The sequence below is a fragment of the Sorex araneus genome, chromosome 1 (assembly GCF_027595985.1).
Source record: "Sorex araneus isolate mSorAra2 chromosome 1, mSorAra2.pri, whole genome shotgun sequence".
NCBI lineage: Eukaryota > Metazoa > Chordata > Mammalia > Eulipotyphla > Soricidae > Sorex > Sorex araneus.
Genome location: NC_073302.1, coordinates 191,774,296 through 192,029,744, shown reverse-complemented (window position 1 = coordinate 192,029,744; position 255,449 = coordinate 191,774,296). Strand labels below are relative to the sequence as shown.

The window sequence follows — 255,449 nt, the reverse complement described above, 5'->3', positions numbered from 1 at the left end:
CCTTGTTATCAACCCTTTATTTAATGGGTACTGCGTAAATATCCTTTCCCATTCTGTAGATTGTCTTTGTATTTTGGTCAGTTTCTTTTGAGGTGAAGAAGCTTCTTAGTTTGAGATAGTCCCATTTATTTATCTCTGTTTTCACTTGCTTGGCCAGTGGCGTGTCAGCTTTGAAGATACCTTTGGCTTCAATGTCGTGGAGGGTTTTGCTGACCGCGTCTTCAATGTACCTTAGGGATTCTGGTCTGATGTTGAGGTCTTTAATCCATTTTGATCTGACATTTGTACATAGTGATAGGTGGAGGTCGAAGCCCATTTTTTGCATGTAGCTGTCCAGTTTTGCCAGCACAATTTGTTAAACATGCTTTCCTTGCTCCACTTCACATTTCTGCTCCCTTATTAAAGATTAGATGATCATATATTTGGGAGTGTGTGTCAGAGTATTCAACCCTGTTCCATTGGTCTGCAGCTCTGTCTTTGTCCCAGTACCATGCTGTTTTAATGACTACCACTTTGTAGTAGAGTTGGAAGTTGGGGAGGTTGATTCCTCCCATTTTCTTTTTCCCAAGAATGGCTTTAGCTATTCTTGGGGGCTTATTGTTCCATATGAATTTCAGGAGTGCTTGCTCCATTTCTTTGAAGAATGTCAAGGGTATCCCTATAGGGATCGCATTGAATGTGTACAATGCTTTGGGGAGTATTGCCATTTTATAATATTAATTCTTCCAATTCATGAGCAGGGGATGTCTTTCCATTTCCTCATGTCATCTTTTATTTCCTGAAGTAGCATTTTGTAGTTTTCATTATACAAGTCCTTTACCTCCTTTGTTAAGCTGATTCTGAAGTACTTGATTTTTTTGAGACGCAATTGTGAACGGGATTGCTTTTCTCATGTCACTTTCTTCTCTCTCATTATTTGCATATAGGAAAGCCATGGACTTTTGGGTATTGACTCTATAGCCTGCAACTTTACTATATGAGTCTATTGTTTCTAGGAGTTTCTTGATTGAGGTTTTAGGGTTCTCTAGGTATAGTATCATATCATCTGCGAATAGTGAGAGCTTGATTTCTTCCTTTTCTACCTGAATGCCCTTAATATCTTTTTCTTGCCTAATCACTATTGCAAGTACTTCCAGTACTATATTGAACAGAAGTGGAGAGAGTGGGCATCCTTGTCTCGTCCCTGTTCTCAGAGGGAAGGCTCTTAGTTTTTCCCCATTGAGGACGATGCTTGCCATAGGCTTGTGATAAACGGCTTTGACTATATTGAGGAAGGTCCCTTCTATACCCATTTTGGCGAGTGTTTTCATCATAAACGGGTGCTGGATCTTGTCAAATGCTTTCTCTGCATCTATTGATATGATTATATGATTTTTATCTTTTCTTTTGTTGATATGATGGATTATGTTGATTGATTTCCGGATGTTAAACCATCCTTGCATCCCTGGGATGAATCCCACTTGGTCGTGGTGTATGATCTTTTTGATGAGTTATTGAATTCTATTGGCTAATATTTTGTTGAGAATCTTTGCATCTGTGTTCATCAGGGATATTGGCTTGTAGTTTTCTTTTTTGAGGTGTCTTTGTTTGCTTTTGGTATTAGGGAGATATGAGCCTCATAGAAACTGTTTGGGAGGGTTTCTGTTTCTTCAATTTCCTGGAAAAGCTGGAGAAGAACTGGCACTAGGTCCTCTTTAAATGTTTGGAAGAACTCGCTAGTGAATCTGTCTGGACCCGGGCTTTAGTTTATGGGAAGACTTTTGATTACCATTTCAATTTCCTTGATGTTAATTGGACTATTCAGGTACTCCAGGTCTTCTTGGTTCAGCCTTGGGAGATTATAGGAGTTGAGGAATTTATCCATTTCTTCTAGGTTCTCTTGTTTCGTGGCATACAGATTTTCGAAGTAGTCTCTGATGATCTTTTGAATTTAATTGGTTTCTGTTGTGATGTCCCCCTTTTCATTTCTGATTCGGCTTATAAGGGTTTTCTCTCTCTTTCTTTGTGAGTCTTGCTAGTGGTTTATCAATCTTGTTTATTTTCTCGAAGAACCAGCTCTTGGTTTCATTGATCTTTCGGATTGTCTTTTGGGTTTCCATGTCATTAATTTCTGCTCTAAGTGTTATTATCTCTTTCCTTCTGCCTGGTTTGGACTCCTTTTGTTGGTCCTTTTCTAAGGTCCTTTTCTAAGCTGTGAAGTCAAGTTATTTATATGGGCCCTTTCTTCTTTCCTGAGATATGCTTGCAGAGCTATAAATTTTCCCCTTAATACAGCTTTAGCTGCGTTCCACAGGTTCTGGTAGCTCGTGCCTTCATTCTCATTTGTTTCCAGGTACCTTTTGATTTCTTCCTTGATTTCCTTCCTGACCCACTCATTGTTCAACATCGAGCTATTTAATTTCCAGGTGTTTGATTTGGTTTTCTGCATCTGTCCATGATTAAATTTTATCTTCAGTGCATCATGGTCTGAAAAGATAGCTGGTACAATGTCTATCTTGTTGATTCTGTTGAGGTATGTTGTGTGGCCCAGCGCATCGTCTATTCTGGGAAATGTTCCATGTGCACTGGAAAAGAATGTGTATTCCTTTTTTGGCGGATATAAAGCCCTGTATAGATCTATTAGTCCTCTCTCTTCTATTTCTTCCTTCAAAGCCAGTATTTCCTTGGTGAATTTTAATCTTCTTGATCTGTCCAGAGGTGATAGTGAGGTGTTCAAGTCTCCAACTTCTATTGTGTTGCTCACAATGTCCTTCTTAAGGTCTCTTAGCAGCTGTTGTAGGTATTTAGCTGGTACCTCATTGGATGCGTAGACGTTTAGGAGTGTAATTTCTTCCTGTTGTATGTATCCCGTGATTAATTAAAAAGTGGCCTTCACTATCCCTTCTAATCTTTTTCAACCTGAAGTCTATGTTGTCCGATACTAGTAAAGCCACCCCAGTTTTCTTGAGGGAGTTGTTTGCTTGTAGAATTGTTTTCAATCCTTTGACTTTGAGTCTGTGTTTGTTCTGGCTATTCAAATGTGTTTCTTGCAGGTAGCAGAATTTGGGTTCAGTCTCTGAATCCATTTTGCCAGTCTGCGTCTCTTAATTGGTGAATTTAGACCATTGACATTAAGGGAGATTATTGTTATGGGATTTTGCGCCATCTTTGTGTAAGGGTTTGTTGTGTTTGTAGGGGTTCTTCTTGTCTTACAATAGCCCTTTTAGTGCTTCTTTTAGGTTTGGTTTTGAGTCTATGAAGTTCCTGAACTGTTGTTTATCCTCAAAGTAGTGTATGATTCCTTCGAGTTTGAATGAGAGTTTAGTCGGATAAAGTATTCTTGGTGAAGCGTTCATTGAGTTTTTTCACTATATCCCACCATTGCCTTCGTGCTTGGAGGGTTTCCTCTGATAGATCTGCTGTGAATCTAAGGGGTGCTCCTTTGTATGCGATTTCCTTTTTCGACCTTGCTGCTTGCAGTATTGTGTCTCTCTGGATGACGTCCATCATTGTAACTATGATATGCCTTGGGGTTTTTCTGTTAGGATCTCTTTTAGCTGGCACCCTTCAGGCGCCTTGAATCTGGATGCCCGCATTGTCCAGCTCTGGGAACTTTTCAGCAATGATTTGTTTGACTGTGGCTTTTTTGTTGGGGTTGGTTCCTTGTCCTTCTGGGACTCCAAGGATTCTAATGTTGTTCCTCTTGAAATCATCCCCTAGGACTCTGATTCGCCCTAGAGCTATTTTGAGGTCTCTTGCCATGGTTTGTTGTTGCCTGTAGGCTTCTTGCAGCTCATCTTCAAGCATACCAATTCTGTCTTCCGCTGCAGTCATTCTATTGTTGAGGGCAGCCAGAGAGTTTTTGATTTCATCTAGCGAATTCTTCATTTATTTTTGTAGGATTTTTATTTCTGCTCTCATTTCTTCCCGTATTTTGTCGGTTGTCGGTTGCGTTGTTTCTGCCAGGCCCTCCTTTAAGTTGTCAATCTTTGCATTGAGTTCATTGAACATCCTGAGGATTTCAACTCTGAATTCTTTATCAGAGAGGTCAAGTTTGTAGGAAACGCCAATGGAGGTTTCTGGACTCCTTTCATCATCCTCTGCTTGCGGTGGGGATTTGCGCTGTTTCTTCATGTTGTTGTGGTGCTATGGAAGACGGACCTTGAAGATCAGTATCCCTGTTCCCTCTTGTTGCGGAAAAGGATTGTGGATGGGCTTCGTCAATGGTGGTTGCCTTATTATTTCCCCCTTCTCGAACCTGGCCTCCCACTGAGATGTTCCTTCAACCCTTATGTGAAGTCTTGTGTTTTATTGTCCTATTGTTTACGAATAGCTAGGATGTTAGTCTTGGACACGATGTTGAGGACACTATGGGCCGGACTGAAAAGAGGCCACGCCCACTTTGCCTAGACCATGCCCCCTGACGATTAGGTCACGCCCCTTTCCCACAACCTGACAGCGGGTCAGGGGGTTGGGGGTGGTGTGCCAGCCACTGGGCCGGCAGTCTGGAGGGGAGGGAAGCCTGGGGTGCTCAGGGCAAAATAATTACTATATTTACCTTGGTGACCAGATTCATTCTGTAAAAGTTAAACTTATTAAGTATTAAAATCATTTATTCCAAAATTCTGAGTTGAAAAATCAAATATGACATTTAAAAAATTTTTATTTATTTTATTTTTTCCATTTATTTTTAAAAATTTAATCACAGTGAATTACACAGTTACAAAGTTTTTATGATTGGGTTTCAGTCATATAATTCCCTAACACCTGTCCCTTCACCAGTGTACACCTTCCACCACCAATGTCCAGTTTCCCTCTCACCCGCATCCCAGTGCCTGCCACTATGGCAAGCATTTTTCTTCACTCTCTCTCTCTTTCTCTCTCTCTCTTTCTTTCTCTCTTTCTCTTTCCTTTTGAGCCTTCTAGTTTGCAATACGGATAATAAAAAGTTATCAAATGTATCCCTTTACCTGTGCCCCTCACCCTACACATACTTTTGTGGCAAGCTTCCAACCATTGACCTGTCCTCCTGGTCCCATATCTGTGCCTCAACTATGACATTTTAAAAGTAAAATGTAGCTACTACTATTCTTTACTCATCAATAACAAAAGACACATGTCAAAAAAGGTAAAATTTTATTCATAATAAGACAAAATAAACCAAGCCAAATATCCAACAAATATAAATTAACAAAAATGTATAGCATTTTAAAGATAAAATAAAAATTAGGTATATAAAATATGTTATACATTTCAATAGAAAAACCAAACAAAATTAATTTCATTTAAAATTGACAGAAGATATGAATAAACATTTTTCTAAAGAAGACATATAGATGGACACTTTCCCCAAAAAAAACCCTAATAGTTGAGTGACAGAGAGATAGTACAGTGGGTAGGGTACTTGCCTGAACACCCTGACTTAGGCTTGATCTCCAATACCACATATGGTTTCCTAAGTCCCACCATAAGTGATCCCTGAGCACAGAGCCAGGACTAAATCCTGAACACTTACAGGAGAAGCCCCCAAACAGAAAGAAACTTAAACTAAACAAAGAATTGAGTCTCCACATGACTCAACTATCCAGCTTCAGAGCATCCACTCCAAGGGTCAAAACACTACACAGAAATGACATCTGCACTCCTATGGTCATTGCAGCACTGCTCACTAGTCAGTATGTGGAAACAACTCAAATGTTCAAGAATAGATGGCTGGATAAAGAAACTATGGTGTATATATACACAAAAAATACGGCAGCATTTAAAAGAAGACAAAAGTATGAAAATTGCCACTATGTGAATGGATCTGGAGAGCATCATGTTGAGTGAAGTGAGCCAGAAAAAGAGACAGAATTATCTCACTCAGTCAGAAAAGACCACGAATACCCAAAACCATAATGAAAAATAAGGAATTGGGAGGTATTCTATTACCGAAGTTGGAACTGATTATAAAACAATAGTGATCAAAATTGCATGGTACTGGACTAAAGACAGGTCCTCTGATCAATGGGTCAGAACTGAATACCCTATGACAAAAGCCCCATATATATGGGCAGTTGATTTTCAACAAAGGATCTAAGAACATGAAACGGAGTGAAGTAGCCTCTTCAACAAATGGTGCTGGGAAAATTGGATAATTCATGTGAGAAACTAAAGCTAGATCCATATCTTACACCTCACACAAAAGGCAATTCAAAGTAGATTAATTCAAAGAGATTCGACCAGAAACTATAAAGTACATTGAGGAAAATATATTCAGAACGCTTCAAGATTTGGACCTTAAAGGTACCTTCCATGATCTAATACCACTGACAAAGGCAACAAAACAAAAAATAAACAAATGAGACTACATAAAGTTAAAGAGCTTCTGCATGGGGGAAAAAAAAAACAAAAAACACCATGAGCTGAAACTAAAAGAAAACTTACTAAGTGGGGAAAATACTAAAATACTAAATTCAACACCTCAGATAAAGGTTTGATATCCAGAATATATAAACTACTCACAAAGATAAAAATAAATTTAAAAATCAAACGAGACAACAAATGAATAGATACTTCTCAGAGGAAGACAGGCAGAGGGATGGCCAGTAGGCACATAAAAAAATTATCAGAAAAATCTAAATCAAGAAAATACTGAGATACCATCTCACACCAGTGAGAATGGCACATGTCAAAAACAGTAGGAACTGGGGCTGGAGCCATAGCCCAGCAGGTAGGGCGTTTGCATTGCACACGGCCAACCCGGGTTCGATTCCCAGCATCCCATAAGGTCCCCAGAGCACCACCAGGAGTGATTCCTGAGTGCAGAGCCAGGAGTAACCCCTGAGCACTGCTGGGTGTGACCTAAAAAGCAAAACAAACAAACAAACAAAAAGTAGGAACAGTCTGTTTTGGCAGGGATGTGGTGAAAAAAAGAGCTTTCATCCACTGCTCCTGTAACCCACAATAATTTATTTTATATTGCTTGTTACCAAGAAATGGCTAACAGAATGACCAAAAAATATTTTCTTAGAGTAAACATAGTGAAAATTACTGTATCTCATCATGAGGATATAAAGTCCTTGTCTTAGGGATTTCTGAGACATTGCTACAAGTTAAGTGGCATTGTCTGGTACAATCCCTGTGGAGATCCCAGTATGGAGAGTTCTCAGTAAACTTAAGATTGAACTGCCATATGACCCAGCAGCTCCACTTTTGGACATCTATCCTTAGGACATAAAAATACTCTATCAGAGGGACAATATGACATCTGTCAAGGGCTAAGATATGGAATCAATCTAGGTGTCCAACGACAGATAAGTGGATTATGAAGATGTGGTATATAAACATTGTGGAATACTATATAGCTGCAAGGAAATGAAATCAAGCAATTTGCTGCAATATGGTTAGAACTGGAAGATAGCATGTTGAGTGAAGTAAGCCAGAAGAAGAAAGACAAACACAGGATGATCTCACTTATTTGTGGAATATAGATTACTAGATGAGGAAATGATAGTACAGCAGTTAAGGAGCTTGCAAAGCCACACACTACAAAATTAACATAAATGTCTTGCATTTATGTATGTAAATAGCAAAGTAGAAAAGAGTAAAATCAAGAAAATAGTGCATTTAAACTAATGTCCCAAACCATCAAATACCTAGGAATCAACAAAGGACTTCTACATTGAAAATTATTATGTCATTCATCTGCACACTGTTCACAATAGCCAGAATCTGGAAACAACCCGAGTGCCCAAAAACAGATGGCTGGTAAAAGAAACTTTGGTACACCTACACAATGGAATATAATACAGCTGTTAGAAAAGATTAAGTCATGAAATTTGCTTATAAGTGGATGGTTATGGAGAGTATCATGTTAAGTGAAATGAATCAGAAAGAGAGAGACAGATACAGAATGACTGCACTCATTTGTGGAATATAAAATAACATAATATGAGACTGACACCCAAGGACAGTAGACACAGGGCCAGGAATATTGCTCCATAGTTGGAAACCTGTCTCATAAGCTGGGGGAGAAGGCAGCTGGGATAGAGAAGGGATCACTAAGACAATGATGGTTGGAGGAATCATTCAGGATGGGAGATGTGTGCTGAAAGTAGATAAAGGACCAAACATAATGACCTGTCAGTATCTGTATTGCAAAACATAATGCCCAAAAGGAGATAGAGAGAATATGGGGGAAATTGTCTGCCATAGAACAGGGGGAGGGCTGGGAAGAGGGATACTGGGGGCATTGGTGGAGAATGTGCACTGGTGGAGGGATGGGTGTTCGATCATTGTATGACTGAAACTCAAATATGAAAGCTTTGTAACTGTAGATCACAGTGATTCAATTAAAAAAAACAAAAAAAAAAGAAAATTATTACATCATTAACTGAAAGAAATAGAAGGCACCAGAAAAAAAAATTTTAAACATCCCATGTTAATGGATTTGAAGTATTCACATCCTCCATAAAGTATTATACAGATTCTAAGCAATCCTTATCAAAACTCTGATATTCTTCAAGGACTTGGAACAAACTCTACTAAAATTTATACAGAATCATAAAACTTCCTGAAAAGCCACAGAAATTCCGAGGAAAAAGATGATGAGAAGTGTTGTATTTCCTGTCTTTCAATTATATTACAGAACCATAGTTATCATAATTGGATGGTACTGGCCTAATAATTGATTCTCAGAAAATGAAACAGATTAAGAGCCCTGATATAAGCCCTTATATTTATAGTCAGTCATCATATGACAAAGGAGGCCCTCTGGTGCCATATAAGTTCCTCTACCAGCCTTATTCCAGAGACTCACAAATAAATCTTGAAAAATGATCAACCAGTCACAAAAATTTCTGACATAGCCCAGTTAAAAATTTAACTCCAGCTGTGCCACCTAGTAAAAATTCTGGATTTCCCGGAGCGACATTTCCAAAGTTTACAGCATTGAAAATCCAGTGATAGGTTACCAGATTGGAAGAAATTTAACAAGGAAGCCAACCAATGCCAATTAATAAAAATGAACACAGAGGACTTAACTTGTAGCAATGTCTCAGAAATCCCTAAGGCAAGAACTTTATGTCCTCGTGATGAGATACAATGATTTTCACTAAGTTTACTCTAAGGAGATATTTTTTGATCACTCTGTTAGCCATTTCTTGGTAACAAGTGATATAAAATAAATTATTGTGGGCTATAGGAACAGGCTTGAGGGGTTTTGGGGGAAAGGAAGACAATGGTGGAGGGAAGATGACAGTGGTGGTGCGATTGGTGTTGGAATATTGAATGTCTGTAACAGATCACTGAGAACAACTTTGTAAACCACAGTGTTTAAATACAGTGTTGGGGGAATATATAAATACCCAGATATATAGACATTTTCCTTTTGTCATACATATGACATATGCATACATATGTATGACAAAGGAACTGGGTTTATTTAATATCTGGGAGAAGGAAAGTCTTTTCAATAAATGCTACTAGGAAAACTGGATAGCCAAAATAAAATTAAAGTGGAACCATATCTCACACCATAAACACAAAGTGAATTAAAGACATGAGATTAGACCAGAATTTAAAAAAATGCATTGAAGAAAACATAGACAATACTCTTCAGGATATTAACCTTAGAGGTATCCTCAGTTATTTATTCCACTAGCAAAGTACACAAAAACAAACTAATGGAACTAGTTTTAAAGTTTTTAACTGAAAAGAAACTCAAACCAAAAAATGTTTAAAAACACCCTAGTGCATGTCACTGTCATCCCGTTGCTCATCGATTTGTTCAAGTGGGCACCAGTAACGTCTCTCATTGTGAGACTTATTTGTTACTGTTTGTGGCATATCCAATATGAGACGGGTAGCTTGCCAGGCTCTGCTGTGCAGGCGCGATACTCTTGGTAGCTTGCCAGGCTCTCCGAGAGGGGCGGAGGAATGGAACACGGGTTGGCCTCGTGAAAGGCAAACGACCTACCGCTGTGCTATTACTCCAGCCCTACTGCATAGGAGAAAATTTTTTTACATATTACATCAGATGAAAATACTAATATTCAAGGAAAATTAAAAAATACTAATATCCAAGATATATGAAGCAGCACAAAGCTCAACAAAAAACAAAAAAAAAATGTTTCCATTTAAAACTTGAGAGAAGAGATGAATATATACGTCTCTGCTCAGATAGTAGGTATATGAAAAAGTGTTCATCATCTCGTTATTAGGGATATATAAATAAAAATAACAATGAGATAACACACCGGTGAGAATTGTATATTTTTTAAAGAACTGCAAACATTCAGTGTTGACAGGGATGTGACAAAAAAGGAACCTCCACTCATCACTGGTGGGAATGCTGTTTGCTTCAGCCATTACAAAATGTAGCATTTTTGAGGTTTCTCCAAAAAGCAGAAAAGAACACTTACTGAGGTCCTGCTATTCCACTTCTTGGCATCTACCCTCCAAACAATGTTAATCTCAAAAATCATATGCACACGTTTATTCTGTACTTAGCACAGAGTATGGAAGAAGCCCAAATGTCCAAGAAAAGACAAATGGAGAAAGAAATTGTGATTTATATACACAGCAGTTTATTTTGCAGCTGAAAAGAGGAAATCATGCAATTTGCTACAACGTGGATGGGACTGGAAGTGATAATCTCAAGCAAAATAAATCAGAGGAAAGAGGACAAATACTGGATGGTCTCACACATTTCTAGAATATAAAGAGGTAGAACAAGGAAATAGTATCAAATAATTAAACAAACCCTTGGCTTGAATTACAAAACTGATAAACAAATTGTGTGAGGGATGGTGGGATGAATTGTAGACCATAGATGACACAGAGACAATGGTGAAAGGACATGGGCACTTCGTGTTCATGGGCGGTGGTAGATGGCCATAGTTCTGTACATCAATATCATAAACTCTAACAATATTGTAACCATTAACTAAAATAAACTATAATTTTAAAAACTATAATGTTTTAGGAGGTATAAATTTTATTGTCATTTTTAGACAATATTTTGTTTCTTTAAAATAAATAGTTACATAATAATTTTTAAATAAAAGATTCACATGGTTCCTATAGAACAACCCTCATTTGTTCATATACAATTTTCTCTTCAGGACCCAAGGAGTGACAATGAAAAAGCAAGTTTTAGGATTTGTGTTGTCTTACAGATTTCCTGGAAGACAATACTTATTGGTTAATTGTTTGAGGTATGTCATAATTCAGCTTCTTTCAACATTCATTCTCTGCGAATTTTTCTTGGCAATATTCCGGTTGGGTCCTTGAGAAGGAATGTTGGTATAGTTGTACTTATTCTACAAACAGGGAAATTCCAGATGCCCCTGTTAACAGGAAGGCGGGGGGAACTGAAACACCTGGCCACAGAGCAAAGGATTTTCAAATAAGGGGGTTTAGTTTGGCAACACACTTCTACCCCTGTACCTGCACCCAGGGGTGGCATGCCTGGACTCACAGCTGCTTGACTTAAAAGATATAAAAAGGCTAAGTGACTTTTCTCTGTTTGGAGTTCTCAGTATCACAGCTTTGAGTCAGTATTCTCTGGTGAGGCATTGGAGGCATCGTCTGACAGACACCTACCACAGGGAGCCTGCTGGGACAACAGAGGTACTTATCTTGCTGCTTGGCCAAGGTGATCACCTTGGACAGAATCGGCCTCAAACTTATCTTATTTTTATTATGTATCACTTTAGAATAAGTTCCTAAATAAATGGCCTGGTTTTTTAAATACACCATTACTACCAGCAGAGCACTTGCTTCGCATGCAGTTGATGTGGGTTCAATCTCCTGCACTATGCATGATCCCCCAAGCTCCATCAAGAAGGTGTTCTTGAAGCTAGGATTAAGCCCTGTGTGTTATTGGATGTGTCCCCAAAGTGAAAAAAAATAGATAAGTGAAAAGTACAGATCACCCTTCCTCTCATTCACTTCAATGTTTCCTCCATTTTGTTTTTATTAATTTAGAATAGAGACAAATTCAACATCTCAGAGGCTAATTTTTCTCAAAACGGATCTTGTAATTTGAGTCAGGTTAAGTATTAAATACCTGTTCTTTATATTTGAAAAAGGAAACAGCAAGTTCTTATTTTTTGTTTCCAAAGCAACTACCCACCTTTCTTCATCAGGGAGACCAAGAATCATGACCTTCACAGGTAAAGAATGTTAGACTGGAGAACATAAGCAAGTGTGAACAGACACTTAAAATTGGAACGTAGAAAGTCCAGAGAGATATTACAGCAGGTAGAGTACTTGCAATACGGTTAGCAAAAAAATAAGATATTAAGGGCATTCAGATAGGAAAGGAAGAAATCAAGCTCTCACTATTTGCAGCTGATATGATACTATACTTAGAGAACCCTAAAACTTCTACCAAGAAACTCCTAGAAACAATAACTTGTATAGTAAAGTTATTGTTTATAAAATCAGGCTATAAAATCAATACCCAAAAGTCCATGGCTTTCCTATACACAAATGACGAGAGAGAAGAAAATGATATGAAAAAACAATCCCATTCACAAATCGTGCCCCCCAAAATCAAGTACATAAGAATCAGCTTAACTAAAGAGGTGAAGGACTTGTACAAAGAAAACTACAAAATGCAACTTCAGGAAACAAAAGAGGACACGAGAAATAGAGAGATATCCCCTGCTCAGACATTGGGAGAATTAACATTGTCAAAACGGCAATACTTCCCAAAGCATTGTACAACTTCAATAAGATCCCTATAAGGATACCCATGACGTTCCTCAAAGAAATGGAGCAAACACTCCTGAAATTCATATATAATAATAAGCCCCAAGAATACCTAAAGCCATTCTTGGGAAAAAGAAAATGGGAGGAATCAACCTCCCCAACATCAAACTCTACTACAAAGTGGTAATAATTAAAACAGCATGGTACTGTAATAAAGGCAGAGCCGCAGACCAATGGAACAGGGTTGAATATTCTGACCCCCCCCCAAATATATGATCATCAAATCTTTGATAAGGGAGCAAGAAATGTGAAGTGAAACAAGGAAAGCCTCTTTTACAAATTGTGCTAGCAAAACTGGACAGCTACATGCAAAAAAAAATGGGCTCAGATCTCTACCTAACACCATGTACAAAAGTCAGATCGAAATGGATTAAAGACCTCAACATCAGACCAGAATTCGTAAAGTACTTTGACGACAAGGTCGGCAAAACCCCCACAATGTTGAAGCTAATGGTATCTTCAAAGATGACACACCACTGGCCAAGCAAATGAAAACAGAGATAAACAAATGGGACTATCTTAAACTAAGAGGCTTCTGCACTTCAAAATAAACAGTGACCAAAATACAAAGACAGACTACAGAATGGGAAAGGATATTCACCCCAAACCCATCGGATAAGGGATTGATATCAAGCATTTACAAGGCACTGGTTGAACTCCACAAGAAGAAAACATTCAAACCCATTAAAAACTGGGGTGATGAAATGAACAGAAACTTTCTCAAAGAAGAAATCCGAATGGCTAAAAGGCACATGAGAAAATGCTCTACATCACTAATCATGAGGGAGATGCAGATCAAAACAACAGGGAAATGATTCATTTTCCAACTTAAATCTCCGTGGACTTAATTACTATAACACAGAAATTGTTTATACCGCGGCCACGCGACTTTTTATCTCTTCATTCTCATCAATGGAAAATTTATTATCAAATATTCTTGGGGGATAAATTCCAACAAAAATAGTGAGTCTGTTTTGAAACTCCAACAACAATAGTGAGTTGTGTGTTGAAATCTGGAATGTAATCAAGGTAAAGAGAAAAGGAAGTGAAATTATCAGTCACACACGGGGGGGGGAGGTTTGGGGAGTGAGGGGTGGGATGTATACTAGTTTTTTTTTGTTTTTGTTTTTATTGGTGGTGGAATATGGGTACTGGTGAAGGGATGGGTGTTTGAGCATTGTATAACTGAGATATAAGCCTGAGAACTTTGTAACTTTCCACTTGGTGATTCAATAAAATAAATTAAAAAAAAAAACAAAAAAAACCCCAATAAGATATCATCTCACACCACAGAGACTGGCACACATCCAAAAGGACAAAAGCGACTGCTGTTGGCGTGGATGTGGGGGGAAAGGGACCCTCCTCACTGCTGGTGGGAATGCCGAATGGTTTAGCCCTTTTGGAAAACAGTATGGTTGATTCTCAAAAAATTAGAAATTGAGCTCCCAATTTGACCCAGCAATACCACTTCTGGGAATATATCCTGGAGATGCAAAAAAGTATAGTCAAAATGACATCTGCACTTGTATATTCATTGCAGCACTGTTTACAATAGCCAGAATCTGGAAAACACCTGAGTGCCCAAGAACAGATGGTTGGCTAAAGAAACTTTGGTACATCTACAAAGTGGAATACTATGCAACTGTTAGGAAAGATGAAGTCATGACCTTCGCATATAAGTGGATCAACATGGAAAGTATCATGCTAAGTGAAATGAGTCAGAAAGAGAGAAACAGACATAGAGAGATTTCACTCATATGTGGAATATAAAATAACAGAATGGGAGACTAAAACCCAAGAATAGCAGAGATAAGTACCAGGAGGTTGGCTCCATGGCTTGGAAGCCAGCCTTACATGCTGGGGGAAAAGGCAGCTCAGATAGAGAAGGGAACACCAAGTAAAGTGGGGTTGGAGGACCCACTTGGGATGGGAGATGCTTGCTGAAAATAGACTACAGATTGAACATGATGGCCACTCAATACCTCTAGTGCAAACCACAACACCCAAAAGGAGAGAGAGAACAAAAGGAAATGCCCTGCCACAGAGGCAGGGTGGGCTGGGGAGATGGGGCAGGGGGTGGGAGGGATACTGGGATCATTGGTGGTGGAGAATGGGCACTGGTGGAGGGATGGGTACTTGATTATTGTATGACTGAAACATAAGCAGGAAAATATGCAAATCTGTAACTGTACCTCACTGTGATTCACTAATAAAATTTTTTTAAAAAAATCTGCAGTGTGCCCGTACGCTCTGCCCGCAGCCCCAGGACCCGATCTCAACCCAGCGACCAGTGGACAGGGACCCCTGCCCCTAGCTGCCGCTGCCGCCGCCAACCCTGCGCTTCATGCTTCCTCATTCAGGTGCGCCCACTCCCCTCACTGAGCTTCCTAGCCTTCCGTGCCCGCGCGCTATGTGCACGGCCCCAGGACCCAATCTCAACCCAACATCCAGTGGCCGAAGGGGCGTGGCCTCTGTGGTAGTGGGCATGGCCTCCTATAGGGGGCCGAAGTTATTTTCCCCTATTTTACTATACTTGCCAGACATCTCAATCCCCACTACCTAACTTTGTGGAGATCTCCCCAGTTACCTCAAACACAAAAGGCTAAATTAACCACTAGCCTACTCCAATTGCACCAAATATTGCACCAAATATTGAAAACTCACAAAAAGAGAGATCAGTTCTAGTGAACTGGAAGGTCCCACCTCCATACAACCGTGACAGCATGAAGAAACAGGGCAAATCCCCACAGCAAGGAGAGGGCGAAGAAAAGAGTCCAGAAGCCTCAGCAGGGGTTTCCCACAAATGTGATCTCTCTGATAAAGAACTCAGAGAAGAAATTCTGAGAATGTTCATCGAACCTAAAGAAACAGTGGAGCAGTCAGCGAAGAAATTACAGGAAGAAATGAGAGCAGAAATAGGAAAGCTACATTCAGAAATGTCACGAATAAAAGACACTGTAGACGAAATGAAAAACACAGTGGGAGCCCTCAACAGTAGAATGGCTACAGCTGAAGATAGAATTAGTGAGCTTGAAGATGAGCAGCAGAAAGCCCACAGGCTAGAACAAACAATTGGAAAAGATCTTAAAATAGCTCTAGGGCGAATCAGAGGTCTAGGGGATGATGCCAAGAGGAATAAATAAGAATCTTTAGAGTTCCAGAAGGACAGGGAGGCAACCCTAATGAGAAAGCCACAGTTAAAGAAATCATTGCTGAAAAGTTCCCAGAGCTGGATAATGCAGATGTTCAGATCCTAGGAGTCCGAATGGTGCCAGCTAGAAGAGACCCTAATAAAAAGACTCCAAGACATATCATAAACAGAATGATGGATGCCACAGATAGGGACACAATACTGCAAGCAGCAAGGTCAAAAAAAGAAATCACATACAAAGGAGCACCCCTTAGATACACAGCAGACTTATCAGAAAAACCCTCCAAGCCAGAAGACAATGGTGGGATATAGTGAAAAAAATCAATGAAATGAATGCCTCACCATGAGTACTTTACCTGGCTAAGCTCTCACTTCAAACTTGAAGGAACCATACACAATTTTATGGATAAACAACAGCTCAGGAACTTCATAGGCTCAAAACCAAACTTAAAAGAACGACTAAAGGGGATCCTGTAAGAAAAGAAAAAAACCTACAAGCAAAACAAACCTCTACATAAAGATGGCACAAAACTCCATGACAATAATCTCTCTCAACATCAATGGTCTAAACGCACCCATCAAGAGACACAAAGTGGCAAAATGGATTCAGAAACTGAACCCAGCATTCTGCTGCCTACAAGAACACATATGAATGGTCAGAGCAAACACAGATTCAAAGTTGAAGGGTGGAAAACAATACTTCAAGCAAGCAACTCCCTCAAAAAAGCTGGGGTGGCCATACTAGTATCGGACAATATAGATTTCAGGTTGAAAAAGATTAGAAGGGACAGTAAAGGCCATTTCTTACTAATTAATGGATACATACAGCAGGAATAACTCACACTCCTAAACGTACATGCATCTAATGAGGAACCAACAAAATACTTAAAACAACTGCTAACAGATTTTAGAGAGGACATTGCTAGCAACACAATAGTAGTTGGAGACTTCAACACCGCCTTATCACCTCTGGATAGATCAACAAGATCAAAACTCAGCAAGGAAACACTGGCCTTGAAGGAAGAAATAGGAGAGAGAGGGCTGATAGATCTATACAGGACTTTGCATCCCCATAAAAAAAATACACATTCTTTTCCAATGCACACAGAACATTCTCCAAAATAGATCATGTGCTGGGCCACAAAGCATACCTCTATAGAATCAGGAAGATAGACATTGTATCAACTATCTTCTCAGACCATGAAGCATTGAAGATAGAAGTTAATCATGCACAGACGCAGAGGACCAAACCATACACCTGGAAATTAAACAACTCAATGTTGAACAATGAGTGGGTCAGGGAGGAAATCAAGGAAGAAATCAAAAGGTACCTGGGACAAATGAGAATGAAGACATGAGCTACCAGAACCTGTGGGACACAGCTAAAGCTGTATTAAAGGGAAAATTTATAGCTCTGCAAGCATATCTCAGGAAGGAAGAAAGGGCCCACATAAATAACCTGACCTCACAGCTCAAGACCTTAGAAAAGGACCAACAAAAGGAGCCCAAACCAGGCAGAAGGAAAGAAATAATAAAACAGAGCAGAAATCAATGATATGGAAACCCAAAAAACAATCTGAAAGATCAATGAATCTAAGAGCTGGTTCTTTGAAAAAATAAATAGAATTGATAAACCACTAGCAAGACTCACAAAGAAAGAGAGAGAACTCTAATAAACTGAGTCAGAAATGAAAGGGGGGAACATCACAACGGAAACCAAAGAAATTCAAAAGATCATCAAAGATTACTTTAAAAGTCTGTACAACATGAAACAAGAGATTCTAGAAGAAATGGATAAATTCCTGGATTCTTACAGCCACCCAAAACTGAACCAAATGATTTGGAATACCAAAATAGACCCATTACTATCAAGGAAATCGAAACTGTAATCAAAAGTCTCCCCAGAAACAAAAATCCAGGTCCAGATGGATTCATTAGTGAATTCTTCCAAACATTTAAAGAGGACCTATTGCCAGTTCTTTTCAAGCTTTTCCAGGAAATCGAGGAAACAGAAACAATCCCAAACAGTTTCTATTAGGCACATATCACCCTACTACCAAAAGCAAACTGAGACACCACAAAAAAAGAAAACTACAGGCCAATATCGCTGATGAACACGGATGTGAAGATCCTCAACAAAATATTAGCGAATAGAATCCAGCAACTCATCAAAAAGATCATACACCACGACCAAATGGGATTCATCCTGGGGATGCAAGGATGGTTTAACATTCAGAAGTCAATCAACATAATCCACCATATCAACAAAAGTAAAGATAAAAACCATATGATCATATAGATAATCAATAGATGCAGAGAAAGCATTTGACAAGATCCAGCACCCGTTCATTGTGAAAACTCTCACCAAAATGGGAACTTCCTCAATATAGTCAAAGCCATCTACCACAAGCCTATAGAAAGCATGATCCTCAATGGGGGAAAACTAAGGGCCTTCCCTCTAAGATAAGGGACAAGACACTCTCACAACTTCTGTTCAATATAGTACTGGAAGTACTTGCAATAGCGATCAGACAAGAAAAAGACATTAAGAGCATCCAGATAGGAAAGGAAGAAATCAAGCTCTCACTATTCGCAGCTGATATGATACTATATTTAGAGAACCCCAAAGCTTCTACCAAGAAACTCCTCGAAACAATAGAGTCATATAGTAAAGTCGCAGGCTATAAAATCAATACGCAAAAGTCCATGGCTTTCCTATATGCAAATAATGAGAGAGAAGAAAGTGATATGAAAAAAAGCAACCCTGTTCACAATCATACCTCAGAAAATCAAGTACCTCAGAATCATCTTAACTAAGGAGGTGAAGGACCTTTACAGAGAAAATTACAAAACGTTACTTCACAAAATAAAAGAGGACACGAGGAAATGGAAGCACATCCCCTGCTCGTGGATTGAGAGGATTAACATTGTCAAAATGGCAATACTTCCCAAAGTATTATACAGATTCAATGCGATCCTTATAAGGATACCCATGACATTCTTCAAGGAAGTGGACCAAACACTTCTAAAATTCATATGGAACAACAAACCCTCACAAATAGCTAAAGCAATTTTGGGGTGAAAGAAGATGGGAGGCATCACCTTCCCTAACCTCAAGCTCTACTACAAAGCGGTAAAAATTAAAACTGCATGGTACTGGAACAAAGGCAGAGTAGCAGACCAATGGAACAGGGTTGAATATCCTTACACACAACCTCAAATATATGATCACTTAATCTTTGACAAGGGAGCAAGAAATGTGAAGCGGATCAAGGAAAGCATGTTTAACAAATTGTGCTGGCAAAACTGGACAGCTACATGCAAAAAAATGGGCTCAGATCTCTACCTAACACCATGCACAAAAATCAGATCAAAATGGATTAAAGACCTCAACATTAGACCAGAATCCATAAGGTACATTGAAAATAAGGTCTGCAAAACCCTCCATGACAATGAAGCTACAGGCATTTTCAAAGAGGACTCACCACTGAACAGGCAAGTGGAAACAGAAATAAACAAATGGGACTATTTTAAACTGAGAAGCTTCTGTACCTCAAAAGATACAGCGACCAGAATACAAAGACAGTCTACAGAATGGGAAAGGATATTCACCCAATGCCCATCAGATAAGGGGTTGATATCAAGCATTTACAAAGCACTGGTTGAAGTCCACAAGTAGAAAACCCAACCCCATCAAAAAATGGGGCGTTGAAATGAACAGAAACTTCCTCAAGTAAGAAATCCGAATGGCTAAAAGACACATGAGAAAATACTCCTCATCACTAATCATCAGGGAGATGCAGATCAAAACAACAATGAGATACCACCTTACACCACAGAGACTGGCCCACATCCAAAACAACAAAAGCGACCAGTGTTGGTTCGGATATGGGGAGAAAGAGACTCTCTTTCACTGCTGGTGGGAATGCCGACTGGTTCGGTGCTTTTGGAAAACAGTATGGCCACCTTTCAAAAGTTTAGAAATTAAGCTCCCATTTGACCCAGCAATACCACTTCTGGGAATATATCCCAGAGATGCAAAATATTGTAAAAGTGACATCTGCACCTGTGTGTTCATTGCAGCACTGTTCACACTAGCCAGAATCTGGAAAAAACCCAAGTGCCTGAGAACAGATGAAAGAAACTTTGGTACATCTACGCAATGGAATACTATGCAGCTGTTAGAAAATATGAAGTCATGAAATTTGCATATAGGTGGATTAACATGGAAAGTATCATGATAAGTGAAATGAGTCAGAAAGGGAGGGACAGACATAGAAAGATTGCACTCATTTGTAGAATATAAAGTAACAGAATGGGAGACTAACACCCAAGAATAGTAGAGATAAGTACCAAAAGGAGTACTCCACAGCTTGGAAGCTGACCTCACATGCTAGGTGAAGAAGCAGCTCTGATAGAGAAGGGATCACCAAGCAAAGGGTAGGTGGGTACACTAGGGATGGAAGATACGGGCTGAAAATAGACTATTGACTGAACATGATGCCTACTTAATACCTCTGTAGCAAACCACAGCACCCAAAAAGAGAGAGCGAGCAAATGGGAATGCCCTGCCACAGAGGCAGGGTGGGGTGAAGGTGACAGGGTGGGGGTGGTGAGAGGGATGCTGGGACCATTGGTGGTGGAAAATGGGCACTGGTTGAGGGATGGGTACTTGATCATTGTATGACTGAAACATAAGCATGAAAGCCTGTAAGTCTGTAACTTTGTCTCATGGTTATTCACTAATAAAAAAATTAAAAAATTAATAATAAAATAATAAAAAATTTTGGAAATCTGCACAGTGTTGTATATCTACACAATGGAATACTGTGCAGCTGTTAGGAAAAGTGAAATCATAAAATTTGCTTATAAATGGATGGAATGCAGTGTACCATCTTGAATGAAGTGAGTCAGAGAGGGAAGATATAAAATGACCACTCATTTGTAGAATATCTTTTAAAAAATAGTATGCAACTGGCCATCTTGCTGCACTCAGCAGTAAAGAAAGCTGGCGGGCACCACAACACCGGAGAATTCTCCAGGCCCCATACCGAGCTGATATCTCTGGGACACCCCAGATGGAGCAGGTGCAGTCTCCCAGCCTTCTCCAGATGGAATTCCGACGACCATGAGTTTCTACAAGCATGGCTCCGGTATGTGGCTACAGCACTATTCCTCCAAAGCACGCAGCTGCATAAGCGGCCACACGACCTTTCCTGATATGCAAAGTAAGCAATGGAAAATAAATGATATAGCATCTGCCCCTGCCTAAAACTAGAGAGAGAGCAGCCACACTCAAGCCTCAAGGGGTGGGGGGTGGAGCCGGCCCCTCTCCCCACCCCAATGAGGCCCCAAGTTGCCACCCATGAATGGCTCCTGACTCCTGAATGGCCATGATCCCAGTTGCACATAAATCAATCTCGGAACCAGCAGCTTTGGGCATAAATCCCTCAAGATTAATTATTAAAATATCAGAAATCAAAACTGTTCTTCATAGCAGCACATTAGCAATAGAAAACAAATGATCTAGTGATGCATTTTCGGCAGGTCTGATTGTTGGGGAAAATTCCAAATAATAATGGTGGATCTTTTGTCAAAATATTTAATGTGGTCAAAGTGGAGAGAGAGTAAAGTGGAAATCATCTGCCACACAAATGAGGGGAGGGTAGGATGGGGGGTATACTGGGGTTCTTGGTGGTGGAGGGTGTGCACTGGTGAGGGGATGCGTGTTTGATCATTGTATGACCAAGACTTAGACTGGAAAGCTTTGTAACTGTACTCACGGTGGTTCAATTAAATAAACAAATAAATAGTATGAAATTAGTATCCAAGGCCAGGCCAAACAGGACCAGGAAGACTGATCAATGGTTGGAAATTTGCCATAAATCTATGAGGGACGAAGTGCAGTCAGGATAGAGAAGGGACCAGTATGACCATAATAGTTGAAAATGACTGAAATGAGAAGGCATCAATCACATCACGCCTTTTCCAACACTGGAGAAGAACTGTTCCTCAGAACATGCGACAACAGAGGCATCAGTGGTGTCAGTGTCCTTGTCAACACGAACTTGGCCATGAGCATTGATTCATTCAAATGCCTAACAAGCCAAATTGAATGATTATGCTTGAATAGATGTGGCTCACTGCCGGCAGTTTCTATCTTCGTTGTCTACACACCAACATCCAACTACAATAAAGAAGAAATTGAGAAGTTCTACATGGAGCTGGAGAAGTTCTATAAAGAAGACCACACCTTCTACAAGATCACTGTTGGTGATTTTAATGCCAAGATAGGACCGAGAAGGTCACCCGAAAAACTCCACATTGGGACCCATGGCCTAGAATGGAATGAACAGGGTGAGAGACTGTCTGAGTTAATCGTGTCAACCAAGACCATCCATGGTAACTCACAGTTCCAGAAGGCGAATTTAAACGTTGGACATGGGAGTCTCCTGGTGGACAGTTTCACAATGAAATTGACCACATCATATTCAATCAAAGCTGGGAAAAGTATTTGCAATGCTCACCTGTCCTTCACCAACTACAAGACCAGGATGACTGCCCTCCTACGTCCTGATGGATCTACTTTCCCATCTAATTTCTATTTTCACATCTAATTTGCTGTATTCCTACTGAGCTGTCAGTATTGTGGGATTTGAAGGGGTCACATGACGGATGTGTAAGAGGATGCATGATCCAGGAACTCAACATCTGTGGAGCTAGAAGGATTCCTAGCCTACCCCATATATGAGGGGGCCTCAGGGTCTTCAGCCCTAAGACCAGTGTACCTGTGAGTTTCATTGGCTGGACTGGACATCCCTTCCAAGACAAGTCACATGGCTGTGAAGCTGGAATGTTTAAATGGCAGTGGGATGTGGGTGCAGACACTGGCACTTTCAGAGCCCCCTCCCCACTAATTTCACTCCACCAATTGACAGACACACTTACAGAGTTCTGTTGTTGTAATTTAGATCAAATGTTTTCAGCATTATTAAGTCTATGCTTTGGATATATATGGCTCTACCATGCTCCCACACCATTTGCATAACTGAGGCCCCCTGATTCCCATTGTCCTACTCCTTACCTTTCTCATGTTCTTCTTCACTCCTGCCTGATATCTTTCTTTCTCCTTACTAAACTCTAGGATCAAAACATCCCCCCTTTGCTACATTGTTTCCTCGTCCTGTTATTCTACATACCATAGATAAGTGAAATCATTGTGTTTGTCCTTCTCTGGATTACCTCTTACTTTGCATTGATATTCCATTTCCAAACACGTTGCAGAAAATTGCATGATTTCATCTTTCCTCGCAGCTGTATTCCATTGTGTGTATATCTTCATAATTCATCCACCTGTCGAGGGATACCTGGATTGATTCTGAATCTTAGCTATTGTACTAAGTGCAGCAGTGAAAATGGTGTGCACATGTTCTTTTGAATGAGTGTTTTATTTCCTGAGAATAGATGCCCTGAAGTGAAATTTCTGGCTCAATTCTAATTAAGTTACTGAGAACACTCCATACTGTTTTCCACAGGGGTTGAGCCAAACAACATTCCCACAGGAAACAACATTCCCACCAGCAGTAGCTGAAAGTTCCTTTTTCACCACATCTGTGCCAGCAAAGATTGTTCCAGTATTTTTGATTTGTGCATTTTCACTGGTACAAGATGATATCTCACTGTTGTCTTGATATGGATTTCCCTATTGGTAAGTGATACTGAGCACCTTTTCACAGACCCACTGGCCATCCACCTGTCTTCTTCTAAGAAGTGACTTTATTTCCTCTCCTCATTTTTTTTTTTTTGGCTTTAGATAGTGATCATTTTTTTTTTTAATTTTTATTAAATCACCATGTGGAAAGTTACAAAGTTCTCAGGTTTATATGTCAGTTATACAATATTCAAACACCCATCCCTTCACCAGTGCCCAAATTCCACCACCAGAAACCCCAGTTTACCCCCCGCCCCCACCCCCTACCCCCTACTGTATAACTAATGAATTTCACTTCATTTTTTCTTTACCTTGATTACATTCCATAATTCAACACAAAACTCACTATAGTTGACATAACTCTCTCTCTCTCTCTTTTTTTCTCTTTTTCCTTTTCCATTTTTTTTTTTTAATTTTTCCCCCTCATCCCCCTTCCTGCGCCTCATAGTATGGTGTACTCCACGCCACGTTGGCCAGCGTGGGGCTTTTGCTTAGCTCATAGTCCAGAGGTGGCTGTTACATTAAGAACCTTCAATATTTCAACAAAAACTTACTGTTATTATTTGGAGTTTCCCCCCCAAGTCTGACCTGTTCAAATGGAACCCTTTCACATTGATGACAATTATAAATGTTAAGTCGCGCGGACGCGGCAGCGTCCGCGCGGTTTTGGATTTCTGTATAAAGTCCTGGGAAAATTCTGCCAGAAATTACATATTTCCTCCGTTAGCCGGCGTGGGGCAAAGGCTTAATTCACAGTCTCCATACATGGGTGGAGGCACTTGCTGGAACCCCAATTCCTAAAGCTGTCTCTGGTTCCCGCTTGTTCCACATCCACCGGCTCTGCAGGGGCATGGGCGTCCGGGCCGAAAACCCGGCCGGCCGGAGCCGAGCACGGGCCCGACTAGGGCTGGCTCTGTATCCTGCGGCTGTTTCAAGTTCAAAGCACACATTTTTTTCTTTTTTTCCGCGCCACCAAGTTCGTACCTTCTCAACGGACCCACAAAATGTCGGACACCACGCCTTCTCCCGGAGGGGAGAGAGACCAAGAAGGAAGGTTCTTTCCTCCATTAGCCGGCGTGGGGCAAAGGCTTAATTCACAGTCTCCATACATGGGTGCAGGCACTTGCTGGAACCCCAATTCCTAAAGCTGTCTCTGGTTCCCGCTTGTTCCACATCCACCGGCTCTGCAGGGGCATGGGCGCCCGGGCCGAAAACCCGGCCGGCCGGAGCCGAGCACGGGCCCGACTAGGGCTCCCTCTCCTCATTTTTTGGTGGAGGTTTTGGATTTTTTTTTTGGTTGATCTTTGTGAGTACCTTATATACCCTGGATATATCTGATGTGTTGAATGCAAATGTTTTCCCTCCTTCAGTAATCTGTCTTTTAGTTTTAGCCCATGTTTCCTTCTCTATACAGAAATTCTTAAATTTGCTATGTCCCATTGATCTTTGATTTTGTTGTCTTTGCAAGTGATATTAAATTATTGAAGAGGCTTCTGAGATCGAAATAATGAAGCATTGTGCCTATATATTCCTCAGTGTGCACTGGAGCGATAGCGCAGAAGGCAGGGCATTCGCCTTACACGCTCGATTCCTCTGTACCTCTCAGAGAGCCCGGCAAGCTACCGAGAGTACCCTGCCTGCAAGGCAGAGCCTGGCAAGCTACTCATGGTGTATTCGCTATGCCAAAAACAGGAACAACAAGCCTCACAATGGAGACATTTACTGGTGCCCACTAGAACAAATCAATGAACAATGGGACGACAGTGATACAGTGCTATTCCTCAGTGTACTTTATAGTTTCAGGATAGTTCTCGAGCTCTTTGGTCAACTTTGAATTGGCTTTTCTTTAGGATGTGAGATATGGATCCAGTTTTAATTTCTTATACATAGTTATTCAGTTTTCCTAGAACCATTTGTTGAAGAAGCTATCTTTATTCCATTTTGTGTATTCAGCTCCCTTATCAAAAATTAACTGTCCATATGTATATGGGGTTTTGTCACTGGGTATTCGATTCCATTCGTCAGAGGGTCTATCTTTATTCCAGTGCCACGCAGTTTTAATCACTATAGTTTTATAACACATTCCAAATTAGGTAATGAGAATAAGAAACCTATTAATTTCTTATATTTCAGTCTGACTTTAGCTATTCATGGTCTCTTCTTATTCCATAAAACTTTATTGACTTCTCTAGGTCCTTGAAGAACATCATCTGAATTTAGATAGGAACTGCATTGAATATATATAATAGCTTAGGTAAGAGAATCACTTTAACAATATTGATTCTTCCAATCCAGGAGTATTGCTATGAGCTACATTGTTCAGAGTCACCATTCCACAGTGACCTGGGGGTCCCCTGGTACGTTCGGGGCCAATCACGGTCCCTCCAACCAGGTGTCAAAGGAATCAGCGGTAATCAGTGGCCATTTATTCAAGTTTCACCACATTGTTATAGAGAAATTATGAGGGTCTGGGTTAGCAATTACATATAGGTGTGTAATATTATCACAAACTATGAATAGACATAAAGCCCTTCCTGTAGAGGAAGTTCTTCTAGATTTACCTAAGGACAGAATCTCATTTGGGGCTACACTACTCCAGTTTCTTGCTAGGAGATCCACCCAAGGGCAGGATTCCATCAAGCTTATACTGCTTTCTCCTTTCCTTTGCTGGTAATCCATTTAAACAATCATAATAAATTTACTTTGTAATAATATGGCTAGTCATTTTGTATGAACACAGTAAGAGATATATTAAGCTTAAAGGGTGGCTTTTCCTGGAGACATCTTGCTATATATCCCAAACTACAGTCCTCAGGCCAGGTTAGTTTTTCCTAACCCCAACAGGGTCCTTACTCAGCTACTTCTTTTTGGGTCATGTTAGAGTTTGTCCCATGACTATGCTCTTATCTTATTGTACTTCTTATGGTGCTTAACCTGTTCCTTCTTGAAGCCAAAGTAGCTTATGGCTTGCCCTGGGTCCATTCAATCCTTTGGCGGGACCCCCTTTTGGGGTGTTAGAAACTAAGAGCAACTGAGGCTAAGTCAAATAAATATGACAAATGCCCAGGAGTAAATATTATCTGGAGTCAATTAACTCCCATGTTACTAAAGCATAGCATTAACTGTTTTACTGTTCCTACACAAAAAAGGACATTGCTCTAGAATAAACTATGCAAAGGACATAAAAAAGAGAAAAGCAATATTTCACTGACATATACAAAATCCAGAGCCCTCAGAAGATTTGACTTCACAAGTTACCATGTCTAATTTAGAGATATTTGTGACTAACAGAGGAAGAAGAGCACACAGGATAGGTAAAAGATAAACACAGAGAATTGGGAGTGCCCCAGTGGACTTGGGTGCACCTCGTCACTATGGTGGGTGTAACTCAGTAAGCCTAAGCTTCCTTTGAGGAAGAAAGGACAAACCAATGTTACTTCTTAAAATGCTTAGAGCTATAATCCAAAAATTGTCATTTTATAAACTGCTGTTACTATCTCGAGGGAAGTTCTTCCATTCTTATTTTGTTGAGGATTTGTTTTGTTTTATTTTGTTTCCCTGGTTAATTTACTTTAATAAAGTAGTTCACAGTAATTTACCACATTCAGTACTCCAACACCAATCCCACCACCATAACATCTTCCCACCGTCTTTAGTTACCCCCCCCACCACCCAAGCCTATTATGTGGAGTAGAGTATAAAAACTTGCCCGGCCACTTCTGCAGCTGCACACTCCAGGGGTTCTGAGACTTTAGATAGGGTAATACAACTTGTGGCTCTCTTGCAAGATTTATTTGTGAGTCTCTGAATCGTGGCCATTAATGGGTTTAAATGGAGCTGAATGTGGTATGTGGGTGTGGCCTCCAGGCTCCAGGAAAACAGGGGTGTGGGTGGAAGTCTCCCATGTCCAGCTCCACAAGAGCCTGGAGGCTCCAATCACAAAAGCCTCATACCAGGCTGACACCCAAGGACAGTAGATACAAGGGCCAGGGGGATTGCCCCATAGCTGGAAGATTGCTTCATGAGTGAAGGGGAGAAGGCAGATGGAATAGAGAAGGGATCACTAAGAAAATGATGGCTGGAGGAATCAGTCGGGATGGGAGATGTGTGCCGAAAGTAGATAATGAACCAAACATGATGACCTCTCAGTGTCTGTGTTGCAAGTCATAAGGCCCAAAAGTAGAGAGAGAGTATGGGGAATATTGTCTGCCATAGAGGCAGGGGGAGGGTGGGGAAGGGGGGGTATGTCTGGGATACTGGTGGTGGGGAATGTGCTCTGGTGGAGGGATGGGTGTTTGATCATTGTGAGATTGTAACCCAAACATGAAAGCTTGTAACTATCTCACGGTGACTCAATAAAATTTTAAAAATTAAAAAAAAGCCTCATACATGAGGTTTTCAGTGGATTCATTCTCATGCATGAGGGGCTTGACCCAGAGTGTGGAGATCAGCTATGAGCATGGCAGCGGTTGAGTTCTGGAGGTTTTCAGCTGATGAGGTTCTGTTGGGGCAGGCAGAGGGACTCGCCGCCCCTCTCCAGTTGTCCGGATGAAGTTCAACCTGTTGTGATATCTGGGGTCATCTCTGCAGCTTGAATCTTGCGAGATTTATTTGTGAGATTTATTGTCTTGTTTTTTAATTTAACCACTATAAGATACATAGTTACAAAGCTGTTCATAGTTGGATTTCAGTCATATTCAGTCAATGTTCCAACACCCATCCCTCCACTAATGCACATTCCCCACCACCAATTTCCCCAGTTTCCCTCCTGTCACTTCCCCACAGCACCACCACCAGCCTGCCTCGACAGCAAGTACTTTTCTTCTCTTTCTCTTTCTCTTTCTCTTTCTCTTTCTCTCTCTCTCTCTCTCTCTCTTTCTCTCTCACTTGCTCTCTCTCCTTTATGGCATTATGCTTTGTAATACAGGTACTAAGAAGTTATGTTTGTCTTTTGTCTACTTTCAGCACTTACCTGTGAAAATTATAGTTGTTGAGAGCTTTTATCATGAATGTTGGGTCTTGTCAATAACTTTTTCTGCATCTATTTATTTGATCATATAATTTTATCATCATTTTATCTATGTGGTGTATTATGTTAATTTATTTGCATATATTGAACCATTCTTGTATCCATGAGTTGAAACCAACTTATTTAACATGGTATGATTTTTTTTGGTGTGCTGTTGGATTTGATTTGCTAAGATTTTGTTGAGGATTTTTATATCAATGTTCATCAAGGAGATTGGTCTAAAATTTCCTTTTAAAATTATCCCTGCTTGATAAGGGGTTGATATCAATGGTATATAAAGCACTGGTTGAACTCTACAAGAAGAAAACATCCAACCCCATCAAAAAATGGGGCGAAGAAATGAACAGAAACTTTACCAAGGAAGAAATACGAATGGCCAAAAGGCACATGAAAAAGTGCTCTGCATCACTAATCATCAGAGAGATGCAGATCAAAACAACTTTGAGATACCACCTCACACCACAGAGACTAGCACACATCCAAAAGAACAAAAGCAACCGCTGTTGGAGAGGATGTGGGGAGAAAGGGACCCTTCTTCACTGCTGGTGGGAATGCCGACTGGTTCAGCCCTTCTGGAAAACAATTTGGACGACTCTCAAAAAATTAGATATTGAATTCCCATTTGACCCAGCAATACCACTGCTGGGAATATATCCCAGAGAGGCAAAAAAGTACAATCGAAACAACATCTGCACATGTATGTTCATCGCAGCACTGTTTACAATAGCCAGAATCTGGAAAAAACCCGAATGCCCCAGAACGGATGACTGGTTGAGGAAACTTTGGTACATCTATACAATGGAATACTATGCAGCTGTTAGAAAAAAGGAGGTCAAGAATTTTGTAGTCAAGTGGATGGGCATGAAAAGTTTCATGCTGAGTGAAATGAGTCAGAAAGAGAGAGACAGACATAGAAAGATTGCACTCATCTATGGTGTATAGAATAACAGAGTGGGAGACTAACACTCAAGAACTGTAGAAATAAGTACCAGGAGGTTGACTCCATGGCTTCGAGGCTGGCCTCACGTTCCGGGGAAAGGTCAACTCAGAGAAGCGATCACCAACTACATTGTAGTCGAAGGCCATGTGGGGGAAGGGAGTTGCGGGCTGAATGAGGGCTAGAGACTGAGCACAGCGGCCACTCAACACCTTTATTGCAAACCACAACAGCTAATTAGAGAGAGAAAACAGAAGGGAATGCCTTGCCACAGTGGCAGGGTGGGGTGGGGGGGAGATGGGATTGGGGAGGGTGGGAGGGACACTGGGTTTACGGGTGGTGGAGAATGGGCACTGGTGAAGGGATGGGTTCCAAACTTTGTATGAGGGAAGTATAAGCACAAAAGTGTATAAATCTGTAACTGTGCCCTCACGGTGATTCTCTAATTAAAAATAAATAAATTTTAAAAAATAAATAAATAAATAAATAAATAAATAAAGATATCTAAATAATGTTAAAATTTTAGAAAGGAAGAACATCATCTAATATACATGTAATATACCTTATTCAAATTATGTCATCTAAGCATATATACCTTCGAGTTTAAAAAAATAAACTAAAAAAATAAAAAAATAAAATAAAAAATTATCCCTGCTTGCTTTGAGTATCAGCACAATGTTACCTTCATATATGTGTTCGGAAAGATTCCTCTTTTTCCAGTATTTTAGAAGAGCTTAATGATCAGTGACAGTAAGTCTTCTCTGAAGGTTTGGTAAAACTGAGTTGTAAAACCATCTGAACAAGGAATTTTATTCTTGGGGAGATTCTTAATTCATGTTTCAATTTTCTTGCTGCCAACTGACCTGCTTGGGCTTTCTACTTCCTCCTCATTCAATTTTGGGAGATAACATGTTTCTAGGAATCTGTCCATTTCTTCTAGGTTCTACAATTCAACAGAGTGGAGTTGTTCATAGTAAGCTCTCATGATGTCTTATATTTCTGAGGGTTATGTTGTAATTTCTCCCTCTTTCATTTCTGATCCAACATACCTGAGCACTTTTTTTTCTCATGAATCAAGCCAAAAGTTTGTCAGTCTTGTTATTCTTTTGAAGAACTAGCTCCTGCATCCATTGATTCTTTGTATTGTTTTCTTGAAATCTATATCATTGATTTCTGCTGTTTTTTATAATTTCATTTTTTCTACTAGTCCTTGAGTTAAGCTGTTGTTGATTCTCCAGATATTAAGTTGTGCATTTAGATTGTTGACTTTACCTTTTTTTTTCTTTTGTAATGTAGGCCTGTATTGCTGAGTTTCTTCCTAAATACTGATTTTACTGTGTCCTATAGCTTTGATCATTTGTTTTATCATTATAATTAGTCTCAAAATACATATTTTTAATGTAGAGTACTGCTATTTATTCAGCCATTGATTAAGCTAATTAAACTAGACATAAACTCCACATTATATTTTTTAATTTGTAATAAATTTTCCTTCCGACTTTGGGGGGGGAGAAACTCCAAACAATAATAGTGAGTTTTTTGTTGAAATATTGAATGTAATCAAAGTAAAGAGAAAGTAAAGTGAAATTTATCAGCAACACAGGCGGGGTGGGGGGCTGGAAGGTGGGGGGATGGGGGAGGTATACTGTGATTCTTGGTGGTGGAATATGTGCACTGGTGAATGGATGGGTGTTTGAGCACTGTATATCTGAGACTTAAGCCTGAAAGCTTTGTAACTTTCCACATGGTGATTCAATATAAATAAATAAATAAATTAAAATTTAAAAAGTTTTTCTTAATTGAAAATCCATGAGGTAGACCATTAAAAAGCTGTTCATAATTTGGTTTCAGTCAAACAATGATCCAACACCATCCCTCCACCAGTGTATATCTCCCACCACCAATGTCCCCTGTTTCCCCAGCACCATCCCCCAACACCCCACTGCCCCACTACTAGCCTCCCTCTATGGGTGCCAGTTTCCTTCTTGCTCTGTCTCTCTCCTTTTCCTTTTGTGCATTATGGTTTGCAATGCAGGTGCTAAGAGGTCATGGTGTTTGTTCAGCGCATTCACTGTTTTCATCGGGAAGGTAAGGCTGGAGTGGCTTTTCAACTGGGTGGCCGCTTTGGGGTGTGGATGTGACTGATGGGGCTTCTGGAAGTACAGGGAGGTGTGGGGCAGTAGCCCATCCTGACCCTGAGAAAGCCTGGAGATTTCAGTCACAAAACCCACATGCTAAACTTTCAGCAGATTATATTTTGGTGAGGTCCGTCCTGAGATGGTGGAGTAAGGCCAGGGGTATGGCAGTGATTTTGGATTGTGGAAGCAAGCGATTTCCAGGGACTCTGCTTGGGCAGGCCCCAGGAAAGCCCACCCCCCTTGATTTACCCTGGTCTGTTCAGCCATGTACGGGTCTGAGATTAACTGTGGCTTTTGATATCTTTAGAGATTTATTTATGGGTCTTTGAAATTAGGCTGATAAATGAGCTTGTTTAGCTGAGCTGGAGGTGGTTTGTGGGCATGGCTCCCACATACATCAGCTTTGGCCATTTAATTTCTTGGTAAACTTGACCTCAAGTTGTCGAGGTCCGTCCAAAGGCAAAGCGGCAATTTTGGGGTATCAGGAAGACTGAAGTCACCATCAGGCTGCTGATGCACTTGCCCTGCAGGTACAGGTTAACCTGCTGGTGGCACCATACCCCCAACAAGGTATATATTTTTATTTCTTCCTTGATTGAGCTTTTATTTAGCAGCATGCTACTGAGTCTCCAGAGTTAGAGTTTCACCACATCTTCTTATGGTTGATTTCAATCTCCGTGTCCTTGGATGCTTACTATGGTTGTTGTGTTTGTGAATTTATATAAATTAAAGTCCTAAAATGTGGCCTATCTTGGAAGATGTGCACTGGAGAAGAATGTGTATTAGGCTTTTTGAGTATGGAGAGCCCCGTTGGTCCCAGGTTTCCTAGTTTCTTTATAGAAGTCTCTTGTTTCTTTACTGATATTCTGTTCAGTTGATCAGTCCAGTGGTGACAGTGATGAACTGAAGTCTCCCACAACTATTGTTTCCATCCATGTGTTCCTTTATGTTTGTGAACAAAAGACTTACAAACTTTTCTGACCCTACATTGGTGTGTACATGTTGGTTAGAGTTAGTACTTCTTGATCCATTGTTTCCTTGACCAACAAGTAGTGTCAGTCCCTGTCTCTAATTACTTTCTTTAGATTGAATGCAATTTGGTCTGATATAAGTATGACTGTTGCAGTGTTTTTGTTTGTTCTTTTTCCATTGACTCCTATAATTGTTTTCAGTACTTTCACTCTGAGCCTATGTCTATCCTGTGTCTTTCTCTGCTTTTTGTCATTTTGATCAAAATGACTTGATGTCTTGGTGTTGTTCTACTTGTCTCCGTTTGGAACTCTGGGCCTCTCGTGTGCAGCTGTCTCCCTCCAAAGAGTAGGGCAGTTCCCAGCAAGGATTTCTCTGACCACCTGTTCTTCCTTTCACTTTCTCCTCACCTTCTAATGTCCCTATAATTTGCTTATTTCTCTTAAGTATTTACATTCTCTTCTATTATTTTGCTTCTCTTTTCTTTTGCTACTTCCTTATCAATGCTGACTTGTAGTTTCTCTTGAAGTTCATCTATATGATTTTCCCCCAATGAAATTCTGCTACTATTTTAATTCCAGTGTTCTTTAGCTCTTTTAATTCCAGTTGTATGGAATCTCTCATCCTCTGAAACAGTTTCTCTTCCAGTTGGTTGTTTCATGTCCAATGATTGCTTATTTCATTTGCCAGTGCTAGCTTGATTTCTGTTGCAAATGCATTGCATTGATTTGAGGTCTTCCTTTACAAGATTTCAGAGTTTTGATGGACTTGAGGACTTGCCTGGGTTTCTGTCCCTGTCTGCCTCTGTAGCCAAGATCCCTTTTTTTAATTGGTGTTAATGGTGGAGTTTAGATTCCCAGTTTCTTCAGAACTGATCTGTTCAGTTATTTATACCAGGTGGCTACTGAGAATACCTTGTTCTTCAGGTTATTTCCTTGCATGTAGAGATACTTGAGTATGGCAAGGGGATTTCCAACTAGTTACTCTATTAAATTGAGATTTCTGGATTATATCACTTGAGAATTAAGACTACTACATCCCAATTTCCCCCACACTTTTCAGTTGAAAGAAAAATTTGGAGTCAGACAGGACAGATCCTGGGCCTCGTGAGTGGAGAGCAGCATGATGGGAGAAAAGTCAGCATTTCCACAATTCCCAGTGTGGTTGTAATTGGCAGCCTGCTCGTTGCAGTCTTTAATGCATTTTTAATTAACTTTTGCATGTGGTGGAATAGGGGTCAAATTTGATTTTCTTTCATGTAACTATCCAATTTTTCTAACACCACTTATTCAAAGGCTTTGCTTTCTCCATTTATGCATTTAAATTGTTATTAAATAATTGACCATACATCTAAGGATTTACTTCTGGGGCCTCAATTCTATACCAGTGATCTGCAGTTTCTATACAGTGCCCATTGTTTTGATTATTATACTTTTACAGTATAGTTTAAAAATAAGGACTGCAATGTCTACCACCATTTTAGTCAGAATGATTTTGGCTATTTGGGGAGTACATGACTCTACACAAATTAGAACTTTGATATAGATTGCATGACTCTAAATAACGTTTAGGATAAATGGGCATTTTTAATATGTTGAGTCCTCCAGGTTAATGAACATGGAATATTTTTCCACTTCCTTCTGTTTTCTATTACTTTTAATAGTGACTTTTACATTTATACCATTAACATCCTGCTGAACCCTATGTACTCAGGTGACAATATAGTGCTGGAAATCCAACCTAAGTTCTCACACATGCAAGGCAAATGAGCAGCATTACCAGTCCCTGCACACTACTTTGAATGGGCTTTTCAAAATTGTCTCTTCCTCTTCTTGTTTGCTCTTTGCACACAGAAACGCAACTGATTTCTGTGTATTGGCTTTATAGCTGGCTACTAGTTTACTGCTTCTTTAAAAAGTTTAGTGGATTCTCTATGGTCTCCTATATATATATTATCATGAAACCCCAAATAGTGATAGTTTGACTTCTAATTTTGGATGTCTTTGATTTCTTTACATGACTTATTGCTACGGTAAGGATTTTCAATACTATGCTAACACTAGAGGAAGCTCGCATTCTTACATTGCAGCAGATCTTAGGAGAGAAGGATATCGGTTTCAACACTAACAGTGGTGTTAGAGGTGGTTTTTTTGTATAAGGTCATTAGTTTCTTGAAGTACCTTCCTTTCTTCTAGCCCTACTTTGTTGAGTGTTTTCATGAATGAATGTTGTGTCTTGTCTAAAGCATTTTCTATATGAATATGACCATATAATTTTTGTTTATTTAACCATATAAATTCTGTTTATGGGGCCATATCCAGCTGCACTCAGGGCTCTGTGCTTAGAGATTACTCCTGGTGGTGTTCAAGTGCCACATTTGGTGCCAGGAACCAAACTAAAGTCAGCCACATGCAAAACTAGCACCTTAACTCCTATACTACCTCTCTGGGCCCTGATAATCACCACAAATTTTTCCTTTTGTTTATATGCAAATTAATTAGTGTAATATATTAAAATATTAAATAATTCTTGCATATTTGGAATGAATTCCATCTAATAATGGTATATGATATTTTTATTTCATTTGCTAAGATTTTGCTGCGAATCTTCACATCTATATTCATGAAAAATATTGGTCTGTAATTTTCTTTTTATGGGAATAGCAGCCATCTTTTGGTATTAAGTTAATGTTGGCTTCAGAGATACTGTTGGAAGAATTTTTTTTAAATACATTTTGGAAGAGTTTAATATATTTTTAATATATTTCTGAAGAGTATTGCAAAGTCTTTGAAAGTTTGGTAGACGCAGCACTGTTTACAATAGCCAGAATCTGGAAAAAACCCGAGTGCCCTAGAACAGATGACTGGTTGAAGAAACTCTGGTACATCTATACAATGGAATACTATGCAGCTGTTAGAAAAAATGAGGTCATGACGTTTGCATATAAGTGGATCAACATGAAAAGTATCATGCTAAGTGAAATGAGTCAGAAAGAGAGAGACAGACATAGAAAGATTGCACTCATCTGTGGAATATAGAATAACAGACTATAAGACTAACGCACAAGAATAGTAGAAATAAGTACCAGGAGATTGTTTCCATGGCTTGGAGGCTGGTCTCTCACTCTGGGTAACTCAGGGAAGGGACCACCAAGTAAAATGTGGTTGGAGGTCATGTGAGGCGGGCAGAATACAGACTAGAGACTGAACACAATGGCCACTCAACACCTCTATTGCAAACCACAACACCTAATCAGAGAGAGAGAACAAAAGGGAATTCCCTGCCATAGTGGCAGGGTGGGGTGGGGGGAGACGGGCCTGGGGAGGGGGGGAGGGATGTTGGGTTTACGGGTGGTGGAGAATGGGCACTGGTGAAGGGATGGGTTATTGAACTTTGTATGGGGGAAGCATGAGCATAAAGATGTATGGATCTGTAACTGTACCCTCACGATGACTCTCTCATTAAAAATAAACTAATTAAAAAAAAAAAAAAGAAAGAAAGTTTGGTAGAACTCACTAGGGAATTTGTCCAGACCTGGACTTTTATTTGGGGGAAGTTTTTTGAATTACATTTCAATTGTAATTGGTCTATCAGCTTTTCTACTCTTCCTGATTTAGTCTTAGGAGGTTTATAATTCTAAAAATGCATCCATTGCGCATAGGTTCTCTGGCTTAGTGGCATAAGGATCTTTATAGACCTATGGTCTTCTGTTTTTGTTGTAATTTTTCACTTTCCTCTCTGATCTATGATTTTGTTTCTTCCTTGTGAGTATAATGGTTTACAAATATTTTTATCCTTTTCAATAGTCTGATCCTGTTTTCATTAGCCCTTTGTTTTATTTTCTTGATTCTATACTTCTTATATACTTATCCTTCTGTCATCCCGTTGCTCATCTATTTGTTCGAGCGGGCACCAGTAATGTCTCTCATTGAGAGACTTAATATTACTGTTTTTGGCATATTCAATACGCACAGGTAGCTTGCCAGACTCTTCCACAAGGGCTCGATACTCTGGGTAGCTTGCCGGGCTCTCCGAGAGGGGTGGAGGAATCAAACTCGGGTCGGCCGCGTGAAAGGCGAAAGCCCAACCGCTGTGCTATCGCTCCAGCCATATCATTGTTTGTTTTTTTTTTTTTATTGTTTTCTTTCTTCCTTCTACTTACTTTACTTCTTCCTCTGCTTTATTTGTTGTTATTTTTGTAGAATCTCAAGCTGTGAGGTTATTTGACATTTTTTAAATTTTCTGATGTAAACCTAAATTTCTAAGAATTGCATTTTTAGTATTCATTTTTAGTATTCATCAAACTACAGTCCCACTGGTTGATAGTTTTTGTCTCCTACTTTTTTTCAAGAAATATTTTAATTTTTTTATTTCCTCAACCCAGTGATTAATAGTTCATTTTCTAAATTCTTGAGCTTTTAGTGCCTTTTTTTAAGGGAATTTCTTTCTACTGTCATGGCATTGTTGTCTGAAAGGATACTAGATATTTTTTCTTTTTTATGACTTTATGGGTATTTGCATTGTGCCCAGCATGTGATGTGTCATGGAGAGTGTTTTGTGTGCAGTGGGAAATATGTAATGTTCCCCTTTTAAGGCTTGTTTCCATATTGATGCTGTCTCTGGTTGATAAAGACTCCCATTTAAAATTTTTATTAACTTTAGGGGCTGGAGAGACAGCACAGCGGGTAGGGCGTTTGCCTTGCACATGGCCGACCCGGGTTCAATTCCCAGCATCCCATATGGTCCCCTGAGCACTGCCAGGAGTAATTCCTGAGTGCAAAGCCAGGAGTAACTTCTGTGCATCACCAGGTGTGACCCAAAAAAGCAAAAATTAACTTTAAAAGTTGCTAATTTTTCTTTTTCTATATTGAGATACTGTGGTTTATAATGTTAATGACAGTTTAGTGCAGACGTCATTCCAAAATCACCCCAAAACAGATCTTATCTCCACCAAAATCCCAAAGTCCATTCCTATTGAAACTTTCCTCTCCCATCCCCATAAACTCAGTTCTGTGAGTCAACTTCTGATGCCTTTGGCCATTTTTTGCTCCCGGCAAGCTACCGAGAGTATCCCGCCCACATGGCAGAGCCTGGCAAGCTACCCGTATCGTATTAGATATACCAAAAACAGTAACAAGTCTCACAATGGAGAATGATGGCCGCTCAAGCAAATCGATGACCAACAATGGGAGAGTGCTACAGTGCTAAAGTGCTACATAGGAAAGAGATCTTTGTATCCTACATAGGAAAGAGATCACTCGACCATTGTATGACTGAAACACAAGCATGAAAGTCTGTAAGTCTGTAACTGTACCTCATGGTGATTCACTAATAAAATATTTTTTTTAAAAAAAGAAAAGAGATCATTTTATACCTCTTTTCTTCTAACCAAATAAACTCAGCATAAAACCTTCTAGTTCTATCCATATATCAAGAGATTGCATGATTTGTGTTTTTTTCACCTTTTTAAAGTTTTTTTTAATGGAATAACCATTAAGTACAGTTACAAAGTTATTCATTAAGTTTTGTGGGTAAATTTTCCAACACCAAGCCCGTTGCTCCAACGGGGCTGGAGCAACGCCCTACCCACTGTGCTATTGCTCCAGCCCCGTTTCTAATATGGCTTTTTATCTAGCATGATAGCCCACCAATGTCTACTTCACTCCAATATCTCCTGTTTCCCTCCTACCTAGTTTGATACATATTGACTGAAGTTATTATCATAATCAAGAAAAGAAATATATCCCCATTTCAACGGTCTCCACATTCCCCTTTGTGATTCCTCTCTCCAACTGATCATGCTTATGCTTTAGGCCTTATGTCATACAATGAAGTCGTGAATAATCCTCTCCATTGCCCTTCTGGAGTGTCAGAGGGCAGTCATCTTGGTCTTGTAGTTGGTGAAAGAAAGGCGAGGATTGAGAATACTTTTCCCAGTTTCTGCCAAATCGGCCAACACTGCTGCTCTTCTCTCTTTGAGGTCTTCCTTTATCGCTTCTTTGCACAGCTTTGCTAGCTCGGACGTTAGCTTGTGATTGCCTGAGGCTCATGCCAAACCACATTGGCGAATGAGCTTGAGAGTTTCCGAAGACAGGCGTCTGTTTGTGGCTTTCCCACTCTCGGCATTCTTCGCACAGTCATGGAGGTGCTGAACCAGTCGATCATATTCCTCGTACAGCATGTACTGTTTCTTTTTTGTTTTTTTTTTCTTTTTGGGTCACACCCGGATATGCACAGGAATTATTCCTGGCTCATGCACTCAGGAATTACTCCTGGCACTGCTCGGGGGACCAAATGGGATGCTGGAAATCGAACCCGGGTCGGCCGCGTGCAAGGCAAGCGCCCTACCCACTGTGCTATTGCTCCAGCCCCGCATGCACTGTTTCTAATATGGCTTTTTATCTAGCATGATAGTTTTGATGGTAATTGCATTGTTATTTACACTGGTGTGTGTAACAGCATTCTTTAGTTATTGATTAGTATTTTATCATCTATTCATATCACTGTTTAACACACCGCCTATTGAACATTAGATTGTCTCTATTTTTTTAATTATTAAAAAAAATGTGCACCTTTATGTACCAGTATTTTAATGAACAAATCCTTTCATTTCTCCTGAGTCCTGTAGGTGGACCTAGCAGTGGTAGAACCAGCTCATTTGTCAAGGTATATGCAACAGTATATTTCCAAAATTATTGTACTATTTTCACACCCTTACCAGGTCCGCTTTTTCACAACCTCAGTGACATTTGGGGTGAAGTCATTTTTAAGCTTTCTTTCTCATTTTATTTAAAAATCTTGGTTTACAAAGTTGTTCATATAAGAGTAATTTTAGGCATTCAGCGTCCCAGCATCAATCTTTCCACCAGTGCAATCTTCCCTCCACCATTGTCCCCAGTTTCCCACTCAGGCCCCTCAAACCATCCCCCTTAGCAAGCACAAAATAATTTATTTTATATTGCTTTTTACAACAAAATAATAAGTGGAACTGCTAAAAAATAGTTCAATAAGAAAGTTTGTAAAATTTGTTTTATCTCACAATGGTGTTATTAAAGATATTATCTGAGGATTTACCAAGCTGTTTGTTACTAGTTGAGCTTTCTGTATTGTTTCCACTTATTAAGATTAATGGGCTTCTATGCTATTTTCCCGATATGCTTTCTAGAATGTCCCATTTCACTGCCAGGTAGTTTTGCCACTCACCCCGGGTCTATCCCAGTCCCACGGCGGGACCTCCCCTTTGGGGTGTTAGGAACTACGGAAACTGAAGACTAAGTCAAGTAGTTATGATCAAGCAATTATGCCCAGGAGCAGATATATTTCAGAGTTAATCAAATCCCAAATATTAGGAGCATAGCATTAATGGTCTTTCTGAGTTTAATCAAAGAACACTGCTCTATGATAACATATAAAAAAGCTATAGGGGAAGCAGAAAAGCAAGTACAAATATGCAGCACTTCAAATACAAAGCAGTATCAATACAAGTTCAGAATTACCAGAAAGTTTTGTTTTACAAGCATAAATGCATGGTTTTCATGCAAACTGTTACAACTTTAGAGACAGGACCCCCTGGGGAAGGACTAGCTGAACTGGCCTGAGGACTTAGTCTGGGATTTATGGTAAAAGCCTTGCTTGCACTCAGAGCCCAGACAACCAAGTGTTTAAAGCCTCCTTTGCTCTCAGCCCAGAGAACTAAGTGTTGGGATTTTTGACTCTTACTGTGTTTATCCAAACAACTGCTAGTATCGATAACTTATACAATTAGAGGAAAACATAAAAGCAATACAGTTGCCCCTGTGTCTCCTTGAGTTGATCTCCCTAAAAGAATTCCCTCTACCAAATGTTTATCTATGTAAATGACTATCATACTGGTCCTTACCTCAACCCCCTTTCAGATGTTCTATAAGTATGTTAGCAACTCTGCATTAAACGGGCCATTTTCACCATCTGACTGTGGTCCCCGGCCTCCCCATCTCCCCATCCCTCTGTGTCTCTGTTGGCGGGCCCTGGGGAGGGGGGGAGCGGCTCAGGGCTAGAGCGGCTCAGGGCTACCGAACACACATAGGTGTCCAGCAGCAGCAGCAGCCACCGAAGGATCATCATCTTTTTGTTGTTGTTGTTTGCTTTTTGGGTCACACCCAGCAATGCTCAGGGGTTATTCTTGGCTTTGCACTCAGGAATTACTCCTGGAAGTGCTTGGGGGACCATATGAGATGCCGGGGATCGAACCTGGGTCAGCCGCGTGCAAGGCAAACGTCCTACCCGCTGTGCTATATCTCCGGCCCCAGGATCATCATCTTTTCTTTTTTGTGTTTACACAGTCATAAAAGTGTGAAGTTGGGACATGAACATGATGTTTTCATGTCAGAGGCTATCGGATGTGGGTGTGCATTCTGAGGCTTCCAGCAGTGCGGGGGGTCAGTGGGGAGAGGCTGTCCACCCCAACTCCAAGGCGCCAGAGATTTCAGCCTAAAGACTGGTGACCATGGATTTCATCAGCTTGGCATCTCTTCCAAGATTAGTTGTGAAGCTGTGAAACTGGCCATTTACGTGGTAGAGGCTGTAGGATATGATTTCTTTCTTTCTTACAATTGAATAGTGTTTGCATATTATTCCATCATATGTATGTGTGTGAGAATATATATATGCAAAACTTCTTGATATATATTTTATATACGATATATAACATTTATAATATATATACAATATAACTTCTTAATCAAATCAATAATAGTTAGGCATTTGGGTTGTTTCCACACCCTGGATGTTGCATATTAGTGTTCTAGTCTAATCTTGGGGCTTTTAGTTCACTCTGAATTAACTTTTGTAAATGGTGTGAGTCATATAAAATGAACATAGGTGCGCTTATATCTTTTAAAATTACGATTTTTATGTTTGGGGAGTAGATGCCAAGAAGTGGTATTGCTGAATTATAGAGGAGTTCCATCCTCACTCTTTGGAGAAGTTTCTATATTGTTTTTCATACAGGTTGAAGGAGGTGCTATTCCCAATAACAATCCTTGCCAACACTGGCCATCTCAAGACTTTGATATATGCCATTCTTACCAGTGTGAAATCTTCTCGGGTCTGTTAGTTGTTGCTTTACGAATCTTGTTGCCCTTCATTTGATACATAGTTCATAAGGGGTAAGTTCTCCTGGCGGTCGAGTTCCTTTGCTATGGCCGAAGAGTCTGGTCCAGGTAGGCCAAACGGAGTATGGTCAGGAGCATGAGGGTGCTGCTCTGCCTACCCAGCTCCTGCCCTGTGGTTCCAGTGCCAAGTACTTCTTCAAAAGTCTTCTACCTGGCTGGATCCTCTTCCTGCTTGTGCTTACCATCACTGTGTGTGCTGTCTGTGCAACATCAAGAACACGAAGATCCTGCACCTGGTGTTGTTTCATGTCGGTCACGTGTATGGGATCTGAGTGGAAGTATGAAGCGTTCATCACTTCCCTTCCCCACAGCTCTGTGTTGTCAACAACCACCAGCACTCCCTCCATCTGCCTGGAATCATGGAGGCTCTGCCAATGGGCCCTGTGTTTCCAGAGCCAAGCATGAGCTACTGTGGGCCAGCTCTGTTGGACTGCCCTGTGGCTGGTAGATTTCATCTTTATTGACCGGAAGTGGATCAGGGATGCCTGAGGTCTGAGGTCACCCAGACTTTGCTTATCCAGGACATACCACTCAGGGATTTCTGAGGTCACGAGAAACCACTATGGCTCCAGGCTGCCCTTCAAACATGGCACCTTCCCCCTTGCAGGGGCTTCCACCTCCGGGGCCCCACTGCCTATTCAGCATATCCTCCTATCGACTTCTCCTGTGAGAAAGAGTGCTGGTTCACTGCAGGTTCACGCCAAGAGCCAGCACTGCCTCCAGTGCCCGCAGAATGGACTTCAGGCTATATCCCAGACGTGGCCATCAGAGCCTAACACTCCAAGCTCACTGTTTTCTGTGTGATCTTGTCGAATGATGATCTGGGGGGGTGCGGTGAGCAAGGGCCAGCTTTGAGCTTTGCTCTCATCTACCCCCTCCTCCTGTCTCCTCCCAGTCCTTTTCCTGCAGCAGGGCTGAGTCCTCCTCCTTATTCCCCATCTCCCTACTTGTTCCCTTTGGAATCTCCAACTTCTGAAGTGAGTGTGGATACAGTACTGCTCCGTGGCCCTTCCCAGCTCTCCCGCAACTCTCTTGCCTCAGTGCAGTATCACTGACCCACACCCACCTCCGTGCCATTTTGTCTATTGAACAATTGCCTCACCCTCTATCTCCAGTTGCTCACCAAGCAGGAGCAGTCCAGCGTGTCCTCAGTGGACCACTTCCTTTGAGATCTTTCCCCCCATCTCATATTGGCAGTGGACTCATCCATTCAATGGAACAGTGTCCCACCACCTCTCCAAGTCCATGGAGTCCATGGACTCATCCATTTGTGAAGTCTCCTCAAACTGACTGGAAGTTGATGCCTATAGAAGGCTCTTCCCAGGATCATCTTGGGACTATTTCTCAGCGCCTTCTTCCTCTGAAACTTCCCATTGACGGAGATCCCATCCCTGCCTGTGCCAAGGATTGCCAGTTTTGGTTCCACATTTCAGCTTCTTCCTGTCCCTGTGGCTTACCCAGCCCTCTGCAGCCTTGCCCTGCCATTCTTAACAGGTATCAGGGGAAGGGGCAGACATCAGATACTGCTCTCACTTTCTCCTGGTGAGTTGGGAAAAGGAATGAACCCTGCCTAAAAAGGACAAGAGGGCTCTTAATTTATTTTTCTTTCTATTGAGGCTTCCAGAGTCAGTTTTCATTTTCTTGTGGGATTAACCACTCCCTGCCTGCCATCCCAGATCAGGGTCCACAGCCAAAAAGGTAAGCTGGGACCAAAAGGAGAGAGTGGGACATGGTTTTAAGTGTTGAAAAAAAAGAAAAAATTAAGTCCTCTTGATCTATTGCTCCCTTAGCCAGCACATAATGTCCATCACTATCTAATTACTTTTTATAGTCTGGTAATATTTGCTCTTATTCAAGTATAGCCATCCTTGCTTTTTTCATTTGTCTGCTGTGTTCTAACTCTGCAAGCTTATTGGTGGGCTCTTCGATTGATTTCTTTCATTCACTGTTTCTAAATAGCATTGCTGCTTTGAAGTCTTTCCTGGGCAGTCTAGAAGTCCTAGTGCCTTCTAAATTCCCTGAGGCCAGGCCTAGGGCAAGACTGTCCTCTCTCAACTCCTGCTCAACATAGTATTAGAAGTCCTGGTCTTCCTAAAGCCTTTCCTGGGCTTTTGTCCCCACCCAGTGAAACAAATGCATTCCTCAGTTTTTGCAAGGGATAAGCAGGCTTGGGCTTCACCTAGTGGTGCTCAAGGGCTATTTCTGGGTGTGTGTTCAGGAGTGACCCAGGTGGTGACTGGGAATTTGAACCACAGTGACTACCTATAGGGCCCTGAATCCCTGTACTATCTCTCTGGCCCATCATCAAGTTTTGTGTTTGCTTTTTGTAATTAACATTTATGTTATGTGAGTAATAATGAATTATTAGGAGTAATGCTGAGTCTGTGTGTGTGCTGGGAAGATCAAGCTTGGCCTGTGGTTCTGAGAGGAATGCATCTGAATGACAGTGGCTAGATCCCAAGGTCTCACTGGCCAGATAGGTGCTCCCAGCTGCAGCCGGGGTAAAAGTTTCAGCTTTGCTTGAGCAAGCTCCATCTCCTTATCACATGGAGGGAGCAGGCACACAGAACTTCTGTCAAACCCGTGCACTTGGCATCCTTCTGTGGTAGATATTCACAGTGAAGCCAATTTGACTGGCACCTGACTTCTGTCCAGTGGAGTCAGTTGCAAAGAATGAAGAGAGAAACAATGGCTTGTCCAGGTAATGAATTAGACTCAACAGCCCAAAACAAAAAACTCCTTGGCTTTTTGCAAACTGTCTCTACCCCTCCACCCTCTAGTCATGTACACTACACATAATGAGTTAGTATAAAAATCAAGGGAATATTAGTGCAGCTGTGGTCATGGGGGCCATGAAGTAGATAAGTAACAGCCTTAACGCTCTGGAAATGCACCGAACTCACTCTGCAGAGCTGTGTGTGCTGAGGCCCTTATAAGTCCATGCAAGCCTGTGAGACTGTTCTCTCCTTAGCAGGATTTTTCAAACTATTGACTCTACTATGCAGCCTGCTTCTAAAGGGTGCAGCATCACACATTAGGATGGATTTTTAAATCCAACATTGGCTTGCTGTCCGTACTCCTCCAGCAACTGCCTCACCCCTGCCCTGCACTGGGAAAGAATTCTTCAGTTTCGTACTCAAGCTGTCTTCCACAGCAGTAAGCTTCTCTGGAATCCCAGTGAATGCTTCCAGCAAAGGCTCTCACAGAATCCGATGTATTGTTTTGTGCATCTTTTGTGTTAATGCTGTAGGTGTGCCCTGGCCTTTCCTTTTCAGTTTTGGCCCTACCTATCTTAATTACTTTGAAAGCCCCTAGCAAGGCTGAAGATCACTTCATTAGAGAAATGACTACTGGAAAATTAGCCAAATTAAAAGTAGCTTAGTGTGTTCATACAAAATGACTAGAAAGATTATTAAGAAGCAGACTATTTATACTCTTGGTGGCTTGCCAAGCTCGCTGAGAGGGACAGAGGAATCGAACTGGCAAGCTACCAAGAGTATCCCACCCGCACGGCAGAGCCTGGAAAGCTACCCGTGGCATATTCAATATGCCAAAAACAGTAACAAGTCCCACAATGGAGACGATACTGGTGCTCACTTGAGCAAATTGATGGAACAATGAGATGACAGTGCTACAGTGCTACAGGTTGTTTATGGACTAAGGAAAGAAGTATGTCCTTAGATAAAATTCTGCCCTTGAGGAGATCTACTAGCAGGAGATCTTTGTCTTAGAAGACCTTCCCAAAGGAAGGGAAGGGCTTTACATGTTGATTGTGCTATCTGACCTAAGGATAGTGGCTATCCTCACCCCTTGGAAGTTGGGCTCTAGACTAAAACTTGTGTGTGGCGGGGGAAGACATGCATGAAGGACAGGAGGAGATGGGAATGAGGGGTAGTGGGGGACTGGAATGGGGCGTGCAGTAAGACTGGAACAGGCACATGGGGAGAATGGAATAAGCCATAGAACAGAGATTGGAATAAAGGGCGAATGATCACCAATCAGCCTGGCCCTGTTCCCTCCTTCATGCTTCCACTGGCTGCAGGCTGGGGTGAGGAAAGAGCTCCTGGCCAAGAACACAATAACCAAGAGAGAGCACCAGCCTCTTACTCACTTTTTGAATACACAGATCCTAAGTAGGTTAGTTAGAATAAGTTAACCAAGTTTAATTTAGTTACTAAAATAAGGTTCATCTGACCTTTAATTTTAGTTAAAAGAACTTAAGTAGGAGGGCACCAAGTCAACAGGAGAGACATGGCTAGAGATGTAGAATAGCAGAACACCTATGAATCTGGGAATGTCTGCATCTAGGAAAGGTATCTTCATTGAGTGTAATTCTTAAAATGGTGCTATTTAGAACTTAAATATATGCTTCCTTACCAACTCTCATTGATTAGGTTTTCACCTCTTATAATTACTGGCTTTTGACTGATCCTTTATCCTTATAATTTAAAACCTATACCTTAGTTTAATTTGCATCAAATTACAGAATGCATCAAATTATAGAATCCTTTTCCCATAGATTTTTTTTTTCTGGAATACAATAAGATATTTAAACCACTGCACACAAATCTTCAGCAAACAGAATCTTTTTTGGATGGGGGGCACACTCAGTGGTGCTCAGAAGCTATGCCTGCCTCTGTGCTCAGGAGTGACCCCTTGTGGTGCTCAGGAAGTGCTCTGTGAACCATAATTAGTGCTGGGGCTTGAACTAGGGACTGAGCCAGGGTCAGCCAAAGTGTCTGGATGCAAGTCTTACCTCCTGTATTATATCTTCAGCCCAATGCCCAAAATCTTTATTCAACATTTGTTTTTACTGTTCCATTCTCTGTCAGCTTATGTTGAAGTGCCAACCATTTGCCTTCGACTCTGTTTTTGCTATTGTTATCTTCACTGTTCTAATGGGATTGAACCCAGAGCCTTACACATGTAAACGCAGGAGATCAACCACTGACTAGGGGTCATGACATGTACAGTTGCCATTCACTCTTTCACAGATTTTATCTCTAGAAATGGTATGTTCGGGAGGAGCATGCGTAGTCTAGGACCGAGAGTTGCTGTTCAGAAGAGGGCCCAAAGCTGGTGGTGGTTTCAAACTAGAGGTAGAAACTGCAAGGTGCTGATAATTGGAACCTTACAAGTAGAACACCGGTGGGCATGGTTTTCCACGTGGCTAACACAGTCACTAGGTAATCTCTCCCACCATATCCCATAAGATCCAGAAATTAGCTTCGTATGTGGAACTCTCGCTAGAGAGGCCTGGACACCCCAACCATAGTAGGCGAATAGTCATTAGTCCCTACTCCATCAACATTCCTTCTCAAAACACGTAAGTGACGGTGAGTGCAAGAACAAAACAGATGATATGTTCTCAGGAAGCTAGCTGCTTCTTTGTTCTCACAACAGTCTATTTTCTGAAGTATCAAGGATGGTCCTCTATTTCTGATGTGCATGCCTGTTTTTGCATTTGTAAGTTCTGGTAAGTTTTAATTGCCATGTTCCCATTGCCTCATTTTTATTTTCATTATGGCTCTTGTTCTGCTTTACGAGTAGCATACTTTCTTATATAAGAGAGAGTTCAGATCCTAAAAATTAAATTATATTTTGATAGCATAAATTTTTTGAGGATAATGGACAATGATACTTTGTTTCTCAAGATTCTGTCTGAAACCCAAATTTCTACCTCATTAAGATCTCTGGCTTTTACTAGTTTATTTATATTGAGGCTATGTAAATATAACATAACTTACAATATGAAGATAGTAGTTACGTACTTTTGATGCCAAAAGAAGAGATTCTAATTAAGAAAACACAATGACAACATGATCTAACCCTGAACCCATATAAGTACCAATTTTATTCCAAATAATTACATAATTTAAAAAATTTGCCTAAAGCTTTTACAGATACTAACTTCAGCAACATTAATCCTAGAAATTCCATTTTGTACATTGGTTAGTATTAATTTGTTAAACTGAAATATTTAAAAAATATCATAGTTCCTACAAATTTCACTTAAAAAATTTAAAAATTCTACTTTTTTCATGATAAATAATGCTACTGATAACTTTACTTGGTAGACTTTTAGTTAATTTGGTGATTTACAACCTTACAAATATGGTATATAACAATATAAGAATGATAATAGTAATAATAAACAGCCAGTCTAATGACATGGATCGGAAGTTAGAGAATTACATTTTGTTAAACCCAAATTAAACAGCGTTGAGTTTAGGTTAATACAGAGAAAGGCATGCTCAGGATGTGTTGTCCTTTGTATTTCTTGAAGTATCAGATGAATAGTAAACAGTTCAAAGAGCTTCTTATTACTCCTATAAGAGAATGAGCATATCCATTAAATAACACACACTTGACAATGAAACTGAGGAAATTTATGTGTAAAGGTGGAAGAATGTTATCTGATTTTGAAAATAGTGAGAGAGCTGGGTAAATAAAGAAAAATAAAAGACAAAAGAGATTTTGTAAGATAGATCTTAAATGGAAATATATCCAAGTAAAAAAGAGACAAAGTTTTCAATTACTGAAATTTACATCTTTCTCATTACTACTGAGCTGCAGACTTTTTCCTTCATGACTATAGTCAAATACTTTATTTTGGCAGGGGGGGGTAGAGGTCAGGGGCCACACCAGTCTGTGCTCAGGGCTTACTCTTGGCTCAGCACAAACAAAAATACCCACCCAGAATTATATCTAATAATGTATTTCTTTTTTTCTTGTCTACACATATTCTAGAAAAATATTAAATAATCTTATACAAGCACTAATTTAAAATAAAAGGATTTACATCTTTATGTTTTAAAATTTTTACACTAAGATTAAGCATCAACTATTTGTACTCAAATAATTTGAACTATTTGTCAGTGCTTCTCAACCAAGGGTCTATGTCCTCTGAAAGTCCCCCAAATATTTCAAGAAGCAACAGGTGGAAATATGTAAATGGGAGGCTACAGAATGAGACTCAGATGGTCACTACCACTGGAAAAAGAAAAGCTACCATTGGGAATAAAAAAAACGTGAATTACTCTAGTTCAAGTTTTGTTCTAGTTGTTGATAAAGAACAAGATAAAGAACTAAGTGTAAAGTAAACATAAGCTAAAGAATATACCACAAATAATTAAAACAGTCTGGCCTAAAATTATACTTGTGTTTGGGACTACTTAAAAAATTCATGAATCAAGAGCTAAAGAATATTATTTCAGCTTTATGGCATCACAGGTAAATGACAATAGGCATTATTTACTAATTACAAAGTAAGGCAATCATAATATAATCTGTCAAAAACAACAAATAAACCAATGAGACACACAACTGTGGAATAGCATGTTAAATGAAATAAGTCTGAGAAAAAAACATATCCGTGTCTTCACTTATTTGTGGCATATAGAATAATACGGGAAGGGAATTGAAGGTACCAAAGGTAGGCAAGCCCTTGGTCCTAGATTACAGAACTTAAAAGGCTAGGGAAGATGAGGCTGGAGAGCTAACAAAGTGGGCAAGGCGCTGGAGGGTTCACTCCTTAGCACCCTGTATGATCCCGAGCATGACAAGAGTGATTCCTCAGTGCAGAGTCAGGAGTAAACCTTGAGCTCAGCCAGGTATGACCTTCAAAAAACAAACAAAATGCCAAGGAAGAAGAAAAATGAAGAGGGACTGTAAGAAGAGGTGGTCAAGAGGTAACACGGGCAACATGGGCACACTGCTGATGTAAAGGTGAGAATGTGTATCTGTTTAAACCACAGATACACAACTCTACTGTAACTATGGGGGCCTGAACTACAGTGACTGGCTGCAAATAAGCCTGACTACAACAATAAAGGTGCAAATGTGCCTGTTAAGGAGGGAGGCTGAGGGACGGGGGAACCTGAGGGCACTGGTGGATGGAAGCTGACACTGGTCGTGGGGTTGGTGTTAGGACACTGTATACCTGAAACTTACTAATAGCTCTGTTAAAAAGAAAGAAAGAAATTATTTGGTTTTTTTTGCTTTTTGGGTCACACCCAGCGATGCACAGGGGTCACTCCTGGCCCTGCACTCAGGAATTACCCCTGGCGGTGCTCAGGGGACCATATGGGATGCTGGGAATCGAACCCGGGTCGGCTGCATGCAAGGCAAACGCCCTACCCGCTGTGCTATCACTCCAACCCTGAAAGAAATTATTGATACTAAGAAGCTGCAAGGAAAGATGAAATTATGTGATTTGTTGCAACCTTGTTGGAACTAAAAGATACTGCGCTGAGTATATATTGCATCTCTAAGTATATTGCATAAATATATCTGAGTATATTGCATCTCTAAGCAAGCCAGAGAAAGGACAAACAGGGTGATCTTATTTATTTGTGGCATATAGAATAACTGGATGAGGAAAAGTAATGAAGTAAAGGAGGAATACCTAGATCAACCTTAGTCTCAGAATATGAGAAGGACAAAGAAAAGAAACCAGGAGAAGGAACTTCAGGGGTCAGGTGCTTCACTTATGCTTGTAATGTGGAAGAGCGATGAAGCTATATATCCAAAGCACAGACTCCACAACAGAAAACATGAGATCTAAACTATAACCATAAGAGTTTGAAGTGTGCCTGTCAAAGAAGCAAGGGACAAGGCGAGGGAGTTGAGCATGGAACACTGGTGTAGGGAAGTTTGACACTGGAGATGGGACTGATGTTGAAATACTGTATGCCTAAAACCCAACTATCGGGGCTGGAGCAATAGTATAGTGGGTAGGGCGTTTGCCTTGCACGCGGCCGACCCGGGTTCGATTCCCAGCATCCCATATGGTTCCCCGAGCACCGCCAGGAGTAATTCCTGAGTTGCAGAGCCAGAAGTAACCCCTGAGCATTTCCAGGTGTGACCCACAAAGCAAACAAAACAAAACAAAACAAAACAACAACAACAAAAAACAACTATCAGGGGCACGGTGCCACCAGCAGGTCAACCTGGACCGGCAGGGCAAGTGCATCACAGCCTGATGGCAGCTTTGGGCTTCCCAATACCCCAAAATTGCCACTGTACCTCTGGCCAGACCCCAACAACTTGGAACCAAGTTTCCCCAAAAATTAAACAGCCGAAAGTTAGGTATGTGGGAGCCATGCCCACAAACCACCTCCGGCTCAGCTACACAAGCCCATTTTTTAAGCCTTGCTTCAGAGACCCATAAAGAAATCTGGAAAGAGATCAAAAGCCACAATTAATCTTGGACCCATGCAAGGCTTAGCAGATTGAGATAAATCGGAGTGGGGTGGGTCAGCCTGGTGCCTGCCTAAGCAGAGCCCCCAGCCACTTGCTCCCACAACCCAAAATCGATGGCACACCCTCAGCAGGACTCCACTGTCTCAGGACGGACCTCACCAAGATTAACCTGTTGAAAATTCAGCTAATGCAGGTTTTATGACTGAAATCTCCAGACTTCCTTGGGACTGGGGATGAGCTACTTCCCCACCCCCCACACACACTTCCCAATACTCCTGGAAGCACTGGCAGCCACCCCCACAAACCAACTACAATGCCATGTAAGCTCTTTAACCAGCCTTGCTTCAGAGACCCATAAATAATTTTCGAAAGAAATCAAAAGCTGCAGTTAATCTTGGACCCATACAAGGCTGAACAGACACGGGTAAGTAAGAGGGGGTGGGGTCAACCTCGTGCCCACCCCATCAGAGTCCCCAGCTACCATTTGATTCCACAATCCAAAATCACCTCCATGCCCCCAGCCTGATTCCACTAACTCAGAACAGACCTAACCAAAGTACAATCTGCTGAAAATTCAGGTATGCAGGTTTTGAAACTGAAACCTCCAGGTTTTCTTGGAGCTGGGATGGGTTACCTCTTCCCACCTCTCTGTACTTCTGGAAGCCTCAGAAGTCACGTCCACATCTAAAGCTGCCACCCAGTTAAAAAGCTACTCCAACCTTACCATCCTGATAAAAATACTCAATAGTGCCCAGATCGAGGGTCCTGACCAGGAACTGCATGCCAGCGTTTCCCTCAGGTGGAGATTCCTATTACATACGAAAAACAGCCTTCTCTCGGTGTGTAGAAGCTGGAAGCATCTACTACTCCCCTCTCCTTCCCTCTGTACTCCTGGACAAAGCCTTTGACTAGAGAAACTCAGAGGCCCTCTGCCTGCCCGCTTCTCTCCAGGCTGCCGAGTGCCTTTTACCACAGAAGTAGCCCCTGAGCACTGTTGCAGTACCAACAATAATTCTGAATTTTTGCCTTGAGTTTGCTTATACCAGGAAACAAGAAAGAGCTCAAATATATGATCTAACCTCACAGGCTGAGAAACTAGAAAAGGAACTATAAATTAATCCCAAAGTATAAAGAAGGAAATAAAATTAGAGAAAATAAAAAAAACTGAAGCAAAAGTCAATGGTATAGTAACCAAGAAAATACAAAGGATCAATAAAACCCAGACCTGGTTTTTTTTAAAGCATAAACAAAAACAATAAGTCCATGGCTTGATTGACTCGCAAGGAAAAACAGACAAGAAACTAAAAAATTGGATCAGAAATGAAAGGAGAGGAGTAATAACATATGCCTCAAAAATACAAAGATCCGAGAGAGAGAGAGAGAGAGAGCGAGAGAGAGAGAGAAATACAAAGATCCTAGATCAATTGTGAGAAAAGAAATTTAAACAGTAATTCAAAATCTCCCCAAGAGACTTATGGCTGAAAACTCAAGGCTCAATGGAATCGGGAATGGGTGACCTCCCTCCATGTCACTCTTCCAGCAACTTGGCAGTCACACCCACAAACTACCCCTGTGGCCATATAAATATCAACAATGGACAAGATCCAGAGACTCAATAATAAATCTCTCGAAAGAGAGCATAGAACGATAAACCACAGAGATGCCTTCAAACCCGTACCAGGATGTTTCATTCAGGGAAACCTTTTTTGGATCATTTTTAGCAGATTATTCATAACAAGCAATACAAAATAAATTATTTCAGTTCTGCTTTGGGGGCAGGTTTGGGATTCAGGATAGAAACATTCAAAATATGGTAGTGGGAAGGTGTAATGGTGGTGGGACTGGTGTTTGAGTATTAAATGCAATCAATTATTGTGACCAACTTTGTAAACATAAAATCAAATTTTTAAAAAACTAAAAAAGCAAAATCTCCCCAAGGTTAGGTTTTTAAGGAACAAATTAAACAGTGGCACAATCTAGATTTTAAAAATCTTTCTAGCACCCAGATGAGAGTCTGTCCTTGAGCTAATCACCTAAAACCTTTTTACGTGTTGATTGCTTATGATAATATTCAACCACACCTATGTGTAATTGATACCCCCAACCCTTCATGATTTCTCTATAACTAATGCTATGAGACTTGAATAAATGGTCACTGATTACCAAAGATAAATAAATAAAAACCTGACTGCCCTGAACAAACAGGATGCACTCTAAATATCTGTATTGCAAACTATAAGCACAAAAGGGGGGGGGGGAGAGAGAGAGAGAGAGAGAGAGAGAGAGAGAGAGAGAGAGAGGAGAGAGAGAAGAAAAGTGCCTGCCACAGAGGCAGCTGGGTGGGCTATATTTGGGAATGATGAGAGGGAAACGGGAGACATTGGTGGTGGGAAATGTATACTGGTGGAGGGATAGGTGTTGGATTCAGTCATTGTATTACTGAAACCAAATCATGAACAGCTTTGTGAGGGTCTATCTCACAGATATTCAATTAATTTTTTTTTATGCTTTTTGGGTCACACCCAGCAATGCACTGGCTCTATACTCAGGAATTACTCCTGGTGGTGCTTGGGGAACTATATGAAATGCTGGGAATTGAACCCGGGTCGGCTGCATGCAAGGCAAACGCCCTATCTGCTGTGCTATCACTCCAGACCCAATTTTTTAAAAATTTAATGAAGTGATGAGGAGTTCATGCCAGCTTCCGTGGCTAAATAAACAGCAGTACTTCTACATTAAAAAGAAAAAAAAATCAACCTCTCCAGCAACTCAGCAGTCATGTCCAAAAACCGCCTCTGGCTGGCACCAGTTATCATCATCAGCCACTATCCAGATGGCATATCCTTCTCTCACTATAGTGAGATACTCACTATAAACAGTGCCAGGCTGCTTAGAGGGGGATGGGTGAGACCCCTCCCCGTCCCAAGGGACCCAACCTCGGAAGCCTAAAACCTCCACAACTCAACCACTGCCCTGCTCCCAGCCTCTCTCCACACGCTCCGATTGAGCCTCATTCACAAGTGAACCTCTTCTGGACCATGGCCATGAATGCTTCATAGGACACTTCATAGGACACACCCTACCCATACTCCAAGAGTACTGCACCACTTTTGATGGGATCCAAAGTAGGAGGCAACCAACCTCAGAGGGAAGTATTATATTATTTTGGTTCTGCTTTGGGGCAGGGGTTGGGTCAGGGATGGAAACACCCGAAATATGTTGGTGGGAAGGTATATGGTGGTTGGATTGGTGTCTGAATATTAAGTATAATCAAATGTTGTGATTACTTTATAAAATAAAAAATATAAAAATCTAACTATTAATAACTTTGTAAATCACTGTTCTTTAATTAAATAAAAAAAATTAAATATGATAAAACTCTACTTCCAATCTATCACTTAAGTAGTTTTACATATCGTTAAAATTTATGAATTCAAATTTTCTACATGTTTTTTGTCAGTTTTTATTTCATAATCAAAACTGAACTGGTACAGAATACAAAAAGCTTGTGATCAAAATAAGCTTCCTATAAAAATGTAAATATACTGACTAGACTAGGTAAACAGATGAAATACAATTGCTGCAACAGAAGACACTACAAGATTGAAAAAAACTTTAATGCTATGAAATAAAAATTAATTTAAAATAATACAAATAGGGATTGGAGCAATAGCACAGCAGGTAGGGCATTTGCCTTGCACATGGCCAACCCAAGTTTGATTCCCAGCATCCCATGTGGTCCCCTGAGCACCGCCAGGGGTAATTCCTGAGTGCAGAGCCAGGAGTAACCCCTGAGCATTGATGGGTGTGACCCAAAAAGCAAATTTTAATTAATTAATTAATTAAATAATATAAATAAATTCTTACTTGATTTTGGAAAGTTTCTGTAGAATGATACTGAGCTTTTCTAGTATTTGAAGATCAAGCTTAGGAGTTCGAAGCAACACGGAACAGGTACGAAAAAATAAAGTGGTGCTACAGGCTTCTAGGAAAGGCTGCAAAGACTCTGCAAAATAAATCAGCAGTGTTTTACTCTTCAGGACAAGGCTAAAAAAGGAAATTTACAACAAAATAAAACTGATGCTATGTGGGAAAACAACAAATACTGATTTGGATTTTCATTCTTTTCATACTTAAAATATTTTGAGACAAAATATTTTCACTTAAAAAATTTACTGGCATGGGGCTGGAGCCATAGCACAGCAGGTGGAGGTGGAGAGAGACAAGTAGGGGTGGAGAGACTAATGAGACAGGGGCAGAATCCAGAAAGCTGGGATCGAGGAATGAGGGGCAGTGTGAGACTAGAATGGGGAGCTCAGAGAGACTGGAACAGGCGCATGGAGAGAATGGAATAAACGGCATCTGATCAATCAACCAGCTTGGCCCTTGTTTCCTCTTGTCTGCCCTATGGCCTGGGCCGCCCAGGCTAGGTGAGTGGCCCAGAGCCGACCCCCACCACCACCGCCTAACCTGGGCATGGCCGATGGGGAGAGCCGCTAGGGCTCCCACCCCGGCAGTCCCTGGCAGATGTTTTTTACATGTATTAACAAGGGTTTGGAGAAAACACTATTCCAAAGTACAGTCTCTTAGAAAAACGGTATGTGGATTCCTTAAAAAGCCTTAAAAATGGAAACATCATAAGAGCCGGTGATTCTATTTCTAGGTATTTATTCTAAGAACATAAAACATCAGTTAAAACAGATACACGTTCCCCTGTGTTCACTACATTGACAATACAAAATTACACTAACAATAACCAAGTCACAGAAATCCAAATACTATCAATAGATGTCTGATAAAGAAGTTGTGGAATATACTACTTAGTTCTTTTAAAATACTGATTTGGGTTTATTTTAAATTTTGCCTTTTGCTATTAAAGGTACAGAACTTGAGGTGACTATGTTAAGCATATTGTCAGTGAAGGAAAAATACAAAATGATTTTACTCATGTGAAATATATACTAAACAAGCTAACAAAAAAAAACAAACCTAAAAACATTATGCCTCCAAAATTCAAGTACCTGAAAATCAACTTAACAAGGGATGTGAAAGACTTAAACAAAGAAAATTATAAATCACTTTAAGAAGAAACTGAACATAACTAGAAAAAAATGAAACATTCCCACTACTCACGAATTGAAAGGATTAATTAACACTGTTACAACGATTATCCTACCAAAGCTCTATATTCAAAGCAGTTCCCATAAAAATTGACATGGCATTATTTAAGGATATGGGCCAAATGCTATTAAAATTTATATGGAGTAATAAAACTCCCATAATAGCCAAAACAATTCTTGGAAAAAAGAATATGGAGTGGTTTTTCTTTCCCCAAGTTTACACTCTGAAGCTCTAGTACTGAAGACTGTATGGTGCTGGAATACAGACTCTCAGACCAATTGAAAAGAACTGAGAACTCAGAGACAAAACTTTAAGTATATGGATAATTATTGTTCAACAAAGGAATTAGGTGTTTGAAATGGAGCAAAGAAAGCCTCCTCAATAAATGGTACTGTGAAAAACTGGTCAGCCACAGACAGACAAACAGGCAGGCAAATAGAGAAACAGACAGACAGACAGACAGACAGACAGACAGACACACACACACACACACACACACACACATTAACTTGGTCTCTTTCTCAACCCACACACAAAAGTGAATTCAAAATGGTTCAATGACCTTGATAGTAGACCTAAATCCATAAATTGCATCAAGGGAAAAATAGGCACACCTTAAATGATATTGACTCTAGAGGCATCCTCAGCGACTCAATGCCATTGACAAAGCATACAGAAAAAAAAAACAAAAAAGGGGGGGCATCAAATTAAGATGTTTCTGCACTGCAAAAAAGAAACACTGACTAGAATAAAAAGACACTGTAAAAACTGGAAGAAAATATTTATTCACCATACACCTGACAAAGGACTGACATCCAAGGTATATGGAACACTTGCAAAACTCAGTAACAAAAAAATCCCAATAATATATGGGGAAAGGAGCTGAGCTTATATTTCTTCAGACAGCCAACAGTTATATGAAAATATGCTTTTCATCACTCATCATCAGAGAAATGCAAATAGAATCAACAATGAGATTTATCAACACACCAGTGAGACTGGAACACATAAAAAGAGTAGAATATAAACAACCAGTGCTGATCCAAAGTAGAGACATTTCTAAAAAAGAATTCAGACCAATCTATCTCCTTGATGAACATAGATGTCAAAATCCTCAACAAAATCTTAGCAAACTGAATCCAACAGCATATCAAAAAAAACCATATACCATGATCAGGTGGGATTTAACCAAAGGATAAAAGGATGGTTAAACATATGAAAATCAATTAATATAATACACCACATTACTGAAAGATAAAAATCATATGATCATGTCAATTGGTGATAAGAAAGTTTCTGACAAAATTCAACATCCATTTACTATTTTTTTTTAAAAATGCCTCAACAAAATAGAAGTGGAAAGAACCTTCTCCGCAAGATAGTAAGGGCCATTTATAACAAGCCCACAGCAAATATTATTCTTAATGGTGAAAAACTGAAATGAGATCAGGATATCTACTATCTTTTCTCTTACTCAACATTGTATGAAAAGTCCTAGCAACAGCTAGTCAAGAAAAGGAAATCAGAGGGGTCAAAATTGGAAAAGAAGAAGTCAAATTATCTCATTTACAGATGAGATGGTATTATACAGACCCAAAATAGTCCATAGAAAAACTTATAGAAACAAGAAACCAATATAGCAAAGTGGCTACAAAGTCAATACACAAAAATGAATTGCATTCTTATATACAAATAATGAGTCATATGAGAAAGAGATCAAATAGTCATTCCCATTCAAAATAGTGTTCAAGAGTATCAAGTACATAGGAATCAACTTAACAAAAGAGGTGGAAGATCTATACCATAAAAACATGGTGCTTTAATAAAATAAAATAAAACAAAAAGGAAACAAACAGTACTGGTCGAATGTGAGAGAAGGAATCCTCCACTGTTAGTGTGAATGTCATTTGGATTTGCCTACATGGAAACATTATGGAGACAGCTCAAAATACTAAGAATTTAGACTCTATATAACTCAGCAAGTCCACTTCCTGACTTCTACCTGAATAGCCCCCAAATTACACATTTTTTTCTTTGTTTTTAGGCCATACCCAGCTGTGCTCAGAGCTTATTCCTAGCTCTACACTTAGGGATCTCTCCTGAGGAGCTCAGGAACCATGTGTGGTGCTGGAGATGGAACTCAGGATAGCCTTACCCACTGTACTATCTCTCCAGTGCCACAAAAACACTATTTTGAAAAACAAATACCTGCACTTCTATGTTCACATAAGTTGTCATACCAAAATAAAAAATCAGAGACTATAAAATAGTACATACAGAATTAAAATGTGTGGCAATATATACAGCTGGAATACCTCCTTGCCCCAATACCTCAATAAAAGTTAAGTTAGCAGCAACAATAGAAATATATTTATGTGCTCTCATTTAAATGGAGATACATCTAAGGAACTCATGCCCTCTGAGATAATAGGGTTAGTATATGAGTAAGTCTGTCAGAATTATGAGAACAAAGAAAACTTAAGGAGACAGACTATATGAGTACAAGTTATATAGCATATCCAGACAACTGAGAAGACATCTAGGAAATATGTCACATTAGTGAAAATTTAGAGAGAGGATAAAGTCACATTATTGTTAGTGCTGCTGTTAGTGTTATTGGTTGCTGATACTTTTTTATGCCATTCTGGTCTTATTGCTTCTTGGTATCCTGTGCCTAACTTTTAGGCTTAGGAAAAGGAAAAATGTCCTTCCTAAATGCGTTTCACCACCTCCCCCCATCCCCACTTTTATTCTTTCCTCATTCCCACCCTGTCCCTTCTAGAGAAGTTCGTGTTTTGGGGCTAACCCCAAGGACCAGACTGTAAGTTATATCACCAGGAGGTACAAGGATATTGCTAGTCAGGTCTGAGTAGGGAGGTGATAATGCCCAAAAGTAGAGAGAGAGTAAGAAAGAAAGTGGGTGGAGACAGGGGCTGGGGTGGGGTGGAGTGATGGATTTTCAATCATCATATGATTGAAGCTCAATCATGAAAGCTTTGTAACTATAACTTATGGTGATTCAATTAAAAAATTAAAATTAAAAATTTTTAAAAACTCAGCAATGGCACCATCTTCAAGAACTCTGTCAGGCTTTCAGTGCTACTAATCTGAATGACTCATAAAAATTCTTTGGCTAAGGAAAATAAAAGTAGTTTTCAGAGCTTAGTCATATGATTCTTTCTGTGTCTAGATCAAGAACCCATCAACTGGGAGATTATTCAACTGACAAATAACTTCAAAAGAGAAAAAACTCCCCAGTAAGATGTATGTATATAAAACTTAGAAACTTACTAGATTCCACTGTCATCTGAAGCAAACTATCAATGACATTGGAAAGGAGTCCTTTACTAGATATTCTTAGATGACTTATTATTACTGGAACAGCTTGATACTCCAAAAATAAGACTTTTCCTTCATCCGTCTTCAAGTCCAAACAAAGAGAATCAAATGCCTGAGCCAAGTAATCCGCTGAAAAACAATTAGTATAATCAACTGCCATATCAGTACTTTGTTGGTAAATAGCAACAGAAGGATTTCATCATTTAAACAAATTCAAAAGGAAACAAAAATTTAGACCAGGGCTAAATTTAGATGTTCTACACTGCAAATTTGTTGAAGCTCAAGTGGGAAAAGAAACGAGTACTCCCATTATGATGGGATGAGTTTCATTCAAAATTTTCACATTTTAACACCAATAAAGATGAATCCCTTTTATTTTCTTTATCAAGAAAGAAAATAAGTATCTTACAGTATCACTGTATCACTGTCATCCTGTTCGTTGATTTACTGTAAATGCAAGTAGTATTTATTTTCCATACTTGATTATAACTACCACATATATCCTAATACTTAAATAGCACTCATACTTCTATATGTACAGTAGTTTACACATTTTATCAATTTTTATCTTTTATTTACATTTTTATTTTTACTGCCTCGTAGGTATTTTCTTACTTCAAAACATAAATTGATATAAACTTACTGATTATGTTTTAAATGAAGCTTTCTGTCTCCTAATAAAGATCAGAAGTTATTGCTGCCATGCTCATGGCTGCTCTCCATGTGCTCAGATGAGCCTCCCCCATGAGTGAATCTGCAGGAAAACCCAGGTATGCAGGACTTGTGACTCTAGGCTCAACAGAGTCAGGAATGGGTGACCTCCTTGCATCTGCCCATGTTTCCAATAGCTTGGCAGTCATGTCCACAAGCTGCCTCTGCTGCCATATAACCTCACTAATGGCCATGATCCAGAGACAGCAATAAATCTCTCAGAAGAGAGAACAAAGCAATGCGCCATAGAGATACCTCCAGGCTGTCCCATATGGGGCAACTTGGAGGCAGCGAGGTGAGTTTCCCTCCCTTCCCCAAAAGAGCCCCGCAGCCAAAACCCTCCAGAACTCAACCGCCACCATGCTCACAGTGCTCTCCACAGGCTCAGAAAAGCCTCACCCACAAGTGAATACATTATATTTACACCACTGATATACCAAGAGTAGCACACCACATTTGATGGGGTTTAAAAGAAGGAGGCAACCAGCAACCAATCTTAGTGTGTGTGTGTGTGTGTGTGTGTGTGTGTGTGTGTGTAAGCACACAAGTTCAACCTTTAACAACATGTTAGTAATCTCTTACAGAAGGGCTTCAATCTTCAAACACTTTTCTCTAAGAAAATTTTTTGAATCATTTTTAGCGGATTAGTCATAATAAGCAATACAAAATAAATTACTCTGGCTTTGCTTTGGGCACAGGGTTTGGGGTTCAGAATGAAAACATCCAAAATATGGTAGTGGGAAGGTGTAATGGTGGTGGAATTGGTATTCGAATATTAAGTGTAATCAATTATTGTGAACAACTTTACAAAAATTAAATAAAATCCTTAAAAAATAAAAAATAAAAAAAAGATCAAATATTAACCATCCGAAGAAAACTTCGACAAGAAACATGCTCTTTTTTTTTTCACTTTTTGCTATACATCTGCCTTATCAATGATGGTGATGGAGTATAAAAAATAAAGAAGGGACCCGCCTGGCACTTTTTGGTCACCGCACCATCCGGCCCTGACCCCTCCCCATTCTCCAGGTAATTGGGATATCCCTCAGAGACCCTGCCCATCGCTAAGAAGCCCTTCCCCCGCCCCCTGCCTGCGGTTTGGGGCTCTTTCTGACGCCCTCACCCCCGCCTGGCACCTTTCGGCCACCACACCGTCTGGCCCTGTCCCCTCCCATTCTTCAGGTTAGGGGCATGTCCTCACCTTAGGGGGCATGGTCTCAAAAGTGGGTGTGGCCTCTTTCCAGAGTGGCCACAGTTGTTTTTACCCATTCCATACATTATTCTTTGGCCACAATTGATAAGACTCTACTCCTCTGAAGAATACCCTGGTCATCTTAGTCACTATATGTTAATAGTCAAATAACCTAGCCTAACCAAATTTCACAAAAGCTGTCAGTGAACACATCAAGCTGCACATAAAAGTCCTTTGTAAAAAGAGCATAGCCCCACATCTTCAGCTGAGGCCCCTCCAAAGCTAAGGAGAGCGCCTGATAGTAAAGCCCATAACAACATGAAGAAACAGAGAAAATCCCCACCACCAGGAGAGAGCCAAGAAAATATCTCACTAACCTCAGCAGCGACCTCCCAGAAATACAACCTCCTCTTGGATAAAGAATTCAGAGAGGAAATTGTGAGGATGGTTCACGAACTCAACACAACTATGGAATGAACTTCAAATAAATTAAGGGAGGATATGGATGCAGCATTGGAACGCTCCACCAAGATAATCCAGGAAGAAATGAGAGCAGAAATTTCAAAGCTACGAACAGAAGTCACACAACTAAAAGAATCAGTAGCTGAAATAAAAAACTCGGTAGGAGCCCTCAATAGTAGAATGACTACAGCCGAAGACAGAATCAGTGAGCTTGAAGATGAGCTGCACAAAGCATATAGGCAACAACAAATAATGGCAAAAGACCTCAAAATGGCTCTGGAGCGAATTAGAGTCCTAGGGGATGACCTCAGGAGAAACAACATAGGAATCATGGGAGTCCCAGAACCACAGGGAACCAATCCCAATGAAAAGAACACAATTAAAGACATCATTGCTAAAAAATTCCCAGAGCTAGAGAATGCGGACATCCAGATCCAAGGAGTCCAAAGCGTGCCAGCCAACAGGGACCCAAATAAAAAATCCCCAAGGCATATCATAGTCAGAATGATGGATGCCTATGCCGTGGATAGAGACACAATACTGCAAGCAGGAAGATCAAAGAAGGAGATCATATACAAAGGAGCACCCCTTAGATTCACAGCAGACCTATCAGAAGAAACCTTCCAAGCCCGAAGACAAAGGTGGAATATAGTGAAAAAACTTAATGAAATGAACACCTCACCAAGAATACTTTACCCGGCTAAACTCTCAGTTAAACTTGAAGGAACCATACACTATTTCACGGAGAAGCAACAGTTCAGGAACTTCATAGACTCAAGGCCAAATTTAAAAGAAGGACTCAAAGGGCTGCTATAAGACAATGAAAGAACCCACAAGAACAACAAACCCTACAGAAAAATGGCACAAAATCCCATGACAATAATTTCTCTTAATGTTAACGGTCTAAATGCACCAATCAAGAGGCACAGAGTGGCAAAATGGATTCGGAAACTAAACCCAACTTTCTGCTGCCTACAAGAAACACATCTGAATAGTCAAAACAAACACAGACTCAAAATCAAAGGATGGAAAACAATCTTGCAAGCAAACAGCCCCCTAAAAAAAAAAAGCGGGGGTGGCCATACTAGTATCTGACAACATAGATTTCAGGCTGAAAAAGATCAGAAGGGACAGCGAAGGTCATTTTCTCTTCATCAAGGGATATTTACAACAGGAAGAAATCACACTATTAAACATATTCGCACCTAATGAACGACCAGCTAAATACTTAAAAGAACTCCTAACAGAATTTAAGGAGGACATAACTAGCACCACGATAGTAGTTGGAGACTTCAACACTGCCTTATCACCTCTGGATAGATCGACAAGAACAACACTCAGCAAGGAAACAATGGCCCTGAAGGAAGAAATGGAGGAGACAGGGCTAATAGACCTATACAGGGCTGTACACCCCAAAAAGAAAGACTACACATTCTTTTCCAGTGCACACAAAACATTTTCCAAATAGACCATGTTCTAGGTCACAAATTATACCTTAATAGAATCGGGAAGATAGAAATTGTATCAACCATCTTTTCAGACCATGATGGCCTATAGATGGAAGTTAATCAAAGACTCAGAGAACCAAATCAAACACTTGGAAATTAAACAACTCACTATTGAACAATGAGTGGGTCACGAAGGAAATCCAGGAAGAAATCAAAATATACCTTGAAACAAATGGGAATGAAGACACAAGCTACCAGAACCTATGGGACGCAGCTAAAGCTGTGTAAAGGGGAAAATTTATACCTCTGCAAGCTTTCCTCAGAAAGAAAGAAAGGGCCTATGCAGATAGCTTGACTTTGCAGCTCAAGATCTTAGAAGAGGACCAGCAAAAGGAACCCAACCCAGATCGAAGGAAAGAAATAATAAAATGTAGAGCAGAAATTAATGATATGGAAACCAAAAAAAAAAATCCAAAAGATCAATGAAACAAAGAGCTGGTTCTTCGAGAAAATAAATAAGATTGATAAACCGCTAGCAAGACTCACAAAGAAAGAGAGAGAGAAAACCCTAATAAACCAAATCAGAAATGAAAAGGGGGGCATTACAACAGAAACCAACATCGTGGAATATCCCCACACACAACCAAATTAATATGGTTCAAAGGATCATCAGAGACTACTTTGAAAGTTTTTATGCCACAAAACAAGAGAACCTAAAAGGAATGGACGAATTCCTTGACTCCTACAATCTCCCAAGACTGAGCCAAGAAGACGTGAAATACCTCAATAGGCCCATAAATATCAAGGAAATCGAAACTGTAATCAAAAGTCTCCCCAAACACAAAAGCCCAGGTCCAGACGGATTCACTGGCGAATTCTTCCAAACATTTAAAGAAGACTTGTTGCCAGTTCTCCTCAAGCTTTTCCAGGAAATTGAAAAGACAGAAACGCTTCCGAACAGTTTCTATGAGGCACATATCTCCCTAATACCAAAAGCAAACAAAGACACCACTAACAAAGAAAACTATAGACCAATATCCTTGATGAACACTGATGCGAAAATCCTCAACAAAATACTAGCAAATAGAATACAACAACTCATCAAAAAGATCATACACCATGACCAAGTGGGATTCATCCCAGGGATGCAAGGATGGTTTAACATTCGGAAATCAATCAACATAATCCATCACATCAACAAAAGTAAAGATAAAAACCATATGATCATATCAATCGATGCAGAGAAAGCATTTGACAAGATCCAACACCCATTCATGATAAAAACTCTCACCAAAATGGGTTTTGGAGGAACTTTTCTCAAGATAGTCAAAGCCATCTACCACGAACCTAAGGCAAGCATTATCATCAATGGAGAAAAACTAAGGGCTTTTCCTCTAAGATTGGGGAGTAGGCAAGGATGCCCGCTCTCACCACTTCTCTTTAATATAGTACTGGAAGTATTAGTAATAGTCATCAGGCAAGAAAAAGATATTAAGGGGATTCAGATCGGAAAGGAAGAAATCAAGCTCTCACTGTTCGCAGACGATATGATACTATACCTAGAGAAACCTAAAAGCTCTAGTAAGAAACTCTTAGAAACAATTGACTTGTACAGTAAAGTCGCGGGCTATAAAATCAATACCCAAAAATCCATGGCCTTCCTATATGCAAACAATGAGATAGAGGAAAGGGACATGAAAAAAAAGCAATCCTGTTCACAATTGTGCCCCGGAAAATCAAATACCTTGGAATCAGCTTAACTAAAGAAGTAAAGGACCTCTACAAAGAAAACTACATAACGCTACTCCATGAAATAAAACAGGACATGAGGAAATGGAAACATATCCCCTGCTCATGGGTAGGGAGAATAAACATTGTCAAAATGGCAATACTCCCAAAATCATTATACAGATTTAACACGATCCCTATAGGGATACCCATGGCATTCTTCAAAGAAACGGAGCAAGCAATCCTGAAATATATATGGAACAATAAACGCCCACGGATAGCTAAAACAATTCTTGGGAAAAAGATGATGGGAGGCATCACCCTCCCCAACCTTAAACTCTACTACAAAGCGGTAACAATTAAAACAGCACGGTACTGGAACAAAGGCAGAGCTGCAGACCAATGGAACAGCGTGGAATATCCCAACACACAACCTCAAATGTATGACCATCTAATCTTTGATAAAGGAGCAAGAGATGTGAAGTGGAGCAAGGAAAGTCTCTTTAGCAAATGGTGCTGGCACAACTGGACAACCACATGCAAAAAAATTTGCTTAGAATTCGACCTGACACCATGCACAAAAGTCAGATCAAAATGGATTAAAGACCTCAACATCAGACCACAAATCATAAGGTACATTGCAGACAAGGTCGGCAAAACCCTCCACGATACTGAAGATAAAGGTATCTTCAAAGATGACACGGAACTAAGCAATCTAGTAAAAACAGAGATCAACAAATGGGACTACATTAAACTAAAAAGCTTCTGCACTGCAAAAGATACAGTGATCAGAATGCAAAGACTATCTACAGAATGGGAAAGGATATTTACACAATACCCATAAGACAAGGGGTTGATATCAATGGTATATAAAGCACTGGTTGAACTCTACAAGAAGAAAACATCCAACCCCATCAAAAAATGGGGCGAAGAAATGAACAGAAACTTTACCAAGGAAGAGATACGAATGGCCGAAAGACTCATGAAAAAGTGCTCTGCATCACTAATTATCAGAGAGATGCAGATCAAAGTAACCACGAGATACCACCTCACACCACAGAGACTAGCACGCATCCAAAAGAACAAAAGCAACCGCTGTTGGAGAGGTATGTGGAGAGAAAGGGACCCTTCTACACTGCTGGTGGGAATGCCGGCTAGTTCAGCCCTTTTGGAAAACAATATGGACGATTCTCAAAAAACTAGAGGTTGAGCTCCCATTTGACCCAGCAATACCACTGCTGGGAATATATCCCAGAAAAGCCAAAAAGTATAGTCAAAATGACATTTGCACTTATATGTTCATCGCAGCACTGTTTACAATAGCCAGAATCTGGAAAAAACCCGAGTGCCCTAGAACAGATGACTGGTTGAAGAAACTCTGGTACATCTATAGAATGGAATACTATGCAGCTGTTAGAAAAAATGAGGTCATGACGTTTGCATGTAAGTGGATTAGCATGGAAAGTATCATGCTAAGTGAAATGAGTCAGAAAGAGAGAGACAGACAGAAAGATTGCACTCATCTGTGGAATATAGAATAATAGACTATAAGACTAACACCCAATAATAGTAGAAATAAGTACCAGGAGGTTGTCTCCATGGCTTGGAGGCTGGTCTCTCATTCTGGGCAACTCAGAGAAGGGAACACCAAGTAAAATGTGGTTGGAGGTCATGTGGGGGAAGGATGATGCGGGCCGAATATAGACTAGAGACTGAACACAATGGCCACTCAACACCTTTATTGCAAACCACAATACCTAATCAGAGAGAGAGAACAAAAGGGAATACCCTGCCATAGTGGCAGTGTGGGGTGGGGGTAGACGGGACTGGGGAGGAGGGGAGGGATGTTGGGTTTATGGGTGGTGGAGAATGGGCACTGGTGAAGGGATGGGTTACCGAACTTTGTATGGGGGAAACATGAGCACAAAAACGTATAAATCTGTAACTGTACCCTCACGTTGACTCACTAATTAAAAATAAACTATTAATAAAAAAAATAATAATAATTAAAAAAAGAAAATTGAATGTAATCAAAGTAAAGAGAGAGTAAAGTGAAAATCATCTGCCACATAGGCAGGGTTGGGGGTGGAGGGGGGTATGCTGGAGTTCTTGGTGGTGGAACATGTGCACTGGTGAAGGGATGGGTGTTTGACCATTGTAGGACTGAGACTTAAACCTGAAAGCTTGTAAATGTTCTCTCAGTGATTCAATAAAATAAATAAATAAATAAATAAATAATTTTTTAAAAAGACACATAGTGGCAAAAATGATTTAAAAATCAAATCCAACATTCTGTTGCCTAGAAGAAACACATTTGAATATTCAGAACAAACACAGACTAAAAGTTAAAGGCTGGGAAAAATTCTTCAAGCAAACAACTGCTTCAAAGAGGCAGGGGTGGCATAGAACTACATTGGACAATGTAGAGTTCAGGCTGAAAAAAGATTATAAGATATAGTAAAGGTCATTTCTTAGCACTCAAGGGATACAAATATCAGGAAGAAAATATATTCCTAAACTATACACACACACACACATAAATCAAACAAGAGGCCAGAAATATATTTAAAACAACTACTTGCTAATAGACTTCAAGAACATCATTCTGATTAGGCTAGTTCTTAGAGTCTTTTTATTAGGGCCTCTTTTAGCTGGTACCCTTTGTCTTCTTACATCTTCCACTATTCCAACTACAGTAGTAGCTGGAGACTTCAATACTGACTTGTCATCCCATTTATTTATCAACAAAACTAAAATTCAAAAGGAAATAGTGATCTTGAAGGATGAAATGGAAGGGGGATGGCTAGTAGATATATGCAGGGCTTTACAGCCCCCCGCCCCGAAAAAAAAAAACAAACCAAATATACATTCTTCTCCAGTGCACACAGGACATTCTCCAAGATTTTGTGGCCTAGCTTGTGGTCCAAGATAGACCACAAGCTAGGCCACAAAACATATCTCCATAAAATTAAGAGGAAAGAAATTTATCAACTATCTTTTCAGACCATGCTGTACTGAAAATAGAAGTGAATCATGCACATAAATGGAGAATCAAATGAAACACCTAGAAATTGAACAGCTTGCTACTGAGCAACCAGTGGGTTGGAGAGAAAATCAAAAGATTCTTGAAAAAAAATGAGTGAGGACAAGAGCTACCAGAATTTGGTGGGATACAGCAAAAGCAGTGTTAAGAGGAAAGTCTTAAGTTTTACAAGCATACATCAGGAAGGAAGAAATGCCCCACATAAAGAACTTGACCTCACAGTTTAGATCTTGGAAGATGACCAATAAAAGGAGCTCAAACAAGGAAGAAGGAAGAAAATAATAAAACTTAGAGCAGTAATTAATGAGGTGGAATTTCCCCAGCCCCCCCCCCCAAAAAATAAGAAAGATCACTGAAACCAAGAGCTGGTTCTTTGAAGAAATAAACAAAATTGATAAACTACTAGCAAGACTCACAAAGAAAGAGGGAACCCTAATAAACTAAATCAGAAATGAAAAGGGGACATCACAGTAGAAACCACAGAAATTCAAAGGATCATCAGAGATTACTTTGAGAATCTCTATGCCATGAAACAAGTGAACCTAGAAGAAATGGACAAATTCCTGGATCCATATAACCTCCAATGGCTGAACCAAGAAGATGTAGAATACCTGAACAGACCTGTCACTATCGAGGATATTGAAATGGTAATCAAAAATCTTCCCCCAAACAAATCCCAGGCCCAGATGTATTCACTAATGAATTCTTTCAAACCTTTAAAGGACCTACTACCAATCCTTTTTAAGCTTTTCCAAGAAATTAAAGAAACAGGAACAGGAACGCTTCCAAACTGCTTCTATGAGGCAAGTATCACTGATACCAAAGCAGACAGAAACAGCACAAAAAAAAATTAGAGGTTTATATCTTTGATGAACACAGATGAAAAGATCCTCAACAAAATTCTAGCAAATAGTATCCAACAACTCATCAAAAAGATCATACACTATGACCAAGTAGGATTCATCCCAAAGATTCAAGGATGGTTTAGCATTTACAAGTCAATCAACATAATACACTATATCAATAAAAGAAAAAATAAAAACCATATAATCATGTCTATAGACACAGTAAAAACATTTGACAAAATCCAACACCCATTCATGATAAAAACTCTCAACAAAATGGGAATTGAAGGAACATTCCTCAATATAGTCAAAGCCATCTACCACAAGCCCACAGCAAACATTTTTCTCAATGGGGAAAAAATAAGGTCCTCTAAGATCAGGCACAAGACAAGGGTGCTCACTCTCACCACTCCTATTCAATATAGATCTGGAAGTACTCGCCACAGCAGTTAGGCAAGAAAATACAACAAGGGCATCCAGATAGGAAAGAAAGAAGTCAAATTTTCACTATTTGCAGATGGCATAATATTATACTTAGAAAATTCTAAAGACTCTACAGGAAAACTCCTAGATTTGTATAGTAAAGTGGCAGTTTACAAAATCAATACCCAAAAGTCGATGGCTTTTCTACACACAAATAATGAAAGTGAAGATAGAGATATCAAAAAAAAAAAATCCCATTCACAACTGTGCCTCAGAAAACCAAGTACCTTGGAACCATCTTAACTGAAGAGGTGAAGTACAGATACAAACAGAAGTACAGAACACTAGTTCAAGAAATAGAGGACATGAGGAAATGGAGACACATGCCCTACTCATGAACTGGATTAACATCATCAAAATAGCAATACTCCCCAAAGCATTATACATATTCAATGTAGTCCCTGTAATAATGCCTATGACATTTTTCAAAAAAATAGAACAAACACTTCTGAAATTCATATGGAACCCCCCAGAAATAGCTAATGCAATCCTTAGAAAGAAGCATCACCTTCCCCAAGTTCAAACTGTACTACAAAGCAGAAGTAATTAAAACAGCACAGTATTGAAATAAAGACAGATACTCAGATCAATAGAATAGAGTTAAATATCCTGACACAGACCCTCAAACATATGATCATTAATCTTTGATAAAGGAGCAAGAACTGAGGCATCTTCAAAGTTGAAACACCACTGACCAAGCAAGTGGAAGCAAAGATAAACAAATGGAACTACAATAAACTAAGAAACCTCTGCACCTCAAAAGAAATGGTGTCCAAGATACAAAGGCAGCTGACAGAATACGAAAAATTATTTACCCACTACCTGTTTGATAAGGGGTTAACATTAAAACTGTATAAGGCACTGGTAGAACTTTCCAAGAAAAAACAAACATCCAATCCCATAAAAAAAAAAAAACCGAGGGGAAGAAATGAATATAAACTTCCTCAAACAAGAAATTCAAATGGCCAAAAGGTACATGGAAAAATTCTCTACACCACTAAACATCAGGGAGATGCAAATCAAAACAACAATGAAATATCTCACATTACCGACACTGGCCCACATTAAAAAGAACGAAAACAACTAGTGCTGATGTGGGTGCAGGGTCAAAAGGACTTTCATTCACTGATGGTGGGAATGCTGACTGGTTCAGTCTTTTTTGCAAAACAGTATGGACATTCCTCAAAAAACTAGAAATTGAGCTCCCATTCGACCCAACAATATCACTTCTGGGACTATACCTTTGGAGCTCAACAACACACATCAGAAACGCAATCAGCACTTCTATGTTCACTGCAGCATTACTGACAATAGCCAAAACCTGGAAACAACCTGAGTGCCGGAAAACAGACAGACGGATAATGGAACTATCTACACAGAATATTGCACTGATGTTAGGAAAAATGAAGTCATGAAATTTGCTTATAAATGGACATGGAGAGCACCATGCTAAGTTAAATGAGTCAGAGAGGACAAACATAGACTGAATGTACTCATTTGTGGGATATAAAAATAAAACAGTACAATAACTAATATCCAAGGCAAAGGGGAATCAAGGTCCGGGAGGTCCAGATCAATGGTTGAAAGCTTGAAAGAAGTGTGTGCGGGACTGTAAAAAACTAAGGCTCCCCGAGGGGCGAGTGCACTCGCGGGCTCTCCGGGCAGCTCTGTCTCACCACCCATGTTCGGTGCCCTGGAACAGCAGTGTGTGATGTGGTCGCAGTGTGTGATGTGGTCTCTCTCTCTCTCTCTGCACCAAAAGATCTTACAGGAAGAACACTGAGGCAACATTCTTCTCTTGTATCTGCAGGCCAGTAATCTAGGCCTCCGGAAAGAAGATACAAAACCAAAACCGAAGCCTTCCTTGGGCTGAAAAGCACTGGATTTACATACCAAAGACTGGGCTGGGCTGCCACATGAAATCTACATTGTCAATTACAAACTAGGCAGCACCTGAAATCCACATCCCAAAGACTAGGCTGGGCCAGAGTCTGGAATCTACAATGTAACAATTCAAGCTTAAAGTAAAATGCTAGGCACAAAAAGTTCAATAACAATAGCAGAACACCTATTCTCTAGGACAGATACTCTTTCAGCAGGACCCATCAATGATGAAATCCCATGGTTGTGTTTCTCCTCTCCTTGACCAACAAACATATATAAGAATAATATTAATCATTTTGTATGGGTATAGCAAGAGATGCATTGAGGTTTGCAAGGCAGCTCTCCTGGCAACATCTTGCCACAGGCTCAGACCACAGCACTCAGGCCAGATTAATCATTCCTCACCCTAGCAGGGTCCAAATCTAGTTATCACTGTTTGGATCATGACAGCATTTGTCCATAATCAAGCTCTTAACTTATAGTTAAGCATTAGGCACTTTGGCCAGGCCCATCTCGATGCCAGGGTAGCACACAACTCACCGCTTGCCCTGGGTCCTTCTCGTCCCACATCGGGACCCTGCTTTGGGGGTGCTAGGAAGTAAGGGCAGCTGAGGCTTAGGTCGAGAGAACAGATGCCCAGGAGGAAAATATCACGTAGAGTCAAATGACTCCCAGGTTACAAAAGCATAGCATTTGCTAAGTCTTCCTGTGTCCATACAAAAAGGACTTGCTCTGAATAAACTATGCAAAGGACTCAAGGAGAAGAGAAAAACATTATTTACTAGTCAACAGAACACTAAGAAAGAAGCTACAAATAAACAAAGAGGAATAGGAGCACTGTAATGGGAGTAACCCAATAAACCTAAACTACCTGAGGCTATGTTATCCTACAGGGGACGAAGGGTAAATAAGATAAAGGACCAGTATATACAAAAATAGTTAGAAATCATCACTCTGAACAAGAACTGAGTGTTGAAAGAAGGTTAAGGGAAATACAGGATAATCTTCAGTATCAGTTTTGCAAACTATAATGCTCAAAAGAAAAGAGAGAGAGAGAGAGAGAGAGAAAAGAAAGGTGTCTACCACAGAAGAAAATGAGACACTGGTAGTGGGAAATGCACACTTATGAAGGTACAGATGTTGGAACATTATGACTGAAACCAAATCATGAACAAATTTGTAATTGTGTATCTCACTGTGATTCTATTTTTTTAAATTTTTTAATTTTTTTGAGGGTACAGTTATAGATTTATACATTTTTGTGCTCATGTTTCCCTCATACGAAGTTCGAGAACCCATCCCTTCACCAGTGCCCATTCTCCACCACAAATAAACCCAGCATCTCTCCCACCCTCCCCAATCCCATCTCCCCCCACCCCACCCTGCCACTATGGCAGGGTATTCCCTTTGTTCTCTCTCTCTAATTAGGTGTTGTGGTTTGCAATAAAGATGTTGAGTGGCCATCGTGTTCAGTCTCTAGTCTACATTCAGCACTCATCACCCTTCCCCCGCGTGGCCTCCAACCACATTTTACTTGGTGTTCCCTTCTCTATCTGAGTTGCCCTCTCCCCAGAATGTGAGGCCAGCCTCCAAGCCATGGGGTCAACCTCCTGGTACTTATGTCTACTATTCTTGGGTGTTAGTCTCCTACTCTGTTATTCTATATTCCACAAATGAGTGCAATCTTTCTATGTCTGTCTCTCTTCCTGACTCATTTCACTTAGCATGATACTTTCCATGCTGATCCACTTATATGCAAAGTTCATGACTTCATCCTTTCTAACTGCTGCATAGTATTCCATTGTATAGATGTACCAAAGTTTCCTCAACCAGTCATCTGTTCTAGGGCACTTGGATTTTTTCCAGATTCTGGCTATTGTAAACAGTGCTGCCATAAACATATAAGTGCAGATGTCATTTCGAATATACTTTTTTGCTTCTCTGGGATATATTCCCAGCAGTGGTATTGCTGGGTCAAATGGGAGCACAATTTCTAATTTTTTGAGAATCGACCATATTGTTTTCCAAAAGGGCTGAACCAGTCGGCATTCCCACCAGCAGTGTAGAAGGGTCCCTTTCTCCCCACATCCTCTCTAACAGCAGCTGCTTTTGTTCTTTTGGATGTGTGCTAGTCTCTGTGGTGTGAGGTGGTATTTCATGGTTGTTTTGATCTGCATCTCCCTGATTAGTGATGTAGAGCACTTTTTCATGTGCCTTTTGGCCATTTGTATCTCTTCCTTGGGAAAGTTTCTGTTTATTTCTTTGCCTCATTTTCTGATGGGATTGGATGTTTTCTTCTTGTAGAGTTCAACCAGTGCCTAATATACCATTGATATCAACCCTTTATCTAATGGGTATTGTGTAAATATCCTTTCCCATTCTGTAGATTGTCTTTGTATTCTAGTCACTGTATCTTTTGTGGTGCAGAAGCTTTTTAGTTTAATGTAGTCCCATTTGTTTATCTCTGTTTCCACTTGGTTGGCCAGTTGCATGTTATCTTTGAAGATACCTTTATCTTCAATATTGTGGAGGGTTTTGCCGACCTTGTCTTCAATGTACCTTACCTTATGGTTTGTGGTCTGATGTTGAGGTCTTTAATCCATTTTGATCTGACTTTTGTGCATGGTGTCAGGTCGAGGTCTAAGCCCATTCTTTTGCATGTGGTTGTCCAGTTGTGCCAGCACCATTTGAGGTCTTTAATCCATTTTGATCTGACTTTTGTGCATGGTGTCAGGTCGAGGTCTAAGCCCATTCTTTTGCATGTGGTTGTCCAGTTGTGCCAGCACCATTTGTTAAAGAGGCTTTCCTTGCTCCACTTCACATCTCTTGCTCCCTTATCAAAGATTAGATGATCATACATTTGGGGTTGTGTGTAGGGATATTCCACCCTGTTCCATTGGTCTGCAGTTCTGCCTTTTTTCCAGTACCATGCTGTTTTAATTGTTGCTGCTTTGTAGTAAAGTTTGAGGTTGGGGAGGCTCACTGTGATTCTATTTTTTAAAATTTTTAGGATACAGAGAGAGAACACAAGGTTTTCCAGTATTGAAAAAGCAGAAAGAGATATGTGTTCAACAGAAAACACAAAGTTGAAATAGCGAGCTTGAATATAAAGGTTTTTTTTAAAAGAAGTCAATCTCAAAAAAATAAAAAAGAAGTCAACCTCTTGGTTTAAAGATTAATTGAACAATAAAATAGTTTCTATTATTTAGTCTATATGGTAGGTTTACAAATGATTAAAAACTATAGAGCAACTCCATCAAAAGGTGAACTAGGGGCTGCAGTGATAGCACAGCGGGTATGGCGTTTGCCTTGCATAAGGCTGACCCGGGTTCAATTCCCAGCATCCCATATGGTCCCTTGAGCACCTCCATGAGTAATTTCTGAGTGCATGAGCCAGGAATAAGCAAAAAACAGAAAAAAAGAGGTGACTCTACTACCCATTCTTTGTGTCTGGGGTAATCTTGCTACTTTAACCCAGAGAATGCAGTAGAAATGATGCTTGTACAAGTCAAAAACCTTAGCCTTGGCCCTAAGGGATTACTGTCTAGCTGTGCTGTGTCCTAACCTCTTGAAAACAGACCCAGACTAGCCTGCTTAGGTCAAAGACAAAAGACCAGTTATGGTATCAAGTCCAAATCAAGAATAGAGGGGCTCACTCCAGCCCCATCCAAAAAAAAATTATTATAAACTGGGTATAATAATTGATATATCTTATTGAGTAAGAAACTACCTTTACAAATGGAGACTTCAGGTTGAATGTGCTTAGAAGTTAGACTTTTAGCAGTTACAGCTCAGTTATAAAATATAAACGAGAAAATCACTGTATCACTGTCGTCCCCTTGTTCGTCAATTTACTCGAGCAGGCACCAGTAACATCTCTATTCCTCCTAGCCCTGAGATTTTAGCAGCCTCTCCTTACTCGTCTTTCCCCTGACCCTGAAATGAGAAAATACTCCTTAAAAATATTTAGGTACTGTGATTTACAAAGTAATTAATAACAGAATTGGGGGCACACAATAATCCAATTCCATACCCACCACCAGTTTCAAGTGCCAATAACACTAACTCCAGGAGCCCTTCTTTCCCTTGTCCAGCCTCCTTAGCAATGTCATGTTTTTAAAAATTTAGTTATTATAGTTTGGGTGACATGCTTCAAATATACCTCTGCCACCAAAATGTTCAAGACCCTTGACTAATGCCCTTATCACATCACCAAGTGTTAATTATGTAACGTTTTTGTACTCTTATCACTTCAATTCCAATATTTACAAGTTAAAAAATAATGTTTATGACTAAAGCTACTAACTCGAGATCGAATGTCCTTCTCTCCCGGAAGGAAGCACAACATGATGCTTGCCATAACCATGCCACCGGACATCGCGCCAGGCTGTTTCACTGGGAGTGCCCCAGAGGGGGTGGGTGAGAACTGTCCCCACCCCAAGGGACCCAGCCCCGGCAGCCAAAAACCTTCAGAACCCAACCACCACCACGCTCATGGCTACTCCCCACACGCTCGGGCTGCGCATCACCCATAAGTGAACCTATTCCTGGACCGAGAAGCCTCAAATAGGATACACCCTACCCATACTCTAAGAGTACTGCACCTTGATTCACTAATAATAGTAATAAATAAAAAAGAATACTGCACCACATTTGATGGGGTTCACAGTAGTGGGCAACCAATCTTAGAGGGAAATATATATATTTAACAGATATATATATACAAAAGCACACAAGGCTCGACCTTTAACAACATGTTAGTGACCTCTTATATAAGGTCTAATGGCCCCTGCAAAATAGAACAATCTTCACACTTTTTCCTCTAAGGATACTTTTTTGTAGCATCTTCAGTGGTTTTTCATAACAAACAATACAAAATACAATATTTCAGTTCTGCTTTGGGACAGGGATTGGGGTTCGGAATGGAAACATCCAAAATATGGTGGTGGGAAGGAGTAATGGTGGTGGGATTGGTGTTTGAACATTAAATGTAATCAAAATATTGTGAATTACCTTATAAAATTTTTAAAATTTTTCTTTAAATAATAAAGCTACTAACTTAATAGATTATTATATGCCAAGCTCAGCTAAAACTTCATGTTGCTCTATACCTATATGTTCATTGCAGCATTGTTTACAATAGCCAGAATCTGGAAAAAACCCAAGTGCCCGAGAACAGATGACTGGTTAAAGAAACTTTGGTACATATACACAATGGAATACTACGAAGCTGTTAGAAAGATAAAGTCATGAAATTTACATATAGGTGGATCAACATGGAAAGTATCATGTTAAGTGAAATAAGTCAGAAAGAGACGGACAGATATAGAAAGACTGCATTCATTTGTGGAATATAAAGTAACAGAATAGGAGACTAACACCCAAGAATAGTAGAGATAAGTACCAGGAGGATTACTCCACAGCTTGGAAGCCGGCTTCACATGCTGGGGGAAAAAGCAGCTCAGATAGAGAAGGGACCACCAAGCAAAGGGTGCTATGTGGGCCCACTAGGTATGGGAGATGCTGGCTGAAAATAGACTATAGACTGAACATGACGCCTACTTAATATCTCTATAGCAAATCACAACACCCAAAAGGAGAGAGAGAGCAAAAGGGAATGCCCTGCCACAGAGGCAGGGTGGGGTGGAGGGGATGGGGTGGAGGTAGTGGGAGGGATGCTGGGACCACTGGTGGAGGAAAATGGGCACTGGTGGAGGGATGGGTACTCGATCATTATATGACTGAAACACAAGTATGAAAGTTTGTAAGTCTGTAACTTTATCTCACAGTAATTCACTAAAAAAAAGTAAAAATAAAAATAAACAAAACCTCATGTTGCTATTTAATCTTTAGAACATTTCTTTCTTGGTCAAAGGTAAAAAAAGGAACCTGTTCCAATGTCACAGATAGTGAAAGGTTGAGATTTAAGCCTTACTGAGGAACCAGTTGGGATGGGAAATGCATGCTGAAAGTAGATAATGGACCAAACATGATGACCTCTCAGTGTCTGTGTTGCAAGCCATTATGCCCAAAAGTAGAGAGAGAGTATGGGGAATATTGTCTGCCATAGAGACAGGGGGAGGGTGGGAAAGGGGGAGTATACCGGGGATATTGGTGGTGGGGAATGTGCATTGGTGGAGGGACGGGTGTTTGATCATTGTGAGAATGTAACCCAAACATGAAAGCTTGTAATTATCTCACGGTGATTCAATAAAATTTTTAAAAATTTTTTTTAAAAAAGAGAGATTCAAGCCTTATTTGAAAACATTAAATTTTGCTTGATTCCAGAGTTGAAATTCTTAACTATTACAGCATACTGACTGTGGTAATCTTACTAAATCAAACCTTCCTGCTATCTGATAACAGTACTAATTCTTCCTACATTTCTCTAAGCGTGTGTAAATACCACAGCCTATAAATATATAACTGTTTAATGTGGGGAAAGTATTTTATACAGCAGAATTGTAGAACTTTAAAAACAAATTTTTTTTACATTTAAAAAAATCTTTAAAACTTGTATTATAAATTATACATTTTTAATTATTTATTGCTTTTTGGGTCATACCTGGCGTTACTCCTGGCTCTACACTCAGAAATTACTCCTGGTGGTGCTTGGGGGACCATATGGGCTGCCAGGAATCAAACCCAGGTTGGCTGTATGCAAGGCAAATGCCCTACCCACTGTACTATCACTCAGGCCTTAATTACACATTTTTACTTCTTTTTAAAGTCTTTTAATTAAAAATACATGTCCTGGGGCTGGAGCGATAGCACAGCAGATAGGGCGTTTGCCTTGCACGCAGCTGACCCGGGTTTGATTCCCAGCATCCCAAATGGTCCTCTGAGCACCACTAGGAGTGATTTCTGAGTGGAAAGCCAGGAGTAACTCCTGTGCATTGCTGGGTGTGACCCAAAAAGTAAAAAACAAACAAACCAAAAAACAAACAAACAAACAAAAAAAGCCGTTCCTCTTCCAGTAAGGGAAAGACAACACTTCGACTTAATAAATTTTCTAAAATTTAGTATACACAAGCAGTTTTTTTTATAATGTGCTACCATCCTAAACTCAAATTTTCATTCTTAAATGTTAAGTATATTTTACTATGCAAAAATTTCTTTCTATATAGCATTCTCTTCTGCTTAGTTACAAATAAAGATATCATAAGTATCTTTAAGGACATTTGAAAGCTTACCTTGAGTGACTGTTTTGAGAACAATTAAGGTTGATAAGAATCTCAACTGTAAATTAGTGCTCTTAAAGAAAACAGCTATCTTTGGTTTACTCTCCACAGAATTCTCTAGTGAATTATCCTGAATTCCCTTAGATACTATTCCTTTAAATATATCTTCACCCAGTCTTCTCAATGTTGATGTCATAGTTGAATGCTGTAAAAAAACACATTAATACCTTACAAGTAATCATACTCATACTGGGCATATTTAAAACAGTCAAACATATAAACTAAAAATAAGTATTTTTAATTTATTTTTTATTGAAATGTCATAGTTTACAACAAAATTAAATGTATTTGATAGTTGAAAAGCATTATAGCAAGCCCTCCACCAGTGTTTCAAGATCTATCTCCCTGGTCCCTTTCTCCCAGCCACCCTCTCTCATTTTTTTCTAATGGATTTAAAAAATACATTAAGATTTGGAAGTGATGGCTTCATAGTCAACTTAAAATTTATGACAATTGTGGCTGGAGAGATCATACAGTGATCAGAGTGCTTGCCTTGCACATAAAAACAAACATACTTATAGCTACTTCAGGGCCAGAGAAACAACTCAATGGGAGTTGTTTCACCACCAGGAACAACCCCAAAACACCTAGTTAATAGATCCTGACACCAATGGGCATGACCCAAATCTAGAGAAAAAAATCTGACTATGTTTCTAAAAGAAATAACCAATCTACTAGAAACAAAAGTTAGAACAATAATTTCGTAAGAATTAGGGGCTGAGCTGACCTGGCACCATGTAATCTCATCAACGGCCAAGACTCAGAGACGATAAACTAAAGCTCCCCAGAGAGAGTGCCAGAGAATGTCCTGACCCCGTGCCAGGCTGTCTTCATCAGGGCACCTTGTAGGGGTTGGGCTGAGTCTCCCTCCCTGTCCCAAACAGAACCCTGGAAGCTGAAAACTTCCAGAACCCAACCGAAGCCATGCACAAGGCCATTCTCCACATGCCTGGACAAGCCTCACCCAAGGGGGGATGAGCCTCACCCAAGACGGGATGAACCTCACCCAAGAGCAGACCAGCAAGAAAACCCAGGTATGCGGGAACCAGTGACTGAGACCTCTAAGCCCCCTTGGATTGGGTCTGGGCCTCCTCCCCCCAGGTCCCTGGTTTTCCAGTAGCTCGGCAGTCACACCCACAAACTGCCCCTGTAGCCATGTAATCATATCAACGGCCAAGACCCAGAGACTATAAACTAAAGATCCCAAAGAGAATGACACAGAATTTCCTGGACATTATATTCTATCCATGAAAAGCAATACAAACTAAATCATCTAGCATTACCTCTTCGGCAATGTGATGGTGAAACTGGTGTCAAAATATCAAATGCAACCAAAGTAGAGAGAGAGTATGGGGGAAACTGTCACGCAGGCAGGGAGAGGGTTGGAATGAGAAGTGGGGAGGAGGAATACTGGGGATTTTGATGGTGGAAAATGTGCATTGGTGAAGGGATGGGTGCTTGAAGATTGTGACCGAAGCTCAAACATGAAAGCTTTGTAACTGCATCTCATGGTGAAGCAAAAAAAGGGGGGGAAATAATAATAAAATAATAAAATTTTAAAGAATTAGGGACTGGACAAAAGGAGAGACAGAGAGAGAGAAAGAGAGAGAGAGAGAGAGGAGAGAGAGAGAGAAAGAGAGAGAGAGAGAGAGAGAGAGTTCCTGCCATAGAGACAGGCTGGGGTGAGGGTGAGGGGGGTGGAGGTGATGGAAAATATACACTGGCAGAGGTATAGGTGTTGGAACATTGTATGACTGAAAACAGATCACAAAAAGCTTTGTAACTATGTATTTCACATAATTCAATTTTAAAAAATAGTGGTTGGGGCTGGAGCGATAGCACAGTGGGTAGGGCATTTGCCCTGCATGCGGCCGACCTGGGTTCAAATCGTAGCATCCCATATGGTCCCCTGAGCACCTCCAGGAGTAATTCCTGAGTGCAGAGCCAGGAGTAACCCCTGTGCATCACCGGGTGTGACCCAAAAAGAAAAAAAATAGGGGTTGGAGAGATAGTATAGGAGGTAGGGCATTTGCCTTGCATATAGCAGACCCAGGTTCAGCAAGAAAAGCTCTACCAGTATGTAGGATAACACTGGGTTTTCCTTTTAGCCTTGCCGCTGGGACCTTCGTTTACCTGAAAGCAATGTCCTTTCTGTATGGACACAGGAAGACAGTTGATATTATGCTTTGTAACTTGGGAGCTGATTGACTCCAATAATATTTACTCCTGGGCATCTGCTTTCTTGACTAAGTTGCCCTTAGTTCCTAGCACCCCAAAAGTAGGATCCCAATGAGGGACAGAATGGGACCCAGGGCAAGCTGTGAGGTACACTGGCATCAAAATGGGCCAGGCCAAAGCACCACAATACTCAACTATAAGTTGAGAGCAGGGTCATAGACAAATGTTGTCATGATCCAAAAGCAACGACGAGACTAGGACCCTGCTGGGGTTAGGAAGACTAACCTGACCTGAGGACTGTGGTCTAGAATATATAGTGAACGTCCTCAGAAAGAACCAAACTTGAAGTTTGATATATCTCTTACTGTGCTCATACAGAATGACATTGCTAGAATTATTAGAAGTAGATTTACTACAACTAATTAAGTGGATTACTAGCTGAGGAAGGAAGAAAGTGACACACCCTTGTTTGGATCCCACTCTTGAGCAGATCTTTTAGTAATCTGGAGTAATCTCCTTAGATGAGATTTTGTTAATCTCCTGGAGAAGCGGTCTTATCCCTCTTTGTTGACTTGTTAATGTTCAACCCACCTTTGTGTTACCGCCCTATATGATTGCTGTATAAACTAAGACTGTAAGAGAAGTAGAGGCAGAGGCAACACAAAAAGACAGAGGCAAGATAGAAGACACTTGGAAAGACACAGAAGCAGAGAGAGAAGACACAGAAGAGAGAAGACACAGAAGCAGAGACAGAGAGAGGTCGGAAAAGACCAGAGGCGAGATTACAGAGACAGAGACAGAGATACAGAGACAGACAGAAGAGAGCACAGAGGCATACACAAAAGCAGAGCACAAGAGGAGCCATCCTGATCCTGTCTATACACAGCGGCTCGAGAGCACTGAACGCGAGTGGCGCGCCAGAGATAACTGCCCCAAGAGCCCACAAATACAACACACATCATCATCGCCCCCTCTCCCACGCGCACACCTTTGTATTTTTTACACCAGTACCAACCAGTTTCTCAGATAATGTAACTTCTCAGATTACATATATTTATGTATGGAGAGATATAATTTCTCAGATAATGACTATAGAGATGCCATGATAAGAATATTTAATGGTTTCAAAGATATGATGGTAAAACTGGACAATGAAGCAAATGAAAGTAAAGCAAGGGGCTGGAGTGATAGCACAGCAGGTAGGGCATTTGCCTTGCAAGCGGCCGCCCTGAGTTCGATTCCCAGCATACCATATGGTCCCCCGAGCACCACCAGGAGTAATTCCTGAGTGCATGAGCCAGGAGTAACCCCTGTGCGTCGCCAAGTATGACCCAAAAAGTAAAAGAAAAAAGAAAAAAGAAAGTGAAGCAAGCATGCAGATATATAGAAGAGGGCTCCCATGGCAATGAATTCCTGGAAAGTAATAAAACCACCAGCATCAAGGCTGCAAAAACTCACCTTGAAACACAGGAACTAAAAGCCTGATTGATATATCAGACCTTTACCTGAGGCCAGCGCAGACCAGGAGAAGGCTGTACACCCGCTCCCCCCTCCAGACCTCCCCTGAAATCTCTGGCAGGAACAAAGGTCAGGAAAGGAATTTCAAAGAAGACCATCAACTTCTTCCAACTTTACCCCCTTGGCAACCACCCTAGCAAAGGATTCTTACTAGTATAAAGTCCCATGTGGGGCAGGTTGGGAGAAAATCTATAAAAGCCAACTTGAACAAGGGAAGTGATGCAAGCAGGTGTAGGATAACATTGGCTTGTGTTTCTCCCCGGCTGCAGGGAGCTTAGGTTTATTGGGTTATATCCACCATAGTGCTCCCAAGGTACTCCATTCTTCTGTGTTTATCTTTAACCTCTTTTCTGCACTCTGCTATCACCTATTTCCCCTAAGCAGTACCTGTGAGTTGTAAAGTCAAATTTCTCAGAAATCTCTGATTTTGTATTTGTAAGTGAAATATTGCTTTTCTCCCGCCCTTATGTTCTTTGTAGTTTACTTCAGAGGAATGTCCTTTTTGTATAGACACAGGAGGACAGTTAATGCTATGCTTTTGTAACTTGGGAGTCAATTGAATCCAAATAGTCACTCCAGGGCATCTGTTCTCTTGACTTAAGTCTCAGTTGCCCTTAGTTCCTACCACTACAAAAGCAGGGTCCCATCAAGGGACTGGATGGACCCAGGGCAAGCTGTGAGCTACCCTGGCATAAAAACGGGCCAGGCCAAGCGCCATATATTAACTATACATTAAGATCATGGTCATGGACAAATTCTGTCATAATCCAAAGAGTAACAGCTGGAGTAGGACCCTGCTAGGGTTAGGAAAGACTAATATGGCCTGAGCACTGCAGTCTGGGATCTATAGCAAGATGTCCCCAGGAGAGCCACCTACAAGCTTAATGTATCTCTTACTGTGTCCATACAAAATGACTAGAAATTATCGAGAGAGAGAGAGAGAGAGAGAGAGAGAGAGAGAGAGAGAGAGAGAGAGAGAGAGAGTAAGAGAGAGAGAGACAGGCAGACAGGCAGACAGACACAGACAGAGACAGAGAAGAAAAGTGCCTGCCATGGGGGAGGGGGGGCATGGGTACAGGAGAGAAACTGGGGATATCGGTGGTGGGAAATGTACTGTACACTGGTGAAGGAACAGATGTTGGAACATTATATAACTGAAACCCAATCATAAACAACTTTGGAACTGTGTATTTCAATGTCATTCAATTAAAACTATATTGGTTCAAAAGAAAGAGGTTATGGTACATATACAATGGAATACTATGTAGCAATTAGAACAGATGAAGTCATGAAACTGCTGATACTTGGATGGATCTGGAGAGAAATAGGTGAGGGAGAGGGGCACAGAATCATCAAACTTATGTGGGATATAAAGAAACACTGTAGGAGAACAATGACCAAAAACAATAGAAACAAAGGGTAGGAGAACTGGTCCTATGTAGGAAGCTTGCCACAGTAGGGGGAGAAGGGCAGGAACCACTGTGACAATGTTAGGGGGAAGGGACCAATTTGGATGAGAACTGGGTGATGAAGGGAAGCACACTTTCAGTAACAGTATTGCAAACAATAGGAAAAAGGAAAAAGGGAAAAGTGTCATAGAGGCAGGCTTGGGGGCAGGAGGGAAATTAGATATCGCTGGAGGAGACACTGATGAAGAGATTATCACTGTACATCTGAAACTCAACCATGAAGAACTTTTTAAGTTATAATTCAATAAATTAAAAATAAAGTGATAAGACATCACAACAACACCTTTAGAAAGGTCAAAATCTAAACCACAAACAACAAGTGTTGATGAGGATGTGAAGCAACAGAAAATCTTACCCATTGCTGCTGGAAAAGGTGAAAAGATAGTGGAAAGCCGTTTGAAGTTTTTGAAATACTAAACATAATTTTACCATATCATCTAATAATTGTGTTGCTTGGAATTTACATTTAAAAAATTGAAAACTTACATCCATGCAAAAAACTGTCCATGGACATTATAGCACCTTTATTCATACTTGGTAAAGAGCTTGGAAGCAATCAAGATGTCCTTCAGTGGGTGGACTGACAAAGTGTGGTTCATCTAGACACTGAAATGTTTTTCAGTGCTGAAAAGAAATGAGCTAGAAAACCATACAAATTCATGAAGGAAACTTAAGAGCATACTACTCTGCAAAAGATTCTTCAAAACACAAAACTATGAAGAAATATTGATTATTAATTTATAGGAATTATATTATTCTACATATTAAATTGGTCAAAACTCATAAAATGTACAGCAGTGTACAACAGTAAATTCTAATGCAAAACATGGACTCTGAGATATGATAATATATCAGAGTAGGTTCAAGAAATTTGCATTCTGATGCTGAATGTTCAGGAGATTCAATGTTTGAGAGTAGGGTAATCTCTGTATTTCTGCTCAATTTTATTAAATAAAGTAAGTGAATTTAAACCTACTGTAAGCAAATAAAAGCTATTTTTTAAAAATCTTTATGGTGATAGTGCTATTCTGTACTCCTGAGGTCTGACTCTGGGTACTGCATGGTCCTGTACCTGGTCCTGGCGGTGCCCCAAGTAGTGCAGCAGCAGCACCACAGACCTGAGTGCCTAAGAGAGCAGCTCTCTGGGGATGCTATTTTTAAAATAATGTTGAAAACCTGAAAGAACTTTGTAATTTCACACTGACTAAATAAATAAAATTAAATTAAAAATTTTCATGTTGGAGGCCAAGCAGACAGTATAGCAAGCAGTGCACTTGCCTTGCATATGGTCGATCCGGGTTCAAACGTCAGCACCTCTCTCCAGGGCCCCACCAAGAGTGACCCCAGAGCCAAGAGTCAGTCCTGAACACAGCCCAGTATGGTCAAAAAAAAAAAGCACCACACACACACACACACAATTTTCATGTTGGCTTTAACAATAAACTAATATACAATTCCAAAACTATAAAAACAATGATATAATACATGTTAAGTCAAATATGTATACAATGAGAAATGATATGTAAAAAAGGGTAAAGAATAGTGCTATAGAGAGACAAAGAAATATTTTAAGACATAAAAGTATAAAATGCAGACATTCTAATATTAATTACCTGTGTTCCAGCATCTAGCTGCCTTAGAGACCAATATATAAATTTTATAAAAGGTTCATGAAGTTTGGCACTCACAAATGGCATCCACTGTAGCTGCTCTGTTATCATGGGCAAAAGCTAAAAATAAAATAAACACAGTTTTTTAATAATTATTACAATATCTAAAACTTAACATTTTCTAAAAGAAAAGAATTTGCTAGCACAAAACCTTTCTTGGAAACTGCAGGGTCAAAGAGATAACCAGGAGCAAAACAACTGCCTTGACTGGCTTAATCTCCAGCATACCAGGTGTGACTAAGAAAATCCAAATAATAATAAAACTATATGCAACACAATGTGGAAATTAAGATTTGGAATTTTAGATTATCTATTTCCATTGACTTGCAAAGAACTATAGAATAACATTGGTTTATCTTTTCTGCCTTGCCCACAGGGAGCTTAGGTTTACTGGGTTACTCCCATCATACTGCTCCCAGTCCTCTGTGTTTATTTGTAACTTCTTTCTTTGTGCTCTATTTACTTGTAAATATTGTTTTTCTCTTCTCCTTAAGTTCTTTACATAATTAATTCAGAGTAATGTCCTTTGTGTATGGGCACAGGAAGACAGTAAATGCTATGCTTTTGTAACATGGGAGTTGACTCTCAATGATTTTATCTCCTGGGCATCTATTGCATCTATTCTCTCGACTTAAGCCTCAGTTGCCCTTACTTCCTAGCACCGCAAAAGCAGGGTCCTGACGAGGGATTGGCTGTACTCAGGGCAAGTGGTGAGCTATCTTCTACCCTGGCATCAAGATGGGCCTGGCCAAAGTGGTATGATGCTTAACTATAAGCTAAGAGCTTGGTCATGGACAAATGCTGTCATGATCCAAAATGTAATAACTAGATTCGGACCCTGCTAGGGTTAGGAAAGATTAATCTGGCCTGAGCACTGTAGTCTGAGTCCATAGCCAGTTGTTCCCAGGAAGAGCTGCCCTACAAACCTGAATGTACCTCTTTCTGTGTCCACACAAAAATAACTAGTATTAAGATGTTAATTACGAAAAAAAAAAGATGTTAATTACGTTATTGGATTAAGGAGAAAAGGAACACCCTTAGGTGGTGTTTCCACCCTTGAGCTTGCTGGGCAGTAAGGAAGGGCTTTTTTATGTTGATTTTGCTACTGGACAAAGTGCTGGGGTGAAAAGACAAGAGAGAGCTGGAGGAGAGGAGAAAGAGAGCAGGGAGCAAGATGGAGCACAGAGAGATGAGTGGAGAGACAGGAGGAGACAGGAATGAGAGGCAGTGTGAGACTAGAATGGGGGACTCAGACTGGAACAAACAGCGCTGATCAAACGGCTTGGCCCTCATTTCCTCCTCTATCTGCCCCCTGTCCGCCCCAGGTGGGCGTACAGCCTGAGACCACTCAACCCTGGTGGTGAGGGGGAGAGCCACCAGGGCTCCCCTGGCCACCCAGAGATTACATAAAGAACTATAATGAAATGGACTTACATAAGGGCGAAGGAGATAGGTAAAGGTTTCAACATGCCAGAGGTCTAGGTTTACTCCCCAATACTGCATGGTCCCCAGAGCAACACCATGTGTGGCGCAAAAACCAAAACATACAATAAAGAGATTTATGCAAATCTGAATCTTAAATAGTTAAGTGTATTTATGGTACTTATATAATCACAAAAAATCATGATGGTATACTCTTTTTATGAGGACAGCATTCTCATGAGTACAGTAAACATATAAAAACCCACTGACCTTTCTGTTGAAGTGTGACACGTCATTTCCACAAAGAGACACAGTACAAGAAAAGCAAGGAGTGTCTATATTCAAGGGGTGGGAGTGTACAATAATAATGAGTAAGCTACTGTGGAGAAATTAAGTCAACATTACAGAAAAGGCTGAAATTACAAAGATCCTGCTGAAGCTTCAAGGTACTGAGCTAAAGTGCAGAACTAACTGAAAACTGAAAAATGGGTATTAAGATGTAAATATTCAGTCCAGGGAGTAGGTTCAAAGGGCTGCTTCGCATGCATGAACCTGTTTGATCCCCAGCACCAGGTAGTGCCTCAAAACAAGACTGGGAATAGCTGCTTGAGAGAGAGAGAGAGAGAGAGAGAGAGAGAGAGAGAGAGAGAGAGAGAGAGAGAGAGAGAGAGAGAGAGAGATGAGAGAGAGAGAGAGAGAGAGAGAAAGAAAGAGAGAGAGAGCGCTTTTATTTTCAACTATTCTGAATTTGGAGGACTTATCCAAAGAAAGATCCAACTGACTTAGTTCTACGTTTTATCTTTTGTCTGCTATAAAGATAATAAAGGCTTGAGGTTATACTAGAAAAATAATAATATCAATGTTTTTTAATATGAAGATGTCTGTAGGGTAATAAAGAGGCAAGCATAAGATCCCACTTAAAGCATCACTGGGTGTGACCCAAAAAGCAAAAAAAAAAAAAAACAAAAACAAAACCAGAATTTATATTTTACAAACAAGTAAGATATTTTTGGTTTTTTGGCTTTTTTGGGTCACACCCGGTGATGCACTGGGGTTACTCCTGGCTCTGCACTCAGGAATTACCCCTGGTGGTGCTCAGGGGGCAATATGTGATGCTGGGAATTGAACCCGAGTTGGCCACTACCCGCTGTGCTATCACTCCAGCCCCAAGATACTTTAAAATATACTATACTAAGTAAAATTTTAACAATTTGGGAGATATGTACTCTCCTCTTTGTTTTTCATAAGTATCTTCATAGTTAATGCCAATTTGAAACAAAATTGTTGTTATAATTTATAACAAAATTTATAACAAAAAAAGTTGTTATAATTTCTTCCACATGCTTTTCTCAATTTGCTAAAAGACTTCAAGACCATAAAATGATATACTAAGCTTATTACTTCTAGTATACTTGAATACTAGCCTATGAAGATCACTTAAAATGTTTCTGAAAAAGCATATATACAAAGACATTTATTGCTACTTTGTATAATTAAAAACCTGGCAGTAATTGTCTAGCAATAGAGAAATAGTTCATTTTAATGTATTTCCATTAAGTGGACTAAAGATAATGACAGGGCTCAGAGCAGGCAGAGTGTTTGCTTTGCACGCAGCTGACCCAGATCAATTCCTGGCATCCACACAGTCCCCGAATACCACCATGAGTAATTCCTGACTGTAGAGCCAGGAGTAACCCTGGGGCATTGCTGGATGTGATCCAGAAAGCCTATTTATATAACTAGGCTTTCTGGATCACATTTGTATATGTATGTATAAAATTTAGAGATAATGAGAAAAAATAGCAATAAATCTGATAAAAATGTATGTACAAAATCATATGAGTAAGACTACAGATGTGATGAATAAAATAAGGTATGAAAATAACTGGGGCCACAGAAACAGTACAGCTTGCAGGGTGCTTCCATTGTACGTGGCAACCCCGGGTTCAATCTCCAGCATCCCGTATGGTACCCAGAGCCCCTCCTGGAGTGATCTCTAAGCACAGAAACTAGAAATAAGTACCACTGGGTGTGGTACAAGAACTAAACAAAACCCAAAAAAAGTATGAAAACAACTACTTAAGTTTGAAATGACACATTTAACTATTCACAGCAACAAACATAAACTAAATAACCACTTCCTCTGTTAAAACACTTTCTTTGTGGTGACACCTCCAAAGTCTTTATGGAACCAGAGGCACATTCTCCTTCTTTCCACTGGGGTCTGTGCAGCCCCACATCTGACCACTGCCTCTCAGTAGATACACCTCCACATCTCTGAAACTGTGGTTTGAGTTCAAATGAGCTCAAAGACACAATGTCACAAAAAGCAAAATACAATAAAGTATGAAAGCTAAAATGAGAAAACTGCAATCAGAATTAACAGAGATGAAAAGTATGGTAGGTCATATAACAGAAATAAAGAATACAGTAGGTGTTATAGCAGAAGTAAAGACTACAGTAGTGATATATAGTAGCACTGTAGCACTGTAGCACTGTTACCCTGTTGTTCATCAATTTGCTCGAGCCGGTACCAGTAATGTCTCCATTGTGAGACTTGTTACTGTTTTTGGCATATCGAATACGCCACAGGTAGTCTGCCAGATTCTGCCATGCAGGCGGGATACTCTCAGTAGCTTGCTGGGCTCTCCGAGAGGGATGGAGGAATCAAACCCGGGTTGGCCATGTGCAAGGCAAATGCCCTACCCACTGTGCAATCACTCCAGTCCTATAAATATATACTGATGTATAGTAGTGAATTAAAAATAAATCAATAGAAAAGTAAAACAGGGGGCTGGAGCGATAGCACAGCGGGTAGGGCGTTTGCCTTGCACGCGGCCGACCCGGGTTCGAATCCCAGCATCCCATATGGTCCCCTGAGCACCGCCAGGGGTGATTCCTGAGTGCAGAGCCAGGAGTGACCCCTGTGCATCGCCGGGTGTGACCCAAAAAGCAAAAAAAAAAAAAAGAAAAGTAAAACATCTGAAAAGAAAAATATCAGAGAACTATAAGATGGGGTCAAGAGAACAATAAAAGAATCATTAGCGCCTCTAAGGAAAAAGAAAGTAAATTCAATGAAGAACCACTAGTTGAAGAAATCAGAGATAAGAATCTACTAGAGTTCATATCTTGGCTTGGAAGAAATGCTAGTAGTTCCACGGAGGCAGTCAGAGACAAAACCTGTCCTGGAAACTTCTCATAGTTACCCAAAGGCAGCAATCCAGCTCCCAGAGCAAATAGAAGTAAGAACACAATAAAAATCAGAACAGTCCTTCCTGCCTGGCTCCCTAGTATCGGCCCTCTCTCCAGGTAATCAGACCACTCCCTGGCTACGCCTCCCCGGGTCCCCCCAGTTCTCACGCAGCCTCCCCAGGCTTCTTCTGTCATCCAGCAGCCGCCCCGACCTGCGACCCTGCCAAGAAGATACTGGGGGCGTGGCCTGTATCTCGGGGTGAGGTCTCAAAGGGGGCGTGGCCTCCAGCATAATAGGTATAGTCTTTCTCTTTGAAAATCACTTTAGCCATCTCAATCACTTAATCAAAATAGCCACTTAGCTTAGTTTAACTTTATAAAAACTATCAGTGAATAAGAAAAGCTTAGCAAAACCTTTGTAAAAAGAACATAGCCTTAAGCCTTCATTAGAGGTCCCTCATCAATCAGGAAGAGCACCTGAGTATAAGGAAGAACTCTAGAATAGGAACAAGGCTGCCATCAGCAATAGCACAACCAGAGCCCCTCCTTCCCACAGCAAGAGGGAATAGGAATAAACAACTACAAAGTTCCAACTCTACACTTCCATAACAATATGAAGAAGCAGCGAAAATCCCCTCCATGAAGAGAGGGAGAAGAAAAGATTCCAGAAACATCAACAGGGGCTACTCACATCTATGACCTCTCAGATAAACAATTCAGAGAGGAAATCTGGAGGAGAGTCGACGTACTCCAAGCAACCATGGAACAGACATCCAATAAATTAAGGGAGGCTATGAATGAAACACTGGAACGGTCTACCAAAAAATGCAGGAAGAAATGAGAGCAGAAATTTCAAAGCTACAAACAGAAGTCACACAAATAAAGGAACTGGTAGATGAATTAAAAACCTCAGTAGATGTCCTCAACAGTAGAATGACTACAGTCGAAGACAGAATCAGTGACCTTGAAGATGAGCTGCAGAAAGCTCACAGACAACAACAAAAAATGGCGAAAGACCTCAAAATGGCTATAGAGCGAATCAGAGTCCTTGGGGATGACTTCAAGAGGAACAACATAAGAATCATTGGAGTACCAGAAGCACAGGGAAGTAACCCCAATGAAAAAAACACAGTCATTGCTAAGAAATTCTCAGAGCTGGAGAAGGCAGGCATCCAGATCCAAGGAGTCCGAAGAGTACCAGCAAAAAGAGACCCAAATAAAAAGACTCCAAGGCATATTATAGTCAGAATGACGGATGCTGTGGATAGAGACACAATTCTGCAAGTAGCAAGGTCAAAGAAGGAAATCACATACAAAGGAGCACCCCTCAGATTTACAGCAGACCTGTCAGAGGAAACTCTCCGAGCCCGAAGACAATGGTGGGACATAGTGAAAAAAACTCAACGAGATGAACGCCTCACCAAGAATAGTTTATCCGGCTAAACTCTCACTCAAACTCAAAGGAACCATACACTATTTCTTGGATAAACAACAGCTCAGGAACTTCATAGACTCAAAACCAAACTTAAAAGAAGGTCTAAATGGGCTACTGTGAGACAAGGAGGAGCCCCATAAGAACAACAAACGCCACAGAAAGATGACACAAAACCCCATCACAATAATCTCACTCAATGTCAACAGCCTAAATGCAATTATCAAGAGACACAGAGTGGCAAAATGGATCCGGAAATTAAACCCAACATTCTGCTGCCTGCAAGAAACACACCTGAACAAACAGAGCAAACACAGACTCAAAGTCAAAGGATGGAAAACAATCTTGCAAGCAAACAACTCCCTTAAAAAAGCTAGAGTGGCCATCCTAGTATCCGACAACATAGATTTCAGGTTGAAAAAGATTAGTATGGACAGTGAAGGTCATTTTCTATTTATCAAGGGATATGTACAACAGGAGGAAATTACACTCTTAAACGTACCCAATGAACGACCGGTTAAATATTTAAAAAACTCCTAACAGACTTTAAAGAGGACATCACTAAAAGCACAATAGTAGTCAGAGACTTCAATACCACCTTATCACCTCTGGATAGATCGACAAGAACAAAACTCAGCAAGGAAACACTGACTCTGAAAGAAGAAATTGAAGAGAAAGACCTAATAGACCTATACAGGGCTTTACACCCCCAAAAGAAAGAATACACATTCTTTCCCAGTGCACATGGAACATTTTCTAAAATAGATCATGTACTGGGCCCCAGAACATACTTCAATAGAATCGGAAAAATAGAAATTGTATCAACCATATTTTCAGACCACGATGCGCTGAAGATAGAAGCTAACCACACACAGACACGGAGAACCAAATCAAACACCTGGAAATTAAACAACTCAATGTTGAACAATGAGTGGGTCAGGAAGGAAATCAAGGAAGAAATCAAAAGATACTTAGAAACAAATGAGAATGAAGACACGAGCTACCAAATCCTATGGGACGCAGCTAAAGCCGTGTTAAGGGGAAAATTTATAGCTCTCCAAGCATTCCCCAGGAAGGAAGAAAGGGCCCACATACATAGCTTGATTTCACGGCTCAAGACCTTAGAAAAGGACTAGAAAAAGGAACCCAAACCAGAGCGAAGGAAAGAAATAATAAAACATAGAGCAGAAATTAATGATATGGAAACAAAAAAAACAATCCGAAAGATCAATGAAACAAAGAGCTGGTTCTTCGAGAAAATAAATAAGATTGATAAACCGCTAGCAAGACTCACAAAGAAAGAGAGAGAGAGAACCCTAATAAATCGAATCAGAAATGAAAAGGGGGACATCATGACAAAAACCAAGGAGATTCAAAAGATCATCAGAGACTACGTTGAAGGTCTATACGCCACAAAACAAGAGAACCTAAAAGAAATGGATGAATTCATTGATGCCTACAATCTCCCTAGACTGAACAAAGAAGACTTGGAATACCTGAATAGACCCATTAATATTAAGGAAATTGAAACTGTAATCAAAAATCTCCCCAAAAACAAAAGCCCACTTCCAGATGGATTCACTGGCTAATTCTTCCAAACATTTAAAGAAGACTTGTTGCCAGTTCTCCTCAAGCTTTTCCAGGAAATTGAAAAAACAGGAACAATCCCAAACAGTTTCTATGAAGCACACATCTCCCTAATACCAAAAGCAAACAAAGACACCACTAAGAAAGAAAATTATAGACCAATATCCCTGATGAACACCGATGTGAAGATCCTCAAAAAATATTAGCAAATAGGATCCAACAACTCATCAAAAAGATCATACACCACGACCAAGTGGGATTCATCCCGAGGATGCAAGGATGGTTTAACATTCAGAAATCAAACAACATAATCCACCATATCAACAAAAGTAAAGATAAAAACCATATGATCATATCAATAGATGCATAGGAAGCATTTGACAAGATCCAACATCTGTTCATGATGAAAACCCTCACCAAAATGGGTTTTGGAGGAACTTTCCTCAAGATAGTCGAAGCCATCTACCACACGCCTACGGCAAGCATTATCTATCCACAACGGGGAAAAACTAAGGGCCTTTCCTCTAACATCAGGCACAAGACAAGGATGTCCACTCTCACTACTTCTCTTCAATATAGTACTGGAAATACTTACGATAGCTGTTAGACAAGAAAAAGAGATTAAGGGCATCCAGATAGGAAAGAAAGAAATCAAACTCTATTTGCAGACAATATGATACTATATCTAGAGAAGCCTAAAGCCTCTACTAAGAAACTCTTAGAAACAATAGACTTATACAGTAAAGTTGCAGGCTATAAAATCAATACCCAAAAATCCATGCCCTTCCTATATACAAACAATGAGGCAGAGGAAAGGGACATGAAAAAAGCAATCCCATTCACAATCGTGCCCCAGAAAATCAAGTACCTCAGAATCAGCTTAATCAAGGAAGAAAAAGACCTCTACAAAGAAAACTATAAAACGCTACTCCATGAAATAAAAGAGGACATGAGGAAATGGAAACATATACCATGCTAATGGATAGGGAGAATCAATATTGTCAAAATGGTAATACTCCCCAAAGCATTATACAGATTCAACGCGATCCCTATAAGGATACCCATGACATTCTTCAAAGAAACGGATCAAGCAATCCTAAAATTCATATGGAACAATAAACGCCCGCAGATAGCTAAAACAATTCTTAGGAAAAAGATGATGGGAGGCATCACCCTCCCCAACCTCAAACTTTACAACAAAGCGGTAACAACTAAAACAGCATGGTACTGGAACAAAGGCAGAGTTGCAGACCAATGGAACAGAGTGGAATATCCCTACACACAACCCCAAATGTATGACCATCTAATCTTCGATAAGGGAGCAAGAAATATGAAGTGGAGCAAGGAAAGCCTCTTTAACAAATGGTGCTAGCACAACTGGACAACCACATGCAAAAGAATGGGCTTAGACCTCGACCTGACACCATGCATAAAAGTCAGATCAAAATGGATTAAAGACCTCAACATCAGACCACAAACCATAAGGTATATTGAAGACAAGGTCGGCAAAACCCTCCACGATATTGAAGATAAAGGTATCTTCAAAGATAACATGCAACTGGCCAACCAAGTGGATACAGAGATAAACAAATGGGACTACATTAAACTAAAAAGCTTCTGCACCGCAAAAGATACAGTAACCAGAATACAAAGACAATCTACAGAATGGGAAAGGAGTTTACACAATACCCATCAGATAAGGGGTTGATATCAAGGGTATATAAAGCACTGGTTGAACTCTACAAGAAAACATCCAACCCCATCAGAAAATGGGGCGAAGAAATGAACAGAAACTTTCCCAAGGAAGAGATACAAATGGCCAAAAGGCACATGAAAAAGTGCTCTCATCACTAATCATCAGGGAGATGCAGATCAAAACAACCATGAAATACCACCTCACACCACAGAGACTAGCGTATATCCAAAAGAACAAAAGCAACCACTGTTGGAGAGGATGTGGGGAGAAAGGGACCCTTCTACACTGCTGGTGGGAATGCCGACTGGTTCAGCCCTTTTGGAAAGCAATATGGACGATTCTCAAAACATTAGAAACTGAGCTCCCATTTGACCCAGCAATACCACTGCTGGGAATATATCCCAGAGAAGCATAAAAGTATAGTTGAAATGACATCTGCACTTATATGTTTATGGCAGCACTGTTTACAATAGCCAGAATCTGGAAAAAATCCAAGTGCCCTAGAACAGATGACTGGTTGAAGAAACTTTGGTACATCTATACAATGGAATACTATGCAGCAGTTAGAAAGGATGAAGTCATGAACTTTGCATATAAGTGGATCAGCATGGAAAGTATCATGCTAAGTGAAATGAGTCAGAAAGAGAGACAGACATAGAAAGATTGCACTCATTTGTGGAATATAGAATAACAGAGTAGGAGACTAACACCCAAGAATAGTAGACATAAGTACCAGGAGGTTGACCCCATGGCTTAGAAGCTGGCCTCACATTCTGGGGAGAGGGCAACTCAGATAGAGAAGGGAACACCAAGTAAAATGTGGTTGGAGACCACGCGGGGGAAGGGTGATGAGTGCTGAATGTAGACTAGAGACTGAACACAATGGCCACTCAACACCTTTATGCAAACCACAACACCTAATTAGAGAGAGAGAACAAAAGGGAATACCCTGCCACAGTGGCAGGATGGGGTGGGGGAAGATGGGATTGGGGGGGCGGTGGGAGAGATGCTGGGTTTTATTTGTGATGGAGAATGGGCACTGGTGAAGGGATGGGTTCTCGAACTTTGTATGAGGAAAACATGAGCACAAAAATGTATAAATCTGTAACTGTACCCTCACGGTGATTCACTAATTAAAAAATAAATAAATTTTAAAAAATCAGAACAGAAATCAATGCTATTTAAAAAGAAAATAGTAAAGAAAAACAAAGAAAAAATAAAGAAAACAAAAGGTCAACAAAACCAGGGGTTGGTTCTTTGAAAGAGTAAATGAGATTGTCAATCACTTAGCTCATTGAGAAAAATAGCTCAGAGAAAAAATAGCTCAAAGAGAAAAATAACTAGGGTCAGAGGGGAGAGGGGAGATTTACAACACATTCCTCATATATATAAAAGATATCATCTGATGTTATTATGAATCACTTTACAGCACCAAGCTCAAGAACATAAAAGAAATTGCTGAATTCTTAAAATCATTTGAACTCCCAAGATTGAACCAAAAGAAAACAAAACCTGAACAGACTAATCTCAAGTAAAGAAATTAAAATATTAATTAAGTCCTGGACCCCATCACAGCAGTGGAGATTCCTCTGGGCCCCATACCAAGCCACTTTCACCAGGGTACCTCAGATGGAGCAGGTGCAGTCTCCCTGCCTACTCCAGATGGAATCCCAGTGACCAAGAGCTTCCACAAGCAAGGCCCAGGTATTTGGGTTCCAGGACTAAATCTCCGTGCTGCATGGCGGCAGAGGCGCCAGGGGGTGAGGGGGTTTCCTCCCTGGCTCTCCACCCCACTCTGTGGCCTGGCTGTCATGCCCACAAGCTTCCCCCGGGCACCATCTTGGCGCACCAACAGCCCTGATCCAGAGACACCTAACTGAATCCCAAAATGGATTAGTGCCCTACAGAAATGTCTCAGGAACCATACCATCTACAATCTAGGATTCCAGAAGCGCGCAGCTGCTTTGCAGCCACAGGAATTCTCATGATATTCAAAATGAGCAACTGAAAATAAATTATGTAGTATCTGCCCCCGGCAGGCAGGTTTCAATGGTGCTGGAAAAATTAGGGCAAAACATAATGCCCCAAAGTAGAGAGAGAGTTTTAGGGAAATTGTCTGCCACAGAGGCAGGGTGAGGACTGGGATGGGGGAGGGGGAATACTGGGGACACTGGTGGTAGAAAATGTGCACTGGTAGAGGAAGGGTGTTCGATCATAGTATGGCTGAATCTCAAACATGAAAGCTCTGTAACTGTATCTCACAGTGATTCAATAAAATAATAACAAAAATCCATCATCATCATCATCATCATCCCGTTGATCATCGAATTTCTCGAGTGGTCTCAGTAATGTCTCCATTCGTCCTAGCCCTGAGATTTTAGAAGCCTCTCTTTATTCATCCTTCCCAATGATGCTGCATTGGAGGCTCCTTCAGGGTCAGGGGAATGAGAACCATCATTGTTACTGGTTTGGGAATATGAATACACCATGGGGAGCTTGCCAGGCTCTCCCATGCAGGCAGGAAACTCTCTGTAGCTAGCAAGGTTCTCCAATAGAGAGAAGTAGGCTATAAGATGTTAGGAGCTTGGTTTTAAGTCTCTGGGTGTGGGCCGTTGGTGGGATTACACAGCACCGGGGGCAGTCCCAGGTGTGACCGCCTTGATACTGGAAAATGGGAAATCTGGGCAGAAGAGGCCCAGTTCTGATCTGAGCAGGCTTGGAGGTCTCAGCCCCAGGTCCCACACACCTGGGTTCCTCTGCAGGTACCTTTGTGCGTGAGGCTCATCCGAATGTGTGGAGAGGGGCCTTGAGCCTAACAAAAATACATATATTAATTAAAATTCTCCCTAAGAACAAAAATCTAATTCCAGAACAAAAGACTAAGAATAAAAGCCTAATTCCACTAGTGAGTTCTACCAAAACTTCGAAGATTTCATGCTCATACCCCTCAAGTTTTTCTAAACTATCCAGGGAAATAGAAATCTTCCCTACTAGCTTTTATGCCCCACTTAAAAAAAAATTATATACCAATATCCCAAATGAGCAATTATGCAAAGATCCTCAACAAAATCCCACCACACTGAATCCAGGAACATATCAAAAGGATTATACATCATGGTCAAGTGGGGTTCATGTCAGGGGTGCAAAGATGGCTCAATATAAGCAAACCGATTCATATAGTATCAAAATAAAAATATAAAAACCATTTTTTAAAAATAATAATAACTGCTACCACAACAAATACAATGGGCCCACATTGAGCTCTTGGTCTCTGTTTTTGTTTTTTGTCATATAAAGTGTGTCTTGGAGTTTTTCTATTTGAGTCTCTCTTTTGCAGGAAACCTTTGGGCCTCATATATGGGTGCCTCTATTTTAAAAATTAAAGGTCAGAGAGATAGTAAAGGGGCTATGACGTCTGCCTTGCAATGCAACTGATCACAACTTATTTGCTGGCATGACATATGGTCCACCAAGCACTACCAAGGTTACTCTTAAGCACAGAGCCAGAAATAGTCCCTGTGCCCTTTCATGTATGGCCCCCAAATCCATTATATATAATACACGTATATATACATAAATATTTACACAAATATGCAAACCCATGCACTCATATTGTATTCACTTTATTGAAATAAGATTCATACATTATATAATTTGCTTTTTATAACACAATTCAATTATTTGAGCATATCTCAGAATTGTGAAACCATTGTCACAAATAATAATGTCTAAGGTCCAGAAGAACATGGAAATATACCCGATGTGTGTGGTCTAGAGTTCAGATCCAGCCAGGATTTTTATTGTATGCCTTGCATGCAACTGACTTGGGTTCAATCCCCAGCATCCCATATGGTCCCCCAAGAATCACCAGGAGCAATTCCTGAGTGCAGAGCCAGGAGTATCCCCTGAACACTGCTGAGCATGGCCCCCAAACAAGACGAAACAAAAAGAGTTCAAATCCTGGCAGCACAGCTTTATGGACCTTGAAATCATGCTCTCTGTGAATGCTGGCACCACAGGGAATTTCTGGCTGCACCAAAGAGTGGGATAGCTGAGTACCACAAAAAGACTGGGAAAGATATGTAAATCCCAGGGCCAGAAAGAGTGACCTCTGGCAAGCATGTCTATGAGCACCACAGTAGTCTTGTCAAGTAGTATAAGCACTAATGCCAGATGCCTCAACCAAAAGTATGCCTCAACCATGACCTGTATGCCTCAACCAAAATATGGATCCCATGAGCATATGTGCAAACACCAAAACAGAAGAAGTACAAACCTCAGTAAGCATGTGGCCAACTATGTGAGCACAATATCTGATGAGTGACCCCTCTCAGTGAGCACAACAGCCAAACATGTGAGCACTAAAGCCACTGTGCATGAAACCTGCAGTCATCACAATAACAACACAAGTGCAGCAGACAGGGGGAGGGGAGAAAATAAAACATTTATTTAAATAGGGTCAAATCGATAGTATAAAGGCTTAGTCACTTGTCTAGCATATAGTTGATTCCCCAGCACTGTATATGGTTCCTAAGAACTACCGGGTTCTTAGACTCAAAACCCAAAAGAATGACCCAAAACCAAAAACTAAACAACTGATATCTAAACGACTTTTGGAGCTCTTTTATCACTTTCCCCCCAAATCCTATCCATTAGCATTCACAAAAAACTTTGCCTCAACTACTCCAACTCTAGGTAACCACTAATCTATCTCCCTCAGTCAACAGATTTACCTGTCTGGATTTTTCACATAGGTAGGATCTCAAGTGATCTTTTGATTTGCTTCTTTTACTGAGAATATTTTCAGAATTTATTGTTCAACTGTTTATATATCATTTTATTTACCATTTGTGAGTTGATGGGCATTTGGGTTGCTTCTGCTTGTTGGCTATTAAGAACTATGCTGCTGAAAACATTCATGTACTAATTACTATGCCTTAATTGTCCCAAGTACACACCTTGGTGTAACTGCTGACCCATACAGTAAGTTCATGTTTAATCTTTGCAGAAAATTTCAGACTATTTTCTAAAGTGGCCCAAAAGAATATGAGAGATCCAATTTGTTCCTAATTTTATCGGTATCTGGTCTTTTGGAAGGATTTTGTTTCCAGGCCACACCCAGCAGTAATCAGGGAACCATCCATATGGAGTGCTGGAAATTGAACCCAGGTCAGTCACATGCAAGGTAAGCACCTTACCCACTGTACTCTCTATCTGGGCCAGATTATCTAGCTTTTATCTAGATATTTTGCCTATTCCCATTAACTTGAAGTGGTATGTCAATGTTGGTTTCATTTGCATTTCCCAAACTTAAAGTAGCATCATTTCATCTGCTTATTGGTTATTTGTGTATAATTTCTAAAGAAACACCAATATAGGGGCCAGAGCGAAATTACAGCAGGTATGCTCTTGCCTTGCACACAGCTGGCCCAGGCTGGATCCTGTGCACCCCACAGACAGCTCCGCCCCTGACCCTGAGCCCTTTCAGGAGTGTTCCTTGGGACAGAGACAGAAGTAATCCCTAAGCACTGCCAGGTGTGACCCAAAAACAAAAGAAAAAAAATTGATGCAAGCATGCAATTCACTGCAACATAGATCGAACTAGAAGATGTTACATGAAATAAAAAAGAAAAATAAAAACAAGTACAAGATGATATCTCTTATATATGGTATACAGAATAACTAAATGAGAAAATGCAGTGTTTTTTTAAGGGGTGAGGGGATCCTTAGATCACTCTTGGTCCCAGAGTATAGGGAGGAGAAGAACAGAGGAGAGAAGAGACAAATAGGAAGCAACAGGGGCCTTTAGGTACATTGGTGGTGTAAAGGAGTAGTATAACTAAATATTCAGACCACAGAGCAACAACACTGACATCATGAGATCCAAACTTTAACCACCAAAGTTAAAAATGTGCCTATCAAGGTGGCAGACTGGAGGGATTGAGGGTTGGGAAGGAAGTTAGGAACCCCGGTGGAGGTAAGTTGACACTGGTGGTGGAATTAGTGCTATCATAGTCTTAACACCATTGCTTATCTATCCTAAGTCTCCTATAACTACAGCTGCACTAACAGTTTAACCCTTATTCTCTGTACTAACTCATTAATATGTAACTAGATGGAAGTGAATGCAGGTTGTACCAAATAAAAAGGTCAAGGAGTCCTTTGTTTGGAATTGTTTAAGCTAATCTGCTACAGCGTCTGATTCATTGCAACCAACCCTGAAGGAAATAGGTCAAAGGCACCAATCAATCCAACTGGATTTGAGGTAAATCATCACTCTTAATAATGATTTAACAATCTTTTTAGATGTGATTGGGTTTAATTTGCTAGTATTTGGCTATAGACTTTTTTGGATGCTTTGACATATTTATCTGATTTTTGTATCAACATAATATAGACCTCACAGAACAAGGTGATAAGCGTAACCTCATTCCCTACTTTCTGGCAGTTTGTAAAGAACTCATATTAACTCTACACATCTGTTAGAATTTCACCAATGACATCTTATAGGCCGCCTTTGCTTTTCTTGATGGGTAATCTAATATTTTTAATCTCTTTACTTATTAGAACGTAACAGAATTTTTTCTTCTCAATTTTTAGTAGTTTCTCTCTCCAAGAATTTATTCCATTTCATATAAATTATCTACTGTTTGTAGATATATAATGATGAAGTACTTTCTTTTAAAACATTTTATTTTTGTAGGCTGGAAGGATAGCACAGTGGATAGGGCATTTGCCTTGCTCCTGGTCGATCCAGGTTCGATTCCCAGCATCCCATATGGACCCCGAGCACCACCAGGAGTTATTCCTGAGTGCAGAGTCAGGAGTAACCCCTGAGCATCGCCGGTGTGACCCAAAAAGCAAAAAATAAAACCAAATATTTTATTTTTGCAAGAATTAATAGTAATATCCACTTCTTCATTTTTGACTATAGTAATTTTAGTTTTAATTGTTTTGATCTAGAAAATAAAGGCTTCTCAATTTTCTTCATCTGCAGGAATAACACACATAGGAATAAACATGGCTAGTAATATACATACCTTCCTTAATCTAGCAGAGGGCAACATAAGCACCATAGAGAATGCCATACTGAATGCCCCATGCTGAGAAGTTTGTCCTGTCCTTGAAAGAAGCACAGGGCTGGAGCAACAGTACAGCTAGTAGGGCATTTGCCTTGAGTAATCTTACCCAGGATACCAAGCAGCTCATATGACCCCACTGCAGGCCCCCGGCAAAAGTGATCCCTGAGCACAGAATTCTGTCCGAGTACCACAGGTGTGGCCCAAAAACAAACAGGAGGATCCTTTAACACCTCTTGTAAAACTAGCTTCAAAGCTATGAATTACCTGAGTGTTGCCTATGAGGAAAGCTTTGTATCACTCCTCCAAATCTGAACGATAATCTAGCTGCATAGAGTATCTTGGTGAGGTGTTCATTTCGTTACGTTTTTGTACTACATCCCTCCATCTCTTCTGTCCTGTTGAGTCTCATCTGATAGATCTGTTGGGCTTTCTTCTACTTTATTGATCTTGCTGCTTTCAATATTCTTTGGAATTTTTCATTTTGAGTACCACATGTCTTGGAGTCTTCCTAGTTGGAGTTATTTTCTCTGGGACCCTTCAACCCTTATGTATCTCAGTGCCTGAATCCTCAAATCTAGGGAATTCCTTTCTTTGTTTTTTCCCCTCAGTTTTGGGGCGACACCCAGCGGTGGTCAGGGAACGTTCTTGGTTGGCTTGGGGGACCATCTGGGGTGCTGAGGATCAAACCCAGATTGGCTGCAAGCAAGGCAAATGTCCTACCTGCTGTACTATCATCCTGGCCCCTATGATTTCCTTAAATATTTTTTCTTCATCAAATGTGACTTCCTGTTCTTCAGGGACTCCAGCGATTCTTAAATTGTTCCTCTTGAGCTCAACCTATAGTTTTCTGATGTGCTGTTTATTTCTTCTCAGAAAATTTTCAACCATCTGCTGTTTCTACCATTTGTCTCCATTTCATCTTGGAGCTCCTTAATCTTCCCCTCAGCTGCTATTAATCTGCTGTTCAGAGGTTCTAGGGAGTCTTTTAGATCATCTGCCATACTCTTCATTTCTGCATTTAGTTTTCTTATTCCCACATTCAATGTTCCTTCTGCATTGCTGGCTTTGCTGACTACCTACGCTATAGTCCCTCTGATCTCACTAAACATCCTCACAATGGTGTCACTGTGTGAAGATTTACTGAGATGGCTGAGCCTCTGTGTTTGTTTTTACTCACTGAGCTTAGTGAGCTTCTATGTGTCTTCCCCATCATGTTCCTGCATTCTTATTGTGCTAGAGTGATGTGGTGGTGTGCAGATTCAGGAGCTTGTGGAGCTGGGCCCTGTAGGATGACATTACTTTGTCCTTCCCGCTCCCCCCCCCTTGCCTCAAGGAGCTTATCCCGGGTTTTTCCCGGAGTTTGGGCTTACCCCAGTCACACCCATCAAGGTGTTCCCAAGTCACTCCCATCCCTTTGTTTAGCTGTAATCACTTCTCTATGAAGTGATTACAGTGAACTGTCTTTCCCCAAAACAGTTAATCAGCTTTCCCTAATCTGACTCTGCTAATTTGTAAGGTCAGACCTTCCTAGGACACTGAATATTATAATATTGCCTTTATCCTCTCCTTATGCCTTTTGAATAATTTACTTTAAAGCAATGTCCTTTTTGTATAGACACAAGAAGACAATATTATGCTTCTGTAACTTGGGACTTAATTGGCTTTGAATATTATTCATTCCTGGGCATCTGCTTTCTCTACTTAAGCCTCAGTTGCCCTCAGTTCCTAGCACCCCAAAAGCAGGGTCCCGATGAGGGTCGGGATGGATCCAGGGCAAGCGGTGAGTTCTGTGCTACCCTGACATCGAGATGGGTCTGGCCAAAGTGCTAATTCTTAACTATAAGTTAAGCGCTTGATCATAGACAAATGCTGTCATGATCCAAAAGTAATGATGAGACTAGGAACCTGCTAGGGATAGGAAAGACTAATCTGGCCAGAGCACTGTAGTCTGATGGCCCCAGGAGAGCAATTCTATAAGCTTTAATGCATCTCTTATTGTGTCCATACAAAATGATTAATATTATGAATGCTTATGTTTGCTGGCTGAGGAGAGGAGAAACACACTCATGGGACTCCGCCCTTGGGTGGATCCTCCTGCTGAAAGAGAATCAGTCCTAGGAGAAGCATCCCCTGAGGTAAAGGAACCTCACCCCTATTGATGGTGACCACACCTATTGGTATGCCCCAACCCCCTCATGCTGGGGGGATTTAACTAGGCTGTAAGAGTGGGTTGGGGGGCCAGATCCAGAGATCCAGAGAGAGATCGAGAGCCGGGAGAGAAGCAGAGAGAGAGAATGAAATAAACTGATCAAGCAACCAGTTTGGCCTTCTTCCTTCCGTCGCCTGCCCTTGACCAACAGCACACACAGCGGTTCCAGAGCACTGAACGTGGGCAGTGAGACAAAGCCGCTTGGAGAGCCCGCGAGTGCACATGCCCTTTGGCATGCCTTAGTTTTTTACAGGGCCCCTTGCTTTTTAGAGGTCTGTTGGGGTCTCAGCAGCCAGCCTGAGACCCTGGCCAAATCCCCTGCCCTTAGAAACAGGAGCAGGCTCTATTCAAAGGGGCCTAAGACCCTGTGCCTACATTCAACCCAGAAAGGCGCTCTGGTTGAGGAGATAATGGGATGAAACCTGAAAATCACCATTTGTCTGAGCTAACATACCTGGCCTTGAGAAGCGGGAAATATAAATCATTAGCTAACATCTGTAAAGGGCCCAGCAAAGTGTACATGACGAGCATTGATAACCAGGTGTTCACAATATCCAAGCCACCCTGAAATTGTGGATAAATATCTTGTGTGGGAGCTAATAAAAGGAGAGTTGCTTGACCTCCAGCTCTCCCCCCTCTGCGTGGTTCTTTCTCGGTGGCAGCGGTAGGGTGTCCGCGGTGCGCAGAGAGGCTGGGCAGAGGCTTCTCCGTCTCCTATTCCCTCTCCCATAGGGAGTAAGTCCGGTGGCTTGGGGGATCCTACTCCAGTTTGTCGGAGTTGACTGGCCACGACCCTGACAGAGGTCTTGCCAGACCTGACAAGAAGGGAAACTTGATCTTACTTTCTAATTCCCCTCAAATTTCTTCATTGTCCATTTATATAATAATTCAGGTATGTTTTATTTAATTTCTACATTATTCTCTCATGTATTTCTGCTATTAGCATCTAATTTCACAGTCTGATGTATATGTAAACTCTGCTACTGTGTGGAATATTACATGGGGACTTGCCTTTTTAGATTTGTTTGGGGCCACAACTAACGATGCTCCAAGGGCTACTTTTCGTTTGGTGCAAACATGAATTATCAAGGAAGAAGTGTGGACTCCATGCAAAACAGAAGCTCAAGCTCATCAAGCTGTTTGTCCAGACTTGCCTTGTTAGACTTAAAATTAGAACACTAAATACTTAAGTAATTTTTAAAATGAGGACCAACTAGGAATCACTTGCATCACTTGTCATCTCATTGTTCATTGATTTGCTTGAGCGGGCACCAGTAATGTCTCCATTTGTCCTGTCACGTGCTAGTGTAACCCAATAGCTTCTGCTCACTCCAGGAACACGAAGAACATCAAACTGTTCATTCAGGGTCTTGATGAAGAAGTCTGACCACCTCATAGTTGGGCGGCCAGGCATTCCTTTGATGTCCCATGGCAACGACTCTAGACCAGTGATCGTCTCCAAATCACATTACGTGTCTGGCCCATTTGATTTTCGACGCCTTGACAAATGAGGCAGCATCCCTGATCTTCGATCGTTGACAGAGGTCGGAACTCCGGATTCCTTCTCTCACTTGAGTGAAACATGATAGTCCAAGAATAGCTCTTTCGATTCCTCTTTGGGAGACCCGAATAGCGTTCTCATCTTGTTTTCGTAGGACCCAGGTCTCTGAGGTGTATGTTAGTGCAGGAAGAATGGTGGAGTCGAAAAGATGTGCCCGGAGTCAGAAGTTCTTCGACCTCTTAACAACTTCTTCCACACTCTTGAAGGTGTTTCACGCCACTCTCTTCCTTCTGCACAGTTCTGGCACCAAATTATTGGTCATGTTGAGTTCTTGACCCAGGTACATATAACTGCTGCATTCCGAAATATTCGTTCTGAACATCTAGGAATATCTAGATAGGGGTATCTATACATAAATCACCAATTGAATATTTTTTAAAACCCCCTTTTGAAAAAAAGTCAATGGCATTATAGTTCCATGAATAAGGCTATATATTTGGGGATTGGAGAGAGGTAGGGTGCTTGCTTTGCATGTGGCAGACACAGGCCTGATCCCCAGCATGCCATATGATCCCCTGAGCACTGCCAGAAGTAATTCCTAAGTGCAGAGCCACACTTACCCTGAGAATTGGTAAGTGTGGGCCCAAAACAAAACAAAATGAAATAGTGGAGGGGTTAAGGTGTTTGCCTTGTGTGTAGCATAAAAGCCAGTTTGATCCCGACATTGTATATGCTCCCCTGTGCATAGACCAGAATGTTCCCGAGCACAGAACCAGGAGTAAGCTCTGAGTCCTGGAAGGTAACCTCCCTTACCGAAAGAGAGAGACAGGGACAGACAGAAACTAACTGGAATGACATTTACAACAATCTTTAAAACATTTAACATTAAAGGGCCAATGAACAGTACAGCTGGCTGTCAGAACCCTTGCCTTGCATGCAGCCAACCCAGGCTCGATCCCAGCATCCTTTATGCCTCCCCTTCCCCCTGGAGCACCACCAAGTAATTTCTGAGTGCAGAGCTTGGAGTAACCCAGAGCATCGCTAGATACGGCCCTAAAGCAAAACAAAACAAAAACACCAAAAAGAAAAAAACAAGTAAATATGTTATTTATTTAATAGAGATTAAGGCATTCAGCTTCTACAAGTCTTTACTTCTTGTATTTTTTTAAATTTCCCATGCAAGATTTTGAAAAAGTTTTCAATTGGATTTTACAATTTTTTTGTATGGAGAATTGAAAGAAGTATTTAATTTTTTTTAATTTTCCTCCCATTCTCGTTGCTGTTACTGAAATCTCCAGGGGCTGCAAACCTGTTGTAGGGCTTGGGCTCCCAAACCTGGCTGCAATGAACACCAGTAGCACCAAACTTGGTCACACACACTTCCTCATAGTGAGCTGGCCAACACAAACAGCAGAGTACATTATTTCACTCATAATGTGTGGCAGGGCTGGATCGATAGTACAGCGGGTAGGGCATTTGCCTTGCATGCGACCTACCCAGGTTTGATTCCTCCGCCCCTCCTGGAAAGCCTGGCAAGCTACCAAGAGTATTCCACCCACACGGCAGAGCCTGGCAAGCTACCCGTGGAGTATTCAATATGCCAAAAACAGTCACAACAAGTCTCACGATGGAGACAATCGATGAACAATGGGATGACAGTGCTATAGTGCTAATGTGTGGCAATGCCAGGAATAAATTCATAGCATCATGCAAGCAAACTTCTACCACGGAACCACATTCTTGAGCCCTTGAAAAGGATTTTTTAAAATTTTAATCAAACTTCAACTATTAGTCATACATTTAAACAGACATCAAATAGCCTAATATTTAATATATTTTATAGTAAGACTGCCACAAATTTTTACAAATTGCCATATTCTTAATATTTGGAGCAGAAATTATTACCTCAAAATTTATGTTTCAGGGATGAAAAGACACCCCACGAAATAAGAAGCTTGCTTTGCATCCCCCAAGTCCAGTATAAATCTTTGGAACAACATATGGTCTCCTAAGGAGCACTACAGGGGTCACTCCTGAGCAGCATCATGAAAAGTTTCAGGATATTGGATTTGGCTATAATTCTTATATGAATTCAGAAACACATGTAAAAATAAATATCTTTTGATCATTAGGTATAAACTTTTACTTATGCTGTTCAACTTGGTTTGCTAAGCTCTGTTGAGGATTCATGCATAAATATATCGTGGATAGATCTGTAACTTTTTTTTTTCAGTTAGGCATTTCATTTAATAGAAATGGTGATAAAAATTTAAAGTAGATATGTTTCAAATTTGAAGCCTAGAGGCTGGGCATAATTTCCTTTTGTGAAAATATTCTTCCTCTTCTCTCCTATGCCAGTGGAGATAGAAGGTAAGCATCTAAGTGGAGATGCACAAACATAATTTTAGCAACAAAAATCTTACCTCATTAGTTTCCTCTGTTTTTAAAGTTTCATTGTTATTTTAAAGTCTCAGTTTTATTTTTTATTTTATACACCAGGATTTACAATACTGTCAATATAAAGGCTTCATGCACACAAGCTTCCAAGATACTCCCAGAGCACAATCTCAAGTTCTGTTGCCTTTAGCCCTCTGTTCTCTAATGTCTTTACATACACATGTAGGACAGACAACACTGTGTCTATCCTTCTCCTAAGAAGTAACTTCACTCAGCATGATACTTTCCAGATCAACCACGTTGATGCTTTGTTTTATTGCATAAAGATCTGACTTTGCCATAAGGGGGGTAATGCAAACTTAAGAGAATGAGTTCAGAGGTGCTACCTCCTTTAACTTTCTGGAACTCTAATATTAAACCCCAAAGTATTTCTATTTATTACTTTCATCCACTTGGAGATAATGATAGCTTTATTCAGAAACTGGTATTTGTGCATATTTCAGTCCGGTATAATTAGTGAACTGATCTTTTATAATTATGTAATGACCTGCTTTGTCTCTTTTAATAATTACTGACTCATTCTGTTAGATAGTTTGTATCAACTATCCCTACATTCTTTCATTTAGCATCTACATGGAGTATCTTCTGTTCTTTTTACTGTCACCCTGTGTGTATCTGCACAATCTATGGCAAAAGACAAACAGCTTAATTTGTTCAGAAGTGGAGAAGATTCTCTCAAGGAATACCAGGTGGCCCCAGAGTCTCTCCTGGAGATTTTAAATTGATCAATTGAATCAAATTCTAGGTTCTGAGAATGCTTTGCACCTCAGGCCCCGTGGTACTGGGGAAAAAAGTACCCAGAAATGGTCAGAGGACCACGATGTACCTGGGATCAAATAGGGGCAGACACATGCAATGAATGTGTCCAACCTGCCACATGTCCTCTACCCTCACCTCCCCATGTCATGTTTGAAAAAAAACCTATTCAGCTAATTTTAGTACTTTTAATTGGCAGGTTTAATTTGCTATTCTTATGTAATGAATTATAAATGGGAAAGACTTCTCACCGTTTCTTCCTTCCTCTACCCCTCCTACTGCCTCCCACATTTACATCTCACTGATGTAAATACTTTCTCAAATAAATTTTCTAAAACTAACTTTAGAAATATGCTGGCTAATAACCATAAAATCATTTCTGAAAATATTAGACAAAACAAATTATATCTACTCTTCAAAGTTTTAATATATTTCCTAGGAAATACAGCTTAAATCTAATTTAAATCATCATTTCTCTTGTTAAGAAGCTCCTTTAAAATAAAACTACTCACCTCTTCCTAACAAAAACAAAGCAAAAATAATTTACTGGGATTAGTTTCCTATAATTATTTTACCAAGATTTTTGCATATTTCTTTTTTTTCTTGCTTTTTGGGTCACACCCACCGTTGCCCAGGGGTTACTCCTGGCTCATGCACTCAGGAATTACTCCTGACAGTGTTCGAGGGACCATATGGGATGCTGAGAATCGAACCCAGCTTTTTTTTTTTTTAGCATATTTCATTTTATTTTCTTAACTCTAATTGTTATTTGACTTCTTTGAAGTAGTTTTTTAATTTCTGGAGCCTGGCAAGCTACCCATGACGTATTCGATATGCCAAAAACAGTAACAACATGTCTCACAATGGAGACATTACTGGTGCCCGCTCAAGTAAATTGATGAACAGCGGAACGACAGTGCTACAGTGCTATTAAAAAAATTAATTTCTAGGGCTGGAGCAATAGCACAGTGGGTAGGGCGTTTGCCTTGTATGTGGCCGACCCAGGTTCCATTCCCAGCATCCCATATGGTCCCCTGAGCACCGCCAGGAGTAATTCCTGAGTGCATGAGCCAGGAGTAACCCCTGTGCATCGCCAAGTATGACCCAAAAAGAAAAAGAGAAAAATTTCTATTGTCTTAAAAAAGTAAAAATATAAATTGATTTTAATTAATTATGTAACAAAAGCTCTAGAACTACTGTAGAGTCCATGTACTATCAAAAGTACTTTCAATATTTCCTCTCAGTAAAATTTGCAAGAAGTTCCGTACTTAAAACCTTTCTTCTCTACTGAATAATAATTTCAAATTGAAAACAAACCTTTATGCACTTTTCTTGAATACCAGTTCTCTGAGAAGCAAATTTGAGCAGTGGTTTTTCAGCATCCAATTCAGATTCTTCATTTTTCTGTTTGCTAAGATGATGATCTGAAATCCAGTCCATGAAGACAGTTAAGAGTTCATAAACCTGGGCATTAAGCGGTACCTACATGTAAAAAATAGTTGGTCAAGCATTCTTTCCGTTTACAAATTATAAAACATCAAAGGCAAGCTTTAAATTTGGTGGGCAAATATTTACCTAAATTCACTTCACTAAAATATGTACTAAATGATAGAAATTCCAAACTAATCATTTTTCAGTGGGGCAATAGCACATTATAAGGAAACTGAATGAACTGTTATCAAAAGAGAATTTTCACTAAAATTCTTAAATCTGTTAACAGAGAAAAAAAAAAACCTGCCTTTAACTTAAGACTATGAAACACATGGGCCAGAGATAATACAGCAAAGGCACTTGCCTTGCATGTGACTGGACCTGGGTTCTTTAATCTCCAGCACCACCCAGGGCCCTGGCAGAAGGAAGTCCTGAGTACCATCAGGTGTGGCCCCAAAAACAAAATCCAAGTAAAACAAAAACAAAGTATGAAGCACTGAAAGATATTAAAAACTTATTTCAAAGGCTAAATAAATCCCACCACAGTATGAATGTATTCTCTTCTTCCCCTAAACATTGCTTCTGTCCTTGTTATTGCATTATACTATTCTATAAATAAGATATAAATGTACATAAAAAATATACATGTATATGTATTTTCTCCCTAGAAATCCTGTTCTCTGAATCTACTGACCTGGGAAGGAAAGATTCAGAATGAAATACTGCCAAAAAATTGCAAATTAAGACCATTTTCAAGTATTTTTTTAAAATCACTTTTATGTGCACCTAATCCAATATTCATCACATCAACTTAAACCAAGAAAATATGCTAAATTTCATTAGTTTTTGAAAAATCTGAAAAATCAGAAATATAAAAAGGTAATACTAAGCAAATACACATTCACAAAAATAATCATGTAATTGAAAACAAAATGTCATCATACAATTATGAGCAGGATTAATTTCTCTTTTTGTTCTTTTTTTATTTTTTGGTGTTTGGGCAATACCTGGCGATGCTTAGGTAGTATTTTCAGCTCCATGCTTGCAATCACTACTGATGGTGCCAGGGGACCATGTGGTACTAGGAATCAAACCCAGGCTTCTTTATACAAAGCATCTACTCAACCTTTGGCCCAACCATGAATACTCCAAATACAAACTTTAGATGAAAACTTCAATCATTTTTATGATTTTAGTATAAAATATTTTTTCCAAGTTAATTTTTAGATTTGGGGGCCATATCCAGCACTGCTGCTATTCCAGCAGATTTCAGGGGATCAAGAGGCACCATATCAAACCCGAGTCTCCAACAAGAAAAACATGCACACTAGCCCCTTGAGCAATCTTCCGAGCCTCTGACTGCTCTACTTATCGGGGTGGGGAACCCAAAAGGCAATCCCTGTAGACTCCTCCTGGCTCCACTATTCAAGCGTTACACCCAGTGGTGCAGGAAACCACGCAGTGCCAGGGGTCAAATCTAGGCTTCCACATTCAAAGCAGGAGCTCTAACCCTCTGAGTTATCTTACCAATGCCTCAATATATCTTTTATTTTGTTTCCCACATTTGGTTTTAGGAGCACATCCAACAGAGCTCAAGGGCTACCCCAGACTCAGTGCTTGGGGAACTAATTAATGTGATAGCTGAACCTAGGGTTCCTGCATATAAAGTTCAGCCCATCGAGCTGTCTCTCCAGACCCTATTTTTCTTTGTTAATTTGTTTGGTTTTGTTTTTTGAGCCACACTGAGCAGTGCTCAAGGTTCTATGCTCAAGGATCACTCCTGGTGGGCTCACGAAACCATAAGGGTTACTGGGTAATCAAACCCAGGTGAGCCTCCTACAAAATAAGCACCCTACCTGCCGTATTATGTTCTAGCCCTCTTTTAATTTTCCAAGCTTTGTTTCACCTAATGTCCTCTTAGACTCTGAGAGGTTGTGTGATATGTGTGCATGTGTAATGTGTGAAATATGACCATTTATAACTCACACACACACCAAAAATGCCTCTGTACTAATGCACTGCCTGACAAAGAGGAAAGTAAGCCAGACAGAGGCAGCTCTATTTGAAGAGGCAGAAACAGTGTCCAAGTCAGTGGAGAAGACAGGCCTTGAACGAGTGTAGCTTGATATTGCTATCTCAATGCAGTTCATCTACTCAACATGGATAGAGAAGCTGAAGGCCTGGGCTAACACACTTATGTAGCTGTGGTCATTCTCCTCTGCAAGCTTCCACCTTCTGTTGACAAAACTTCTACGACCCTATCGACATTCCATGAAGTGTTCTAAGGATCTGCTCAACACAGTAGAAAATAGTGGGTGAGCAGCACAAGTCAACTACCAGTCAGGTACTCTGATCACTGAAAGATAACAGCAGGTCAGCTACTGAGATATGTTGCTCTACCTGCTTGATCAGGTCCATGAATATGTAAAAGTCATAATTTGTGAATTCAGTGAAGCAAATTATAGGACCTGTATAATTGTATGTAATTTATACATCAGAGTTTTAAAAAATCACTGTCACTGTCATCCCATTGTTCATTGATTTGCTCGAGCGGGCACCAGTAACATCTCCATTGTGAGACTTGTTGTTACTCTTTTTGGCATATCAAATATGCCACGGGTAGCTTGCCAGGCTCTGCGATGCGGGCGAGATACTCTTGGTAGCATGCAGGGCTCTCAAAATATGGTGACCAGAGTGAATGAAGAGCATGTAGGACCTTGCACTCAGCCAACCTGGTTTTAATCTCCAGCACCACATATGACCCCCACAAGCACCTCCAGGAGTAATTCCGGAGCACTGACAGGTGCAACCCAAAACCCATTAAAAAAAATAAATTGGGTAGATCGCCTGCCTTGCATGTAGGCAACCCAGGTTTGATCCCTTGCACCCTATATGGTGCCCCAAATCCTCCACAAGTAATTCCTGAGCACAGAGCCAAGAGTAATACCAGAGCATCACCAAGTGTGGTCCCCAAACCAAAGTAAAATTAATAATAAGTAAAAAGAACTTACTTAGAGCAAGATGATAGCTTTGAGAGAAAAGAGTATTAAATACTTGTGGAAACTCAAATCATAGCAAAAAGTAAAGCTGGTATTAGACTTAAATGTCTTATGATTTGTCAATATAATGCTTAAAATATTTTGGTCTTGCAAATAAAAGCATATTTGAAATATTCTAAAGATATTTATCTGGAAAAGAATTACAATAAATCTTTTTGTAGCAAAAAGAATGTTGCCAAGGGCTAGGGAGGTGATGTAGCAGTGAGGGTGCAGGCCTCACGTGGACTAGCCCACTTCTGTCTCTGGCATTACACAGTCTCCCAGGAATAGCAAGGGAGACACAGGTGGTTTCTGGGGACCCAGGTTCCAGCACCACATCCCCGGGTCCTAGCACTGACCTGATGGCCAAATACTGCTGGGAGTGACCCCTAGGTCAACTGACACCACTTGGGAAACTCCTCAACCTAAAAATAAAGAATATTTGCAAGAAAAAAAATTTTTTCTAAGATTTAAGAACAAAGATAAATTTTTAACTATAACATACCTTATTACTTCTTGAAACTGGTACTTTTTCTTGTTTCAAACTTTTCATTTCATGAGCAGCATGGGAATTTCCTTTCAAGCGCTGTACTGTCATAAATTCATACTTCCTCTGCTCAAAAAAAAAAAAGGTATATATCGATGTCATCCCGTTACTCATTGATTTGTTCAAGCAGGCACCAGTAACGTCTCTCACTGAGAGACTTATTGTTACTATTTTTGGCATATCCAATACACACGGGTATCTTGCCAGGCTCTGCCGTGCGGGCTCCATACTCTCAGTAGCTTGCCGGGCTCTCCGAGAGGGGCGGAGGAATCAAACATGGGTTGGCCTCGTGAAAGGCCAAAGCCCAACCACTCTGCTATGGCTCCAGCCAAATCAAAATCAATTACAGGGCAAGGGCCTTACAGAGCTGAAGCATGGTGGCGTTACAGTATAACAGGTAGGGTGTTTGCCTTGCAAACAGCTGCCAATCCAGGTTTGATCCTCAGCACAACATATGGTCCCCAACATGCCAGGAGTGATCCCTAAGTGCAGAGCCAGGAGCAAGCCCTGAACACAGCCACGTGTATTCCCATTCCAATAACATCTTTAATTGTAATTGCCAAATATTGAAAACAACATGGATGCCCTCGAAAGAGAGAGACTATCACTCAGCAACACAAAAAATTACTGACATTTACAACATGTGTCAATCTCTAAGGCATGTGGTTGAGTTAAAAAATAAAATACCAGGCACTGGAAAGATAGTGCAAGGGTTAAGGCACATGGCCAAGCCTGGAACCATGGTACAATCCCTAACCACTTATGGTCCACTAAGCACTAAGCACTGCCAGGAGACACTGCCTTGAGACAGCTGTCACTGTCACTGTCATCCCATTGCGCATCGATTTGTTCAAGCGGGCACCAGTAACATCTCTCATTTTGAGACTTACTGTTACTGTCTTTGGCATATCCAATACGCCACGGGTAGCTTGCCAGGCTCTACCATGAGGGCTAGATATTCTCGGTAGCTTGCTGGGCTCTCCGAGAGGGCTTGAGACAGCATGGCCCAGAAAACAAAACAAAACAAAATAAAAATCCCACTTAGATAGAGTGTGACTGAGCTGACATACCCTGAAATGACAAAACTACATATATGGAGCAAATTAGGGGTTGCAGAACTTAAGGGATGTAAATGGAAAAAAATGGATATGGCAAAGGGTTAAATTATGGATCCCTGTGAGGATGGAAATGTTCTGTGCCCTAAGCATGTTGATAACTGCAAAGACAATCACTTTAAAATTCACTTAAGATGCAAGAGAAGATTGAGCAACCTTACCTGTAAATTATCTAAACGAGCTTGAACTCTTTTAGCCTGTAACTCCATCCTTTTGTTTTCTTCACTTACTTCATTTAACTAAAATAAATTTAAAAATCAGATACTTCAATATAAACAGTAAGCTATTTTCATACTAAAGGCTTCCCAAACAATCTACTAGCTTATCTATCTAGTCTGCATAACCAAATATGTTGCAAAACAAAGGTAGATAACATTCATGATTAAAGAAGCTCAAAAGGCCAGTGAGGCAGTTTAAGGGACTCAAGTGCATGCTTTGCATTTGGGAGCTCAATGTGATCCTGGGACCTAATGATCACCAAAGAACCTAACTGAGAGCACACCACCAGGTGTGCTCCCTTACCCCACCCCAAAAATACCAAAACTAAAAATCTTTTAAGTAAAAAATAAGAGCTAAAATCCCCATTTGTCCCTAAAACATTAACTGTAGCACTGTCGTCCCATTGCTCATCAATTTGCTCGAGTGGGCAACAGTAACATCTCCATTATGAGACTTCTTGTTACTGGTTTTGGCATATCGAATACGCCACGGGTAGCTTACCAGGCTCTGCTGTGAAAACATTAATTGAAGTTGTGAAAAAGTTAATTGTTTCTATGAAAAATGTGTTCTACTCCAAACACTTCAAAAGTATACATTTTATTTATTTAAATCTGAGGAGACCAGGCTCAGGAGACCAGGCAGTGTCCAGGGGTCAAGCCTGTGCTTCCTGAATGCCAAGCATGCACTAAACCCTTGAGCTATCTCTGCAGCCCCAGTAAAAGTATATGCTTAATGAGAAGTATCTCTTAATTGAAATTTCCAAAAAATGTTATTTTTGAAATAGCAAGGTTTTGGTGTTAGTACACATCTATCAATCACTAGCAAATTACCAAAGACCTTAAGTAACTTCCATCTGCCCTCTCTCTCTGCACCTCCCAACCACCCTTCCTTCACCTAGATAACTTCAGTTCTGTTGTCAAGTGTCCAAAGGTTTGTTTTAATTGAACTTTCTAGTAAATCATAATGCTTGTACCTAAAATGTATGTCATTAGATACACTGCATAATGAATTATTACTTCTTCCTTTTTTAAAAAAACAGAAACTCAGTGATATTTGGGTGCCTGAGCTCACTCCAAGTAATGCTCAGGCAATAGTGCAGATAATATATTATTTTCACTGTTTATAAAATACTCATATATTTTCCAAGTAGCTCACATATATATATGTCCTAGACTGAAACTTCAAAAAGTGCTCAGTCAAATGAGTAAGCAGGTATGTTGTATTTATATAAGTGATCTGATATAGATAAAGCAGATAATATTAAAGTACAATAAGGGGCCAGGGAGATAATACAGTGGAAGGGCATCTGCCTTGTATACAGCCAACCTGGGTTCGCCCCCAAGCATCCCTGATCCTCCAAGTACCTCCAGGAGTAATTCCTGAGCATCAACAGTGTGGCTCAAAATAAATAAAGTAACAGTAAGATTCTGAGGGGGAACCCCCCAAGCAGTGCATGCTCAGGGACTCAGGAGCCCAGGAACTAGTGATTCAATGTGCAGGCCTGAGGGTGTGGTAATGCTCAAACCCTGCAGTGCCAATAATTACCTGGGCCACTCAAGTGGTGTTTGAAGTGCTTCAATGCCACAACTCACCAGTGCTCGGGGGGCCACTAAAAGGCTACACCTGGCGATGCTGGGGGGGACCATGTGGTGCTAAGGATCAAGAACAAACCAACTATATGCATATAATTCCTTATATGTGTATAGCTGACTTATGGTGCTAATGTTCTTTATATGCATATAGTTGACTGAAAAGCTACACCTGGCAATGCTGGAGGAAACATGTGGTGCCAAGGACCAGGAACAAGTCAACTATATGCAAAGTGTGCTCTCTTCAGCAGCTCATACCAAAAAATCTGTATGCAAAATATGTACCTTAACCCTACACTCTCTCCAACCCTTATAATAAAAGGTATTAAATTTCCTGAGCTATCAAATTTTCTTTTCTGCATTACTTTTAATATAGTAATACTCATATATAACAAATTTCAAATTACAAAAATCAATAGCTAAAACGGTGGATGAGGGAAAACAGAATTTAAGAATATTTTCTTTAGCTATTCTAACATTGGGGCTGGAGCAATAGCACAGCGGGTAGGGCGTTTGCCTTGCATCGGCTGACCCGGGTTCAGTTCCTCCATCCCTTTCAGAAAGCCCGGCAAGCTACTAAGAGTATCCCACCCACACGGCAGAGCCTGGCAAGCTCCCCGTGGCATATTCAATATGCCAAAAACAGTCGAGACATTACTGATGCCCACTCCAGCAAATCGATGAACAATAGGACGATAGTGCTACAGTGCTACAATACATGTTATAGAATCTGATACATATGAAAATAGTCTTTACCTGTTTTTTTAAGTTATCATTCAATTCTTTCAATGCATCAAAAGAAGACCTTAGCCTCTTGTTTTCTTTATTTTTCTCTTTCAGAACTTCAGCTAAATGTTGAACTTCTGCATCATGTTGCTAGAAGAGAAAAAAATCTGATATTAAAACTAGATAAGGATTCCATGTCACTCTCACTAGTTAATTAAATCCAAAATTTACTTAACAAAATTAATTAAAAAGTAGTCTCTGATGATCTTTTCAATCTCCTTGGTTTCTGTTGTGATGCCCCCCTTTTCATTTCTGATTTGGTTTATTAGGGTTTTCTCTCTCTCTTTCTTTGTGAGTCTTGCTAGTGGTTTATCAATCTTATTTATTTTCTCGAAGAACCAGCTCTTTGTTTCATTGATCTTATGGATTGTTTTTCGGGTTTTCATATCGTTAATTTCTGCTCTACATTTTATAATTTCTTTCCTTCGCTCTGGTTTGGGTTCCTTTTGCTGGTCCTCTTCTAAGACCTTAAGCTGCGAAGTCAAGCTATCTACATACGCCCTTTCTTCCTTTCTGAGGAAAGCTTGCAGAGCTATAAATTTTCCCCTTAACACAGCTTTAGCTGTGTCCCATAGGTTCTGGTAGCTTGTGTCTTCGTTCTCATTTGTTTCAAAGTATTTTTTGATTTCTTCCTTGATTTCCTTCGTGACCCACTCCACTCATTATTCAATAGTGAGTTGTTTAATTTCCAAGTGTTTGATTTGGTTCGCCGCGTCTGTGTGTAACTTCCAACTTTAGTGCATCAAGGTCTGAAAAGATAGTTGATACAATTTCTATCTTCCCGATTCTATTAAGGTAATTTGTGGCCCTGAACGTGGTCTATTTTGGAAATGTTCTGTGTGCGCTGGAAAAGAATGTGCATTCTTTCTTTTGGGGATGTATAGCCCTGTATAGGTCTATTAGCCCTGTCTCCTCCATTTCTTCCTTCAGAGCCATTGTTTCCTTGCTGAGTGTTGTTCTTGTCGACCTGTCCAGAGGTGATAAGGCAGTGTTGAATTCTCCAACTACTATCGTGGTGCTAGGTATGTCCTCCTTAAATTCTGTTAGGAGTTCTTTTAAGTATTTAGCTGGTCATTCATTAGGTGCGTATACGTTTAATAGTGTGATTTCTTCCTGTTGTACATATCCCTTGATGAAGAGAAAATGACCTTCGCTGTCCCTTCTGATCTTTTTCAGCCTGAAATCTGTTGTCAGATACTAGTACGGCCACCCCCGCTTTTTTGAAGGAGCTGTTCGCTTGCAGGATTGTTTTTCATCCTTTGATTTTGAATCTGTGTTTGTTCTGACTATTCAGATGTGTTTCTTGTAGGCAGCAGAAAGTTGGGTTTAGTATATGATCTCCTTCTTTGATCTTGCTGCTTGCAGTATAGTGTCTCTATCCATGGCATCCATCATTTTGATTATGATATGCCTTGGGGATTTTTTATTTGGGTCCGTTTTAGCTGGCACCCTTTGGACTCCTTGGATCTGGATGCCCGCATTCTCTAGTTCTGGCAAATTCTTAGCAATGATGTCTTTAATTATGTTTTTTTCATTGGGATTGGTTCCCTGTGCTTCTGGTACTCCAATGATTCTTATGTTGTTTCTCTTGAGGTCATCCCATAGGACTCTAATTTGCTCAAGAGCCATTTTGAGGTCTTTTGCAATTATTTGTTGTTGCCTATATGCTTTGTGCAGCTCATCTTCAAGCTCACTGATTCTGTCTTCGGCTGTAGTCATTCTACTATTGAGGGCTCCTACCGAGTTTTTTATTTCAGCTACTGATTCTTTTAGTTGTGTGACTTCTGTTCGTAGCTTTGAAATTTCTGTTCTCATTTCTTCCTGGATTATCTTGGTGGAGCGTTCCAATGCTGCATCCATACCCTCCCTTAATTTATTGGATGTTTGTTCCACAGTTGCTTTGAGTTCGTCAACCATCTTCACGATTTCCTCTCCGAATTCTTTATCCGAGAGGAGGTTGTATTTCTGGGAAGTCGCTGCTGAGGTTACTGAGATCCTTTCTTCCAACTTTCGTGGTGGTGGGGATTTTCGCCGTTTCTTTATGTTGTTATGGGCTTTACTGTCAGGCGCACTTCCTTAGCTTGTGAGGGGCCTCAGTTGAAGACATGGGGCTATGGTCTCTCTACAAAGGACTTTTTGTACAGCTTGATGTGTTCTCTGACAGTTTTTGTGAAACTAGGATAGGCCAGGCTAGTTGACTATTAACAAATAGTGAGTAAGATAACCAGGGTATTCTTCAGAGGAATAGATTATATCAATTGTGGCCAAAGAACAGTGCATGGAATGGGAGAAACAACTGCGGCCGCATAAGCGGCCGCCGCTCCCGAAAGAGCCCACGCCCACTTTTGATGCCATGCCCCCTAAAGTGAGGACATGCCCCTAACCTGGAGAACAGGGAGGGGTTAGGGCCTGTCGGGGCGGTGGCTCAAAGGTGCCAGGCGGGGCTGGGGGCTTGAGGACGAGCCCCAAGCCGCGGGCAGGGGGCGAGGGAAGGGCTTCTCCACGTTGGGCAGGGTCTCCAAAGGGAAATCCCAGTTACCTGGAGAACAAGGAGGGGTCAGGGCCGGTTGGCGCGGTGGTGAAAGAACTTCTTTAAAAGGACAAGATAGCAAAGTGATTTGCCTTGCACATGGCCGACCCAAGTTCAATTCCCAGCACCCCATATGGTCTCCAGAGCACTGCACAGAGAAATTCCTGAGCACAGAAATGGGAGTAACCCTTTTGCATTTCCCAAAAACAAAACAAAAATAAATAAATAAATAAATAAATGACAAACTTCTCAGCACATGGCACTAAGTATGGCAGTCACTCATTGTGCATATGGTTACTCTGCTAGATCAAGAAAGGTATGTTTACTCCTAACTTGCTAAAGGAATTTATGCATTCTCTATATGAATTAACTTCTTCTACTTATTAATGAAGATATTTAGCAATATCAATAGCATTTTCTAATATAAAACCAATATTCCCTTTCTAAGGATAAAACACATCCTTTTACAGGCCTACTCAGAATTTCCCTCTAAATTTTTCTTAATTCTCTTCTCTCTAAACTTTACATTCACAGAATTTATCTATTTCATGTAAATTCTAAAATGTATTAGCACAGAATTGTCTATAATATTCTCTAATTATATATGTCTCTAAAAACTTAATTTATGAAACAATTTTGTGGAATTTCAGATTAGCCTTTTTACTGTATATGTTTGTATATATTACTACTTCCACAGGAGAGACAAGTAGAAAGAGGGAGAGATCTCTTCCACATGATCAATAAAAGGAAACATAATAAAAGAAAGCAGATGGTCAAAGTCCTCAAGTTTGTAGACTGAAAATTCTGTCTACAAACCAGCTTAGTGGTAAAGGGAAGTGGGCTCTCTCATAAGGGGTCTGATGTAAGCATGAAGTATGCATGAAAAGTAAGTAACAGTATCATAAATCATGTTACCTCAATTAAAATGGTTTAAAATAAAATTAAGTTAGGCATGGCCTAACTTTATAGCATTTGGCTTTGCTTTTTTTGTTTTTTTTGTGTGTGTGTGTGTGTCACACCCAGCAATGCTCAGGGGTTACACCTTGCTCCGAACTAATGAATTAACTCCTGGTGGTGCTCGGGGGCCGATATGGGATGCTGGGAATCGAACATGGGTCGGCTGTATACAAGGCAAACACCCTACCCACTGTGCTATTGCTCCAGCCCTAACTTTATAGTATTTGGAGCCCTCCTGATTTACACAGGGTCCTAAACAGATCTGACCATTTTCCTGTATTACATATACGGGGAAAAAAAAAATGGAGTTGGAAAAACTCATGATTACAATGGCCCTTTATGACTGAACTAAAAGGAACCCAAAGTTCTTTCTCCCATCAAATTCCCAAGCTGTCCCATTTCAGCAGGAAGTGGCTAGACTGAAGATCCCAATTTTCAGACTCAGCAAGTATTAAAATTGCCACTCCAATTTCCAGTAAATGGGTAAGTATTACGGATTCATCTGTAATAAATTCCCAGCCTTCCCACCCTGCTTTGGTCCCTTTCTTGTCTCCTTATACTAAGGGACATTCTCAAGTAATGAAGATCTAGTCATGAATGGGTAGGAAGGAATACAGGCCCTCTGAAGAGACCTCTGAAAGATGTCACACAGACTATTGCTATCTCAAAGTTCACAAGGAACAGACCAGCTTCTCCCAGGGATTCACTAAACTACTGAAGCAAGCCAGATGACAGACACTGAACACCTTTTTCTTTCTCACTCACTACCATTTGTATTTTTAATTATTTCCTCAACCAGAACTACATAAACCCTAATCCCAGTCTGAGTAAGATGAATTTGGAGCAAACAAGTCCACCATCTTCTCAAAAATCTATTTTTCTCACACCAATTTTTGATCAAAGTATAGACTTTCTACCAGCCGCCAGCAATCAGACCTTGAATTTAGTGACACAGTCATAAAACATGGCTTTAAAGTGTAGCAGTCAATGACAGAACAGCTATGCAGCAGGCCGCTTGCAGAATGCACTACCTGGCTTTTGCAGGATGAAACTACCCAATGACACATTTCTAAAAATTTATCATCTTTACTGATGATCACTGTAAATGAACCTGTATAAATCTGCTCTGTATTTGAATTGCATAGGCTTAAGACAGATCAAAAGCATCCAAGCAAAAGATGGAGATTGAAACTCAATTTAAAAATACTAAATAGGACCCTCTGCGCCTAAAGACTTTGATTCCAGAGACCTAACACATTCGGGCATCCAGCGCAGCTTCTAATAGCAATGCACTGGGACTTCGAACTGGGCTGCAACTCTGTGCTGCCCAGGGGTGGATTTTTCCTCCCCACCCTGTCTTCCTGCATGGAAAACGGCAGCGGCCCACACGGCAGGCGCCATCTTCTAAGAATCCTAACCCAGAGGTATTCGATTTTTACACTTGGGGTTCCTAGGAACTCATGGGAAGGGGGTGTAACCGGCACACCCTCAGCCCAGATAAATTCGGAGCTGCTGAGAGTGAAGCGGACCCTCTGCAACTAAAGACTTTGATTCCAGAGACTTCTTACAGCAATGCACTGGGACTGTGAGCTGGGATATGCAATTTCTGGCAGAATTTTCCCTGGACTTTATACAGAAATCCAAAACCGCGATTTTGGATTTATAATTGTCAGCAATGTGAAATGGTTCCTTTTGAACAGGTCTGACTTGGGGGGAAACTCCAAATAATAACAGTAAGTTTTTGTTGAAATATTGAAGGTTATTAATGTAGCAGCCACCTCTCTGGACTGTGAACTAAGCAAAAGCCCCACGCTAGCCGAGAAGAGGAAATATCCCTCTTTCCAGGTTGTTTCCCATTTTCAGGGAGAAACGCAGCGTAGCGCATACCATACTATGAGGCGCGGGAAGGGGGATGAGGGGGAAAAAAAAGGGAAAAGGAAAAAGGAAAAAAGAGTTATGTACTTGGAGCGGTGGGGCTACATATCTCTTCATTCCCAGCAATGGAAAACTAATTATCAAATGCTTCCTTGGTAGTAGGGCTGTCTCTCTTGGGTGGAAACTCCAACAACTATAGTGAGTTTTGTGTTGAAATATGGAACGTAATCAAGGTAAAGAGAAAATGAAGTGAAATTCATTAGTTATACAGTAGGGGGTGGAGGGTGGGGGCGGGGGGTATACTGGGGTTTTTGGTGGTGGAATATGGGCACTGGTGAAGGGATGGGTGTTTGAATATTGTATAACTGAGACATAAACCTGAGAACTTTGTAACTTTCCACATGGTGATTTAATAAAAAGTTTGAATAAATAAATAAAAGACGGGTAGGTGATCTGAAAAAATAAGTAAATAAATAAAATACTAAATAAATAAATAAATAAATAAATAAAAATACTAAAGAATCATAGGGAGGTTTTGAGAACTGAACTAAAATTTTAACTACTACCTGAATCCTTAACAAACATATCTGGGGAATAGGAGAGAAGATAACTCAGGTTTGGGGGTGGAGCGGAGGAAGCTGGTTGTTTATTTTTGGGTTTTTTGTTTTGTTTGAGGCCATACCCAGCTGTATTCGGGGACCACTCCTAGCAGTGCTTGGGACCATATGAGGTTCTAGGGATCAAACTCAGGTGGGCCCCATGCAAGGCAAATGCCCTGACTGCTACAACTCTTACCCCTGAAGAAAAGTTTTTAATAAAGTTTTATGATTGAGGACAAAAGTGTGAATCAAGCAAGAAAAACACAATTTAAAAAATCCATCATGGGTCAATATCTGGCTGAAAATTCCTCTTTTTAAAAAAATAAACAAAATGATGAGAAAAATTGGACAGGAAAAATAATAACTTTAGGAAGCATATAGAATGAAGCCTCTAGTTTCACAATGTGAAATATTACATGATACAGAAAGTGGTTATCATTCACATTGAAATAAATAAAAAGTATAGCTTACTTTATTAATCGGCAATGGAGATAAAGAGTTACATATATGAAATGAGCCATACAGAATTAAATGAACTGTAAATAAAAGCATTGCTACTATAAGAAGATATTCTAAAATGTTTGTTTAATAAGGGTGATATTTATGTGATATATAAAATGTAATTGTGTTTTTTGGATAGATGTTTTCTAATTATTTAAATTTTTTGCTTAAGAAATTCATAAGTTGATTTATTTGATTTGTTTGAAATAATCTGCAAACTTTATGTTCTTTCATTTTTGTTTTTTGATAAAAATTTTTGAAAAGAAAAAAATTAAATTAAATTAAAATAAACAAGAGGCTGGAGCAATAGTACAGTAGATAGAGCATTTGCCTTGCACGCGGCTGACCCAGGTTGAATTCCCAGCATCCCATATGGTCCCCCAAGCACCACCAGGAGTAATTCCTGAGTGCAAAGCCAGGAGTAATCCTGTGTATTGCCAGGTGTGACCCAAAAACAAAAATAATCATAATCATAATCATAATAAAATTTTTAAAAATTTTTCAATAAAAAAATTTTATTTTTTTATGGAATAAAAATAATAGGGAAATATAAAACAGCCTCAGAAATCTGTGGTGTAATATTAAAACAACTTGTAAGTACTAGAGATCTAGACGAGGAGAAAACAATTGGAAAACTATTTTAAAAAATAGTAAGTCTCTCAATGAGAGACGTCACTGGTGCCCGCTCGAACAAATCAATGGGCAACGGGATGACAGTGATACAGTGACCAAGAGAGGCCGCCCATCTACCCCTTCGCCACCTTCCAACACTGCTGCGCCCAGTTTGCTCCCTCTGACAGGTCAGTGAACCAGAAGGGGCTGCCATTTCCCCCCTGTAAGACACCCCAGCCACATTGCTGTAGTGGATGTGGCCTCAACAAAGTGGGCGTGGCCCCAGTAGAAGTGGGCGTGGCCTGTTTTGTGCCGGCCACAGTTATTTCTTCATACCAAGATATCTCAGTCTTCATCACCTATTTCCCTGAGTAACATCATACCTATCCCAAAAACAGTTCACCAATAGGCTGCTAGTCTATTCCAATTTCTACAAAGTACCAATGAATTTAAGCAGCTGTAAAAGCACAGGGTAAAGGAGGATATTCTCCAAAAGCATCACTTGAGGCCTCACATAAAGAATAGAGAAACATCAGAGAAGAACATGTTCTAGAGGGAGTACATAAGAAGGTGACCACCATTGACCGAGCCCATCCAAAACTCTTTTTTGCAACAAGAGGGAACAGTGACAGTGAACTTGAAGGTCCCTCTTCCATACAACCACAACAACGTGAAGAAACAATGCAAATCCCCACCACAAGGAGAGAACAATGAAAGGAGTCCAGAAACCTCAATAGGTGTTTCCTACAAACTTGAGCTCTCTAATAAAGAATTCAGAGTTGAAATCCTGAAGATGTTCAATGAACTCAACATAAAGATTGACAAGGTATTCATTAAATTAAAGGAGGACCTTTAATTTAAATTAAAGGAGAAACAATACAACAGACAGCCGAGAAAATACGGGAAGAAATGAGAGCAGAAATTAAGAAAAAGCTACAAAAAGAAATGTCACAAATAAAGGATTTGGTAGATGAATTAAAAACTCAGTGGGCACCCTCAACAATAGAATGAATACAGCCGAAGACAGAATCTGTGAGTCTGAAGATGAGCTGCAGGAAGCCTTACAGGTAACAACAAACAAGGGGAGAGACATCAAAATAGCTCTAGGGAGAATCAGAGTCGAGGGATGATCTCAAGAGGAACATTAGAATCATCTGAGTACCAGAAGGACAAGAAACCATTTATCACAAGCCTACGGCAAGCATCATCCTCAATGGGAAAAAACTAAGAGCCTTCCCTCTGAGAACAGGGACAATACAACAATGCCCACTCTCTCCACTTCTATTCAATACAGTACTTACAATAGCGATTAGGCAAGAAAAAGATATTAAGGGCATTCATATAGGAAAGGAAGAACTCACAGATGATATAATACTATACTGAGAAAACCCTAAAACCTCTAGCAAGAAACTCCTAGAAACAGTAGACTCGTAAAGTTGCAGGCTATAAAAATCAATACCCAAAAGTCCATGGCTTTCCTATACGAAAATAATGAGAGAGAAAATAGCGACATAATAAAAGCAATCCCGTTCACAATTGTGCCTCAAAAGATCAAGTACCTCGAAATCAGCTTAACTAAGGAGGTAAAAGATTTGTATAAAGAAAACTACAAAATGCTACTTCAGGAAATAAAAGAGGACACAAGGAAATGGAAAGATATCCCCTGCTCATGGATTGGAAGAATTAATATTGTCAAAATAGCAATTCTCCCCAAAGCATTGTACAAATTCAATGAGATCCCTATAAGAATACCCTTGACCTTCTTCAAAGAAATGGAGCAAGCACTCCTGAAATTCATATGGAACAATAAGCCCCCACGAATAGCTACAGCAATTCTTGGGGAAAAGAAAATGGGAGGAATCAGCGGGTAGGGCGTTTGCCTTGCACGCGGCCGACCCGGGTTCGAATCCCAGCATCCCATATGGTCCCCTGAGCACCGCCAGGGGTGATTCCTGAGTGCATGAGCCAGGAGTGACCCCTGTGCATCGCCGGGTGTGACCCAAAAAGCAAAAAAAAAAAAAAAAAGAAAATGGGAGGAATCAACCTCCCCAACTTCAAACTCTACTACAAAGTGGTAGTAACTAAAACAGCATGGTACTGGAACAAAGGCAGAGCTGCAGACCAATGGAACAGGGTTGAATATTCTGACACACCACCCTAAATATATGAACATCTGATCTTTGATAAGGGAGAAAGAAATGTGAAGTGGAGCAAGGAAAGCATTTTTAACAAATTGTGCCTGCAAAACTGGACAGCTACATGCAAAACAATGGGCTTAGATCTCCACCTATCATCATGTACAAAAGTCGTATCAAAATGGTTTAAAGACCTCAACATCAGACTAGAATCCCTAAGGTGCACTGAAGATAGGTCGGCAAAACCCTCCACGACATTGAAGGCAACGGTATCTTCAAAAATGACACACTACTTGCCAAGCAAGTGAAAACAGAGATAAACAAATGGGACTATCTTAAACTAAGAAGCTTCTGCACCTCAAAAGAAACAGTGACCAAAGTACAAAGACAATCTACTGAATGGGAAAGGGTATTTACCCAATCCCATCCGATAAGGGGTTAATATCAAGAATATACAAGGTACTGGTTGAACTCCATAAGAAAACTGCCAGCCCAATCAAAAAATGGGGTGATGAAATGAACAGAAACTTCCCCAAAGAAGAAATCCGAATGGCTGAGAGGCACAGGAGAAAATGCTCGACATCACTAATCATCAGGGAGATGCCGATCAAAACAACAATGAGATATCATCTCACACCACAGAGACTGGCCCACATCCCAAAAAACAAAAGCAACCGCTGTTGGCGTGGATGTGGGGAGAAATGGACTCTCCTTCACTGCTGGTGGAAATGCCGACTGGTTCAACCCTTTTGGAAAACAATATGGACGATTCTCAAAAAATTAGAAATTGAACTTCCATTTGACCCAGCAATACCACTCCTGGGAATATATCCCAGAGAGGCAAAAAGGTATAATAGAAATGACATCTGCATTTGTATGTTCATTGCAGCCCTGTTTATAACAGCCAAAATCTGGAAAGAACTGGAGTGCCCAAAAACAGATGACTGGTTAAAGAAACTTTGGTACATTTACACAATGGAATACTATGCAGCTGTTAGTAAAGATGAAGTCATGAAATTTGCATAGTGGATCAACATGGAAAGTATCATGTTGAGTGAAATGAGTCAGAAAGAAAGATACAGACATAGAAAGATCGCACTCATATGTGGATTATAAAGTAGCAGAATGGGACACTTTAACACCCAAGAGTAGTAGAGATAAAGAACCAGGAAGTCTGCCCCACAGCTTGGAAACTGGCCTCACATGCTGGGGGAAAAGGCAGCAGAGACAGAGAAGGGAACACGTAGTAGAGAATGTTGGGAGGACCCACTTGGGTTGAAAGCTGTGTACCAAAAGTAGATTATAGACCGAACATAATGGCCACTCTATACCTCTGTTGCAAACTACAATATCCAACAGGAGAGAGAACAAAAGGGAATGCCCTGCCCAAGAGACAGGATGGGGTGGTGGGGGTTGGGATGGGAGTGGTGGGAGTGATACTGGGATCATAGGTGGCAGAGAATGGGCACTGGTGGAGGGATGTAAACTAAATACAAACATGCAAGTTCATAAGTTTGTAACTGTACCCCACGGTGATTCACTAATAAAAATTTTTTTAAAAAACAAGAGATAAAGTACTTGAAATATTAGCTGAAAACTTTATAAATCTGTAAAAAACACAAATATATAAAAATTCAAGATTTTCAATAAATTGCAAACAAAGATGCAGAGATATATAATAACAGGCTTGCTAATGAAACCCAAAGACAGAGGGAATCCAAGTTCTATCACTGGGAGCACAGGAACCCCAAGCATCCAGAGTGACCCCTCAGTACCAAGTCAGGAGCAGCCCCTGGCACCGTTAGGTGAAGACCAAGAATAAATACCATTAAAATCCTAATATGGTGCCTTTATCCAAAATATCATTATATTTCAGAATATATATCTTGTGCCACCTTAATAGTGCTGGAGGCAGGAAGAAAGCTCAATAGGCTGAGAGCTTGCACAGAAAAGGCTCAGAGCACTGCATAAGGCCCCCTGAGAAATACCTGAGGCATCGCCCAGGCACTGAGCCCCAAGGAGTTAATCACGTGATGTTTAGGATGAAAAGGACCAGATCTCCAGAAGGGGTGGCCCACAAATTAAAAATAAGACCCATTCTCTGCTGAGCCCACTCTACAGAGTGCACTTTCCACATTCTTGCTCTTGCTCGGCCTTATTTTTTAAAGATAAATAAAAATATGTAGATGTGCTGTATCATGATGTTTTTAAGTTACTTTCAACACACAAAAAAAATGAGGGCGGGGGAAAAGCAAAATGAAGCAAATGTGGTGAAACACTAAGAATCTAAATTAAGAAAAACAAAAATTATTACTCTAAAATGAGGTACTATATAATTACCTCTTTTATAATCCGAAATCTTGTTAGAACCTCTTCTTTGACACCTTTGATTTTACTCAAAGCACCTTCATGTCTGAAAAGCCGTTGTTCTCTTTCAACTAAAAAGCATTCTCGCTTTTGAAGTTCTTCAGCAAACTCCTGTTGCACTGCAGTTTCAAACTGTATCAAAATATCAAATTTGTTTTTTAAAGTATAATCACAGTTTACAAATTATAGTTTCATTTACCCAGTGCAGGTTGATCACATGGTCTTTAGGACAAAAATGACATCAAGTAAAACTAGATTACTGTAATAGATAAGACTAGTACAGCAAATAAGCTTACACAGAAATTCCATCTTGTCACAAAATGGCATCATAAAGTGTGGCTCCATAATGATTACTGAGGATAACCTGCAGTTCAAAATGAATCAATACAATACAGAATCAACCCTCTGTCCAGCGTAAATTCCATGTTCACTTCAACTTCAAGGTGCATTCATTTTCTTAGATAAAAGGGAGTCTCTACTCCCTTTTATCTATCACTCTTTGGCTAAAAGATCCTAGAACTACATTTAAAGCACTTCTATTACTACTCTATAAGCTGTTTTATACTAATAGGGAAAAAAATCATATACTGTAAGTAATTCTGTTAAAGTCTACAAGATTCTCTCAATGGCCACTCAATGCCTCCACTCAATGCAACAGCAAACCACAACACCCAAAAGAAGAAAGAGAACAAAAGGGAATGCCCTGCGACAGAGGCAGGGTGGGGTGTGGGAGGGAATGGGGTGGGGAGGGGAGGGATACTGGGATCATTGGTGGTAGAGAATGGGCACTAGTGGAGGGATGGGTACTCCATCATTGTATGACTGAAACACACACACAAAAATTTGTAAGTATGTATGTAACTGTACCTCACAGTGACTCACTAATAAATAAATAAATAGATAGATAAAGTCTACAGGATTCTCAATGTGGTCCAGAAATACATCAAAGGAAAAAGAGGACAGAAAAAAATAAGAATTCCCCCTACTTTACCTATATATTTCTCCTTCCACACCATATTAAGAGTAGATTCTGGTTTTCACTGTTGCCTGCCTGTAACGGCAACATTGTCAACTATCATCCTAATACTTTCAATCTCTCTCATCTCATATGAAAGAAACTCTCTCAGCTCCACCTATTTATCTCTGTCCCATCAAAAAACTCCTTAAAATGTTGCTACATTTGCTGACCAGTACTCAATTTCAAACTAGTTACACCATGTGTCCCCTCCTAAAATCCTTTAGCTATTAATACTGTTAGTCACATTTTCATCCTAATGAACTGCATATAACAGCAGCATTTTGTACTTTTTAAAATTTTGCTTTTTGGGTCACACCCAGCAATGCTCAGGGGTTACTCCTGGCTCTGCACTCAGGGGTTACTCCTGGAAGAGCTCAGAGGACCATATGGGATATGAGATGCTGGGAATCGAATCCGGGTCGGCTGTGTGCAAGGCAAATGCCCTACCCACTGTACTATCGCTCCAACCTCTGTACTATTTTTATATAATAAAATTTTGGTTTTTTAATTGAATCATGGTGAATCACAAGGTTGCAAAGTTATTCTTGTCTACTTTTCAGGAGTACAATGATTCAATATTAGTCCCTTCGCCAGTGTCTGCTTCCCTCCAAGTTTCTCCAGTTTCCCTCCACTTCTTGGCCTCCCTCCATGACACTTTTGTCTTTTTTTCTTTTTTCCCTTCAGGCACTCTAGTTACAATATTATTACTGATAGGGTATCGTGCATATCACTTTACCTCCTCTCAGCACCTAATCTTCATCCAGAGTGACCACTTCCCTCTATCAATGTTATAGGGGCTGTCCCTGACCTTCTTTCCCCATGGTGAAAAGATTGCTACCAAGAACCAGTTATCCTGCTCTTCATTTCTTTTGCCTTTAGGCATTAAGTATTCCTCTACTATGCTTCAATGTATCCTGCATATAAATAAGATCTTCCTCAGACTCATTTCAATCAGCCTGGTAGTCTCCATATCCATCCATTCATCATCAAATTGCATAACTTAATCTCAGAGTATTCCACTTTGTTTATGGACCATAGTTTCTTTATACAGTCATCTGTTCCGGGACACCTGCATTGTTTCCAAATTTGGGCTATTAAGAACAGTGCTACAGTAGTTGTTGTAGTTCTTTGTGAAGAGTACTGCTTTCTCTGATGTGAGGTGATATCTCATTGTTTTGATTTGCATTTACATGATGATTAGTGATGCATAACATTTTTTCCATGACTTTTGGTCACCTTTATTTCTTCTTTAAGGAAAACTTCTAATCATCTCTTCCAGCTTATGATGGGTTAGAATTTTTTAAATTCTACCAGTGTTTCATATATTTTTGAGAGTAACCCTCTATCAGATGACTGGTGGGAAATAGATTCCCCCAGTATATGGGGTATCTTTCTATCCTGGACACCATTTCCTTTGAGGTGCAAAAGGGTTTTTTTTCTATTAAAAATTTTTAAAAATTTTTTATTAGTGAAACACCATGTTCTAGACTTAAAAACTTTCGTGCTTTCATATGTGGAATATAAAGTAGCAGAGAGATACAAACTAGCAATGATGCAACTTCTGGCAGAAATTTCTCTGGACTTAGTTACTAAAATACTAAAATACAGAAATCCAAAACCTCGCGGCCACTATTGTGGCCACACGACCTCATATCTCAGCAATGGAAAACAAATTATCAAATGCTTCCTTTCCAGCAGGTCCGACTTTGGGGGTGGGGGGGGAACTCCAAACAATAATAGTGAGTTTTTTGTTGAAATACTGAATGTAATCAAAGTAAAGAGAAAGTAAAGTGAAATTTATCAGCTACACAGGCGGGGGGGGGAGGCTAAGAGGGCGGGGGGGTGGGGGGAAGGTTTACTGTGGTTCTTGGTGGTGGAATATGTGCACTGGTGAAGGGATGGGTGTTCAAGCATTGTGCAACTGAGACTTAAGCCTGAAAGCTTTGTAACTTTCCACATGGTGATTCAATTTAAAAAAAAACTTTCATGCTTGCGTTTCAGTTATACAATGATCGAGTACCCATCCCTCCAACAGTGCCCATTCTCCACCACCACCCATCCCACCCCACCCCATCTCCACCCCCCACCCTGCCTCTGTGGCAGGGCATTCCCTTTGAGGTGCAAAAGGTTTTTAATCTAGTGTTGGTCCATTTGTTATCTTTGTTTCCACCTGCTTGGCCAATGATATTGCCTCCTTAAAGATGCCTCTAGCTTCAACGTCAAAAAAGGCTCTGCCTGTTTTCCAAAAACATATTCAGAATTGATAAGGTCCTTAATCTACTGTGATTTGACTTTTGTGTATAGTGTTAGAAAGGGGTATAAGTTCATTTTTTTTTGGCATGTGACTGACCAGTTTTCCCAATACTACTTGCTAAAGAGGTTTTCCTTGATCCACTTCCAATTTATTGCTCCTTTATTGAAGATCAATTGACCATATACCTGAGCATCTTTCTCTGGACTTTCTAATCCATAAATTTGAGGGCCTGCTTTTATTCCAATATCACACTGCTCTAATGACTACCAACCTGTAACTTAAAAAGGTTGAAGTTGGAGAAAGTGATGCCTCCCATCTTCTTTTTCCTACGAACTGCTTTATCTATTGGGGGAAGGGGGTTTGGGTAGCAATGTTCCATCTGAATTTCAGGAATGGTTGATCTATTTTTAAAATGTCAAGTAGCCTTGTACAGACTGTGCTAAGTCTGTATAGTGCTTTGGGGAGTATTGCCATTTGACAATGTTAATCCTTCACATCCATGAGCAGGAAATGTGTTTGCACTTATTTGTGAGGGTTAACTTCTAGCTATGCACTCAGGAATTACTACGGTGGTGCTCAAAGGACCATAAAAGATGCTGGGGACAGAACCTAGGTCAGCCCCATGCAAGGCAATCTCTTTATTGGCTATACTATCTCTCGAGCCCCTCCTCTTTCATTTCTTTTACATATTGTCACCTCTTTAGTTTAGGTGATCCTTAGGTACTTGATTTTCTGAGGCACAGTTGTGAGCGGGAATGCTTTAAACTCTCTCATTCAATTCTACTTCATTATTTGTTTTAGGAAAGCCATGAACTTCTATGTGTTTATGTTGTAGACTGCCACTTTATTATACGAATCTATTGTTTCTAAAGAAGAGCTTTTCTAGAGTATTTAGGGTTTCTAAATATACTATCAAGTCAGTTGCAAACAGTGAAAGCTTGGACTCTTCCATTTCTATCTGGATGCCCATAGTATCTTTTCCTTACCTAAATGCTATGGCAAGTACTTCCAGTACTATGCCAAATAAAAGTGGTTAAACTTGTCTCAAAAAGCACTGTAGCATTGTCATCCCGTAGTTCAATTTGCTCAAGTGGAAGGAGGAATCAAACCCGGATCAGCCTCGAGCAACGCAAACGCCCTACCCACTGTGCTGTCCCTCTCGGAGAGCCCAACAAGCTATAGAGAGTATCCCGCCACCATGGCAGAGCCTGGCAAGCTACCATGGCATATTCGATATGCCAAAAACAGTAACAAGTCTCACAATGGAGAGTTACTGGTGCCCACTCAAGCAAATCAATGAACAACGGGATGACAGTGCTATTACTACTACAGTAGTGCTATAGTGTACTAAACTTGTCTTCTGGGACATTAGAGAGACAGCTTTTAGTTTTCCCCATTACGTATAATGTCTGCTGTGAGCTTGTGGTAAATGGCTTGAGAATGTTGAAATCCCCTCCAATTGTCATTTTTTTTACTTTTTAAAATCATAAATGCGTACTGATCTCCTCAAATGCTTTCTCTGCATCTATTGATATGATCATAGGATTTTTTTCCTGTATTGATGTGGTGTATTACACTGAGTTGTGTTAAACCATCCTCACATACCTGGGGTGAATCCCATTTGGTTATGGTCTGTGATCTTTTTGATAAGTTGTTGGATTCAACTTGCTAGTATTTTGTTAAAAATTTTTTGCATCTATGTTCATTACAGATATTGGTAATTCTTTGTGTGTGTGTGTGCTGTCTGTTTTTGGTACCATGGTAATGTTTGATTCATAGGAACTGCCTGGGAGTGCTTTAGTTTCTGCAATTTCCTGAAAGAGCCTGAAAAGCAATAGCTCTTCTCTAAAGGTTTGAAAGAACTTAATAGTGAATCTAATTGGGGCTGGGCTTTGGCTCTGGGGAAATTTTGAGTACCATTTTCTTTTTCTTTTTTTTTTGCTTTTTGGGTCACACCCAGCGATACTCAGGGGTTACTCCTGGCTCTGCACTCAGGAATTACTCCTGGCGGTACTTGGGGGACCATATGGGATGCCGGGGATCGAACCTGGGTCGGCCGCGTGCAAGGCAAACGCCCTACCCGCTGTGCTATCGCTCCGGCCCCTTGAGTACCATTTTCATTTCCTCCATAGCAATAGGTCTGTTCAGGTGTTCCACATCTTCTTGGTTCAATCGTGGGAGTAGAAGTCTAAGAATTTATCCGTTTCTTCTAGGTTCTAGCATTTGGCAGAACATAGTAGTCCCTGATGATCCTTAGCATTTCTGTCATATCTGCTATGATATCTCCTTTCATTTCTCATTTCATTAAGGTTCTCCCTTTCTCTCTGTGATTCTTGCTAGTGTTTTATGGATCTTGTTTCTTTCTTTAAAAATCCTGCTCCTAGTTTCATTACTCTCTCAATGAAACAGCACTTAGGCTGTTGACATTAAGATTATGGGGTTTTATAGTATCTTTTTGTAAAAGTCTGGCATCTATGTGTCCTGTCTTAAAGAAGTCCCTTCAGTTCTTGTACAGTTGGTACTGTCTTATGACATTCCTGAGCTGCTGTTTATCCATGAAATTCTGTAGTTTTTTCAAATCTGAAATTCTGTATCATTTCTTCAAATTCTGTACAGTTTCTTCAAATCTGAAAGTCTGGTTGGTTAAAGTATTAGTGGTAAAGTCTTCATTTCATTCTGGTTTTTTCAAACTATTCCCACCGTTGTCTTTGGGCTCATTTGATAATCTGCTGCTAATCTTAAGGACAATTGTTTTTATGTGATTTTCCTTATTGAATTTTGTGCTTTCAGTATTGTCTCCATGGCTTTAATCATTCTGATTAGAATGTTTCTTGGAGTCTTTTTTTTTGCTTTTTGGATCACACCTGGCAATGCACAGGGGTTACTCCTGGCTCTGCACTCGGGAATCACTCCTGGCGGTGCTCAGGGGACCATAAAGGATGGTGGGAATCAAAGGTCTGCCGCGTGCAAGGCAAATGCCCTACCCGCTGTGCTATCGCTCCAGCCCCCATCTTGGAGTCTTACTTCGGTCTTTTGCTGGGACACTTAAGGCCTCTTGAATCTGGGATGCATGTGCTCTTCAACTCTAGCAACGTGTCAGTTAAGATTTTTTTTTAACTATTGATTCATTAAAATTGCATTCCTAGCTCTCTGGACTCCATTGATTAGTAGGTTGTTCCGCTTGAGTTCATCCCAGAGTTCTGTCTGCTGTCCATTTATTTTGAAGCCTTTTTCCTCTCTTCTGCTATACTCTGAAGGTTTTCTGCATCTGATCTTAGAGCATATTGATTTTGTCATCGGCTACTCTACTGCCGAGGCCTTTCAGTGAGTTTTTCATTCCACCAGCCAAATTCTTTAATTCTGTCATTTCTGCTTATAGCTTTCTCATTTATTGCCTCATATCCTCTGTTTTATTGGTTTCCATTCCATTCTTTCTTTGATCTCATTAAATATCTTCAACACTTTCTTTACCAGAGAGGTCATATAGCTGGTTATTACTGGTTGAATCTTCATGGCTGATATCTTTGCTTACCATGCTTGGTGAGGTTCTATGTTGCTTTTCTATTGTGACTTTTGCAGTCTGGAAGTGGGTCTTTTCAATTCACCCTTCACTCTATCCCCACTACATAAGGGTTCTTAGGGGGAAAAGCTGGGTGGTGTTCTCTGTCCTCAGTGTCAAAGCTATCTCGATTAGATTTGTTGTTACAAACCAGTTGTTTAGATTTTTTTGTGTGCTGGTTCCTGGAAGGCTTTCAGTGTCTTTGACCCTGAACAGATGTAATTGAATTCTTACTAACATGCCAGCAGAAATTTAGTTCTTACTAACACAAGTAGTTCTGTGTGTCACTGCGTGGATAGATGACTAGAGTTAGGATGTCAATTTATGGTCTCTGTGAGCTACTGAAAAGTATATCACATGGCTAGTAACTACATGCTTCCCAGGGATCATAACCTAGGGTTGAAATGCAGACTCCTGAGTGTGGTTCCTAGCGTGATTCCAACACAATGTTCAGTTCACAGGATTGGGTCAGAGCAGGGCCAAATTCAGCATTTTATACTATTGTCCCTCTCTTCTAATTCAAAATAATCTCTTTCATTGGCTCTTATTTTACCACATTCTCCTACGTTTCATTTGCATGGTTTTGCTTTGAAGGCCACACCCAGCTTACTCCTGGTTTTGAGCTCAGGGTTCATGCCAAGGGGGCTCAGGGGCCATATGAAGTACCCGGAATGGAACTTAGGTTGGCTGTGAGGAAGGCAAATGTACCACAAGCTGTATTATTGCTCCAGCCCACAACATTCTCCTAATATTAACACCTCTGCATCTCTAGCCCTGTGAGTCACAGTCTCCCTTTCAGCCCTTGCTTCTACTATGTTGCCTTTTAACAATTAATATTTCTCAGAATTTGGATTTAAGTCCCATTTTTCACATTCTCTACTTGGTCCTGTTCAATCACTAAAATGACCAATTATGGACTAACTGCTCCTATTTACAACCAAACAGCTCTTTGTCCTATGCTCCAGATTCAAGTTCAATCTGCCTCGTTAATATTATGTATGTTTTCAGATAGCAAAGATAATGTCCAATGCTGAATTCAATTCTCTAGGAGAGAAGTGCAAACCAAAACCATATTGAAATAACACTTTATTCAATGACATGGCTAGAATAACAAGAATAGTTTAAGCATTGTCAAGATTGTAGAAAACTTGAAACCTTTGTGTGCAACTGGTAGTAATATAAAATAGTGCAATTATATCAGAAGAGTCTGAAGAGTTCTTCCAAAAGACAAATCTAAAGGGTTAGGAATATAGTTCAGTGGAAGAGCACATACCTCTGTGTGTGAGTTATGATCATACAATCAATTCACTCCTAGAATACATGATGTGTAATTCATGTATAATAGATTCATGTATAATTCATGTATAATAGATAATTCATGTATAATTCATGTATAATAGATGAATTCATGTATAATAGAATTCATGTATAATAGATGAATAATAGATGTGTAAGTATAATAAATAATACATGTGTAAGTACATCCACACAATCTACAAAAGTAAATAGCATCACCATTTGTAACAACCCAAATGTTCATGAAGTAATGAAGACATTAAGAAAATGTGGTATATCCATATACTAGAATATTATTCAGCAATAAAAAGGATAAATATACTCCAATGTTGGATTACAGTTCCAGACATTTTAGGCTTAACTTTGGGTTGTCCTTTCTCCTCCCACAGGGAGTTTACCTTTACTGAGTTACCCCTACCACAGTGCTCCCGAGGACACCCAAGGCACTCCCAATCTCCTGGATTTATCTTTAATCTCTCCTTTGTGCTCTTCTTCCCCTATCTGGTAATCACATTTATCCCCAAATCCGACCCTGCAACTTGTAAAGACAAATCTTCTGAGGGCTCTGGATTTTGTACGTGTAAGTGAAATGTTGCTTTTCTCTTTCCTTTATGTCCTTTGCATAGTTTACTTTAGAGCAATGTCCTTTTTGTAAAGACACAGGAAGGCAGTTAATGCTATGCTTTTGTAACTTAGGAGTTAACTGACTCCGAATAATATTTATTCCTGGGCATTCATCATATTTACTTGACTAAAGCCTCAGTTGCCCTTAGTTCCCAACACCCTATAAGGTGTGTGTGGGGGGGAGTGTTTCCCGATGAGGAACAAGGATGGATGCACCCAGGCAAGTCGTGAGCTACCCTGGCATCAAAAAAGGACAGGCTGAGTGCCATAAGAGTATAATAAGTTCAGAGCATAGTCATGGTATAAACTGACATGACCCAAAAAAGAGGTGACTGAATAAGGACCCTGCTGGGGTTAGGAAAGACTAACCTGGCCTTACTTAGCACTGTAGCCTGGGATATGTAGCAAGATGTCCCCAGGAAGAACCACCCTTTAAGCTTAATATTTCTCTTACTGTGTTCATGCAAAATGACTAGAAATATTATTAAGAAGTAAATTTAAGATGACTGTTTAAATGAATTAATCGATAAGGGAAGGAGAAAGCAATAAGCCCAGATGGATTCTACCCTTGGGTGGATCTCCTAGCAGGACTCTAGAGTGCTGAACTCCAAGATGAGGTTCTGTCCTTGAGTGGATCTCCAAGAAGAACTTCCTGTGAATGAACTGTTGATGGTTTATGATCATGTTCAACCACACCTATGTGTAATTGCTACCCCTAACCCTTCATGGTTTCTTAGTTAATAAAGACTGTGAGACCTGAATAAATGGCCACTGATTACCAACCAGCCTGTGGCCACTGTTCCTTTCTCTGTTGTCTGTTGTCTGGGGGATGGAAGGACTGTGATTGGCTCTGAATGCACCAGGGAACCCTGGTCACCGCAGGATGGTGACTCAGAACAACAACACTCCAATATGAATAATAAATCTTGGAAATACACTAGATGAAAGCAGTCATCCACATACACTATATACTACATGACTATATTCATACATGAAAATAAGTGTTTGTAAATGCAGACAGAAAGGAAATCAGTTGACTACATAGGGTTGAGAGAAGTTGGAAGGGAAAAAAATCAGGAAATCTCTCTAATAGGTAGAGAGTTGCTTATGTTTTTGTTTTGTTTTTCTTTGCTTTCTTATTTTTGTGTGGCAAAGCACACACCTGACCGTGTGCAGGGGCTATTCTTGGCTCAAAATTGATGACTAGCAATCCTCAGGAAACCATATGTGATATTAGGGATTTGAACCAAGGCCGGTCATGTGCAAGGCAAGCTCCTTAATTCCTCTACTACCTCTTCATCATCTGGCTTTTTTTTGTTGTTTTTTTGTTTGCAAGGGATTTTTTTGTTTGTTTTTAGTTTTGGTTTGAGAGCTTGTTTGGAGGTTCTAGCAGGGGAGTACAGCTACTAATATACCCTCGACCGAAGACCGGTCCGCCTATATTCGGGGGAGGCCGTCCTCTTCGATCGAGGGCACAGCTTTGGGAGGGATGCACATGGAGCAGTGAGGGAGGAAGGGGACACCCGCCTAGCCAGCCAGATCAGTCGAATCAACACTGGCGATCAATAAGGTGACAGATGTCATAGCCAGATCGCCCTCACATCCATTTTCCAGTGGCTAGGCAGTCACACCCACGAACTGCCCCGGGCGCCATGTAGTCCCATCAACAGCGAACGTCCAGAGACTATAGAACCAAGGTCCTGGAAGCGTGTGGCCGCTTTGTGGCCGCACGGCATCTTATAGCCTAGTTCTCCCTCTCGGAGAACCTGGCAAGCTACAGAGAGCATCCTGCCCGCATGGGAGAGCCTGGCAAGCTCCCCGTGGCATATTCATATGCCAAATACAGTAACAATGATGGGTCTCATTCCCCTGACCTTGAAAGAGCCTCTAATGCAGTACCGTTGGGAAGGACGAAGAAAGAGAGGCTGCTAAAATCTAATCTCAGGGATAGGATGAATGGAGATATTACTGTGCCTGCTCAAGGAAATCGATGATCAATGAGATGATAGTGATAGTGATAGTAATAATTTTGGTTTATTTTTGGCTTCTTGGATCACACCCAGGGATGCTCAGAGGTTACTCCTGGCTCTGCACTGAGAAATTGCTCCTGGCGTTGCTCAGGGGACCATATGTGATGCCAAGTATTAAACTCGGGTTGGCCTTGTGCAAGGCAAACACCCTACCTGCTGTATTATAGCTCCAGCCCCTGGCAGAGAGTTTCTCTCTGGGACAATGAAAATATTCTAAGTTTTCTCAGAGAGATAGTACAGCAGGTGAGTGCATTTATCTCACATATAGCTTACCTGAATTTGATGCCCAGCACTGCATACAGGCCCCCAAGCCCTATCAGGAGTGATGCCTGAGCACAGAGTCAGAAGTAAGCCCTAAGCACAGCTGGATATAGCCAAAATTACAAAATATTAAAACAAAAAATTAAGTTACTAAATAATAAGATAAAATTTCAGTAGGAAAATGCCAGCTAAGTCAGGGAGGTTAATCAGGAGGTAAAGAAGAGTTCAATAAATGCAGAAAGTGTTTGTAAGGCTTAGTGAAAATATCATAACACTTTGAGTATACTAAAATTAAGGTATCAAATTAAGGCACTTCCAAAATATCTCTTCACGCAGTAAAGAGATAGCTATGAATAAGGAAACAGGTTCTTACAAATCAATGAAGCTACTGTGATCTTGGATTTCCCCACTCTAGAACTATTTAAATATGTTCACTGTTTTCTTCAGTACTTGGAAGTTCATCAAGAAGGTACATCATCTTTTCTCTTTTCTTGCATGGCAAAGAGTCACTGGAACTCTCTTCTAACCAGTTGTGGGTATAGAAGATTCTGAGGACCAGGCCTTCACTTTGAAAACCAAGCAAAACTCCTTGCTTGACTCAGTTAAAGTTTCTGAGGCAGATATATGAAGCCTTGAAAAGATAGGTTCAAGGGATCAGAGAGACAGTACAGAGGTTAAGGATCTGTACAGGATAGTAAGGACCTGTAAGGAAAGTAGAAATGCCGCCACGCTCAAGGCCATTCTCCACATGCTCGGAAGATCCAAGAGAGGAGGAGCCTCACCCAAGAGGGGATGAGCCTCACTCAAGAGGGGACCGGTAGAAAGACCCAGGTATGTGGGAACCCATGACTGAGATCTCCAAGCCCACTCAGACAGGGACTGGGCCTCTCCCCCGCAGCTCCGCAGTGTTCCAGTAGCTTGGCAGTCACACCCACAAACTGCCCCTGGTGCAACGTAATCTCATTAACAGCCACTATAACCTAAAGCTCCCAAAATAGAACAACACAAAATTTCCTCATGACCTCTTACACTCTATCTCACTTATTTATCAAAAGTAGCACACACTTGTTTAATTTTAACATACTTGCTTGTATTCACTAATATTTGGGCTTAAATGGCTCCAGAATGATATACAACAACCTTCACACACTTCCCTCCTATTGTGATGGGAAGGTGCTGGGTGGTGGGATTGGTGTTTGAATATTTTCTGTAATGAACTATTATGAACTACTTTTATGAAAATAAAATATATATTTTTTTTTAAAAAAAGGATAGTACAGAGCCTTGCACATGGTCAACCTCGGTTGGATCCCAGGCAACAAATGTGGCTCCCCAACTCCTTCCAAGAGTGATCCTGAGGACATCTCAGCTCAGGAATAAGCCCTGAGCACCAGCTAGGTGTGGCCCAAAAGCAACAGCAACAGTGATTATTCTAATGCATCAAAAAATTACTCATAATTGTTTAACTGTTGGCAAACACTGCTGGAATCCATTCCTGTTTGCATAAGATGAAACCCTGAAATTCTAATATAGTGCTTATTTTGACTGATTAACAAAGAACCACAAAAATCTGGAGACAGGGACAGCTCAAAAGGCTGGAGTGCGTATTTTGCATGTGAAAGCCCCTAACTAGGTCTTCTGTTTCCTGAACTCCTGGAGAAACATATTAGGAGTAGGCTCCTAGCACAGCTGGGTGTGGCCAAAAATAAATAAATAAAGTAAAATAAAATAAAACAAACAAAAACTAACCCTTGGGCACAGTAATGTTATTTCATATACTTTCAGAATTCATATTTATTACAAAAGAAGTTGGTCTTGGGGCTGGAGGAAATGAACAGCAGGCTTGCATCTTGCAAACTACATTAGTAAGAAAGAGAACTCCAGGATGCTGCTTAATGAGATCTGAAATAAACAGATATGATCACTTTGCAGAACAATTTGGTAGGACTCTGCTACCGTTTCCTCTTATAGCTTACACTGACTTGTACTATTTACATAGAAGTAAGGTGATGCATTTACAGAACACTATATGGAAATTAAAAAAAAAAAAACAAGCCTCATTTGTCAAATATACACTTCCAAAGAAATAGGCAAGCTGAAAAAATAAGCATAGAACACTTGATATATGTACAAATTAATACATGAAAGAGTGAAAGCTAGGATAAAGGAACTTCACAAACTTCAAGCTAACTTAATTTTTTGGGGGGGGTTTGCACGCACAACCAGAAATGCTCAGGACTTACTTCTGGCTTTGTACTCAAGGATCACTCTTGATGGGGTTCATAAATGGTGCCAGAGATTGAAACTGAGTTGGCTGCATGCAAGGCAAGTGCCTCACATGCTCAACTCTCCTGCTCCTGAGTTTTTTAATATCAAAAACAGATGTTCTCTCGGCCTTTCCTTTCCCTGGCAGCGTGGTGACTGCCATCTTATAAGGCCCACTAAACAGAGGTACGAGCTTGCAATGATGCAACTTCTGGCAGAAATTTCTCTGGACTTAATTTACTAAAATACCAGAAATCCAAAACCTCATATACTCTTCATTCTCAGCAATGGAAAAAAAATTATCAAATGATGGCTTTTCGCCAGGTCTGATTGTTGGGGGAAAATTCCAAATAGTAATAGTGAGTTTTCTGTTGAAATATTGAATGTAATCAAAGTAAAGAGAAAGTAAAGTGAAAATCATCAGCTCACAGGTGGGGGGTGGGGGTGGGATGGGAGGTATACTGGGGTTCTTGGTGGTAGAACATGTGTACTGGTGAAGGGATGGGTGTTTGATCATTGTATGACTGAGAATTAAGCCTGAAAGCTTTGTAACTTTTCACATGGTGATTCAATTAAAAAAAAAGAAAGAAAACCCAGATATTAATAGGGTTGGAGTGATAACACAGCAGGTAGGGCATTTGCCTTGCATGCGGCTGAGCCGGGTTCGATCCCCAGCACCCCATATGGTCCCCCAAGCACTACCAGGAGTAATTCCTGAGTGCATGAGCCAGGAGTAACCCCTGGGCATTGCCAGGTGTGACCCAAAAAGAAAAATAAAAACAGATATTTATAAAATGTTAGCAAAATATAAGCAACAGGTACACAGTGCTATTTTTGGCTTATATTAAACTTTAAATTTTTTATTTTAGTTTTGTTTTGGGACAACACCTGGTAGTGTTCAGAAACCAATCCTAGCTATGCTCAGGAAACCATGCAGTGGCAAAATAAGCCCTAAGCACCACTAGTAGAGTTCAAATTATAAAAAACTAAGGTCAGCATTTCCCCCATGCCTGCACCCCAGGTGCCCCCTCTGACCCTGAGACACCCAAATTCCCCAAGCGACATCCCGTCTGCCCCCGCACATCCCCCATTACCGCTCCCAGTTATCTCCCTCTCCCAGGTAAGCAATCGGACCTTCGAAGCCACTTCCCCTGAGTCTGCGCCCCAGGTGCCCCCTCAGACCCTGAGCTACCCAAAATCGCCAAGTGACGTACCATCTGTCCCCCACCCTTGCCCCGCACCATCCTCCATTGCTGCTCCCGGTTTTCTCCCTCTCCCAAGTCTGTGCCCTCCTACCTGGCACCCCACCCACATTGCAGTAGGGGGCGTGGCCTCCGCAAGAGTGGGCGTGGCCTCTTTTGGGGAAGGATACCGCTCACCTGGCCACAGTTATTTTCCCCTTTCCTGACACTCTCGACCCACATCTTCATTTCCATCACCTAATTCTGTGGAGAATATCCTGGCCATCTCAAACACATTAGGCCAATAGTCCAGTAGCATATTCCAATTGAACCATAATACTGTCATCACAAGAAGCTCAACAAATTCAATATAAAAGAACACATCCTCCAAAGCTTCACTAGAGACCTCACCTAGGCTGCTGAGGAGCACCTGAGGAGCAAAGGTGAAACTCTCTAAGGGGAAAAGGTGACTACCATCGACCGAGCTCATCCAGAATCCTCTCTCACAAGTGGAGATTACTGATAATAAACTGGAAGGTTCTACCACCATACTACTACAAAAACATGAAGAAACAGCAAAAATCCCCACCACAAGGAAAGATGATGAAAAGGGTCCAGACGCCTAAACAAGCATTACCCATAAATATAATATCTCCAATAAAAAATTCAGAGATTAAATGTTGAAGATGTTCAATGAACTCAAAGAGACGTTTCAACAGACATCCAGTAAATTAAAGGAGGACATGAAAGAAACAATGGCACAGACAGCCAAGAAAATACAGGAAGAAATGAAAGCAGAAATAAAACAGCTACAAAAAAGAAGTGCTCACAAATAAAGTATTCTGTAGATGAAATTAAAAACTCAGTAGGTGTCCTCAATAGTAGAATGGCTACAGCCGAAGACAGAATCAGCAAGCTTGAAGATGAGCTGCAAGAAGCTTACAGGTAACAACAGGCAATAGGAAAGACCTCAAAATAACTCTTAGGCAAATCAGAGACCTAGAAGATGATTTCAAGAGGAACAACATTAGAATCATTGGAATACCAGGACAGGGAGACAACCCTTGTGAAAAAGCCAAAGTTAAAAATATCATTGCTGAAAAGTTTCCAGAGCTGGAGAATGCAGGCATCCAGATCCAAGGAGCCTGAAGAGTGCCAGCTAAAAGAGACCCTGGTAAAAAGACTCCAAGGCATATTATAGTCAGAATGATGAATGCCACGGATAGAGACACAATACTGCAAGCAGCAAGGTCAAAGAAGGAAATCACATACAAAGGAGCATCCCTTAGATTTACAGCAGACCTATCTAGAGGAAACCCTACAAGCCCAAAGACAACGGTGGAATATAGTGAAAAAACTCAATGAAATGAACGCCTCACCAAGAATACTTTATCCGGATAAACTCTCACTCAAACTTGAAGGAACGATACACTATTTCATGGATAAACAACAGTTCAGGAACTTCATAAACTCAAAACCAAACTTAATACCTCTACTGCAAACCACAACACCCAAAAGGAGAGCAAGAGAATGCCATGACACAGAGGTGGGATGGGGTGGGGGAGGTCGGGGTGGGGGTGGTGGAAAGGATGCTAGGACCATTGGTGGTGGAAAATGGGCACTGGTGTAGGGACAGGCACTCAACCATTGTATGACTGAAACGCAAGCAGGAAAGTTTGCAAGTCTGTAACTGTACCTCACGGTGATTCACTAATAAAAATTTTTTAAAATAAAAATAGAAATAATTTTTTTAAAATAATGTCAGATTAAACCACAGTATTTCATTGTATTTCATTTATCTTTATTATTTGCTGTAAATGACTGCTAGAGTATTATATTCTACTTTTTTTTTTCTTTTTGGGCACACCTGGCAATGCACAGGGCTTTGCACTCAGGAATTACTCCTGGCAGTGCTCAGGGGACCACATGAGATGCTGGGAACCGAACCCGGGTCGGCCTCGTGCAAGGCAAACGCCCTACCCGCTGTGCTCCAGTCCCTCTACTTTTTTTTTAATGCTATAAAACATTATTATCAAGGGAATCTTCCTAATGTACTACATTTTTACTGTATTATTCTTTTACTTTAAAACTTCTAATAAGAGGCCATAGCGATAGCAAAGCAGGTAGAGTACTTGCCTTGCTTGTGAGTGACCAGGTTCCATCCCTAGGATCCCAAATGACCCCCCAACTCCCACCAGAAGTGATCTCTGAGCACAGGGCTAGGAATAAGCCCTGAGCACCTCTGGGTGTGCAAAAAAGACACTATTAAAAACTAAATTTAAAAATAAATAAAAGGAACTTATAATAGGGCCAGAGCAGGAAAGGTAGCACCTTTCAAGGCAAAACACCTTTGCCTTCCAGACAGCTGACCCCCAGGTTCAATCCCCAACACTCCATATGGTTCACCAAGCACCACCAAAAATGAGTCCTGAGCACACCAGATGTGTCCTGAAAACAAAACCCACAAACAGAAAAATCTATAATAAACTAATCCAGTTTTTACTCTCTTTCCTTAAGATAATTCATATATACCTAGAATGCCTTAGCACTCTCCCTTTCTTTAAATTCTTTAAATTCTAACTCAGAGTTAGAACTCAGAGTTAGAACTGAACTTAATTTTCCTAACTGTTTTTAAGCCCCAAAAGTTCCTCGGCTGGAGAGAGAATATAAGAAAGAAGGTTCTTGTCTTGAACATGGCCAGGCCAGATTTAATCCCCTAGCATCACATATTGTCTATTGAGCCCCACGAGGAGTAAAATCTGAACACTGCTAGGTGTGGCCCCCAAAAAATAATTTAAAAAAATTTTTTATTCACCCACCTCCCACAGCCGCCACCATGTTGACTCACCCACTGGCCCTGTTCTGTGACTTGGTACGGGCCTCAATTCACCACTCAATCTCCAAGATGGAAGTCAAGCTGTTAACAATTCATGGACACCTTGGTCTTCAGGCTGAAAACCCTCAGTTCCCTCGGGAGGGAAGCAGATGGGGTCCCCGCCCTGCCTACCTTCCAGGAGGCGCACCCACACCCTACTGCTGCTACCATGCCAATGGCTTAACTCCATCACCTCACTAAAGCATCTCTGCAGACACACTAACCCGTGAGGAACGTCAGGAACGCTGGTGCCAGGCTGAGAACTTTGGGGTCTTCTAGGAGTGCCAGCATCAGCCTCCACACATCCTCCCCACATTTCCGGAAGCTCTGGCAGCCCACCCACCTTCCACAGCCATCAACATGTCAGCTCATTGGCCAGACTACAGACCCTGAGGTTTCCAGACCAAGCAACCATGTATGGCCGTGGGACATCTCCAAATTCCACGCTACTGAAACCCCAGGAGGATCACACCAAATTAGACGGGAAAGCAACATAGAAGCCAACCAACTAAACCCAACAAACATTTAAGGCTGAACTAGCAACAAACAGCTTAGTTAAAAACCCTCAGGCAGCCCTCCGCTGAGATGTGACCCCAGGGGCCGCACGAGTGTGCGGCTCCTCTGCAGCTGCATGAGCGTGAATCCAGACCCAGCTGAACCAAATTCAACATGGGCAGCTACTTGCAGAATGTCTCCAGCCAGAGAACCAAGCCGCGACCCCATGCCCGCCCAGGAGGGAAAAGGTATTTCTCTCTCTCGCCTGTCCCTTCCCGGGGATGAAGGGCATGGGGACCGCCATATTATGACGACCACAGATGGGATTTACAAGCTTGCAATGATCCAATATCCGGAAGAAATCTCCCTGGACTTAGTTGTTAAAGTACAGAAATCCAAAACCGCGTGGCCGCTGCTGCGGCTGCGTGACCTCATTTCCCTTCACAACAGGTCTGACTCTAGTGGGGTGCTCCTAACAATAATGGTGAGGATTGTGTTGAAATATTGAATGTAACCAAAGTAAATGGAAAGTAAAGTGAAATTTATCAGTTATAATGGGGGGGGGTGCGGGGGTGGGCGGGATGGGAGGTGTACTGTGTTTTTTTTTTTTGTTTTTTTTTTCGGTGGTGGGATATGGGCACTGGTGAAGGGATGGTTGTTTCAGCATTGTATGACTAAGACTTAAGCCTGAAAGCATTGTAATTTTCCACATGGTGATTCAATAAAATAAATTAAAAAAAAAAAAACCCTCAGGCAAGGACTTAACCCCGTGGTGAGATAAAACAATTTTCACAAATTTTCGTTTAGTGAAGTATTTTTTACAATTCCATTAGTCACTGAAGTTGTAATAAGCAATATAAAATAAATTACTGCTAAGGGGGCTTGGATGTGGTTGATAAAATGAGAACAGTGGTAGAGGAACGGTCACCCAGGTGGTGGGACTGGTGTTAGAATATTGAAAGACCGTAATAACTATATCACAAACATCACTGTAAATCATATCAGTGTATCACTGTCATCCCGGTGCTCATCGATTTGTTCAAGTGGGCACCAGTAATGTCTCCATTGTGAGACTTGCTGTTACTGTTTTTGGCATATCGAATACGCCACGGGTAGCTTGCCGGGCTCTCTGAGAGGGAGGGAGGAATCGAACCTGGGTCGGCCGCATGCAAGGCAATGTCCTACCCATGGTGCTATCACTCCAGCCCAGTAATAATATAGCTAAATTATTTTAAAAATTAGGTACTGTTTTTAAATTTAACTTTATGCATAAATAACTTATTCCAGCTAGAGAAAAATTAAGACAGAAATTATGCATTACATATACTTTTTCATCCTCCTATACTCCCAATGTAGTGAACACTAAAATGATGACTATGTCCTTCAGAAATCAAAAATAAGATAAAGGTTAATGTTAGGTACTGAATTTTAAAAAGCACTGACAAGAGAACTTATAATTTATAAGTACTTAAAACAATAAATCTAAAGCACCTACTTCAAAAGCATATCTTAGTAATAAAATTTATTTCCTTTCTTCTGTGTGTCTCTGTAGAATTTCTCAATGATGCTCAAAGGGTCATGTGGTGTCAGGGTCTATTCCGTCCCTTTATTTGGGGACTTTTATTTTTTCCTCTTTCTTTGCATTGCTGGGGATATGAATCAAGAGTCTCATACAAGCCCTGCACAGATGGACTGGACAGAAAGGGAATCTGGGGCCAGAGTGGTAGTACAGCAGGTAGGACTTGCACATGGGCAACCTGGGTTTGATCCCTGGACCATACCCCAAGAATTGCCAGGAGAGATCCCTGAGGGGAGAGCCAGGAGTAAGCCCTGAGTACTGCTATTTGGCCAAACAAAAATAAACAACAACAACAAAAAGGAATAAACATAAAGCAACATGGTCTGATATAAAACAACATCTACATGATCAGTTTATATTTAAAAATCTTATTTTCAAATTCCTGGCTCATAAAACATAAATATTTCTGAATTCCCAATTAAGTAGTTATGCTTACCTGTAGTTTCTGATGTATCTGAAATAACTCATCATATATCTGATTGATTTGATGTGGAAGTAAAGATTGCTTATTTGATCCTTTAGATGTTGGTGAAGCAGTATGCTTCAAAGGAGAATCACATGCATCACTAAAATATTCAGTGCAATTTTTTGAATTTGAGGTCAAACTAACTGGCTGGGCAATTGCTAGGAAAACAAAATTTTTAATTATCAAATAACTTATAGTTTTAAATATTCTTAGAATCTTCAGAAAGCTACTTTACATGTGAATTACAATACAGTATAATTGAAGTACAGCATCATAAAATGTTTCGAGTGAGAGGGTAGAGATACCTCATCAGACTGAAAACAGGCTACACCCTTGGGAGCCCCTGGTTGAGTCCCTGGCAAGACATGATCCCTCCAAGCACTACAAAGAACTGGGAAGACCCCCAAGCACAACCATATGTGGTCCAACTCCCTCTCAAAAAAAAAAAAAAACAGGGCCAGGAAGATAGCTTAAAAGGCTGGAGCACATGCTGGTATGCACAGGGTCTCAGGTTAAATCCCCAGCACGGGTGTGCAGTCCTGGTAGCCTGCTATAACACTAGGAAGCCACCTTCCACACCTATAAACACTGTTTCAGTTAATCAAGTGTCCTGGAAGTGCTCTGTTTTCAGCACTTAGCACTGTGAAAAGCAAAATCCACTTTGTACCCTCTACGGCCCATCTCATTAATTCCTGGTTAAATATTCCTTAATTTGGTAAACTTTAAATCCATCCAAAAAACACTTACAGGAATCAATGTAAATTTACTTGCCTATCTTAATGGCAGAATCTCAGTTCAATCCCCAGCATTGCAAATGGTCCCCAAAGTACCACTAGGAATGACTCTGAGCACAGCTGGGTGTGGTCCAAAACCCAAAATACAAATTTTACAGATCATCTTATATTTTCAATAAAAATATTCCCATAGAGCAAGAAATGGTCTGAGCATGACAACTTTCCAATCTTCCTCAAACACTGAGGTTAACTAGATAAAGGAGAGTGAGAAAGGAAATAAAAAAACAATGTATATATTTATACATATATATTTATTATTTCCTACGGGAAATAATAAGAGGCCACAGTGGTATAACAGTACTCTCAAATATGTCTTACAGCCAAGCTAGGAAGGATGCAATTTCTGGTTCCTTCTTTCCTTGATATCTTGTCAAAACTATAACATGCAATCAAGGCCTAAGGAATATACTCTGCACTATATTCTTAGAAAACTTGAAGAATCGGTTAGCTTATTCCCACAACCTTTTGCATACATTCTAACAAAAACTGACCTAAGTCAGAATAAAAGAAATTATCAAAAGTACTCCATTATAAAACTGTTTTTGCTAAGTATTGAGAATGTATGAGTACTACTGAAAAATAAAGCTTATTTTTCTTTTTCAGTTTAGTCATAAGCATAATTATTATCTCATGACTTACAGAAACTTAAACACATAAGGAGTGCTGGCAGAACATTGACTTTATCAGTTACGACTTATTTGACATAGTGCAGTGTTGGTTTCTTCCAACCTTGTTTCCTCATGTGCCCCACTCACCCACCCAATAGCCTTGAGTCTCATCCTCTGGAATTTCATTTATGTGGACCAGGTAGTCCCTAGTTTCATGCTTTGATGTTTGTTTTTGGTTTTGAATCATTCTGGCATTGGTCAGGGTTTACTTCTGGCTCTGCATTCAGAGATCACTCCTGGCGGGCGCTGGGGATTGAACCCAGGATGGCTGTGTGTAAGGCAGAGCCCAGTCCAATGTACTACCACTCGAGCCCCCAAGTTTTGATGCTTTCTCCCCTGCTCCTCCACCCCACAGTTAAACAATATTCATCTGTAATCCCCTCTGAAATATCCTGGGGAGTTACCAGGGAGCAAAATGGTCCCCAGGTGGGAAAATGCTGCTCTAGTGGGCACAGATTTATAAATCATTCATAAATCTGAATGATTTATGCAAAAAGTTTTCTGAGCTTTCTATTACCTTTTTTGGTTTCTTTAAAAGACAGCTTATTTATATTGGAGGTAGTAAGTCCGTGATCATTTTCAATTAACTCTTCTGTTTCCAACTGCTTCAACTCTCGAAAAGATTCCATATCATCATCTAGGCTTAAAAAAAAAAAAATTATGTAGGCCAGCGATAGGGTTCAAGCATATTTGAGTTTCTATGTTCAATTTCTGGTACTTCACAACTCCTAGGACAACAAGGTATAGGCCAGGAGTTCCCCAAGTCCCACAAAGTTGGCAAAGCACAGTAAACTATCAGACCAGCACTGTTAGGTTAAGCATTACTGGGAGTGGCCCCAGCTCCACCTCAATTCCTAAGAACCACACAAGGATCAATTCCTAAGATCCTGCAATTTTTAAATTCTATCTTTTAATAAAGATTAAAAACTTTTTCCTAAATATTAGCATTACAACTGAAATATATAAGATAAGCACAACTTTATAAAAATGTAAAAAATTAGGAGTTTGAAGACTGTACAATAGTTTGGGCACATGCACCCAACCCAAGTTCAATTCCTGCCACCACAAAATTCACCCAGCAGCCATGAAGATCCCTAGGCACTGCTGGGGTGGTCAGAGTAATCCCTAGCACAGCACCCTCAGGGATGCTCACTGCTGGCCGGGCCAGCTGACAATCACTGGTAGAGACCTCTGGACTGTTGAGAGCCATTGGAAGTATCGTTCCAAAAAATATGCAAAAAGTGTACCAGGCAGATAATACAAAGAGTTGGAGTAGTGTTTTGTATACAAGAACCCCCAAATTCAACACCCAGTACCACATGGAACAACAAGGAACAAACACCAAGCACCAGGCCAGGAGCACAAAATACAAAAATATAAAGAAGCTAAAGAGAGTACAGCAGATAGGGTGTTTGCTGTGCATGTACAAGACCCTGCACCCCATATACTCTCCTGAACACCACTAGGAATAATTTCTGAGCAGAGAGACAGTAGTAATCCCTGGCTCTGCATTGCTGGGTGTGGTAAAAAGTAAATAAATAAAATAAAATAATAAATAGTCAAAAGTAACAATGATTCTGGCAACCTACTACAAGTATCAAATAAAGGGTTTAACTTAAAATTACAGATACCTGTAGAAGGCTCTACAAATGACAAATTCTTTCTTGTGATTGTCAATCTTCTACAGATAGATAATATAGATTTGTTATCAACATTTCCACCAAAAGAATTAAAGTTTGGTTGGTTCAGAGAGATAGTACTATAGGTAGAATTCTTGCCTTACACATGGTTGATAGGGTTCAATCCCCAGCACCATTTACAGTCCCCAGAAAACTGCCAGAAATGATCCCTGAGCACAGACTCAGGAGTAATACCTTCCCACTGTTGGATGATACCCAAAAAGAAAAATACAAAAAATAAAAGAACATGAGGAAATGAAACCAAAAACATTAAAACCGGTAGATGACAGACTAATTGCAGGTAGAACAGAACTAGAACCCAGATGTCCTTTCCAAAAAGATGATCTCAAGTTGAAAGTTCTAGTGCAGTGGTATTCAAAAGAATTATAACGCAAGTTATATAAGCTGATTTAAATTCTGTGGTAACCACATTATGAGACAGCATATTCTTCGCTGTGTGGGGAACTTTGCCTAGGACCTCACACATCAACGCAAGAGTTCTAACACTGGGGCTGGAGCAATAGCACAGCAGGTAGGGTATTTGCCTTGCACACAGCCAACCCAGGTTCGATTCCCAGCATCCCATATGGTCTCCTGAGCACCACCAGGAGTAATTCCTGAGTGCATGAGCCAGGAGTAACCTCTGAATATTGCCGGGTGTGACCTAAAAAGGAAAAAAAAAAAAAGAGAGTTCTATCATTGAACCACATCCATGGCACCAAGAAAAAAAATTATAAAAAATAGGCGGCCCCGCGCGAGATCGACCCCGGAGGCAACTGAACCACTTTGGACACGAGCGGCGCCCCCAAAATGCCTCCAAACTGTGTGCTGGGAGCTTCTGGCCCAGACGCTGCCAGCGAGTGATGCAATTACCAAAAGAATTTTCCTTGGACTTCATATAGAAATCCCAAACCGCGCGGCTTCTATAGAAACCGCGAGACCTAATATCTCTTGATTGTCAGCAACGTGTAAATGTTCCTTTTTGGCAGGGCTTAACGTGGGGGGAAACTCCAAACAATAGTACTAAGTTTTTTGTTAAAGGGTAAAAGATTGTAGCGATAGAATTTTAGGCAGAATTTTCCCTGGACTTTATATAGAAACCCAAAACCGCGCGGCCGCAGCAGCCTAATGTCATCTAATCATCAGCAATATGAAATGGTTCCTTTGTAATGGGTTGGACTTTGGGGGGACCATAATCGGGCTAAAGTTTGTAGCGACGTGTAATTTCTGGCTGTACTTTCCCTGGACTTTATACAGAAATTCAAAGCCGCGAGGCTGCTGCCATGGCCGCGCAACCTATTGTCATTTAATCATCACCAATATGAAATGGTTCCCTTTTAACGGGTCGGACTTTGGTGGGAAATCCTAACAAGAATAGTAAGTCTTTTGATGAAATATTGAAGGCCACCAAAGTGGTAGCCATCTCTATAGACTGAACTAAGCCATATCCCCACGACGGCTGAGAAGAAATATCCTTCTTTCTCGGGAAGAAACGCGGCGTGGCGTTAACCATAGTATGATGTCCATTAAGCTGACACGGACCTGGTGGCGTGGGAATCGGATACAAGGGAATAAATTATTATGTACTTGGAACAGCGGGACGCTGGTGGAATCTTGAGTCGGGGCCAATACCAGCGTATTACTTTTGGTTCCAGAAACTGCTTGCAGACATTCTACCAGACTATCAACTAAGCCAGAGCCCCACGCCGGTTGATGACGAGAAATAACCATCTCTTTTGGTTTGTTTTCCCCTTGTCAGGCAGCGTGGTGATTACTAAACAGGCGTGATCTCGGTGGCGCGGGACGAGGGGGGAAAAAAATAGAAAAGTTATGTAACAAACAGCGGGACTTAATATCTCTACATTCTCAGCAATGGAGAGCCATCAAATGCTTCCTTGACAGTGGGACTGTCTTCTCTTTTTTGGGGGGAAACCCTAGCAACAATAGTGAATTATGTGTTGAAACATGGACTGTAACCAAGATAAAGCGTAAACGAAGTGAAACTTATCACTTACAAGGGCGGGGACTGGGGGGGCGGGAGGTATAATGGGGTGGTTGGTAATGGAATATGGGCACGGGTGAAGGGAAGGGTGTTTGAGTACTGTATAACTGACATAATCCTGAGAACTTTGTAACCCTCCACATGGTGATTCAATAAAATTTAAATTTTTTTTAAAAAAAGAAAATACCACAGGTAGTTGGGGGTAAAATGCTATTTATATGTATTTCTTATTGGAGTAACATTGCATGGGACTATTCTGTAAGTCTCAAGTGTGCATCATTACACACATGCCAGTTTAGGAACCAGATCATCTGACTCTTATTTCTCTTTCCTTAATAAAGTGAGCTTTTCTTTGCTTACAAAAAAAAAAATTATAAAAAATAGATTTTATCTAACTGTACCTAAAACTTTATTTTAACATATAATTAATTTTTTAAAAGTCTATGAGTTTATGTTCTTTAATTTTTTCGGCTAGTTGGTTGGGGAGTATGGGAAGAAGGGGGGCATCCAAGTAGTGTTCAGGAAGTCCAGAGGTCCCTCCCAGCAATTCTTGACAACTAGGCAACTGTTCAGTACACGAGCCCAAAGATGCAGCGCTAACTGGGCACTGCAGTGTTGAAGATTGCCTGGGCCATCGTGGTGGAACACAGGGCCTCCAGGGCTACCCATCATTGTACAATCAGGAATCAAAGTGGAACCGGCCGCATTCAAGGCATACACCTTACTCCCTGTACCATGTCTCCAGCACTATTAACTCTACTTAATTAGAGCCAAGCCTGAAGTGGAATCAAAGATAAACAAAAGAGACATTAAACTAAGAAGTTTCAGCACCTCAAAAGAAACAAGATACAGAGACAACCCATGGGATGGAAAAAATAATTTACCCAATACCCATCAGATAAGAAGTTAATATCCAAGAGTTGTAAAGCACTGGTAGTACTTAACAAGAAAAAAAAATCCAACCCCATCAAAAACGGGGTGAAAGTAATAAACAGAAATTTTCTCAAAGAAGAAATACAAATGATCAAAATGCACAAGAAAAAAATGTCCTACCCTGCTAATCAACAGAGATGCAAATCAAAACAACAATGATTATCATCTCACACCACAGAGACAAATACATCCATAAAAAACAAGAACAATCAATGTTGGCATGGATGTAAGGAGAAAGGGTTTCTCATTCATTGTTAGTGGGAATGCCAAATGGTTCAGCCTTTTTAGAAAAAAATATGTACATTCCTCAAAAAACTAGAAATTGAGCTTCCATATGACCCAGCAATACCACTTTTGGGAATATACCCCCCAGGGGCACATAAACACAGCAGAAATGAAGTCTGCACTTCTATGTTCATCTCAGTATTTCACAAAAGTCAGAATGTGGAAACAATCTGAGTGCCCCAGAACAGATGACTAGATTAAAAAACCCCAGTACATCAATGTCGATGTTCCTGGGTCCCACAGTGACCCAGGGGTTTCCTTGGTGCATTCAGAGCCAATCACAGTCCCTCCATCCCCCAGACAACAGACAACAGAGAAAGGAACAGTGGCCACAGGCTGGTTGGTAATCAGTGGCCATTTATTCAGGTCTCACAGCCTTTATTAACTAAGAAACCATGAAGGGTTAGGGGTAGCAATTACACATAGGTGTGGTTGAACATGATCATAAACCATCAACAGTTCATTCACAGGAAGTTCTTCTTGGAGATCCACTCAAGGACAGAACCTCATCTTGGAGTTCAGCACTCTAGAGTCCTGCTAGGAGATCCACCCAAGGGTAGAATCCATCTGGGCTTATTGCTTTCTCCTTCCCTTATCGATTAATTCATTTAAACAGTCATCTTAAATTTACTTCTTAATAATATTTCTAGTCATTTTGCATGAACACAGTAAGAGAAATATTAAGCTTAAAGGGTGGTTCTTCCTGGGGACATCTTGCTACATATCCCAGGCTACAGTGCTAAGTAAGGCCAGGTTAGTCTTTCCTAACCCCAGCAGGGTCCTTATTCAGTCACCTCTTTTTTGGGTCATGTCAGTTTATACCATGACTATGCTCTGAACTTATTATACTCTTATGGCACTCAGCCTGTCCTTTTTTGATGCCAGGGTAGCTCACGACTTGCCTGGGTGCATCCATCCTTGTTCCTCATCGGGAAACACTCCCCCCCACACACACCTTATAGGGTGTTGGGAACTAAGGGCAACTGAGGCTTTAGTCAAGTAAATATGATGAATGCCCAGGAATAAATATTATTCGGAGTCAGTTAACTCCTAAGTTACAAAAGCATAGCATTAACTGCCTTCCTGTGTCTTTACAAAAAGGACATTGCTCTAAAGTAAACTATGCAAAGGACATAAAGGAAAGAGAAAAGCAACATTTCACTTACACGTACAAAATCCAGAGCCCTCAGAAGATTTGTCTTTACAAGTTGCAGGGTCGGATTTGGGGATAAATGTGATTACCAGATAGGGGAAGAAGAGCACAAAGGAGAGATTAAAGATAAATCCAGGAGATTGGGAGTGCCTTGGGTGTCCTCGGGAGCACTGTGGTAGGGGTAACTCAGTAAAGGTAAACTCCCTGTGGGAGGAGAAAGGACAACCCAAAGTTAAGCCTAAAATGTCTGGAACTGTAATCCAACACATCTACATGAGGAGAGAGAGGGAGAGAGAGAGAGGCAGAGAGGGAAGAAAAGTGCCTGCCCCTTTTGGAAAACAATATGGACGATTCTCAAAAAATTAGATAGTGAGCTCCCATTTGACCCAGCAATACCACTGCTGGGAATATATCCCAGAGAAGCTAAAAAGTATAGTCGAAATGACATCTGCACTTATATGTTCATTGCAGCACTGTTTACAATAGCCAGAATCTGGAAAAAACCCGAGTGCCCTAGAACAGATGACTGGTTGAAGAAACTTTGGTACATCTATACAATGGAATACTATGCAGCTGTTAGAAAAAAGGAGGTCATGAAATTTGCGTATAAGTGGATCAGCATGGAAAGTATCATGCTAAGTGAAATGAGTCAGAAAGAGAAAGACAGACATAGAAAGATTGCACTCATCTGTGGAATATAGAATAACAGAGTAGGAGACTAACACCCAAGAATAGAAGAATAGTAGAAATAAGTACCAGGAGGTTGACTCCATGGCTTGGAAGCTGGCCTCACATTCTGGGGAGAGGGCAACTTAGAGAAGGAATCACCAAGTATAATGCGGTCATAGGCCATGCGGGGGAAAGGTGATGCGGGCTGAATGTGGTCTAGAGACTGAACACAGTGGCCACTCAACACCTCTATTGCGAACCACAACACCTAATGAGAGAGAGAGAGAACAAAAGGAAATGCCCTGCCACAATGGCAGGGTGGGGTGGGGGGAGACGGGAATGGGGAGGGTAGGAGGGATGTTGGGTGTACCGGTGGTGGTGAATGGGCACTGGTGAAGGGATGGGTTCTCAAACTTTGTATGGGGGAAACATGAGCACAAAAATGTATAAATCTGTAACTGTACCCTCATGGTGATTCACTAATTAAAAATAAATAAATTAAAAAAAAAAAAGAAAAGTGCCTGCCATAGAGGCAGACTATAGTGGGGGAGTAGGGTGGGACAGTGGCAAGAGGGAAACTGGGACATTGGTGGTGGGAAAAGCACACTGTTGGAGGGACAGGTGTTGGAACACTGCACAACTGAAACCAGATCACGAACAGCTTTGTACTTGTAAATACTGTGTATTTCACAGTAATCCGATAATAAAAAGTTTAAAATTAAAAAAAAAAAAGAGCCACTCTGTGTGGCACAAAGCTTCTGGGGATCATTCCCAGAAGTGCTAAAGGAACATGGAAGAATAGCATGCAGTACCCAGAAAAGAACTCAGGGTCTATAAGTTAAGTACTCTACAATGAATAGTATAGTCCCAAATATTTTTTTAACCATCTTAAAAATCCAGCATATATTTTATACTTAGAGCATATCTCAGTTCAAATCAGCCCCATTTCAAGTACTCAATATCCACAGCATTCCAACACAACAGTTTTCAACAGAACACTAAATTTGTGTTGAAAACTATAAAGCTAGAGTAAGTTCTACCTAGGAACTGTAAAAAAGTAGTGCAATGAAAACCTTCATAATCCAAAAGCTTTTGATCATAATTCAAAGTTAAAATGATGACTAAACTATTGGTTAAATATTAAGAGAATAATTCCCATAATAATCTTCAAAACAATTTTCAAGATCCTTATTCTATGTTCAATATAACTCATATTGGGGCCGGAGGGATAGTACATCAAGTAAGGCAAATGCCTTGCACACAGTCAACCCAATTCAATCCCCAGCATCCAACATAGTCCCCCAAGCACTGCCAGAAGTAATTCCTGAGTGCAGATCAAAAAGTACCCCTGAACATTGCTTGGAGTAGCCCCAAAAGACTACATATATATGTATGTATATAATAAAAATATATTTATGCATTACACACACACGCACTTCATATCAAATCTTGAACCAAATCAATAGGTTATTTGGAGAGAGAAAGGGCACACCACAATGGGTGTCAAAGAAAGCAGTAATAAGAGTGATGGCACATAAAGGGACAGGTAACTGCTTCTCCTTTCCTTTGGTTGTCGGGCCACCTGCTGGTGCTCAGGGCTAACTCCTGGCTCTGCGTTCAGGGATCACTCACAACAGTGCTCAAGGGATCATATGGGGTTCGGGGGATCAAATTTGGGTCAGCAGCATCAAGACAAGCACCCTACCCACTATACTACCTCTCCAGCCCTTGTGTGCTTTTCACTAAAGTACAGAGAAAAAAATTACATTTTGAAAATTCAAATTTGCAATATCACTTATATTGTCTCCACAACTGAGTTTAATTTTTTATACATATGTATCTTAATGGTTTAACATTTCAAAATATTTATTAGGGCTGAAGAGAGTACAACACATAAGACTCTTGTCTTTCAAGTGGCTGAATCAGATTTGATCCCCAAAACCCAAAATGAGCTCCTGAGCATTACCAGGAATTATCCATAAGCACTGTCAGGAGTAAGACTTGGGGTGGTCGGGTGTGACTGAAAATCTATACCTATAAACTTTCTCCTGTCATATAGCTTTTGAATTTAATAATTCATTTAATGTATCTTATTTTAAACAGATTGTATTTCATATTAGAATCCGTTGCTTTTATACTGATTTTATCTCTACAAAATGGTTAACCATTCAGAATCATGTATATTTTATACTATCTTCCCAAATTTCTTCAATTTCTGACACTCAAAATAGTACTTATTGGGGCTGGAGCACAGTAGGTAGGGCATTTGCCTTGCACACAGTAGACCTGGGTTCTATTCCCAGCATCCATATGATCCCCTGACCACGGCCAGCAGTAATTCCTGAGTGCAGAGCCAGGAATAACCCCTGTGCATCGCCGGGTGTTACCCAAAAAGAAAAAAGCAAAATAAAAATAGTACTTATCATATTACCAGACACAAAACTAACAGGGATTTTTATGTATCATCATCATCATTATCATCATCCCGTTGATTGTCGATTTTCTCGAGCGGTCTCAGTCTCCATTCATCCTAGCCCTGAGATTTTACCAGCCTCTCTTTACTTGTCCTTCCCAATGATGCTGCATTGGAAGCTCTTTCAGGGTCAGGGGAATGAGACCCATCATTGTTACTGGTTTTGGCATATGAATACGCCACGGGGAGGTTGCCAGGCTCTCCCATGCATCAACTATGCATAACTTTGTAAATCATGTGCTTTAATAAAAACTTAAAAACAAACAAAAAGCTTCCACTTCCAAAGGGCTGGGTGCAGTCTGACCCCAGCAGAAGAAAGAAGATGAGGAAGGTGAGACCAAGTGGGGAAGAGCTGGGAAGTCCTCACTTCCAATCCTTGGGTCCACATCCCAGAGTCACCCCAAGTGACTAAGGAACCCAAACACAAGGACCCTTATCAGTATTCTGGGCAGAGTGGTTCCTACTACCCCCAGACTCCCCCTGCATCCCTTCCCCAGCCCTCACAGGCAACCCCAGAAGGCGACCCAAGCAGGAGAAAGAGCTCTTTCCCTGATAGTACATCAGGAAGGGCACTTGCTTTGAATGCAGATGACCTGCGTTCAATCCTCAGCACCACATACCGTCCCCTGAGCAACATCAGAAATGATCCCTAAGCAGAACCATGATTAACACCTAAATAAAAAGCCTGGTGAAGGGACGACACGCCAAGTGAGCAGCAACAATGAACTGGAAGGCCCTCTTCAGCCAACGTGCCAAATGAGCACCTAGGCAAAAGAGGACGCCAGCGGTTTTAGAAGTATGCCAGAAATAGAATTCTAACCCCAGACCAACACCAATGCAGGGCCCCTCCCCCACAGATATGGTGGCAGTGGGGGATATGGCTTCTGGTGTGTTAACTTCCCCTTTCATAGTGCATAGGACTCATATCTCAGCCTCCGTCACCTAACTCTTACCAAGGGCAGTCAGGCTACCTCAACTACATTATTAGGTCAATAGTCCACTGACCTATTCCAATCAAAATACTCCCCAAACTCACCAAAACAACAGTGAACACAAGAATCTGTCCAAACCCAGTCTAAAAGAACACATCCCCTGAATCAGTGCTAGCCGCCCCACGTAGTCATACAGGAGCACCAAAGAGGAAGATAATAGCCTTAAAGGGGGAGAAGAGACCACCATCAACCTAGTTTATCCAGAGTCCTCCCTGGCAGTGAGAGAGGGACACTGATAGTGAACCGAAGGGACCCACCTCCATACTACTACAGCATAAAGGGGAAACAGCGCAGATCCCCACCAGTAGGAGTGAATGAAGAAAAGAGCCCTGAAATCTCAACAGGGAATAACCACATACATAACCTCTCTGAAAAAGAATTCAGAGATGAAGTGGTGTGGATGTTCAATGAGTTTAAAGAAACAGTGAAACACACATCCAATAATATACAGGAGGATATGAAAGAAAAGTGGAACAGACAGCCAATAAAATACAAGATGAAATGAAAGCTGGAATAAGAAAGCGAGATTCACAAATCAATCTTGGAAGTGAGCAGCTCACTGCAGGGATGGCTCCAGACCATACACCAGGCTGATTTTACCAGGGCATCCTCTTTCTGCACCTGCACCAGATGAACCCCAGCAAGTCAAAAACTTCCAGAATCCAATCGCCACCAGCTTCATGGCCAATGTTCACAGGCTCATTCCCCAAGCAAGAGAATAATCTGCTGAAAAACCCTCATGTGGTATGTGGTACCAGTAACTGAAAATGCCAGACCTCAAGGGGTCAAACTGGGCCGTCCCCTCCCATCTCCCCACCCTTCTGGGGTCCTGGCTGTCACGCCCACGAACTACCTCCGGGTGCCATTTAAGTGCATTAACAGACATGACCCAGACACTCACAAATGAATCTCCAAACCAAGCAGCTCACTGCAGGGCTGGCTCCAGACCCCAGTTATTTAAATTTTTAGAATCCCAGAAACATGCAGTCTCCTGGGATTATATTTCATTCTACTGTACAAATATACTATTTTCTTTTTTGCTTTTTGCTGAATCACTGTGAAATAGACCCTTATAGACATCTTATACTATTGATAACAAGCAATACAAAATAAATTATCTAGCATCTGCCTGTGGGGCAGGCTTGAGTGGAGGTGGTAAACTTCGAAATAATGCTGGGAAGGTGTAACGTTGGTGGGATCGGTGTTGAAATACTGAATATAATCAATTATTATGAACAACTTTATGAAAATAAAATTTAAAGATTTAAAAAAAGAAATAAGAAAGATACAAACAGAAGTGTCACTAATAAAAAATTCAGTCAATGAAATTAAAAACTCAGTGGGTGCCTCAACAGTAGAATGATAACAACTGAAAAAAGAATCATGAGCTTGAAGATGAGTTGTTGTAGCAAGCAGACAAGCTACAGCAGAAGATGGAAAAAGAGACCTCAATACAGCTCAAGGGCAAGTAAGAGACATATGGGATGAATTCAAGAGAAATAACAAAAGAATCATCAGAGTACCAGAAGGACAGGAAGGCAATCCGAATGAAGTAATAACAATCAAAGATATCATTGCTGAGAAGTTCCAGAGCTGAAGAATGCAGGCATCCAGATCCAAGAAGTCCAAAGGGTACCAGCTAAAAGAGACCCTAATAAAAAGACTCCAAGATAAATCATAATCAGAACAATGAATACCACAGATACACAATACTGCAAGCAGCAAGGTAAAAGAAGGAAATCACATACAAAGAAACACCCCTTAGATTTACAGCAGGCTAATCAGAGGAAACCATCTGAGCCCGAAGACAGTGGTGGGGTATAGTGAAAAAAAAAAAAAAAAAACAATAAAATGAGGGGCTGGAGAGATAGCACAGCGGGTAGGGCGTTTGCCTTGCACGCGGCCGACCCGGGTTCAAATCCCAGCATCCCATATGGTCCCCTGAGCACGGCCAGGGGTAATTCCTGAGTGCAGAGCCAGGAGTAACCCCTGTGCATCGCCAGGTGTGACCCAAAAAGCAAAAAAAAAAAAAAAAAAAAAAAAAAACAACAACAATAAAATGAACGCCCCATCAAGAATACTTTATCATACTTTATCTGACTAGACTCTCACTCACACTCAAAGGAACCATACACTATTTATGTGGATAAACAACAGCTCAGGAACTTCATAGACTCAAAACCAACCTTAAAAGAAGGACTGAAGGGGCTACTGTAAGACAAGAAAAACCCCAGAAGCACAACAAACCTCTATAGAAAGATGGCACAAAACCCCATAATAATCTCTCTCAACATCTGTGGTCAAAATGCACCAATTAAGAGACAGAGTGGCAAAATAAATTCATAAAATGAACCCAAATTCTGCTGCCCACAAGAAACACATCTGGGGGGCTGGAGCGATAGCACAGTGGGCAGTTTGTTTGCCTTGCACGCGGCTAACCCAGGTTCGATTCCCAGCATCCCCATATGGTCCCCCGAGCACCGCCAGGAGTACTTCCTGAGTGTAGAGCCAGGAGCAACCCCTGTGCATCGCCAGGTGTGAACCAAAAAAAAAAAAAAAAGAAAAAAAGAAAAAAGAAACACATCTGAACAGTCAGAGCAAACACAGACTCAAAGTCAAAGAATGGAAAACAACCCTTCAAGCAAACAGCTCCCTCAAAAAAGCTGGGGTGTGCGGAGGAGGTACAGCTGGGACGCCTTCTCCAAATGGAGCCCTGGCGACACTGAGCAGCAACTAACACGGCTCCAGGTTGCGGGACTGGAACACATCCGAGCCGCGGGGGGACACTGGAGTGGGGCAGCACCAGTCCAAACTCCAAATGGCCCTGGCCACCAGAAGTCCCGCCCTCGACCCACCCTCAGCGCCATCTTGCCACACTGAACAGAGAAGAGGCCAGGCAGTCTGGTGAGCAACGCGGCCGGAGAAATGCTCCGGACCGGAATCCGGGCCAACACCACCAGGGATCCAGGCCGAGGAGGTACAGCTGGGATGCCTTCTCCAAATGGAGCCCTGGCGACACTGAGCAGCAACTAACACGGCTCCGGGTTGCGGGACCGGAACACATCCGAACTGCGCGGCCACACGACCTTTTCTAAATACTGAAAACATACAATCTTTTAATGGAAAACCAATTATCAAATGCTTCCTTAGTAAGGCTGTCTTTCTTGGGGGGGAAACTCCAACAACAATAGTGAGTTTTGTTTTGCAATATGGAACATAATCAAGGTAAAGAGAAAATGAAGTGAAATTCATCAGTTATACAGTGGGAGGTGGGGTGCGGGAGGTATACTGGGGATTCTGGTGGTGGAATATGGGCACTGGTGAAGGGATGGTGTTTGAATATTGTATAACTGAGACATAAACCTAAAAACTGTGTATCTTTTCACATGGTGATATAATAAAAATTTAAAAATAAATAAATAAATAAAATAAAGGGAAAAAAAAAAAAGCTGGGGTGGCCATGTTAGTACCCGACAACATAGATTTCAAGCTGAAAAAGATTAGAAGGGACAGCAAAGGCCATTTCTTAATAATCAAGGGATATGTACAACAGAAAGAAATTAAACTTCTAAATATATACGCACTTAATGAGGGACCAGCAAAATACTTAAAACAACTGCTAATAGACTTCAAGGAGAACATTGACAGCAATACAATAGGAGTCAGAGATTTCAACACTGCCTGTCACCTCTTGATAGGCCAAACTCAGAGACTAAACCTCAGAGCAAGGAAGTACTGGCTCTAAAAGAAAAGATGAAAGAGCCCTCCCCGCCCCCTGCCCGCCATGGTCAGGCTTGCCCTGAAGCCCCCGCCTGGCACCTTTCCGCTGCCACCATCAGTTCCTGACCAATCCCCACTCTGCTAGTTAGGGGCGTATCCTCATCTTAGGGGGCGTGGCCTCAAAAGTGGGCGTGGCTTCTTTCAGCAGGTTTTTTTTTTTTCCATTCCATGATTGTCCTTTGGCCACAATTGATAGAACCCACTCCTCTGAAGAATTCCCTGGTCATCTTAGTCACTATATGTTAATAGTCAAGTAACCTAGCCTATCCGATTTTCACAAAAACTGTCAGTGAACACATCAAGTTGCACAGAAAAGTCCTTTGTAAAAAGAGCATAGCCCCACATCTCCACTTGAGACCCCTCCCAAGCTAAGGAGAGCACCGGATAGTAAAGCCCATAACAACATGAAGAAACAGAAAATCCCCCCCACCAGGAGAGATCCAAGAAAATATCTCACTAACCTCAGCAGCGACTTCCCAGAAATACAACCTCCTCTCGGATAAAGAATTCAGAGAGGAAATTGTGAGGATGGTTCACGAACTCAAAGCAACTATGGAACGAACTTCCAATAAATTAAGGGAGGATATGGATGCAGCATTGGAACGCTCCGCCAAGATAATCCAGGAAGAAATGAGAGCAGAAATTTCAAAGCTACGAACAGAAGTCACACAAGTAAAAGAAAAGATGAAAGACAGAGAGATCTAATAGACGTATACAGGCTTTTCATAACCAAAAAGCCAAATACATATTCTTCTCCAGCGAACATAAAACATTTTCAAGACAGAACACATGCTGAGCACAAAACATACCTCAACAGAATCAAGAAGACAGAAACTGTATCAGCTATCTTTTCAGACCACGATGCACTTAAGATAAAAGTTAATCACACACAGAAACCAAGAATCAACTAAAACACCTGGAAATTAAACACGAAGAAAGGAAGGGCCCACATAACCAACTTGACTTTACAGCTTAGGATATTAGAAAATGACCAATTAAAGGAGCCCAAACCAGACTGGAAGAAAGAAGTAATAAAACTTAGAGCAGAAATCAACAAGCTGGATTCCCAAAAAACAATCCAAAAGATCAATGAAACCTAAAGCTGGTTCTTTGAAAAAAAAAAAAAAAAAGATTGATAAAACACTAGCAAGACTCACAAAGAAAAAGAGCGAGAACCCTACTAAACTGGATCAGAAATGAAAAGGCATCAGAAGAGAAATCATAGAAATTCAAAAGATCATCAGAGATTACTTCAAAAGTCTGTATGCCATGAAACTAGAAAACCTAAAAAAAAAATCGATAAATTCCTGGATTCCTATAATCTCCCAAGGCTGAACCAAAAAGATGTGGTATTTGAATAGACATATCACTATTAAGGACATTGAAACAGTAATCAAGTCTCCCTAAAAACAAAAGCTCTGAGGGCTAGAGCAATAGCACAGCGGGTAGGGTGTTTGCCTTGCACACTGCCGACCCAGGTTCGATTCCCAGCATGCCATATGGTCCCCTGAGCAACGGCAAGGGTAATTCCTGAGTGCAAAGCCAGGAGCAACCCCTGTGCATCACCGGGTGTGACCCAAAACACACACACACACACACACACACACAAAAAAAAAGCTCTGGCCTAGATCATTAGGGACTTCTTCCAAATCTTTAGAGGACCTACTGCCAGTCCTTTTCAAGCCTTTCCAGGAAACTGAAGAAAACAGAAACACTCCCAAACAGTTTCTATGAGTCACTTATCATCGTAATACCAAAAGCTGACAGAGACACCCAAAAAAAAGAAAACTACAAGCTGATATCCATGAACACAGACGCCAAGACCCTTAACAAAATATTAGCAAACAGAATCCAATGACTCATCAAAAAGATCATACACCATGACCAAGCGGGATTCATCCTGGGGATGCAAGAATGGATTAACATTCGCAAAGTCAATCAACATAATTTATCAAATCAACAAAAGCAAAAAAAAATATGATTATATTAATAGATGCAGAGAAAGCATATGACAAGCAAGATCCAGCACGCGTTTATGATGAAAACTCTCAGCAAAATGGGAATTGAAGTAACTTTCCTCAGTATAATTAAAGCCATCTTTAACTATAAGCCCATGGCAAACATTATTCTCAATGCAGAAATACTAAAAGCATTCCCTTTAAGATCAGGGATGAGACAAGGTTGCCCACTCTCACCGCTTCCATTCATATAGTACTAAAAGTATTCGCCATAGCCGTTAGGAAGAAAAAAGATAGTAAGGGCATCTAGATAGGAAAGGAAGAAGTTAAGCTCTATTTGCGGATGACAAGATACTATACTTAGAGAACTCTAAAGTCTCTACCAAGGAGCTCCTAGAAAAAGACAGACTTGAATAGTAAAATGTCATGTTACAAAATTAATACCCAAAAGTCCATGGCTTTTCTATATGCAAATAATGAAAGAGAAGAAAGTGATATGAAAAAAACAATACAATTCACAATCATGCCTCAGAAAATTAAGTACCTCGGAATCAGCTTAAGTAAGGAGATAAAGGACCTGTACAAAGAAAACTACAAAATGCTACTTCAAGAAATAAAAGAGTGTTGGATATCATTTTCTCCCCTTGCCACTAGGAGCTTAGGTATGGCCACGCCCATCAAAGTTATGTTCATACAGACAAAAGAGTAGAAATAAGCCTGGTATGGCAATTTAAAGATAATCAGTGTATGGATGCAATAGATTTTTTCTTACTGCTTCATTTTAATTTGGATTTTTAACCTGATGTATTTTAACGGAAATTTAACTCTTTCTGTTTTAGCTTGTGCGCCCTTTTGATTTCCTGTAGATTGGAATAATGCTTTATTTTGTGTAACACTTATGCTGTAAAATTTGACTGAATTTTTATGGGATAATGTTAAAAATCATTTGTTAGCGTATAATATATATATATATGAACAGTTAGAATAATGGATTTGTAAATTCATAGTACCTGTAATTACTATCCTTCTGGTATTGGGTTTTCAGTTATATGGCAAAGTATTTTTGATGAGTTAAATCTATGATTTTATATGTATGAGTGAGATATTGTCTTTCTCCTCTCTTCCTGTCTTTTGAATAGTTTAGTTTATAGCCATGTCTTTTTGTATGGACAGAGGAAGACATTTAATATTATGCCTTTGCAATTGGTACTTAATTGGCTTTGAATATTATTAATTCCTGGGCATCTGCTTTCTTGACTCTAGCCTTGGCTGCCCTCAGTTCCTAGCCCTCTAAAAGGCAGGGTCCCAATGTGGGACGAAGAAGGACCCAGGGCAAGCGGTAAGTTGTGTGCTACCCTGGCATCGAGATGGGCCTGGCCAAGGTGCCTAATGCTTAACTATATGTTAAGAGCTTGGTCATGGGGTGTCATGTCATGATCCAAAAGCAACGACGAGACAGGGCCCTGCTAGGGCTAGGAAAGACTAATCTGGCCTGAGCGCTGTAGTCTGAGATCGAGGTGTCTCCCGGAGAGCAATTCTAAAAGTTTAATGCATCTCTTGCTATGCCCATACAAAATGATTAATATTGTGAATGCTTATATGTTTGTCAGACAAGGAGAGGAGAAACACAACCATTGGGATTTCATCCTTGGATGGGTCCTGCTGAAAGCGTATCTGATCTAGAGAATAGGTGTTCTGCTAGTGTTATTGAAATCTTTGTGCCTAGCATTTTATTTTATGGTTAAAATCTGTTCTAAACAAAAAGGGGGGAGATGTTGGAATATTTCCCCTTTTCCAGCTGCCTTCTGGAGTTTTGTCACAGAAACCTTTTGTCACAGAAACCTAGCTGATCTTTGACCCACAGATCTAAGGTGCTAGCCAGGCATGATTTGACTTTGTAGATTCCAGGCTCTGGCCCAGCCTAGTCTTTGGGATGTAAATTTCAGGTGCTGTCTAGTTTGTAATTGACATGTAGATTTCCTGCTGCAGCCCAGCCTGGTCTTTGGGATGTAAATCCGAGTGCTTTCAGCCCAAAGAAGGCTTTGGTTTTGGTTTTGGTTTTGTATCTTCTTTGGGGGGGGGGGGGCCTAGATTAACGGCCTGCAGATACAAGAGAATTATGTTGCCTCAACATTCTTCCTGTAAGATCTTTTGGTGTCTTTGGTGACATCAATGTATTGCGCCCTTTGGAAGGGCCATGATCAATAAAAGGGGTTCGGAGAGAAGGTGAGGGGGTGGAAAGTGTATAGAGCGCGGAAAGGTGTAGAGAGGATGAAGAGTGTATAGAGGGAAGACTGGAATAAACTGCAAGTGAGACCAACCATCTTGGCTCCGTTCCTTCCTTCGCCTGCCACATCTTCGCCATCAACCTCCCCGGGGTGGGGGATGTGGCCGGAGGCTACCGAACTCGGGTGGCGGGAGAGACGGCTGCTGCCCTAGGCCCGGTGCCTGGCTCGGTGCGGTGAGGCGTCCCTTCCCTCGCCCGCGCCTTTTCTTTTTATTTTTATACAAAAGAGGACATAAAGAAATGGAGACATATCCCCAGCTCATGGGTTGGGAGAGTTAACACTGTCAAAATAGCAATATTCCCCAAAGCATTATACAGATTCAATGTGATCTCTCTAAGGATACCCATGACATTTTTCAAAGAAATTGATCAAACTCTCCTGAAATTCAGAAAGAACAATAAACACCCACGAATAGCTAAAGGAATTCTTAGAGAAAAGAAGATGGGAGGCATCATCTTCCCCAATTCAAACTCTACTACAAAGTTGTTGTAATTAAAACAGTAGCATGGAATAAAGACAGACCCACAGACTTGTGTCTGAAATCTCCAGGCTTGCAGTCAGAAATGGGCAAACTTCGCGCATCTCCTGGTGCTTCCAGTAGCCTGGCAGTCATGCCCAGAAACTGCCTCTGGCACCATGTAAGCTCATTAATGGCCATGATCCCAAGACTCCAAAATAAAGCTCTCAGAAGAGAGCAACACAGAATGATATGCCACAGAGATGCCTCCGGACCCCAAAGTCACCATCTAGTTAAAAAAAAAAAAAAATGAAATTGACCTCAGTTGTACAACCATACTAAAATTTTAGAATTCCTGGCCGCATTTGCAGTCGTGCAACATTTTATACGTTGTTAATTTCTTATACAAGGGCTTACTGGCTCCAGGGTGAGAGACAGCAATCTTCACATACTTACCTCTAAGAAAACTTTTTTGGATTATTTTTAGTGGATTACTCATAACAAGCAATAAAAAATAAATTATTTTGTAATAATAATAAACCAGGGACTGCCCCTGGTGCTGTGTAATCCCACCAATGGCCCACATCCAGACTTAAAACCAAGCTCCCGGAAGAGAGCGACGCAGTCTCTTGCCCACTCACCTGGCTGTCTTCCCTGGGGCCCCTCGGAGCAGGGTGGGCTCCAGCTTCCCTCCCCACCCCGAGCAGTGTTCCCTCAGCCAAAGACCTCCGGAGCCTAGTCACAACCATGCTCAAGGCCCCTCTCCACACGTTCGGACGAGCCTCACGCATGAAGGTACCAGCAGAGGAACCCAGGTGTGTGGGACCCGGGGCTAGAAGCTAGGCGGTCACACCCAGGGACTGCCCCCGGCACCGTGTAATCCCACCATCAGTCAACATCCAGAGACTTAAAACCAAGCTCCCGGAAGGACATCTTATAGCCTACTTCTCTGTAGGGAGCCATCTTACAGAGCTTGGCTCTTATGGTCTAGTCAAGTGGAGGCTGCTTGGGATTCCTGTGATCTTATCATTTCACCACTTGTCTCACTAGCCAACGGCCATGCCTGATCAACATTTTACTATTGTTCCTATGGGGGTCCAAGCACGCATACCACCCCCTCCCACCAAGAGGTATAAGTATTGCAACTGCTGTGAATAAACATCCACCTCCTCCTCCTCCTCCTCCTCCTCCTCTGCCTCCGCCTCCTCCTCCGCCTCCTCCTCCGCCTCCTCCTCCGCCTCCTCCTCCGCCTCCTCCTCCGCCTCCTCCTCCCCCTCCTCCTCCCCCTCCCCCTCCCCCTCCTCCTTCCCCTCCTCCTTCCCCTCCTCCTCCCCCTCCTCCTCCCCCCCCCCTCCTCCTCCTCCCTGGCTCTGCTTCTGTTCATTCGGTTGCGTCCCCTCCTTAGCCCCACGAAGGGTCCTCCCTGCGGGACAGGATGGACCCTCACACTTCTCCCTCTTGGGAGAACCTGGCTAGCTACCGAGAGTTTCCTACCCACATGGGAGAGCCTCACAAGCTCCCCATGGTGTATTCATATGCCAAAACCAGTAACAATGATGGGTCTCATTCCCCTGACCCTGAAAGAGCCTCCAAATGTGGCATCATTGGGAAGGACTATTAAAGAGAGGCTTCTAAAATCTCAGGGCTAGGACGAATGGAGACATTACTGAGACTGCTCGAGAAATTTGACGATCAACAGGATGATGATGATGATCATGATCATGAGGTCCTGCTTTGCAGACAGGGTTTGGGAGTTGGGGAAGAAACATTTGAAATATGATGGTGGGTAGGTATAATGGTGGTGGGACTGGTGTTGGAACTTTAAATGTAACAAATTATTGTGAGCAACTTTTAAAAATAAAATTTAAATTAATAAAAATGAATTAAATAGACTTGCAGACCAATGGAATAGAATTGAATATTCTCTCACACACCTTTAAACATATGATCATTTAATTTTTGATAAGGGAGCAAGAAATATGACGTGGAACAAGGAAAGCCTCTTTAACAAGTGGTGCTAGTAAAACTGGACAGCTACATACAAAAAAATAGGCTCAGACCTCTAACATCAAGCACAGAAGGCAGATCAAAATGGATTAAAGAACTCAACATCAGACCAGACTCCATAAGGCACACAGAAGAAAAGGTAGGCAAAACCCTCCACAATATTGAAGCTAAAGGTATCTTCAAGGATAAAAGGCCACTGATCAAGTGAGTGAAAGCAAAGATAAATGGGACTAACTTAAACTAAGAAGCTTCTGCACCTCAAAAGAAACTGACAAAAATGTAAAGACAGCCTACGGAAGGGGAAAGGATATTCACCCAATACCCATCTGATAAGGGACTAAAATCAAGGATATATAAGGCACTGGTTGAACTGTACAAGAAATAAACATCCAATGCCATCAGAAAATGGGGCAATGAAATGAACAGAAACTTTCTCCAAGGAGAAATCAGGATGGCCAAAAGGCACATGAAAAAATGCTCTTCATCACTAATAATCAGAGAGACACAGATCAAAACAACAAGATATCATATCACACCACAGAGCCTGGCACACATCCCAAAAAACAAAAGCAACCAGTGTTGGTGAGGATATGGGGAAAAAAGGGCCCTCCTTCACTGCTGGTGGGAATGCCAACTGGTCCAGCCTTTTTGGAAAACAACATGAATGTTTCTCAAAAAAACTAGAAATTGAGCTCTCATTTGACCCAGTAATACCACTTCTGGGAATATATCCCAAGGGTAGAAATGACATCTGCACCTGTATGTTCACTGCAGTACTGTTCACAACAGCCAGAATCTGGAAACAACCCGAGTGCCCGAGAACAGACAACTGGTTAAAGAAACTCAGTACATCTACACAATGGAATACTACGCAGCTGTCAGGATAAATGAAGTCATGAAACTTTCCTGGATGGACATGGAGAGTATCATGCTGAGTGAAATGAGTCAGGAGAAGGACAGATATAGAATGACTGCATTCATTTGTGATATATAGATATATATGTATCTATATAAGTGTGTGTATATATACACATATGTATATGAAGACTAATATCCACAAGAAAAACAGGGGCTAGGAGGACTGGTCAATAGTTGGAGTCAAGCACAAGTGTGTGTGGTAAGACAGAGAAGGGAACAGTATGACAATAGTAGCTAGAAACGATCACGTTGTACAAGAGCTGAGTGTTAAAAGTAGGTAAAGGGATATTCCTGAGAACCTTCCCAGTATCTGTATTGCAAACCACAATGCCCAAAGGAAGAGAGAGCCTGGGGGTGGGGGGGTGATGGGACAGAAACTGGGTATATTGGTGCTAGGAAATGTACACTGGTGGAGGGATGGGTGTTATATGACTGAAACCTACTCATGAACATCTTTGTAAAGGTCTATCTCATAGTAATACAATTTAAAAAAAATTTTAAGCCGTGTGTAACCCACAGAACAAATTATTTTTTTAAAAAAAATTCTAGTTCTTTTATTTCTAAGAAAGGGTAAATCTTCATTTTAGTCTTAAATGACTAAAAATAAAGCAAAGTTTCAGGCACATTTTCCAGGGAAATGTTGAGCATATGTGAGATGGAATTCTGTCCCCAGCACTGCGTGGTCCTTGCCCCTTTCCACCCTGCAACACTGGGAACACTCCTGATTCCCCACAGTATCACATATAATCCCAATTTTAAAAAATTCTTTTTCAGGAGTGGGTACTCCTGAAAATCATTGTATGACTAAATGATTTATCAATTGTATGACTAAAAAGTAAGCACAAAAGCTTGTAAGTCTGTAACTATGCCTCACGGTGATTCACTAAAAAAATTTTAAGTAAAATAAAAAATTTTAAGTTATTTTTCACCTTGCATACCATGCAAACAACTTTGCAAACAACTAATATAAGGTTATATTTTAATCACAAAAATATCCATAAAAATTAACATATGTCTCTTCAACTATTTAGTAGGGTCTGACTACTTGCGTTTCCTCTGAGAAAAAGCAAACACATAATAACCTTTACCCTTTTGTTTTTTTAAGATACTAGAGGAAGAGGAACAGTAAAGTTCCAGGTACTTTACCAATTTATATTTAGGTGCTTGAATGAACCTATAAGAGGTGTCCTACAGTACTTGTTTTCATCAGAATAACACCGTGATGCTGAACCAACTTTATCTCCAGAAGAATAGGTATCAAAATCATCTGTTAACAAAAAGAAAAGAAAGTAACAGATTTCTTACTGGTATCAGATACTAAGGATCTAACAGGTTCTTAAAGACTGCAAAACTCCTTCATGATTTCTTATCTATGCATCTACCTACATCCAGACAACAGGATGTTGTATACTTTATATTTACAGAGCACTTCAGTGATTACAAAATGCTCTTTTCATCATTTGATCCTATGAACAAACAGGATAAAGCAAAATAGGTCACTTTATTCCTTTTCTAATTATTAGTAATCTAAGAACCAAGAAGTTACTGTGAAATCTTCCAAATAACACAACCAGTAAGTGAAAAGACTAAAATTCAAAACCTAAACTTCTTTCTACCCAATCAAGGTATTACCTTTCAGTCATTTTAGACAGGAATGGAGTATCCAAAACAGTGCTCTGGAGAAGTTGATGTTAGGGACTGAAGCCAGGGCCTCTCAGGCACAAGTTATATCTCTTTGTCAGTCTGCACTCACTTTTTTTTTTCTTTTTGGGTCATACCCAGATGCACAGGGGTTACTCCTGGCTCTGCACTCAGGAATTACCCCTGGCGGTGCTCAGGGGACCATATGGGATGCTGGGAATCGAACCCGTGCACAAGGCAAACGCCCGACCTGCTGTGCTATCGCTCCAGCCCAGTCTTCACACATTTAACATTTAATTTTTAAGTTTCCTAGATTTTAAATATTAACGTTTGATAAAGTAGTAGCCTATATCTTAATTAAGGGTCAAAGTAAATGGCTAACTTCTCTGACTAGAAATCTAGAAACGGTGAAGGAAGCCCTTGAAGGAGTTCAGGAGTACTTCAAAGTAGTTCAGTTTGTAGTCCAGGAGTACTACAAAGTGTGGGGGGAAAGAAAGAAAATTTAAAAAAGGAAGAAAGGGAGGGAGAGAGGGAGGGAGGGAGGGAGGGAGGGAGGCAGGCAGGCAGGCAGGCAGGCAGAAAGAAAGAAAGAAAGAAGAGAAAACGAGAAAGATTAGTATTTCTTTTTTACTCAATTAACTTCACATTTTAGCATTTTCAAAGGCAGAAATACTATAATAGAAACACCAAGAAGAAATTTCCGTCTAATTTGATCTATACACATTACTGAGAAGGCTGAGTGCCTGCCCTAAGCTGGATCTCAGATCTCCGGGTCGCCCAGGTGGGCCAGGCCCTCCGCGGTCCGAGCAGCTTCAGGGCAGGAGTTGGGAAGAGTATCCCTGGGAGTTTTTTCCCCGGGCACTACCTGGGTGCGAGAAATTAAAATTCCTTCAAGAATAAAAAGACCTTGTAAGAAGATACCTTGCACCATTCATAATCCTAAACAAAAGAAAATTTTTTAAAAACCTCATTTTTCTCTCAAATGTGTTAAACCTGCCAGTAGTTTGCCAGCCTACCTGGGGGGGTCGGAGATCTTCTCTTACATTTAGCCTGACTAAGAGCTGGAAAATCAAACTGAAAGAGAGAAAGAGAGCACGGTGGTGTACTTAAGTACTGAAGTAACGGACACCTAGGGCAGAAGGCCCCCCCCACCCCCAGCCGGCCGCGCCCCGCCCGCTCTCCTCTCCTTTGCCCGCTCTCCTCTCCTCTGCCCGCTCTCCTCTCCTCTGCCCGCTCTCCTCTCCTCTGCCCGCTCTCCTCTCCTCTGCCCGGCTCTCCTCTCCTCTGCCCGCTCTCCTCTCCTCTGCCCGCTCTCCTCTCCTCTGCCCGGCTCTCCTCTCCTCTGCCCGCTCTCCTCTCCTCTGCCCGCTCTCCTCTCCTCTGCCCGGCTCTCCTCTCCTCTGCCCGGCTCTCCTCTCCTCTGCCCGCTCTCCTCTCCTCTGCCCGCTCTCCTCTCCTCTGCCCGGCTCTCCTCTCCTCTGCCCGCTCTCCTCTCCTCTGCCCGCTCTCCTCTCCTCTGCCCGCTCTCCTCTCCTCTGCCCGGCTCTCCTCTCCTCTGCCCGGCTCTCCTCTCCTCTGCCCGCTCTCCTCTCCTCTGCCCGGCTCTCCTCTCCTCTGCCCGCTCTCCTCTCCTCTGCCCGGCTCTCCTCTCCTCTGCCCGGCTCTCCTCTCCTCTGCCCGGCTCTCCTCTCCTCTGCCCGGCTCTCCTCTCCTCTGCCCGGCTCTCCTCTCCTCTGCCCGGCTCTCCTCTCCTCTGCCCGCTCTCCTCTCCTCTGCCCGCTCTCCTCTCCTCTGCCCGGCTCTCCTCTCCTCTGCCCGGCTCTCCTCTCCTCTGCCCGCTCTCCTCTCCTCTGCCGGCTCTCCTCTCCTCTGCCCGGCTCTCCTCTCCTCTGCCCGGCTCTCCTCTCCTCTGCCCGCTCTCCTCTCCTCTGCCGGCTCTCCTCTCCTCTGCCCGGCTCTCCTCTCCTCTGCCCGGCTCTCCTCTCCTCTGCCCGCTCTCCTCTCCTCTGCCCGGCTCTCCTCTCCTCTGCCCGGCTCTCCTCTCCTCTGCCCGGCTCTCCTCTCCTCTGCCCGGCACCCAGAGCCCTCGGAGGGGCGTCACCGCCCACGCCCGGGCGCCAGCCCCTCTCCGGGAGCCGAGGCCCAGGCGTGGCGGAACGCGGGGCGCCGCTGGCCCGAGGACGGGGCAGCGGCCCCTGAGCCCCCTTGGGCGCAGGCTCGTTGAGGAGTCCCTGGGCCGCGCCGGCGGCTCCAGGGGCTCCAGAGCACTCAGCGAGCCGCCCGCGCGCACGCACCCCGGGCCACGCCTGCTCCTCCCGCGCGTCCCCGGCCCGGCGCCGCCGCTCCTCGGCGACGGCGCTGCCCGCCAGCCCGTAGCGGCTCTTGAGACGCTCCACAGCAGGGTCCTGCCCCGGCGGCTTGACGAGCCTCGGCTCCATGGCGCAGCCCGGCCACCGCTGTTGCCCGGGAGCCGCGTTCGAAGCGCGGCGGGAAGGGCAGGGCCAGCGCAGGCTGCCACGTCACGCCACGGCGCAGCTCCGCCCGCCGGCCACGCCCCGGCCGCCCCTGCCCGGGACCCGCGCGCACAGGCCACGCCCCGGCCGCCGCTGCCCGGGACCCGCGCGCACAGGCCACGCCCCGGCCGCCCCTGCCCGGGACCCGCGCGCACAGGCCCTGCCACCGCCCCGTCCCGCCCGCCGCTGTCCGGATCCACGCCCCGACCCCGCTCCCGCTCCCGCCGCCGCCCCGCCTCCCGCGACTCGCACGCGCAGGCCCCGCCCCAGCCGGCCAGGCCCGCGGCCCCAGACCTGTGCTCGCCGAGTCCCCTACGAATCTGGGGGACTTGTTCATGCGTGTTCTGGGGCTGCTCCTGGTTCCGAGCTCGGAGCCCCAGGTAGTGCCGGAGACAGAGCCCAGTTCCTGCAAGCCAGTCGTGTGTACGGCCAGCTCTCTCCCGCCCCCGACCCCGCTCTAAGCTCTGTATTTGCAAATGTCTCCAGCTGTGACCCAAAATCAAAAACCAAAAAAGCTAACTTTTCCATCTGTTTTACTTGCAAAATGATTTGATGCCTAAGGCCTTTACTACAGTGTTGCGGTGTTGCCTAGACCTCAGCAGGTCTTCTGCTGAGAAGCATGTCATACCCAAGAAGGTGAAGACAAGCAGGTGGGCTGCTTGCACCACAGCCATGCCCCCATTCCCAGCAGGGCATCAGCAGCTCCTTCCAGGGCTAAGAATGTCCACAGACAAGGAGTGAACCAGACTGGGCCAAGATTTATGGTTAACGTAACACGCACACACCCTTTGAGTAGAACCTATACAGTATGTATGTATGCAGTGTGATTCGGATCAATATAGACGTGAAATCAAGGTCGGCCAGCTATTAAAGTAGGTGAGTGTTCTCTTTCTGCAGAGCCTCAATTTTTCAAAACGGTGTGCCTCTCTTTCCCTGTGATTGGCATATGTTCCATGTGACAAGTCTCAGAATTAGACTGTAAAACAAGTATTAGAATATAAACTTCCTAAAATCGTACTTTATAAAGTTTTCTCCAATGTTTATAGTAGAACTGGTCACCTTATTTTCAAAATCGCACCTAAGTATTAGTTAACTAATTTCTCTCATTTATACATTTATACTAGTGTAATTCCTTACCTTTTTAAATTGTTCAACAAGGTGTGAACTCAAGTTTGCTGGATTCTATGTTCCTCAAAAAATTAAGAAAAGAGGGGAAAAAACATTTCTGAAATGCCAAATTTTAGGTTAATGTTTTAATGGTTATCTGAGTATTACTAAAGCCAAAACCTTTTTGAAATACAGTATTGAAATGTACAAATAATTTCTTTATATTTAATATTTAAGCAGTTGACTTAAAAAGCCCATTTCTTAAAAATACACATCATTTTGATAATAAAATTACAACAACAAGAAAAAATCATGTAGCCAGAGTGCTAGTACAGCTAATAAAAGCTCGCTCTTGCCTTGCATGCAGCTGACCCAAGATAGATTCCCTTTTCCCCATACGGCCCACCAAGGCACGCCAGGAGCAAGCCAGGAGCAGTGCCTACTATACCCCTTCCCAAAAATCAAGTCCTTTACCACACCAAAAGTGTGCTGGAAATGTTGATTTGCATGCCATTTAATCAAAATTTTTCAAAGCATGGTCTTTAAAACTAACCTGAATTTTCTGCTTGAAGAGAAACAAATCATACTGAATTCTCTAAAAATTCTAAATTGCTGTTGCATTTTCTTGAATTTTATTCTTAAATCTTGACAAAGGGATCAAGCTGAAAACTTACAAGACTTTTACATCAACTTATATTTACATAGGTTTCCAAAGAAACTGATTCTTTTTTCTTTTTGAGACACTTTCAGCAATACTTGTGGTTCATTGTCAGCAAGTGCTCCTGGCACCCACCATATGCAAAGTATGTGCCTTAGTCCTTTATTTCTCAGGCCCCCAAAAGATGATTATTATTAAATATACATATATTTTAAACCCTTGGTTCTCCTTAAGGTTCCAATAATTCAGCTCTTACACTAGAATACATTTATTTCAAGTATCTTGCTTGCCTCTGACCAAGTAGATTCGTGATATTTAATCATTCACTCATTGCTCAGAAAAACCACATCTGACTTCCCTCCGGTTAAACTGGTCAACAGAATAAATCTCACTGCCTTTAACTAAATAAGACAAGGCAATTTCACTGGGAAGAGCATAAAAAGAAGGTAATCTTCATTAGAATATACCAAACTTTGTACTCTGACTACAGTCTTTGTGGCACTAGTATCAAGCGGGATCACATTTATACTTTGTCTTACCTTTCTAACATTAGCCATTTCTAAATAAATGTTCAGTGTTACTTAAAAATTTGAAATACTTCCTTAGGAGTTCTAAAAATTACGTGACATTCTGAGTTTACAGAACTTTAATTGTCCTTATTTATATGTCCAGATCTACAGTGAACAAAAAATTAGAGCACAAGTAATAAATGGTTTAAAATGTCATGGCTATTAACAATCATCACTTTATTTTTTGCTACAAAATTCACCAGAAAAAAAGGTACTGCAACAATCTAGTATAAAGCAAATCTTTAACCAAAGAACATGGGTATAGATCTTAAAATATTCATACTTTATCACAATCACTGCAAGGGAAATTTCAAGTTCTATCAGAACCACGCTGCAGTTTGAGGTAGTAGAAACATGACAGAGAAGTTTAAAAAAAATCTAATCCTCAACTTGTCTAAAATGTAAAAATTTAATACCTTTGAAAGGGCACAGGAAGCTACATATCTTAAGAATAGAAGATACTCTGCTTAAAAGTTAATTTAACTATACAGGAGGTGCAAGGATTATAGAAGAGCACTTTGGTTAAGCCTCTATCCTCTGTGACTTATTCATTCATAATGAGTATTCATAAATAAGCACATTAATAGTTAAAATTACCAAATATATTTCAAATCTAAAATTATAATTATCCAAATTGTGGTCCCTTTTTCAAAACACTAAGCATGTCCATGCAGGAAATTCAGTATGCTAAGTTAAAAGCAAATTGCATATATCATATTCCTTCAATAGTTTAAGACTATTGCTTTTAAAAAGACTAGTATTATTTCATTTTAATACAGATATGTCAGGAGTACACAAACACAAGTACACCTGAAATACACCAGTGTTAAACTTTTATTTCACACCATGCAAAGTCAAATATAACACATTAAAAAGTGACAACAGCTATAAGCTGCAATTTAACATTTATACACTGGAAACGTCCATTTTCATAAGCTGAACATAATTACCATACTGTCTTAACAGCTAAGCATCAACTGCTCATAAAAGGTAAAATTTACTATAAAAAGCAATGATTTTTATATTTGTCCACATTCTGTGATAATAATTCGTCGATTAACAGACCCTTCAGGAGAACCAAATGATTCTATTTTTTTCACAGTTTCCATGCCATCCTTAACAAACCCAAACACTACATGCTTAGAGTCCAAATGTTCTGTTTTTTTCAGTGTTATAAAAAATTGAGAATTATTTGTATCCCGGCCTTTATTAGCCATTGATAGTAATCCAGGACCAGTATGCTTCACAATAAAATTTTCATCTTCAAATTTTTCTCCATAAATGGACCGTCCTCCTGTTCCATTATGCTTGGTGATATCTCCCCCCTGAGAAATTTTGAAAAAATAAGTTTAATGGGAATCGTGCAAAAATGTTGTAGTATACACATTAACTAATCACCACAAAGTCAATCCGGTAGACCCAGCTTCCTGGAGAATATCACTTGGGGAAAAAAGTATTTATTTAATTAAAAAAATGGGATTTACAGTGTTATTAATAGTTGATTTTTAGACACAGCACCAACCCACCCTTCACTGTCAACCTTCTTCCACCAGTGTCTCTGTTCCCCAAGTCTCAGTTCCCAAGTCTCTCCCACCACACCCCGCAGCCTGCCACCTTTAGAAACATATTTTAAGGTTTAGTGGTTGCTTGAATCACGTTTTCAATGTCGTAGTCGATGATTTGGATATATGTAAGTATAGTTACACCACTCCCCTACATTACTAATATATCCTGACTTGTGCTCACCCATTACTTTTCTTTCTCATATTCTTCCACACCTCCTTAATTTCTTTCCCTCTCTGTCCTTCTCGTAATAATCTGGATTCAAAAGTATTCTAGGAATGCCTCTTAACTACATTGCATTCCTTCTTCCAATTATATTACATAAAGTAAGCCAAAAGGACAAACCACAGAATGACCTTGCCTATCTGTGAAGATATATAATACACACACAGGGGCCGGAGCGATAGCACAGCGGGTAGGGCGTTTGCCTTGCACGCAGCCGACCCGGGTTCGATCCCCGGCATCCCATATGGTCCCCCAAGCACCGCCAGGAGTAATTCCTGAGTGCAAAGCCAGGAGTAACCCCTGAGCATCGCTGGGTGTGACCCAAAAAGCAAAAAAATATATATATAAATAAAAAAAAATAAATATAATACACACACACACACACACACACACACACACACACACACACAAACAAACTACCTCTTAAAGAAGAAAGATTGGGGCCAGAATGATAGTATAGTGACTAGCACCTGGCTAACCCTGGTTTGATCCCAAGCACCCTGTATGGTCCCCCCGAGCATATCCAGGAGCGATTCCTGAAGGCAGAGCCAGAAATAACTCCTGAGCATCACTGGGTATGGGCCAAAACCAAAAAATTAAATTAAATTTGATTTTTAAAATGAAGATTTTTTTTTTGGCTTTCTGTGTCACACCCCAGCCACACACTCAACTACTCCTGGTGCTCAGAGGATTATATGGGTTGCCGAGGATCAAACCTGGGTCAGCCACATGCACAGCAAACAACCTACCCGCTCTACTAGCGTTCCAGCCCCGAAAATGAAGAAAAGTTTAAAGAATAAAATCTTTTCCCCACTCTTTCTAGCAAGTTTCAGAGACAGAAAATCATATCCCAACCTAGTTCAAATCCCTGGTGCTCCTTGGGGTCACTCCCAAGGCCCCTGAGCACCTCTGGGTGTGGCCAACATCCCCACCACAAACCACCCTCCCCCCCGACACACACACAATCTAGTAAATTTCAAGCTATTCTTATAACTTAGTGGAAAGTTATTGTGGGAGTAAAAAGCTGAGATGGCAACACCAACTATACAGAAGAGCTAAAAAATAATTTTTTTAAAAAATTACAGACAAAACACAGCATTCAAATTTTCTCCAAGTTCCTATAACACACATTCTACACTTACCTGGCAAACAAAATCTGGCACTACTCTGTGAAAAATAGAGTTCTTGAAACCAAAACCCTTCTCTCCAGTGCAAAGTGCTCGGAAGTTCTCAGCAGTTTGAGGAACAATGTTAGAAAGTAATTCCATGGTTATACGTCCTAAAGGTTCATCATCTGCACAAACATCAAAAAACACCACAGGATTTGTCTCCTTTGATAATTCTGCTGTCAGAGATACCTGCCCTTGTTTCAATAAATTCTGTTGGCATTCTTCAAACTTTTTCTTAAAACATTCTGCCATTTCTTTTGTTTTAAATCTCACTGCAAGCTGTTCCACCTTTGCTTCTCCATCTATTAAACAACACACACAAAAAAAGTCATTACAATTTTTTTAAATATTTATATTAGACTTTAAGGAAGTTCAAAAAATAAAAAGCAGCATCTAAATATGAAACTCACCAGCATAATCTGAAGCAGTCCAAACTAAAGCATTGTTCGAAACATTTAAGGGCTTTAATTCCATTGTTTTGGTAATAACATGGTTTGCACAAACTTTAAAGACCTGATCTCTTCTCATTAGGATCCGGTAATAATTCTTCATCATATGCCAAAGAATTTTTATATCTCCAACACCACGTTCTTTCCACTGACTGACATCTCGATCCCATCTATAGAGTTTGGCTCGTTCTTTAAACAAAATTTCTTCGTCTTCTTCTCCAGATTTTACTTCTACCTATAATAGAATATGGTATCATTAATTACTGCTTAAAACATCTTTCATAACAAATTTCAAATGTCCAAAATCTTAAAGATCTATCTTCTTTGAAATGACATTAACTTACACTAACAGTGTCCTTTAGAAATCCTAGGGCAAATAACAAATTTAACTTGAAGGAGACAAGTTTTGTATGTGTTAAACTGCCTTCATCCAATCTGGATGGTTTTATTTATTACTGCAATCTACAGTAGTGTTTATCAACTTGTTTCCCAGCTGTGGATCCCTTTCTACTTCTTATTCTATTGTGCCCCCAACCCCCCAAAAAAAATAATAACCTGAAGGAGACAATAACAAATTTGTCATTAAACATTTTTTTCTTATTAAATGCCTCTTCTGCCTCCTGAAATTATTAAATGCTGTTTTTGTTTGTTTGTTTTTTGGCCCACACCTGGCAGTCCTCAGGAGTTACTCCTGGCTTGGCACTCAGTAATCACACCTGGCAATGCTCGGGATACCATATGAGGTGCCAGGGATCAAACCTGAGTCGGTCGCTTGCAAGGCAAACTATCCCTCCAGTCCCCTAAATATACTTTTTTCAAAGAACAAAAGTTTCAAAAAGTGTAGTCTTTGGGGCGCGCATATGCTGCCTGAGCCCATGCGCTGCTTGTGCCATGTGGCCGAGCACATGTGTCGCCCGCATCTCCCCCCTTGAGATGTGTACTTTCATGCTTTCGTGTCCAGTGCTAGAATGTGTGTAGAGCTTCCTCCACCCTTGGAGAAGCCCGAGTTCTCTCTTGAGCGCGTTACTCCTACTGGTTTTTCTTTTCCACTTATCCCTTCCTCCTTCCCTAAGACCTTCTAAATAAAATCTGCTACTTCAAAAAAAAAAAAAAAAAAAGTGTAGTGTTTGGGGTTTTTTTTTTTTCTTTTTGGGTCACACCAGCGACACTTAGGGGTTACTCCTGGCTTTGCAAATCAGAAATTACTCCTGGCGGTGCTCAAGGAACCATATGGGATGCTGGGAACTGAACCCAGATTGGCCCTGTGCAAGGCAAACGCCCTACCCGCTGTACTATCGCTCCAGCCCCAAAGTGCGTATTTTGTCAAGAGAAATATATTTTGAGTTCGAAACTTAACCAAGTTAGAACGGCAAGCCCCAGTAAAAACCAGAATTAAAAAATTAAATGTGCAAGGACTACAACCAGATGAATGCACAATCCCCTAGTCATCACAGCAACATCTACAATGAACTTTTTTTTAAAAGCCTGTAACTTTTTTTAAAAAGCCTGACAAAATAATTTTCCTAAAGTTACACATACATATACACACATATTTATACACACATATATAAGTATATGTAACATATTTATATATAATCATATATGTATTTTTTAGGCTTCTGGGCTACACCCAGCGATGCTCAGGCGGTATTGCTGGGTGTGCTTGGGGAACCATATGGGACACCAGGGATCTAACCAGTGTCAGCTGTGTGCAAGGCAATTGCTTTACCCATTCCAGCCCCTAAAACAATGTTCTCATCCAGAAAACTAAATGCAGTTTGCTTTCAGACACCTTCAGTTTTTCACAAGAGTAAGATTCATATTTTGCCTTCAGAATTAGGCTATAAAAAGATTCTATAAACCTATAAAAGCTATTAGCTCTCAACAATTTCATACAAAGCATAAATTCACGTTACAGAAAAGGGTCATGCAGAACAGCACAGGGGTCGAGAGCTAGAACCCCAGGGCCCCACATGTGTCAGGTACACCCTTGGCAGCCATGCTACATCCCCAGCACCGCCCATCATTTCCAGTGGTACCACTATCAGCACAAAAAGGGGCATAATGCCCAGTAACCACAGGTACAAAGGAGTGTCAGGACATCAGAGGTCCAGGATGGGTGACCTGGGATTAGTATTCTACCAACCACTGATGAGCCAGATCCTAATTTGTGTGCCAACAAAAAAAGTTCACCCTGAAGAACACATGCAAGCAGCACAACTAAAGCGGTGCAAACCTTGGCTAGCACTGTAACCAAGTGTGCAAGCACCAAAACCAGCTAAGGAATACCACCAGACATTATATGCAACCCTGGTCATAAATAACAACAAAAAGGATTAAGGATAGGGAGAAGAGAAATTAAGCAACCAAAAATACAATAAAGAATATCTATAAACATTACAGTAATAAAAAGTTCCATTAGAAAAATAAAAATATTATGAAAGAAATATAAGCAAAACTAGCTGTAGAACTCATCTAAACTAAATTTTAACCACAAAATGTGAAGTAAGTTCTTAGCAAGATTTTCATTCTAAAATATTTACCTCTGGTAATGATACTATTGGTTCAAAATGGATATCTTCATTATGAACTACTTCTTCATCACTACCATCTTCATTTTCACCAACTGTACCGGTTGCCTGTGTTCCAAATACAGTTGCTCCAGTATTGGCCCACTGGAAATTTTTATCTGATGGATAAATTAGAGTACTTTAGAAGTGGCATCTCTATGTTTATGAGCTTATAATTCCCCTCTTAGGTTACTTCATCAATGCATCTAGTAAAATACTTTACATTATTGTATCAAGTCAAACTAAAGTAGGGAGCACACTACACATTTAGGACTATTTATGCTTAATATCTAAAAATAAAAATGATTTGGTCTTAGGTAACCTTTATAATATTTAACCACAAAAGTATCTATCTTAGAACTCTAAACAACTAAGAGCTCAGCTCTCAAAAGTATCTTATTTCATAAAACTAAAAATGTCAAATTAGCCAAATCTTCTAATTAGCCAAAGAAACCTGAAAGCATGTCTATAACTTTCTCAACTTGTTCCTCAGCTGTAGTAGTCTTAGAGCTTGATTTCTTGGTCAGGTGTGTAGAGATGAAAGCAGCTCACTAACTCCTGGTCTTCAAGAAAGGAGAAGAGCCTGTTACAGGGGAAAAGTCCCCTCCCATGACACTCTCCATTTCCATGCAAAAGAAATGAATGATCACCTCAGAGCTTTAGAAAAAGGGACATTTGCTTCATCCCCATCTCAACTTACTAATATGCTCTACACTACCTTAAATGAAAAAACTGACTCTCAACTTTTATTTTCCAGTGAATTCCTTGCCTTTGAGCTTAGCTTCTGAAACTGGGGGCCAAAACCCAACACAGGATCACATAAGGGAATGTGTGGGTTACAAAAAAACTGGCAACAATATGAGGTTTCTGAACATGCAATGACCAAAATCAATTTCAAAATCAACCCCATAAAGAATATAACCAAAGCGTAACCATGCTGAACTCACCCATGGTGAGTTTCTCAAGCAAAAGTTGGCCCACAGCACAGCCAAGGGCAGACTCAAGTACCTCCAGGTGTAACCCAAAAATAAAATTACAAATATGGGGACAAAAAGATAATACAGGGGTTAAGGAACTTGCCTTGCATCCTTAAGCACTACCTGGGGTCATTCCTGAACAGAGAGCCAGGAACAGGCCCTAAATACTGACAGGCATGGCCAAACACACGCATCCCTCAATATGACTCAGAGACACCCTACCCAGCAGAGAAATATTTTTACTTGCCAACAAAAATCTCTAAAGGAAAGGGACTTGACAAGAAAAAAGAATTTTCTGACAAGGGGCTAAAAAGATAGTACAGTGCTTGCCTTGCATATGGCCAACCAAAGTTCAATCCCTCGCACTGCATATAGTCACTTGAGCCCTGCCAAGAGTGATTCCTAAGTGCAGAAGTACAGAGCCAGGAGTAACCCCTGAGCATTGCTGGGTGTGGCCCAAAACAAAAATAAACAAAAATTTGACCCAAAAAATTGACAATTTTTTTTTTGGTCACATCTGGCAATGCTAAGGAGTTACTCCTGGCTCTGCACTCAGGAATCACTCCTGTTAGTGCACAAGTGGACCATACAGGATATCAGGGATCGAACCTAAGTCAGCCATATGCAAGGCAAACCCACTGTGCTATCATCTCTCTGGCCCCTTGACAAAAAATTTTTGACAATTTCAAAATAAGGGTTTTTTTTTTTAAATAAATTCCCAATAGGATGCTAAATTACCAATAGGATCCTAATATGATTATTCTATTTTTTTTTCTTTCTTAAACTCCCAGCCAGTTTTATTATTAAGCCAAGTGTTTTTTAAAAAACAAACTTTTAAAAACATCGCCCCAGGGATCAGAGAGATAGCTCAGGTGTCAGGTTGTCTGTGCGTGTGCAAAACCAGAGGTTCAATACCCAGCCCAGTTCCACTGGGTATAGCACTGGAAGCTCCAAGCACCTGTAGGTGTGTCCTGGGAGCTCTCAGCACCTGCTATGCCCTAGCACCAAACTGTTCAACCCAGTATCATTAGAAGTGACTTCCAAGTACTGCTTGGGAAGTCTCCCTGGCTATAGTCCAACCCCTCAAAACATTAACCACCCTCTGTGACCAGGAAATGTAGCAGAGAACAAGTCTTCCATGTGAGAAGCCATGCATGGATTTGACCCCCAGCAGTTACACACCCACACAAAAATATTGCTCTAAAAAGACCCAGAACATGTAAGCAGTGAAAGCCTAAGAATATGCATATGAATAATTACTGGTGTCATGGTAACTGTTTGAGATAATATTTAGGAGGTTTACATTTAATTTAGTTTAGTGATTAATCTGAACACAAGTCAAACTTCTGTATATACTAAACAACAAACATGAAACAATACGTAATAGACCAGTGTGAACAAGTTCTTCTAAAATTAATTTTTTAAAGGAAACAATGTCAAAAAAAAAAAAGGTGGCAGTTGTTCGGGTGTGAATGCAGTTGCTGGGGCTTTGGCAGGGCAGGAAGGTGGCCTGTCCCCACTCCTGAGATCACCCAGCAGATCTCAGCCAGGACTGGGTATCTGAGAAATCTTTATGGCTAGTTGATCTTATTTGAGATTTATTCCTGAGTCTCTAAACAAAGCCAGTATATGAGCATACACGGCAGTGGCAGTGTGAAGTGAGTGTGGCTGTCAGGGCCTCGGGAAGTACAGGAACGTACAGGGAGGTCACCCATCCTGATTCTGAGAAGACCTGAGTTTTCAACCAAATCCTCTAGCGTACCTGAAATTTTCAACAGGTTAGCATTGGACTTTTCCTATCTAAACATCTATTGCACCCCTTGACTTGGAGAAATAAAACAATTTTCAAAACAGCAGCCAAGTGAATCTTGCTAGGCCTAGAAAAAGAGCCCACTAATTGGGAGGCTATCTTGCTCACACAACCAGTCTTAGCCCACCTTTTTGGTCAATTTATTCAATCAACAAGCCCCTGGGCACTGTGTTAAATGCACTACCTCCCACAGTGAACAAAGAAAATTAGGTGGTATCTGATGCTTCCCCTACCCCTAGAACTTCTTTAAAAAAAAAAAAAAGAAAGACATTTAAAGTATCAAGGGAACCTGAGAATAGACAGCACAGGGGTTAAGGTGCACATGACTTGCACGCAGCTGGCCCTTGTTTGATCCCCAGTACCTGGCCCCCAGTAACTGCCAGGAGTCATCCCTGACTACAAAGCAGAATATGTCCTGAGCACAGCTATGTATGGCCCTCCCCCAAACAACAAAAAAAAAATTTTTGTTTAAAAATAAAAGAGAAAGGGAAAGCAATCACCATACTATATAAAAGAGGAGGGGAGGGGCAAGAGAGAGAGAGTATAGAAGCTAATTCACTTGCCTCGAACATGGCTAACCCAGGTTCCAGCCCTGATGCTTCACAGGACCCCTGGGCTGCCAGCAGTGCTACTTGAGTACAGTCAAGTCCTGAGCACAGCCAAATGTGGCCCAGAAACCAAGCCCCCCCCCCACCCCGCCAAAAAAAATAAAGGGGTGCTGGAGAGGGGGAGGGGAGCTTAAAACTAACCAAGAATTTTAACATGTATTCCAGAAACAAACTTTCAAAATAATAATAGTAAGCAACATTCTGACAAAATTTATAAATTCAAATGCTATTTGTGTGTCTGTTAGCATAAATCAAATGAAAAATTCAACACAAGAAAACATGATTTAAAGAAACGTAGGGAGGGGCTGGAGTGATAAGCAGATAGATAGGGCATTTGCCTTGCACAAAGCCGACCTGAGTTTGATTACCAGAATCCCATATGGTCCCCCTGAGCACCGCCAGGAGTAATTCCTGAGTGCAGAGCCAGGAGTAACCCCTGTGCATTGCCAGGTGTGACCCAAAAAGCAAGCAGGCAAGCAAATAAATAAATAAATAAATAAATAAATAAATAAATAAATAAATAAATTGAAATGTAGGGGCTGGAGCAATAGTACAGCAGGTAGGGCATTTGCCTTGCACACAGCCAACCTGGGTTCGATTCCCAGCATACCATAGGGTCCCCTGAGCACTGCCAGGAGTAATTCCTGTGTGCAAAGCCTGGCGTAAACCCCGTGCATGGCTAGGTGTGTCCCAAAAAGAAAACAAAATGCAAATCTGAAAATTAAAATATACAAAATGAATGGTAAAACAAAAATATTTCTTTAAAAAAACAAAGCACATATTCTGGTGACCTGAGGCCAAAAAAAAAAATCATTTAAAAAAGAAAAATAGGGCTGGAGTAATAATACAGCAAATAGGGTGATTGCCTTACAAAGCCGAACTGGGTTGATACCCCGCTATCCCAGAAGCATCCCCGTGCCTGCCAAGAATAATCTGTGAGTGAAAGCCTGGAGTAAGCCCTCAGCACAGTCAGGTGTGAATAGCAACAGTAACAAAAAAATTTCACTGAAAATATAGCAGATCATATTAAGGAGTGAATATCTGTGGGTATATTTTAGTCTTATCTATTTCATTTTACTGCACAACAATGGAAGAATTATACTACTAAGCAACTTAACACCAATTTTTACCTATCCTACAGCTAGCTGTATTTGCTGATCCACCTATCTCATGGTTTTTAGACTGAAGGTCCAGAAGCACAAAAAAGCAACTAGTCATTTGTCAATCTATATATTCCAATAATAACTTAGGCTCTTAAACTCATCTTTAGTCCAGTAAGGAGCAGGAGTTGTAAAAAAAGTAAAAATACGTGGAGGCTATCGTGTTCTTTGTGTCCACACAATAAACTCAGTCCACAAATCAAATATTCAAGTACCATCTAAGTAGTATACCAACCCGGTATTTTTTAAAAATAAGATACTACAATAATTTGAAAAAAAAAAAATCAAAGAAGCAGTTCTCTGCTCCTCCCCATTTGACAGAAGCCACCTCTTCCTACACTGCCAGCCGATCCTGAGACACAATGGCGAACGTTGGAATAAACGGATTTGGCCATACTGACCACGAGGTGAGCAGGGTTGCCTTTAACTCTGGCTAAGTGGAAACTGGCCATCGATGACCATTTCATTGCCCTCAACCCCAGGGTGTCCATACTGCAGTGTGATTCCAGCCACAGCAAGTACAAAGGCACTGTCAGGGCGGAGAAGGGGAGGGAAGGGCCTCTCCCTCTCCCAGGAGTAGATGCTGCCGACATCAAACGGAGTGAGGCTGGTGCCAAGGACCCTGTGCAGTCCCTTGGGGTCTCACAGACATGGACGAGGCTGGGGCCTCAGATCCATCATCTCAGCCACCTCTGCAGACGCCCCATGTTTGTGAGGGGCGTGAGCCACGAGAAATACAACTCCCTCAAGTCTGTCAGCAACCTTCTGCACCACCAGCTGCTTGGCCCCCAAGTCCCCGGCCAAGGTCACCAATAGCAACTTCGGTATCGTGGAGGGGCACATGATCACCATCCTGCCCTTACTGCCACCCAGAAGACTGTGGACAGCCCCTCTGAGAAACTGGTGGGATGGCATGCGGCAGCCCAGAACAATATCCCAGTCACCACCACCAAGCGCCACCAAGGGCAAGGTCTTCCCTGAGCTGGTCGGGAAGTTGGCCTGGCCTTCCATGTCCTGCTCATTACATATATGTCACAGATCTGACCTGCTGCCTGGAGAAAGCTGCCAAATACAACATCAAAGAGTGGGAAAACAGGCCTCACACGGGTCACTCCAGGGAGCCTGGGCTACATCGAGGGCCAGATTGCCAGATTGTCTCCTACAACATAAACAGTGACATCTACTCTTCCCCCTTCCATGCTGGGGCTGGCATTGCCCTTAACGACCACTTCATCAAGCTCATCTCCTGGTACTACAAAGAGTTTGGCTACAGCAACAGGGTGGTGGAGTTTGTGGTCTACCACAAAAGCTCACGAAGCATAATAGTATTAGCATAATTCTTATCAAAATTCTAATCAAGGTCACTTCAGAAAAGAAAACTGTAAAATACCTCCTAAAAAAATTTCAAAATTTTGAAATATTTGCAAATCATTCTAAAAGTATAATTAAAGGAGCAATGTACCAAAAAACACGGTTAATTAAAAACTGGAAAGACTTCTGTATTTCAGGATGGAGACTGCTATCAGCACAACACACTAACTTCAGAAAAATCTGTAAATTTGAAAACGCCAATAATAGTAAATATTTCTTATCAAAACATTAAAAACTGACAGTAATGGAAGAAATTTTCAATTTAAGATTAACAATTTGGCATAAGTCAGTTGAATTTGATTCTATAACAAGATCATAAAATCTCTCTTTAGTTTACCTTTAGAACCAAAAGCAAAATCCCCAGAATTACTGGAAGCCAGGTCTGCAAATGACAGCCCTGTGCTACTTCCAAATCCAAATGAAATTGCTTTCTTTTCCCCTGGAAAAAGAAAATTAGCAACTGAATACTTCATTTCATATATACCAAACATCAAAGAACATTGAACATTAATAGATACTGAATCCCGAATCCAGACAGAACAGAGGTAGTAGAACTATCTACTACTGGGGATAGGAACAGGTAGTAAAGCAGTTAAATTTTTATCATTTTCTGAGTAAATTACAAAATACATCAAATTCTGAGCTTCTTCAGAACTGAGAACAAATCAAGAAGACACTTAGAAAAATTTACATACAGATAGGTACTATGTATATATAAATTTATTTTCTACTTTACAATCTCCAATAATCTAAAACATTCATTCCAAGGCAAAATTCAGGAAAACATCTGCATAAAGATTTCTGTGTTTTCTATTATAAACAGTAAGCTCAAAAACAAACAGGCCTTTTTTTTTTTTTTCCCCTTTTTGGGTCACACCCAGCAATTCTCAGGGGTTACTCCTGGCTTTGCACTCAGGAATTACCCCTGGCGGTGCTCAGAGGACTATATGGGATGCTGGCAATCGAACTCGGGTCAGCCACATTCAAGGCAAACGCCCTACCCGCCGTGCTATCGCTGCAGCCCCAGAACAGGTCTTTTCTTAATTCTCCCAATGTATATGTAGCTGCTTGATCTCTTGGAAATCCTGTATTTTCCTCATTTAAAACAAATGAAGTTTTAAGTATAACGTTTCTTCTTCTTTTGGCATAAGAAGATTATAAAGTGCCTGTAAATGCAACTTATCCACAATTACTTCTGAAACAGTTAATATATAACAATGTGCACAATATAAAACAATGCAACAGAAAGAAAAGTCCCCTCCTAAGATAACTTGAAATAAAGGAACAAGGGGAAGAGCATATCAAATATTAACTATTAACACAATAAAGTGTGTGTGTGTGTGTGTGTGTGTGTGTGTGTCCCCATCCTCCTATGCCCCAATCAAGGCCAGTGATGGTACAACAGGCAGGTTGCTTGCCTTTCACGGAGCTGACCCAGGTTTAATCCTATGCATCCCATACGGTCCGCCAGTAGTGATCCCTGAGCACAGAGTCAGGAGTAAGTCCTAAGCACCACCAAGTGTGATAAAAAAAAAAAAAATTATCCCTAACAAACTATTATCATTAATTCTCATGTAGAGTTAGATGGTCTAATAGTAAGTATTTTTATTATCTTTGCTCACAAGGCAGTATGATTTTATTACAAGTACCTTACACCCCTTTGTGTAAGTTTTTTAAAAAATCTTTTTTTTTTTGGTTTGTGAACCACACCTAGCAATGTTCAGAGCTTACTTCTGGTTCTATAATCGGGGATTATTGGTGGTATTCAAGGAGATTATATGAGGGCTGGGGAGTTGCCCAAAGCAGGGTCGAACATATATAAAGCAAATGAACTAATTCCTATACTACTTCCCAGCTGCCTCAAAATTTATTTTCAGAAAGGGAGGTTAGGAGGGACTAGTGTAGTACTCTGCCAACTGTAAGATAAAGACTTTGTTACTACTATAAGCTACATTCTATATAAGCATACAGGTGCATCTCATGTGAAACATGCCTACGGTTTGTAAACATATCAAATTTTACCTTGGCTTGTAGAATCTGTTTCATTTTCCTTTCTAGTAGACAAATCTACAGGTTTATCTACAGTTCCAGAAGAAATAAGAGACAAGCTGATAGGATTGGTAGTTAAACCAGGTTCTTCAGATTTACATAAAACTGGTACTGCCACTTTAGTTCCACCAGTGTGCACACTGTCAACCAAGCTAGTTATTTCATCAGTCTGGGACTTCTGCAAGAAGAAAGTAACCATACCATTAACCACATCACAATACCATTAAGTACTGATTGACAAACTCTACCTCCTCTATATGCAATTGAGTATATGAGTATATGCAATTCCAAACAAAACTAATGCACACTTCACCATTTTCTCCCATTCCACACTCCATCCTTTCTTACCTAAACCTAAACAGCTGTAAGACAGCTCTCAAATGATGATAAAGGAGAAGAATTAAGAATCTCAAGACTTAGGCCTAGAAGAGTAACTCAGGGACTTCGGAAGCTTGCAAGGCATATGCTCTGGACTACAAATATGAGAATGCCAAGAAAAGAGAGGGGGAGAGAGGAGAGGATAAAAGCACTGGATCAAGGGTCTTGGACACTTAAGTAGTATAGAAATGTGCAAATACACAAAAACATTCAAATTGTAGTAAGGACTATCTCTGTTTGCATGTGTGTGTGTGTGTGTGTGTGTGTGTGAGAGAGAGAGAGAGAGAGAGAGAGAGAGAGAGAGAGAGAGAGAAGCAAGGTACTTTTTATTGAAACTTATTTAGAAAGATGTGAGGAGAAAGAGGGAAGCTGGTTTTTGACAGAACACAGGAAATTAGCAAGCAAAGAAATAGACAATTAAGTGAGATATGTGTTCAAGAAGAACACAGGCTCAAAGAGCAGGGTAAGTAATTTTTAAAGATTAATTTCTTAAGTGAGGCAGGATAAGGGGAGAATCTAGTGTCACTGGTTGAAGGAAAGTAACACTGTATTTGGATTTGAAACAGTTGGGTCTGAGCGGCAGTACAGTGGGTAGGGTGTTTACCCTGCAGGTGGCCAACCTGGGTTTGATCCCCAGCATCCCACATGGTTCTCCAAGCACACCAGAAGCAATTCCTGAGTGCAGAACCAGGAGTAACCTCTGAGTGTGGCCCAAAAACAAAAAAACAAAATCACTGAGTGCCCTAAAGTCTTATTTCAGTGTCTAAATCATTTTTAAAAATATTCATAAAAGGACTTTTATTTATATTGGCATAGTGAGGCCACCAACTCAAACAGTTAAATAGGTCTGCCACACAAAAATCAATTCAGTAATAAACAAAAATGCAATGCTTCATTATGCCCACTTGTTGCCACTAACAATGTTTACTTATGAGTAAGTTTGCATGTACTGAATAGTTGTCCTATCTCTAGGTAGATAGCTAGAAAAAGTATGTCTAAAATTAGACTCTGCTCAAAAAAACACTATGAAAGGTAATATTTCTCAGACCCAGCACCTCACACATCCTTTATATAAAGGATAATGGCCAAAGGCATCAGGTTTTCAATGCTACTTCCAATCTACTCTGTCAAGCTTAGAGTAACAAATTTGCATGAAAAAAGGAATTCATTTCCCTCTCTACTATAACAGATATTATCAAGTTTATCTGCATAATCTATGATACTCCAACTCCCAAAACTTTAATTAGGAACATATGTAATTATTAACCTCTATATAGATAAAACTTTCTCTCCTGCTACAGCTGATTGGTAGAGTTGTGACCACAATCCAATATTATTATTTGGTTAAGATTAATTGACATTTGTGGGTAAGGGGAGCATGAGGAAGGAGGCAGCCCATACTGACTGTCCTCAAAAATAATTACGTTATTGCATCAATAGATGGCTAGTAAACCAGAAAGGAAACAGATATTCTTACTTGAGCTTCCTGAACTTTTTCAAGCTCTGACTGAAAGTCTTCCCCATTTCCATTGTCCTCATCAGTATCACTGCAGACTCCACAAAAAAATGTAGGTGGAAGCTTTAACGTATCTGCTTTTGCCTTCTCTTCAATTGTTGGTTTCTTTTCCCATACAATGACACATTCTTTTTCACTATCTAAAAGACCCAATACAACACAAACAAAATAAAGTTAAAAGCAGGTGAGGTACTATCAGTTTCATGTAACATCTTCAATGTGATCTATAGATTATAGACCCAAGTAACAAGTTTATGAATGAAATAGTTTAGCTTCATATGCACTCAGAAATCACTCCTAGTTTGGGGGGGGAGGGATGAGTAACAACACAACACACAGACCATATGGGGTATCAGGAATCAAACCTAGGTCTGCCACATGTAAAGCAAACACCCTACCCTCTGTACTATCAGTCTGACCCACATATTTTATATTTTTAAATCATCAAGACATACCATGTAAATAAAAGTGGTTAGAAAAATTATCAGACTAGAAGACTTAAGTAAAAAATGTTTTAATCTTAAACATTAAATTCATGATTTAAATATGACATACCTGCAAGATTTTCTTCTAAGGGTCTACTTTTTTCTGAGTCATCTAGATATAATTTTCCATTGAGTTTCTTGACAGCTGTTTCAAAATCTTCACCTTAAAAGTATAATTGATCACATTAAATAAAGGCATTTCTAGTAAGTTTTAGTTCCCCCAGTCACAAATCCAGGTCTTAACTCATTCCAATAATTCCCATGAAAATCAAGTGCCCTTGACCAAATGCCCACTGTACTATCTCTCCATTCCCACTACTGCCTATTCTAATATTAGAAATTTTGTTCGAGGCTCTCTGCCGAGATGTGATCTGGATGGTCGTACATGTGTGGCCTCTCTGTTGCTGGAGGACCACAATCCTGGAGGCCAGCTAAACTACTTTTGGTACCAGCAGCTTCTTGCAGAAATGTCTCTAGACTGTGAACTAAGCCACAGCTCCATTCGGCCCCAGGAGGGGAAAGGTTTTCCTCTCTCCGCTTTCTCATGGGGAGGATGCGTGGTGACTGTCATCTTATAAAGACCACTAAAGAGAGGTACAAGATTGCAATGATGCAATTTCTGGCAGAAATTTCCCTAGACTTAGTTACTAAAATACTAAAATACAGAAATCCAAAACTTCATATCTCTTCATTCTCAGCAATGGAAAACAAATTATCAAATGCTTCCTTTTCAGCAGGTCTGATGGGGGGAACTCCAAACAATAATAGTGAGGTTTTTTTGTAGAAATATTGAATGTAATCAAAGTAAAGAGAAAGTAAAGTGAAAACTATCAGCTACATAGGCAGGGGGTGGGGGTGGGATGGGAGGTATACTGGGGTTCTTGGTGGTGGACTATGTGCACTGGTGAAGGGATGGGTGTTCGGACCATTGTGTAACTGAGACTTAAACCTGAATGCTTTGTAACTTTCAACATGGTGATTCAATAAAAAAAAACACAACAGATTTATATAGCCATTGAAATTATTTGTAATATTTTTTGTATGAATAAAAAAATCAACCCTTAAAAAATTTTTTTGAATATTGATTTCCAGTTGTGATTTTTTGGTTTGTTTAAATAAGTCTCATAATTAATTTTTCTTCCATAAGAGTAAAGGAACTTAGAGAAAATGTTTGCATGTGACTGATCTTTAAGCTATTAATTTCATTATTTTGGAGTACCTCTTATTACTAAACTTTTGCTTAACTACTAAACCCTTTAAAACTATAAAAGGAGATGAGAAACAATTAAAAAATTATCAACTGAAGGAATATTCCAACTTTACAATAGTTGGTAAAAACATCTTCACATTCTAAGGACTACTGCAAGTTTATGTAAATTTATGTCTTCCTCAGGCTTGGATTATTATTACAGAAATTGCCAAGAGAAATAGATTATTTAACGGAATGGTTATGTGTATAAATTTTCATTGTCTTTATTTTGTAACTAAGTTAATAAATGACTATTATATAAAAAAAAATTTTGTTCGAGCTGTCCTGTTTGAAATGCTTTAATATCATTGTAACTCATCCAAAAAATATATATTAATGTAGTTCTTAGTACTCATTGACTATTTACACACGCATTTAAATATTTACCTACAGAATACTTGAAAAGAGAGGTTCAGAAGAATGCAACCATTCCTCCAATTACTAAAGTGAAAGAAGGGCTCTTAAAAATAAAAAAAAATAATAAAATAAAAAACTTACCATCCTCCTCCTCTTCACTAACATAATCTGGTCTATTCTTATAGCAGAAAAAAGTTGGAGGAAGTTTAAGTTTGTTGGCAAGAATTTTTTGCTCAGGGGTCGGGGTTAATTCATATATAATGAGAACATCATCATCATCTTCAGGTTTTTCCTTCTCTTTTGCTGTAACACAAGTCAAAAAAAATAAGATTTTTAGAAGGGTGTTAAGTATTATGACATTCTGACTAAATAGTAAGATCATGGAACTCATCTTTAGCTTAAAATATCATAATGATAAAGTAAATTTAGACAGGTTAATTCTAATAACCAAAATAGATTTAGATAATTTCCTACAAAACCCCTCACTGAACATACTATCTATTTAAAACCAAAAACATCCTTCTCTTACTTAGTAATAGCTAAAATTACTATTAATGGCTCTAATTTTAAATGGTAACTGCTGCCAAAGGCTATATATGGCATAACAATAATTCAGCAGAAAGTCCATGCACTTTCAACAATTGAAATAAAATCTGAAAAATAAGCAAAGATTAGTATACATAATGAAATTAATGCAAAGCCAATCTATTAGTTCCTATGATGTAAATTAACTACTGCCAAAGATGACTGATGACTTGAATTGCAACCAGTTTTACACATGCCCAAGTATGATAACAAATAAAATTAAATACAAACTGCTAATATGCTATGAGTAAACCATACTATAGGAATCTAAAGCAATTTCTATAATTGAAAAACCAACTACGAAGAGCAAAAACTGGAGGGAAAATAAAACTCTCCAGAATATCTGCTATGGTTTTTTATAAAGAAGTTTTGAGTAGCAGAACTGACAAAGCACCAAGTTGTCAAAATTTCATCTGTTTCTATTTCACAAAGTTGTTGGGGGCAGGGGGCGGGGGGCTGGAAGAGCAACTAGGCAGAAAAAAAAAAACTGTGAAAGAGTCACCGATAGTGATGGCTGGGGGTGCTGTACTGCAGATGATGTCAGGTACAGTGAGCCTGATGATTCCCTGCTCAGGGGAAGGGGTCATTAGGAGACTAGAAGAACCTACACTTAATAGTGCTTGGGGGCCATGTACCATTGGGTCTCTACCACTTGATGTATTGGCCTGGTACAGCTACTAGAAAATGTTAAATTAGATCAATTTAATAGATCAATGTTTTATATCCACTGAATGACACTGGTTCAAGAGCCCTTTTATAATACTAAGGTGCATTTCATTCTCCTTCGTTACAAAAACTTAGAATTAACTCCTAGTCAAGGACAGCTGTTGGATATCATTGGTTTGTCCTTTCCCCCTTGCCCTAGGAGCTTAGGTTTATTAGTCACACCCATCAAAGTGCTCCCAAGTCACTCCCATTCCTTTGTTTATCTGTAACCATTTATATCAGTTTATCTGCTCTTCCCTTAATCAAACTCTGTTAATTAGTAAGGTCAGAACTTCCTAGGACACTGAATATTATAACATTGCCTTTCTCTCCTCTTTATGCCTTTTGAATAATTTACTTTAAAGCTATGTCTTTTTTGTATAGACACAAGAAGACAATATTATGTTTTTATAACTTAAGACTTAATTGGCCTCGATATTCCCTCCTGGGCATCTGCTTTCTCCACTTAAGCCTCAGTTGCCCTCAGTTCCTAGCACCCGAAAGTAGGGTCCCCGACGTGGGACGGGAAGGATCCAGGGCAAGCGGTGAGTTATGTGCTACCCTGGCATCGAGATGGGCCTGGCCAAAGTGCCTAATTCTTAACTATAAGTTAAGAGCTTGATCATAGACAAATGCTGTCATGATCCAATAGTAATTATGAGACTGGGACCCTGCCAGGGATAGGAAAGACTGATCTGGCCTGAGCACTGTAGTCTGAGATTGAGATGGCCCCAGGAGAGCAATTCTATAAGCTTTAATGCATCTCTTATTGTGTCCATACAAAATAATTAATATTATGAATTCTTGTATGTTTGCTGGCTGATGAGAAGAGAAACACATTCATGGGACTCTGCCCTTGGGTGGATCCTCCTGCTGAAAGAGAATTAAGTCCTAGGAGAAGCATCCCCTGAGGGAAAAGAACCTTATCCTATTGCTGACCACACCTATGTGTATGCCCCAACCCCCTCATGCTGTGGAGATTTAACTAGGCTGTAAGAGTGGGTTGGGGGCCAGATCCATGGGAGTCAGATCCACAGATCAAGAGAGAGACCGAGAGCCGGGAGAGAGGCAGAGAGAGAGAGAATGAAGTAGGATGGGGGAGAAAGAAGCAGGAGGAGAATCAGAGGAGAATGGAGATGGACATGAAATAAACCGATCGAGTAACCAGTTTGGCCTTCTTCCTTCCTTCGCCTGCCTCGCCGCCTGAGCGCGACCTTTCTTTTTATTTTTGTGTTTTACACAGACAGCAAAAACAACAAAAGATACAGATTCCAATTCTGCTGTTAAGCACTTACTTAATAAAGACAAGATTGAGTTTGCTGGCATGCCTTAGTGTGTAGGTCTCAGCTACCTCTATCTAAAATCTTCATCTCGAAAATATTTTGGACCGTAAAAATTTCAAATTTGAAATAAGACTTTTATCCTTAAGTATATACCAGTAAATTTACATCTACACCAGATTCTTAATGCCCAAGCAATCTGTCTGCAAATATATACCCTTTGCAGAAAAGTCCACACTTTTCAACTTATCCCTTAAAGACTGCATCTGTAAGAATAAAAGGTTAATGTATCCTGCTCTCTTGAAAGCTTTCAAGAAATCTCACTTCCTATTACTTCAATCTCATACCAACACTTACTTCAAAGATGACTTGTATTCCATAGATGACATATCAGATATATAATGGTGGCCATTAAAATGGGGTATAATGCACCAAAGATAGTACAGGGGTTAATATGTTGCCTTGCAGCCAGCCCCAGTTCTATTTGCAGCACCTCATGGTCCCCCCAAGCACTGAGCCAGGAATAGCCTGAGCACTGATGGGTCATGCCTAAAAGCTGGGGCAAGAAACAGTAGGGAGATAAGTGCATAAGTGCTTGCTATGCACGGACCACTTGGTCCCCAGAGCACCACCATGAACCATCCCCTGAATTAGGATACCAGGTAAAATGAGACCCTGGGTCCTACCACAAGTTATCAAAAATTGCCCCACCAAACAGTACAGTTAAAAATATAGTATTTTTTGGGCTGGAGTGATAGCATAACAGGTAGGGTATTTGCCTTGCACACAGCCAACCTGGGTTCTAATTCCAGCATCCCATATGGTTCCCTGAGCACTGCCAGGAGTAATTCCTGAGTCCAGAGCCCGGAGTAAACCCTGTGCATCGCCAGGTGTAACCCAAAAAGAGGAAAAAAAAAAAAAAAAGGTGCTTTTCTAAGCTATCTCCAAAGAAATAGTCCAAAAGGGTCACAAAATTTCATAAGGTTTTTAGCTATAGTCATCACATGTTCAGATACTGACAAACATTAGTAGCTACATGTTAAATACAGGTATTCACTAAGCAGAAAATGAGAGTAATGAGATACAACACAACCAAAGTACATATCCTGTGTTTACCTCAAAACAAAGTACAATGGTGGAAAAAAATATAACACCCAAGTATGTTAAAAAAAATTAGCATTAAAGAGTATCTTATCACCAGTCTAAAGATATGATTGTTTACACTGGCATTCTTTAACATGCACACTGTAATATTAAGTAGTTAATTTCATACAGTCACAGTTCTTTTGTAAGAACTTAAAAAAAAAAGTATGTCATCTCATCTGACATTGCTAGTTCTATACCTTTGTTCTCAAGTTGTGAGGAAGGGGTGCTGGTCCAAAAAGCCATTGGATTAGATTTAAAAAGGATAAAATTAAATCCTAGAAAATAAAGAGCATTTGGTTCTTGAACATTCTGAGAATTAACATATGATTTTAAAATATAAAAAGTCAAAGACCCTGAATTTATAGAAATTTAGCTGTCCTCATTACCAATGGCTTCATTCTTTGTTCTGTTTGTAACAAAACACATTTTAATCATTAAGGCCACTCTGAATAAAAAATGAACATCCTGGTGCCATGTTTGAGAAACAACAATCAATTGAAGATTTTAAAGAAAAAACTCAATGTTCATGATTCAAGTATAGTATTCATTATCTGCAGTACTGTACCAGGACTTGTCTTCTACCTTTAGTATGATGTAGATATTTTTCAGTAATTGAAATCTCTAAAATAACTTAAAAACGTGTTGCTGTTCCAACACGCATAGATAAACTGAATAGAGAAGGAAAAAAATCTAGGCAAGTATTTTTTGCGCATTTCAGAAAACACCATGTTAAATGACCCAACAAAGACATTTCTATCCTATGAAACATTTTAATCAAATATGAACATTAGAAGAAAAAAGGCTGTCGAGATAACACAGCAGGTAAGATGCTCATCCTTCACAAAGCTGACCCAGCTTCAAGCTCGGGCACCAGAGGGTCCCCAAACCACTGCCAGAAGCAGAGCCTTGGGGATGAGAAGAGTAACCCTGAGCACAAACAGGTGGGACACACCTGTCAACGAAAAAGAAATATTTGGTTTTATCTAAAGACTAAGTGCTTACCTTTTTCTTGTACATTACATGGATAGTTTGTTAAGGTCTCTTCTTTTGGAAAAGCAAAGAAATTCTTTCCTTTGACCTCTGAAGATACTCGGCCATCTGAGTTTTCTGATTTCTCATGATCATTCAGTACCAAGTTTCTTTCAGGTCCACTCTGGACTGAACACGTTTCAATACTGTCACTTTTCAAAGGTGCATTAAAACTAAATCCAAACAAAGATCCAGTAGCTGAACTGTTACCAAATGCAAATGGTTTTGATTTTTCACTACTAAAAATGCTCTTAACAGATTCTGAACCAAATACAAATTTTGGAGGAGAAACCACTGCTTTTGTTTCAGATGTGCTAGAGACTTCAACGTCTGGGGTTACATCTGCTGTCTCATCACTCTGAATCAAGTCTGTCCTTTCTCTTGTGGTTTCTTCTAATACAGCAACAGCAATTTTGCCACATGGTGACTCTCTGGGAGTAACCAAACGAGACACATGAGGTGTGATCAAAGAATCTTTCTCTTGGGCTAGTTTTGCTTCGTCAAATATCTTCTTAAATGAGTCTGCAACATCCTGCAGTTTAAAACGAACAGCTAAATGTTCTATTTTTCTTTCTCCATCTGCAAAATCACAAGCAGTCCATACCCACACTCTTTCTGTCCCTTTCATATTTTGCAAAGTCATGTCTGGAGTTATTCTGTGATTGGCACAAAGTTTTAGTACTTGGTCCCTTCTCATCACTATGCGAACTTGCTTATTATCATAATTCTGTAAAATTTTAATATCCCCAATGCCCCTTTCTTTCCATTGACCGACATCTTTATCATATCTATAGAGTTTTGCTCTGTGACTAAAAACAACTTGTTCATTTTCCTCACCACTGGACACTTCAACTAGATCAGGTAGTGGCACAACGGGCTCAAAATACTGTCCATCTCTCTCTTCTTCTTGAGTAATATCTGATTCTTCATCAGTACCAACTGAGGTTCCACTCTGATTTAATTTGGCAGGAGACTTAGATGGACTCAGAGCGGACTTAAAACTGAAGTTAAATCCTGTTGTGGACTCACCAAAGCGGAATAGATTTTTTCTCACAGGGCTACTTGCCAATGGAGAAGCATGTATTGAGCTACTACTTACACTGTCATCTAAAGCATCTTCTCTTAAATCATAGTTATCCCATTCTAATGTAGGTCCTGTGTTTTCAGGATTTGATTTGGTGGGTGTATCTAAAGCACTAGCAGCACCTGCACCTGTACTCTTATTCTCCTCATCAGTGACTTTTGTTTGATCATTTGTCAAAAATGTTTTGAAGTCTTTCAGACCACTCTTCATTTCTTCAGCTCTCTGTATTAACTTAGCAGCTCTGCCAGTATCCACAAGTTTATGAGGAGTTTGAAGCGGTATATCTAACAGAAGTCGCTGGCATTCCTCAAATTTCTGCTTAAATTCTTCAGCTAGCTCTGGTGTTTTAAATTTGGCTGCCAGTTGCTCTAGTTTAGCATCACCATCAGAAAAATCACTAGCTAACCACATCCATGCTCTATCTGATCCAGAGAGAGGCTTCAAGTTCATCGTAGTTGTTATCCAATGATTAGCACAGACTTTCAGTACTTGTTCTCTTCGCATCAACATTCTTAGTTTGCCATTCACTTCATTTTTGAGAATTTTTAAATTCCCTAAACCTCGTTCTTTCCACTGGCTTATCTCAGCATCAAACCTAAATAATTTCACCCGCTGTGAATAAAGAACTTTTTCGTCTTCTTCTCCTGTAACAAGTTCTACTTTTTCAGGCATTTGAACCACTGGTTCAAAATGGATATCATCACTATCTTCAGTCTTATAGGTATCATCATCTTTCTCAAGATCAGCAGAAGTATCAGATTTATCCATCATTTTACCACTTTGTGAGGAGAACAGTTTTTCTCCAGCCCCAGAAAATCCCTTAAAATTAGGGTCTTTTTTGCCAAACTGAAATCCTTCACCTGAAGTTGATTTTGCAAGATCTGCAAAGGTGAAAGAGCTACCAGATTGACTAAAAAATACACCACTGCAGTTCTTCTGACCACTAACATCCTGAGCATGAAAACCAGGGTCATTTTCAAGAGCTTTTTCACTCTTCTTCTCTTGATTTCCCAGTTCCTGAATGCCAAATTTAAGTCCATCAGCAGATGCCGGGATAGAAAAACTAAAGCCTTCTTTTACTGACTTAGAATCTGTAGAACCCTGAAACGTAAAAGAAGGTATATTTTCTTGATCCGCAAGCCCAAATTTAAATCCTTGTCCTGTATTACCAAATTTAAAAGATTTTTCAGAAAAGTTAGTTTTAAATCCTGTTCCTAACTGACTTCCAGAAGAATCATTTAACTTCATTTTTGAGCCCAACGTGAAAGCTGAAGGAGTTTCCGTGGCTGGTTTTTGAGTTGGCTTAGAAGCATCACAAGCGACACATTTTAAGGAAGAACTCTCATTCTGTACAAAGCAATCATTACAGTTCCACTGCCCTTCCTTCTTGGTGAATATCCCTTCAAATCCATTCTTTGAAATTTTGACTACATCTGAAGAGGCAGGTGTTACATCAGCAGAAGTAGGTGGACTCTGTTTACTTGGATTCTCACAAGCAACACATCTGGAAGCACTTGCTTCATTTCTTAACAAACAGATGCTGCAATCCCACTGTCCTTCCTTCTTACTGAAGAGTCCTTCAAATCCACTCTTTGTGGCCTTACTTGTCTCTGAAGTACTAAATTTAAATAAAGCAGGTGTTGGAACAGTAGAAGTAGATGCACTGGATAGACCTGGAGCCTGACAAGCAACACATTTTGTAGCAGTTGATTCATTTCGTACAAAGCATTCACTGCAATCCCATTGTCCTTCCTTCTTAGCAAACATGTCTTCAAATCCAGTCTTGTGAGTTTTATTGACCTCTGAAGTACCAAACTTAAAAGTGGGTGCTGAAATAGAAGCAGAACGTGAATTCTGTTTTCTTTCATTCTGACAGGCAACACATTTTGTAGAGGTTCCTTCATTTCGTACCAAGCATTCACTGCAATCCCACTGTCCTTCCTTTATAGAAAAAGCAGATTTGAAATCACTATTAATAGACTTAGGAAGATCTCCCTGGCCAAATTTAAAGGAAGCTTGCTGAACAAATGAAGATCCACTTTTGTTAGATTTGGTATTCTCACAATCCCAGTGACCTTCTTTCTTTGGAGACATCAAAGCAAATCTCTCTGGAGTGCTTTCTGGGCCCATTTTAACAGTGGAAACATTTTCAACTAATGATGAGCCAAGGAGTTCTTTATTGCTTGGGTTTACATTTTGACATGATACACATTTCTTAGCAGTCGCAGCATTCTTTAATGAGCAGCTGTTACAATGCCACCAAGATCCTTCTTTCTTTGTAAACTGAAATTCAAAATTCATGTTTCCTGAATCAGATCTGCAGATATCCTTACTATCATGACTTGTAATTTCTTTTACAATTCTTAAAGCCTGATTTTTCGTTGTGGATGCATTTGCTCCTGTAGCTTTTAAAATGCACTGAGCCTCTTCAAACTTGCACTTAAAAAGTGTTGCTTCCTCGGGAGTTTTGAATCTAATAGCAAGTTGTTCTGGTTTGGGCAATTCATCAGCATAATCAAGGGCATGCCACACAAAAGATCTGTCTGATCCAGCATTTGGAGTAAGTCTCATATCTGGACTGATGTAATGATTCGCACAAATTTTCAATACTTGTTCCCGTCTCATAAGAAGGCGAATTTTACCAGATGTTTTATGCCTCAGTATCTTCACATTGCCAATACCACGTTCCTTCCATTCTTTAGATTCTACATCAAAACGAAACAATTTTGCACGATTGCAGAAGAATTCTTCTTCATCTTCCTCACCAGTTTTTACTTCAATCTTATCAGGAAGTGGGACCACGGGCTCAAAGTGAGGGCCATCATCATCATCATCACCGTGGGCACTTCCCCCATCTGTTTCATGACTCTTGTTGGCCAGTTCTGAAGGTGTTCCAAATACTGACTTCCCTGGGTCATGGAAAGTAAACACATCATCATTACTTCGACTAAAACCAGAGTTCTTCTGCTGATTTGAACCCATGTTTTCAGAAAATGAAATTTCAGCCATACTTTTGCTTCCAAAGTTGAAAGTATTTCGAGGCCCAGTGGTATATCCAGCCTTAGAGCCACTGAAGCCATCTCCTTGCAATGGTTTATCTGAAGTCAGGAGACCTAAAAGGCTTTCGCTATTACTGTAACCCGTAGAAGAGGGTTGAGTCACAACTTGTGGTGAGGAAAATGTGAAGTCACCATCATTTGATTTAAAATTTGAGTTAAATTTAAAAGGAATTGGCTGTGTTGCATGGGCAGGTGCTGTCAAAGACGGTCTTATCCCGTCACCTGGCACAGACTGAACAAAATTAGTCTTTCCAAATTCCATAACCTTAGATTCTGCAGATCTTGAAGCATGAGATGCAAGTGGAGGTTTTGTGAAATAACCTGGCTCTGGCAAAGGTGGATTTGTGCTTGGCTGCTGAACATTGTAATTAAAGTAATCATCACCCCTGGGTGATAGAATTCCAGTTGCAGGAGACTCAAAACGCAGTGGAGGCCCATACATTTCTTGAGAGAACATACAAGCAGATGAACTTTGTACTGGCGGTGTGTTCATCTGTTGTGAATATGCATAAATATGCTGCTGAGGTGGAAGCCTATTCATGCCATAAACTGGAGGACCCTAAAATGAAGAAATAAAAGTTGAAAGATTTTGTAGGCTTTTTCAAACTACAAATAGTTCTTACACTAATCCGTACTAACCTGAAAAAGTAAGTATTAAATAGTGGCGAGATCGTTAAGGTATGTGGCACATCATTAAGAGAGACATTAAGGGGCTGGATCGATAGCACAGTGGGTAGGGCGTTTGCCTTGCACGCAGCCAACCCAGGTTCGATTCCCAGCATCCCATATGGTCTCCCGAGCACTGCCAGGAGTAATTCCTGAATGCACAGGCCAGGAATAACCCCTGTGCAATGCTGAAAGTGACTCAAAAAGCCAAAAAAAAAGACATTAATACAAAGATAGTATCCCTTAGTGATTCAGCAATGGCATTCTAGTCCTTTTCTATCAAAATAGAATGATTGCTGGTATAAAATAGAAAAATTACTTTTGATTAAAAATAGTCTAAACGGGGGCTGGAGCGATAGCACAGCGGGTAGGGCGTTTGCCTTGCACGCAGCCGACCCGGGTTCGATTCTCAGCATCCCATATGGTCCCCCGAGCACCGCCTGGGGTGATTCCTGAGTGCAGAGCCAGGAGTAACCCCTGAGCATCGCCGGGTGTGACCCAAAAAGCAAATAAATAAATAAATAATAAAAAAATAAATTAAAAAATGAGATAGGAGTGAAAATATATTTAAAAAAAAAAATAGTCTAAACGTTCACACTATTTAAACATAAAAGATGACTGTGAAACTTTACAAGTATATCTCAGAGAGAAAATTTAAATATAATTTTGTGGAACACAAACGTTTTAATGCTTAACTACTTCTATAATTGCCTTCAAAGAATGCCAAACAATAAAAAAGGAAATTTACAAATGTATAAATTATTCCCTTGTTACCTTTGTGGGAGTAACATTAGCTGCTGGTCTGAGAAGATACTGGGAATTATATGCTGGTGACTGACTATAATATACTGAAGGGCCCGTAGTTGCAACTGAAAAAGAAAGGGAGACAAAGAGACGGGAAGGAAGGAGGGGAGGGAGGGAGGGAGGGAGGGAGAAAGAGAAAGAGAAAGAGAAAGAGAAAGAGAAAGAGAAAGAGAAAGAGAAAGAGAAAGAGAAAGAGAAAGAGAAAGAAAGAGAAAGAGAAAGAAAGAGAGGAAGGGAAGGAAGGAAGCAAGGAAGGAAGGAAGGAAGGAAGGAAGGAAGGAAGGAAGGAAGGAAGGAAGGAAGGAAGGAAGGAAGGAAGGGAGGGAGGGAGGGAGGGAGGGAGGGAGGGAGGGAGGGAGGGAAAATTCTGTTAAAGTCTGTACTACAGTTAAGACTATCCAAGCAAGAACTATAAATACGAAAAAGAAATTTTGTAAAAGATAACTAGATTTTTTAAATTTCTGTACATCAACTATTAACAAGCATCTACTTAATGTTTTCTCAGTTTTATCAAAAAGTAAAAGAAATGGGAACTCTGATCCAACGGTGCTTAACAATTGGTTTTGTTTGAAAAGTGCTAAAAAATATAGAAAAGACAGGTCAGCAAGTCTCTTTATCTTCTCTACAGTTACTAGAAAAGCTAAAATTCCTAAGAAGTTCCTTTAGTTGGAAAAACTGGAAATGCCTGGTTAAGATGGCTATTTTGGTAATATTTTAGAAAGAAAACTCACATAGTGCATAAACAAGTTGATGGAAATGTGACAAAATCTTAAAATCTAAAATTTAACCAAGTAGAAGGTGCTATTTTGATTGGTGCTATACAGTGGTTTGCCTCATTTTAAGTTAATACTGTAAGTGAAACTCCTAAAACACACCCACACATACACAAATGTTCACAATAATAAAATGAGGAAAGTATTATCATTACTATCACATTTCAAGACAAGTGGCTCAGAGATTACAGACCTCAACTAATAAACCCAATGTGCTTGAGCTCCAAAGTTCTTCATTGTGTATATTATGGCATTTCAAAGTAAGCAGTAAGCAGTATTTCCAGTTACAACTTATAACTCTTGGTGTATCATCAAAATAATTCACTGAAAGTTTAGTCATCTCCATACATAACAGATGAATTGTTTTTATAAAATGTTTTTTTTAAAATAGGAATAGTGTCACCTCACTAAATCTTCTGACATGTGTTTAAGATTTTTTGTCTTTCTAACCACAGGATCTGATAAAGATTGCCATTTCTGTTTGAAGCTATAAAGTCCAATAATAGTAAATAAAATTTAAATAACATGAAGACATGACAAATATGTATATAAACAAATGTAGGCAAAATGACTTCACAAGTTATCTATTTTAAAAAGGGAAAATACTGTGATTTTATTAACGTCAAGAATAATTCAATGGTCAAATTCACCTGTTAGTGGAGCCCCATGAAAATTCTGTGATCCTTGATATCCATCAGGCATTGAATCTGGTCCATAATTTTCTGTAGACCAACGATGAGGGGACCCTGAGTTACTGCTATTTAGTTTCAACTCCTGCATTTCTTTCTGTTGGGAGAAGGAATCGATTTCAAACAATAATACTATGCTGGAAAACTGCTACAGCAAGCAAAAACTTTAAAATTTAAACACCTGATAAAGTCTTAGAATATCTCCGAGGAGCTAGACATGTAGTCCAGAAGTAAAGTATTTGTTTATTTGAGAATCTGAGTTCAAGTCCCCAGTCTGCCTCCACCTATTCTCCAAAAAAACTCCAATACTCCAATAAGATCCAAATGTCAGGTGCCAATCTAAGAACATGACTGTTATGTTAAAACCTATTTGTTCTGATTCTTTCAGTCCATGGTACGATAACCTAACTAATTCACTCCTGATTGGTTGCCTCTCATCTAAACTGTGTACCTAAATGTTTCATCTCAATTTCTATGCACACATCTCTAAACTGACCTTTCTTAAAGTTCTACTATATTCAAGACACTTCCCTGTGCAGGGGTTATCAGAGAGCATTTTGCCCTGCAGATTCAATCCCTAGCAACCTCTATGAGCCCCCAAGTTCTATCAGAAGTGATCCTTGAGTAGAGCCTTGAGTATAGAGTATAAAGTAAGCCTTGGGGACTGCCACGTGTAGAGCCTCTGTCTTCCCAAAAAAAAAAAAAAACACAACAAAAACAATTTATAGGTTAAATGTCTTTCTCTAACATTTCTCTAACATTCATGGTTCTCAGCAAAATTATTCTAAATATTTTTCCATACTACTTTGCTCTTTAGTTTATATGAATTTAATCTACCTACCCTTCCAAAGCTAGTATTACTACTACTAGCTTTTCACTTTTTCACATTTATAAAACATAAGTAACACAAATTTAACAAAATATTACTAATCTCTCAAGGTAATGAATGCTCAAATGATGTACCTGAAAAGAAAAACAGTATTTATAAAATTTAACACATCTATGTACATATGTATGGGGAAGGACCCCAAGAAGATGTCATGATAGGGAATATCTGTGCATCTATTTTTGATACTTGACTGTCACTCAAACACTATACTCAAGTAAAACATAAAAATCTAAATTCTTTACACTTTTTTAAAAAAATTCTTCCCATATTCTTTATAATAAGCAATAATTACAAACATCATAAAATGTGTGTTTGGGGGGGAGGGGGAAGACACAGAAAATGGCACAGTTCTAATTCAAAGCAGGAGCCGGGAGATGGGTACGGTGGCAAAGTCTCGTGTCTAGCATGCACCCAACCGGGCATCCATCTGACAATGCACAGTTCCCCAGCATCACTGGGGTAGCCAGATGAAGGTTCAGCACCACCAGGGCAGGACAGAAACCCCAGCAATGCAGGGCCTCATCAGAAGAGCATCTTCCAGCCCTTGCATTGAAGTGAGAATCACTAGTCTCCCCCACCACAGACACCCACTCTGTGTCCAAAAAGAAAAAAATCCTAACATCTTACACCAAAAATATTTTTTTTTTTTTTGCTTTTTGGGTCACACTTGGTGATGCACAGGGATTACTCCTGGCTCTGCACTCAGGAATTACCTCTGGCGGTGCTCAGGGGACCATATGGGACACTGGGAATCAAACCTGGGTCAGCTGGTGCAAAGCCCTACCCACTGTCCAAAAATATTTTTGTAGTAACACTGCACTGCTGCCCAAACTAACTGGCCAACTATGTAGCAATTGAGACTTCAGTCATTTTATAAACATCTAAGAACCTAGAATTCACCAAACAGGTAACTATCAAAACACTCTTTTTCTAAAGAAACAAAGGGCATCAAACAGTCCACTTTTGAAAACAGTATCTAATATCTCTACTTGGGCTCAAGTGTATAATCACTTATGGATCCAAGACAGTATTTTCAACAAACACTTCCCCAAAAGCCATACCTACTGATGTCCAAACACATCTCAAATTCTTCGTTTTTTTTTTTTTTTTTGCTATTTTGGGTCACACCCCACAATGCTCAGGGATTATTCCTGGCCCTACATTTAGGAATTAGTCCTGTCAGTGCTTGGGGGACCATATGGATGCTGGGTATTGAACCCGGGTCGGCTGCGTTTAAGGCAAACACCCTCCCTGCCATGCATATCTCAAATTCTTAAGCCAAATAAATTTTCCCCATTATGCCTAGGTCATTTTACACATCCAAAAACTAACAAACTAGCAGAACAATGACCATTAGAATCTTTCTGACCACAGTTTTGACAAGCCAAGTAATTAAAATTTATAACTTAAATTCATAATTTCTCAGAGCAACTAGAAAGCATTACATTCCGTAATTTTCAATTTATATGAAAAGCCAGAAAAATCAAATGTGCCCGGTCCTGAGGACAGGAGCGACAGTACAGACTAGGGCACCTGTTTTGCATATAGCCTACCTGGGTTTAATCCCTGGCATCCTACCTGGGTTTAAGCTCTGAGCACTGCTAGATGTTTGGGCCACAAAATATTGCATGGTCCAAGATCACTGTGAAAGTTATCATCTCCAAAGAGAGTGGTCTTGTGAAAGTTACTGTCACTAGATCAATCTTGTAAATGTTAATTATTAATTCCAACTTCTTCAGACATGTTGACGACTACTACTCACTACACTTCCAGTGAATACAACTGTTAAGACCTATACAGTAAAAACTATATGTAATATCAACAGTAACAATTATATAAAGTCAGGACCAAAGTCTCTGCAAACTCAAGTCTGCTCAATTTCAATAGCAATCTGTCTCTCATTTTGCTGTGATAGTACTATAATAATCATACATGCAATCAAAATTTTCTTGATGCAACTTTGGAAGTTTGAGGGCTAACACTGCCTAATGACCTTGAAACAACTCACTGTATATGACTATATGTAAGATAACTTACATAATTTTTTTAAAAAGTTGGACTGAATTGAGAGTAGAGCAAATAGGGTGCTTATCTTCCACATGACCAACCCGGGCTTAATCCCAGGTACCACAAATGGTTCCCCAAGCCTTACCAGGAGTTATTCCTGATCACAAAGCCAGGAATAACCCCTCAGCACCAGCAGCCTACCCTTCCCCACGCTCCACCCACCAAAATTAACTCTGAAAATAAAATATGTTAAGTGCCAAGATGCAGGAATTAAATAATGGTACAATTCTCCAGCAGCCTGGAAAAGGAACAACATAAATAGTTTTAGAAAGAAGAGTAACCAGGGGCTGGAGCGATAGCACAGTGGGTAGGGCGTTTGCTTTGCATGTGGCTGACCCGGATTCGGATCCCAGCATCCCATATGGTCCCCTGAGCACTGCCAGGAGTAATTCCTGGGTGCAGAGCCAGGAGTAACCCCTGTGCATCACCAGATGTAACTCAAAAAAAAAAGAAGAAGAGTAACCAAAGAAGTAAACCTTGGTAACTAAGACCAAATTAGAGAAATTAACTGATTTACCTTAATGGCCTCTACCTGTTGACAGATCATTTTAAGTAAAGAATTTTGATCTTCTGCCCATCGAGGTGGCGTTTTGGGAGAATACTTAAGAAAAAGAAAAGAATAACAAGAGTATTAAAAGAACTTTGTATTAAAATATTCTGCAATAGTATAATGAAAAATAGTATAAGTAAATTCCTTCCTCTATTTACCTTGTAACTTTTGCTTGGTGACAGAGAATATTTAGTGGGAGATGGCGTAGAATGTTTTATTTCTGAATCTGCATTTCGCAAAGAACCATTTTTACACAGAGGTCCACCTTCACTATAATCTTCCAGTTCCTGCATGACTGAATTAAGCATTTCCTTTACAGACTCCAGGGGAACAGGCAACTAAAATCAAAAGACATAATCAAGGGGCTTCATATTTTTCTCTATTAATAAAGGAATAAGCCTCTCCCCACCCCAACGAGGACCCAAGTTGCTGCTCACGAACAGCTCCTGGCTCCTGAATGGCCATGATCCCAGAGGCACATAGACCAATCTCGGAACGCAGAGGCTTCCAGCAGAAATGCATCTGGACTGAGCATTAAACTACGGCGCCTTGCCACCCCAGGTAGGGAAAGGTGTTTGTCCATTCTGCCTTTTCTTCCCAGAAGCACGGTAGCCACCACCTTTTCAGAGCCTATTGGACAGCCAGGTATGAGACTGCAGTGACAGGACACTCGGGGCCTCACAGGATCGGGGGTGGAACAGGCCCCTCTCCCCACCCCAACGAGGCCCCAAGTTGCCACCCACGAACAGCTGCTAACTCCTAAACAGCCATGATCCCAGAGGCACACAAACCAATCTCGGAACCCGGAGGCTTTTGACAGAAATCGCTCCAGACTTATTACTAAAATATCAGAATACCAGAAATCCAAAATTGTGTGGCCACTTAGCGGCCATGTGACATAATATGCTCTTCATAATCAGCAACAGAAAACAAATTATCTATTGATACCTTTTCAGCATGTCTGATTGTTGGGGAAAATTCCAAATAATAATGGTGGTCTTTTGTTGAAATATTGAATGTGATCAAAGTGGAGAGGGAGTCAAGTGGAAATCATCTGCCACATAGGCAGGGGGGAGGGGTGGGATGGAGGGCATACTGGGATTCTTGGTGGTGGAAAACGTGCACTGGTGAAGGGATGGGTGTTTGATCATTGTATGACCGAGACAAACTGGAAAGTTGTGTAACTGCTCTCATGGTGATTCAAAATATAAAACTAAAAAAAATAAATAAATAAGGGAATAAGTCCTGAAATAAGTCTGAAGATTTTCTTATGTATCTCTTTTTTGGTACAATAAGAGTTTTATGCTTAACACAACACATAAAACACATGCAATCAAAAGTCTTCTAACTCTGGACTATTGGGTTCAATTCCTTCATCATCTGTAATTATGATAATGGCAACCTGGAAGATTTTAGCAAAGTTATTAACATTTTCTAATAAATTTTGAAAGGGGAGAGAAATATAGACAGTAGAAAGCAAAGACAATGTAAACTGTCATCAAAGAGCAGCAAAACAAAATTTTTTAAATACTTGGAAAGTTAAATGTAACTGATCAACACTCTACAGCAATTTCCAACTGCTGTTAGAAAAAAACGAGTTCAGAGCAGCGAAAGATGAGAAGAAATGCTCTGAAGTTATTAGCAACTATTGTTGATTCCAGGAAAAAAAAAATCATAGATCTACACCCAGCAGTTGCAGACCGAGGGCTCTATACTCCTAGATAAAGATAACAAAAATAACTATCTTTAGAAGCTTTTCTATTTTTCGAACAAGTATTTTCATAGAAATAAAAGCCTAAACTCCCAAGTTTAAAGACATCAAAACCAAGAAAGTAACACTAATATTCAAAAAAATCCTACCACGCATTAGCTACAAGGCATCTTAAAATTATCAATATAGGGGGCTGGAGAGATAGCACAGCGGGTAGGGCGTTTGCCTTGCACACGGCCGACCCAGGTTTAATTCCCAGCATCCCATATGGCTCCCTGAGCACCGTCAGGAGTAATTCCTGAGTGCAAAGCCAGGAGTAACCCCTGTGCATCGCCAGGTGTAACCCAAAAAGTTTAAAAAAAAATTTATCAATATAGAAATGGCAAAAATATTTATCATTCAGCTTTCAATACTAAATACAAATACCCAGCAACTTACTTTCTTGGCCACTGAAAAATCTGAGTCACTGTTATCTAGTATCTTTATTAGGTAGTCCCTGGTCTTCCGCAGATAATTTTTGCATTCTTCTTGTTCTTCAGGAGAGAGGGCATCATTTTCAATGTCCTCTGCTTTTCTGTGAAAAATCTATATAGAATGCATTTATTAAACAATCATAAGCATTAGGCAACGAAAGAAATTTGTGGGGGTCAGAGATAGTACAGGGTAAGACACCTGCCTTTTATATGGTCAAGCCAGTTCAATCCCCAGCACCAGACACGGACAATCCCACAAGCATTGTTAGGAGTGATCCCTGAGCACAGACTCAGGAGTAAGCCCAGGTGTGGCCCCAAAATAAACAAAAAACAACGAAACAAAAACAAAAAAGAAACTCTGCAACTCAAGTGCTATGTCTACTTACCAATGCAAGATTCCAATAAGAAACAACATTTTTTATAGATTCAAAAGCAGTCATAGCATCTTCTATATTTCCATTAACTGCATCCAAAATAGCAAACGTTATGTGTGCTTCTTCTTCATATTCACCAATTTCAGATGCCTAAAAACATTTAAAAATAGGCAAATTACATATCTCTATCCAGAATTATCAAAACTAGTTAATTTCCAAATAATTTCTTATATACTCTTACAAGATTTATCACCACACATCAGCTTTCTGCTTTATTTGCAACAAATGGTGGATTTAAGTAATATATACCCTATATCTGTTTATAAACTGGAAACCCGTATTCCCATAATGTGCAGAGGGATTCTCCATTATTTTATTCATTAATCCATACATCATAGTGCCATAAATCAAACCAAAAGCCTCCAATTTGCAAGGAATAAGTTACACCCTTGCCCCCCACTATTACCTGAATGTCTGCACTATGAAAATGTTTGAACAGAGGGTCAATCGGTTCAGGAATACTGTTCTTCTTTTTTATTGTCTTCAACAACTGCAGAACCTTTTTCCAATAATGAACACTCCTGCCTATGTATTCCCGCTGATCATAAAAAGAATTAAGAGCACTGCCCTAAAAATATAAAGTTTGGAATCATCTCTACAGAACACAAATAAGATGCAACAACATATAAAAACATAAATAAGGTCTGGAAAAATTTTTTAAATTGCACAACATTCTAAATATTAAAGAGACATCAACCCTGGTTGATGTCTCTTTAATAACAGTGATTACTGCTGGTACTTTCAAAAATGCTACTTAATGAAGTACTTCTAACCTTCTATTTTTTTTTGGTTTTTTTTTTAGTTTTGGGATTATTTCCAGCTCTATTCTCAGGATTCACTCTTACTAGAGATAGAATTCAGACTTCCTACATACAAAGCATGCACTCTACCCTTTGAAACATATCTCCGGTCAAACCCATTTTTTTTAACAGCAATAGTTTTAGATAGTTGAAAACCTGCAACACTATATCACCGTTAAATGAAAATACTACACAACTACACCTAATAATGCCATAAAACAGGCCTCACATATTCTGAAAGACCTATAATGCCCTTATTTTTAGAGTCTTACCTTTCAAATATTTTTCAGGTTGGAAAATAATCACCATTATTAAGCAACAAAAGCTATAGTTAATATCCATGGTAACATTTACCATGTACTAGGTGTAAGAGTCTAAATATCATATACTAGCAGCAAACTAAAAACATATATACATATTTCACTATCCTAATATCATATTTTGCTTTCAAAACTAAATAGTTTTAAACAAAAAGTTTAATTTCTAAAACTTAAGATAATTTTCTTGGGGCCAAGAGATAGCTCAACGGGCTTAGCACGTACTCTGAATGCAGGAAACCCAGGTTCAATACCAAAACCACATGATCCCTTAGAGCAACACCAGGACTAACCCCGACCATCAAGCAAGAAGAGCTCTAAACTAAACTTAAAGACAGGGGGAAAAAAGATGAAATAAATAATTTGTTATTTATTTATTCTTAAAAGCATATCTTAGGGCCAGAAAGACAGGACAGAGCATTTGCCCTGCATATGGTGACCCAAGTTCTAACTCCCATACCCGATATAGTCCCCCAAGCACTGCCAGAAATGATCCCTGAGCAGAAAGCCAAGAGTTAAGCCCTGAGCAAAACAAAACACACCCTGAATCGACTTACTGTTTTCTGAAGGTATTCTGCCCAGTGTACAAGAAGAGCAGGTTGAAGGCCATGCTTTTCCTGGGCCCTGAGAGTATTTATATCATGCTGAACTAGAAGTCGCAATTTCGCTGAAGTTCCAGGTCTAAAAATGTTTTATTATATAAATGTTCATAAACACGTAGTTCAACACTTAGGTATACAATAGAGCCCCCCATTCCTCATATCCATAAAGGATATACATTCTAAAACTGCAGATAGAACCCTACATATAATACAAATTTTACACATAAGCAGACTAAGAATAAGCTTAATTCATAAATCTGGCAAAGAAAGAGATGAACAATAACCAACAAAATAAAACTAAAACAAAACTTTTTGTGACAAGACTTATGTGACTATGGTATGTCTCAAAATATTTCTTGTAAAATATTTTATGACCACAGGTGACCATATAGATTAGAAATCACCTTTGTGGAGGAGACAATTGGTCATATGCTTCTCTTACACCTTTCTGTGGGAGCAGGGCAATAGCACAGGCATAGTGTGTTTTTGCTGCCTGTGTCCACCCCATATAGCCCCTAGCAACCCCTATGGTCTCCTGAGACCACCAGGAGTGATACCTGAGGGCAAAGCCAGGAGAAAGCCCGGAGCACCACTGGGTGTGTCCCCAAAATCAAAAATAAACCTTCACATGAATTACATTGCTGATAAAAAGCAGTAAGTTAAATATGAATACTTACACTGCTTTTCTGTGGATTAGATTACAAACAGCATCCCACCAAGACTTTTGTCTTTCTGTACAGAGCTGTTTACATACAGGAAGTGGCAAGCACAATGGATGATAGAAGCTACAATGAGAATTAGATTTCTCCTTCAATTGTAAGTGGCTAGTATATATTACTCCAAGAAGAAACACCTGTTTTGATTAAAAGTGAACTTGTTACTTTACATTACAAAATTTAAACCAAAGTTCCCACACCCTTTTTGCTGTTGTTGTCAAAAAGTGTAAACAGGCAACTAGCCCCATTTTAACCCACTCGGTACACTCAGTACTGCCCCCTCAGCACTAACGAATGATCTTTGAGCAGAGCTAGGGAAAAAGCCCTGAACATTACCAGGAGTATCGCCAAGACAAAATTAAACAAAACTCAAAATATTTAAAATCACGTCTTACTTCAAGATCTAAAATACATAATGATTCAGGTGCATTTGTTTCAAGTCTTGAGGTTTCCTGAGGCAGATGATGAAAAAGCTGTTTTAACCATTTTCGAATTGCAGGTAAAGAAGGCAATGAATTCCACTGCATGCCAAGCCAAGTAAGGTACTGAAGACTACCATTATGTGCTCGAATGGCACCTGAAAGAAAACATACAAAAAAGACACAAAGTTCAAGTAACTGTGTCTGTATGTGTGTGTGTGCATGCGTGCGTGCGTGCGCACGCGCACAGTGTAATCACTTTTATCAACATAACACAAGCAATGTACACTAAATGTTTTAATTTTAGAATTTGTTTTCTGCAGAGCTCAGGAAAGTTCCATGAGAAGCAAGGTCTCGTGGTTCCTAATGAAAAGTGTTCGAGCCAGGAATGCAGCTCAGTAGAACACTTGCCCTGTACGTGTGAGGTCCTAATTTCAATTCCTGGCACCAAAAGGTAAGTATTAGCAAGGAAATGAAAATACACAGTGTATATCTAGATCAGGAAATTCAAATCCATCTGAAAAGAGGCTCACTAGAACTCAATAAAGCAAAATCTAAAAAAAAAAGAAAAAAAAAGAAACCTTAAAACACTTTGCCTTAATGCACTGAGAAATATTGTGATAATAGAGGTATTTTTTTCTACATGAAATTCAAGACTGAAAGTTATGGGCTTCTGCCTATATGGCAACTTGCAAGACTTTTTTAAACATACACATCACCTTTGTCCCAGTAATTGTTTTTAATAATCTCTACGAGGAAAAATTAAAATATAAAGTTTTCATCACAGTATTAACAGTAAAAATCTAAAAACAAGAGATAACCAAACCATGGATAAATCCAAATAAACTATATTGGTCGCCCCCTTCCCCAACGCCCCCCAAAAGCCTGAAATACTGGAAAATATCAAATCATTATTTCTAGAAAATTAGATTATAGATAATTTATCTATTTCCCTTTTTGCTTTTATTTTTCTAAGATTAAAGATGAAAAATACGTATTTTAAAAGATAAAACTCACCAAGATCGTATCTAGCCAAATCATCAAGTTCTGGTACTTGTCCATCAATGTTTCCAAAATCATCGCTACCAAGGAAAGATCTATCCTTAGATGGCTGACTCGAAAATAAAGCATCATATAAAGCTGACTGACCACTTTTATTGGCAAAGGACTCCATAACTTCTTTTAAAAAATCTTGCTTATCATGACTTAAGTTTAGCAGCATGTGCCCTGAAAAACAAAACAGTAATTGCTATCATTAAAAAATATTTTTACATCTCTCAGGAGTTTCACAGTAATTTCATTCATAATACCCTCAGAAGAAAAACCGTGACAATCCTAACAGAGCTAGACAACAAAAAATTGATTATGCAAAATTATGAGCATAGGTTGCAGGTTTAACAAAAGCTTTGTCTACATACTAGAGTAAAAGCAAAGAAAAACAGCTTTCTCTTCAAGCCCACATTCCTCCTTAAACACATTATCTCACTTGCTTGTCTGTTTCTTTGCCTTTTTTCCACTCTGGAGAAGCCTGTGTCTCTACTGAATGTGTACACCATTCTCTCCCCTCATATCTTTCTAAATAAGTTTCAGTAAAAACTATCTTGCTTCACCAAAAAAAATTTTAAAAAAAGGAAGATGGCAGTAATGCGTGGAAAATATGAAGTCGTAAAACAAAAAAATTAGGCTTTTAAAGGACTGAACCAAGAAGTCTGAGGTAAGTAAACTACCTTAAAAACACCAATGTTGGGGCTGGAGCGATAGCACAGCGGGTAGGGCGTTTGCCTTGCACGCGGCTCACCCAGGTTCTAATCCCAGCATCCCATATGGTCCCCTGAGCACCGCCAGGGGTAATTCCTGAGTGAAGAGCCAGGAGTAACCCCTGTGCATCGCCGGGTGTGACCCAAAAACCAAAAAAAAAACCACCAATGTTACCCAAAAAGGGGGAGGGGGACTGGAGCGATAGCACAGCTGGTGGGGCGTTTGCCTTGCACACGGCCGACCCGGATTCTATCCCCGGCATCCCATATGGTCCCCTGAGCACCGCCAGAAGTAATTCCTGAGTGTAGAGCCAGGAGTAACGCCTGTGCATCACCGGGTGTGACCCAAAAAGAAAAAAAAAAAAAAACAATGTTAAAGAGTAAAAAGGAAAGTGCCTGCCATAAAGGCAGGGGATGGGGTGGGGTGGGGGTGTCAGGAGGGACACTAGGGACACTGGTGGTGTTCGATCATTGTATGACTGAAACTCAATCATGAAAGCTTTATAACTATCTCATGATGATTCAATAAAAAAATTTAAAAATAAAAATAAAAACATCGATGTGGGACGAAGAAGTAAGACAGCAGGTAGGGCGCTCGCCTTGTACATGACTGACTTCCAATTGCTGGAATCCCCTATGGTGCCTCAAGCATCACCAGGACTATTTCCTGAGTGTAGAGCCAGGAGTAACCCCTGGGGATCTTTGGGTGTGACCCAAAAGCAAACAAAAACATTGATGACATGAGTCAGAGTATAACTTAGCAGTATAGAGCAATACAGAGTACAGAATATAGTACAGCCTTGCACATAGTCACAGGTTCAATCCCCAGCACCACAAACAGTCCCCGAAGCACTACCAGGAGTGATTCCTGAGCACAGAGCCAGAAATAAGCCCTGGGTACTGCTGGGTATAGCCCAAAGCCCCCCAGAATTAATGATGATGGCTGGAAACCCCAGGCCTAGTATCAGATGTAGTCGCTGAGCACTATTGGATAGTACCCAAGAAACACTGACAATCTACCAGCAAGATGATGTTCTAGTACATACTGTAACATGCATAAAAGTTGAAGACATATCCTAATGAAAGAAGTCAAACACTAAAGATCACACAATTCACTGTATATGAAATGTCAAAAACAGAGAACTCTAAGAGAGAGATTAGTAGCTGCCCAAGACTGGGAGTTTGGAGAAAAACTGGTATGAAATACCTTTCTGAGGTAATGAAAGTGTTCTAAAATTGAGTGTAGATTGCTCAATTCTATGAAACTAAACAACGTGGAATCATAAACTTTAAACGGGAAAAATACGTGGTATGTTACTCTATGGAATAATTCTACTTCTCAGGTTTTGTTTTACCATTAACCTGTATTAATACCACAGTCTGAAAATGCCAACAGAATATTCTTTCCAAAAACGTGCAGAATGAAGTTTAAACACAGACCAAAGACATCAAAAAGTAATTTTACTATCTCCTAACACTCTGCAAAGGTACCTGAGGCAGTCCTGAAAAAGCTGAGGAGACATAAGAAACAAAACAGAGTGCCAAGCACATGCTTTGCAAGCAAAAAGTACAGGTACAATCCTTGACACCACATGGGTCCCTCGAATACCACCAGGTCAAAATAAAAAAAAAAAATTAAAGTCACTTTTTCAAGACTCAAAGTCTACTAAAAATTTTGATCAAACTACATCAACGCTTATAGTATTATATACTACTTGTTCTTTACAAAGTTCATTAACTTCAATACGAAACTGTTCCCACAGGGAACATGTTTCTTCAACTCACTGCTTGATACACTGTCCACCTGAATATTTTGAAAATTTTGTTTTAGCAAAACCAGAGGCAATATGTAATGAACATTTAGGATCCATCCAACACCCAGAAAATACTGGCAATAGCTCTAAATTCCTAAAGCCTGATGCTACTCAGAGCTCCTTTTTTTTTTTTTTTTTTTTTTTTGCTTTTTGGGTCACACCTGGCGATGCACAGGGGCTACTCCTGGCTCTGCACTCAGGAATTACCCCTGGCCGTGCTCAGGGGACCATATGGGATGCTGGGATTTGAACCCGGGTCGGCCGCGTGCAAGGCAAACGCCCTACCCGCTGTGCTATCACTCCAGCCCCTACTCAGAGCTCCTTAATAAAATAGTACATACTTTCATCCTTCTATCACCCAGAGCCGTGTCTGAAAAATAAATGGTATTGAGACCAAAGAAACAGTACAGCAGGTAGGCACTTGCCGTACTTGCAATTGACCCAGGTTTGACCCCTAGCACCCAATATGGTTACCGAGTCCACCAGAAGTGATCTCTGAGCACCAAACAGAAAGTTCTCAGAACAGTCAGATGTGGCCTCAAAACAAAACAAAAAGCAAATGATGCTGAGTGACTGGCAAATCAGTAATCTTGTGTGTTTTTAGATGTTCGGTTATGGGACAGAAAGCTAGTGTACAGATTCCCTTGTGTGCAGCTGACCCCAGCTCAACTCCTGAACACCATACATGGTCCCCAAGCACAGAGCTGTAAGTAAACTCTGCTGGGTATGGCTCCCCAAAAAATAAAAAGAAATTCTTCATTTCTACTGCTGGGTGTGGCACCCCAAAAAAAGAAAAAGCAATTTTAGATTAGGTACCAGTAAGACGAATCAAAGAGTTGAACACAAAGTCACATGCAGTAGCCCTGGCTTTGATCAACAGAACAGCATAGACCTCAATGAACTGCCACAGTGACCTTTAAGCACCACGCTGCCTTAGGTTTGGACCATTTAAAAAATTATTCAAGGGGCCAGAATGAGTCCAGCTTGCATGCGGCTGAACCAGGTTCAATTCCCATCATCCTGTCTGGTATTCCAAACAACACCAGGAGTAATTTCTGAAGGCAGACACAGGAAGAACTCCTGAGCAATGCTGGGTGTTACTCAAAAGCAAAAACAAAAACAAAAAAATTATTCGGACACCAGAGACATAGTACAGTACAGTGGGTAAGGCACTTGCCTTGCAAGCAGCCAACCCAGATTCGAGCCCCAACATGACACATCAACCCCGAACCTAAGTAGGGAATAAGCATACTGGCAGGAGTAGAACCTGAGCACTGCTGGTTGTGGCCCAAAATCAAAAACAAAAAATTTCAGGTTAAAGGCTCTAGCAGCTAACTAAGAAAGAGGTTAAGGAGCTTATCTACAAGTAAACGATATGAAATAATTATTCATTTTAAAGAATATGCCCTTTCTTCTATTCTTCACATGTATCCTGTCCAAATTCCATATGGCAGAGAGAAACAAATGATTGTGAGAGATTATATCCTGATTAGAGATATGATAAGGTAGTTTCTTTTATAACAAAAATTACTATTACCTGATTGGCTCAGACGATCAAAGGCCATTATTTCCAGCAAATTTTGTCCAGTTTCTCCTTTCATTAACTTAACCTTTGGTCTTGGAACCTGGTAGTTTTAGAATCAAACATATTTAGTATTATCCATGTTTCATTCAATAATAAAATAAATCTATTACACTGTGCTTTTGATGGTGTATGAACAATAGATTAATGGCTAAACTGAATTGGGAAATTATTGCAAAAAATTAAAATCACAGACTTACATAATTTATAAAACATGCCTACAGAAAGTACTTCACAATTACTTTCTAAATCAAATGTATTTGATTTACATGTAGGAAAATGAAGAAGTTAGAACACTTTTCTAACTTGTATATACAGAATACCAGACAACCTTACTTTACACAGCCCTGAGAAGACAACTCTCCTTTACACGGCACTGGTAGAACTATATTTAGAAATATCATACTTTAAATACATATTTTCTCTAAGAGTTTGGCTTATCTGAGATACCACTAAGATAAACACACAACTGAGAAAGTATAAAAAAATTCTAAGCCACAGCCCATTAATAAGAGAAATATGGTATATACTTAGAATAGTGAAAAGAAAAAAATTGTAGAAATATCCAGATAAAAAGTTTCTTACAGGGGCCAGAGGAATAGTCCAGTGGGTAGGGTTCTTGTCTTATAGACAGCCGACCTAGATGTGATCCCCATTCCCATAATGGTTGCACAAACACCACCAGGAGTAATTTCTGAGTGCAGAGCCAGAAGTAAGCCCTACTCTGAGCATCGATGGGTGTGGCCCAAAAACAATAAAAAAAGAATTTTAAACAACATTTGGGGCCAGAGCCATAGTACAGCAGGCAGGGCACTTGCCTTGCACACGGCCAATGCAGGTTCAATACTATATGTTACTCCAAGACAGTCAGGAGTAATCCCTGAGCATCACCAGGAGTGGTCCAAAAACATCAAAAACAAACAAAACAAAAAAATAGGGGCTGAAGTGATAGGACAGCGGGTAGGGCATTTGCCTTGCACGCGGCCGACCCGGGTTCAAATCCCAGCATGCCATATGGTCCCCTGAGCACCAGGGGTAATTCCTGAGTGCATGAGCCAGGAATGACCCCTGTGCATTGCCGGGTGTGACCCAAAAAGCAAAAAAAAAAAAAAATAGTTTTTTAGAAACTTTACAAGAGAAAAAAAAAATTGAGAAGAAGAAATGAACAGAAACTTCCTCAAAGAAATACAAATGGCCCAAAGGTACATGAAAAAAATGCTCTGCATCACACCAATAACCAGGGAGATGCAAATCTAAACAACAATGAGATATTTCACACCACAGAGACTGGCACACATCAAAAAAAGAACAGCAACAACCAGTGCAGGCTCGAATATAAGGAGAAAGGGACTATCATTCATTGCTGGTAGGAATGCCAACTTGTCCAGCCTTTTTGTAAAACAGTATGTGCATTCCTCAAAATACTAGATATTGAGCTTCCATATGACCCAGCAATACCATTCCTGGGAAAACACCACAGAGGCTCAAAAACAAATGCAGAAAAACCTTCTGTACTTCTATGTTCACTGCAGTACTACTGATAATAGCCAGAATCTAGAAACAATCCAAGTGCCTGAGACAGATAAAGATTCTATGGTACCTTTACACAAAGGAATACTAAACAGCCCTTAGGAAAAATGAAGTCATGGAGTATCAAGCTGAACGAAATGAGTCAAAGGGAGAGAGACAGACATATAATGATGCAGTCATTTGCAGGATATTAAAAACAACATAGTATGAGACAAATATCCAAAGACAGAAGAAACAGGGGCCAGGGACTGGTCCATGGTTGGGCGTTTGACACAAGTGTAAGTTGAGGGAGTGAGGAGTGCCGAAGCGCAGAGAAAGAGGAGAGAGAGGAGAGATGAGAGAGGGGGTGGGAGAAAGAGAGAGAGAGAGAGAGAGAGAGAGAGAGAGAGAGAGAGAGAGAGAGAGAGAAAATAGAGACGGGCTGGGCTGGGAGGGGATGGCAGGGAAAACTGGGGACACTGGTGGTGGGGAATGTACACTGGTGAAGGGATGGGTGTTGGAACATCATATGACTGAAACCCAATCATTAACAACTTTATCACTGTGTATCTCACAGTGATTCAATGGGGTGGGGGGAAGAAAGGAAAAGCTTTGAGGGAAGGGATAGGGGAGGGGAGATGCACAAAAAATATAGATGGCTTTCATTCCCCCAAAAGTTGAACAAACATTCTTCTCTAATATGAGCAAGATTTGAGTCAACAGGCTAGGAAAGAGATTTCATTTTTACTATAAACAGAAAGTTTTGAGGGGACAAGACAGTACTGAAGCTAGGAAACTGGTCTTGCACACAGCCAACCCAGGTTCGATCCCCAGCACCCACTATAGACACCCGAGCCCACCAGAAGTGACCACTGAATGAAGAGCCAGGAGTAAGTGCTGAGCACCATCAGGTGTGGCAGAATAAAAAAAAAAAAGAAAAAAAGAAAATTACCAAAACAACTTCTAGTGTATGCCTGTATTAATTTCATTAATTTTCACTAATACATTCCTAATGGGTTGGAGCTATAGCACAGCAGGTAGGACATTTGCCCTGCATGCAGACGACCCGGGTTCAATTCCTCCACCCCTCTTGGAGAGCCCAGCAAGCTACCGAGAGTATCTCACCCCCAAGGCAGAGCCTGGCAAGCTACCCATGCGTATTAAATATGCCAAAAACAGTAACAAGAAGTCACACAATGGAGACGTTACTGGTGCCCGCTCAAGCAAATCGATGAGCAACGGGACCACAGTGACAGTGACATTCCTAATGAACCTAAATATTTATACAGAGCAAACAGGAACTTTAACACTGTGGGGTGAATGTCAAGTGTTTCTTATAAGATCTATGGAATATAAACTATAAGAAGTCTAAGAATAATTTTACAGTGAGTTCTTTTTCCTTTCCTTCATTCAAATTGATTACCACAGCTAATAACTTTTACATGACAGGACTAAGGCAAATCTTGACAGACTATCTGACTTCTTTAAGAATTACTGCAAGTGCACTGAAAGCAACATTGAAACTAGGGCTAGGAATGTGGTTCAGCAACAGAGCACTTGCTCTAAACTTATGAACCCTGGGCACAGGAAGGGAGGTGGGGAGTTAAAGGGCAAAAACTGCAGAAGTGGGTTAGTAAAGAAGACAAACATTTCAGGACGTATACACCTTGAACTGGGACAGGGAATGTGGCTCAAATGTAGAGCACAAGTATGAACCCTGGGACTGTTTAAGAAAAAAAAAAAAAGGATAAGACCAACATTTTATTGTTTTTTTTCAAAACATGTTTTGTTTCCAAAGAGATAAATCTGCTGTTTAAGACACATTTAAGACACTTAGACCATGTGTCTCAAATGTTAAAGAAAGTGTATTTTTCAACGAACTTGTTAAGAGTATTTGGGGTACTTACATTCTTCTTGAATATGTAATTATGTCCCCTAAATTTACTTAAGGCTTTTGCCCAAGTTACACATATTTTTTATTAATCAATTTTCCCTATCTGAGATTATTTATCAGATTCTCAGAAATGGCAAGGAACATCAAACCCTCCAAATGGTCTCCCAATAAACCATAGTAGCATGTCTGCCACCAGAACAGCAAAGTATGTTATTTGTACCTACCAAATTAATTATTCAACTTTACTCATAAAAGTTTGTTCGCATTCTTATTATATACCAGGATTCATCTTTGACCGTGTGAAATACAAACTCAGTAAAATGTCACTTGCACCCAAAAATGGAAGAGGTTTACCTGAAATGCTAAGAGATAGCACAATGCGGCCAGCTCAGAGAGAGCTCGCCACTGCACATCACTATGCTGGCCCATCTTCAAAAGCAGAGAACCAGCATGCATGTAGAAATGTCCTTTTATTTCTAAGAAAGTAGCTGAGAGTTCATCATTTCCACACACACAAGATTTCACAGAATGAAGAGCACTGTCAAAGCTGTAAGAGTAAATTATTAAGCAGGAATTAAACCTTTTATTTTAAATAATTTTCATTATTAAATTCAAAATAGAATAGAAGTTGGTTTCAGGCTTTATTTTTCATATGCAAATTCTAATAGTCATTATTCAATAAATCATGGATCATCTACACTTATCCCGCATACTTTCTGAACTTCAACTTTAAACCACAGAATTGTTTCTTTTCCCAAAATAGCTATTTCAAGAGGCAAAAGCAATAGTACAGAGGGTAAGGCACTAGCCTTGCACACTGCTGAATCTGGGTTCAATCCCCTGTATCCTGTAGAGTCCCCTGAGCACTTCCAGGAATGATTCTTGATTGCAGAGCTAGAAATAAGCCCTGAATATGGCCAGATGTATCCCAAAAAATATTTGAAAAAACAAAAAGGCTATTTCCAGTTGTCCTATTATAAAACAGAAACCAGTAAGATTGCTGATTATAGTGAATCATAATAGTGAACCAGAATAAAACCGGAGACTAAAATATTTTCTAGTTTCTTTTTGATATTGAATTCAAAGTTAGGACTTTTCAAATTATAATCACCATTCTAAATTATAAGTAACTGGTAAAAATATCTAGGTTATAGGTACCTTAGTTGCTCTTCTCACTGTCTACATACACACAAGTTAAATAATATTTCTAATTTATTTGCAATATGCATACTAATTAGTATTTTTAAATCCTGAATGTTCTCACAATCTTCATTTTATGGAAAGAGAGTTCCAGGGGCCGGAGAGGCAGCAAGTGGGTAAGGTGCTTGTCTTGCACACAAATGACTCTGGTCCAATCCCTAGTATTCCATATGGTCCCTGAGCACTACCAGAAGTCATTCCTGAGTGCAGAGCCGAGTAACCCCTGAGCATTGCCAGATGTGGTCCAAAAGCAAAAGTAAGAGATTCAGGAATCCTACAAATTCAAGTTAAAAAACCCATTACAAGACTTAGGGGATACAGTTATTTTTACAGTACTACTACAAGATTTCTTTGTTATTGTTTATGTAGCACTGTAGCACTGTCACTGGACTGGAGCATAGCACAACGGGTAGGGTGTTTGCCTTGCACACAGCCGACCCAAGTTCAATTCCTCTGTCCCTCTCTGAGAGCCCGGCAAGCTACAGAGAGTATCCCGCCCACACGGAAGAGCCTGGCAAGCTACCCCTGGCGTATTCGATATGCCAAAAACAGTAACAAGTCTCACAATAGAGACGTTACTGGTGCCTGCTCGAGTTCTTGGTATATGACCAAAACTTTGAGTACAAAGGGAATACAACAGAAAATTTCTTAAATATTTTATACAACAATCAAATTTCAAATTAATTTTTAGACACTACCTTTACCCCAAAAATAGTAACAAGAAGTCTCACAATGGAGACATTACTGTTGCCCGCTCAAACAAATCAATGAACAATGGGACGACAGTGCTACAGTGCCACCTTTACCCTACCATCCTGTCATAGAACACTAAAAACTATAAAGAAAATGATTTCTTCTCCCACACATCACAGTACAAAGAACTTTACATTAGTTAAAGGAAAAGAGTTATTTTTCAGACAAATACAGTCTAAATCAGTAGCTATAACAAGAATTATGACAAGATAAAACAAATTTATCCCTAAAAGCATACAATTTCTGTCTCAAATGCTCAACTGCATCATTAATAGTGTATAATTATAGACAACATATAAAAAAGAAGCATGGATGTGTTTCAAAGAAACTTTAACAGATTAGACATTACAGTAAAAAACAAAAACAAGAATCAGGCATCAGAGCAGGAGTACAGTAGGATGGTCACTTGCTCTGCGTGCAGCCAACTAGAGTTTGATCTCCAGCATTCCAAGTAATCCCATGAGCAATGTGTAAGACCTGAGTACCGCCAGGTATGCACCACCTTTCACCCCCCCCAGCTAAAAAATAAAATCAGACATCAAGTCATATTTAGCTAATAAGTTCTAATTAATCACTGCTCTAAACAAACATCTTTATATTAATCCAAGCAATACTTTTGTTCAATGGAATTTCTTTAAATAATGCAGAGATACAGGTCCTAAAAACAAAAATTTAGGAAAAATAAAATACTTTACTATATTTTAGGACCACTTCTGTTTTTTGTTGTTGTTTGTTTTTGTATGCTGGAGGTCCTCATACCCAGGGCCTCACAATTAAAGGCAAGTGATCTCCTACTAATCAACATCCAAGGCCCGACTGTGTGTGTGGGTGGGTGTATTGTGTGTCCTATTACACATATTATATTCTGTATACGCATACACACATGTACATATACATATATACATGTATTTGGGAGGGGGAGGTTATCTGTTTGGGGGGCATATCCAACTGTGCTCAGTGCTTACTCCTGGCTCAGTGCTCAGGGAACCATCTACAATGCTGGAGACTGAACCCAGATCAGTCCTCTCCAGCCCCATATTACAGCTTTATAAAGTACTAAAATAGAACTAAAGCTAAGAGCTAACACTTGAGCATTTGACAAATATTTCCTGATTCTCACTGGCGTGCATCATTTTGCATAAATCGAAAATATAAAAATGAACATTCCTTTCCAAGTTTGACCTTAACAAAGCATGCCTAAACTTCACACTTAAGTCTGAGAATAATTCAATTACGAGTGGGAGAACAGCCAGAGGTTGAAGTGCTTGCCTTATATCTTAGACTGAACTTAGTTCACCCTCTGGTACCATATTTGTCCCAAACACTGAACCAAGAGTAGTTCCTTAGCATTGTCAGGTATGACCCAAAAACAAAAGCTAATTACTAACTTCCACCTCCCACAAATGAAACAGTGCAAAATTCTTGAACCAATACAACAAATTACTACAGAGAAAAATCTGTAATTTACTGAAACACATACCTTTCCAATAATTCTCTACTTTCTTGCACATCTCTAGTAGAGAGCGTAAGAAACATAAGGTTAGCATAGGCTAGAAGTAAGTCTTTATTGGTTGCTCGCCAGTTACTTTTATCAGATTCCAAATACTGTGAAGAGTCTAGATATTCCTAAATTGCAGAAAAAGAAATGTTATAGAATTGATCATTTTATGCCAAGCATTTCCTTTGCCTACTCTGTTCTCTGTAAAACTCCGATAAAATTTTATACTCATGATAAATTTAAATCATAATAAAAAAATTTCACTGACTAGTAAAATGATCCATATAACAAAGTTGGGGGAAGGGTTAAGGAAGGGGTACACTGGTGATGAGGTATGGTATTGGAATTATGTGCATAAGAAATCATTAATAGCACTGTAACCCACAAAATCAATTTTAAAATTTTAATAAATTTAACAAGGGGGGAATTAATGAATTGAAAATTAAGATTCAAAAAAGACTAATTACAAATTGAAATTATAATAGTAAAAATTTCACTTCTCAGTTGTTACAACAAATGAAAGAAATTTAAATCTTAAAGAACACTGTTAAAAGAAATGTCTGGCAATTGTCAATATGGAATTACAGAAATTCGATAGTTTTTACTTACTTTAAGAGTCTTCACAACACATGAATTCCATTCTAAACTTGAACGCAAAGCTATGTTTCTCTCTGCCTCATGGCAGTGAGCCACAGCATCCTTCAGTCTCCTATTTGAACGATACAGCTCTACTAGACGAATATTGACATGGACATCATCAGGTCGTGCATAAAGTTCTGACTGAATCAAGTCAAAAAGTTTATTCCATCCATCTTCACCTTTACAATCTAAAAGTTGTTCCTGTTTTTTAAAAAATGATTAATTTAGAAAAATATCTGAATACTTTTCAAATAGATTATGGTTTTTAATACACTCCACTGTCTCAAATCTTAATTTCCAGATACCTTATTAGTGTCCCCCCCACACACATACATCCTTTTCAGAGGTGTTTCCTATCCAGAAACTATCACTGAATCACTGTCACTGTCATCCCGTTGTTCAAGATTTGCTCAAGAGGGCACCAGTAATGTCTCCATTCATCCCAGCCCTGAGATTTTAGCAGCCTCTCCTTACTCGTCTTTCCCAATGATTGGAGGCTTTAAGGGTCAGGAGACTGAGACCTGTTATTGTTACTGTATTTGGCATATCAAATACACCAGGGGGAGCTTGCCAGGCTCTTTCCTGCAAAGGTAAGGATGGAGAAAGAAAAGAATAGCTCCTGTCACCTTTTATTTGCCACCTCATTTCCCTTCTACTAACAATTTTTTTTTAGCCTTTGCTTGAAAACCTCCTATCCAATGACACAATTCTTTCCATTTTTACAAAATATTTATTTTTAAACTTCCTAATAACCCTAAAATGTCGTCCTATGGGTAATTTTCACTCAGTGGAGGAAAGTAATTTATCTAGGACTGAGGTAGTTTAACTGTTAGCTCAGTCAGAGACAGGTCAACAGGATAGATAGAGCACATTCTTTACATGCTAAGAGGCCCAGCTTCCGACCGATCCCAGCACCACATGGTCACAAGCATTGCCAGAGTTGACTCTCAAGATTTGCTCGAGAGGGCACCAGTAATGTGCCCTCAAACACTGAGCTCAGAGTGGCTCTGACCATGCCAAATATGGCCAAATACATACATAAATAAGATATTAGCTTAACTCCAGTTTCCAGTTATAAATCTGTGACGTGCCTAAAGTATTCCATACAGACATGTTGGATAGCACTTCTAACACATAATAATCTGACCAGAAATGGTTTAGACTTTGAAAAAAAAAAGAATTTTTTTTTTAATTTTTGGGTCTCACCCGGCGATGCACAGGGGTTACTCCTGGCTCATGTACTCAGGATTACTCCTGGTAGTGCACTGGGGACCATATGGGACGCTGGAAATGAACCCGGGTCGGCCGCATACAAGGCAAACGCCTTACCCGCTGTGCTATTGCTCCAGCCCTTGAAAAAATTTTTGGCATCCCCTCTGCCCTTTTTTTTCCAAATTACCAGAAGTCAGAAATGTAGTTGTGGTGCTAGATCACTTGCCTGTGATCACACTAGCAGAGCTAAGGATTACTTCCAGGGTTGCACAGAGCTCTACATATGAACAAATACAGATTAAAGCCTTTGTTTTGTTTTTCTTTTGGGACACACCCAGCAATGCACAGGGGTTACTCCTGGCTCTACACTCAGGAATTACCCCTGGCAGTGCTCAGGGAACCATATGGGGTGCTGGGAATCAAACCCAGGTCAGCTGCATGCAAGGCAAACGCCCTGTTCACTGTGCTATCACTCTAGTCCCAAAAGCCATTATTTTTTATGGGACTTTTTATATGCCAGATATAACTGGCATATAAAATTGTATTCATTTAAGATATATACCATGTTCGGTTTATACTGTAAAATAATTACCAATATTTAGTTAAAATCTAGCAACTCATGGTTACAAATTAATTTTTTTTGCATGATTATTTCTTAAGACTTATTCTCTTCGCAGTTTTCAAATAAACCACACATCTCCTTAACTACAGTCACCATGCTTTACACTATCTCCAGAACTTACAACCTATTTAATAACTTTTGACCTCATTGACCCATTTTCTCCTTTAGCTCCTCCCTTGACATACACTGGTTCAGTTTGGTCCTAAAAAAAAAAAAAAATTAAACTACCAAGTATTTAAAATCTGTTTTGATTCACTAAACATTTTATGTTCAGTTTCTTTACCTTCAGTTTATAAACTGCAGTACTTCCAGGGAAAAGTTTAGCTGCTCTTTCAACCCAGTATTTTGCTCTGCCATCGGCAACATCATTTTTACAAAGCAATTCTGCAATCTTCAGCACGAGATCCTTCTGTGTTGGATTTAATTCCACTGAACGCTATTACCAGAAAAGAAAATAATTAGCATGATCCCCAAAGCAGAATTAATCATACACATAAGCTATAAATTTATCACTGCCCCCATCAGACATACTCCTAAAATAATATGTTATCTTGAAGTTGTTAAAATGAGGGCAATGGGCTAAGCTGATTCTTTGCATGCTTAAGTCCCAGCTTGATGCCCTAGATACACGGTTCCCCATCCACTACCACTGGGAGTGACTGAAGAGAACAGAGCCAGGAGTAACTCTTGAGCACTGTCAGAAGTTATCTCTGAGAGCAGAGCCAGGTGTAAGCCCTGATCACTGCCAGGTTTGGCCCAAACACATGAAAGAGGAAATTATTATATATATATATATATATATATATATATACATAATAGAGTGCTGTAAGATGAAATCCTGCAATTTGCTGCCATGAAAAATCATAGAAGGTGTCACACTGAGTAAAGTCAGTCGGAAGTAGAAGGACAAGTACAGAACAATTTACCTCACAGGTGGGATAGAAATACAGTAAGGAATAAACAATCAACAACAACGAAACCAAGACCTGGCCTATACACCCGAGTCGAAGTGGGAGGGGACCACAGAACATTGGTGGAAGGACACTGGTGGAAGGACAAGGACACTAGTGGTGAGTATGGTACTGAAACATGAAACTGTCAGCAGTACTGTAAAGCACAATGCGTAAATAAAACTTGAAAAAAAAATTTAGCATATTTAAGGGCAAATAAATTCTATGGGTATAGGATAACATTGGGTTTGTCCTTTTAGCCTTGCCACGTGGAATTTAGCTTACTTTAAAGCAATGTCCTTTCTGCATGGACACAGGGAGACAGTTAATATTATGCTTTGTAACTTGGAAGCCGATTAACTCCAATAATATTTACTCCTGAGCATCTGTTTTCTCAACTCAGTTGCCCTTAGTTCCTAGCACCCCAAAAGCAGGGTCCCGACGAGGGACAGAATGGACACAGGGCAAGCTGTGATCTAACCCGGCATCGAAATGGGCCAGGCCAAAGCACTATAATACTCAACTATAAGTTAAGAACATGGTCATAAACAAATGTTGTCATAATCCAAAAATAATGACAAGACTAGGACCCTGCTGGGGTTAGGAAGACTAACCTGGCCTGAGGACTGTGGTCTGAATTACATAGTGAATGTCCTCAGGAAGAACCAAACTTTAAGTCTGTTATCTCTTACTGTGTTCATACAGAATAACATTACTAGAAATAGAAGTAAATTTACTGTAACTAAGCAGATTACTAGCTGAGGAAGGAAGAAAGGGACACACCCCAAGACACACCCTTGAGCGGATCTCCTAGTAATCTCATCAAAATCCTTAGATGAGATTTTGTTAATCTCCTCAAGAAATGGTCTTACCCTTCTTTGTTGATTTGTTAACGTTCAACCCACCTTTGTGTCACCACCCTATGTGATTGCTATATAAACTAAGACTGTAGGGACAGAAGAAAAGACAGCAGAGACAGAAGAGGAGACAGCAAAGACGAAAGGGGAGACAGAAAAAGAGGCAGCAGGACACAGACAGAAGAAGACACAGCAAGGAGAGGACAGAGGCAAGACAAAAGACACAGGAGAAGACACAGAGCAGAGAGAAGACACAGAAGCAAAGACAGAGAGAATTCGGAAGAGACCAGAGGAGAGACAGAGCTGTCTATCAACAACAGAGTGTTGAGCTGTCTCAACAAAAACAAGCTGTCACTCAACAGTACTGTGTCAAAAATGATGATATCGCAATTACTTTCTTTGAGGATCACTTATGTTTGTGAAAAGCTACTCATTTTATACAGCTTACCTTATAACATTCGACAGCTTTTTCTATGTTTTCCTCTGCTTCATAAAGAAGACCGAGAAATCTGTGGGCTTTGGGATCCCTTTCTTGCACATTAATATATGTAGATATGTACCTATTCAAAAATGAGACCCAAAAAAATTTAAATTATCACATTTATATAGAGAGAAATGCTAATAGAAAGGCATTGTTTTTTTTTGTTTGTTTTTGTTTTTTTTTTGTTTTTTTGCTTTTTGGGTCACACCCAGCTATGCTCAGGGGTTACTCCTGGCTTTGCACTCAGGAATTACTCCTGGCGGTGCTTGGGGGACCATATGGGATGCCAGGGATCAACCCGGGTCGGCCGCGTGCAAGGCAAACTCCCTACCCGCTGCGGCCCTACCCGCTGTGCTATTGCTCCGGCCCCAGAAAGGCATTGTTTTTAAACAAAATAACCACCAAAATAATTCAGTCATGCTAATTATTAGTTACCATTATTTAAACTAGATAATGCCAGTATCTACAGAATGAAAGGAGTAATAAATACAACTCAGTAATATACACAAAATTGACAACATTGCACCATTAAACAATCCATTAACATCTTTCTAGGACTGCACTCAGAAGTAAACACAAATTGCTGTTCTTTCTTGATTATATTTTGGAAAAGCGATAAATAATTTTGCATAGGAATCATAAACCAGAGTATACTATTTTCTGTTGCCTTTTGGTCCACCCCAGCAGTGCTCAGGGCTTACTTAAGACTCAGCACCCTGGCAGGGTGCTGGTGATGGAACCCAGGTCAGCCGCATGCAAGTACAACTATTTCTGAATTTAACATAAAGACATTTAATAATAAAGAGCAATAATTTACCAAGTAACAATTTTCAAAATGTCATACATTCATCTTTTAAACAAGTCATTTCTTGACTCAAATATAGTATAGGCTCATTTATTATAGTGAAGTTATATCAAACTCCGAAATAAGGGTTAATCGGCTGGAGCAATACCACAGCGGGTAGGGCGTTTGCCTTGCACGCAGCCAACCTGGGTTCAATTCCCAGCATCCCATATGATCCCCCGAGCACTGCCAGGGGTAATTCCTGAGTGCAAAGCCAGGAGTAACCCCTGTGCATCGCCGGGTGTGATCCAAAAAAAAAACCAAAAATTTTTTTTTAAAAAAAGGGTTAATAACCCCACGTTGCTAGTTTCTTAAAAATTGTTTCCATTTGGGGCTGGAGTGATAGCATAGCGGGGAGGGCGTTTGCCTTGCACGCGGCCGACCCGGGTTCAAATCCCAGCATCCCATATGGTCCCCTGAGCACCGCCAGGAGTAATTCCTGAGTGCAGAGCCAGGAGTAACCCCTGTGCATCGCCAGGTGTGACCCAAAAACCAAAAAAAAAAAAAAAAAAAAAAAAATTGTTTCCATTTTCCTTATCAGCAATTCCAACTTCCTAATCATGCATTTGGTAGTCTAATTTCCTGCCTTAAAGTCACTCTAAAACAGGAAATTAGATGACCAAACTTCTCCATCTTGAAGGAAATATAAAGAGTCAATAACAAATATTCAATTCAAAATTTGAGGGCAAGTACCACAGAATAGGAAAAATTATTTACCCAATACCCATGTGACAAGGGGTTAATATCAAAGATATAAAGGCACTGAAAGTTTCATAACTGTATGTCACAGTGATTCAATTAAAAAAATTGAAATTTTAAAAAAAAAATAAAGGCACTGGTAGAAATTTACAAGAAAAGAAATTGAACCCCATCAAAAAACGAGAAGAAAAAAAAGGGGAGAAGAAATGAACAGAAACTTCCTCAAAGAAATACAAATGGTCAGAAGACACATGAAAAAATGCTCTACATCACTACATCACTAATCACCAGAGATGCAAATCTATAGAGTAATGAGATATCAACTCATACCAGAGACTAGCACACATCAAAAAGAACAAGAACAACCAGTACTGGCGCGAATGTGGGGATAAAGGGACTCTCCATTGTTGGTGAGAATGCCGAATGGTTCAATCTTTTTGGAAAGCAATATGGGCATTCCTCAAAAAACTGGAAATTGAGCTTCCACATGATCCAGCAATACCTCTTCAGGCACACCCTGGGAGCCCCAAAAGCACAGCAGAAACACCATCGACACATCTACATTCATTGCAGCACTATTCATAATAACCAGAATCTGGAAACAACCCAAGGGCCAAAGAACAGACAACTGGATAAAGAAACTATGATACATACACACAATGGAATATTACACAGCCACCCGGAAAAATACTTATAAATGGATAGACATAAAGAGTATCATGCTGAGTGAAATGAGTCAAGTGGAACAGACATAGAATGACTGCATTCATTTGTGGCATATTATTAAAAAAGACACACACATAGTATGAGACTAATATCTAAGGACAGTAGAAACAAGGGTCCGGAGTACTAGTCCACTGTTGGAAGCTTGCCTCAAGTAGAGGGGGCAGTTAGGACAGAGAAGGGACCACTATGACAATAACTGTTGGAGGTGATCATCTGGAACAAGAACTGAGTGGAGAGAGGGAGAGCGGGAGAGAGAAGGAGGGAAGTGAGAAGGGGAGAGAGAGAGGGAGAGAGGGGGGAAATGAAGGAGAGGGAGACGGAGGGAAGAAAAAAGGGAGGGGAGGGAAGGTGGAGAGAAAGGGAGAGAGGGAGGGAGAGGGAGAAACAGACAGACACTGACTCTACCATAGGGGCAGGCTGGGGCAGGGGGTGGTGGTATGGGTATTAGGTCATCCTATAACTGAAACCCAATTATGTACAACTTTGTAACTGTGTATCTCACAGTGATGCAATAAAAAAAAGAAAAAAATTATCACATTAAAAAAAAAATTAGGGTAAGATCATTCTATATAGGTCTCCCTCCCTCTGACTAACTTCACTCAGTACGACAGTCTCCAGGTCCCTCCACTGGCAGCAAATTGCCTAACTTTATCTTTTCTTATGACCTAGTAATAGTTCACTGTGTACATATAGTTTCTTGATCCACTGTGTACATATACAATAGTTTCTATCCTTGGGCATTTGGATTATTTCCAGATTGTGGATAGTGCTACAAGAACACTAGGGTGGCAAATGTCTTTCCTCCACTTTGGTGTTTTTTCTTGGGGGAGGGATAGATTGATGGAGGGTAGAGGACAACTGGTTGTGTTGAAACAATGTATGCCTGAAACCCAACTATGAATAACTTCGTAGTTTCAAAATTACTGAATAAAAGTTCTAATATAATTAAGAAAAGCAACAAATAAAAACAGGAGGAGAAAAACTGGGGGAGTCAGGGGCCAGGTAGATAGCTCAGGAGGTAAAGCATGTGCCTTTAATGTAGCCACAATGGCTATAATCTGGTTCAAAACCCAGGCACCACATAGAGTGCCCTGAGTACCTCCAAGGGTCACATTCTTAAACAGAGCTAGGAAGAGCTCGTGAGTTCCGCAGGGTGTGACCCAAAATCCAAAATGAAAAAAATAAAAATTTTGCAAATTCTTTGGCAGAAGAAGCAGTACAAAAGTTAAGGCATTTGCCTAGCTTCATTCTCAAATCTGGTTCAAATTCTAGCACTACACAGGTTCCTTGAAGCACTGCCAGGAGGGCCCCTGGGCATGGCCCAATAATGCCCCGAAACCAAAATAGGAATTTTAAAAATTGTAAAGCAGCCTTTACACAAGGCACAACTTTCTACCCAGTGATCAGTTTAATTTTGTATTCATTGCTATTTTCCAGTCAATTAAAGTTCAGGTAGTGAATCAAAAAGGAATTAAGATGTACACATACTCTCTTTAATTCTAACCCAGGAACATATTCTAAAAAATGAGCCAAACAATTTCTTGCCCTAAAATAAAAAAGCACCAGGCATGGAAAGACACTCATTCCAGACACAATTACAATGAAATTTAGGCAAGTCCTAACATCCACTCAAGAGATGAATCTTCAAATCCTATTTCTAGTACAAAGACTTGCTTTAAAAAAAAATAAAATACTGGGGCCAGAGCGATAGCACAGCGGGTAGGGCATTTGCCTTGCACGCAGCCGACCCGGGTTCGATCCCCGGCATCCCATATGGTCCCCCAAGCACCGTCAGGAGTAATTCCTGAGTGCAGAGCCAGGAGTAACCCCGAGCATCGCTGGGTGTGACCCAAAAAGAAAAAAAAATACAAACAAAAATGTACCTTTATAAATCCGTAACTGTACCCTCATGGTGATTCATTAATTAAAAATAAATAAATTTATTTTTAAAAAAAGTGTGCCTTTGTCCATTTTATAGAACATGAAGTAAAAGCAAAGATTTTAGAAATCCAAAACCAGGGCTGGAGAAGGCTTCCTTGCATGCAGATGACCTGGGTTCAATAGTCAGGACCAAATATGACACTGTTGAGCACCACCAAGGAATACTGAGCACAGAGCCAAGAATAAGCCCTGAACACCTCTGGGTAAGACCCCTCCTCAAAAAAGGAAGAGGAAGGCTGAGGAGGGGAGGGAGAAAGAAGTCTAAAATCACGTTTATAGTTTGGTACTTACTTTTTAGCAAGATCATATTCCTTAGCTTCATAGTACAATTTTGCAAAATAGAATCCTTTCATTGACTTCTGAGGAAAAAAAAGAATTTTACTTTATTATCATTTTTTCCGTTAAAAAAAAATTGAGATTTCCCTTTTTATTTCCATAAGCACCAAAGTTCAAAATGTTAGGAAATATGAATATCGCATACAAGTATAAGAGTACAGACATCAAACACCTTGTTTTATAAAACTACATGAGAAATAAAACAAGAAAAAGAATATTACTAACTTATTTTTTCTGAGATGATCAAATAGAAAAATATTTTTATGAATGAGCTACTATTAATCATTACTGTATAAGTACTCCACATTCAGCAATCAGAACATTTTTTCATGATAAGAACAACAGCACCAAAGTCAGTATTTGGCTTATTTTCCCCCTTTTTTCAGAAATGACATTTCATATATAGGTACCAAAAGTGTATTGAGGTGAGAAGAGTGGGAACCTTTTGAATTCCTGGTTAGGGCTAGCATTGTAGAATTATGAATACTCACTCTTGTATTACCTCCAAAGGAATCATGAGGTTTTTTTTAATTTTAATTATAAAAAATGCAGACAAAAATTTAAAAAATACATTCAAAGTTAGTATCTTATTCTTCGTGGCGTTTCTTTGACGACCATTTAGTATTACTTGCAAAGCTGATTTGTGACCATCAATTTCTGTAAATGTTAATTTTCCTGAAAAGCTTTTTAGCAATCTTTAAAAAACAAGTCATACCCTAACTGAATCAGACGAGGACTGCAGTCATAGCACAGTGGGTAGGGTGTTTGCCTTGCACACAGCTGACTTGGGTTCAATTCCTCCATCCCTCTCAGAGAGCCTGGCAAGCTACCAAGAGGATCCCACCCACATGACAGAGCCTGGCAAGGCTACCCATGGCGTATTCAATATACCAAAAACATATACCATGAACAACGGGGACAACAGTGCGACAGTGCTACAATGCTACCCCTAACTGGATAAAGCACTACTGGTTGGATTTTTTTTTTTTTTAATTCCCCAAATTGGCAATCTCTGACCATTCCCTTCTGGCCTACAAGTGCTTCATTTGATACATCTACTATGATTCTCTCTCTCTCTTTTTTTTTTTTGGCTTTTTTTGGTCACACCCAGTGATGCACAGGGGTAATCCTGGCTTTACACTCAGGAATTACTACTGGCAGTGCTCAGGGGACGATAAGGGATGCTGGGAATTGAACCCGGGTCAGCCACGTCCAAGGCAAACGCCCTACCCGCTGTGCTATTGCTACAGCCCCTCTACTGTGTTTCTTATGGCAATCCCTTATATGTCTTTATCCCCTTTTAAGACTCTTGAGTTTGCCATTTTAATTACAAGTGATTTAATGCTAATCTATTTATTTTGATTTTGGGAAATACTCTAGGTTTCCTGGATCTAGGTATATCTCCTTCACACTGGGAAAGTTCTGAAAAACTTGAGAGAAAGTACAGCAGGTAAGATACTTGCCTTGCACGCAGCTGACCCAAGGTTCTATCACCAGTATTCCATTTGGTCTACTGAGCACTGCCAGAAATAATTCCTGAGTGCAGAGCTAGGAGCAACTCCAGTGCATTGTGGGTGTGGCCCAATAATTAAAAAAAAAAAAAAGAACAGGGAAGTTCTCAGCTAGTCTATCTTCAACCAGTAATTCTTTTATTCCTTTCTCTGGAACACATGATATAAATGCAGTCCCTCTTGACACTCTCCCATAAACCTTGAATTTTATCTCTTTTAAATTTTTTCTTTTACTGGGGCTGGAGTGATAGCACAGCGGGTAGGGCGTTTGCCTTGCATGTGGCCGACCCAGGTTCAAATCCCAGCATCCCATATGGTCCCCTGAGCAGCGCCAGGGGTGATTCCTGAGTACAAAAGCCAGGAGTAACCCCCGTGCATCACCAGGTCTGACCCAAAACGGAAAAAAAAGAAAAAAGTTTTGGAAGCCAAAAGATCACGTCATGCATGCTGCTACATTCACTGCACTTTCGAAAGCACTAAGGGAAGTTCCCCAGACTGCTGCATGCTGCTGAGGATTACAACAAAAAATGGAACTGAAGTATATGAGGACAGAAGCAAACTCAACAGGCTGGGGCACATACAAGATGCAAGTTTGGCCACCAGCACCATAAGTGCGGTTCTGAGGTCCAGAATAATAGTACAGCAAGGAGGGTGTCTACTCTGTACGCAATTGACCGAGATTCAATCCCCAGTAGCCCATATGGTCCCCTGAGCACCACCAGGAGTAATTCCTGAATGCAGAGCCAGGAGCAACCCCTGAGCATTGTCGGGTATGACTCCCAAATAAATAAATAGATAAATAAAAGTGAAACAACAAGCCCCTGAAATGCTAGAAGGGACCCTTAAACACTAGGCTGAGAACCACCCCTGAACACTGCTAGGAATTCCCTAAAAAAATAATAATAAATTATGTATTTTTAAAATACACTGAAGTTATTCAAGCTACAAATATTTCTTCTAGTTTAAGAGAATTAAGTTAGAAAAGAGATTCACGGGACCAAAATGATAGATACTATTGCAGGCAGTGGCACAAAGTTTGAAAAGGTCATGGGACATTCTCCAGGACAGAACACATGTTGAAACACAAGAGTCAATAAAGTGATGAAGTTTAAAAGCACATCAATCAAATCACTATGCTGCATAGGTAGAAGTTAATAATAAAAAGGAGGACTCTCTGCGCCTAAAGACTTTGATTCCAGAGACCTAACACTTTCGGGCATCCAGCGCAGCTTCTAATAACAATGCACTGGGACTGCGAACTGGGCTCCAACTCTGTGCTGCCCGGGGGTGGAGTTTTTTTTCCTCCCCACCCTGTCTTCCTGCACGGAAAATGGTGGCGGCGGCAGCAACCGCATGGCAGGCGCCATCTTAAGAATCCTAACCCAGAGGTACTCGATTTCTACACTTGGGGCTCCCAGGGACTCACGGGAAGGGGGTGTAACCGGCACGCCCTCGGCCCAGATAAATTCGGAGCTGCTGAGCGGGAAGCGGACCCTCTGCGCCTAAAGACTTTGATTCCAGAGACCTAACACTTTCGGGCATCCAGCACAGCTTCTAATAACAATGCACTGGGACTGCAATCTGGTCTATGCAATTTCTGGTAGAATTTTCCCTGGACTTTATACAGAAATCCAAAACTGCGCGGACTTGACATCTATAATTGTCAGCTATGTGAAACGGTTCCTTTTGAACAGGTCTGACTTGGGGGGGAAACTCCAAATAATAACAGTAAGTTTTTGTTGAAATATTGAAGGTTATTAATGTAGCAGCCACCTCTCTGGACTGTGAACTAAGCAAAAGCCCCACACCGGCCGTTGCGGCGTGGCGTACACCATACTATGAGGCACGGGATGGGGGATGAGGGTGAAAAAAAAAAAAGGGGGGAAAGAAAAAAGGGAAAAAAAAAAGAAGAAGAAGAGTTATGTACCTGGAGCAGTGGGGCTCCATATCTCTTCATTCCCAGCAATGGAAAACTAATTATCAAATGCTTTCTTGGTAGTAGGTCTGTCTCTCTTGGGTAGAAACTCCAACAACTATAGTGAGTTGTGTGTTGAAATATGGAATGTAATCAAGGTAAAGAGAAAATGAAGTAAAATTTATTAGTTATACAGTAGGGGGTAGGGGGTGGGGGCGGGGGGTATACTGGGGTTTTTGGTGGTGGAATATGGGCACTGGTGAAGGGATGGGTGTTTGAATATTGTATAACTGAGACATAAACCTGAGAACTTTGTAACTTTCCACATAGTGATTTAATAAAAAGTTAAATAATAATAATAATAAAAAGGAAACTGGGAAGAATTGAACATCTATCTAGAGACTAGACAATATGCTACTGGAAACTATGGGGCACATGGAGGCTATCAAGGAGAAGGGCATGAGCTAGCAGATGGAACAACAAAATCAGAGCTCTAATGAAGGTTCATAACAATATCTGACTAAATCAAGTCACCAACAAAAAGCTCAAATGAGCCATCTGAACTCATTATAAAACTAGACAAAGAACAAATAAAATTCAAGGTCAAATAAAAGAGGGCCAAACCGATTGCTCAAAGGACTAGAGCTTATACTTGACCACAGAAGGAGGCCCAGGTTCAATCCCCAGTACCCTACACATGGTCCACCAAGCACTGCCAGGAGAAATCCCCAAGCACAGAGCCAGATATTAAAATTAAATGGAGACAGAAATTTATCTCAACATCATAATGGCAATATACTACAATGTCACAGCATCACCTCACTTAACAATGAAAACCTGAAGCTGTTTCTCCAAAATCAGTTACAAAACAAGAATGTCCGCTCACTCCACTACTATCCAATACAGTACTGAAGTCCTGGCCACACCAATTACAGGGAAAAGATTCATGGAAAAAAACATACGCAGAACCTTCCATGATAAAACCACTGACCAAGCAGTGGGAGCAAAGATAAACAAATAAGACTATATTAAACTTTCAAGAAGCTTCTGGAAAGTACCAATGACATGAACAAAAATTGGAGGAAACAGGGGACACTGGTGGTGTTTGGAAATATACACTGGATGAAGCAACATTGTTTGAAACATTGTATGACTGAAACCCAACCATGAACAACTTTGTAATGTGTATCTCATGGTGATTTAAATAATAATAACAGTAAGATTCAGAGCCAAGGAGATGGCTCAAAGAGCAGGAGTATAAGCTTTCATGCAAAAGCCCCCAGTTCAAACCCTAGTACCAAAGGTTACTCAAGGAACCCCCGGGAATGGCTCCTGAAAGAAGAGATTCAAACTGGTAAAGAAGATTACCATTATTCGCAGATCACACAACTTATATACGGATATACACATATATCTGTATATTTGTAGAAAGAAAAAGATAAATACAGAGACATCTTGAGTGCTCTGGACTTTTACTGCTAACTCGGTGGTTGGGTTCAAACCCAGGTTAGCAGCATGCAAGGCCTTACCCAGACATAACACATATTTTTCTAAATTGTAAGAAAATTCATTAAAGTAGCAGGATAAAAAAATCAATATATAAATATCTTTTGCATTTTTATGCGCAAACTCTTAGAGAAAAACCCCGCTTACAATTGTACCCTTCTCCCCAAAATCAAGTACACATTATTCAACTTAACAAATTTGATGGAAAAATACATCAAAAGCTTAAAACTAAGGGTCAGAGCGGGCTCCTAGTGGGTACAGCATTTGCCTTACACGCAGCCAACCCAGGTCAATCACCAGCTTCACATACAGTTCCCCAAGCACTGCCAGGAGTTAATTCCTGAGTGCAGAGCCAGGTATAAACTGGAGCAGCACTTGGTGTGACCCAACCCCTGGCATTCCATATGGTCCCCGAGCTCCACCAAGAGTTATCCCTGAGTACAAAGTCAGGAGTAAGCCCTGAGTAAAAGCTGGGTGTGGGGAAAAAATAATAATAATAAAAGTAAAAGTAAAAGATTGTTAAGAAAAACAATGAGTTCAGAGAAAAGACTTAAGTATCAGGAATAAAGAGTGTTATGTAATAATAAAGCTAACAATTTTAGTGGCTGGAGATTAGTACAGTGAGTAGGGCACTTGCCTTGTAAGCAACCGGCCCCAGCATCTCATATGGTTTCCCCAAGTAGGAATAATTCCCAAGTACCAGAAGTAGCCCTGAACATTGCCAGGTGTAACTGTTGATTTCTCAGGGTTTGAAAGATAGCTCAAGAGGCTGAAGATGTGGTAGGACATGATTCCCTGAGGGTCCTGGATAAAGCGCAAAACCAAAACAAGCCAAAAAGCTGTCAAACTTTCAGGTAGTCTTTAACATGAAAAACAGTATATACAAAACATGTTACGGCAAAAGACATACAAAAACACACAAACATGCAAGAAGGAAAAAATGCAAGAAGAAACTAATAAATTCACATTTTAGTTTTAGGCTTCACTACCTCTTTATCCGAAATAGATCCAGCAGACAGAAAATCATAAATAGTGGAAATGAATTAAGCATTATCATCAATCAACTGGATATAACTGATATCTATGACTACTCCATTCAATAAATCTCTTTCTCTCTTTTGGGGGGGGGAGGAGGAGAATTAACTCTCCAGCCCTCCATTCAATAGCAATAAGCATTTCTCTCAAATCGAAAATTCACCTAGACCAACTACATTTTTTGGCCCAAAACAATAGCAATTAGGACTCAAATAATGGCTCGACAGCTGCAAGTGTCGACCTTAGGAGACATGAGTTCAATCACCAGTGCAACCTTCAGGTGCAAAGCATGATTTTAACAGCTGTTATCTCAAACCCCTAGAACTGTAAGAATGAGTGATCTTAGATGTTCCGTCATTTCAAGCAAGCACCAGAACTAAACTGTATAACCCCCTCTCCCCCGACCCATGAGAAATGCAACTAAAAATGTACAATCACTGAGACCAGCAGTGTGACCCACAGTGAACATTTACCAGAAATAGCATAACCAGGTGTGTGCAACCCCCAGTCATTGTAACTATAGCAACAAAAATGCATGAGGTAGAATCGTTTTTTCAAAAATATCAGGGCCCAAGAGACAGTACAGGAGGTAAGGCATTTTGCTAGCAATTTTGCTAGCATTCATCCACATTGACTGTGACCCTGATTCATATCCCACCATCACATAATGGTCATCTGAGCCCTACCAGTACTCAGTCCTAAGCAAATAGCCAGAAAGGGCCACTGAGCTCTCACTATATGCAGATAACGATATGATATTCAGAAAATCGTACAAAAAAGCTCCTAGAAACAGACTTGTATAGTAAAGTGGCAAAAAAAAAAAAATCAATACAGAAAAGTCCACTGCTTTCCTAGAAACAAATAATGAAAAAAGACAAAGAGTTTTTAAAATTCCCATTCATATTTGTGCCTGAGAAAATCAAGTACCTCAGAATCATCTTAACTGAAGAGGTGAAGAAGGACCAATACAAAGAGAACTACAGAACACTACTTCAAGAAATAGTAAGAGGACATAAGGAAATGAAGACACATCCCCTATTCATGAACTGAATTAACATCATCAAAATAGCAATACTCCCCAAATTATATAGATTCAATGCAGTCCCATTCCCTATAAGGATACCTACGACCTTTTTCAAAGGAAGAGACCAAACATTCCTAAATTCATATGGAACAATAAACCCCCACAAATAGCTAAAGCAATCCTTAGGAAAAAGAAGATGGAAGCATCACCTTCCTCAACTTCACACTATACTACAAAGTGTTAGTAACTAGAACAGCATGGTACTTGAAATTTCCTTATAAATGGATGGGCATGGAGAGTATCATGCTGAGTGAAATGAGTCAGGAAAGGGAGAGATATAGAATGACTGCATTCACTTTAAAAATTTTTTAAAAATAAAAATTTAAATTTAAAATTTTGTCCCGTACTATTTAAAATAGTACGGGACAAAAATCCATGGCCAAGGAAAATGGGGACCAGGAGGACTGGTCAATGGTTGAAAGCTAGCCACAAGTGAGTGGGAGGCAAAGGGTAGTTAGGATAGAGAAAAGGCCAGTATGATAATAACAGTTGGAAATGATCACTTTATACAGGAACTGAGTGTTGAAAGTAGGTAAAGAGACATACCTGATAACCTTTCAGTCCACAATGCCCAAAAAGAGAGAGGGGGAGGGCGAGAGTGAGAGTGCCTGCCATAGAGGGGGGAGACAAGAGAGGGAAACTGGGGACATTGGTGGTGGGAAATGTACACTACACTGGTGAAGGGATGGCTGTTGGAACACTATATGACTAAAACCAAACCATAAACAACCTGGTATCTCAGAGATTAATTAAAAAAAACAATTAAAAACAAAAGCATGGTACTGGAATAAGACTCCCAGATTCATGGAATAGAGTTGAATATCCTGACACAGATCCTCAAATATATGATCATTTAATCTTTAATAAAGGAGCAAAAAATATGAAGTGGAGCAAGAAAAGCCTCTTCAACAAGTGGTGCTGGGAAAACTAGGCATTACATGCAAAAAAGATAAATTCAGACGTTTTCCTAATGCTAAGCACAAAAGTCAAATCAAAATAAAGACCTCAATATCAGACCTGAATCCATAAAGCAGGTAGAAGAAAATGCAGGCAGAAACTTCCATGTTATTGAAACTAAAGGCATCTTCAAAGATGAAACATCACTGATCAAGCAAATGGAAGCAAAGACAAACAAATGGGACTACAATAAACTAAGACACTTCTGCATTCCAAAAGAATCGGTGAACAGAATGGGAAAAGTTATTTACATAATACCTATATGATAAGGGATTAATATCAAAAATATATAAGGCACTGGTAGAACTTTACCAAAAAAAATCCGAACACTCAAAAAATGCGGAAAAGAAATGAATAGAAACTTCCTCAAAGAAGAAATCCAAATGGCCTAACGGCACATGAAAAAATGCTCTGCATCACTAATCATCAGGAAGAGGCAAATCAAAACAACCACAAGATACCATGTCACACCACAGAAACTGGCACACATGGAAAAGAAACAAGAACACCAGTGGTGCGGATGCAGGGAGAAAGGGACTCTCATTCACTGTTGGTAGGAACGCCAACTGATACCATCTTTTTGAAAAATAGTATGGGAATTCCTAAAAAACTAAAAATTGAGCTCCCATATCATCCTACAACACCATTTCTGGGAATATAATCTAGGGGCACAAAAACACACAGCAGAAAAGCCATCTGCACTCCTATGTTTACTGCAGCACTGGAGGCTGACAGACGGCAGGAGGGAAACTGGGGGCACTGGTGGTGGGAAATGTGCACTGTGGAGGAACTGGTGCTAGAACATTACATTACTGAAATCCAATCATGAACAGCTTTGTACTGTGTACTCATTTTTTTCCTTTTTTTTTGTGATTCAATTTTTTTTAAATTTTTTTTAATTTTTAATCAGTAACAGCCAGCAAATAACTAGAAATTTAAAACTACTTAACTCCCCAATACATGGCTCAAAGTACCTAGAGAAAGGTCTGTCTTGGGGGCCACACCCAAAGGTGCTCTGGGCTTGGGCTTCTTCCTGGCTCTATGCTCAAAGGTAACTCCGATGGGGCTCAGGGGATCATATGCAGTACCAGAGATTCAACAAAGGGGTGAGCATCATTAAAGGAAAGCACATTAACTAACTCTGTAGGTATCTCTCTGGCACTAAAATTTTATAATGGGATCACACCCGGTGGTGCTCAGAGCTTATTCCTTTTTTTTTTTTTTTTGAAGTAAATAGATTTTATTTAGAGGCTTCTGAGGGAAGGAGGAAGGAATAAGTGGGAGAGAGAATAGTGAAAATAACGCGCTCAAGAGAGAACACGGGCTTCTCCGAGGGTGGAGGAAGCCACTACACATAACCAAGCTTTAGACACAAAAGTATGAAAGCATGAAAGTACACATCTCAAGAGGGGAGATGCAGGCGACACATGTGCTCGGGCGACACCTGTGCTTGGCCACGCGAGCACAAGCAGCACATGGGCTCAGGCAGCATATGCACCCAGAGCTTATTCCTCACTACTCTCAGAAACACTTCTTAGAGGACCATATGAATCATACCAGGGATCACACCCAGGTTGGCCAAGTGTAAGACAAGTTGACCCACTGTACTATTCACCCCACTTCACCTTGAAGTATTTTCTTTTTTTCTTTTTTTTTTTTGCTTTTTGAGTCACACCTGGCAATGCACAGGGGTTATTCCTGGCTCTGCACTCAGGAATCACCCCTGGCGGTGCTCAGGGACCATATAGGATGCTGGGAATCGAACCCGGGTCGGCCTGGCTCTGAACTCAGGAATCACCCCTGGCGGTGCTCAGAGGACCATATGGGATGTTGGGAATCGAACCCGGGTCAGCTGCGTGCAAGCCCTACCCACTGTGCTATCACTCCAGCCCTCCTGAAGTATGTTCAAATGCAACTAAGTAACATCAAAAGATATGGGACTCAGGCTGGAGCTCTAACACAGTGGGTAGGGTGTTTGCCTTGCACACAGCCAAACTGAGTTTGATTCCCAGCATCTCATATGGTCCCCCAAGCACCGCCGTTAGTAATTCCTGAGTGCAAAGCCAGGAGTAACCCCTGTGCAATGCCGAGTGCGACCCAAAAAGAAGAAAAAAAAAAAAGAGAGATGGGACTCAACAGAAGCATACATTAAAAAATGTCTAACATCTACAGCCAGGAAATTAACTCCCAAGTTAGAGCTGCAAGGCTCACATACACAAGGGCTGGAGTTCAATCCTTAATATCCCTTGCCTCCAGCATTGTCAGATATAGATCTGGATCCACCCCAAGCACTGCCACTGGTCCTCGAGAACTGCTAGAGTGGTCCTGGGATGACCCAATACTGCTTGGCCCCAGTGGTGCTTTGTCATGTGGCACTAGCCTTGAACCACCACGACTAGTGGGCTATGTACTGCTGGTAGACGCCCCAGAGGACCCCAGATCTCAGCTTGCCCCCCCACCTCTAATATTTAAAGTCTACTAAACTTCTAACCCAGGAAACTACAAAAAGAGCTATTTAAACCTAAAATAAATAAAGGTCAAGAAAAAAGAATCACAAAATTCAAAGCAATTGAGAGCAGAAGGAAAAAAAAAAACCAAAGGGTAATTTATTGAAAAGATTTGGGAGATAGCTCTATTCACTGAAAAGATTAGGAAGATAGCTCAGAGTTGGACCTTTTGCAGGATCCCTGCAACCCATTTCATAAACATCACACCAGAGTAGCCCCAAACACTACCTGGTGTGGTCCAAAAGCTAGAAACAAAACCACAAATACTAATATAATCAATAAAATATTAAGGCAGGGTAACAAGGAAAAAGCATATGTGTAAAGGATTAGGGAATCACTACAAACCCAATGATTATAAATGATTAAGACTATACAACCTCAGGAGTTGGAAGGATAGTACAGGGGCTGAGGGTTCCCTTTCATGTGGCCATCCCCAGAGTTTGATCCCTTGGGCACCATCTAGAGATTGATCCTTGGGCACAGAGCCTCAGGAGTAAGCCCTAACCATCTTGAAACGTAGCCCACCTCCTCCAACTAAACAAACAAAAAAAATGATAGCTTCAAAGTCAGGAGCGAATGAGATAGTTCAAGGATTAAGTGCATATTCTGTATGCCAGAGATCATACAGGGGACCATCCAATATACTAAGAGCACCAAGCCCCACCAGGAGTAATTCCTGAGTAACCCCTGAGCATTGCTGGGTGTGACCCAAAAACAGAACTAAACTAGGGGGGTGGGGTGAGGAGAACTGAAAACATGCTCTGCAATCTAAATCCAGGGCACCAAATGACCGCCTGAACATCACTTGATCAATCCACACTTGATCACGGAGCTTCAGAAATCACACAGTTGCAGCATCAAGGATCCCAAAGTCTGACACTTCAGTTGTAGATGCATATACAACACTTGCAATATTGCAAGAATCCAAGACGCAGAACCCTCGCCCTCAGTCACAGCGATCCCCATTATCAGTAACAGCTAGGGATTGCTAACCAGCAATGTAGCTCAGTAGTAAAGTACTTGCCTTACATGTGAGACCTTAAATTAGATCCATCGGCACCTCAAAACAATCAAAATAAAACAAAAAGGGCAAAGAATTGAAAGCTTTCTCACTAAAATAAAAAACAAGACAAAGATGATCCCTCTCACTTGCTCCTTTACATCAACATACTAGAAGTGCTAGCTAATAATACAGTAAGATAAAAATAAGAAATAAAGAGTTGGGCTTCACTAAACACAAGTTCTGCATGCAGGAGGCTAAGAGTTGATCCTTTGTACCACAAAGACCCCTAAGTACCAGTGGGAGGAACTTCTGAGCACAGTCCAGAGTAGCCCCCAAACTACTCTGGGGGCTAGTTGATGAGGCCCAAACTGTCTCCAAATTAAAACATGAAAGAGGTATAACTGGAAAGAAATAAAACTACAGATGACATGACTGTCTATAAAGAAAGTCAAAAGAATAAACAAAATATTACTGGAAATAAGCAATTAGAACAGGATACAATACAACAATTAAAACACAAATAAGCAATTTGTGCAGGATACAAAATTAACTCAAAAATAAGTTGACAGCAAAAATCAAGTGACATGTGAAACAATTTGGTTGTATTCGAAAAGGATCAAGTTGGAGGACTCAAAGTACCATCCTCAATTATTCTAGAAAGCTACAATAATCAAGAAAATGTATTTACTATTGATGAAAATGTAAGTAGCAAAGTGAAACACTAAGAGCCGAAAATTACCCTATATAAACATAATCAACTGATACTTTGACAAAGGAGCATAAACAATGTGTTGGACAAAAGAGTCTTTCAACTACACATGCCTCAAAAACCAATCTATATACAGAACTTACACAAAATTAGTTTTCTTCACAAACTTTTAACTTCTTCAGAAAATTTAACCTAAAACATATCACACATATAATGCAAAACAGGGGGTCGGGGATTATACAGTGGTAAGGTGTTTGCTTGCATGCAGCTAATCTGGGCTTGATCCCAATCCCCTGAGCACTGCCAAGAAGTGATTCCTGAGTGCAGAGAAAGGAGTAACCCCTAAGCGCTGCCAGGTGTAACCCAAAAACCAAAATAATGAAATAAAGAGTAATAAAAATAAAATGCAAAACATGAAATCTCTAGAAATTAACAACAGAGGAGAAAAGTACAATAACTTTAGTTTTAGCCATGACTTTTGACAGTGCCAAGGATCAAACCCAGGGGGCCGGAGTGATAGCACAGCGGGTAGGGCGTTTGCCTTGCACGTGGCCGACCCGGGTTCGATCCCCGGCATCCTATATGGTCCCCCAAACACTGCCTGGAGTAATTCCTGAGTGCAAAGCCAGAAATAACCCCTGAGCATCGTTGGGTGTGACCCAAAAAGAAAAAAAAAAAAAAGGATCAAACCCAGTTTGGGTCACATGCCACATGTGTTAGCACTGCAAAATTTGTGAAAAAGTTTAAAGACTATAGTCCACAAGAGAACGAAAAGAAAAGCTACACGTTAGGAGAAATATTTGTAAAAGAGTACACTTGGAAAAGGACTGTTGCCCAAAATGCACCAGTAACTTTTAAAACTACAAGAGGAACCAGAGAGATAGTACAGGGGTTAGGCAGTTTACCTGGCATTCCAATAACCCAAGTTCAAAGCATAGAACCAAAAGTAGTCCCCAGGGTACAGCCAGGGGTCAATCCTGAGCATAAAGCCAAAAAGGCTCTGAGGAAGACCAATATGGCCCAAAAAAACAAAACTGCAAGGAACAGCACAGGAGATAGCTCAGTGGCTAAAAATGCCCCCTCAGACTAGAGGCATAGTACCCTGGTTAAAGCACTTGCCTTGCATCCTACCACGAGCATCCCCAGGGGCCATACCTGACTGAGCAGAGTCATGAATAGCCCCTGTGCACAAAGTGTGGCCCAAAACCCCAAAAAGTATTTTTTCAAATCTTTTTAAATAAAAATGCCTACTTTACAAACACAGGGCCATGAGTTTAGTCACTGATGCTACCTGTCTGCAGTGCACAAAGCACAGTCCTCGTAGCTCTATCCTCTGGAAGCCTGAGGGTTCTGGTGCCATCAGGCATGTGCAAGCAATATAATGCATGCAAACCCCACAAATACCAATACCAAGGTAAACAAAGGAGAGGGCAGCAGGGGAGAGACAGCCCCATTAAAAATGAGTCCAAGGAATAGAGCACTAATATAGTGGGTAAAGAGCCTGCCATGCAGGAGGCCAACCGGGGTTCGATCCCTGGCATCCTATATGCTCCCCTGAGCAGGCCAAGATTGATCAAAATACAGAGCCAGGAAATAGAGTCCAAGACTTAAACAAAAACATCGTCAAATAAGAAATACAAAAAAGGTAAACATCTAAGACTAGAATAAAGCAATACAAAGAAATATCATCTCCCGCCCCTCCACCATCCACCACACACACCATCGGGAACCATAGATGGTGCCGGGAATCAAATCCTAAGTTAAACTTCAAAAACCTTTGTAGAATTTTTTCTAACTTTTAGAAACAAACGCCAGCAAGAATGTGCTACTACACAATTCATTCACTGCTAGTGGGAGTGTAAAATAGAACAGCAACTTTTGAGGATAGTTTGGCAGCTTTTCATAAACTAACAGAAACTTACTTTGTGTTGAAACCAGAGACAAAACAGCAGACAAGGCCCTTGCCTTGCATGCAGGAGACCCAGATTGAATCCCTGAGCACTGTCATACGGTCCTGCAAGCACCACCAGGAGTTATCCCCCTGAGATCAAAGTCAGGGATAAGCCCTGAGGAGAAAATCATGAGTTAGCCCTGAGTACTGCCTGAGTAGCCCATAAAGGAAAAAAGAAGAAAAAATTTACTACATGCTTCGTCAATAACAATCTCTGGCATTTAATTATTTTGGGGTGAAGGGTGGAAAGGGGTGACACCAGGTTATGCGCAGGGCTAGCTCTGTGCTCAGGCACTACATGGGGTGCCAGACAAGTACCCTATGCACAGCATTCTCTTTCTGGCCCCAGTTTATTCAGAGAAACTACAAACAATCCATACTAAAGTCCATATACAGATGTTTACCTCAAAACTTCAAACCAACCGAAGTATTCTTTACTATAGTCCATCCAGAGGAAAATAATATTCAGCACTAGAAAGAAATCCCGCATAAAAAGATGTAGAAAAAACTTACAAGCACACAACTAAGTCAAATTTAAAATAACAACTAGACAGGGGCTGGAGAGATAGCACAGCGGGTAGGGCGTTTGCCTTGCACACGGCCAACCCGAGTTCAAATCCCAGCATCCCATATGGTCCCCTGAGCACGGCCAGGGGTGATTCCTGAGTGCAGAGCCAGGAGTAACCCCTGTGCATCGCCGGGTGTGACCCAAAAAGCAAAAAAATAAAAAATAAATAACAACTAGACAGAAATCTAGGAAAACTGAATAGAAGTTGTCTGGAAAAAGAAAAGGAAAGGCACTGGGATTTTGTTTCCGAGCCACACCCATCCGGTGCTCAGGACTTATTTCTGGTCTGAGCTCAGTGCTCACCCCTGGAGGAGTCAGGGGCCAAATGGAGTGCTGGGGGTAGATTCCAGTCAGACACACGCAAACAGCCCACAGTGTGTACCACGTCCTGGATTTTCTCAAGGCACAGGTAGAAAGTAGGAAAGCACCTAAGGGAAGCACCAGAGACCAGGAGCTGCCCTCACACCCCGGGACGCAGGCGCCCTAGAAAGTCAAACCCGGGCCCCGCCGGGACGATCCTGGCGCGCAGCAGGAGTCCCCGAGTCACTGCGGAGTGTGGCCCAGCGGTAACACCCGGCTGAGGGGGGGCTGAGGGGAGGGGATCACACAGGGTCCGCCAGACTCGTCTGTCCCAACTGCACAGCAGCGGTCTCGCGCCGTGACGTCCTCTCGCTTACACGCGAAACACTCCGTGAATCCCAAAGTCGCCCACTGGTCAGAACCCGTCGAGGCCCAAACCAAGCTTCCGGCTTGACGTTGTTTTAAACAACAGGTTGAAACAACGCAAGGACCAGAAGGACAGTGTTTTTCCTCAGGGGAAAGCAGGCGTGAAGGAAACACGCGACAACAGAAGGTCCCGCGGGCAGCACTCCGCCCCGCGCGGCCGTGGGAGGGGCAGGCGGGCCGCCGGGCCCGAGACCCCTCCGCGGCAGATACGCGGGGCCCCACCCGGGCTCCGGGCCCGGAGAGCACCCGGAGGCGCGGGCGCGCGGCCCTCACGACGCCCCGCGGGTCTCCCCGCAGCTCAGCCCGGCCTCGGCCCCGCCGCCCGCCCCGCCTCTCCAGACGGCCCGCAGTTCTCCCCGGCCTGGCGCGGGTCGCGGGGCCAAGAGGCCCCTCCCGCGTGCACCGGCCGCTGTGCGCAGCGCCAGATGCGGGAGACCTGCGGCGGGGAGACCTGCGGCGGCGAGGGGGAGACCTGCGGCGGCGGCGGGGCCTGGCCCGCACAGTCTCGAAAGCCCGAGCCGCCCGACCTCGCGCCGGCGCCCTCCGCAGGCCCAAGGGCGCCTCAGCCCCGACGCCGGGGACGCCGCCCGCGCCGCACACTCACCTCGCGGGGCGACGGGGCCGAGCCCTGCACCGAAGCGATGTAGCGCTCCACGTCGGCCTTGCTGCGCCGCATCGCGCCGCCGGCCGGGCGCCCGGGCCGCGGGAGGCCAGGAGGGAGGCACGCAGCAATCAGGCGTCCCCGTGAGCGCGGCGCCCACGGCCCGTGACGCAGCACCGTCGCCTCGCCGCACGGCGTGCGTATGCCCTCATCACTGTGCGCCACACAGTCGCCGAGGCGCGCACGCGCACTCTTGCCCGCGCGGAGCCCAGGCCTCCCGCCGCGCACGCGCACTCTCACCTAGCCCGGGCGTGTTCCCCCCCCCGCGGCGCACGCGCAGTCTTGCCAATCCCGGGCCGGCCACCCCCGCCGCGCACGCGCACTCTCGCCTAGTCCTAGTCCGGGGCGCCCTGCGGCCCACACCTGTTTTGGTCGCTGGGCTTCCAGCGCTGGAACTTGGCTCGCGAGCGCTAATGACCAGATCAACACGGCAAGAAGCCGTGTGGGCCCCGGATTGCAGCGGCACTGGGATGCGGCCTGTCGGGCCAGCCTCTGAGCGGTGGCAGTATCTGCCGGCGGTGGCCGGGCTCGGGGTCCCACGGTGCCCGCCTGGCGGTGGCCGGGCTCGGGGTCCCACGGTGCTCGCTTTCTGAGACGAGAGGAAAAGAGCTAGCCCAACGAGCTTCGCAAAGGCCGCGCAGCTGCCGGAACCCCCCAGTACGGAACAGTGAGCACTGTCGCGGGGTGAGACCCCCAGGCGCAGGCAGCGGCACTGGACTCTCAGCAGCAGTGCGGAGGGTCCGGCGCGTGAGGGCGGAGGCCTGGAGCATCCCTTGGTGCTCGGCCTGTACGCCAGGACCCAAGTAACGCCGCGCGGAGAGCCAT

At 40.6% G+C, this 255,449-nt stretch overlaps 2 protein-coding genes and 1 pseudogene across 7 annotated transcripts; 1 reads left to right on the top strand and 2 right to left on the bottom strand.

The window, feature by feature from the left end:
* The first annotated feature begins 12,124 nt into the window (after positions 1-12,124).
* Positions 12,125-42,629, top strand: LOC129402070 (1-acyl-sn-glycerol-3-phosphate acyltransferase alpha-like; annotated as a pseudogene).
* Positions 42,630-47,796: 5,167 nt separating this feature from the next.
* Positions 47,797-176,118, bottom strand: CCDC138 (coiled-coil domain containing 138). 5 transcript variants are annotated; one of them, XM_055145463.1, is made up of 16 exons: positions 175,891-176,118; positions 174,613-174,670; positions 173,102-173,222; positions 150,879-151,003; positions 149,790-149,796; positions 148,870-149,038; positions 128,970-129,128; positions 117,391-117,510; positions 114,988-115,065; positions 113,670-113,777; positions 110,013-110,177; positions 85,305-85,421; positions 78,479-78,671; positions 59,442-59,618; positions 54,897-55,035; positions 47,797-48,154 (listed from the first exon to the last, which is right to left on the bottom strand). In XM_055145463.1, exons 1-16 carry the CDS (start codon positions 176,032-176,034, stop codon positions 47,989-47,991), a joined length of 2,046 nt encoding a protein of 681 aa, XP_055001438.1. In that variant the 5' UTR covers positions 176,035-176,118; the 3' UTR covers positions 47,797-47,988. The 5 variants fall into 5 exon arrangements, with proteins under 5 accessions (XP_055001438.1, XP_055001444.1, XP_055001452.1 ...); XM_055145469.1 differs by lacking the exon at positions 149,790-149,796 and having other exon boundaries at positions 148,870-149,057; positions 174,613-174,672; positions 175,944-176,118; XM_055145477.1 differs by lacking the exon at positions 149,790-149,796 and having other exon boundaries at positions 148,870-149,042; positions 175,951-176,118.
* Positions 176,119-178,596: 2,478 nt separating this feature from the next.
* LOC101540874 (E3 SUMO-protein ligase RanBP2) lies at positions 178,597-254,723 on the bottom strand. 2 transcript variants are annotated; one of them, XM_055138054.1, is made up of 29 exons: positions 254,568-254,723; positions 238,447-238,514; positions 233,913-234,024; positions 231,941-232,093; positions 229,794-230,024; positions 229,167-229,312; positions 226,088-226,280; positions 222,286-222,373; positions 218,195-218,404; positions 217,154-217,335; positions 216,720-216,895; positions 215,998-216,121; positions 214,730-214,891; positions 214,276-214,413; positions 213,855-214,001; positions 211,864-212,043; positions 211,673-211,756; positions 208,161-208,296; positions 206,708-206,802; positions 201,098-205,826; positions 196,521-196,682; positions 194,844-194,936; positions 194,250-194,428; positions 192,368-192,572; positions 190,683-190,784; positions 184,393-184,538; positions 181,811-182,084; positions 181,374-181,702; positions 178,597-179,768 (listed from the first exon to the last, which is right to left on the bottom strand). In XM_055138054.1, the coding sequence occupies exons 1-29, from the start codon at positions 254,637-254,639 to the stop codon at positions 179,463-179,465; spliced, it is 9,222 nt and encodes a 3,073-aa protein (XP_054994029.1). In that variant the 5' UTR covers positions 254,640-254,723; the 3' UTR covers positions 178,597-179,462. The 2 variants fall into 2 exon arrangements, with proteins under 2 accessions (XP_054994029.1, XP_054994087.1); XM_055138112.1 differs by lacking the exons at positions 201,098-205,826; positions 206,708-206,802; positions 208,161-208,296; ... (15 more) ...; positions 238,447-238,514; positions 254,568-254,723 and adding an exon at positions 200,293-200,365.
* Positions 254,724-255,449: the final 726 nt, after the last annotated feature.

Coding starts and splice junctions, on each gene's coding strand:
- LOC101540874 (XM_055138054.1), bottom strand. CDS start 254,639: ATGCGGCGCAGCAAGGCCGACGTGGAGCGCTACATCGCTTCGGTGCAG. Junction 226,281..229,166: donor AGTAGAGAATTATTGGAAAG/GTATGTGTTTCA, acceptor TTACTCTTACAG/CTTTGACAGTGCTCTTCATT. Junction 214,414..214,729: donor TTCATAGTGCAGACATTCAG/GTAATAGTGGGG, acceptor AAATGTTTTTAG/GCATCTGAAATTGGTGAATA.
- CCDC138 (XM_055145463.1), bottom strand. CDS start 176,034: ATGGAGCCGAGGCTCGTCAAGCCGCCGGGGCAGGACCCTGCTGTGGAG. Junction 117,511..128,969: donor GATTTCGGATTATAAAAGAG/GTAATTATATAG, acceptor TTTCTCTTCTAG/CAACATGATGCAGAAGTTCA. Junction 55,036..59,441: donor TCAGATGACAGTGGAATCTA/GTAAGTTTCTAA, acceptor TTTATTTTGCAG/AGTCTTTGCAGCCTTTCCTA.